The sequence below is a fragment of the Megascapheus bottae genome, chromosome 10 (genome assembly GCF_031878675.1).
Source record: "Megascapheus bottae isolate mThoBot1 chromosome 10, mThoBot2.hap1, whole genome shotgun sequence".
Lineage (NCBI taxonomy): Eukaryota > Metazoa > Chordata > Mammalia > Rodentia > Geomyidae > Megascapheus > Megascapheus bottae.
This window is the reverse complement of record NC_143518.1, coordinates 51,726,586-51,983,999: the sequence shown is the minus strand read 5'-3', so window position 1 is coordinate 51,983,999 and position 257,414 is coordinate 51,726,586. Positions and strand designations below refer to the sequence as shown.

General features: G+C 39.1%; 2 protein-coding genes across 11 annotated transcripts; both read left to right on the top strand.

The window, feature by feature from the left end:
• The first annotated feature begins 24,132 nt into the window (after nucleotides 1-24,132).
• On the top strand, nucleotides 24,133-46,673 carry Utp25 (UTP25 small subunit processome component). Its single transcript, XM_090341269.1, has 12 exons — nucleotides 24,133-24,296; nucleotides 24,742-24,781; nucleotides 25,844-26,099; nucleotides 29,470-29,640; nucleotides 30,918-31,006; nucleotides 33,060-33,470; nucleotides 36,187-36,406; nucleotides 37,568-37,770; nucleotides 40,099-40,281; nucleotides 40,409-40,521; nucleotides 40,997-41,242; nucleotides 45,229-46,673. Exons 1-12 carry the CDS (start codon nucleotides 24,190-24,192, stop codon nucleotides 45,470-45,472), a joined length of 2,283 nt encoding a protein of 760 aa, XP_090197395.1. The 5' UTR covers nucleotides 24,133-24,189; the 3' UTR covers nucleotides 45,473-46,673.
• A 48,562-nt stretch (nucleotides 46,674-95,235) lies between these two features.
• Nucleotides 95,236-227,440, top strand: Syt14 (synaptotagmin 14). 10 transcript variants are annotated; one of them, XM_090341260.1, is made up of 11 exons: nucleotides 108,104-108,153; nucleotides 108,518-108,658; nucleotides 118,260-118,385; nucleotides 140,136-140,300; nucleotides 143,333-144,307; nucleotides 148,401-148,616; nucleotides 195,466-195,737; nucleotides 198,913-199,362; nucleotides 222,717-222,906; nucleotides 225,517-225,573; nucleotides 226,832-227,440. In XM_090341260.1, exons 4-11 carry the CDS (start codon nucleotides 140,189-140,191, stop codon nucleotides 227,143-227,145), a joined length of 2,586 nt encoding a protein of 861 aa, XP_090197386.1. In that variant the 5' UTR covers nucleotides 108,104-108,153; nucleotides 108,518-108,658; nucleotides 118,260-118,385; nucleotides 140,136-140,188; the 3' UTR covers nucleotides 227,146-227,440. The 10 variants fall into 10 exon arrangements, with proteins under 10 accessions (XP_090197384.1, XP_090197393.1, XP_090197385.1 ...); XM_090341258.1 differs by lacking the exons at nucleotides 108,518-108,658; nucleotides 118,260-118,385 and adding an exon at nucleotides 95,236-95,304 and having other exon boundaries at nucleotides 108,106-108,153; XM_090341261.1 differs by lacking the exon at nucleotides 118,260-118,385.
• Nucleotides 227,441-257,414: the final 29,974 nt, after the last annotated feature.

The following is a 257,414-nucleotide window of genomic DNA, read 5'->3' as shown; positions in this document are numbered from 1 at the left end:
GGAACTGGAAGCGTTTGGGAGGTCAAATCTAAGTCGACTGGGTGTCTTCCAACTTTTATACCCCACAATTAGCCCGCGGTGTGGAGACAACACTAATAAGGGTTTGAGATTCTGAGTTGGCCCTACTACTCAGGGGCCTGAGGAAGTGGAGTTTACTGTGAAGGGACACCGTCCTTCCCCCACACACACCCCAGCCCCCCAGGACTGGAATTCCACCTTTACTGGAATTCTGCCTCCTTACCCCTGTGACTTAAGGGTAAGTTACTTACCTTCCTCAATTTATTGTCTCACCTAGTCAGTGAAAACAATAATGATTAAAAACATAGCTCTGGATCCAAGGACTGGTGTTCAAACCCCAATGCCATTAGGTACTGCAGAGAAGGGGTGTGTGTGTGTGTGTGTGTGTGTGTGTGTGTGGTGTGTGTGTCAGTACTGGGGTTTGAATCTGGGGCCTTAGCGTTTTTTTTGCCCAAAGCTAGCACTCTACCACTGGAGCTACAGCTCCACTTAACGTCTTTTGCTGGTTATCTCAAGATCAGATTTGTCAGCAAACACCGACCTAGATGCATGATCTTCAGCTCTCATACTCCTGAGTAGCTAGGGTAGGATTACAACTATGAGTCAGCAACACCTAGGTAGAAAAGTTTCTAATCTCTGGGTTTTCGTGTCTTGGAAGAAAATGAGGCATCTGCCTCGTAGTGGGTGTTATGGAGATTGCATAAATTATTAAATATAAGTTACTTGGAATAGTATGGTTGAGGGATACAAAAATACCTTATAGATGGTGCCTTGCAGAATAAGAGGATAGTCTTTTTTCTTCTTCTTTTGCCAGTCCCGGGGCTTGAACTCAGGGCCTGAGCATTGTCATTGGGCTTTCTCAAGGCTAGAGCTCTACCACTTGAGCCACAGCACCACTTCCGGCTTTTTCTATGTGTGTGGTACTGAAGAATAGAACCATGGTCTTTGTGCATGTTAGGCAAACTCCTGGCCCTAAGAGGACATTCTGATTATCTGAAAATCAAGTCCTTGTCCTAGCCTCAGCCATATAGAGCATACACTTTCTGGGAGCTCAAAATGAAACATATTCTCTACCACCAAGCACAGGTGAGATGAAGAATAGGTGAGCACTTAAATTTTGATGTTAAAAGCAATCAGGGGTGGTGGAGGTGGCTCAAGTAGTAGAACATCAGCCTTGAGCATAAAAGCCAAGTGAGATTGTAAGCTCCAATATAGAAATTTAAGCTCCGATATACAAAAGAAAGAAAAGGGTAAAAAAAGAAATATGAAAAAGAGAGAAAAAGAAGAAAGGAGGGGAGGGGAGAGGAGGGGAGAGGAGAGGACGGGAAGGGAGAGAAGAGGAAAGGAGAAGAGGGGCGGGGTGGGGAGGGGAGGGGAGGAAAGAAGGCTGGGAATGTGGCTTAGTGGTAGAGTGCTTGCTTAGCATGCATGAAGCCCTAGGTTTGATTCCCCAGGACCACATACAGAGAAAAAGCCAGAAATGACGTGGTGGCTCAAGTGGTAGAGTGCTAACCTTGAACAAAAGAAGCTCATGGAAGCGCCTAGGCCTGACTCCAAGCCAGAAGAAGAAAAAGGAGGGAGGGAGGGAAGGAGGAAGGAAAGAAAGAAAAGAAACAGCAAGTAATGAGCAATAGCCCAGCACTCAGGGGTTGAGACAGGAGAATCAAGAATAGAAGGCCAGCCTGAGCTACATGGCAACTACTTATCTGAAAACAATGATTGTAATAAAAGGGCAGGTACTGGGCCAGGATGGTGGTATAGTAGTAGAATGCTTGTCTAGCATGCACGAAGCCCTGGGTTTGATTCCTCAGTACCACGTACACAGGAAAAGCCAGAAGTGCTGTGGCTCAAGTGGTAAAGCAGTAGCCTTGAGCAAAAAGTGTCCAAGGACAGTGTCCACAGATAGACTGAATTGTATCTCCCCCCCCCCCATCTATATGATAAGTCTCGGTCTCCAGTACCTCAGAATGCGACTTCATGATAAACCGGTTAAGATTAGATCTTTCATGTACTATGACTGCTGTCCTTTTATGTCCTTTTAGAGAAACCTATTCCTACATGCATGCATAGAGGGAATATTATGCAAAAAGACAAAAGAGGGAACGTTGCCATCAACGAGACAAAGACAGAGGCCTGGAATAAACCAACCCTGCCTCACAGTCCTCAGGTCCTAATGACACTTTGATTTTTTGAACGCATAACCTCTAGGGTGATGAGATAATAATGTTAAGTCACCTCTTCTGTGGTACTATGTTACAACAGCCCTAGTGAATTAAGATCAGTGGGTTGGAGAGCCCCAGATCCATAATAATGTGAGCTTGTTCCTAGCCTCATCTCAGCTTTGGGAATGCAGCCAGCGAAGGCCTGGGAAGGCAGTGAGACCCTGCAGCCTGACTCAGCCAACCTGTGTCTCAATCACTGCCTGTGGCCACCATTCCCTCGACTCAGGGGAGAGTCTGGCTCATCCTCCCAGCCCACTCTGTACTGCCAATGAGCTCATGAAACAAGTAGCATCTTCCCTCTGGCCTACGGCTGGTTGCTAGACCCCAAGTACACCATCCAATTTGGGTGTGTGTGTGGATGTGGAGAAAGACCACCAAGAGAGTGACATTTCAGGGGAGCCAATAACCTCATGGCACACAAACATGAGCCCACACATAGGAGTCTACATTTGTACTAGCTGACCGTGACTAAAGTGATTTCTTGAGGATCATCTTTAGAAAACATTTTAGAATCAGGAAAATTCAGGTCAGGCAAGCTCTAAATCTCCTAGGGGTGAAACTAGCTTACAGATGTTTGACAGACATAGTATTGAGTCCCCAAAGAGGTCAATTAGTTTGCTCAAAGTTACAGTGCAAATTAGCCCCACCAGACGAGTGCTCATACTCAGAGATATTTCCACTTGGACCCTGCTCAGTATCCCTGCAGGATCTTTCTGACTGACACTTTCTGACTATTGACTATTGAAACCCACCCATGCATCTGTGTTATAATGTGCAAAATGAAGTGACTTTCTTGTCACTCTGCTAAAGAATACATGAAACTGGGCATGGAGGCTCATGCCTGTAATCTTAGCTACTCCAACAGAAAAGTCAGTGACTTTTAATCTCTAATTACTGGGCAAAAATGGTGGGAGCATTGCTCAAATGGTAGACTATCCATCTTGAGCACAAAGAGTTAACAAATAGCATCCAGGCCCTGAGTTCAAGCCCAAGTACTAGCATAGAAGGCGAGGAGAAAGAGGAGGAGGAGGACAAGGAGAAAGAGGAGGAGGAGGAAGAGGAGGAAAAGGAGGAGGAGGAGGAGGAGGAGGAAGAGGAGGAGAAATAATGAGAGAGGAGAAAGCAAGAACAATTCAAGTGGTTATTAGGAGAAATCCTGAGCTCTTAAAATGGTGAAATCTGGCAATAGGCTATCCTCAACTCTGAGGCTTGCCCCCTCTACTTGGTTTGAATGATAAGAACATTCTGCAAACCCCTCTAAGACCCTGGAGGAATTGGTTCTTCTGTATCATCAATAGAGCTCCCTCGGAGTGCAGCCATTCCTTGGGTGGCTTTGGCCTCTGATGCTGCTATCAGTTTCCCTTCCATTGCTGCCCAGGTGGGGCAATGCTGACTCACGAGTGAGTCTGAGTTTCAGGCAGTGGGATGTACACTTACTTCAGCACAGGGGTTCTGATTCACAGCCACCGAGAACTGGGAAATTCCCCTCTGCTGCTCACTCAGCTCTTCTTTTGTGGGGAGGGGTCTTTTCCCTGCCCGGAAATTTTAACTTGTATAATAGCAAACATGAGACAATAAATCTATAAGATCCAAGTCTCATTCTCTTGTAAGCAAAACAGAGGGTGTGGTAAGTAAGAATCCAACCAAAGACTCTGGGCAGTTGAGAGCTTAGTCTTGCTAGAGTCAATGATAGCTATTAATCAATCATTCAGGCTGGTTGAGTTGCTGAAGATTGAGTGAAGGCATCACGCTAAATAGTCTAGTTCTATACTCTCTTCAAAGAAATCGGACTCCACCAACCTTCTGGAATTCATGAGGTCTACCCCAAATCCTTTCTTGGGCTGGATTTAGTTTTGCCTCCACACTGGTATTTCAAGGCACCTGGGCTACAGATGTTCATAATTCATTGCCGAAGCCACAGCCTGACCTGTAATGCACATTGCTCTCTTATTGGCACTTGCTCTAGTCTCTTAATCTTATGTGCATTGTATCCTAGAATACATTCCAAATCCTAGAATCATCAAGAAGACAGAGTAATGTAGCAGGCCAGCAACAGAAATGTGTATGAGATGTGTGAGTGTGTGTGCACACCTTGTTTTCCAGCCCAAGTGGTACTCTAGTAAAATTCCTCACCAAAGTGTTCAGTGTTGCTCATTTATGACTCCCCTTTAAACCTTGAACCAAGGTGAGCACTGGCACGTGTTCTCAAACAAGCATCTTTCTTTATTTCAAAGTTGATCTATGTGGGAGGAAGAGAAGAAAACAATGAGAGTAAATCATTTGGAAATAAGCTCATTCCCCTCCCCTTCCTCCCAGCATTCTTCCGTCTATTCTTCTTCACCTTCGGTGCAAATTTGAGAGTCTATTTGCCATATTGTCTGGCTTGGGGAGTTTCCCTTGGATCTTGCTGAACAAGAAATCACAACCACCATGTGTATGTGATTTCATAGTCATGATGGAAATGGGAGCCTGTGGGGACAGAGCAGTGGCCTGATTCTGGCTTCATGGTAAATACCAAACAACCTACCATGTGATTCTATGCTGCTCTGAAATGAAGTAGTGGATACAAAAGTGATTTGTAATAAAATGATGGATGTGGTATGTGGATGGTAGCAACTGTCACTGCTGTCACCTCAGGTGATTCCTTTGAGTAAATTATTCTCTCCTTAAGGGCAACCAGATAGAAATTCTTATAAACCAGGAGTTTCCAGAGCAGTTCTGGGCCCAATATGAATTAAATGACCACTTGGATAGTTTGTTGTCCTTGGAAAAATAAGTTGTATATGTGGATAGAGAATTTCAGGGAACTGTTGTAGCAAGAAGCTAGATGGCTGTTCCATGTGACCTCTGTCCAAGCTGGGAGCAGTGGTTCACTCCTGTAATCCTAGCTACTCAGGAGGTTGAGATCTTATCTCCAATTAATCACTAGAAAAAAACAGGAAGGGGTGCTGTGGCTCCAGGGATAGGGCGGTAGCCTTGAGCTGAAGAGCTCTGGGACAGTGCCCAGGCCCAGAATTCAAGCCCCATAACTGAAAAAAAAAAATCTCTGTCTACGCAGACCACTCCAATACAATGACAATAGGACAAAAAGCATGGGAGGGAGATAAGAACATGAGACATTTCATTCCCTCCCCCCATCCCCTCCCCTCATCTTGTATTCCCCCTTCCCTATCCTATTTCAAATAAACAAATAAACATATGAGAGAGAGAGAAAAAAAAAGAACATGAGACATTTCAATTAAAACATTAGAAAACGGGGCTGGGAGTTTGGCCTAGTGGTAGAGTGCTTGCCTAGCATGCACGAATACCCGGGTTCGATTCCTCGGCACCACATACATAGAAAAAAGCTGGAAGTGGTGCTGAGGCTCAACTGGTAGAGCTCTAGCCTTGAGAAAGTCCAAGGACAGTGCTCAAGCCCTGAACCCAAGTCCAAGACTGGCAAAAAAAAAAAAAAAAAAAAAAAAAAAAAAAAAAAACATTAGAAAACAGGGCAAAGAGAAGCAGAGAGAGAGGGAGGAAGGGAGAGCAAACATAGAAATCAGTACACACTATGTGGAAGTGAATCATGTAACTTGTGGGCAGAGATGGAAGGGATAAACTGGGAGAATGTGAAGAAAGGAGCGACATTGTCCAAAATAAGAAATGTACTCATTATGTGACTTAGGAAATGGTAACCCCTCTGTATAGCACCTTACTAATAACAATCAAATTAAATTTTTTAAAGTATTTGAAGAAAGGGCCGGGAGTTTGGCCTAGTGGTTAAAGTGTTTGCCTAGCATGCACGAAGATCCGGGTTCAATTCCTCGGTACCACATACATAGAAAAAAGCCGGAAGTGGTGCTGAGGCTCAAGTGGTAGAGCTCTAGCCTTGAGAAAGTCCAAGGACAGTGCTCAGGCCCTGAGCTCAAGCCCAGGACTGGAAAAAAAAAAAGTATTTGAAGAAAAAAACAGCAGAATTAAGGATTCTGGAATACTGGTATATTGGTTATAAATCTTCCAGTACTATTTGATTTTTAAGGCAGATATTAAAGTATTTTCACAATTACTTTTCTGTGTGTATGATGACACTAAGGCTTGAACTCAGGGCATGGGAGATGTCCTTTAGCTTTTTTTTTTCTCCCTGCCCCACCAAGGCTGACATTCTGTTACTCTACCTCCAGCTATTTGGTAGTGAATTGGGAATAAGAGTCTCACAGATTTTTCCTGCCTGGGCTGGCTTCAGATCTCAGCCTCCTAAGTAGCTAGGATTACAGGTACAGACCACCAGTGTTCAGCTATAATTATGGTTTTTTGTTGTTGTTGTTTGAGGTTTTTTTTGTCATTTATGAGCTTGTACTCAATGCCTCAGCCCTGTCCCTGAGCTTTTTTGCTCAAGACTAGTGCTCTACCACTTTGAGCCACAGGGCCACTTCCAGTTTTCTGGTAGTTAATTTAAGAGTCTTACAGACTTTCCTGCCCAGTCTGGCTTCAAATCTGATCCTCAGATATCACCCCTCCGAGTATCTGAGTCACTGGTGCCTAGCGTATAGTTTTTTGTTTGTTTGGTTGGTTGGTTTGGTTTTAAGGAAAAGGAAAGAATCTGTGAGGGAGCAGAGCATCAGTCACCTTCTAGTTCCAGCCCTTGGTATCTCTGTGATTTCTACACTGAGATCTTCAAAAAACAAAACAAAACACCCGATTGTGCCTTAGAATAGTCTATCTCAGATTTCCATTCTCTCATTTCCTAGTTTTATGAGCTATTAGAACCTCTATTTACTCACCTCATAAATGACAAGACTGCCTACCTACTAGGGCTGACAAGAGTATTTAATGACATAACTAAAACAATAATGGGCTTCAGAAAATGTTATATTCAATATTCCCTACCCACATCCCCACATCTGTTGACAGTGGTAGGATGCAGCTCTGAGAAACTAGAGTTTCATGAAAATCTGTGAAATTCACAAATGTGTTCCTGTATATTTATGTTTGAGCCAGGAATAATATGAAGTATCTTATTTCTGTTGACTAGAGTAAGAGCTGTCTAAGTCCGAGCCTAATGAATAATTCCCTTGAGGAGATGTGGCTTACTAAAAGACAAAGGATAGTATAATTCTTTACCGTCTTGCATCCCTCCACTTCCTCTCTTAATCTGTGGGACATTCTTTTAATGTAGGAAATATATACCCAACCTCAGCTGAAATTGCCTCTCTCTTAGCCAATTATCCTGAGGTTCTGGAGAAAAGGCAAAGATGATGTCTATGGAGATTTCTCCTATCTTGAGTAGTTCTGAACTGGCCAAAGAAGGCCTATAGATTCCTTTTTAATACTAATTTCCCAACGTAGCCTAACACTTCAGTTGCTTAGCATTTAAAGAAGTCATTTGATCTTGTTTCTATCCTTAGACATGATAATCCAATATTTCCCTTACTTTATATAACTTAATTTGCAGCTTAGTATAAGCAAAAGTGATAAAGGTCCATAAAAATAGTGTTGAACTCATGTAATTCTTGGCTAGGGGACCCTCAGTAGCAAAACAGGCTCACTAGGTTTTTCTAGTACAGACCCAGATCAGAGTTCTGGGATTATCGCACATAAAATATCAGCAACATTTCTTCATTTGTTATTTAGTAAATATTTATTGAACATCTACTATACAGCAGAAAAACCCTGACCTTTTGAAACATCCTACCTCCTACTATCTCCTCCTGCTCCTATCAAAGTCTGTTTCAATTTCAATTCTGTTCTCCTATTATTGCAATTATCACCTAATAAAACCCCCAATCTCATTCCAATTTTTCCCTTCTGAAACAGCAGCCTGAAGGAGCTCTTATCTGTTCCTTTCCTGCTTAAGAACGTCCTATATTTTCCTGAACTGAGAGACTTTATCCGCTTACTCAACAAATGTATCTCACTTATCATTCTAGTGTGCCAGGCTCTGTTCTACATGCTGGGGCCACAGCACTGAGCAATAAAATAGGTGACAATTTCCATGTTAGCAGTGCTTATATTCTAGTTGGGAAGGACAGACACTTAAGATGATTAAATAATGAATATTAGTTGGTAGTCATCTTGAAATAAAGAGTAACTGGGCAACTAAACTTGGCTAGGAAGTGGTGTGAGGTAAAGAGAAATAGAGAGAATAAAGAGAAAGACTAACCAGGAAGATACTTGAGTGGAGACCTAGGACTGAGATAGAGTGGATCCACGTGGCTATCAGAGAGGTCACTGGCAAAAGAGGGGGACTGCCAGGCATAGGGGTCCTGAGACAAGAGTATGTTTGCCTGTCAGGGCAGGCAAAGAGATCATAGTTGGAGCAGCAGAGTAAGGAGAGACAAAAATGATAGGATGTGAACCATCAAAGGCTTTTATTTGCAGGTTTGTGACAGCTGCTCTTTAAAAAAATTTTTTTGTGGGGTTGCACTCGTGGTGCTTGAACTCTGGGCCTGGGTGCTGTCCCTAAGTTCTTCAGCTCAACCACTTCTTGTTCTACCACTTGAGCCACAGTTCCACATTGTTTGTTTGTTTAGTGCTGGTACTGGGGTTTCAACTCTCTTAGCTTTTGACTGATACCCGGTCATTTGAGCCATACCTCTACTTCCAGCCTTTTGGAAGTTAGTTGGAGATAAGAATCTTTCAAATCTGGCTGAGCGCAGTGGCTCACGCCTGTAATCCTAGCTACTCAGAAGGCTGAGATCTGAGGATCAAGGTTCAAAGCCACCCCGGGCACAAAAGGACCTGAGACTCTTATCTCCAATTAACCTCTAGAAAATGGGAAGTGGGGCTTGGCTCAAGGGTAGGGTGGTAGCCTTGAGTTGAAGAGCTCAGGGACAGTACCCAGGCCAAGTTCAAGCCCCATAACCCACAAAAAAAAAAAAAAAAAAAAAAGAAAGAAAGAAAGAAAGAAAGAAAGATCTAGAAGGCCTTGAATGAAAGAGCTAGATTTTTCTCCTAGTTCCAATGAGAGGGATTTTAGGTTAAAACAAAATGCAAAGAAACAAAACGCCAGGTTCTGTCCTAGCTGGTGCCTGTGTTCTCAGGGTCTGACACACGGTAGGTTTGTAATGCATCTTTACAAAATTTATTGGCTACAGTTTAACAGCATTCCTACTTTATACCTAAGGAAAAGTGGCGAGCAAGACTACGTTGAAAGTAGTTATGCTCAAAATTCAGGTCCAAATAGACAAGTCAAGCCAACAGAGCTGGAATAAGAGTAGTAGTAACAGTTCTTCCTCAGCTTCTTAACATCCTCACCTCCCCCCCCCCAAATTTAGGACTGTCCTAGGCTTGGCTCCAACTTCATTTGGAATCCCCAGAGAAACTCCTAATCTGAACTACCTTTTTTTCTGTCTTCTGTTGTCCAGACCTAGGAATCAGAAACTGGACAGCCCACACACCACCTGTCCCTCCCTTCCTCAGCGCCATCTGCATAACATTGAACTGCTAGTGGCAGCAGTTGTTCTGTCGCCTGTAATTTCCAAAAAAAAGGATCTAGCAAGCCAGGCCTATGCTGGTCAGGTGCCTGCCAACTAAATCCCTTGGTGATAGCCAGGAACATTCAAAGCTCTCTGTTTTCTATTCTAGTTCACTGTCCACAGAACATTCTTAGCAGAGCTGGGCATGGTTGCTGCATACATACAAATGATGACAGTATGGGAAGCAATGGAAGAATTACAGTGCCAGCATTGAAGTCATCAAAATAAGTCAGAATTTCTACTAAGATCTCAGCTGAAATAAAATAGGCGCTTCATTCTTTCCTTACTTCCTTCTTCCCTTTCTTCTTTCTTCTCTTTCTTTGTACTTTCTCCTTCCTTCCTACCTTCCTGTAGCCAGTTAATAAATATGAATAAGACTGTCAGTGTTCTTTATGCTCCCTAACTGGCAAATAATGATTTGACTGGTGCCCATAAGCAGAATGTAGCACACTTTAGTCTCACACACTTTGATGGAGAAGGGAAGGTGAGAAAAACTGACATATTTATTACTTCAATTCATGGGACTTTATTCCTTCCAGAATTCAGGTTAATATTTTATTGTAAAAATGTGTTGTTTCAAATTTAGAGACATAAGGCCAGATAGTATGATACTAAATGTAAGGACCTCCAGGATAAGGAAACAAAAGCCATATAATGAGTGATTGTTGTCCTTAATGTACTATGTTATCTCTCATCTCTTTTGCCATTCCTTGGTTATCTCATATTGTTACAATATTTCATCTTGTTATCTGATATATTTTATATGTGCTTAATGGGGGAAATCAAGATGAGCGAGGGGGGGTGGAGGGGGGAGGGGGGAGGGGAGGGGGGGAGGGAAATGGGGACCATGTCATGAGAAAGGGTATCAATGTTTGTGAAGTAGTGCACCTTCTAGCTGGTGAATATAATATAACCCTTCTATTAATCACAATAAAAAAAGATAAAAATGTGTTCTTTCATTTTTATCCCTCAGCCAGTTAGAGTGTTTTCTGTTTAAATTTAATTATATAGTAGGATATATTAATTGTACAAAATAATAGGTTTCATTATGACATTTTCATACATGAACAGAAAAGTTATTGTTGTACTGGAGAATACAGTTCTCTGTAAGTGATTGACTGATATGAACTATTCTGGAATCTTCCAGAATCCTGCCCTTTGAAGAAAAGATGTGGCAGAAGATGCTGCCTGTCTGCATAAGAATCCCCTGTACTGTATTTTCCAGTCAGGTTAATCTTGGACCTTTCTATTTTTTTTAAATGGGTTTATATTTTTAGCCCTTCAGGGGAACTATTTTAAAATTTAATTTTAAGAAGAGTCGTACTCTAGCAACTCAGAAGCTGAGACTTGAAGAATCTCAGTTTGAAGCCTAGCCAGGTTTCATCTCCATTGAATTGCAGACTTTATCCCCCCGTTAACCAGCAAAATGCCAGACTGAAAACATGACTCAGGTTGTAAGGCAAGAAGGCTGAAAGAGAGCAAGAGGCCTTGAATTCAAGTGCTGGTACTGGGGCTCACACATTTTTAAGAGAGAGAGAAAGAAGGAGGAGGGTTAGTGTGTGTGTGTGTGTGTGTGTGTGTGTGTGTGTGTGTGTGTGTGTGTGTGTGTTTGCCAGTGCTAGAGCTTGAACTCAGAGCCTGGGTGCTATCTCTTAGCTTTTTCCAGCCGGGACTGATACTCTGCTACTTGAGCTATAGTTCCACTTTGGGCTTTTTGGATGGTTAATTGGAGAAAAGAATCTCTGGACTTTCCTCCTCCACTTGGCTAGAAAACAGGCCACAAGCCTCTGATCTCGTCCTCCTGAGTAGCTTGGATTGCAGGCATGAGCCACTAGCAGCACCTGGCTGAGAAAAGTTTTATCCACAGCTTGAAAGTAGGAAGTAGGAAGCTGATCTGGTCTGATCTGTTTGACGCCATGCCTTCACATTAGGTCAAGAAGGGAACTGAAGAACTGGAGTTTTGGAATGTTAATCTCACCTAGAGGCCTGAAGTATTATCCCAGGATGTGAATGTGTTTGGCCATCTGTCTATCCTAGGGGTGCGAAGAAGGCAACGGGCTCTGTCCATGAACCTGATGGAGCCTAAAGGGCTGGATCTGAAGCTTTTAAGAGCCTGGGAACTTCTCTGCAAGTCTCAATGTCTGGAGGCCCCAAAGAGTTTCGCTCTGGCTCACAGCAGACAGGCATCACAACCTCCCAATACTGTGGCAAGTAGCAGCTTGCCTTCACTTCTCCGCCCAGCCAGGGAAACTGTGGCATTTTTAGTTCAGGCCTAGACCCGTCCTGGCAGCCCGGATTCCACTGCCTAGGCAGGAAGCTGATCTCAGCCCAGTAACCTTTTCTTTTCTTTTTTCTTTTTTTGTTTGTCAAAGAGGACTTTCTATTCCAGCAATTAGAGGGTGATAAGGGTGAGAGCCACATGTTTCTCTTAAGTTACAGAGCAGTGAGTGGTTAGAAGAGTATAGAGAAGAAGAACAGGGAGAAAGGGCAAACTTGCAAGTGACTGCTTCATTCCCCAAATTCTAAAGCAAAGGAAGGCAAGATTTGGGAAGGCTGAACTCTGTATTGCTATGCAGCCCTTAAGCTATAGCCCCTCATTCTCACATGAAGGTGGGAAAGAGGCTGGGCCTGGGCAGATCTGCAGAGTCTTTGCTCCCTGGTGCCCTGAGGGAACACACCTTGATTCATCCAGTCAGGAAGGAACCCATGTGGGGTGTGTGTGTGTGTGTGTGTGTCTGTCTGTCTGTCTGTCTGTCTGTCTGTCTGTCTGTCTGTCTGTCTGTTTGAGGAGCATTAGGGCAGGGTTGCCAGATTAACAACAACAACAACAACAACAACAACAAAAAAAAAAAAAGACTACGGTTACATTTAAATATATAAATACATGAAGCAATTGTTGTTGTCTATCTGAAATCCAGGCTTAGCTGGGTGCCCTTGATTTGATCTGGCAATCTCAATAGAAGAAGTTAAAACTCCAGGGAATGGGATGAAGGCTGACAACTCCATTGCAATGATCCTCCAGTCCCAATGAAGGGCAGTCCAACTTCTGGATCCAGATCTTTGTCTCAACCAGCTCTCCACCAGAAGGCGAAAGAATCCCTTGGGTACTGGCTTTGCAGGCTGCCGCCTGGGGCGCAGCCCACACAGCCAGGGCCCCTCTCACCTCAGTTCTTAAACTCCAGGCACTTTCATGTCAACTGTTAATGTTCCATCCCAGAGCCCCTTTGAAGATTAAAAAGCTCTCCAGAGAAGGAAAGTGCTCTGTTGTTGTAATTAACATAATTAAAAGCATTCCCAACCCCCCCCCCCACCAAATCCCAGAGAAACATCAGTTCTTGTGATAAATAACCTAACCCATTCTCCCAGGAGATGGCTAGCCACTTCCACTCCAACTCCAGACATAGCCCGTATTTTTTACCCTGTGCTGCCTTAGACTTAATTGTTTGGTTTCACCTTTTTGGGAGGAGGCACCCAGCTCTTCAGGCACAGTACACACCCTCTCCTGGGACATATCTATGTCTACTTTCCTAAGTTGGAAACACCAGGAGAATAGTAAATGAGGGCTACCATTTCAGCCCTAGCTCTGGCCCCCAGCAAAAGGATACTGTCTCATCTCTCTCCACTCACAGGCCTTGCCCACTAGGCACAAACTGCTTGACTGCCCTGTGAGGCTGTTTCTGTACAGTTTCCAGGCAAGCCTTTCTCTAAGTAGCCTATTCCATAATGGTAACCAGGGTAGCTAAAGGTTATGCCTTGAGGCTCTGTACTGAGGAAGGAGTCTGTCATCTTAATTGCTTCTGGGACATGAATCCTTCCTGATTTCCCCAAGGAAGCAATAAACTCTTCCATAGGAAGAGCCAAAGCATTTCATTCCCTAAAGGTCTAGCATAAAGGAGACGTTCATTGCTCCTAATTGGGTTGGGTCAAATTAATGTATTAGTGACGGCCAAAGAAGCATTTCTTGTCTCCTTCTGGATCCAGGGCTCCTAGTAGACAGTCCTAGAAGTTCCTGGCACGCCTGCAGTATGATTGGTCTCTGACCTATTATGTGATTGTCAAAACTTGAAATATTCTGTGTGGCCTCTGTTGGCAGTGCAAAGTTTCTGCCCAAATGAGCCACGTACTCAAAAACTTTTAGACTATAAACTAGGTAAGCTAAGAGTCAGAGGCTCATGACTATAATCCTAATGATTTAGGAAATATGTGATCTGTGGTTCAAAACCAGCCTGGGAAGAAAACCCATGAGACTCTTATCTCCAATTAAACAGCAAAAGTCAGAAATGGATCAAGTACTATAGTGCCAGACTTGAGCAAGAAAGCTAAGGAAAAGGGCCTTGGCTCTGAGTTCAAACACCAGTAATGCTGTACTCCTGTGTGCACACGCATGCACACACACATTTTAGACTGTAGATTGATGATGATGATGATGATAATAAATTAAAAATGATCATTTCCCTGTCATCCTGAATCAGTCTTTAATAACTTTTATTGGTCCCACCTTAAGTTCCTTTAGGAAATCATAAGACACAAGAAATAGTCCTAGGGCACAGAGGAATGGATTCTCAATAGCTGGTCTTTTCCACTCTTCTCCCTTCAATACACACACACACACACACACACACACACACACACACATCACATGCACACACATATCTGACAACAGCAGAACCAACTCTTCTCTACTCTTTATGTTTCTCTGAATTTAGCTTAATAGAAAAAGCACTTAGCAGTGCTAACAACATAATTGCAGCCCATATTGGGCACTCGTGAGCCCCAATGTCATTGAGACTTGGCATCATAACATAACAGAGAAGAGGACCTAACAGGCTTAGTGACAAACAGCAGTTACAAAGATGTGGGCTTCCTCTCAAGAATGGAGCATACTTTAGGGCACAGCTAGATCCAGGGACAACTTGAGGCTGATGCTGAAGGCTCCTTCCAACCAGCCCTTGACACCATGTGAAGCCTGCACACATGGTCATGCACATGTGAACTGAAGAGCTAGATCTAGAAAGAGCTACACTATCTGGAAGTAGTTCCAGTGTGAAAGACCTGAGGGGATAAGGAGTTGACAGGAGATGGGGGGAGGAAGGAAAGACATCACCAAGGTGAATGGAGTCAGCTTCTTTGAATGACTTGGGTAAACCAGAGGAAGAAAGAACCTCCTGTTTATCCAGTTGTGTTCATTCTGGGTGGAATTGCGATATCCAGAAACATACTCAGAGGAACTGGGCCTGTGGCTCATGCCTGGAATCCTAGGTACTCAGGCTGAGGACTGAGGATTATAGTTGAAAGCCTTCTGTGCCAGAAAAGTCAGTGAAATTTTTATTTTAAATTAACCTCCCAAGCCAGACGTAGAGCTGTGATTCAAGTAGTAGAGGACTAACCTTGAGCAAAAGAGCTTAGCGACAGTGTGCAGTTCTTGAGTTCAAGCCCCAAGTCAGGCACAAAACAATAATGATGATGTTAATAAAATAATACTAATAACTACAACAACAAAACTCAGAAAGATGGAGAGAATGATGAAAGGGTGATGTTGATCAGGATGCATTGTGTTCATAAACTGCTTTGTTAATTGGCAACTCTTTTGTATGCTACTTAAAGATAATAAAAATTTCTTAAAATACCAACCCACTCTGTTTAATTAAAGGGTAAAGCACAAGGACAACTTCCAGAATAATTACTCTTCAAATACTATACCTACTTAGGAAATAAACTTCAACCATTTTTTTCTTCAAGAAAAAGTTGATGTTTTTCACTTAAAATAAGGAATACATATTTCTTGAGGGATTTCTTTCCTTTTTTTTTTTTTTTTTTTTTGCAAGTCCTGGAAATGAACTCAGGGCCTGGGCATTGTCCTTGGGCTTTCCTCAAGGGTTGCTCTACCACTTGAGCTACAGCACCACTTCCAGCTTTTCTGTGTATGTGGTACCAAGGAATCAAACCCAAGTTTTCGTGCATGCTAGACAAGCACTCTACCACTAGGCCAAACTCCTGGCCCCAGATTTTTTCCTTTTTAATAATTTGTCAAGGTCTCTCTTTTTTTTTTTTTTGAAGAATCAACATTGATACTTGGTATTGTAAATACAATTAGGTATTAGGAGCAAAATTTCATTCAAGGTTGTAATTTTTTTGTTGTTGTTCTTGATTGTATTGAACTCAGGTGCTGGGTGCAGTCTGTGAGCTCTTTTGTTCAAGGTTAGCGCTCTTCCACTTTGAGCCACAGCTCTACGTCTGGTTTTCTGGTTGTTAATTAGAAATAAGAGTCTCACAGACTCTCCTGCCTGGGCTATCCCTGAACTGCGATCCTCAGATCTCAGCTTCATGAGTAGCTAGGATTACAGGTGTGAGCCACCAGAGCCCAGCCAAGGGGCTTGAACTCAGCCTGGGCACTGTTCCTGAGCTCTTCAGCTCAAGGCTACCTCCCTACCCTTGAGCCAAGCCCCACTTCCACTTTTCTAGAGGTTAATTGGAGATAAGTCTCAGGTCCTTTTGTGCCAGAGCTGGCTTTGAACCCTTGATCCTCAGATCTCAGCCTTCTGAGTAGCTAGGATTATAGGTGTAAGCCATCCTGCCTGGCTTTAATTTACTTTTTAATAGCAGCAGTACAGGGCTGGGGATACATGTAGCCTTCTGGTAGAACATTTGACATATGCTTCACATGAGTGAAGTCCTGGATTTCACTGGCAACACTACACAAAGTAATACAAAAATATGACCACAATGGGTACCCTGAAAAATAGTTTCCCTTTCTTTTTCTTTTCCTTTTTTTTGTCAGTTGTGGGGCTTAGGAATTACAGGTGTGAGCTACCATGCCCAGCTTTGATTCTTTTTCATTACCAATTTCAACCTGAGTTACACCAAATCTTCTAATGATAATCAGTCAAATTTGTGTGTGTGTGTGTGTGTGTGTTAGTACTGAGGTTTGAATCCCAGCCCTCACACTTGCTAATCTAGTGTTTGACAATTGAACTATGCCTCTGGCCTTGTATTTTCTCTTCCTCTCATATATTTTTAGGATAGTGTCTTACTTCATACCAGGAGCACTCTGAGTTGCAATTTGCCTTCTCTTAGAGTTCCTGAAATCACTGGGATGACAGGTGTGTGCCACTATGCAGATTGAGAAGGGGTCTGAAGAACTTTTCTGTCCATGTTGTCCTCAAACTGCAATCCTCCTGTTCTCAGCCTCCTAAACAGCTAGGATCATAGGAGTGAGCCACTGGTGCTGGATTCAAGTGTGTGTTTTCCTTTTTAGGTATTCCATTATGAGCTTACTGAATTATATAAATTGATGTGTTTTGATCCCTTGAACATACTGTTTACGTGGTTTGAATGAACTTGTTTGGTAGATGGCTATGTATGAAAGAGAAAACCATGTTCTGCTACAGAGAACAGGCAGTAAACAGAAGCTTCTCTGAGCTACTCTTAATGGGGCCAGAAGGAGCAAGGTTGGATGATATATCTCAGGGAGGAAGTCTGACATTTGAAACATGGTAAAATATAGTAGCAAGAGAAACTCTGACAGGGAGGCACTTTTAACCGAAAGGTGTGGCTCTAATGAGCCAGCTGCTTGTCTGCATATGAGTGCGCACAGGTGTGTGTGTGCTTCTGTGTGCTCCTCTTAGTGGTCTTCTGTCAGTTAACTTCCATATACGACCACCAGCTCTCCCACGACATGCACGCCTGCATGCCTCTTCACACACCCAAGAGATCCAGCCTCTTTCTGAGTGCTACAAAAAAAAAATCCATCTCTCACTAACTCATAAAATTAGAAAAGCAGCTTAGCTATTCATTCTAAAGTTATTGATTGAATACTCGCCATGTGCCAGGTGCCAGGCTGACAGCTGAAGCTAAGGAAGAGAATAGGATCCATGCCAATCTCCTCAAGGAGCTCACAGCCTTGTCTGAGTATGAATAATGGTTACACCGTCTATTACAGTAGTCTGTGATAAATGATGAGCTGATTGAGGCTGGAGGCTACAGATGCAGCCAGAATCCCACTTCTACATCTCCCCCTCCCCCACTCACCCCCACTGAAGGATCTGCTCTCAGGATGGGCCTTTGTCAGTTAGGCACATCATTGACATAATTAATACTGAACTGAAAATTGATCTGGAGGAATGCTTGTCTAGCAACCAGGAGGCTGTAATCCCCAGTTAACACTCCCCCCCACACACAATTACACAAGCACAACACAGAGTTTCTACCAATTCCTAATAGAATCCATCATTTTATGAAGTTTAGAGACAAATGCTTTCTTTCATTCATGGGCTTTCAGGGCACATTTAAGACCCAAACTGGCTAGGTGTAGTGGTGTACACTTAGTTTCAGCACTGAGAAGGCTGAGGCAGTAGGACTGCAAATTGGAGCCTAGCGTGGGCTATATAGTGAGTTTGAGGCCAGTCTGGTTTATATGTAAAACAGACTTAACAAAAACTAAACACTGGCAGGCTGAGAGTTTGGCCTAGTGGTAGAGTACTTGCCTAGCATGCACGAAGACCCGGGTTTGATTCCTCGGTACCACATACATAGAAAAAGCTGGAAGTGGTGTTGTGGCTCAAGTGGGAGGGTTCTAGCCTCAAGAAAAACACAAGGACAGTGCCCAGGACCTGGGTTCAAGCCCCAGGACTGGAAAACAAACAAAACAAAACCAAAAAAGCACTGAGTCTTAACCTGGTGGGTGCTGATGGCTCACACCTAGCTACTGAGGAAGGAGGCTGTGATCTGAACATTGTGGTTTGGAGCCATCCCAAGTGGGAAAGTCTGTGAGACTCTCACCTCCAGTTAACCACCAAAAGAGCCACAAGTGAAGCTGGAGCTCAAGCACTAGCTTTGAGCAAAACCTCTTCAGAAAGAGTGCCCGGGTTCTGAGTTCATATCCAAGGACTAGCAGCCCCCACCCCCCTTCAATCAACAAAACAAAACATAATAGAGGCTGATCATTCTCTGCAACATCATTATGTGACAAACTACAGAATGCAATTATGTGTCATACACTGGGAGAACTAAGGAGGGAGTGATTGATCCAGCCTAGGAGAGCCTGATTGAATCGAAATCATGTTTTGCTATTCTTCTTCTCCATGCCAAATTATGACTTTTCTGAGTAGCAGTGGTCATGCGATGATTTATGAGAATTTTTTTTTGAGAAAAGAAAGGGAAACCAAGCCAGGTGCTACGGCTCAAACCTGTAACCCTAGCTATTCAGGAAGCTGAGATCTGAGGATCACAGTTCAAAGCCAGCTTGGGCACTAAAGACCATGAGACTTTTTCTTTCGCCAGTCCTGGGCTTGAGCTCAGGGCCTGAGCACTATCCTTGGACTTTCTCAAGGCTAGAGCTCTACCACTTGAGCCTCAGCACCACTTCTGGCTTTTTCTATGTATGTAGTACCGAGGAATCGAGCCCGGGTCTTCATGCATGCTAGGCAAGCACTCAACCACTAGGCCAAACTCCTGGCCCTGACCAGGAGACTCTTATCTCCAGTTAACTACTAGAAAACCGGAAGTGGTGCTTTGGTCAAGGGGTAAAACGGTAGCATTGAGCTGAAGAGCTCAGGGACAGCACCCAGGCCCAGAGTTCAAGTTCCATAACTGACAAAAAAAGAATCAAGCATGTTTTTTCTTTTTCCTTTATGAACTGTATCATTTGGGAACCAAATATAGGTAAGGGGAAGTATATCCACTAAGCAAAGAAATAATAAAACATGAAGCCCTAAGAGAGAATTAGAATGCATTCATGAATTGATATAGGATGTCGTACGTTGATTTTTATACCATCACAAAAAGAAAGAAAAGGAGACATCATATGCTTCATGAAGTATATCAACCCTTACAAAGACTGGTCAACTTTGGGAGCCAACACTAATCCTTGAGAAATATGCAGAATGGCAGAACATGTGAAACCAACAAAGTAGAAAAAAAAATTAATAACGTGATTATCAGAAAATTGACCATGGACTGCGTAGGTAATAACATTAAACAGCTGTTACTTTATTTTATTTTATTTATTTTTATTATTATTATTTTTTTTGCCAGTCCTGGGCATGAGGTCAGGGCCTGAGCACTGTCCCTGGATTTTCTCAAGGATAGGGCTCTACCACTTGAGCCACAGCACCACTTCTGGCTTTTTGCTATATATGTGGTACCGAGGAATGGAACCCGGGTCTTCATGCATGCTAGGCAAGCACTCTACCACTAGGCCAAACTCCTCGCCCCAGCTGTTACTTTATTTATTTATTTATTTATTTATTTATTTATTTACTTTGGTGGGTCATGGGCGCTGTCCCTGAGATATTCAGCTCAAGGCTATGGCCATACCCCTGGGCCTGAGCTTTGTCCCTTGTCGCTTTAGCTTAAGGCTACCACCCTACCCTTGAGCCAAGCCCCACTTCCCATTTTCTAGGGGTTAGTTAGAGATGAGTCTCAGGTCCTTTTGTGCCCAGGCTGGCTTTGAACCTTGATCCTCAGATCTCAGCCTCCTGAGTAGCTAGGATTACAGGTGTAAGCCATCATGCGCCTGGCTTAACAGCTGTTACTTTAAAAAAAGGTTTTAGCAAGGATTTCTTTTATTATAACCTGGTAACATATGGAGAAATTTAAAAAAGGGGAGAGGAACACTTTCTGTTCCTCATGCCGGAAAAATATTCCTATTACTTTTATTTGGCAGGGGAGAGGGAAGGGACAGTCTGTCTATGAAAGTCAGAATGACCCTGGACTTGAAATTTTCCTGTCTCAGACTTGAGCGTACTGGAACTAAAAGTGTGCACCACTACACCAGCTATGGTTGTCTGAGATGAAATTATGCCATGATGGCTACGCTGAGAAGAATTCTTCTCTTTTTCATATGCATGCTAAACTATTTAGAAATGAAATGATACAATTTCTGGGATTTGTTTAAGAAATAACTCAGTATGGTCACGAAAAGTGTGTGACCATATGTCTACAACAACATAACTTGAGTTGATCATTCAAGTTGAGTGTGGAGTTCATTATACCATTTTTGTAGTCTTTTATAAATTGTCTGTAAATCCTCCATAAAAGTTTTTCTTTTAAGTCATTAAAAGGCTCCTCAATATTCTGACATTGTTGTCCCAGAGGATAACCATCCATCTTCCACCTCCTGAGATAAGTCAAATACCTCTTGAAATATAACTTAATAATCTATTAATATTCCTTTGGAAATTAGCATAGAAGAGAAGATTATTTCCTGGACTACCTTTAACCCTGCAAATCTGTAAGTAGATGTGTAGAAGAAACCCTTAGAAAAAAGCAAAGGAAGCCGGGAGCGGTGGCTCACGCCTGTAATCTTAGCTACTCAGGAGGCTGAGATCTGAGGATCAAGGTTCAAAGCCAGCCCGGGCACAAAAAGACCTGAGACTCTTATCTCCAACTAACCCCTAGAAAATGGGAAGTGGGGCTTGGCTCAAGAGTTGGGTGGTAGCCTTGAGCTAAAGATCTCAAGGACAGTGCCCAGGCCAAGGTCAAGCCCTAAGACCCACAAAAGAAAGAAAGAAAGAAAGGAAGAAAGGAAGAAAGGAAGAAAGAAAGAAAGAAGGAAGCAAAGGGAGGATTGAGACTAGGGAGAAGGAAGGGGAAGAACAAATTGTATCTTGGCTTATTGTAAAAAAATGTATCTTCATCATAACTTCCTTAGAGTTCTCAATTTTGGTATAAATTTTTGTGGAAGCTGAACTAAGAAGTTCTACTATGGGCATTTAAAAATAAGATTAAGTTCTTGCTAATGGGTTAAACTTTCACAAAGGAGCCCGTCATGTTCTTGAAGGCTAATACAAATATTGAAGGGGAGAAGAGGCTTGTTTTCTATTACTCAGTAAGCCAATGATGAGAGCAAGGGTCCATTTTTGGCCTAAACCTGAAAACAGTCTTGGTTGACAAGGATGAGGAAGCTAGGAACGAGAGTTAAAGCAACTGGGTGTCTCTGGAGAGGGAAGCTGAGGTACTTGGACTATGGTGAAAGAAGGAAAAGGTATGGTTCTATATTGTTGTAACCAGGTTGTACTGTGGTCAGTGCCATAAAATTATATGATGACATTTTGCAAACAGCCTTTTTATGGAGCTAAGTGACTGTATCTTTTATCATGAAACCAGATGTCTATTTATAGATTCCTTGGCTGGGCCAACTGCTATGCACTACTTGCCCTGTTTGCTTATATTTACGTATTTTCAGGCTCTGTTCTCTCTTTTCCACACTGGCTTGTCAAAATCTAAGTAAGTAAGTATATACTCCTACATTGACAATAGTGTTCTAAGAAGTTTATTACAACATGGATGGTGTGGCATGGTATTGATGTTCCTCAGAATCTTCCCTAAGAGCAGGAATAAACAGTCTCTTTTATGAAGCTTCCTTTACCTTCAGTATTTGAATGCATTACTGCAATCAGTACTTAAACACGTGATTTTTTTGCCAGTCCTGGGGCTTGAACTCAGGACCTGAGCACTGTTCTTGGGCTTTCTCAAAGCTAGAGCTCTACCACTTGAGCCACAGCTCAACTTCCGGCTTTTACTGTGTATGTGGTACCAAGAAATCAAACCTGGGTCTTAGTGCATGCTAGGCAAACACTCTACCACTAGGACAAACTGCTGGGCCTAAATATGGGATTTTTATGGGATATACTGTAAGTTACTCTTAGAGGCAACTCCCAAGGTTTCAAGTAGCCCAAAATATCCCCAGGCCAATTCTGGTTTTGTTTGTTTGTTTAATGTTTTTCTCTCATTTGTTTTCAAAACAAGGCCCTGCTAGGAAATCCAGATAAGAAGTTGTAATGTAGCTCAGCCTGGTTTCAATGTTGAGATCTTCTAGAGTGCTTGGATTACTGGAGTGCACTGCCAGCTACTAAAGTCAGTTTATTTAAACTTCTGCAATGCCAATGATCAAACCCAGAGACTCACATATTCTTGACAAGTATCACACCCCTGAGCCACACCCCCATCTTCCTATTTAGGTTATTATTTACACACACTTAAACCCAAACATTTAAAATGTACAGGCTGGAGGCCGGGAGTTTGGCCTAGTGGTTAAAGTGCTTGCCTAGCATGCACGAAAACCCGGGTTCGATTCCTCGGTACCACATACATAGAAAAAAGCCAAAAGTGGTGCTGAGGCTCAAGTGGTAGAGCTCTAGCCTTGAGAAAGTCCAAGGACAGTTCTCAGGCCCTGAGCTCCAGCCCAGGACTGGCAAAAAAAAAAAAAAATGTACAGGCTGGGACTGTGGCTAACTGGTATAGTGCTTGCCTGGTTATATATAAAGCCCCAGGTTTGATTCCTCAGTACCACATAAACAGAAAAGGCTGGAAGTAGTGTTGTGGCTCAAGTGGTAGACTAGCCTTGAGCAAAAGAAGCTCGGGGACAGTGCCCAAGCCCTGAGTTCTAGTCTCAGGACTGGCAAACAAAACAAAACAAAAACACCCCAAGTAAAATGTACCGTTTGATCCATTTTGGTAACTGTGTACAAGATGTTACCTTTCCTCCCTGGATGTATTTCTACTTTTGTCAAATGAGAAATGTTTAGAAAAGATTCTAGGCCAGGCGCGGTGGCTCACACCTGTAATCTAGCTACTCAGGAGGCTGAGATCTGAGGATTAAGGTTCTCCCATTAACCTCTAGAAAATGGGAAGTGGGGCTTGGCTCAAGGGTAGGGCAGTAGCCTTGAACTGAAGAGCTCAGGGACAGCACCCAGGCCAAGTTCAAGCCCCATAACCCACAAAAGAAAGAAAGAAAGAAAGAAAGAAAGAAAGAAAGAAAGAAAGAAAGAAAGAAAGAAAGAAAGAAAGAAAGAAAGAAAGAAAGAAAGAAAGGGTGTGTTCTAGGGGCTCTACCAAAACAGAAAAATAGGAGTAAGGAAGAGAATCTGTCAGGCAGCCTGGCTCTTCATGTAACACACCTAGGTGTAAGATCCTAGTGGGTAAGAGCATGTGTTTACACTAGCAAAAAAAAAGGATATTTTTATTTTTTGTCATTTGTTTTTCGGTATGAGGTTTTAACTACTTGAAGAAACAGCCAGAAGTTTTGCCTCTAGCTTGTTACACCGTGACCTTTGTGGGCCTGTTCTTCCTCTTGGGCTACATCAGGATTGAGACGCGCTGACACCTTCAAAGTATTTACTCCAAAGAGTGGCGGATGTTTGGTATAGCACAATGTGAAGTGTTTTCTATTAACGATGCATTCACCCAGGCTGATTCCCCCAGCAAAGGAGAGGCCCCAAATCACACTGCAACCCCACCCGCCTACCTTCTTCAATCCCCAGCCCCTCCCGCACGCCCGGGCTGAGTTCACACGCACACACGCATGCACTTCCGCGGAGTCCCGGCAGGGGGCGGACTCCTTCAGACGTTCCCACGCCTCGTCTTATGCGCAACGACGCCAAGCGGTTCTGCTTTACGGCCCGGGGCTTCCGCCGTAAAGCGCGCCGCCGCCGCCGGGAAGCCCACGTGCGTGTGTTGACTTCCTGGTGGGAAGTTGGGCTCTGGGCGAGTTCGCCATGGGCAAACGCCGAAGTCGAAGCCAGAGCCAGCTACTCAGTACCCTGACGAAAAAGCAGAAGAAGCATCTTCGGGATTTTGGCGAGGAGCATCCGTTCTATGACCGGTAGGCGTGAAGGGGCGGGGCTGGGGCCGGCGGGGCTGCGGCCTGCGGGGCGCCCGCGCGCGCCCGGGGCCCGGGTGCGGGGTTCCGCCCGGGGTGCGGGGTCCCGCCCGGGAGTCCGGGGTGCGGGGGACCCGCCCGTCGGGGGTGGTTTCCGAAACCGTCTGTGGAGACCTTCGGTGCCCCGCCACCCCCTCAGCTACCGCGGCCGCGCGGATGTCAGGGTTGAGGCTGGGGCCGGAGCTGTCCGCGACCCGCGGGGACCTCAGGGGAAGCCCCTGGCTCGGGCAGACCGAGAGCCCAGGCTGCCCGAGCCAGGCGAGCCAGGTTGTAATCTTGTAGGCGGGAGTCCTTTACCGTGTGACCCGTGTTTTTGCCATGCGATGTTCTTTAACCTGTTGACAGTACGCATCACCTCTTTGTTTTTGTTTTTGCTTTTGTTTTGCAGAGTTTCCAGAAAGGAAGCAAAACCACAGATTTGTCAGCTGGTAATTATATCTCCTTTGTACTAGTTGAATCTGGGTGGTTACCTTTAAAATTAGGTATGGGAAGAAGCTTGACTACATCTCCACTTTCTTTTTCTGGTTCAGTTATAAACTTTCATCTTAGTAATTCTGCTTAGTTGGATGTGCCGATGTCTTTAAAAAACTCCATTGTAATAAGACAGAAGCTAGATCTGAAAACTATCCCCAAGAGATGAGATCGTTAGGGCCTGATCTATCTTTCGCCTGATCTATCCTTCCTTCTTTCTTTCTTTCTTTCTTTCTTTCTTTCTTTCTTTCTTTCTTTCTTTCTCTTTCTTTCTTTCTTTCTTTCTTTCTTTCTTTCTTTCTTTCTTTCTTTCTTTCTTTCTTTCTCTTTCTTTCTTGGCCTGGTCTGTCTGTCTGTCTGTCTGTCTGTCTGTCTCTCTCTCTCTCTCTCTCTCTCTCTCTCTCTCTCTCTCTCTCTCTCTCTCTTCTTTGCTTAGCATTAAATAAAGAAATAATGAAACATAGTACAGAATGAACAAAGATCCCACTGGATTACAACACACTTAGAGAGCCTCCTCTTGTTCTTTTAAAACATAAACTAATGACGGAAAAATAAGTCTCGTTATGTCCTGACTTTCTCTATTTTAAAAGTTTGTTGTCAGGGCCGGGACTTTGGCCTAGTGGTAGAGTGCTTGCCTAGCATGCATGAACACCCAGGTTCCATTCTTGGGTACCACAGACATAGAAAAAAGCTGGAAGTGGTGCTGAGGCTCAAGTGGTAGAGCTCTAGCCTTGAGAAAGTCCAAGGACAGTGCTCAGGCCCTGAGCTCAAGCCCAGGACTGGCAAAAGAAAAAAAAAAAAAAAAAGGTGTCTTCTCTTGTAGACTTAGCATTCAGAGGATATAAGATCTTCTAACAATTGTGATTTAAGTGTTCTAAGTAAATTTAGTTCTGGGCTTGGGTGAATAGATCATGCTGCATAATTGCAGAACAACTTTTGTATTTAGGGAAGTCTCAATGTGTTGTCTTAGGGTGATGATAGGAAGAGTAGAATCTTTAAAATTTCCATTTTCCTTTAAGTCAGAGAGCTCAGACACTTCCAATTCTGAAAGTGAATCAGATGGTGAACCAAAACAAGTTTCTGGGTACCACAAACTGCTTGCTACATTAACAAATGCTTCTGAGGAGGAGGAGGAAGATGAGGAGGAGGAGGAGGAGGAAGATGATGAAGAGGAGGAAGACGATGGTGTGGTAGATGATGCAGACGTGAACGATGAAGATGATGGTAGTGAAGTCAGTGTGGAAGAAGAAACAGAATCTGCTGAAATACAGGACAGTAAGTTTTGGGGTTGGCTTCTGGATACATTATCGGCACTAAGTCATAGACAGTACCCAAGGGGGGTAGTGTCGTATGTTGTGCTTCAAAGTGATAACCTGTGGGGGCAATGCAGAGATTAATTTTATTATATTTGGGAAGCTGCTATGAAGAACACGCACCAGAAAAAAAATGCAGAAGTATTTGTGCTATTTTAGGGATTTGGTCGAGCCTAATGTGAGGTTCCTTGACACTGAGGAAGGACATAATTCTAGCATGTGGTACTTCAGTATATTGAAGAGGTAACTGTATTGCTTTAGGGTAACCAAGTTTGATGGAAGACATAAAAATATGTATTCAAGCAGTAGATTTGTATTTGTGTGGAAAAACAGCTGGCGAGAAGGTGTTGAAGTGATGTTGAGTCATTGTACACTGTCAAGATGTTTAGGGAGGACTTTTGGGAAGATACAGGATTAAAAGCTCAGAGGGACTCCATCTCACCCAGACCAGTAGATGACTTTAACTGTAGAATCAACCTTATTAGGTGTTTTTCACATACAATAAAATATTCCTGATTTTATATGATTGGATTATTTTCAGCGAATAATTCACCTATGTTACTACCATCCAAATTAAGACAGAATATTTCCATTATCACTAGAATGTTCCATCTGCCATTAGTTCTACACCCCAGACATCAGGCAACAACTGACCTATTTATGTCTCAGTATTATGTTGATCTGAATTTGTCTCAGTCTGATCTTATGAATTCATATTCACATGAATAGGATCAAACAGTAAGAATGATTATGCCCATCATTTGCTGTCCATGTCATGATTCATCTGTGCTCAGAGTCCAATCTCAGTATACCTGGTGACTCTATATCTTACTATCTTAGGTCCTAATGTCTGCTTTCCTCCTATCCTCGTTTTTCCCCTCTATGCTTTAAGGTATGGTATATCATTCTCATCTTAACAGGTCAGTTTTTCTTGGATAAAAATTCATTGCCTCAGATTTGGACTTGAGTTCTGAGTTGGTTTTGAAAACTTTTTGTTGTTCAAATTCTAAAAGTAATCTTTACTGAAAAATGTTAAGAGGTAGAGCCAGGTACTGGCCACACATGCCTGTCATTGTAACTACTCAGGAGACTGAGACCTGGAGGGTTTTTGTTGTTGTTGTTGTTTTGTTTTGCCAATTCTGGGGCTTGAACTAGGGGCCTGAGGACTGTCCTTGGGCATTCTCAAGGTTAGTGGTCTGCCACTTGAGCCATAGCACCACTTCTGGCTTTTTCAATGTATGTGGTACCAAGGAATTGAACCTGGGTCTTCGCGCATACTAGGCAAGCACTCTACCACTAGGCCAAACTCCCGGCCCAGGCCCTGGAGGATTTTGATTCAAAGCCAGCCTAGGTAGTAAAGCCTGAGATTGTCCAGTTAGCCAATAAAAAGCAGGACTGGAGGCAAGACTGAAATGGTAGAGTGCAAGTTGTGCAAGCAAACTAAGTGAGTGCAAGGCCCTAAATTCAGGCTTGCATTGTTACTCCCCCCCCCAAAAAAAAAATAAACAAAAAAAACTTTGAGATGAACATTTAACTTTATAACTTTCAACCTTTTTATGGATATGTGTATTGAATCCAACTATGTAGGGATGTGTGTGTGTATGTAATGATTTAGGGTATTTGTCTTAAGGTTTTTTTTTTTTTCTGCACTAATGTGCCATTAATCCTTTTCTGTGTCTAACGGGAACCTACACTCTCCAGATCCTATTTCTGTGACTTTTCCCGAAAATTCACATTTGCTGGTAGGTGCAGTTATGTGGCTTGAATTCAGGGTTTGTCCTTGCTCAGCACGTGCTATGCCACTTGAGCTAAATATGTAGCTTTTTGGCATTAGTTATTTTTCAGCAAGAGTCTCAGGTTTTTGCCTCAGACATTGAACGATCCTCCTTATGCTTCCCAGTTGCCCAGGCACAGGCAATTGAACACACCTTACATTACCTTTCTCTTTGCCTTCCTGCTGGCTTGCCTCTCTCCCTACTTCCCTCTCTCCATCCTTTTTCTCCCCTCCCCTGCCCCCTTTTTTTTTCTTTGTGGTACTAGAGTTTAAACTCAGGGATTTGGCACATGCTATGCAGGTGTTTTACTGCTTGAGCTATACCTCCAGACCTAGCTTCTTTTTATGGCAGTCCTGTGGCTTGAATTCAGGGCCTGGGTGCTGTCATCTGAGCACTACTTTGGGATTTTGGGTAGTTTATTGGAGATAAGAATCTCATAGACTTTCCTGCCCAGGCTGGCTTCAAACCACTATCTAGATCTCAGCCTTCTGAGTAGCTAGGATTATAGGTGTGAGCCACTTGAGTCCAGTTATTAACTTCTCAGTTATACTGTATCAAGTTCTAAGTGATTCAGTATCCATTTAATGCCCCATTGGTAGACAGCTTTTTTCAATCATTGCTTATCACAATAAGTACAGTTCTGAACATCATTTCAGATACATTCTCGTGTACCACTTTAAAGGAAGTTACTAAAACTGAGTATATTAGTGTTCTGCAGAGAAACAGATCATATGTGTGTGTATAGAAGGATATGTATCCGTATGTATAGTAAATATTTTCAGGAATTGGTGAATGTGATTGTGAAGGTTTGGCAGGTGCTAAATACCTAATGGGGAGGGTTGGTGGTCTTGAGGCAAAGGAAGGAGTTGTTTCAGGTCTGTGGACAGACAAGTGAAAGCCTACAAGGAGCCATTGTTGCAATTGAAGTTCAAAGGCATTTGGGCATTTGATATAAATCTGCTTAAGAGAGATCAGTCTTTTCTGTTTAGGACTGCAACAGAGCCCACTCACATTATAGAAAGTAGCATTTGCTTCACACAGAGTCTATTAACATGTATAAATCTCAACTAAAAAAAGTCTTACAAGAATATCTCCATTAATGTTCAGCCAAATACCCAGGCACTGTGACCCAACTACGTTAAAAAATTAACCATCATACCAAGTCAGTAAGCAAGCTTAATTTTGACATCTGAGCCTTCTGCCTGAATTATTTAACAGTTGTTTAAAAATAAATAGTGGGGGCTGGGAGGTTAACCTAGTGGTAGAGTGCTTGTATAGCTTGCGCAATGACCTGGGTTCAATTCCTCAGTATCACATACATAGAAAGAAAGCTGGAAATGGTTCTGTGGCTCAAGTGGTAGAGCTCTAGCCTTGAGAAAACATAAGGACAGTGCCCAGGTCCTGTGTTGAAGGCCCATAACTGGCAATAAAAAATAAATAAAAGTAAATAGTGGCTATGAGGATCACTGTTATACTAAAGAATTTTGAGTTCATATGTCAAAAGAACCATAATTATGTTAATGAGTAATTATTACAAAGTATTTCTCAAAACTATAGAGGTGGCGGTATCTGGTGACCCTGGAGAAAAAGATGGAGGAAAGCCACCTGGGACATCACAGACATCTCCAGAGGAATTCACAGATGCAAAACACGAGTCACTGTTCAGCCTGGAAACCAATTTTCTTGAGGAGCAAAGTGGAGACATCTGTTCTCTGAAAGCATCACAAGGTCAGAGCCCAGCATGTGGAGCTTGAATTCACAAGTACTTAGGGAGGTTATGCATGGGTCGGCGTATAGTCTATAGTTCTGGGAGGAGCAGCAGTAAACAGAGCTGGAAAGCTCTACTTTTCAAAGATACTTTGTGATTTTCAGTAGTCAGCCAGTGTTGAGGACCATATGGTTCATAAGTTGAGATTGTAACATAGTGCCCTGAACTCCAGGTGGAGAATGTAGTATCTTGTAGCACAAAGTCAGTCAATCATGCTGGGCACGGTGGCTCCCACCTGTAATCCTAGCTATTCAGGAGACTGAGATCTGAGGATCGTGATTCAGAGCCAGCCTGGGCACAAAAATCTTTGAGACTTTTATCTCCAGTTAACTACCAGAAAACTGGAAGTGGCGCTGTGCCTCAAGTGGTAGAGCACTAGCCTTGAGCTGAAGAGCTCTCAGGGACGGCACCCAGGCCCAGAGTTCAAGCCCCACGACCCACAAAAACAAACAAACAAAACCAAAAAAACAGTCAGTCATGGAACCTGACCTCAGGGATCTTGCTACCTACTACATGAGATACAACATATATACATATGTGTGTGTGTATGTGCATATATATATATGTATGTATGTATTGGGATGGATGCGTGAGGCAGGAGAAGGGACTTAGCAAAGTGGTAACTGTCTAGAGGGAAGGGCAGCTGACACAGTAGACCCTGGGAGATATTTGCCAGGGCTCAGGAGTAATAATATACTCATGAATGTGTAAACATGAGGTTGGAAGTTTTGGTTAGAAGGCTAAGAGGCAAAAGAATTTGAGGACCATGTAGCTAGAATTTGAAATTGCAACATATAAGTGCCCTGAACTCCAGGTGGGGAAGTGTCTTCCAAGGGTAAGCTGGGAAGTAGTATGGTGATTAAAAGAAATGCTTTAGGTAGGCAAACATGTTAGAAACTTTTTTTTTCTCCCCCCGCCCCCCAAGTCCCAGGGCTTGAATTCAGGGCCTGAAGTCTGTTCTAGGGCTTTCTCGAGGCTAGAGCTCTACCACTTCTGGCTTTTTGTATGTATGTGGTACCAAAGTCCTTATGCATGCTAAGCCAGCACTCTACCACTAGGCCAAACTTCCAGCCACATGTTAGAAACTTAAATTAAGCTTTGGACTGGCCTAGAAACTGGAGAAAGTGGGTGGGGAGAAGGATGTGTTGATTGACACCTTGAAGAACAATGGATCATCCACTAGGAACTCCCTGCCATTTGCACTGGTACACTGACTCTCAGAATTATTTTAACCTAGATCCATTTCTGCAACACGTGAACAAAGAACTGAAAGAAAAGGAAATTCAAGCTGTTGCCACAAATCCCAAAACTACCCAACAGCTAAAAGTAAGTGGTATTGTTGCTTGGTTAGCCCAGGCACAAGGGAAAAGAGAGAGAAGAAATGGGTGGCAGGAGGAAGGTGGTGAGGAGATGGGGAGAGAGAGAGAATTTGAAACCAATAAAGTTGAATTTGGGAGCATTTCAGGTTTTTGGATTGTTCCGTTTCCTTAAAGTATTAGTGGAAAGTGCTTCTTCGTTTTCATCATTGATATTTTCCATTGGAGTTAGTCTTTTATTGATAGACATTTTTATCAAGGTATTAACTACAGATACGTAGATGTAAAAAGTTTTCCAAAGGCATTTCTTGTACTCTTTACTCAGTTTCCCCCAGTGGTATCATCTAGCAGAAATACATCCCAATGATAGAATGGACATTGATGCCATCTGTTTCCTCTGTTTTTTGGCAGTCTGGTGGTAGAACTTAGAGACTTGTGCTCTACTACTTCATTATGTCATCAGCACCAGGCTTCGCCAGTTTTGTTCCTACTCAACAGTGTGAAGTTAGTTCTGTACAGTTTTGTTTTGTTTTGTTTTGTTTTTGGGTGGGGGGCAGGTCATGGGGCTTGAACTCTGGGCCTGGGCACTGTCACTGAACTCTTTAGCTCAAGGCTACCACCCTACTCCTTGAGCCATAGCCTGTTTTCTGGTAGTTAATTAGAGATAAGTCTCATGGACTTTTGTGCCCAGGCTTGCTCTGAACCGGGATCCTCAGATCTTAGCCTCCTGAGTAGCTACGATTATAGGCATGAGACAGTATCCAGCTAGCATGTAGCTTTTTGAGATGGGCTGTCCATTCAGTCTTAATCCTGGGAATGTTATCCAGAGTTTCATAGCTATCAGTAGTTCATTTCTCTTTATTGACGTTTTTGCTGAAGTGAAAAAAATTCCCAAATCATATCCTGAAAACTATTCCTAGGAAGCTGGGTCTGGTGGTTCACACCTGTAATCTTAGCTACTCAGGTGGCTGGGATCTGAGGATCCCAGTTCAAAGCTATCCCAGGCACTAAAGTCACTAAAGTCTATGAGACTCTTATCTCCAATTAACCATCAAAAAACCAGAAGTGGTGCTGTGGTTCAAGGGACGACGCCCAGGCAGAGAGTTCAAGTCCCACGACCATCTCCCCCCTCCCCCCATGGCCAACTAAATTTGGAAGACCAAGACAAAGCAGACAGAATTCTTATTCTGTAACTCATTATTAACATTTAGTACTGTGCTTAGTGTATATTGCGAATCTACTTAAGGAGGATTAGTTTCTATGAGAAATTGGGATTTGATGTCATAAAACTATGTCTGGATCCCATCTTTTTTGTTTGGATCTCACCTTTTTGGTTTTGGTTTTGTGGGTCATGGGGCTTGAACTCGGCCTGGGTGCTGTCCCTGAACCCTTCAGCTCCAGGCTGCCACCCTACTCCAACCGCGCCCCACTTCCTGTTTTCTAGAGGTTAATTGGAGATAAGAGTCTCAGGTCCTGGGCTGGCTTTGAACCTTGATCCTCAGATCTCAGCCTCCTGAGTAGCTAGGATTACAGGCGTTAGCCATCGTGCCCAGCTCTGTGTGTGTGTGTGTGTGTGTGTGTGTGTGTGAAAACAAATTACTGTTTACTATTTTTGGTCAGTACGAGGGCTTGAACTCAGGGCCCCAAAACTGTATAGTTTGCTTGAGCTGTGCCTCCACCTAGCTATTTCTCATTAATTGGAGGTAGAGTCCACACAACTTTTCTTTGTGGGCAGGTCAAGCTGCAGTTCTTCAAATATAAGCCTTCTGAGTAGTTAGGATTACAGCCATAATTCACTGGTTCCTAACTTTCAGTTACATTCTTTATCTAAAATTCTTTGCATTTTGGAAGCATCAAAATTCTTCATAAGTTTTGATACTTAGTTGTGCTACAGTATAGAAGAGCATTTAATTTCTTGCACTTCTTTTTGAGCTCAGCACTTCCTGTGTTGGACTAGGAGTATGTACTCTGCAGTTTGGAGAAGATTAGATGAAATAAAGTGCTGTGTCTATGTTGGATGGTATTATCCATGTCTAACAGCTCCTGATCTGTCTTTCCTCTAGTGGCCCATCCTCGGCCAGCTTGTCTTTTCATCCAAGTTTCAGAAGTTGGAAACATTTAAACCCCCAAAGGACATTGACTTACAGTCACTTCATCTCCAAAAGCCTCTGGAATCCACATGGACAAAGACCAATAGCCAGTTCCTGTCTGGATCACCAAAGTCAAGTGGTTCCTTCACTCCTCTCCAGAAAGAGCTCTTCTTAATTATGAATTCTTACCAGGACCTATTCTACCCAGAGAGGACGGCCCTGAAGAATGGGGAAGAGATTCGTCATGTGTACTGCCTGCATGTGATCAATCATGTCCTCAAAGCCAATGCCCATGTGCTTGGCAACAACAGCAGACGTCGAAGCCAGAAACTTGGGGTGGGTGATGACGATGACTTCAGAGACCAAGGGCTAACAAGGCCCAAGGTGAGTAGCAGCAGGAAAGCTTTATCTTCAAAAAGGAGACCATAGGGCTCCATCTAGGGGCTGGCCCTTGGCAGATACTTGAGTGATCATTGACTGGAATACTGAAGGGACCCAAAGTGAGCACGTGGAGTGACCCCTGTAGTAACAGAGCTCCGTGAAGTTTCTCACAGTGCAAACTAAAGAGGTGCTTCAGGGTGTTCTCTCTCTTTCCCCCCCCTCCTTTTTTCCCTCCTCCCTCCCCCGTATTGTACAAAGTAGTCTATGAATACAATATATCTTGATCAGTGTCAGTTCTTTCTCATCTCTCACCCATCTCTTGCCAGGATGATTTATTTATTTATTTATTTATTTATTTGCCAGTCCTGGGCTTGAACTCAGGGTCTGGGCACTGTCCTTAGACACTTTGCTCAAGGCTAGTGCTCTGCCACTTGAGCCACAGCACCACTTCCAGCTTTTTTTTTTGAGTATGTGGTACCTAGGAATTGAACCCCAGGCTTCATGCATGCTAGGCAAGCGAGCACTCTACCACTGGGCTACACTCCCGGCTTGATCTTTTAAAGATAAACTCAGAATATACATATAAATAACACCCCTTTGCTGATCTCTTCCTTATGATTTTTCAGCACTTGATATATCTTAGCTGTAGACAAAAACCCATATTCACAGAGGGCCCTGCTAAAGGAGTAGCAGGCTAGGATCAAGGATTCTCTCACTTTGTAAACTACTCCACAGACTTTGTGGCTTTAGTAGAAAAGCCTATTAATTCTGTCTATATTTTTCATGGTGCTGTGAAGCTAGACTTGTTAGCTGCTATCTTAGTCTATATCTGTCCACCTTGGAAAAGACTCCTCTTTTTGGATTTTTCTCATTGAGCTTAATAGGATTCTAGGACTTAAATATTGATGTGACTCTTAAAGAGATTTCTTTCTTTTTTTTTGCCAGTTCTGGGCTTGGGCTCAGGGCCTGAGCACTGTCCTTGGACTTTCTCAAGTCATAGCACTCTACCACTTGTCTCAGCACCACTTCCAGCTTTTTTCTATGTATGTGGTACCGAGGAATCGAACCTGGGTCTTTGTGCATGCTAGGCAAGCACTCTACCACTAGGCCAAACTCCCGGCCCCTCTCAAAAGATTTCTAATCAAACTTTTTTGTTGACTAACTGGGGAAAGCAGAGCTTTCTAGTTGGAATAGTAATCCATCCTTCTTAAATCTTGGCGTCCAGGCCTGCGGTGCACTGGTGAATCATTCCTTTGGCTGAGTTGATTGCTTTTCTGGGGAGCTACTCCAAAGTCTTGAACATTATATTTATAAGGTCTTCTGTTTTTATTCAGTGGCATTTCATAGACAAATAAGTCAGAGTACCTATTAAGCTCATTTATTACGGTGAATGGCATAATTTAACTGGGTCTATGTCCATTAATATTATTGTGAACATAAGATAGTTTGAAGTCAACCATTTATTAACTATCTTTTGTCTTTGCTCTTTAACAGTAACTAAAAAGTAACTTAAAAAAAAAAAGTCAGTGTCGTGGCTCACCTCTGTAATCCTGGCTACTCAGGAGGCTGAGATCTGAGGATTGCCGTTCAAAGCCAGCCAAAGCCCGGTAAGAGTCCTCGGACTCTTATCTCCAGTTAATCACTAGAAAATGGAAAGTGGGTCTGTGGCTTAAGCAGTAGGGCGATAGCTTTGAGATGTAGAACTCAGAGACATGGCCAGGCCCAGGGGTAGGGTACTGCTTTAAGCTGAAGAGCTCTGGGACAGTGCCCAGGCCCAGAGTTCAAACCCCATGACCCACAAAATCAGCACTAGCCACCAGAAGATTGTGGTTCAAAGTCAGCCCAGGTAGAATAGTATGTGAAACTTTTATCTCCACTCACTTTTGAGCAGAAAACCTCAAGAATAGCACTCAGACCCTGAGTTCAAGCCTTAGGACCAGCACAAAAAGCAAAAACTTAAAAAAACAAGTCTTGTTTTTCTATTGACTTACTGTGTTTTCGAAGTGATTCACCCCTCAATTTGGAAAAATGTTATAGGGAATGTGCTTTTAATCCTTTTCCACATCTTTTTGTCTTTTATTTAGTTACGTGTTCATTCAGTGGGTTTATGGGTAAAAAAATGTACTGTGCTAAAAGCCGGGCACTGGTGGCTCACACCTGTAATCCTAACTAACCAGGATGCTGAGGTCTGAGGATCTCAGTTCAAAGCCAGTCGAGTCAGGAAAGTCCCTGAGATTCTTATCTCTAGTTAACCATCAAAAATCCAGAAGTAGAGCTGTGTCTCAAGTAGTAGAGCACTAGCTTTGAGCAAAGAAGCTCAGAGACAGCACCCGGGCCCTGAGTTCAAGCCCTAGGGCTGGCACCAAAAGCAAAACAAACCAAAAGCCTGTTAAGAAATGAGGGACACTCCTTGCCTTTAGAGACCTTGGACACTTAGGTCTTTTGAGTTTTGCTGGAAGACACATCTGTTGCAGGCTAAAAGAAATTTCTTGATACTTGAGAAATTTCCATGAAGCCATGGAAGTGAGACATGGTATTGTGTGTACAAAAGCTGTCAGCTTTTAGAACTATGCCAGGTCCTGTACAAAAATAATGGCATAAGCTTGGTCCCTGGCCAGGGTCCGCTGCTGTGCTTAGGATTTTTGAGTTTCCCTTCCTTCTCCTTGCTCACACCAGGGCTGCCATGGCCCTCTCCACTCGGGTCCTCTCCTCTCCGCAGGTTCTGATTGTGGTGCCATTCCGGGAAGCTGCCTTGAGGGTGGTGCAGCTTTTCATCAGCCTCCTTGAGGGGGACAGCAAGAAGAAAATCATTGTAAGCAATAAGAAGAGGTTTCAGGGAGAATATGGATCGGATCCTGAGGAGAGACCACCCAACCTAAAGAGGCCTGAGGATTATGAAGCTGTGTTTGTGGGCAACATCGACGACCATTTCAGGATTGGTAATTTCTCCCTGTTCAAGATTCAGATCCTTTGGGACCTGAGGTGTAGCAGGAGTTAGGAAGCTTAGAAATTAGCATTCTCCCACTGGGTCACTCCCTCAGTCTCCAAAGAGAACCAGTATGCATTTGAGATGTCCACTGGCCAGGAGAAACTTACCTTGGCTCATGTGGTGTACACTTAGAATGGGTATGACAGGAGACTGGGAAAGGTCCTGATATTGCTGTCAGTTCTGGGTGAAACCTGAGTAGGGTTTAGTGAGTGAAAACAGAGAAAGGGAGGTTAATCAGAACAGAGGGCAGTGTTTCAGGCAGGAAGCCACGGAGGTATATGTATGGATGGCAGTGTCCAGACAAACCAGATTTCACATAGGTTTCAGTATGACTGCCAACACTTTGGTTGGTATATTTGCCTAACCTTCAGGAAAGAGATGTGGCTGGAAATAGAAATGTTTGTGTAAGGAGATGTCTGTCACACAGGTGAACCAATGAATAAAACAGGAACCGATACTGGTGGCTCACACCAGTGATCCTACTCTGGCTACTCAGAGGCTGAAATCTAAGGATTGCAGTTTGACGCCATCCTGGAGAGAAAAGTCCCTTGAGACTCCTCCAATAAGCCACTCAAATAAGCCAGGAGTGACACTGCGGCTTAAGTGGTAAAGCACCAGCCTTGAGCACAGAGACTCACAGGTAGCACCCAACTCCTGAGTTCAAGCCCCAGGACAAGCAAAAAAGAAAGAGGATTGGGGGGGAGTTGAATCTAGTCAGTGATAAAACAGTAAGCTGGAATTTCTGGAAGCTATTATGAAGAAAAAGCATTTCAGAAAGGGTGTGTTTAAGATCCATCTGTGCATTCTAAAATATGTCCATCAAATTGGTAATTGAGGACTGGTGGTGACCTTACAAAGGTCATTTCAGTGGAGACTTGCAAACCAGATGGACAGAAAAGTGAATGAGAAACTTGACTAGATAAAATTCTCTGGAGAAGTTGATTTGAAGGAATAGAAGAGAAAGTAGGAGTTTGGAGAGACTAGAGATGGATGGGAAAGATTGTTATGAGTATTAAAGCGCATTGAGTATGTAAGGGGAGGCTAGGGAGAGGGATGGTACTAATCTCATGGCGAATAATGAGTTGGTGTGCGTCCTTGGTGCTTTCTGTAGGAGTGGCAATACTTCAGCGAAGCATCCGACTCTATGCCCCTTTTTACTCCTCTGACATCATCATTGCCTCCCCCCTTGGCTTGAGGACTATCATTGGTGGAGAAGGAGAGAAGAAAAGAGACTTTGACTTTTTGTCATCTATTGAGCTTCTCATCATTGATCAAGCTGACATTTATCTGATGCAGAACTGGGAACATGTCCTGGTAATATGATTCTTTCACATTTAGAGGGAACCATTTAGAAGGTTGTTGTTTGCTTTTATATGTAGTGGTACCAGTATTTTTAAACTAAGTACCTGTGCTTGTTAGGGTGGCATTCTACCTCTTGAGCCATGGGCAACCTAAAATTCACACAGCCCCAGCCCAGAGGAATGTTATTTTTAGAGTGATGAGAAATTCTATGGTTTCAGTCTTTAAGGATCAAATCCAGAATACAACTTAGTTTGGATATAGAAATACTCAACATTTTCTGATTTTGTCTTCTTTTCTACCCACAGAAATAGGAATCATTGCTTAGTCAGTGATTAAACTATTCAGAAATGAATTTCTTGTTAGTGCTTTCAGATCATAGAACATATTTCTTCCTTAAAAGTCTTTCTTTGTAAAGAGAGGGGGAAAGAGAGAAAAAAAAACCCTCACAAGAAACATCTTTACCTATTAATTCCTGACATAATTTATACTAATTTTTTTCTGTCTGCTGAACATTTTTTGAGTGGCATTTTGCTTTATAGCAGTCTTTATCCTCCTACCATATGTGTGCTGTCGGTTTTGCTCATTTTGCACAGTCTTCATTGAAACATCCTGACCACAGAAAAAGGATTATTATTATTATTTGTGTGTATGTCTTTGCGGGGGGCGGGGCATGGGGCTTGAACTCTGGGCCTAGGTGCTGTCTCTGAGCTCCTCAGCTCAAGGCTACCGCCCTACCCCTTGAGCCACAGCCCCACTTCCCATTTCTAGAGATTAATTAGAGATAAGAGTCTCATGTTCTTTAGTGTCAGGGTTCTTTAGCACCTGGCTGGCTTTGAACCAGGATCCTCAGATCTCAGCCTTCTGAGTAGCTAGGATTATAGGTATGAGCCACCATGCCCGGCAAGGATTATTTTTAAGGCTGATAGGAATTCTCTCCTCTATTGTAACTGCCTTTTTTTTCTTTTCCACTCATTTATCTTTTTTTTTAAGTTAAAAATTTTTGAGTTAACATTTATAATATAATGGGATTTCATTGAAAAAATTCCATATATGCCCATAGTACACAGCCTCCATTATATTCCCATTCCTCTTTTTTTCAAGCACTATTGGTGGATTTCATTATGCTGTATTTCTATGTGTATATATGTTTGTATGCATATATGCACACATACATCTGTATATTATGTCCTTAGCTTCATTTAATCCCTCAGCATTCTGTCCTTTGCCCTTCCTTGCTCCCATGATCTCTACAATTCTAGACACTCCCATGTTTACATCATGTTTTAGTACTGTCATCATCATCATCATTATCATTTTAGGTCTTGATTCCTCAAATGAAGTAGAAAAGGAGATAATTTGACTTTGAATTGCGCTTATCTCACTCAATATGTTTTCTGGATTTTTTCCATTTTCCTGCAAATAATGTAATTTCATTTTTCTTTGTGGTTGAGGATCCCTGATATGGTTTTCTTTATCCATCCATTGATAGTTGAGCACTTTAGCTGATTTCACAGATCAGCAGTAACATGGTTATGCAGTGATCTTTCTTGTGTATTCATTTACTTTCCTTTGTATATATGACCAAGCAGGAAGAAAGTTGGGACACTTGAAGGGAATAAAATAGGGAATAAACTGACTATTCCAATACCCTTTGGTGTATATTACCAGATGAAAATATAATTCAAAGTCACATTGATGATTGTGATATTCCTTCATTTGAGGAGAGGTGGATGTAGTTGTTCTTGTCCCTTAATGAGAACCAGGTCTTTGAGGTAAAGCGCTGCTCTCCTTTTTTTTTTTTTTTTTTTTTTTGTCAGTTCTGGGCGTGGGTTCAGGGCCTGAGCACTGTCCTTAGACTTTCTCAAGGGTAGAGCTCTACCACTTGAGCCTCAGTACCACTTCCGGCTTTTTTCTATGTATGTGGTACCGAGGAATCGAACCTGGGTCTTTGTGCATGCTAGACAAGCACTCTACCATTAGGCCAAACTCCCAGCCCCTGCTCTCCTTTTTATTTCTTTCCTTGTGCAAGTTTGTAGTTAAGGAGCCTGTAGAGTGGCCAGGGTGATATTTTAGAAGTTCCTTATAACAAGAATATTCTAATTGGTGTTTTGTTGGTTTTTAAAGGCCCAGGAACTGGCCAGTTTCAGCTTCTCCTTGGGTGTTCAGTTGACTATGGGCAAGTAACTCACCCATCTGAGCTCAGTTTTCTTGCTGTAATTTGGGAGATGTTAGTATATGCTCTGTGGAGTTAACAGAGATAACAGGCTTGTAAAATGCTTAGCAGTTCCCAACACATAAATGCTCAATACACATTAACCAGCATATTGTTTTTGCTCAAAGCATCTGATGAACCACATGAACCTACTTCCCTTGGACTCCCATGGGGTGGACTTTTCTCGAGTGCGGATGTGGAGCCTCAATAACTGGTCCAAGTACTATCGCCAGACACTGCTGTTTGGGGCCTTGCAGGACGCCCAGGTCAACTCATTGTTCAACAAGCACTGTATCAATTTACAAGGCCAGGTGGGTTCCCTCCTGTGTCCTCTGGACCTCATGGAAATGCTGGTTGATGTTTGGGTATTAAAAGGACAGGATGGGGTTGTGACCAAGGGGTGGCTTGTCCCCTGAGGTTCTTGTGGACTCTTGGCAGGTGGCAGTGAGGAACGTCCCAATGACAGGCTCCATCAGCCATGTGCTGGTGCAGCTTCCACATGTCTTCCAGAGGATGGAAACAGAAGACCTCGCTTCCATGATTGATGCCAGGTGACCGACCTCCCATTGGGCCCCTCCAGGCCTTACAGAGCTTTGATTTTGGTGTTCCAGCTTAGAATAGTGTCATGCATCACTTTTATTGATTACTGTTTACCAAATGAGAAAAGGTAATTAAACTCTATCGTGCTGGTTGACCCAGGAGTTAACGGAAGCCCAGTTAAGGTGGCCTGGATCTCATGGCTGCCTGATGATAAGGTTGGCGTAGTCAGTCAGGTCTCCTCCTTTATTTAAAATCAAATCACTCTGCTTTGTACCACAGAATGGGCCATAGTGAATAGTATTGGTCACTTAATTTTTTATTGTACTTACCAAGTCATAACATTATATAATCTCCTTGAGAGGACGTCATGTTAGTCTGGGGGAGGGCGGGGGGCGGTGGTAATCTCTTAACATGATAATATTATCCACGTAGTGGACACTGTTGACTCTGTTCTAAATCATTTACCTGTTTTGCCTTTTCAATCAGGTTTAACTTCTTCATAAATAAGGTTTTGCCTCAGTACCGAGATGCTGTCATGTCCCATACGCTCGTCTATGTTCCTTCCTACTTTGACTTTGTGCGTCTCCGAAATTACTTCAAGAAGGAGGAACTGAACTTCACTCACATCTGCGAATACACTCAGAGGTCTGGTGTCTCCAGGGCCAGGCATTTCTTCCTTCAAGGAGAAAAGCAGTTTCTACTCCTAACAGAACGCTTCCATTTCTACAAAAGGTAAAATGGCCTCCTCTCTGAAGGGGCAGTGCAGTACAACTCACAGCCTGCTTGCTTCCCAGCCCAGGGAAGTGGTGTGCTGTGCTGTCAGGTCATCCCCTGCTCTGCTTCTGCAGAGGAGATGGGCTTGGGGCTGCACAGACTCCTCTGAATGCCAAGTGAATGTCTTGGTGGGTTGGCTGGTGGTTTCCTCTCCACATGGACTTTGCTTAGGAATATTATGGAAGGCAAAACATAACCTGTGAATAGATGCAGAGTGGGGCTGTGTGTATGCCCCAGTAGACATGACAGAATGCGGGCGGGGGAAGACCCCACCCAGCATGTGTGGTCTGGATGTGGTGCAGGCTGAACATGGTGCCAGGGCTCAGGAAGTGCCAGTGTTTCTGAGGTGGTGTGCATAGCCTTGTTATTGGGAACCAGGACTCTGGGTCTCACCATGTTGACCCATGAAAGAAAGGTTGCGAGTTGTGTAGTAAAGATTCCCCACCCACTGACTGACTGGATCTCTCTACTGGGCTTTTAAAATTTTTTATTTTTTAATTTTTTTTGCCAGTCCTGGGCCTGAATACTGTCCTTAGACCTTCTCAAGGCTAGAGCTCTACCACTTGAGCCTCAGCACCACTTCTGGCTTTTTTCTATGCATGTGGTACCAAGGAATTGAACCGGGTCTTTGTGCATGCTAGGCAAGCACTCTACCACTAGGCCAAACTCCCAGTCCCTCCACTGGGTTTTTTAATTCCCAAGTAGGTGGTTAGTGATACTAGCTTTCTTACTGTTGAGGGAAGTTGGAACCTTGGTGGCCTCAGGGCTGTATATAATATTGTTTTGCTGAGGATTTCTCTGTAAGCAAATAGAAAATAGAAAAATGTTTTTTTTCCTACCATTACCAAGATAGAAGTGCATTCTTTTCCTTCTTCCTCCTGATTTCAGAGTGCTATCTGGTGAATTTAACTTCTCAATTTACTGGTGTTTGTTTTTGTTTTTCAATTTAATTTTATTGTCAAGGTGCTGTACCAAGGGGTTACAGTTACATATATGTAAGGTAATGAGTACATTTCTTGTTGAACACTGCTATCCCTCCCTCGTTTTTCTTCCATTTTCCTCCCCCCTCAAGTTTTGAAGTTAATTTCCAATGTGCTGTTTTGTGAGTTATCACTGTCACATTGGTTCTCCCTTTGTCTTTTGTCTCATCATTTTGTTGTTCAGACACAGGGTGCCAAAATCAAATGCAGTGATGATTGGGGATAAACTCAAAAGTGGGGAAAAAAGAAAAAAAAAACAACTTCGCATAGTACATTAACAACAACCTCTTGTTTCTGTATCTTTGGAGTTCACTTTGGTTAGCATCATCTTATATGGTCATATGTACATAGCTATTGAGCTATTGTGATCCTCTTCTAGGACTATCCTAGACATAGACTGATTATTACAAATGAGGGAAACCATAGAATCTTTTGTTTGGCTTGCTGAGGAGTGCATTCATTCTACCTGAGATTCCCGTGCACGTAGTCGACTGTCTTCTGTTCAATGTGCCTTGGTGCTGGGTCCCATTTTTGTGTACTCTGATGTCACGATTGTGCTCTGTAAACATGTTTAGTTTTCTATGGGGGTGAGGGATAGTCCCTGTAGCCTGAGCTTGAGCTCAGGAGGGCTGGCATGACTTGACCTCCTTAGATATTCTGCTCACTAGCTCATCTGAGTGGAAAGTTGAGAAGGGACTCATTTGTGTTTCAGTAGGTCCATCTTGGGCAGAACAGGCTGTTTGGCCCAAGAGTGACCAGTGGTGCTGGACCTCACTATTGGCTTCGTTCCAGTAGGTTTTATCCAAGTTTTAGAGGGGAGTAAAAAGCCCTTGGCTTCCATTAGCTTGACAAGTGAAAGCAAGCCCTTAGAATGAAGTGAATAGATTGGAAAACTTCCCAGTATGATTGTCTGTAGGAAGTGTGAATTAAGCTGAACTGAGAATTGCTTTAAAATATTTCAGCAGTTTTACAGAGAGAGTTCATGTTGTCAAAGAAGCTTTTGAAGACAAGACAGCCTTATCTTTTTTTCTTTTTCTTTCTTTCTTTTTTTTAATTGCATATCACTCCTTTATTATACTGACCTGGAAAAAGATGTAGTAGTTATGCTCAAAGTGAGTATAGGGTCCCTGTGGCAGAGCCAAGCAACTAGAACATGATTCAGAAACCAGACCCAGTGAAACACTTGCACATGATTAAGAGGAATTACACTGCCACGGAACAAGGCAGGAGGGGTTTAAGTAGAAACAGGAAGCACTCCTGTGCTCTGAGGCCTAGGAGCTTTCCCTTACTGGTGTGACCAATGGCTTGTCTTCTGGTAACCACATTTGCCACTATTTCAACTGCCACAAAAAACCCTAGAAAGGTGTTTATTCGGTCTCGGTTTCTCTCTCTCTCTCTCTCTCTCTCTCTCTCTCTCTCTCTCTCTCTCTCTCTCTCTCTCTCTCTCTCTCTCTCTCTCTCTGTATATATATATATATATGTATGTATGTATGTATTATATATGTATGTATGTAAGAAACATACATGAGAGCATTGTGTATTATCTAAACTATTAAGTCACTAAAACGACCATTGAAGATGGGTCTGCTGGAGTAGTATTGTATTCTCTCTCTCTAAATTTTTGAGACATGGTGTCAGTGTGTAGCCCAGACTGGCCTCACATGATCCTCTGTCTTAGCCTAGTGCTGAGATTACTGGTATGTACCGTAGTGCCTGGCCATGGAGTGGTATTCTCCAGTTTTCTACATATTAATATAGCAGAGTAGAATTCAGTGTTTGTTGGGATAGCTAGTAGAGTAGGGCTGTCTCCATGCAAAGACGTCTTTCTCAGAGGAAAGGCTAATGATAGAGTGAATTGCAGTGGCAGTTTGATGAAACAGGGTGTTCTCCAGGGAGCTGGGGATGAGCCATGAGATAAAAAGGAAAAAAATGGTTAACCTTCGAATGAAATAAAATTCCCCTAAGAAGGTAGCACCATCAATGTATGAGACACAAGACTTTTCTAGGGGAAAAAAAAAAAGTCAGAACCATATCAATGTAATCTTTTGTTTTGAAGTTCCTGAGGGGACATCTGACCTTGACCTTAGCTCTATGGTGAGTCCCTAGAGTTCTTCCCCCACCCCCACCCTCAGCCAAGAAAGAAGTAGAAGTACTGAAAGCTGTGGAAACTTAATTGCTTCCTCCTGATGCCTAATGGGACCTCAGGCAGTATCTTGATGAACTTGAGACATCTGCCATGGAGTTAACATTTCTGCACAGTGACAAGAAAAGACTAATGGGAGTACATTTACAATTTGTACTGTTTGTTTTATGTGCTGGGTCTGACCTTATCTCCATTATGGAGCATTCTATCTTTAAAGCTTGATGGTGTTGATAATTAAGTTGTAAGTGCCCAGTTTCCTGTGACAGAATTTTAATCCTTGTCTGCTGCCTTCTCTACTTTACCTCAGCCTTTGCAGAGTAGGCTTGAGAAATGCACATATGTTTATTTTATTGTTAACTTTGATATGTGCTTTGTGTATGTATGTGTGTGCACGTGTGCACCTGCCTTCCAGTCAGTACTGGAGCTTGAACTTAGTACTTACCTTTTTTCACTCATTGTTGGTATGCCAACCCTTGAGCCATACTGCCAAGTCTAACATTTTGCTGGCCAATTGGAAATAGACATTTCTGGCTTTGTTGTCTCTGAACCAAGATAATCACATCAGCCTCCTCAGCTAGGATTACAGGCATAAGATTTTATCATTGTCTTAGACCAAGCATTAGTAATGCAAATATATGTAAAAAAAAAACCCTCTGGCTCTAATTAGGATAGCACTTGCTTTGTGTGATGGTTATTCTATTATTTTCCTCTTGTGGCATGGAGCTGTGAGAGTGAACTCTAACCCTGTAAAAAATATTGGGTAGCTTTGCAGGGAATTGTTTCTTGGGTAAACATAGCCTGTCTCTGCTTCACTCTGACAGGTATACCATAAAAGGCATCAGGAACCTGATATTCTACGAACTGCCAACATATCCTCACTTCTACAGTGAAATCTGTAACATGCTGAGAGCCACCAACAGAGGGGAGGAGGCCACGTGGACCTGCACAGTCCTCTACTCCAAGTATGATGCCCAGAGGTTAGCTGCTGTGGTCGGTGTGGAGCGGGCGGCCCAGATGCTGCAGTCCCAAAAGAATGTCCACCTCTTCATTACTGGAGAAAAATAAGAGTGTCGGGCAGGACCTGGTATGGAGTGTGACATATTGACCTTGTGCCCCCTGGGCCATTTCTGAAGAGACCTCCCATGAGAAGAAGGATGGCTACAGCGATGAGCTCTTGGCTGTGTCCTGATGCTTGTATGTTTTCAGGTGGTGTCCCTGGAAACCTCAGTGTCAGCTATCAGCCAGGCTTTGTTAAATCTCAGCTTTCACTCTCTAATTTATATACTTTTTTTAAAAAATGATTTTGCTTCTAATTTATTTCACTTGGAAAATTCTCTCAGATTTGCCTGTTTGTTTTGGCACTTTCTTAAAAGTAAAGCATCCACGTCACAGCTTGTGAATCTTGGTGAGAAATTGGAACACTTCTCACTGCTACATGTCATCTTAGTTTTTGATGGCACAGATTGTGGAAAACTGCTATTTTTCCCCAGCCAAATTAAAAAAAAAAAATCTTATATTTTACTTTAATTCAACCTAGAAAAGTACATCCATTTACTGATCTTTTAAGAACTTACAATGATAAAATATTTAATTTAGTTCAATTATGTTATATAAAGTCACATCAGGGCTTCAGAGTAGCCAGGATTACAGATGTGAGCCACAGTCACCAGTGCTGAAGTGTTTTTAAATAGATTTTTAAAAAATTACAGAGGTCTAATCTGAACTGTCTGGATGAAAGTAGGCTGTGAGCCTAGTTGGCCTGGTACTCGCAGGCTCTTAGGGGAAGTACCAGGGTTTGAATGTGGTTCTTTGAGCTTGCTAGCAGCTTCTCTTATCACTTAAGCCACAACCTTAGCCTTTTTTGCTCTTGTCATTTTTTGCATAGGGTATGATTTTTGTCTTAAGACTAGCCTCTGAATCCACAGTTCTCCACAGTTCTCCTGTTTGTGCCTGTCTGACATGACAGGCATGAGTAGCCGAGATTACAGTAGTCAATAGTCACTGCCCCTGGCCCCACCCCAGGTTGTTCTTCCTGTGTATACTTCTCCAAATGAGGAGCAATATCCTGTGTAACCACAAAAGTACCATATAAGCAAATTATCCCTGATGCATTATGGTTACCTACCATAAAGCCATTGAGGTTTTGCTAGATGTACCAGTCATGTCCTTACTGACAAGAGAATACAAATACAGTTCAGTTATCATTGCCTTTACTTGTTTGGTCTAGGGTCCTTCGTTCTGAAATAAAACCTAGTTTTCCCTTGGTTTTCTTGACCTTGACTCTGGTTTTCCTAGACTTAGAGGAGGTGAAGCATCTTAGGATCAGCATAGAAGATGTGCATCTGAATGGTGGTACCTCACCGGCTTGTTCCGTCACTTGTCCCGTCACCGACACTTAACAATGACTTGTCAAACGTGGCATTTGGCAGGCTTCCTGTAAAGTTACCATTTATATCAAGATAGATATAGTTTATTTTTCTTATTAGTTCAATCTGTTGCTATTATTTTTATTGATTACTTTTGGTGGTACTAGGATTTGAACTTGCTAGGCCTAGACCTGGTGCTTAACTTGGTATCTGACATTACCTTAAAGCTGGATTCTGTGTTCTCTTTAGGTAGCAGTCTTTTACTAAGTCATTACTATATATGTTCATTTTATTTTATTTTTGTCATGGGGCTTGAACTCTGGGCCTGGGCGTTGTCCCTGAGCTCATCAGCTCAAGGCTACCATCCTACCCCTTGAACCACAGTGCCATTTGCAGTTTTCTCGTGGTTAATTGGAGATAAGAGTCTCATGGACTTTAGTGCCCGGGCTGGTTTTGAACCTTCATCCTCAGATATCAGCCTGCTGAGTAGCTAGGATTACAGATGTGAGCCACCGTGCTTGGCTCCTTGCTATATTTTCTGACAAAAAGACATTGTAGGTTTCTCTACCCTAGTCCTGCATTCTCCTTCCTCCTAGTTTTGCACATGCTAGGCAAATGTTCTACTGAGCTACAGTCCCAGGTCTCTTTTTTTGTCCTAGTCCTGGGGCTTGAATTCAGGGCCTGGGCTTGAGCTTTTTTGTTTACAACTACTAGTACTCTACCACTTGAGCCACAGCTCTGCTTCAGCTTTCTGGTGATTAATTGGAGATAATCTTAGAGACTTTTTTTTCTATACTGGCTTCAAATCATGATCCTCAGATCACAGCCTCCTGAGTTGCTGGGACTACACACTTGAGACATTGGCTTATGTTTTTGAGACAGGCTCTCACTGTATAACAGCTCAAGCTAGACTTGAACTCGATACTTCTACCTTTGCTTTCCAAGTGTAGGGATTACAGACATGTGTTGTCAACCCTGACAGCCTTGCCCATTTTTAGTGAGAAATTATTTTGACATCTTAAGTTTGAGTGCTAGTTGCTGTAATGGTACCACTCACCTGGTTCATTCATCAGAGATTGGGAATATTTGCCATGTATGAATACATGCGCACATGTGTGCACATATTAGCATCTGAATTTACTTCTATATCTACATATTGAAAAACATGAAGTCACACTAGTACCCCCAACTACAGTCTGAAACCAGGGGTCCCTTGTAATTTTCTTCCATCCTACTTTACAACTTCTCAGACAGTGGTTACCTTATCTTCAATGTAGTAACCCAGAGTTGGTGTGTATTTTCTTATACTTGGATGTACTTAAATTTGCTTATAAGAAAAAACTATTGGGTTTTAAATTTAACTTAATAAATTTAAGCATTTGTATTTCTTTCTCTTTTTTCAACATTCTACAGATAGAGTCCTAAATTTTAGAAGATTTAAATGACAAATAGAAGCCAACCAAACTCATGCTAGTAAGAACTTTCTAGGCCAGGTGTGGCACACATCAGCAATCTCAGCTATGTGGGAGACATAGTTAAGAGAAGGAAATCCTAGGATGGCTCAGGCAAAAGTGGAAGACCCTATCTTAATGATAAAGCAAAAGGCATGGCTTAAATGGTAGAGTGCTTGCCTAATAGGCAAGTACAAAGGCCCAGAATTCAAATCCAGTAACACACACACACACACACACACACACACACAACCTTATATATGTCTACATTATGAAAAAAGAAATGAGTTTGCCTAAATGAGTTTGAGAAATAAGAGGCAAAAGGGCCACTATTGCACCCATCTTCTTGTTCCATATTCTTTCTCCTGTGAATTGTAACTCACCTTGCAGTAACCATCACAATTTACAAGGCTTTTAGACCTTCAGTTCCTCCGGCTTTCTACACATCCGTGCACCTGGATGTCCAGTCCAAACTGTAGCCCTAGCAATCTGCATTTTAGTAAGCAAGCAGCCCTAGTGATCTTCACATTGGAATAGCACCAGATGTGGCTCTGCTAATCTGCAGGGCACAGGATGCAAGTACGCGTCACAAAGTCCTCTTGCTTTGTTCCTGGCTCAGCACCTGGAAAGAAGATGCTTCTGTACCAGTCCTGCTCCCGAGTGGATTGGAAGTTCAATCTCTGCAGTGATTTCGTGAAAACAATGCTCAACATCTGGTATCTTTACACCCACTAAGAGTGAGGAGAGGTCACAGGATCTCGGATGGTAGTGTATGACAATAATGCAGGACTGGAATGACATGCCACCTTGGTATTTTTGCTTTTTGAGACAGGATCTTGCTATACAATCCAGGCTTCCTTCCAGCCCACAATCCTGCCTCAAGCTCCTGATGTGTACCACCATACCTTTCTGTTGTACTTCCTGTGAGTCTTACCTGCATACAACAAGCAGCGCCGTCAGAATGCTTAAAAAAGAAAACGAAACAGACAAAAGAATGGTCCTATCTGGGGAAGAGATAGAAAGTAAGACTTTAAAACTTTGTTTTCTTTCCACAGCTTTTCAGTTTTGAGTTGTGAATGCTGTTTGCAGCTGGCTGCACCATGTGCCATATTCAAACAACAAGAACAAGCTAATCATAGGGAAACCACAGCAGGCGGGCTAAACAGCCCTCCACTGGTTCCAAAGGGCTTATAATTGAGTGCAGATGGCCTCGGCAGGGCTCTCGATTGTGTCCCTGCAGACTCCTCAAGCCCTGGAGGACCGAGGGGGACTCCTGAGGTGTCAGCCCTGATTGTGCCCTCATGGGGGATAGGAGTGGGATGAGGGAGGGGCAGGTGGTGCTGGAGCCTGCTGACTGAGCTCAGCTTCAGGCGGCTCAATTTAAGTTTTGATGCATGTAGGATATGAAGACTGCAGAAGGCCTGGGGTGAGAGGGCAACAGTTGTATGTTCTTTATAATCTGCAGAAGAGCTTCATTGTGCAAGCTGAGAGATACCAGAAGTTTTCTGGAAAGGCAGACTGCTCCTTTCAGGGCCTTTCAGGGTGTATCCTCCAAGAGATGAGGGCTCTCCAGCTAGGCTTCGCTACTTCACCCCTTCTCTCGTGTTCCCTTGCTGGTCCTGTGGCTTGAACTCGGGGCCTCATATTCTCTCTTTGATATACATGTGCCAGTCCTGAGGCTTGAGCTCGCACTTGGTGTTGCCACTGAGCATTTTTTTTTTTTGCTGAAGGCTAGCACTTTACCACACCTCCACTTCTAGCTTTTAAATGGCTAATTGGAAATAAAAATCTCTTGGTCTGTCCTGCCAGAACTTCTTTGAGCTATGATCCTCAGATCTCAGCTTCCTAAATAGTTAGGATCATAGATATCAGCTGCAAATGGCCAGCCCCCTCTCCCAACTTTTGTTGGTGTTTCATCATCAAGTTCCAATTCCAGACCTCTCACTTTGGAAGCCTAGTAACAGAATTCTGAGCAAATTTCAGTCTGCTCACTCTTCTTTCCCTCCTTCCTCCCTCCTTCCCTTCCTTTCTGCCATTTCTTCTTTGTACTCTTCCTAGGGCTGGAGCTTAAGGGTTGAGTGCTGTCCCTAAGGTCTCGCCATTTGAGCCACAGCTCCACTTCTGGCCTTCAGACTTTCCTTCCTGGGCTGACTTCACACCATATTCCTCAGATCTCAGGCTACTCAGTAACATAGGCGTGGGCCACCAGCACTCAACATCAGTTGTTTGTTTGTTTTGTTTTTGGTCTGTCATTAGGTTTGGACTCTGGGCCTGGGAGCTGTCCCTGAGCTCTTCAGCTCAAGGCTACCACCCTACCTTTGAGCCAAGCCCCACTCCCCGTTTTCTAGTGATTCGTTGGAGACAAGACTCGCGGACTTTAGTGCCTGGGCTGGCTTTGAACCTCCATTCTCAGATCTCAGGCTCCTGAGTAGCTAGGATTACATGTATGAGCTACTGCACCTGGCTCAACATAATTTTTTTTTTAAATTGCAGTCTGATAGGAATGGATATGCAGCTAATCCATAGTAAATGTAATTTCTGCAAGGTGAAAAAAGAGCTTGCTTTCTTCTTGACCTATTCATTCCCTCCTGAGTGGAACCCATAATATCAGCTGACAGGAAAAACATGTTTCTCTCTTAAAACTTGCATTCCGGATCCTGGAGCAAGTGCTCTAACCAGAACTGCAATAAAACTGCATTTTGCATTCGGTTCTAAAGCAAAATAGGTATTCCCAACCACTGATCATATTCCTGCCTTCCTTCCTGAGGAAAATCCTTAGCTCTGCTGTGGATTGGGCTGCAAGCCTGGGTCCCTCTGTCTCTGGGCACACTGCTATTGTTCCTGTGGTAGGGGAGCTGGAGACCAGGGCTGGGAAGTCAGGACTGGGCTCTGAGGGCCCCAGGAGCGTGTGTCTTGCTCAGAGATCTGAACCTGCCTCTGGCCAGCAGCTCAACCCAGCTGTCCTCACTGCCTGCTGACCTCTCATGACCCTCACTGATGTTTTTCTGGAGCTTCTGGCTAGGCTGTTGTGGCCATCAGTTGGGCCTCTGCAGCTGGCTGTGACCAGTTAGGCTCTGTAGCCCCTTAGGGCACAGGGAAGGCAGGCCTTTTGCCAATTGGCTGATTTGGGAGCTGCTCTCAATTCCTGCCCATCTGTTCTCCCAGCTGAGCCAAGGCCAAAGCTGTTATACCTAGTTGCCAACCAGAGAATGACACAAAGCACATCACTGAAGTATCTGTTCCAGTGGTTGGCCGTGCTCGTCCTCACGGACCTCTGTAGCCCCTCTCCCAGCTGATTTGACTCTCTAGAGAGGGATGGCCCTGGGCTCCTAGCTGGAATTTTCCACTGATGTGCATGGCTTTCTGCCTTTGTGCTCTTTGTCAATCAGAGCTAGTCCAGAGCTGGGTCCAGGATTGCCCCTGCTACCTGTGGCTCTGAGCGGGTCCTCACCACTACTTCTCACTGTTCTTATTTCTAGAGTGGGGACCCATGTGTATCAGCCTTAAAAGAACTGGGAAAGAAAATGAAGACCTGTGTGGCCTGCCCAGGATCCAGTTATACTTGGCAGCTTAGTAAATCCTAGCTAGTATTATATATAGATTTTTCCTTCTACATTACAAAGCTAAAAAGTGGAAACAGTTAAAGACTTCACTGTTACTTTATATATATTACCTATATACTTCATACCTTTTAAATACAAGAGATTTTTGGAGTGCTTAGGAAATCACTGTGGGTATTCACTCAGCAGAGTCCATCTCAAGGATAAAGAAGTCTCTGCCATTAAACACCAGGTGGCACTGTAAACAAATGTAGGAAGGATGTCTTTGCCTCCCCTCAGATTTTTTCTTTTTTCTTTTTTTTTTTTTGCCAGTCCTGGGCTTGAGCTCAGGGCCTGAGCACTGTCCTTGGACTTTCTCAAGGCTAGAGCTCTACCACTTGAGCCTCAGCACCACTTCTAGCTTTTTTCTATGTATGTGGTTCCGAGGAATCGAACCCCGGTCTTCATGCATGCTAGGCAAGCACTTTAACCACTAGGCCAAACTCCCGGCCCCCTCAGATTTTTTCTATATCCTTGGGCTCCAGGATCTAGGGAAACCCAGAAACCCAGGCCCTTTACTGCCTGTCTCCCCCTACCTCCTCTCTTCCCTTCCTCTCTTTCTCATCTTTTCTCTTAGTCTTTTTCTTTCTCTTTTCTTTATATCTTTTTCTTGTTTTCATTTGTTATTAAAAAATAAATTTAAAGTAAATTATTCATAACTCCTTATTTAATTGTTATCTTATTTTTATTTTTGCTGCTGGGTCTTGAACTCAGAGGCTGGGTGCTGGCCCTGAGCTCTTTGCTCAAGGCTACCACTCTACCACTTTGAGCCACAGCATCACATCTGGTTTCCTGGTAGTTAATTGGAAACAGTCTCATGGCCTTTCTTGCCCAGGCTGGCTTCAAACCATGTTTTTCAGATCTCAGTCTCCTGAGTAATAAGGATTCCAGGCATGAGCCAGTGGTACCTGGCTCAGGAAACTTATTTTTATAGAGTAGTAAATATTATGTTTTAAGAAATAGGAAATTCCCAGGTACCAGTGGCTCATGCCTAGAATCCTTGATACTCAGAAGGCTGAGATCTTAGGAACATGGTTTGAATCTAACCTGGGAAGGAAGTCAGTGAGACTTTTATCTGAGCAGTTATTGAAAAGGTAGAGCTGCAGGTAGAGCTGTGGCTCAAGCAGAAAAGTACTGGCCCAAAGCAAAAATGCTCAGGCAAAGCACCCATCTCCAAGAGATGCTCATATCAAATCTCACAATTGCTCATTTTGTATTCATTTATTATTTTATTTATTTATTTATTTATTTTTGCCAATCAGGCTTGAGCTCAGGGCCTAGGGCACTGTCCTTGGATAATTTTTGCTCAAAGCCAGTGCTCTGCCACTTGAGCCACAATACTACTTCCAGCTTTTGCTGTGTATGTGGTTTTGAGGAATCGAAGCCAGGGCTTTGTACATGCAAGGTGAGTACTCTACTGGTAGGCCACGCTCCTTGCCTTGTTTTAATTTTGTGGTGCCTAAGCCAAATGGTCCCTTGCATCCCTCTTCCCTCTCAAACTCTCCCTACTCAATTTCTGCAGAGAAGAGATTTGTCATAATCTTAACTTTGGTGGTTGTATTTTTGTTTTTGTCTGGTTTTTAGTGTACATTAATCATACAGGGAAGATTTTCATTGCTACATTTCCATATATATTTACAATATATTCTAATCAATCTCACTCTCATCATATTCTTTTTCCCCTTCCCCAACCATTTCAACATCATTGTTCTATTTTCATATACGCAAACAAAACAATCTGCTGTGTCATATTCATCCTTTCCCCTGTAGTATTGTCCACACACCGTCTATTTCTCCTTTGCACTGTACAACAGCTGTCACAGGGGTTCTTTTTGGTATTTTCATATGTAGTTGCAATGCATCTCAAAGTTATTCATCCTCTTTTTTTTTTTTTTTCTCCCTCATTCCTTTTCCCTTCCTAAGCATTTCTCTGTTTACCCATGTATTTGCCTCCTTCATGAGCCTGTCCCCTTCTGTTCCTGTGCTGGGGCTGACGTCCTCCTACACTTACTCTTTGGTGTCTCTTTGGAAACCTTACTTCTCAGGCCAAGAGACGATGGAAACCATAGCAGTAAACAATGCATTGAATCCTTACTCAGGACTAAGGCTTGGGTGCTTTGACACCATTATCTGTCACTATTTTGCAGGGGGAACCGATCTCAGAGAAGTAAAGTTCCCTAAGGTTTAACAGCTAGTTAGTGGCCAAGGCCATTCATGTGATGGTTGCAGTGAGGAAAGGGTTCAGGTCCAGCAGTAGGATGGAAACATGTCTGCCAAAGGATTTCTCCCTTTCTCGTGGTACCTAGATCTTGTCAGTTTTTACTTGTACTCTGCCTATTATGCACCAGCTCATCCTTCCAGCACCCTTCCTATTGCTTTCTTTTGTTCAGCCTTTAGGGCTCTCTTCCTGGTGTGATCTTAACATTGTAACCTGGAAGTTTGGAATTTTAGTCCTCACTGCATCTTTTACCAAGCATGCAGCCTTTGGAAAATGACTTGTGGTTTCTTTACCTCACTTTCCTTCTGGTAAGCTGGAGGTGATGACTTCACATTACGGTGAAGTGAAATGACGTGTAATTTGAGAGTTCATTGCTGGAGTTCCCTTCCCTTGTGCTGCCCACTGATTCATTTATGTCACAACTATGTGCTGAGTGCCCGCAGTGTGACAGGAAGTACTGGACCCAGCAGTGCTGAGACACACATGTTTCCTGTACTCAAAAGAGTCTGTGTGTGGGTGAGGGGAGAAACAACTGAAAGCTGGACAGAAGTATAATTTAGGTGTTGTGACATGCTGGAAGAAAATAAGACAAGGTAAAAAGAATCAAGATGTCTCATCATCATGTCTTTTCCTCATTCCTCTACCTCTCAAAGTGTATGCATCTCCCAGGGCTCCCTGCAAATGGCAATCTCGGCTTTTCTAGGGGTTATCACAACCTACCCTGAGACAGAACATTAGCTGTGGTACAAGAAAAGCTCTCCAAATATACTGAAGAGGAATGCTGACACCATCACCCAGACAACCACCTGGCATGCCAGTTGCCAGGTGATAGATCTTCACAGTGGGTCTAGAGAAGGCGTCTACCTGGGGACAAAGGACTAGCCTTGCCAATAACCAAACTGCAACATCCACACTGTGTACATGATGAAGACACATGGAAGGAAACACCTAAGTTCTCTAGCAAGAACTCCCCTTAAAAAAATAAAGTCCAAGGAGACTTCTCGCAGGAGGCTGGGTTTGGGGGAGCCCCTTGGAAGCAGGTATTTTGCTCACTGGGGACATGCTGCATCTATAGGAGGTTAGCCAGCCTTCCTTGTCCTTGTGAGCCATCAGCCTCCTGCATCTCCTGTCTCTCCAGCTCCACAGTTGCAGTTTTCATGCTTTTTACTGAGCTACTCAGCATCCGAGCACAGACTCTTCCCCCAGTCCTAATCACTTCCCAGAATGTGGCCACCTCGCACTCCGCAATTGGAGGCTTTCCCTTCCCTTCTCTATTCTTGATACTGTGGAGAGGTGAGGTGTTGACAGGGGGGAATGGCTGTGAACACCTGTCACAGAGTCCTTCCGGCCCCTGCGACTGTGCAGGGAGCTTTCCCTGTTGGGTTCTGTGTGAGATGAAACCTGAGGCAAAGACTAAATTGAGCTGCATGATTTAACTCTCCAGGGTTGGGAAAAGAAGCCTTGAGGCTCTTGGGCATAGAAAGAAATGAAACCCAGTGGTTATCATTTATCAGGCTGCCTTAGGCCCTACAGGAACTTGCACTAGAGGAAATAGCAGCTGAGTCTTTGCTCCATCAGCGACAGGCTTCCAGCTGTGTCACCCTAGAAATCTGGCTCCAAAAGTAGTGGCATCCTTCACACCATCAAAACAAAGCAGAGTGATTTACTGAGACACTAACTTTGGCTGTTTTCGTTGCTGTAGACATGCCCACCAATTTCCACCAAATCAACTAGTGCTCCTTTTTCCTTGAACTTTTTTTTTTGCCAGTCCTGGGCCTGGCTCAGTCAGGGCCTGAGCACTGTCCTTGAACTTTCTCAAGGCAAGAGCTCTACCACTTGAGCCTCAGTACCATTTCCAGCTTTTTTCTATGTATGTGGTTACTGAGGAAGCGAACCCGGTTCTTCGTGCATGCTAGGCAAGCACTCTGCCACTAGACCAGACTCCTGGCCCCATTCCTTGAACTTTTAGGGGAGAAGTAAAACATTTTTCAGGCCAAGAGAACTTGGTCAGAGATAGAGAGGATGGGTCAGTGAGGGTTGGAAGAGAGCCAAGGAAGAGATTGAGCTTCTAGATTGAAAGACCACTGCAAATCCCCAGGCCCAAGCAATACAGTGAAATTTCTTTGATTAGAATTCAGATAATGAGCAAGTGATCAGAAGAGTGATGACTGGTCCGGGTTTTACTGGACCAGAAGGCTTCCTGAAAGGTAGTAGACTCAAAGACCTCTGCATAAATCTGGAAGGGCTGACACTTTCTTGTTCATTAGGAGAAAAAAAGTGCTAGATAGAATAAATGTGCTTACAAGAAATGAAATGAATGGGATGTTATTTAAACCCCTGGATTTCATGATGCAGAATGTATACTAGATTCAAAGTGAGTACAGCATCACACTCATCTTAAGGGGAGAGGGAGGGGAATGCTGTAGGAAAAGGAAAACCCCACACGGAACACACTGGTCATGTGAACATTTCACAGCCCTGGGTCAGAAAAGGTAGTTGGGTAACTTCTATTCTGGATAGTATATTCATATTAGCTTGTCAGGACTGCCATAGCAAAGAACCCAGACTTGGTTTTGATACCTGATACTTCATTTCTGGAAGCTCAAGGTTTAAGCTTGGTCCAGGTGGCTATTCCTGGGACCAGTCACCTTGGCTTGTAGATGTCTTCACAAGGCCTTTTCTGTGTGTACCTTCTTTCTAATCTTATAGGAGCACGAATCATATTGGATTGGGTTCCTCATTTTGCCTTTTTTACCTCCATGCTCTTGGAAAGCACTCTATCACGTGGGACTCTATCCCCTCTGTTGTGTTCTTTTAGTTTTTCAGGTAGGTAGGGTCCTGTAATATTTTTTTCTCTCCACCTCTTTTTTTTTTTTTTTTTTTGCCTGCACCAACCTTGGACTTCAATCTTCCTACTTCTACTTCCTGAATAACTGAGATTACAGCATATGCAACCATGCCCAGCCCCTATTTTCCCTGCCAGTCCTGGGGCTTGAATTCAGGGCCTGGACACTGTCCCTGAGCTGCTTTTGCTCAAGGCTAGCACCCTACCACTAAGTCACATTCCCAGCCCCCTTATTTTACCTTTTTAAAAACTCCCTCTACAAATATAGCCAAATTCTAATCTGTACTGGGGGCTAGCATTTCAAGATATAGATTTGGGGTGGGGCATGATTCAGTACAAAGAGTCCCCTTTCCGTTTTCTGACCAGATCTCATTCCAAATTCAGAAAAAGTCAGTGAGGAAAGAAGCTACACTTCTGGGAGAAAAAACCAACAGGAAGGAACAAATACAGGAGCTGTAGTTACTAAAAAAGAAGCTGAAAACTGGCCTCTTACCAACATAGGTGTTTTTTTAATTTCCACATAAGCTTTTGATACCTGGTATACCTGCCTTGCAAAGTCAACAACTGAGCCCCCTTCCTTGCCTCCCACCCACTCCTCCACTCTGCCAATAATCTGGAGGAAGCATGCCATGGTTTGACTTTTTTTTTTCTCCAGCCACCATAGAAGAAAGTCGTGGGGCTTCTTTGCAACAAGGTTGCAAATACTTTGCTACAGAAAAATACCCAAACCTCTTAAGAAGCAGCAAGCCCCCCCCCCTTTTTTTTTTTAAAAAAAAAAAAGGCCTTATTAGGCCACTTAGAGGGAAGAGCCTGGCTCTAGAAGAGTGCCCAGTGGTGTGGTGGTGGGTCTGTGAGAAAGGACGGCCCTCAGAAAAGGCCATGTTGGCATACATAATGACTTCTCCTGCAGGAGGGAGGTTGTTTTACAAGGACTCCATCTAGGGGCTCCTGGAGCTTCCTGTGGGGCCCACCAAGGACTGTCCCACAGACAGGCCTTCCTTCCTTGCTGCACCAAGCAGTGGCTGCTCTTTCTCCCAGGGAAGCACAGCTGCCTGCCTTGGTCCACTAGGGATTTCCTTCCCCGTCCACTGGGAACTCTGCTAGCCATTGTTGGGTTTCCTAACACTGCCCGCTCATTCATCTCTCCTATAAGGATTTACCAAGTTTCCATTTTGCATCCTCAGCATGTGTCTGCTGATTTGTCAAGAGGGCCAACGATAGCTTAGGAATGATGGACAGTCCTCCTAGCAGGTCATGCCAGAAGCATGATGAGCAGAACTGCTGGAGGGGAAATCAATGCTGGAGGGGAAATCAATCTCCCTAGCTGATTACTTTGAGTGGAAGCCAAGAGACGCAGAAACTTGTCAAAGCCACAATCATTTATCATTTTTGCTGCTGCTGCTGCTTCTTTTTCTTCTTCCTCCTCCTTGTCTCCTCCTCCCCTTCCTCTTTCTCCTTTTTCCCCTTCCCCTTCTCCTTTCTTCTTTCTTCTTTCTCCTGACAATGTGCCAAGACAGATCAAGAGCTTATCTCAGTGAAATCTCAAGTAGCCACTCGACATTCTAGGAGAAACAAGGCAGGCAATGCAAAATGCCCCCCTTCATTTGGGCATGATCCATCAGAAATAATCATTTGTAGTGTGTTTAGCTTTCTCTAAATTTTGAATTCTCAAATAAAACAAATTTACTTTGAAAAAATACCTTCAACTCATTTCTAGCTGGCTTTGGGATATAGCACATTTGGACAGGTATACATACTCATTTTCCATATTTATAGATTCACAGGAGCTTAGAGTTCTACCTGAGGCTTCCACCGCAGAGATGAAAGGGATGTTGAAAGAAGGAAAAATGAAGCACTTGCCCAAGGTTGCATAGTTAGCTAATGGGAGTACTGAAATTAGAACTTCATCTTTCACACCAAATTTCAAGCTCTGCGAATCATTGCAGAAATTTATTTAACTTTGGCATTCAGAGTGTGTGTCAATTGCAAAACAATTCTCCCCTTCCTTTCCTTCCCCTCTACTCCCCTTCTTCCCTCTCTGCTGTTTTGTATAAGGTTAGCCTTCTACTACTTGAGCCTCAGCTCCACTTTAGCTGTTTTAGTGCTTAATTCCTGCCCCAGCTGGTTTCAAACTGTGATCCTCAGATGTCAGATTTCAGCCTCCTGAGTAGCTAGGATTACAGGTATGAGCCACCAGCACCCTGCCCTACTGGCACTTTTCACAAATGAGTACAAAGAATTTGTGACTTTTGTTCTTAGAAAAATATGTAAAACTAAGCCACAAATCTATCAAATATTTTCAAACAGCATTCAAAAGCCACTGTCTCCAGAAATTCTTTTCAAACTAAAGAAACACATTCTCTCAATATTGTTGTACATTTTTGTAATGATTTATTAGATAGTCGTGTCTTCATTAGCCTCATCCTAATCCCCTTCCTTCTGGGAAAATTAACAACAAAAAATAACAATAAAATAAAAAATCCCACTGGCATCTGGGAGATTCTTAACAGCTCCAAATCTGTAAAGGTGAGAACTGGTACTGGATGCAGTCCATGTTAAAATATTGCATATTCGGAGTATGAAGGCAACAAAAACAATGTGAAAATCAAATAATAAAAAGTGAAGCTGGGTGCTGATGGCTTGAGCCTATAATCCTAGCTACTCAGAAGGCTGAAATCTGAGGATCATGATTCAAAATGAACCTGGACAGACAAGTAAAGTCCTTAATCTCCAATTAGCTAACAAAAAAATGGGAAGTGAGGGTGTGGTTCAAATGGTAGAGCATCAACAACAGTCTTGAGTAGGATAAAGCTTCAGTGAGAAAGTAAGGCCTTGAATTCAACTGCAGCACTTCATATATATATATATGAAAAAAAATCCCAATATGAAATGGAAATCTACTTTTAGAAAATAGATCTGGAATGCTTTTTAAGAAATGTTCAGCCTGTGAGCAACACAGGCTTATTTGCATTCACCCTCCCACTTTCCCTCCTCTTCAAACATCCTTAGGAGTTACACAGTTCCAGCAAGTTTCCCTTTTGAAATTCACTTTGTTTTCCAAGCCTCCAGGGCTGCAAGAGACTGTGGCTGGGGAAGGAGCTTCAGAGAGCTGGACACACCAAGAGCCAAAACCTGGGAACCTCCCTGCTAGGAACCACAGGACACTGAGAGCATCAGCCTGACCCGGAAGCCTGGTCGGCCTCTTTCCGCCCTAGACTTGGTTTTTTCCCAAGCTGTTTTCACATTCTTCCTTCTGGAAGAGATGGCAGCAGAAAGGAAGGAGGGGGAGGCTAGGAAGCTCTGTTCAGTGACTGCCTCGGCCTTGAGGACTGAGTTGATGGGGAAATTGTTCCTAATTAAATCACTTCATTAAAAACAACAGCAACAATGACAAAACAAAAGACACCATTTTCCATCTGAATGCACTCCGCAGTTCTCACGGTGGGAAATTTGTTGTTTTCATGAGCTGCAGTGGTTGAATTCCAAGGCTGTGGCTACTGATGGTTCCCAGAACCAGTGAGTGTATCTTGCAGATCCTGTACTCTGTGAAGGGTCAGGATTTCCAGGAAGGCAGGCAGACACAGCAGCTCTTTGTATGTCTATTCACTGGAGATGTGAAAACCAAGATGGGTTTTTCTTAGTTTGCAGGTTTAGGATAATTCTGAGCCCACAAGATAAGCAAATGAAATACAAACACCTTTAGTTAACTGGAAAGAAAAAATGGGCAAACAAGGCATCCTTTTGTGCAGATCCGCCTGTGATGGAAGAAAGTTGTGTTTGAACAGACTCAAAAGAACCACTGCCTTTCTTCAGTGTGGTTGCAGGGCAGCTGGAGAGGCGTTGCCGAACAGTGTGAGTCAGCTTTGGTTCTAATATGCGCGTGCTATGTGATCTTGGACCACTGGGATCGTTTCTCTCAGCCTCATATTCCTCGTCCATCAAGCTAGCTGGGTTAGCTGGTGAATGTGAAGACTCGTAGAGTCAAAATACGAAACATGCTAAATGGCAGAGAAGCTCTTGATCATCTTTAGAGATGAAGAAACAGAGTTATAGAGAGGAAGAAGCTTGACTCGAGTCCTAAAAGCAGAGAGTGGTAGTGTCTGGCTTCTGGGTGGCTGGAATTCTGTGAGCTGTGGTTTCAGTGCTGATATAAATGAAAACAAGTACTTGAACTGAGCAAAACTATGTTCTTTTTCTTTCTTCTTCTTTTTCCTCTTTTTCTTTTTCTTCTTTATTGGAGGTTGAACTCAGGGCCTTACAGGTGGTAGGCAAGTGCTCAACCACATGAGCCACACACTCAATCTTGTTTTATTTTAATTCTTTTTCAGAAGACATCTGATTATTATTTTTTTTTTTTCCTGGGGCTTGTCTCAAAAACTGTGATCTGGGCCAGGAGTTTGGCCTAGTGGGAAAAGTGCTTGTCTAGCATGCACAAAGACCCTGGTTCAATTCCTCGGTACTACATGCATAGAAAAAGTTGGAAGTGGTGCTGTGGCTTAAGACGTAGAGCTCTAGACTTGAGAAAAGCCCCAGGACAATGCTCAGGCCCTGAGTTCGAGCCCAAGAACTGACAAAACCAAAACCAAAACCAAAACTGTAATCCTCCTACCTATGAGATTACAAACAGGCATGTACCACCATACACAGCTGAGCAGGACTACTTTAATGTGCCAGTCACATTGTTCACAGCTTATACTCCCTGAGGTATATATATTGGCTAGCAAGATCCCAATCCCTTTTGGTTTGTGAACCAATCTTGCTCAAGAATGCTGTGGCTCAAGAGTCCCTGAGCCCCAAGGGTAGGGCGGTACCCTTGAACTGAAGAGCTCAGGGACAAAGCCCAGGCCCAGGGGTAGCATGGTGGCCTTGAGCTAAAGAGCTCAGGACAGCGCCCATGCTGAGTTCAAGCCCCATGACCCACAAAAAAAAAAAAAAAAGGTCCCTGAGAGCTCATGTTTTTCACATTCTAGTCTCTTGGGTTCTCTGTAGCTAGAGCCTGCTCCTGTACTTTTCTTCTTAAGCACCTTAAAAAAAATAACAAAACATGGTGTTTTCCCTTATTTTCTGAGACCATAAATGAAATCGGTAGTCTTCTGACCGCCACCTCCCTCTCAACCTTCCGGTTGGGTTTGACTTCAGTGGAAAATTCCACTGCAGCTTTCTATGGACAAATGGAAGCTCTTAAGTATATTGAATCTACAGAGATCCATTTACACGGTCCTCACAGCGTTGTTCTCTGTGTTCCTGAGATGATTAGATGATCATGTGCCCATCCTGCTGGCGACAGTGGTGTCCTGGGTGGGGTAGGATTGGGGAGGCACATGGATGGTGGCCAGTCATCTGTCACGAGTCATTGCTGTTACACTACGAAATAGAAATTTGATCAATATTTCCCCTAAGGGTTCACCATCTTCTGGCTCTTGGCTTCTCTTGTTGGCATAGAAACAGTGGTAGCTTTCTTCTTTTTTTTCTTTCTATCGGGAATACATTCTTCCTCACTGCAGTTTCCTTAAAGGCCTTCACCGCACAAGAAACTAGAAGTAGAACTGTGATTTGGCTTCTATTCAGCTCATTCTCATTTGGATTTTCTTGCTTTCCCTCCCTCCTGCTCTTCCTCCCTGTGTTCCTCCCATTTTTTCTCCCCAATCAAATCCTTTGCTCTCCTACCTTCTCCCCCTTCCTCTTGTCTTCCCTGTGTTTAAACATTCTTTCTAATTCAATGACTATGGATTGGGCTAGACAACTGAGCACCCAAGAATGAAATGGATTCTATCCCCCAAATCTCTCCTGTGTTGTCTTCTTTTCCCTTCCAGTGCCTACAGAGGCCTAGAAATTGAGGCATCATTTAGCATTAGGAAGGATTCTCTTATGAACAGTGAGAAACTCTTTGAAGACTCTGGTTTCATCATTCACACATTAGTGGAAACTAATTCAACAAAACGGCTTTTACTCTCATACTTAGCTAAACAACTGCCCTATAAAAGTACAGGCTCTGATTGGAGAATGAGAAACTCATAAGAAAACATGTACTCCCTTAGAAGAGTACAAGAATAATGTCCACCAAAAGAGATTCCTTGCACCAAGCCTCTCTTTCTCATCCACACTTCCGTGACCTCTAGTGTTCTTTTGAACCAAGTCTGAAGCATTTGGAGGATGTATAAACCTTTATTTTTCCAGCTGTAAAAGTCTTTGTTCTTACTCTCAGTAGTACTAAGTTAAATGTTTTCATTTACCTAGATAGAACGTTTTTTTTTGTTTTTGTTTTTGTTTTTTTTTTTTTTTTTTTTTTTGCTAGTTGTGGGGCTTGAACTCAGGGTCTGAGCACTGTCCTTGGGCTTTTCTCAAGGTTAGCACTCTGCCACTTGGGCCACTTCACCACTTCTAGCTTTTTCTATGTATGTGATACTGAGGAATCAAACCCGGGTCTTCATGCATGCTAGGCAAGCACGCTACCACTAGGCCAAACTCCCGACCTCTGGATAGAACGTTTTGTGAGATTCGGATTCTGACTTGTTCATACTTGCCATCTTGCCTGGTTGATATACAGTAGTGTGTGATAGATACTTGATAGATGGATAGCTGGATGGATGGGTAAGGGAATGAATGAATGAATGAATGATGAATGAACAGTCAGATACAAAGTGCTACAAGAGTAGCTATAATCGTAGCAATGAAGAAGGATAACCTCAGTTCAAAGTCAGCATTGGCAACATACAGAGTTTAGGTCCACTCAAGATACATAGTAAGACCTTCGCCTTATTTTGCTGAGAACTGATAGGGAGCCAAGCCACTTGGAGCAATAGCACTTCAAAAAGAATGAATGTTTTTTGGCAGTAAGCTTTCCTGGAGTGCCGTGGGAAGTGTCATGGGCTGTGTGTGCCGGGATGGTGGGGGTGATTCTGCTTCCATTCTAAGCCAAGAAGGAGATGGTCAAGGGAGCCGCCTGAGATTGCTCACCTGTGATTGCTCAGGATCACTTTCTATTCCACAGGACAGAGCCTTCCTTGAGAGTTTCCAAGGGTCTCTGGAGTTCTCAAGTGGGACTGAGTGATTTCACTAAAGGTTTCACTTATTGAATCCCAGGACTTTTCTCCAAATGTGTTTGACAGGGTTATGCCTATTCAGAGCAGTGTCCTTTTTAGAGATGGGTCTGAGCGTACAGGGTGACATGGGCACAGGGATGATCTCCAAGATAGGGAGGAGACCAAACATCTCCCATGATCCTACGGGGTCTGAGAAATCTGTGGTTACTATGCATGAGTGACTGCATGCATGGGCTGACCTATTCCCAGCTTCCCTGGTGGTAACAGGTGTGGTTTGCTCAACCACTCTTTATCTACTACCCATTGCCCTCCCTCTCCATTCCAAACCCTGTCCACCTCCCTAACTGGTGTCCTTTCTTTTTCCTTTGTCTTAGAAACAATGAGGAGTCACAAGCTGGCCACACATGCGCACACATCTCAGCAGTGAGTGGCAGCTTCTGATTCACGAGATGCCACAGGAGCAGTGGGAGGGCCGAGGGAAGACTGGCCATTCTGCCTGGCAGCCTTGTCATTCTCAGGGGCTGGAGTTCTATCTGTGTCAACAGGAGTCTGTCTGGGTATTCTTCATGTTGCTGGACATAGTGGATTCTGTTGTTTGCTCGGGCAGCAAATGGTTATTTTTCCCCCCTTTGCCAGTGATATTAGGATCAAGCTGAGAAATAAAATGTGTCCATGCCCAAGTAATGTCCATTTATTAGCTTCTGTGGGAGCATGTACATTAGGAAAATCACATTTTGTGTGGCTCTGTAGCCAAGGGAACGGCTTGTTAAAAATTTCCACTCAAGCAACCTCGAGCTAAGGATTTATATTCTGAAATGCTGGATCTATTTCACTGTAAGTGTTTACTGAAGAAGCAGAAAAATCCCACAAGCTCCATGAGCTCAAATGACTCTACTTGCATCAAGTCCCTATGGCAAAGTTCACCTTAGCAGAGGAGAACAGCTATAGGTCTATTGAGAGGGCAACCCAGGGGAAATGGCTGATACATGCTGTCTTTCAACAGAATGTCAACTGGCTTTTTCAAATGGCAGCCTGGAATTGACTGCAATTGCTTCCGAGGCTGCACAGGGAATAAGAGCAGGCTTCTAAATCACTGAGAGAAGCAGTTACCCACTTAATTTCAGGGATGGGAGGAGGTTACCTTAATTCTCCTCAGAAATGTCTCAGCAGCTCAACTGTGACTAAGATCGCAACATTTCACATTTGCATCTTGGCTTGAGATTAGCATCTTTCCATGGAAGATGTCACTAGAAAGCCCCACACATTAACCCTCTTGGTACTGGATGGTGCCAGCTTCCTAGATCTGGTGGCCTTCCTCTAACCCCATCAGCATGAATGATCTGAGCCTCTTGCGTGGATGAGTTTCCATGGGAAGAGTGAGCAGTACAAGGCTCTGGGATCCTGAGGGGGGTGGAGGTGGGAGAAGAGAGGTAAAGCTGATGAGGGCAGAAGGGTAAGAAAAAAATTGGCTCTGACAGCACAATGCATGCATTCCATTATTTTTGTGTGTGTGCCAGTCCTGGGCTTGAGCTCATGGCCTGAGCACTGTCCTTGGGCTTTCTCAAGGCTAGAGCTCTACCACTTGAGCCTCAGCACCACTCCTGGCTTTTTTCTATGTACGTGGTACCGAGGAATCAAACCCAAGTCTTCGTGCATGCTAGACAAGCACTCTACATCTAGGCCAAACTCCCGGCCCCTGCATTCCATTTTTATTCCACAGTCTTGTAAAGGAAAATTCAGCCAGTGAGAGTTCCAGTGTTTATCATTTGCAAATTTATGTAAGACTGGAATATTTCATAAAGCAAGCATGCAGCCTTTCATCTCCACAAAGCCACAGAAATACACTTAACAATGTCTTCCTGGTATGCTTTCTTCTAGCAGTAGAGGGAAATGCAGAAATGAAGAAGGCACTGAGATGAGGTGAACCCACTACAGAACTCCTAAGATAGGCCTAAGTGAGTCTCGCTGTTCCTTCTCCTCTGTTCTTCTCTGGGTCAGCTAAGCATGTCCAACAAAGAAAGAATTCCCCTTGTCACCCATTTGGTACTTGTACCTGTCACTTTTGTGTAACCTAATGTAACCATTCATGTTCTCTGGAAGATAGTAAGGCAAGGCCTTTGACCCTGACAACCAGCCAGAAAACACAAAGGCGTCTTGCCAAGTAAATGCTGCTCTCAGCTCAGCCCCTGTGGTCTTGGGTTCCCTCTGTTGTTCCTTAGGTTTCGCTCCTGGGATTGGCTTGCTTTCCTTGCTCCTCACAGATGTCCCTCCTGCCTACTCATTTTCTTTTTCTTTTCTTTTTTTTTTTTTTTTTTTTGGCTCTCTGTTTCCTCAAGAATAACTTCTGCCTAGGTTACCAGCTACATGCCTCTTTGTAATCCTAAAAGATGAATTCGGTCTGTTTCTTTCCTCTCCTCCACAAATAGCAAAAACAACAACAACAACAACAAGAAAAAAAACAACAACAACAACTAAAATGCCCTGCCTCACTGGGGCACCACAGACCTCATGATGTTCAAATCCCCATTCCCCACCCAAAGGAAAGGATTGTCTGAGCGTCAACTGCAACCTCTGAAACCATGAGCAAAATTAAATGTTTCCTCTCTTTTAACTAATTATCTCAGATTTCTTTTTTTTTTTGCAGCAACAGAAAACTAACCTATTTCCTTTATAAATGACCAATTCTCAATTATTCTGTTACAGTGATAAGAACTGGATTAAGGAAGTTGCCAAGACATTGATGTAACTGTTGAAGCTTAAACAGGCTGCCTTGTGTTCTTAGAAACAAAACAAAACAACTCAAGCTTCTTAGAACAGCCTGTGAGATAGACCTTAAGGTAAAGCTACTTAACTCCCGTCCTTTTCACTCTGTTGAAGCTACATACCCACCTCCTCCTACTGTCCCATTGCCATTTCTCAGGCCAACGTACTTCTTACTGTTTCCGTGACTTAACTGTGTTGTGTCCTCCAGTACTCACAAACCCCAGTGCTATTAAATCACCTCTTCAAAGATCTTCCTCTCTAAGAAGGAGGTCCCAAATTGGATTTAGGAAAGAATGATAGCTGTGACATAGATGGCCAGTCATTTGGGACAATTCAACTATCTTCTCAAGCCAAGGATGATTATGGTAGGCTTAACAAACTATTGAACAGAAAGAAAAAAACAGGGAATTTGGTATAGTTTTTATATTAAAAAAGAAAAGAAGATGGGCTGGGAGCATAGTCTAGTGGTAGAGTGCTCACCTAGCATGCACAAAACCCTGGGTTTGATTCCTTGGTACCATATACACAGAAAAATCTGGAAGTAGGAAGTAGTACTGTGGTTCGAGTGGCAGAGCACTAGCCTTGAGCAAAAAGTGCCCAAGGACAGTGGGTAAGCCCTGAGTTTGAGCCCTAGCACAGGCAAAAAAAAACAACAACAACAAAAACAAAACAAAACAAAAGCCAAGCTTGGGGCCAGGAGTTTGGCCTAGTGGCAGAGTGCTTGCCTAGCATGCACAAAGATCCGGGTTCAATTCCTCGGTACCATGTACATAGAAAAAAGCTGAAAGTGGTGCTGTGGCTCAGGTGGCAGACTGCTAGCCTTGAGGGGAAAAAAAAGAAGCCCAAGGACAGTGCTCAGGCCCTGAGTTCAAGCCCCAGGATTGGAAAAAAAAGAATCATAATTTTCCAGCTGAATAGGAAGCCTCTTCCAAGGGGGGAAGGGAGGAATCAAATGAGACATCTCTTCTCACCGTGACTATGACAGGCTCACCCAGTGGTTTGTAGTGACTTTAGCTTCTGTCACACTTCAGTGACAACTAAAATGCCTTGGAGATAAGGCAATGATTAGGAGACCTGGGGAAAAAAAATGAAAGAACATCCAGTTGCAGCCAAATAGCCCTGCCATCTATTAACAAATTATTATAGGCTGAAGTGGGCTTTAATGAGATTTTAACAAAAGAAATCTCGTCTCATTCCTCTGGGGCAGGGATTTTATTATGATGTGAATGATGAAGTGGGCGAGGGGCGGAGACGAGACGGAGGCCCCAGTGAAGAGGAAACCTGTGGTCCTGCCTCCTGCCTCTCCAAAGAGCTCCCGCTCCTGCCTGGAAAAAAAAAAAATAGGCCCTCACAACAATGCTCACAACGATGCTGAAGAAGGTTCAGTTTGGGACATGGCTTGAAGAGCCAGGCAAATCTGTAGGAAAACTGTGTTAGACTTTTTTTTTTCCTAGTCTGGGAATCTGTAGTGCTTTGGTTATCCTAGAGGGTATCAGTATTTTCGGGAGTCTTAAAAAAAGCAGAGGTCATAAATGATAGCACCGATCTGGAGAAACAATAGGGCTAACGAGAGTGAAAATCTGCCTCCTGCCATCTTATAAAACCACTGGGCTTTCAGAAGAGATGATATGAATCTAATGTGCAAGAGGGTAAAGGAAGAATTAGGTGCATGGAGCAGGTAAGAGGAAGCAAGGAAATTGTATAATCCAAGACAGTTGGATGTTCTACACCTCCTGATGAACTGGATTTTCCATTTTTATTTTTTTCACCCCTCTCATCTGTGTATTAAAGAGAAATATACAAGAGAGTTCATTACCAGCGGCTCATGCTTGTAATTGTAACTACTCAGGAGGGTAAGAACTGAGGATCTCAATTAGAATAGGCAGGAAAGCCCACAAGATTCTTCCCCCACTCCCAATTAACCACTAAAAAGTTAGCCATAGAGCTATGACTCACATAGTAGAGCACCAGTCTTGGCACAAAAGCAAAGGAACAATACCAAAGGCTTAGTTGAAACCCTAGTACTGGCACTCTGTTTCATCAGGAAATTACAATATAGTATTATTTCTGTAACTCAGAATTCATTGTATTTGAAATAGGAGCCTCTAGTACTTCACTGAAGAATAAGGAGGAATCTGCGGTGGTCCAAGAGAGTGCCTGAACTGTCAGTGTCATTCCTTAGGAAAGGGACACTGGGTTTCCCCTGGGAGGATTTTAGAACGTCATTAAGGCCCGATGAGTGAGCCGTCTATCAGCTGATGATGAGTTATGACTACTGACCCCTAGCAGCTACAATGCCATGTAAGATGAGGACATTTTTTGGTGGTAGAGTAACAACCAGAATAACTATATACCATGCTGGCTGTACTTCTCTTGAGACCAGTGGCAGCATGAACTGTTAAAATATTTAGTGTCTGATAAATGGGTGTGGAGTGGAGCAGCATTTCCCCTAATGGCTTACACTATGAGAAAGATTTAAAAGAATTGAAGGTGACGTTAAAGTGACATTGAAGATAAATCTCAGGGACATACATCTTTGGGGTCAGATAGCTCATTTTGTTAGAATATGGTGTTACTATTATTATTAGCTAACATTTATTAAACGCTAAGTTGCCTAGAACTGTTTCCAGTGGTTTATATATGTTAACGTAGGCACATTGATGATGAGCTAGTACTTTGTTGTTTACAATCTGTCATGGACAAATGCTGTTTTTTTTGTTTTGTTTTGTTTTTTTGGTGCCAGTCCTGGAGCTTGAACTTAAGGCATGGGTACTGTCCTGAGCTTTTTCATTCAAGGTTAATGGTCTACCACTTGAGCCACAGCTCCATCTCTGGCTTTTTCTTTTCCTGGTTAATTGAAGATGAGTCTCACAGATTTCTTTGCCTGATTTTCCTTCCCTGACTTCTCCTTCCTTCAAACCTTGATCTTCAGATCTCAGCCTTCTTTGTAGCTACAATTATAGGCATGAGCCACCAGTGTCTGGCTAAGAAATAGATGTTTTGGTAAAATTTAAAATAGAGATTCATTATTAGAGAAGTGACAATAAATTCAAACTCAGTCAATATTTTGTTTCATGACTTGATTTAAGGCAAAATTACCCTGGCAAATTGCTCTAAGTTCCAACTCATGTTTCTAGATGTATATTCTCTCTCTATCTGCTTGTAATGGGATTTGAACTCAGGCCCTTGTGCTTGTTCAGCTGGCACTCTGTCACTTGAACCAGCTTTTTGCTGGTTATTTGGGGGATAGTATCTTGATGAGTTTTCTGGCTGGACTGGCTTCAAACTCTAATCTTTGATCTCAGCCTCCTAAGCAGTTAGGATTATAGGCCACCAATATATAGCTTCTAAATGCATTATACCTATTTTCCCTTGGTCCAATAACCAGCCTTCATGGGCTAGTGAGAGTCTACACACCATAATTTGAAAAATATTGCATTAACTCACCTAACACTTATTAAAAAAAGAAAAACCTACGATGCCGTAATTTCTCCATTGTACAGATAAGGAAACTGAGGCACCAAGCAGTTTTCTTGCCACTGAGGCCAAATCAGATCCACAAATTTTGTCAAGAGAAAAAAATCTCCATTTATCCATCATAGAAAGAACTCTCACTCAGTTGTAAAATTCAAAGTAGCTTAAGGAAAAGCAAACCTTAATGAATAAAAATACAATGTGACAACTCAATCTCAATCACAAATGAGAAAACCACAAAAGAAATAGGTCACACCATTGACACTTTACTGTAGTGAAGTAAGTGGTTCAGATATGGCTCGGGAGCTGTCTGAGGTAGCTTAGGCCATCCAATTGCTATTTGAGTCTTTTAGTTCCTGTTCAAAAGGATGAGGAGGATTCACAGTGTTAGTGTATATAACGAATGCCTAGCACATCCTAACTGCTCCCTGTTATTACATTTGGGCATGAATACAACTCATCGTAATGATTTCAGATTCCCTCATGCTTTCATCTCTCTTGGCCTGATTTTGACTGAAAGTCTAAATTAGAGCCACTGGTTGAACTCAGCAGTCTGCAGTACCCACTGTCAGTAGGTACACAGTGGGGTTTCTCAACCATGGCACTATTGCTATTTGGGGATGGGTAATTCTTTGTCTTAGGGTTATTATGTGTACTGTAGGATTATGGCATTCCTCACCTCTACCTACTAGGGGCTCGTGTCACCCTTTCCAGTTGTGATAATCAAAAAATGTCTTTAGTCATTGTCAAATGCCCTCTGGGAGGCAAATTTGTCCCCAGTTTGAGAACCAATGACACACAGACAATGAAATATTCATAATATTCACCTTCATTTTGATCACTTTTCAGTTTTAAAATGTTTCTATGTATTTTAATTCAGCTGGGGAAAAAAGGAAAGAGAGAATGGGTAAAAAATATCAAAATGGGTTGTGGGTACTGCGGGCTCATATATGTAATCCTAGCTTCTCAGAAGACAGATCTAAAGATTGTGGTTCAAAGCCAGGCTGTGCAAGAAAGTCTGTGACTCTTATCTCAAATTAACCATCAGAAAACCTGAAGAGGGGTTGTGGCTCTAGTGGTAAAGCACTAGCCTGGAGCATAAAAGCTCAGGGACAGTACCCAGGCTCTTAGTTCAAATCCCATGACTGAATATACCTGCACACACACACCACACACACACACATACACACACACACACACACACACACACGAAGGTGAATGGAAAGAAGAAAGAAGGCAAGGAGAGAGAAAATGAAAAGACAGGAGGAGACTGCAAAGAGGACAGAGATGACACAGGCAGACACTCAGTCCACACGAGAAGGACTAGACAGCTGTGTGAGTCTGTGTGGTCCCCATAAACACACTCAACACCACCAAAGCTGAGTTCAGCAGGTTTCCCCCAGAAAACTCACTCCTGCTTTGTGTTTCTAGTTTCTGTAACTGACCTCATCCTCTAGTGAATACTCAAGGTCTGCAAATAGTCCTTTGGAAAGGGCAGCCCTTACCAGCTTGCCTCAGTTTCCAGCACCGGCTTAGTAATTGGGCTTGCGGTTTGATGGTTTGAATCTGAAATGTCCCCCACCCCCACCACACAGGGTTTTGTGTTGAACATTTGGTCACCAGCTGGTGGCATTATTTTGGTTCCAGAAACTTTAGGGGGTGGAATCTGCAACAGTAAATATTTGCCCTGTATACATAAACCATATAAATGGCATTAATTATCATATTTCTTTTTCCCCTATGTATCGTCTGTCTAGATAAGCTTCACAATGGTCCAACCCTCCCTCCCACTAGCAAGCTACGGTGGCGTGGCAAGAGCTCCCACTGCCCCACTGAAGGAGAGATTCATAGAGAAGTCTGTGTAAGTCAGGAGTTTGCTCTGTGTGTGTGTGTGTGTGTGTGTGTGTGTGTGTGTGTCCCTGTGTGTACATCTACGTGTTATAGGACAAGACAGTGATACAGTGTTCTGAGATCTTGCTGGACTGGTTTCCAATTCCATCTGTAACACTGTCTCTCTCTTTTTTTTTCTTGCCAGTCCTGGGCTTGAACTCAGGGCCTAAGCACTGTTGTTGGACTTTTTTTTCTCAAGGCTAACCCTCTGATACTTGAGCCACAGCACCATTTCCAGCTTTTCTATGTATGTATTGAACCTGGGTCTTCGTGCATGCTAGGCAAACACTCTACTACTAGGCAAAACTCCTGGCCTGCCCACTGTCTCTTCTTTGGCTGATAGCGCTTACATTTATTATCTAGCAGGTAGATTGCAGAGGGAAAGTGAAGATAGTTTTGAGACCAAAATTCTTGATTACTTTGCCAGGGTCAGCAGCCTTCTACATCTCATTCTGTTTCTGGGTAGTTTTTGTCTGGAGTCCCAGAATTCAAAACTAAAATTGGCCTATTCAAATTTTGTCAGAATATAGAATGCAAAAGTTAATCCTGATAAATATCAGTCGAGGCAGATTTATGTATATTTCTCCTAATCATCTTAAAATTAATTTCTGGCCCCACCCCCTAACAATTGCTTGGTATTCTCAATCTGGCATTTTCTTTTGGGCCACAATATCTTCATGTGAAAAATGAATGCTTTGATGCAGATCCTCCTTGACTTCCCTCTGCTGCCATATTTTGCATGGGCTTAGAAGCGAGGGATTTAGGTTTGGGCTGGCTTTGGGGTGTGTTTTGGTGGTGCTGAGGGGTTTGAATTAATGACTGAATCAAGAGAAAAAAAATCTAATGAATAAAAAGGCAGACATTTGCCAGATGCAAAGGGGGAGTTTATTCCAGTGTATTAAATTATCATGAAACACATCTCTCTTCATTTATGAAGAGCAGAAAACACCACCCAGCTTGCCGAAAGGTCTCATTTCTGAAGCATTCACAAAGTATTTATTTCCTTCACAAGTTCTTTAATCCTTGGAATATTCAACCCCAGGAACCTGGCCATGCTGACATCCTCAGAACGTGTGATAAAGATATTAACTATTTCACACAAGTGACTTCGGTAATGGCTCCTGGATAGTCATTCAGTTATTTTGCTTTCAGCAAATTAGTTTAAGACTTAGGTCATAGACTCCCCCCTCCCCCAACTGGATGTCTCAGGTTTGCTAAATTTTCATAATCAATACCACTGACCACAAAGCAAAATGTCATTCTCCCTTCATGCAGATGTGGGTCAAAGATTAATGAAGTCAGATGGTTTAACTTTCTTAGCCTCCTAAGAAAGCTTTATCACTGTTTAGCTGAATCCCTGAGGTAGTTTTCAGTCTCTGCTTAGTAAATTATCACAAACTTAGAGGCTTAAAGCCACATGCATATTCTCGCATGGGTGGAAAGTATACCTGGGCTGGGCTCTCTCTGTAAGATCTAACAAGGCCCAAACCTAGCTGCCCCAACTGGCTCCTTTCTGGAAGACATTAAGGACAGTGGTTCTTACCTCCAGTTCACTTCAGGCTCTTGGAAGAATTCCAGTGCTGTGCTCCAAGGATTGAGCTTCCATTTCCTTGCTGGGTAGTGGGAGGAGAGGTGCTGTTAGTTCTTGAAGGTTATTTACATGTTGTGACTTCCTTCTTTCTTTTCTGTTTTTTTTTTTTTCTTTTTCTTCCAGTCCTGGGGCTTGAACTCAGGGCCTGGGCACTATTCTTGCTCACTTTTTGCTCAAGGCTAGTGCTCTGCCACTTGAGCTACAGCACCACTTCTGGCTTTTTCTGTGTATGTGGTATCAAGGAATGGAACCCAGGGCTTCATGCATGCTAGACAAGCACGCTACCCCTAGGCCACGCTCTTGGCCCCATGATTACTTTCTTTAAGTCAGCATTGGTACACTGAATCCCCCTTGTGCTTTGCACATCTATTTCCCTCTTCCAACAGCTCTTACAAGTTTCCTCTGTTGAGTATAGCCCACCTGGAGAATGAAGTCTCTGAAGAGTCGCTTCTCTGAATCACTTAAGCTACCTTTTCAATAACCCAGAAACAAATCTTTTTTAAAATTTAATTTTATTGTCAAGGTGATGTACAGAGGGGGAGAAAGTAATTCGACATAAGGTAGTTCAACATTTCTTGTCAAACATTGTTACCCCTCCCTCATTTTTCTCCCATTATCCCTCCTCTCAACCCTCCCCACCCCCAACCTATTGTCTTGTGAGTATTCGTTCACCCTTTGTCCTTTGTCTCACCGTCTTGTTGTTCCTCTTCCCTTCCCCAAATCAAATGTACATGTATAGGAGCCAGGAGTTTGGCCTAGTGGTTGAGTGCTTGCCTTGAATGCATGAAGACCCAGGTTCAATTCCTCAGTACCACATACAGAGAAAAAGCCAGAAGTGGTGCTGTGGCTCAAGTGGTAGAGCTCTATCCTTGAGAAAGCCCAAGGACAGTGCTCAGGCCCTGAGTTCAAACCCCTGGACTGGCAAAAAAAAGAAAGAAAGGAAGGAAGGAAGGAAGGAAGGAAGGAAGGAAGGAAGGAAGGAAGGAAAGAAGGAAGAAAGGAAGGAAGAGAGAAAAAGAGAAAGAAAAATGTACATGTATATACGACACTGGGTACCAAAATCATATACAATGACAAAGGTGATAAATCAAAGGAAAAAGAAGTAACTCCATACTTCACACAGTACATTAAAAACAAAACAGAAATCTTGGACAGGAAGGGTCATTTTCATAATTCTGTCAACCCTGTGTTCTAACACAACCAAGCAAGTTATCTATTTTCTTATGGCTTTGATAAGTAGATCTAACTTTCAAGGTCAGGCCAAAACAAAACAACAAAAGAAATACATCAAAACTGCTTTGTAGAAGTGGAAGCCCCATGCTCCTTTTCTCATCTCCCCCTTCCACCTGAGACGTAGAAGGCCAGTGAAAGTGAACTCCCACAGCTTGTCAGGCTTCAATTTACTTGCCTTCCCCTAGTCACCAAGTCTTCACTTTTTCCTTTCTGCTTTAAAGCACAAAGGATGCGCGCCTTGCTTCTCTTCGGCGCCTTGCTTCTCTTCAGAGATGGTCTTATTTGTTATCTTAACCCATTCTCAACCAATTATCCTTCTGCCTGAGATCCCCACTTCACATGAGCCACATCTGAGCATAATGCTTTCTTAGCCCTTTGCTGGTTCCTCACAAGCTAATTCTTCACAGCCCTCCCAAGGGCTTACGAAAGGTCAGCTTACCTCTTCAACTATATTTCTATGCATCCTAGTGTTAAATTGACATCAGTTATTCAGGACATAACCAATTGCCTGCAACTTCAATGCAGTGAAGCCGTTGGTTTGCTGCTGTGACAGGAAAAAATATTAGACTACAGGGAATCTAGGTGCAAAGGCATTCTGGCAGTATAAATTCTACAACATCAGTTTACTGTCTCCTATGACTGGCTGCTCCACGCTGCAGTCTCAATCAGCTGACTTATTCTCTAAGATCTTTTGAGTTGCCTACCTGTTTGTGTGCAGGTATGTGATTACGTTGCTGAGTATACAAAGTCCTTTGACTCGAAGAGCTTGGATTTCAGAATTGTCAAATTCTATGTCAGTCTTAGGTTCTATCCCTTATATTACCAAGAGTAACTGGAAGCTGAAGTTGAGTTAAATTCATTAAATATTCAATAAACATTAATGCTCTAATGTGAACTGAGTGCATCCATGCATAGGCACATGTGCGCATACACACACACACACAGACACAGACACAGACATACACACACACATACACACACACACACAGACAAAATCTAACATGTGTCGCTACTGGATGCTCATAGTAGAGAGGGGTATGAAATCATGAGTCCTAACTCCAAAACAGTAATTGCAACAATGTGTAGAATTACCCAAACTAGAGATAGTGCTTTTCTGATAGTATAAAGAGGTCACAGAGAATTTTGTGGACAAGGGACAGGGCATGGAGGATGTAAACATGAAGCAAGGCTAGAAGGGGAAGTAAGCTGTGTATATTTCAATCTTATCAGTACAATTTGGTGGTATTTAAACTGTCATGACAACACATGATTGGAGTGGCATGATTTGGGCAATACCAAATGATGGCTACAGGAGTTTCTACCCCTTTGACCTACTTTTTTCCTAAGCATCAACAGAGATCTGCAAAGAACAACTGGAAGATGGTCACAGTGTATCAAGATGGAGCTTTGATAGAGGATTCCATGCTGTGTTGAAACTGGCTGTGTTGAAGCTGGTCGTCTTGTTAGCTGCAAAAAAACATGTTGCTAAAGCTAGGAACAAGAAGCAGAAGGAAACTCAGTGGGGGGGGGGAGAGGGGAGAGGGAGGGAGGGAGGGAAGGAGGGAGGGAGGGAGGGGGAGAGAGAATGCCCAGGGCAAGCTGATGGCTAGAATTAGGTTTGTAGACTGAGTTGTTCAGGGAGTTTTTTCTTTTTCTTTTTCTTTTTCTTTTTCTTTTTCTTTTTCTTTTCCTTTTCCTTTTCTTCCTCTCACTCCCTCCCTCCTCCCCCCCCCCTCTCTTTCTCTCTTTTCTTATCTTGTCTTTTGCCAGTCCTGAGGCTTGAACAGTGCCTGGGCACTGTCTCTGAGCTTCTTTTGCTCAAAGCTTGCACTCTACCACTTGAGCCACAGCAATACTTCTGGCTTTTTCTGTGTATGCAGTACCCAGGGCTCTGTGCATGCTAGGCAAGCACTCTGTCAGTTGGCCACACTCCCAGCCCAGGGATTCTTTTCTTTCAAGTGGGTTTCCTATGCTGTTTCTAGAGGAGTATGTAATTTAGTGGAGAGAAGTCATGTGATTTATGTGTTACTGGGAGTGATGAATCAAAGCAGGAGCTGGAGGCTGTGTACCTTCTGTTAGCATCTAGGACTGGGCATGGGTCGCCTCACTTAACCCAGTGCCTGTCTTTCATTGGCAGTGCTCAGAGCAAAAAATATGAACATCAGGGGCTGGGAGTTTGGCCTAGTGGTAGAGTGCTTGCCTAACATACATGAAGACCCAGGTTTGATTCCTCAGTACCACATACATAGAAAAAAGCTGGAAGTGGTGCTGAGGTTCTAGTGGTAGAGCTCTAGCCTTGAGAAAGTCCAAGGACAGGGCTCGGGCCCTGAGCCCAAGCCCAGGACTGGCAAAAAAAAATATGAACATCAGTACATCCGGCATGACATTCTGGATGAAGCCAGGATGTCTGAAGTATCAATGAACTCTGTAGTAACTGCCGCTAAAATGATCAGATACTGTTATAAAGGTGTTACCTTGCTGACTTCCTCTTATCGAATTTCACTTGTAAGTGACTGAATCAAAAAGTAATAAGCATCAAAACGTCTTTGATAAGGTTCTGTGTTGTTTTTATAAACATCTGTACTTACATCCCATACCACCAGCACTGTACATCATACATTCTCATTATATATTTTCCTCAGCTGCACTGAGGAAAAGGTACTGAATGAATAATTGATGTTTCCCTAGATTTGAATCAAATGCTTTGATTTGTTTGGCATACGTGTCTATGATTACTGGAGTTATTTTTGAAGCCTGGCACAAAGCTGTTACAAAGTTTTTTTTCCATATATTTTTATTGTAATTAATAGAAGGGTTACATTACATTCGCCAGATGGAAGGTGCATTACTTCACATACATTGATACCTTTTCTCATGTCTTGGTCCCCATTTCCCTCCCCCCGGTCCCCACCCTTATCTTGTTTCCCCCCCTTCTATTAGAAAGTTTTAATGTGATTTTGCAATTACCTAGCTTCAGGCATTTCCATGTAAATTGTGTGTTATCACTAAAGTCTCTCTTTCCTTCATCTCTGATGGGAAACAGCATGATATACAGCCCTTGAGTTTTAAAATATATTTTTAAAAAGAATTTATATCTATTTTTCCTATTATTATTATTAGTGGTAATGGTATTAGTGCCAGTCTTGGGGCTTGAACTCAGGGCCTGGGTACTGTTCCTGATCTTTTTACTTAAGATTAGCACTCTACTACTTGAGCCAGAGCTCTGTGTTCCGATTTTTTTTGTAATTTTTGATAAGAATCTCACAGACTTTCCTGCCTGGGTTGGCTTCAAACCTGCAATCTTCAGATCTCAACCTCCTGAGTAGTTAGGATTATAGGTATAAGCTACTGCCACCCAGCTATCCAACCATTCTAGCATAGAGTGTATGTCCTTTGCTAATACAACTGTCTCCCACGCATCTCCTTGCCCTTTATCTTCTCTGTGGTAGTAGTCATAAATTATTTGCTAAGCAACTATGAATTTTATGGACAGGATCTTTCAAAACAACCCCGTGAGGCATATAATAACTTCATTTTACAGGTGAGGAAACTAAACTGACATACTGGAAATTCAGACAACCACTGAATTTACATTACCAGAAAGTGGCAGAGTGGAACTTGTATTGAGTCTGATTTCAAAACCTGTGTCCTCACTGAAATACTTTCCCTAATAAGTCCGGAATGCTTCCCATGAATTCTGTACTTGTTATTAAGTCATTTTCTTTTAGCTCCAAACCCAGTCATTTGCACTTAGCTTTTTGGTGCTGGAGCTGGAACTCTGCAAACTGCATTCTGCTTTTCCAGCTGGCTGTGTGTTGGGCTCTGTGAACAAGAACACTAAAAGAAGAATACTGGAGCCTGAAGGAGGGAGAATAGACTTCCTGTGTGCTAACTTCTTATAAACATCATCCCTGTATTTCCTTGCCCTGGCAGCAGCAGCTTCTTCCCATAGTAGAGGATAAATTCAGGTTGCTATGCTGGCTTTCCGTGCACACAGAGTAAATTCCATGACACTACCTTCAAAGATTCCAGCATTAGCCAACTGGTCCTATATATATATATTTTTTTCTTTTTGGAGGTTCAGACCCTAGTTAGCCCTTCCTCCTAACTATCTTCATCATGTTTGTCACTCCTTAGATTATCTCCTCTTTAGTTCCACGATTTAGTCACCTCCCCCTTACTTGATTTCCTCCAGGCCTGGAGGTGGGATGGTTAATCTTGATTGTTAGAGTAGATAGAGAGATACCTAAGAGATTCTGGGTGTGTCTGTAAAAGCATTCTAGAGATGATTGGCTGGTGGGACAGTAACTGAGGGGGAAAGACTTTCCCCAGGTGTGGACAGCATCATTCAGTAGGCTGGAGGCTCAGACAAAATAAGAGTCGAAAAAGGAGGAAACACATGAGGGAGTGTACACTCCATTCTCTGGACCAGTGGCATCTATTGCTGTTGTCATCACACTGTAGACTTTCAAGGCTGACTCAAGCCAGTGTGTCATGGAGGCTTCCAGGCCTTCAGCCTGGAACTGGGGCTGCATCATTAGTTCTTGCTCTGAGGCTTTCAGCTCCTTGGATGGAGCAGCTACTGGGTTCTCTGTCTCTTTAATATGCAGACAGCCACTGTTAAATTATCCAGCCTCCAATCGCATAAGGCAATGCAATAACAAATCAATGTTATAATTACATCTATTCTGTTTGTTCCCCTGGAGAGGAACAAATGCTAGCATTCCTTCCTGTGGTTAACTTCATAATACCTTAGAGGGGTTCTTTTTTCTTTCTTTTTTAACCCTTCAAGGCAGTTATTTCACAACTCCATACCTCATTAAAAAATCTGGAGAAGCTATTGCTAAGATGCTTAGTGAAGAAGCAAATGAATCAGTGAGGCCAGGAGTGAAAGGTATTGGAATCTGGACTGCTCTAGTTAGATTTCCTCTGCAGGGCCAGAGCTGGGAGCCTCTGCTCTTAGTGAGTCATAACCGCAATCCCTCTGGGAAGTGCCCTCAACTGTTTAGAACTACCTAACTCAAGGCTATGTAACTTGCCAGGAATGTGGCCAATGGCTAGCTGAATGAAAGTATGTGAAGATCAAACTCTTCTTACTTTAATTAGGACTCCAGATTTCATACCAGTTCAAGAAACTGATCCTTAGGCCGCAGGCACTAGCTCATGATAGGTTACTTTCTCCCTCTGTTTCTCTCCCCCATGGTACTCTTCTATAAGCAATTCCAGCAAGACACTAAACTAGCAATGCCTGGCTTTGGGATATGCAGAGATTCAGGTGGGTAGAAATTGATTTGGGAATGGTGGAGGGCTGATTCTGAGCAAAAGCTATAGCTAGAGGAACTGACATTGTTTTAATTCCCATAAGCTTGAAGCCAAATCAAAACAGGATATAAGAATGTTTTCAGGGTACACTTCCTAAAAAAATAGCCTAACACAGAGACACTGGTTAGCAACACCCCAAGAGTATTGTCAATACATTTCTGTTAGGTATTTTCACCTAGTTTTTAGCTTTAACGTGTCAATTTGCCTCACTATCCCGAGGCCAGTTCAGAATTCAGAAGCAACAATGGCACCAAAAATCAGCATATTTTACATTTCTTTTCCACTGAATAAAATAAAGTCACTTAGTTTTTATGAAAAATTATGCAAAGAAAAATAAAATACTCATCAATTTTCCATGTGGCTTATACTTCAAGAAAAGCTACTCAGACATTTCCTGAGAAAATGGACTGCTATTGGTTTTTATTTAGTTAATTCATTGCTGGTACAAGGGCTTGAACTCAGTGCTTTGTGCTCTTGCTGGGATTTTTGGCCGAAGGCTAACACTGAACCATTTGAGCCACAGGTCTACTTGCAGTTTTTCAGTGGTTAATTGGAGATGAGTCTCACAGACTTTTCCTGCCTGGGCTGGGTTTGAACTGCAATTCTCAAATCTCAACCTCCTGAATAGCTAGGATTAGAGGCATGAGCCACTAGAGCCCGACTTCCCCCCATTTCTTGTTTATCTGTGTGAGACGAAATTTGATTCATAATTGAGGAAGCTTAATTCTAAGCAGGAAGAAATCTATTGAAAAAAAATGACCAACTCAATTTATTTTAGCAATGCTGTAGAGAAATTAAGGGCACATGCTTTTGTAAGTTAGCCAGGCTTCTAGCAAGTAGGTTATTCGGTTTTGCTGATCTTTCATTTCCTCATTAGTAAAATAAGCAGTAACAATAGCCATGCAGTGTTGGGAGATAACTGATGTGAAATATGCCAGGTTTTCAATAAATGGCAGCTATTATTCCCAACATAGAAACCCAGATCACATCTGCACATAGTCTAGGGCTCATACCAGTGAAAGGACCATGATCAACAGGAAAAATAATGATGTGCTTTTGTTCAGGTTGTCATTAGTAGGACTATTTCATTGGAAAGTGAAGTAGAACTTGAGGACCAGGGATATAGAGCCAATTAATATGATGGAAGCCTTTCTGATATTTTATCCTTGTCTCAAAATACTTCTGCACATATTTGGAAGACAGATTGTCACAATCCCCTGTGACTACACAGTGGGGTGGATTTTGGTTCATTATTTCCACGGCAAAACATCGTACTTGTATGTCGTCTCCTATTTATAGGTATATTTGCTGGAGAGCTGTGAAAGTTGCAGGATGAAGAAAATAGGGAATACTTGGCACACACATTCTCCCATTTTCTTGGAGTCTATAAATTGCTAAGAGAAACTGATAAAGACATTCTTTCAAGAATATCTTAATTTGTAGATTATAGTTTATGTTAAGAGCAGGTGGAAAAGCATTCAGGTAATTTGAAATTTTTTATGAACAATGAATGTACATTTATGATGTGTTTTACAATGATCATTGCTTACATAATTCTGCGTCTTTTAAAGAATGTGTGAAGGAGAACAATAGTATAATTATATTTTGTTATATTATTGAACGACTCATATTTTCTTCTCTCTTACCTTCATGGTGTTTTAAAGAATTTCTTTTATAAAATAGCTAAGTTGGGCAGAATTTTTAGTAGCACCAATGTTTTATGGAAACATATCTGGAAAAAAATTCATAAAGAGAACTGAAAAGTGTCAGATATACCAAAATAGCTGACAGCTTTTATTTTTACCAGGCTTGAACTCAGGGCCTGAACTCTGTCAGTGGGCTTTCTGAAGGCTAGAGCTCTACCACTTGAGCCACAGCACCACTTGCAGCTTTTTCTGTGTACGTGGTACCAAGGAATTGAACCCAGGGCTTCACGCATGCTAGGCAAACACTTTACCACTAGGCCATGCTCCCTGTCGCACTGACAGCTTTTAGGAGCTAAAATGTCTGCCTTGTGGAAAGGTTTTGTAGTCTTTCCCACAAGGGAAGAGGTATCCCATGAAAAGCTACTCTTCTGTATCTCCTGGCTACTAGGTTAATCAATAAGCTTCAATCCCAACATGCTCAGCTTTGGATATACTACATCAGAAAAAGGAAGGAAAGAGGTTAGGCTTTAAAGAAGCTTCAAGAAGTTGCTTATACTTGCAGGAGCCAGGATAGTAGAAAATAAGACTAAATAAGCAAGAGTTTGTTGATTCAGTAACACCTACAATTAGAAGGGGAAATAGCCTTCAGAAACCAGAAGAAAGTAATGGCTCATATTATGTGATGGAAATACTTGAATAGCTGGACAGGTGATGGCAGAAGAAAGTTGAAGGCTTGGAGAGCTGAACACGTTGGAATATGTGTTATGTGATGTCAGAAAGCTCAGGAGAGCTTTCAATAGGAGGACCTAAAGCCAAAGTCAGGAATGTGTCAATGACCCAGGTCTTAACATCACCATGAAGGCTCTTTTCTGTAGGCGAGGGCTGATATGGACACAACCCTAGGTTCATCAAGACCAGCGAGATAATGGGGTTGTTAGACAGATAGACTGGTTATTGACCCCCAATTGCAAGAAGCCATACAATATTAATTATAATATTGATTATTAAATTTATAGAGACAGCCAACGGGATTTAATTTACTAAAAGGGAGCTATGGAAATCAAATGGGTGTGGAATCCCTCAAAGCAAAATAAATGGAAAGCCTACCAAAAGATGGCACCAAGAATGAGGAGAGAAAAGAGACAGCAGCTTCCCAAATATGCCGCTCAACTAATGTGTTTATTGACTAGGTCTGTTAGTAGAATTTTGTTCCAATAGAGATTACATGTAGGATATGATTGCACACTGGCCTATTGTGGTTAAAAACCACTCAGACACACAAAACCAAGAGAGACCATTCATAACAATAACTATCTTGGCACTAGGACCAATCACAAGCTTGGATCTGTTTCTGCAGCTGCCACCCATTGGTGTTGGCTCTCCTCCTTTTGACTACACAGTGTAAATCCAATCCTTTTTTTTTTTTAAGCCTGGCAGCTATTTGAATATTTGAAAAACAATGATCGTGGAGTCCCTGAGTCATTTCTTCTTCAGATGAAACATTATCAGCCTTTTACTCTTTTTTTTTTTTTCTCCTAGGATATAATTAGAGATTTTTGCTGCCGATTTCACATGGGGATTTTCTTACCAGGGCAGAGAGGAGTGGGATCACTGCTTTCTTTAAGGGATCTAAAATTACAACCTAGAGCCACATTAATGGTTTCTGTAGGCAGTCTTGATAGACACTGAGTTTCATTAAAACTCCAGGTCCATCCACCTGTGCTATTTATGTCCTAGATTTTCCTCTATTCTGTTCATTCACTTACTAGAGGCCTTCATTTGGAATTTAATATTAACTAAATACACTTTTACTGATGAGAAGACAGGCTTGGTGCTCAGAGAGAAGGGCATGGCAGTGACCCAGAGACGCTAGAGACAGCTCCCAACAAGGTCAGGACTACGGATTAAGTAAGTGAAACACTTAAAGAGAACAAGATTCAAATGGTCTCTTTCTCTCTCTCCACCCCTCAAATATGAAAGTGCAGCAGACGTAGAGTACGGTTCTGGACAGCATTTTTATCCGGTCTGTTTGATGGTTTTGCATAGGCTGAGAACATATCTCTTGTAGATTAGTGCAGGAATTGGCCATTTAAACCTTGTACAGAATGTAATTGTTAGAAAAATTATATATTCTGCTCAAAGGACTATTTATACATATACACTCATATTTAATAAATGGTAATTATATGACGTGTTGCCATATTGAGAGAATTAAGAATATTAACACTAGATTTAAAGTGGCAGTGATGGTTCATGCATGTGATCCTAGCACCTAGATGGCAGAGGCAGGAGGGTCATAGTCTAGAAGTGTGCATGCTTATGGTTTCCTTTGGTCCCGGGATCCTTGTCCAATTTTTTTCTAGATGAGATTTTGACAACTATGGAGATGCAGTTTAGAATATTACACGACTCACCAGTTACAAGCTCCAATAGGAAAGACCTACACAGAAAATTTGGAGAAAACAGAGCTTCAGCTATGATTGTGTAACTAAACCTCAGACATCAAAGGAGGTGACTTAAAAGGAAATGATCCCTAGAAGACAGCAGAAAAACCCTTTCCAGGAAACAAGAAGAGAAATGAAGAGGAGAGGATGGAAGAAGAAGAAGGAGAAGAGGAGGAGGAGGAGGAGGGAGAGGGGAGAGGAGGAGGAGGGGGAGGAAGAGAGAGAGAGAGCGCACCATGATGGGTTGAAAATAAGCCTTGACCCTTAGGCTGGGTTGTAATGTCCAGCTTAAAGCGATTCTACTTGAGGAAGTCTCCATTTGAGTGCCCTCAGTGAAAGGGATCCAGGAAGGTAAGTGAAATAGGGTTACTAATTGGGGGTTCAGTTTAGGACCCACTTAGTTATAAGGAGGTACTCAAAATCTGCAACATATGTAAACACAAAAATGTAACAAGAATAGTCACCCTTGATGGGAGTGGCTTTGGAGAAAGGAGAGAACTATTGTCACCTTGATTTTCAGAATATAATTGCATAATCTGAAATGGCATTAAAATTACGTGTGAAAAGTCCAAAAGCCTTAGATAGCTAAATTATAAAACATGGGGACTAGAGATATCACGATTCAGTGGTTGAATGTTTGCCTAGCATGTGCAAGGCCTTGATTTTGATTCCCAGTACCACAACTAAAATGTAAAATACAATTAAATATGAATAAAGAAATGAGGAATATGAATAAAGAAATGTTTTTGGCTCCCAAAGGGAAGAACTGTTAGTAATTTAGTATAAATCCACTCCAAAGTATTATGTCTTAAAAACCTTCTCCTTTTCCCTCTTCTCCCTCCCTCTCTCGCTCTCCTTCTCCTTTTTCTTTCTCTCTCTCTTCTTCCTCTCCCTCTTCTCCCTTCCTCTCTCCCCCTTCTCCCTCCTCCTTTCCTTCTCCCTCCTGTAGCCTCCTGAGTATCTAGGATTAGAAGTGTGAGCCTCTGGCAACCAGCTGGTTGATCTTACAAAGGTGTGGACCCTATAGTTACCTTTTCCTTGGATCTCTTTCCTGTCTTATAGGCTATCTTATTGTTTAGAAATGTTAAAGAATACATGAGAATGAGAACAGATTTTAAAAGCCCACGTGTTCGTGAAATGACTTATTTTTTCCATTCCAGATTGAGTCTGGTTTGTAATCATGGTTCCCTCCAGGCTCCATCACCCCTTTACTCTTCTGTTCTCACACCCACTTTGTTATTGAGATTGCGGAAGCCAATTGGAACCTCATTCTTGGAGCTGGTTTTTTTTTTTTTCAGTTTTGATTTTGTGTTTTTATATTTCTGCAAGTGTTCAGAAACTTCCGTTATCTAAAATCCATGGGGGCTGACAGTGTGCTTTCGCTTTCTTGCAAATGTTCTTTCCATCTCAAGCCTGGACACTCTCTTTTTTCTTCTTTTCTTTCTTTTTTCAGTGCTCATCTTGGGGCTTGAACTCAAGGCCTCGGTACTCACTGTCCATGAGCTTTTGTTTTTTTCTCTCTCAAGGCTAACACTTTACCACTTGAGCCACAGTTCCACTCCTGTCCTTTTGGAAGTTAACTGTTGATAAAAGTCTCCTGGACTTTCATGCATGGGCTCGTTTCCAAACACAGTCCTCAGTTCTCAGCCTCCTGAGGAGCTGAGATGATAGCACTTGAGACTTTTAAAGAAGAGATCTGGGAAATACATTAGTTTGGTCATACTCTTCTTTGTTCTTTCCCTCTGGAACATTTACCAGCTAACCACTAGATGTTCAGGATTGATGGGTAAGTTTTAATATTATCTCTTGTTTTCCATTTGTTTGTCTTTTTCTTCTTTTCTGTTTTCTCAATGTATGTTATTGAGGCATAACTGAAAACAATAACTTGCATACCCTTCAAGCATGGTATGGTAAATTTTGAGTTATATAATAAACCAATGAAATCATCCCCACCCCTCAAGGAAGTTCTCCTGTCTTTCCTAATCCTGCTTACCTCTTCTCCCCACACAACCCTTGAGCCATTGTCTTTCACTGTAGATAATTTGTATTTCATACTTACATACGAGGGATTAGAGTATATGTTTTCTTTCTCTTTTTTTTTGTTTTTGACTTGGCAAAATTTTCTATGATTCATCCTTGATGTTGTGGGCATCCCTAGATATATTCCTTTTAATTATTGGACATGCTACAGTGTATTTATCCAGGCATTGTTGATGAACATTTGAAATGTTTCCAGTTTGGGGCAACTTCAAATAAAACTGCCATGAATACTTTTGTACAAATCTTTGCATGGACATATGCTTTCTCTTGAACAGATATCTAGATGGAGAATGACTGTGTCATATGGTAGCTGTATGTTTAACTTTTTATGAACCTGCCAAACTGTTTCCAGAGTGTGGGAGCTATTTCCATCCTTCCTAACAAATGGTTTGTTTCAACAATCATATCTTCAAAATTTCAATAAATCTTCCTTATTCTTGGATTTCTCTCTCTGTTTTCTTTCAATAGCAGCCTTTGTTTAACGAGCTCTCCACTGGGATGCCAAAAGCAACAAGGACAGTTGATCACAGGCTGGAACGTTTAAAATCAGGAGCTCAAATGCATCCTTTACTCTTTGTTTGTTTGCTCAGGTATCAGTGATAGTACTTAAAAGGTAACTAACACCCAAGTGGAGATTGCCATTAGCCAAATGAAAGCAACAGATGCTTAAAAGGTTTAGATTTATAGCCCAGGGGAGATTTGATGCAAGCATTACAAAGGGAAATATATTTAATATAGCCTAGACTGAGCTTTAAATTTAGTACTCAAACAATATTGAACTTAATTTGATCACTATTTAGTAATATAAGAATGCATTCAATTGAGCATATTTTGGTTGGGGGAGGAGTCTGAGTGCAAAAGGAAGAGGACTTAATATCTTGAATAGAACTCATTCCCTGTCCACTTCTCTGTCCCCAAATTAGTAACAGTGGATGCAAAGAAGAGAAAGAAATAGAATTGGTATTTATTATTTTAGCAAGTATATCTACTATGCGTCATATTTTCTATTGAAATCTAAACAAAACATGCAGAAAAGAAATTAGATTACTTAGTTACTAGATATTACTAGAAAATGCCATTTTTCATTGCTGTTGACTGTGGGACATCAACTCAGGCATGGGCACTGTCCCTGAGGTTTTTTTTTTTTTGCTCAAGGATAGTGCTCTACCACTTTGAGCCACAGTTCAACTTCCAGTTTTTGAGTGGTTAATTGGAGATGAGAATCTCATGGAGACTTTTCTGCTGGGCTGGCTCTAAACCACAGTCCTCAAATCTCAGGCCTCCTGAGTGGCTAGAATTAGAGGCATGAGTCACTGCACCCAGCTAGAAAACAACATTTTAAACATTAGTTTTTGCAGTATTTAAGAAAAAAATCATTAAAATTCATTTTCATTTCTTAATTATTTTAGTTTAGTTTCCGAGGCAGTCTTACTTTGTTGCTCAAACTGGCCTGTTATTTATAATCATTATGGGACTCAGGTTGTCCTCTGATTGGAGATGATCTTGGTCCAGTCATCCATGTGCTGGGACAGCAGGCATGTACTATCACACCCAGCTATAACATAACAATTGAAGAAGCATGTTGCATTTAGAGTAACACAATTCCTAAGCTTCCAAGTTTAGGAATTTCCATTTGAAATTTATCGTTTCAAATAAAAAAAAATTATACTCCTACAAATCATTGTTCTAGAGTTGATTGAGGTTTAACTTTCTAAATCCTCAAGAGATATCCCATAATTCTTCAATACCTTCTTCTGAAAATAATATGACCTATCATACCATGTTAACTATTTCTTTTCATCCATAAGAGCAAGTAAATAATTAAGTCAAAAGAAATTCTGCATTAAGAAAAAGAATTACTAGGGAGATAACAATGAGAGATGCTAGTCTAGATGAAAAATTCCTCGTTCATTTTTTTACAGTCATCAATGACTATCTGATGCACAGATACACATCAAAATTTTATACACATCAACATTTAAGAACTACTAATACAAGGGATTCACAGCAAGTTGACCAACTACAATTTATCCATGAAGAGATCTATTGAGCTGGGTGCAATGGCTCACACCTGTAATCCTACCTACTCAGGAGGCCGAGAGCTGAGAATCGTGGTTCAAAGCCAGCCCAGCCACTGAAGAATGCAAAACTCTTCTCTCCAATTAATTACTAGGAAAAGGGAAATGTGGCTGTGGCTCTGGGGTAGGGCAGTAGCTTTGATCTGAAGAGCTCAGGGACAGCACCCAAGCCCAGAGTTCAAGCCCCATGACCCACAAAAAAATCTGAGATCTATTGAGACTCTACTTTTATACAAATAATTATGGTCAACATTCTTGTATTAGATGAATATAAGCAATAAAGCTTTAGTGACCCTCATAGAATTTGTGCTGTGAGTTGGGCCCATGTATTTATAGCTACATAGTCTAGAGCTATGACTGGCTTATTTTTTGTTATCTAACTTGGATTATAATTTTTTGTCATAGAAATTAATTTCCTTCATATATATATATATGAGTGCTTCCAAAAGTTTCTTCCTGCTTTCCATATAACTGGAGACATGGACTACAGATCATATATTTATGTTATTTAAAAAAGTTTATGGCATTTTTTAACCTTTGTGTGAAAATTGTTATGGTGATATCACTTTTCATTATCATGGAAACATTTAGCTGTGGGGAGGAAAAGTTGTAAATACAATCAAGTGCTCCTACTTAGAACAAATTAATACACTTCTTAGTTATGAATAAGAATGTTTAGTGACAGGATCTTATATTCCTAGCAAGCAGTACTTGTTGATTATTTTGTGTTAAATTGGGGCATATATTTAGAAGCTATGTTCACTCTTCCATGCTATATTATAGTTGTTACTGATCAGATGGTTGGGGTCCTTTTCTTTACCCAGGTAGAAATTATGGTTATGTCAGGAGAACCTTTAGTATTGGCAACTCCTGGATCTCTGAGTGTATAAGGCCTGCAGAGGGACTGGGATGGCAGACCCAAAGATATATAGTTCCAGATCCAGAGAGGTAGGGGCCGATGGCTCCAGGCCTTACAAGCAGAGATTTACAGTCCTTGGCATTCAGGTTGCAGGCTTCCTGCTCTAAACGTCTGTCACCAGCAGCACTGACACTTGGCAGCTACTGTCAACCTCAGCTTCCAGTCATGGTGGGCAGGGGTAGCAGGCAACAGGCAATACTTGATAGTACAAAAGAACTTGAAGATGTGGGATGTCCTCAGCCCTATAATGGCTAGTATTATAGCATTTGGCCCAAAGTGTTTTGGGACCGTTGGCCCTTAAGGCTTTGCATACTGAGGGACCCTTCTAGTGACCAAGGCCCCAAATGCTTTGTCTTCGGTTCTTTACAGCCCTTATTGTCTGCATTGTTTCTATCCAGTAGCTCTCTGGAACTCTTCAGCTGTCCCCTTGCTGCCATCCACCACTATGGTTGACCTTACCACTGCTGCTACCTACCCTCTTTGTATTACTCTACCAATGATGAAAATCAAAAGTAGGCACAAAAAAAAACTCCTGGAGACAAAGTTTTTATTGGGCCCAAATACTGGAACACTTGGAGATAGCCTCCCTGGGTGGGTATCACTCAGCTTGCTCAAAAAACGATCTAGTAGCTGTTTATATAGCCAGTAAAGGAGGCACGGCATGGGGGTTTGCACCAATCATGGCAGAGCTTTCTGCAAGAGTAAGTCTGTGTTTGTAGCAATTGTGGGCCTTCTGTTGGAATACTAATATTAATATTGGATGTACTCCCCCTCTGGCCTGAGCAGAAGTAACTCTAAGGTGGTGTAGCATTTGCTAAGGCATTGATGACAAGAAGTGTGGTGCAAGCTGTTGTGAAAGCATCATAGATGGGGTGGTGCCTTCTGCAGCTGGAGTTGTGCTTTGGCAGCAAGCAGATGTAGTTGTCATGCAGCTTCTTCATGGTGATCATGAAGTGATCAGAACAGTTCTTGTTGTCATGAGGGCAGCCTGGCTGGATGTCTTCCACTTAAGGGAGCCAGATCATTAGGGAAATTATCTGAAAGCAGTCAATTAGGGAGTCAAATTGCCCCAGCACTCAACATCTTAAAGCTAATTTAAAAGAAAACTAACCTTAAAAGAGATGCTTACGATAATGGTTTAACAGTATTTAACAGAGGTTTAACAATGCTTAACTTGTGCCCCAATCTACTAGATAGAATTGGGTTCCTCTAATCTGTTTCAGTGGGGTAGGGTTGATGGTAGAGTACTTTCTTTGCATGTGTAAGTCCCTGGGTTCTATCTCTAGAAAGAATTTGCTATAAAAAATTAAACTAAATAAAACTGCAGTGTACTACTTCATACTGTTAGCCAATAGCAATGACCTCATGAACAGTAAGAATCTTATAGCAAGATTGTATAGGAAGAAGAGCATGAAATTGATGGAAGAAAGGGAAGGAAGTGTAGGTATAAAAGCCTTAAAAGATGTAAGAGAAAAGTAAGTTAGCAGCTATATATTCAAACTCTCTATTCTTTGGTTGACCCAGTACTTCTTTATAAAAATAAAAACATATACACGAAACCAACGAACAAATTATTACTGTTCTCTTCCTACCAGGAACCTAAGTTATCTCACCAAGTATCTACTAAATAATCTTTAGTAGCCCTTGCCTGAACATTACCATATCATGTCTGAAGCTCTAAGACTATGCTGTCCAATAAAGTAGGCATTAGCCATATGCAGCTCTTTAATTTCAAATGAAACAAAATTAAATAAAACTAAAAATTCAATCCACACTACAGTGCAAGTGCTCAATGGACTGGTGTGATGAGTGGTCACCATGCAGGTATGAATCCAGACTACCTTCCTTGCTACAAATCATTCTTTTCAATGTTTGTGGTCCAAAGCAACTGCAGTTAAGTGTTGAGTTAGGCAAGTTCTTGGCAAAGAGAAGAGAGACACTCGCAGATCCCTGTCATAGCTTGAGTTTTTCTACCCAGAACTTTCTTCTGAGAACTATCTTCCTTCCCCAAGTCATTAATATTCTATGTTTTTGTTAATTTGGCTTGGCATCTGGCCTCCTGATTGGTCTGGAGAAGGGTATCTCACTTAAAATGAGATAATACCCAACTTTTTTTTTTCTTGAAAATATTCAAGGTCTTTATCACTTGGTATTGGGATTACAAATTGTCTTCTTTTCCTCTTTTTTATGTATCTTCCTCTTTTTTATTAAAGAATCTATTAACACTGATTTTTACATCATATTTCAAATGACATGTTCAACAAACAAGTGTTCAAAAAGGGAATCTATATACAATCACTGGCACTTAGTTTTTAGAACATAATCAAAATTAGGCTAAGGGTTTGTATATCATAGATACATATTAATTTATGAAATAAAACATGTCTATAGAGTCATAGGTTTTTATGTCTATGTAGTTATGTTTGTATTTCCAATACCATGTCCATAGCGTTGGGTATGCAAATATTGAGTCCTTGCTGTTTGGATCTAATAGCCACATATTAAGGATACCATGCGCCTTTTGTTCCTTTGGTCTTGACTCAACATGATTTGCTCTAGATTCATCCAGTTCCCTGCAAATGCCATTGTTTTTATCTTGTCTGTTGGCTATGTAGAATTCCGTTGTGTGTGTGTGTATATATATATATATATATATATATATATATATCACATTTTCTGTATCCATTCATCTGCAGTAGGGCATCTGGATGTTTCCATTGCCTGGCTATTGTGAATAGTGTAGAGACTTTTTTTTTTTTTTAAGAATGTATGGACTTTGGGCTTCTGATTGGGTCTGAGGACTGATATGAACCTCCAAAGATCTTGAGAATCAGGTAGCTTCCTCCTAAGAGACACATTATCAATCTCAGTGCAATCTGCTCTGGGCAGTAGCTCTCCCTTGGGACCTCTCCTTTTTCAGCTGGAAATCTGCTTTTTTTTTCTTCCTTCAGTGAATTTGCTGTTTTGTTTTACTTCCTTTGTCTGTGGACTCACTCTTTGACAAAAACAAACACATAAAAAACTCCAAGGAAATAAAAACAAAGTAAAAATAAATGCTTCCCCTTCTCCTACCTGTCCCCCAGATCCAAGTGTTTTAGTTTATTGCATTGCAATTTGATTTCTGCATCAGTTTGGTGGGAACAAAGTACACCCAAATAACAGTAGCTGCTAAAGAAAGTCAGAAGCTATTTGAAATGCTGGGAAGTTGACTAATCCATATGGTATCCAACATTAGTTTAATACAAATTTTCCAACTAGTATTTGGAGACCATATATATAATAAATATATATATATAGCCTACATAATATGTAGTATATATAACATATAGCATATGCATACTACTACATATTATACACACACACACACACATATATATATATATATATTTTTTTTTTTTACCGCATTCCTGGGGCTTTCTTTTTTTTTTTTTTTTTGCCAGTCCTGGGCTTGAGCTCAGGGCCTGAGCACTGTCCTTGGACTTTCTCAAGGCTAGAGCTCTACCACTTGAGCCTCAGCCCCACTTCTGGCTTTTTTCTATATGTGGTACCGAGGAATCGAACCCGGGTCTTCATGCATGCTAGGCAAGCACTTTAACCACTAGGCCAAACTCCCGGCCCCATCCTGGGGCTTTCTTGAACTCAGTGCCTGAGCATTTTCATTGGGCTTTTCCCTTAAGGCTAGTACTCTGCCTCTTGAGCCACAGAACCACTTCTGACTTTTCTATGTATGTGGTACCAAGGAATCAAACCCTGGTCTTTGTGCATACTAGGCGACCACTTTACCACTAGGCCAGACTACTGGCCTACATATCATGTTTAAGGACAATAACTAGGAGGAATTATGCATTTTAAGTTAAGGGGAAAATGTAACTAAATACTGACTATTCTTGGTCCTAGTTCCCAGAGTGGACAAATTTGTGGCTCAAATTCACTGTTTACTCCCACCCTCATTTTCCAAACAAAGGATGGTGATTTTTACCTGTGTTATTCAAGTTCACACTACCTTATAGTATATGCAGTTACTAGTATAATTGATGATGAAAGGATGAGCAAGTTTTTTCTAGTTTTCATCATGAAGGTTTGTTTTTTTTTTTGTGGGTCACGGGGCTTGAACTTGCCCCATAAAGTTTTTAAAAAGGTTAAACAGTTGGATTATTTAAGAGTCAGCCAAACCATGAACTGTGGTTTTGAGTTCAAACCAATGTCTTAGAGTTCAAGCTTGTCTTAAATGAAGTTGTGAGGCAGAAAATGTCATTAGTTAAACATATTTTACTAGCATCCCACACAAGCCTCCACTCACCTCCCCACACATAGTTCCTAGATCAAATCGGCAGCATTTTAATATTTAATGGGTAAAAAATATATATTGTTTGATCCTTTAATAACAGTCCTGGTTTGTAGTCAGCTTTCAGCCCAGTGCTTGGCTGAACAGATTTTTTCACTGAAGTAATAAAAAGGTTTTTTTTTTTTTAATATTTGTCTGTTGAACATTAATGGTGACTGAAGGACAGGTTACATAAAAGCAATAAAAGATAGTTTCTGCTCTAGATTGCAATCCAACCTCACTTACATAAGCACAAAATATTTCCTTCCTTGTGTCAGTCCCTCCAGCTCTGTGGCTGGAGAAGTTAGCATTTTCTCCCCAGGGAAGAATCTCTAACTTCCCATAGTCCTTAATCTAGATTACAGCCTTAATTGTCGCCAGCCCTTCAAGTACCAAATGAACTACAGATTTGGGCAGAAGAGGGGCAGGCAGGAAGTACCTCAAGTCAAAACGCAGAGCCAATTGTTGCTGGTGTTCTGGGTTTAGGTGGCCTGTGACTGTTCCCAGTGCTCATGGGTTTGCAAAAGAAAATAATAATAATAATAATAATAATAATAATAATAATAATAATGTTTTTAAAATGTGCATGTGACCCTCTGCCAAAATGTCAGTCCAACTCCCTAGCTTTCTGTGGCCTCAGCTGTGTGTATGCAATATGAAGACAAAATTTAAACTCCTATTTCCAAAGAGGGCATCAAGGTCAGGGTGCTTCTAAGCCTCATTGGGAGTGAGGCCTGTTGGTGCGTGTGTGTGAGTGTGTGCGCGCGCGTCCGTGTGAGCGTGTGTGTGCGTGTATGTGCGCGTGTGTGTGCGCGCGAGTGCGTATGTGTATGTGTGCGTGCGCACGCGCGCGCGCGCGTGTGTGTGCGTGCGTATGTGTGTGCGCGTGCGTGTGTGCGCGTGTGTGCGCGCGCGTGTGTGTATGTGCGCGTGTGTGTACGCGCGCACGTGTGTATGTGCGCGTGTGTGTGCGCGCGCGTGTGTGTGCGCGCGTGTGTGTGCGCGCGTGCGTGTGTGCGTGTGTGTGTGTGTGTGTGTGTGTGTGTGTGTGTGTGAGGTGGGGAGGGAGGGAGGCCGGCAGGCGCGTGGATGTCCTCAGGATCCCTCTCTCCTGCTGGTTTGGCCGGCGGTCTCCTGGCCTCACCGCACAGACCTGAGGCAAAACCGAAGCCCGGAGCCCTTCCGGTGACCAGGTCCCAGGAGAAGGGCCGGGAGAAGGGCAGAGCCTGGAGCCCGGCTCCCAGGAGCCGAGCGCTGTCCAGGGTGCTGACCGCCTCCCCGGCCTCCCGCACCAGGGCCGCGCCCCCGCCGCTGCTCCTGGGCCAGGGACCCGCACCGGGTTTGAATCCCCACGCTGGGCGCCGGGCGCCGGGCGCGGCGGGGCGGGCGCGGCGGGCGGGGCGGCGTCACGTGCCGCCCGCGCCCCCGGAAGGTTCCATTTCTTCCCCGGCGCGCGCGCACGCGGGGCCGCCCGGGCCCCTCCCGCCCCGCGCGCTGCTCGGCCTCCCGCGGGGCCCCGCCGCCCGCCGCTCCCCGCGCGCCCCGCCCGGGCCCCCGAGCCCGCGGCCCCGGCGCGGCCTCTCTCCCCGCCCCCCCCCGCCCCGCCGTCCACTTGGTGCGGTCCATGGCGAGCGCATCATGGCGATTGAAGGTAAGTGGAGGCCGGCGCGGGGAGACGCGGGGAGCGGCGGGGAGGGGCGCCCGGCCGCGGGGGGCACCGCGGGGCCCCGAGGCCGAGGCGCACGCGGGGCGGCCCGGGGTCCCAGGCGCACGGGGGTCCGCGCCGCGCCCGGGGAGGCGGCGGGCGGAGCGGCGCCGGGGACGCGGAACTTGGGTGGAGAGCGTCGGCCCAGGCGCGGCTTCCCGCGGCCTCGGCTCCGCCGCGGCCCCCGGACCCGAGCCCCCGACGGGCCGCGCCCTTCCCTCAGCGGCCGTCCCGGCTCCCCGCTGGTCCACTGTGCACGCTCCCTGCGTGGCCGGGCTGGGGGCGCCTGGAGATGAGGGGTGAAGTGGATTTTCCCAAACGTTCCTCCTGCACCCAGACAAACCCCCGAATGCTGAAAACTGCTGCTGTCGAAGAAGTACGTCCATCTTTACAACACTCACACACTCATGCACACTCTCACACTCACACACACGGCCACACACTCACTCACACGCTCACACAGTCCTACACACTCCTACACACTCACACACTGTCACACACACACGCACTCACACACTCATACACTCACACACTGTCACACACACATACACTGTCACACACACACTGTCACTCACGCACACAGTCACACACACACTCTCACACTCACACACACGGCCACACACTCACACGCTCACACAGTCATACACACTCATACACACTCACACTCACTCACACACTGTCACACACACGCACTCACACATACTCACTGTCACATACACTCATAACACACACAATCATACACACTCACACGCTCACACAGTCATACACACTCCTACACACTCCTACACACTCACACTCACTCACACTGTCACACACACGCACTCACACACTCGTACACTCACACACTGTCACACTCACAGTCACACACACACTGTCACTCACACACACATGGTCACGCACACTGTCACATACACTCATAACACACAGTCTCACACGCTCACACAGTCTCACACGCTCACACAGTCACACATACTCACACTGTCACACTCCTACACACACACCGGTATCTTGACAATACCAGTGCTTCACTGCCTTACTGCGTTTTCAAAAAGTAGCTTAGCAAGTGTTAAGTTCCTCGACGAGGTAGGTGGCACTAATGTGTCTTTTTTTTTTCTCTTCTTGTTCCAAAAAATTCTGGAACTGGAATGAAGTGTCTATATTTTGCCCTTTTTTTTTTTTGGAGGAGGATGTTGTGACAAATAATATCACACATCCCGGGTATTTCTATGAAAAACTACAGCATCGTGTAGTCCTTGTCTCTTAAGTACGTTTGTAAACCCTCCGTGTGTGTGTGTGTGTGTGTGTGTGTGTGTGTGTGTGTATCTGTGCAGACATGCAAGTTACCAAGAGCTGTATATCTCATTTGTCTGTGCTGAATGTGTGTTCCTCCAAGTACAACTTTTCAGAGTTGTTCCCATCCAGGTGATCTGTCACTGGGGGTTTCTGAACCACACATTGATTCATCTCATTTAAGAGACTGAGCACCTATTAAGGTGTTAGGAAGGAAGTTGTAAATATCTAGCTACGAATCTTTGATATTTCTGTTACCCATTGTCTTTTCCTCATGATGTTTGATTCTAGGGTTTAAAAATCTAGAAACCACACTACACTGATTATGTAGTGTATTTTATTTTTCAGGACAATTTATGTAGTGTATTTTACTTTCCAGACTAATACATAAAGTGGTAAGTGTGTTTCTTGTAAGTTGGTAAAGGTGAAAGCATGTATGCAGGATGCAAGGAAGAATTAGATAACATTCCAGTTTGGTCCTAACACTAGTAACTGAACTATTTTACAGTTTGCTCAATATGTCCATTCTTTTCTGAGGCAGTTCAGTGTTATTGATTCCTTTCTTATGTCAACTGTTGATATTTTGCTCTGCCTACTACATGTATGTTTAAAGAATTAAGATTTTTCATAATCCTTCTAGAAATTCTTCCAGGATTTTTTTGTTGTTGTTGTTTTGCTTTTCTTTTTTGTTTTAAATTTGAACGCACACCATTTGCTTACAAAAATATGTCTTTTTGGCAGTTTTGAGATTTGAACTCAGGACTTCATTCTTGCCAGGCATGCATGCAGTCTTTTTTTTTTTTGCCAGTCCTGGACTTGAGTTCAGGGCCTCAGCATTGTCCTTGGACTTTCTCAAGGCTAGAGCTCTACCACTTGAGCCTCAGCACCACTTCCGCCTTTTTTCTATGTATGTGATACCGAGGAATCGAACCCGGGTCTCCATGCATGCTAGGCAAGCACTTTAACCACTAGGCCAAACTCCCGGCCCTATGCATGCAGTCTTGACCACACACTCCACGAAAGTGCCTTGCTTCCAGTCTCATTTCCTTGTCAGTCAGACATAGAACTGATGATTGTGACCTTTGATAGAAGGAAAGATGATAGTGTTACTGCACTGAACTGATGTAATTACTCGGGTGAAGAAGTTGGCCTGATGCTAAGGAAAGGTGAACTTTCAAAAAGGTATTTTGAAAGGTTGAATAGATTACAGATATTTTTGTTACTCTAGCTGTCTGGTGATACCAGCCTGGTAGTTCTACCTAGCTGGTCAAGACACGTCTTTATTGTCTAAAACAGTAAATCTACTAGTAGGGGCCTCTGTCAGTCTGACATTGACATTTCCTGGCTTAGAAGTTTTCTCTTACTGCATACTTCTTAGTCTTCATCTGCCTGGCCCAATGTGCTTTGCTTTGTGTTTTGAATCTTTTCTGTGTAATTTGTCTACTTTACACCTACTCTACACATTGAACTACTTTGTAATCAGTCATTTGTAAACCTGTTTTTCTAGTCTGATTGTAAATTCCTAGAGGATAATGTCTTTACTTATTTTTTATATTCCTTAGATTTTGTGTAGCAACTGAGTTTGTCTTATCATCTTTATTTCTGAATTGTTTCATGGAATTCTATTCATTATCTTCAGTCCATAAAAATGTTTGTGTGTGTATGAGTGTATAATTTATGTGTATAGCTAGCCAATAGTTTGCCACACACTTTCACATATGTTTTTAAAACCATTATTAGAATTCCAACATTCTCATTAAAGCCTGTTTTGGCCTTAAGATTTCTAAAATACAATTTGGATTTTCAGAAACTGTTTGTAATACTTTGTTAACAACAAAGCTGACAGAAATATGTTATTAGTTCTGAGTAAGAGCATCATACCCCTTTTCTGCTGTCTTTTGTTGTTAGAGAAATCAATATTGTGTATGTAGAGGATAATATAATTAGACATTACACCTATCCAACGAGAGAGAGCAGAAAGAAGTAACTTATTGAATATTTTATGTATGGAGAAATTATAGTTCAGTTTAATTTTAAAAGTTATACTTTGACTTATGGCAGAGATAACATTAATAGTGTTTTATAGCCATTTAAGATATTTGCATATTTAGGTAGGTTTACTTAGAGACACACTTTTGAGTTGATAGTTTATTCGACTTTCTTTTTCTAATTTCTACAAAATTAGAAGCAAGTAGCAACGTGAGAGAGTTTTCATTTCTAGTGTCATAAGGCAATAAGTAATAGATGCAGTAGTTAATGCCAGTGGGGAAAACAGAAAACAAGAATTGGCTTGATTTATACAACTTGATGAGTAATACTGATTGCAATTACTTCAAAAAGATTATGTTGATCAGTAGAAACCTTGGACTCTTCTAGCAGAGATTTGCAAAACCTAGATACATAAGGCCATACAGTATGATGATAAATGAAAGGACCTCTAGGATATAAAAACAAAAGCCATATAATAAGTGATTGTTGTCCTTAATATACTATGGTATCTCTCATCTCTTTTGCTGTCCCTTGGTTATCTCATATTGTTACAGTTTCACTTTGTTATCTGATATATTGGATAAATGCTTATTTAGTTATTTGAAATTGGATAGGGAAGGGGGGAAAACAAGATGAGGGGTGGGGGTGGGGGAGAGGGAAATAGGGACCAAGACATGAGAAAGGGTATCAATGTATGTGAATTAATGCACCTTCTATCTGGTGAATATAATGTAACCCTTCTATTAATTACAATAAAAATATATGGAAAAAAGAGTATGTCATTGTACAATATATCCATAGTAGGATAGCAGATTTTCTTCTTAAATTTGATTTTTCTTTAGATGAATACTTCTTCCTCTGGCATTTAATAATGAGAAAGTGCAGATATATGTAAGATTGAACAAACTGCCCTAAATAAAACATTAAAAAATTTTGAGTAATATGATGACATGCATATTTTATGTGCATGTAAATTATATACTAACATAATATATAGTAATATCTTAATTAATTGAAACCTAACAAATTAAAGTTCCTGTTTGACTATTTTTAGAAGGATGTATCATTAGGAATTTATTTGCAAATAAATTTTCAAGAGCCATATACATATTTTGAAATTTTTCTTATTTTTCACATTTTTGGACTATAGTATTTTGAGTTATCCTTAAATAGATATTAATAGATATTAATGAAGTATTGAGTTGTCTTTACATTGAACTTACTAATGGGATGGTGCACATTTTCTAGTTTTAAAAAGTTTATCTGGTATGGTCAAAGGATTTTCTTCTTTTTTTAGTGTAATTAATAGAAGGCTTACATTATATTCACCAGATAGAAGGTGCATTACTTCACAGACATTGATACCCCTTCTTATGTTTTTGTCCCCATTTCCCTCCTTCAAAGGATTTCATTCTATATTGTTTAACTGTAAAATTCAATTTAGTGGAGCATTTTGTATAAGTAGGTATGTGTTTTCTGAGTGATTTATTCTGTCATGGTAATGAGTTTTTCATAGTCCAAACATAATAAAAACCGAATTAAAAAGTGACTCAACAGTTGGAAAGTGTATCCATTCATGAACAGTAAATTTGATTTTACATAATAAAATTTATACCTCCTAGAATAGTTATTGAATCAAAAAAAGAAAAGTTATTGAATCAAATGCATTGGATGAAATAATGCACTGAAAATGCTTTACAAATAATTAAGTACTGTAAGATAAGCTCTTGTTCAGTCTGTGTGATGAAGTTATATTGGTGTATATATGTGTCCCAAAGTTTAGTCCTTCTAGTATACAGGAATATTATAGACCAAATGAGTTTGTAAAACGATAGAGAAGACTTTCAGATTATTTTAATTCTGTAGCAATTGCATAGCAGCAACCAAAACCAGTTTGGGAGGATAACACCCAGAGAGTTGGAGACTTAAAAAAAAAAAATTGTGTGGCGCCTTGGCTCAAGGGGCAGGGCGGTAACCTTGAGTTGAAGAGCTCAGGAACAATGCCCAGGCCCAGAATTCCACGTCCCACAAACAACAACAACAACAAAAAATTGTGTGTCTACTTATCTATGTACTATCCACCTACCTACCTACCTACCTACCTACCTACCTACCTACCTACCTGTCTAGTAGTACTATGGTCTTACTTGCTAGTAAGAATGCTGCTTCTTAAGGCAGATGCCTTCAGCCCTTTTAGGAATTCATTGTTTGTTTGTTTGTTTGTTTGTTTGTTTCTTTCTTTCTTTCTTTCTTTCTTTCTTTCTTTTTTCCTTTTTTTTTTTTTTTTTTTTTTTGCCAGTCCTGGGCTTGAGCTCAGGGCCTGAGCACTGTCGTTGGACTTTCTCAAGGTTAGAGCTCTACCACTTGAGCCTCAGCACCATTTTCTGCTTTTTCTAGGTATGTGGTACCAAGGAATCGAACCCAGGCCTTCATGCATGCTAGGCAAGCATTCTACCACTAGGCCAAACTCCCGGCCCTGTTTATTTCTTTGTATTGAGTTTCATTGTTTTTCTCAGGGCTCCCCTTTAGATCATGATTCTCCTATGTATGCCTCCTGCCTAGCGGGGGTTACAGATGTACGCTACCATGGCAGGCTTGTTTATTGAGATGGAGTCTTCTTAATTTTTTTCCCTGCCTCGACACAAAGTTAGATCCTCCGATCTCTTCCTACCAAGTAGCTGGCTGCTTTACGAAGGCATTTCTTCTTGGCTTTGCTGAGGGACTTGTGTTTAGAATCTGGGGCAGCCCTGCCCTTCACTCCTATTCCATAATCAGCATACAAAATGAAAGCTATTTTCTATCCTGTGGTTATTCTTATTGCTACTATACAAATGCTTTTAAGGGTTTTTTTCTCTTTTTTTCTTTTATCATAGATAACAAGAACAAAGTTTTCCTGTGCTAGGTTGCTGACTTTGATTGAAGTCTAGCTCAATTTTAAATCATGATTTTTTTTCTTGACACTGATTTAAATTAAGGCCCAAACCTCATATTGTTCCTTGAATAAATGGCTTAATGAGGAGCTAATCTATAATGTATCTGAAAGTTCAACCCCTCGAGCTTCAACTCTGAGTCTGGATGCTGTCCCTGAGCTCCTTTTGCTCAAAGCTAGCACTCTGGCACTTGAGCCACAGTGCCACTTCTGACTTTTTATGTAATTGATTGGAGATAAGCGTCTTACAGGCTTTCTTGCCTGGGCTGGCTTCAGATCTCAGCCTCCTGAGAAGGTAGGAGTACAGGTGTGAACCATCAGCACCTGTCTTGAAACTTGGAAGTCTCAATGGATTAAGTTAGGGTTAGGGGTGAAGCTCAATCGTTTACTTGCCTAGCATGCACAAAGAAGCCGTGGATTCAATCCCCAGTATCACAAAAACAGAGGTAAGTTGTTTGGTGGGGGGTGCTGAAAGAGGGGAAGTGACAACATCAACTAAAAATAAAGTTTCATCTTTTATTATGTGTAGATATCTACATAAGACTTAGCTATCACAGTGTAATTACTGTGAGTTAGATGTTAACTTTATGGCCTTGATTGCATTAATTGATGTATATGAGAAAAGAATCTTTAGATGAAATGAATTTTAAGACATTGATACAATAGCTTTTCAGTGTTTCATCAAGAAGAAATAAGTAGGATGTGATTGGAAGAGATGGGGGAGATTGATGGAAAGGCTGACAAGAATCAAGATACACTATGCTCACAATATCACTGGTGGGATTGAAATCCCTTAGTACAGCTACTTAAAATAAAATAAGAAAAGGAAGAAATAAATAGAGTTTATAAGTTGTGGGGATGTAGGCTAGTGGTCAGAATATGATAAGTAAAATTTGAAAATGATCCTTAAAAGAACTAAACCATGGGCTTAAGTCCGCTTTTGTATACCTGGATGTACTATAGTGGGACTATAATACTAGTACACGTTTGCCTTCTGTGAACGGGGGAAGATGTATGTTTTGTAAGGATTCCTTTTCCTTTAAATCACCCTGGTTACCTGGTACATTCACAGTTATGTTACATTCATGCACACACTGTTTCATTAGTATTATACATACATATATACTGAAAATAATCATGGTACATGTGTGTGAGTGCCGCAAATATCTGCTTTCTTCTATTCTCATTTGTGCCAACTGAACGGGTCTGTGCTAGTTTACATTATGTTCTGCACCTATATTTGATTACAGGAAAAGATGACAACTTTGCCTAACCTTGTCATTGCCATGTTGCTGAGGTGATAGTTTCAAGAGTAGTGTTATCTCCATTAGCCTTTGCAAATTCACTCTGTGTAAACTGCCTTTCAGCACAGAAAAATCATTTTATAATTTTTCATAAAATTGAAGAAAAAGCCATTTTTACTTCCTTAAGTATGTTAAACATACTGTCTGAATTTTTTTCTCCTGACAATTAATTAGTATCTTTGGGCATTTTTAGCCTTTAGTATCTCTGTTTATACTATGAAATGAGTTTTGTTTCTGAATTCTAATCTCTCTCTCTCTCCCTCTTTCTCTCTCTCTCTTTCTCTCTTTCTCTCTCTCTTTCTCTCTCTGTGAGTGCTAGTCTCTTTTGTTAGTTGTGTGATTAAAAAAAATATATTTGAGGGCCAGGTGTGTGGCCTAGTGATAGAGTGCTTACTTAGCATGCATGAAGCCCTGGATTTGATTCCTTGGTGCCACATATATAGAAAAAGCGGGAAGTGGTTCTGTGGGTCAAGTGGTACAGTGCTAGCCTGAATCTAACCCCCAGGACTGGCAAAAAATAATTATCAATTAATCAGTCAATCAGTTTGACTATATACTTAGATAACTTTTTATTTATGGTATAATGTCAGTCAATAGAGATCAATTTTTTGTTGTTGGTGGTCATTGTGCTTGAACTCTGGGCTTGGGCGTTGTCCCTGAGCTCTTCTGCTCAAGGATACTGCCCTACCCATTGAGTCACAGTGCCACTTCTGATTTTCTGGTAACTTATTGGGGATAAGTCTCATGGACTTTGTAGTGCTTGGGCTGGCTGTGAACCATGATCCTCAGATCTCAGCCTCCTGAGTAGCTAGAATAACAGGTGTGAGCCACTGTGCCTGGCTAGAGATTAATTTTATATTATAAAACAGTTTACTTCCATTGTCCTTCAGCAGGTTTTTTATTATTGTTAATGTAAGGTTGGCCATATATGATAAAGCTTAATCAATTTATATTACATAGGTGAAAGAATTTAGCTTTCACTACAGACATTAAAACATACAACCTAGTTAAAAACAAAATTCAAACTAATTCACAAATGTTTACTTCTAAAGAATATTCCTCAATGAGTATACAGGGGAAATACTTTTAAGAAGTATCTTATCAGGCCGGGAGTTTGACCTAGTGGTTAAAGTACTTGCCTAGCATGCACGAAGGCCTGGGTTCTATTCCTTGGTAATACAGACATATAGAAAAAAAAGCCAGAAGTGGTGCTGAGGCTCAAGTGGTAGAGCTCTAGCCTTGAGAAAGTCCAAGGACAGTGCTCAGGCCCTGAGCTCAAGCCCACGACTGGCAAAAAAAAAAAAAAAAAAAAAAAAGTACCTTATCAAACATCATAGACTTCCATTTTTTATAATTATTCTTACTACTTGATTCTTCTAATGTCTTGAAAATCATTTCTTGTAACTTGGTAAGTGTCTAGTTTACCAAGTGGCACTTATTTGTCTCCTTAGTGTGAAAGATGTTCCATATACAGGTATATTTTTCATTATAGCTCTTCAGCAAGTGGTCCATGGTTACTTAGTTAAGGTCATGTTTTATATTGGGGTTTTCCTGAATAACAGTTCTTTTATAATCATAACTTTAGGTTTTTTTTTTGTCTCCTGATACTTAGGATTGGCTTATTCTGTTGATAATAAGGAGGTGATGGCACTATTAGCACCAAGAAAGGCTGTAGAGCTAACCTACTTTAGTGATAGAAAAATTATTTTCTAGTTTTTTTAGCTTAGATCACAGATGACCTACTTTTTAAAATGGACATCATGATTTTTTTCTTCTCACATAATTGCTGTAAGACATTTCTATTTCTTATAACTAGACTATTCACAATAACTTTTTATTTCTACCTAAAATGACAATCATTTAATATTTTTATTATGAAAAATTCAAAACAACTCACAGTATAATAATGTCATATATATATATGTACACACACAACACTCCCCAATTTTATTTGGCTTACATTAGAGACACATTTTTGAGTGAAAAAAATATATTTATATAGCGGCTAAGAAAATTATTCTTACCAGTATATATTTGTGTTATATAATGTGGCAGGTTTTTTTGCCAGTCCTGGAGCTTGAACTCAGGGCCTGAGCAGAGTCCTTGGGCTTTCTCAAGGCTAGAGCTTTACTACTTGAGCCACAACACCACTTCTGGCTTTTTCTATGTATGTGGTACTGAGGAATTGAACCCAGGTTTTCATGCATGCTAGGCAAGCACTATATCACTAATCTCCTGGCCCCTAATGTGGTGTTGTAATGCATAATATCATATTATGCATATGAAATATAAATCTGTTACTTCACCTACTTATTTTTTGTGGTAGAAACACTTAAATAAAAGTGATGTGTTAAGAATACAATGACCTGCTACTAACTATAGTTATCATGATGTTCAATAAAGCACAGAAACTGATTTATCCTGTGTGATGGAAACAGGACCACTTCCTCTCGTGTCCCTCACCCCGCCTCTGATAACAAGCATTCTGGTTCCTAGGACTAGAAGTTGACTGTTGCAGATTATATAGTTGAGATTGTATAGTATGTCATACTGTGCCAGGCTAGTACACTCAGTATCTTTTTCATATTCATTTATATTGTTGCAAAGAGTAGAACATCTTCTTAAAAGACTAATTTTTGGCTTATTAGGGTACAGCCCCCCAATATTAGGGTCCATGATCAAAGAAATGAGTCTGACACAAAAGTGGAAGTTAAATAGAGTTTTATTCCTCACCTAGCACTGAGAATCATACTGACCAATCAGGACCATCTCTAAGATGTGTGAGAGAGCGACCCCGCCTAATCTAACAGGCTACTTTTTTTTTTTTTTTTTGCCAGTCCTGGGCTATAGCTCAGGGGCTGAGCACTGTCCTTGGACTTTCTCAAGGTTAGAGCTCTACCATTTGAGCTTCAGCACCACTTCCAGCTTTTTTTCTATGCATGTGGTACCAAGGAATCGAACCCAGGTCTTTGTGCATGCTAGGCAAGCACTCTACCACTAGGCCAAACTCCCAGCCCTAACAGGCTACTTTTATAGGCCACCAGCCATGTAGTTGGGCTTGGCCATATCCAGGTGGCCAATGGAATCTCAACATACTTGAGTGATGGCTGAGGTGACCACTGAGAACTTTGCTGTTTGAGCTGACTTATCTCTGTGGGGCTTCTGGCTCTGCTGACAAAGGAAAGGGAGGGAGCTTCCTGGCAGGTGAAGGGGGTAGCGTGGGGGAGGAACTCTGGTAACTCTACCCGGTTAAGCTGCTCTTATCAGGGAATTTACAGCCCCCAGCTTGAGTCAACTACTCCTTTGTCATGAGACAGGAAATTCTTTTTTTTCCATATATTTTTTATTGTAATTAATAGAAGGGTTACATTATATTCACCAGATAGAAGGTGTATTAATTCACATACATTGATACCCTTTCTCATGTCTTGGTCCCCATTTCCCTCCCCCCCAACCCCACCCCTCATCTTGTTTTCCCCCCTTCCCTATCCAATTTCAAATAACTAAATACGCATTTATCCAATATATCAGGTAACAAAGTGAGATTCTGTAACAATATGAGATAACCAAGGGACAGCAAAAGAGATGAGAGGTAACATAGTACATTAAGGACAACAATCACTCATTATATGGCTTTTGTTTTTATATCCTAGAGGTCCTTTCATTTATCATCATACTATATGGCCTTATGTATCTAGGTTTTGCTCTATTATAAATCTCTGTTAGGAGAGCCCAAGGTTTCTACTGATTATGACAAATGAGGGAAACCATTGAGTCTATGTTCCATTGAGTCTGGCTCACTTCACTTAATATGATTTTTTCTAAGTCTTTCCATTTCCTTACAAATGTGGCGATGTTGTTCTTTCTGACAGCAGCATAGAATTCCATTGTGTATAAATACCACATCTTGTTGATCCATCCACTCATCAACTGAGGAACATCTGGGTTGGTTCCATATCTTTGCTATGGAAATAGTGCTGCAATGAACATTGTTGTGCTAGTGGATTTAGTATGTCCTTGTTTCTGGATGATTGGTTAAATGCCAAGTAGTGGAATTGCTGGGTCATAGGGGAGCTCTATGTTTAGTCTTTTGAGGAACTGCCATACTGCTTTCCATAGTGGTTGAACCAGTCTGCACTCCGACCAACAGTGTAGTAGTGATCCCTCCTGACCACATCCCCTCCAGCATCTGTTGTTATTAGTATTCTTGATCCTGGCCATTCTAACTGGAGTGAGGTGGAATCTTAGAGTTGTTTTGATTTGCATTTCTTTTATGACCAGAGATGTGGAGCATTTCTTCATGTGTCTATAGGCCATTTTTGTTTCTTCTTCAGAGAAGACTCTCTTTAAGTCTTTGGCCCATCTTTTAATGGGATGGTTGTTACTTTGGAGATTAGTTTTAGAGTGATTCAATTTTTTGAGCTGCTGATATATTTTAGATATGAGGCCTTTGTTCATTGTATGGTTGGTGAAGATCTTCTCCCACTGTGTAGGCTTCCTAATTAATTTACTAGCTATGTCCTTTGCCATACAAAAGCTCTGCAGTTTAATGCAGTCCCACTTATCCAGCCTTTCTCTGATTTGTTGTGATTCTTGGTCCTTATTAAGAAAGTTTTGACCTGTGCCAAGGAGGCCTAGTGTATCTCCTATTCCTTCTTGTAAAGTTTTCAGTGTGTTGGCTTTTACCTTGAGGTCTTTGATCCATTTGGAGTTAATTCTAGTGCAGGGTGACAGAGAAGGATTCAACTTTAGTTTCTGCAGGTGCTTAACCAGTTCTGCCAGCACCACTTGCTGAAGAGGCTGAAGACAGGAAATTCTTATAGGGGATGGAAGGGAGGTCTCAAAGGGGTCTCTATATTTAGGGGAAATCAAGAAAGTGGTCCCTTCATGGCTGTGCTTATTAGTTTTTTGAAATCATCATCTATTAAATCTAGCTAATTGAGATTAAGACTCTCGTGGACTTTTTAGCCCAGGTTGGCTTTGAACCTAAATTCTCAATCAGATTTCAGCCTCCTGGCTCCTGGTACCCAGGTAATTCTTTAGCAAGTCTCAATTTCTGGGTTATGCAGAAAAATTCTGAGTACCGGGGCTGTCATATTTAATGAGCATTTAAGAGAAGAATCCTAAGCTTTTTTTCTAAGATTATTCCTTGGTATTAATGTAAATGCTTCTTTGTATCAGTCAAATTCAAGATATTTTCTGTGCTTTTAAACCTCCAATTTAATTTTTTAATAGGTGGAGAGAGAACCTGTGGAGTACATGAACTTATCTGTATTAGAAAAGGTAAGCCAATGCTCTGCATGGATATTTTTTAAGCTAAATGAACACTTTTTAGTATATAATGATTTTTAGTAAGATAGCAGATAATTTGGATTTATAAGGCATACAATTCAAGTAATAATATTCATTACTCTCATTATAGAGATGAACGTGCATAAACCATTACTTATTTTGTGGCTATTGAGCGCTGTCACTGTGTGTTTAGTTTTGATAGATCAATAAAGCTTGGTGTCTAGTATATTCGTTTTTTTGGACATGGTGATGAGGCAAAGAATGGAGGGTTTGATTTTTGTTCCCTTTCAGAATCTGGAGTCTGAGTGCATGCTGATCTCCCATTGACTTCTGTTCTATTACTGTACCCCTTCAGAGAGATGTGAGGAGGTGGTTGAAATTCAAATCGGGAGCATATCCAAAGACCACAACATCCTATGACACCAACAGCTGTCTATGCTTCCTTAGAAGGAGCCACCTGACAACTGGGTGGTTCAACAAGGTGGCCCCAGGCAAGGTAATTCAGTTCTTAGGTGGGAGGCAAAGAATCAGGTATTTTCTAGATTTGAAAGGCTCAGGAGAACCTCGGGAGTCCCCATAACTCTGTAGAAGTAGTCACAACTCTGTGCAATGATGTACAGAGAGGAATGGATAGAGCTGGGGAGGCCAGGGAAGAAATCCTCATAGGTTGACTACTCCTGTCTCTTTTCAAGCTTGCATCTCTCTTGAAACCTCACCCGGCCTTCCTGAGCCTGGTCAACAAACAACAGTCCCATTCTGATAATTTACCCTGAGGAGGTTTGGAGCAGTGTCAGCGTTTGTGAAGCATAGTCTGATTGGCATGCCAGTGATGTGGAAGCTTATTTTCAGCAAGTTTTTGACAGCTCTGAAAAGTTTTAGCATCTGTAGAATTTTTTTTAAATATTCTTTTTGGGTAAATATATGTATTGTTGTCATGCTAATTTCTATTTGAGTGTAAGTGTGTGTGTGTATGTTGTATGGTTTGTACTCAAGGCCTGGGCACTGTACCTGAGCTATTTTACTCAACGCTAACATTCTACAACTTCAACCACAGCTCCACTTCTGGCTTTTTTGGTGTTTAGGTGGAGATAAGAGTCTCATGGACTTTTCTGTGTAGGCCTGCTTTCAACCATGATCCTCAAATCTCAGTCTCCTGAGCAGCTAGGATTATAGATATGTGGATGGATCTTTGTGTCCCTGTCTGAAGTTTCTAATCATTTAAAAATAATTTTTTTCCTTGTGAGCATTTTTTTAAATCAACCTTCCCTCTAGTACCTCAAAGAGAAAACTGGAGTCAGCTTGTAAACTAACTTCAAAATTGATGTGGGAATGATGATGAATTTATGTATTGTTTTTGTTTTCTGTAAACATTCTTAGTCTTGTATTTGATATTTTAATCAAGGGCTACTGAAAATACTTTAAATACTGTTCTAGTTATTACTTTGTCCTTGTGAAACTTTTAAAATCCTTATTTTATGGGACAGCAAGCGACATTATATAAATTGGCTGGAATCAAAGGGATTAAAACTACAGCCAAGTGGATCATGAATCAAGACAAGATTAAAGACAGGTAGAAGGAAGGAAACTAAAATATACAGAGTCTGGCTTGTGGCTAAGAAAATAGGATATAAGGATAGGTATACTTTTTTAGATATGGCTCTCCTTGCTATTTTTCTTTTATTGCTATTTCCATTCCTAGCCAGCTAGTTCTCAAAGTATACCTTGTCCAGATTTGTCTGTATTAGTCTGTATTAGTTCTGCCCTTCCATTTTTCTGTAGAATCCTAATTCTGTGATTTAAAAATGTAAATTTATTCATATTCTTGGTCATGTTATAGAAGAGTGTCTAAATCTATTTCCTCAGAATTTAGTATAGTAGTCTATTCTTATAGTTGTTCATTAAGTACTTAAATATTTTCAGAGTTGAGGCAAAGTCTAAGACTTTTGTATTTAAGCTGGACTTTCACAGAGTAGAGCATAAGAATGCTACATAAAGTAGAATAATTTAGCACCAATAATTCAGATAAATTGACATTTTTGACTTTATAGGTTTTTTTCAAGCTGTTCGGATTTTTTTTAGTATCTCTTGCTTGCTTTTTTCCTATGTCTGACTTATAAATACAGAAAGTACTAGGGCTTGGTCCTCTAATTACCTCATTTTTTCCCTCTCTTATCTACTTTATTAATTTAGTTGTGTTCTTTTGAATTTCCCCTGAATTTATAAACCCTGCTGTAGCCTGTCCTTGAACTCTTTATTCTTTAAATCAAACTGAATTATATTTCTATATTTCTAAAACAATTTGACCTTCTTAAAACTCGAGTCTTGATTTTCACATGCACATGTCTGTCTTCTTCAGTCTTGTCAATCTCAGTTAATACATAGCATTGTTTTTCCAATTGCTTAACTTGTAACTAAAGAATCTTCCCATGTTTTTCTCATCTCTTTTCTGTATGTTTAATTTATTTGTAAGTTGTCCATTTTATTTGCAAAGTATATTTCATATCCATCCTTTCTTGTCTATTTTGCTACTTGCATTGCAAGTATGAGTCTCTATTTTCTTTTGTGTAGACCACTGTAATACTTTTTAACTATTTCCTTAACTTCCTTGAATCCCTCCATAAAGTAAGCAGCAATGGCTTTTAAAACTGGAAATAATTTATATCACTTTGCTATGGGAATTTCTCCATGGATTCCCATTATGCCTGCAGTAAAATCAAGACTGCTTCACCCTGATCCTTAAAAAGTTTCATATGATAAAGTCAACTCAGAGTCCAAATGTCATCTAAATATCATCAGCTCAAAATTCTCGTCATGTAAATCATTTACATCACATATCTGTGAGATTCTGAGTATGATCCATCCTCGTTCTACATTCCTTTCCATTTGTGGATCTGTGAAAGTAAAAAATAAGCTACCAGTTCCCAGAGTAATTGGTGGGACATGCATAGAATAATTACAGGCATTACCATTGTAGAAGTGAGAAAATGGAAGAAAGAAAGAAGTCACTGATCCAAAGTAATTTTAAAATTCAACTGGGAAAAATCTATTTGATTTCAAGGCATGGGAATATTTGTGGCGTTTGCCTCAGGCCTGTCCTCTGAATTAAAGTGTCTGCCCTTGAAGTTGCACAGGTCAGAGCTGCAATTATCAAAAACAGAAGAGAAGAGAAGAGAGACAGACAGACAGACAGACACAGAGACACACACACACACACACACACACACACACAGAGAGAGAGAGAGAGAGAGAGAGAGAGAGAGAGAGAGAGAGAGAGAGAGAGAGAGAGAGAGAACGAGAGAGAGAGAGAAAGACAGAGCCTGAGAGAGCAACAGTGAATGTGTGTGTGAGAGAGAGAATATATGCATGAAAGCATTGGAGAGGATATGGTGGATATATGTAAATGAGGATAGACATTATGTAAAATGGCATGCTTCTTCAAAAAATTAAAAATAGATCCCATATGATTCAGCAATCCCACTATGGATATGTACTTTGCTATGGGAATGTCAAAGAGATGTCCACACTTCCCATGTGCGTTGCAGAATTATTTATACACTCCCAGATAGAGATAAAGAAATAGTCACATCTGTACATTATGGGATACTACTAAGAAAATACTAAACCTGGGTGAAATCCTGTTAAGTGAAGTAAAGGGAAAGGAGGATAAATTTCTGTTTTTACTACATGTGGAATTTGAAACAGTTGAATTCATGGAAGTACAGAACACAGTGGTGGTTACTGGTTGAGGGCAGGTGTTATAGATATAAAACTTTGATATAGCCATTTCATGATGCATGCGTATTAAACATGTTGAATACTCTGTTTTTAATTTAAACAAATAAAGCTTCCAAAACTGACTTCTTTTATTTTTTATTTTATTTTATTTTTTGCCAGTCCTGGGCTTGAGCTCAGGGCCTGAGCACTGTCCTTGGACTTTCTCAAGGCTAGAGCTCTACCACTTGAGCCTCAGCACCACTTCCGGCTTTTCTATATATGTGGTACCAAGGAATCGAACCCGGGTCTTCATGCATGCTAGGCAAGCACTTTAACCACTAGGCTAAACTCCTGGCCCTACTGACTTCTTTTATTTAGCTAATGTATATGTGCCAGATACTGTTAAGAGTACTACAAGGACAGCACCTAGAAGAGCTGCTCTTCCGATGGCCGATAAAATAAGGTTGCCACACCTCACCTTCTTCAACAATTTAAAGGAGGGAGGGCAATGGTAGTTATATCTAGGAAATGTCAGTGAGTAATGATCTGTAGTAAGGGGATTAGTCCATGTCAGAATCTGAGGGAAGACTGTGTCAGGTATAAAGAACAAGCGTAGAGATGCTGAAGTGCCTGTATACGTTTGTTTGAAGAAGGCCAGTATGTGGCTGGAGCAGAGTGAGAGAAAATGAAACAGACAGTAAAATGAGACTAGATAGTTTTGAGTCTTAGTTTCCTGAGGAGATAGGATTACAGGCATAAGCCACTGATGATTAGCCTTATATATACTTTTTAGATTTTAGGTGGTCTCCTTTTATTAGATGGTTCATATGTAATAATATGGACTAATTGTATTTATTCATACTTTTCCTCTTCTGCAAAAGATGATGTGCTATATACATTGTTTTGTAACTGGCTCAATTAAAATCCTACATCCTAGAATTAAACTCATAGCAGTAGTTTGAGATCCTTTGTTTTTCCTGTGTGTACTTTTTTTTTTTTTTTTTTTGCCAGTCCTGGGGTTGGACTCAGGGCTTGAGCACTGTCCTTGGGTTCTTTTTGTCTCAAGGTTAGAGCTCTACCACTTGAGCCTCAGCACCATTTCTGGCTTTTTTTCTATATATGTGGAACCGAGGAATTGAACCCGGGTCTTAATGCATGCTAGGTAAGCACTCTACCACTAGGCTAAACTGGCCCTTCCGTGTGTACTTTTTTCTAATATGTGTAAATATCATGACTTACTAGCTTGATTTCCTAATAATGGACTTGCAATGTTGTTAATTGGGAACTGCGATTACTTTTTTTTCTTCCTAGTCCTAGGCTTGAGCTCAGGGCGTGAGCACTGGCTTTGGGCTTTCTTAAGGCTAGAGCTCTACCACTTGAGCCTCAGCGCCATTTCTGGCTTTTTTCTATGTATGTGGTACCGAGGAATTGAATCTGGTCTTCATGCATGCTAGGCAAGCACTCTACCAGTAGGCCCAACTCCCGGCCCTGAGATTGTTTTTAAAGGGAGATTATTATATAGATTGTGTTAGAAATTGTAAAGTTCTTCACTTCATGCATTATACTCCTTTGCATTACCAGTATGAACACACAGCTCTTTCAATAGAATATAGATTCTACTATGATGTTTTTGTTGCCATTGATGATAATCTGGTAAGTAAAAAATTGTAGTCCATTGTCATTCAGATTTTCATTTAATTTTTATTTCCATCAACTAGACAAGGAAATAATTGGCTATGTTGACAGTAGACCTCTAAAATTGCTTCTTTGTGGCTGCTACTGATGTATAACATTGGAAATCATCAACCTAATATGAGGTTGAATATCTCTTTAAGCTCTACTTACAGAATGTGCATATACTTCTTGGTATAATTTGATGGGCACTAGAAAAACCTGCTTCTTCTCAAATGTATTTCACAAGTGTTAGGTGGTTCATCATGTTTTGACAGTTACTAAATTGAGATCCATTTAATCTTTAGGAATTTGTTTCAAAAAATTTACATGGAGAAAGAATTGTCTGAGTATATCAGACTATTTAACATTCACTATGAAAACCAGGAAATTACATGATACCTGGAACAATGTGGTATCAGTGGGTAAGATAAATGGGTAAAAAACAGAAGTGGTATAATCTCAGTCAGTATCCAGAAGAGGCAGATCAGATATGCCAAGGACAGGCTATTTATAGAGCACTGAAAGCATACTGAATCTACTTCATAGGTGTGAGTTTCTTGGCAATGTCGCTACTTTTTCCTCCCAAATGTAGAGTAGACCCAAGTCCCACTTACTCTTCTGACTCTTGAGATGAATAAAACAGTCAGAGTTCTGGAGAGAAAGGCTATCTTAGTAATACGGTCTTACTAGGTAAGAGATGTTAGACTTTCTGTATTCTATTCTTAATAAACAAATAACTTGTAAGTTCAAGACCCTAGGGTTGAACATGGGGGGTGACATTTCTCTTTTAAAAATTTTATATTTATTTGGAAAGTATGAAGTTTGACTGTTAAAAGAGTTGGTTTAAAGTTAGAGACAAAGAAGGTATAGTTTTTGTTTTTTTGTTTTTTTTGCCAGTCCTGGGCTTGAGCTCAGGGCCTGAGCACTGTCCTTGGACTTTCTCAAGGCTAGAGCTCTATCACTTGAGCCTCAGCACCACTTCCGGCTTTTTTCTATGTATGTGGTACTGAGGAATCGAACCCGGGTCCTCATGCATGCTAGGCAAGCACTTTAACCACTAGGCCAAACTCCCAGCCAGAAGGTATAGTTTTAAATAGATTAGAGCCAGTAGAAAGAGGTCACTCACTTTGTATTAGGACAATCTGAAAGATGCCTTGAGGATATCTAAGCACCTGGCTAGGTCCCACCTGTCATAGGACCAAGAGGGTTAAAAGGATAAGCACATTTCTTTTCTTTTCTTTTTTTTGGGGGGGGGGGCCTTTCTTCAAGGCTAGAATTCTACCCTGAGCCACCTCACCACTTCTGGCTTTTTCTATGTATGTGATACCAAGGAATTGAACCTGGGTCTTTGTGCATGCTACCATTAGGCCAAACTCCCAGCCGGATAAACACATTTCAAAGACTTGCCCTTAAGAAGAGAATGCCTCTGGGACACTCCAGGGACCAGGGCTCTCTAGAGAGTTGTCTCCCCAGGCATTGGTTTCACAGCGCTCAGCCACCCAGATACTAAGATGCTACTCCGAAAGTGGCCCAAAGGGACCCTGCTGCTGGTTGAGCTCTTGGCACATCTTGCTGTCATCTGTATGACTGGTAGCTGTGGGCTCAGGGAGACACCCATTTCAGAGGAAAGGCTGGAAAGCCAGGCATTGTGTAGAGGGTCAGGATCCCCTAAGAGGGTGGTGTGGGAAGCTGTGAGGTTAAAGCTTTGGGATTGTTATTAGCTGTCTTATTTTTCTTCTTCAGTAATGTTCATCAATTATTTCTAGGCCTTCAATTTTTCATGTAAATTTTAGAATCATCTTGCCAAAGCGTTTAATAGCTCTTTGGGGGAATTTAATGGGCATTTGCATTGAATCTTTAGGTCAATTGACTCTTTAGACTTACTGTTGAACTTGGCACAGCAAGATATTTGTTTGATGCTTTTCAGTGAAGTTTAGGAAATGTTTTAGAAGGGTTTTTCCGGTCTTTTTGTTAGGCTTATGCTTAGATATATCATTTTTGTTGCTATAATAAAGGAAAGAGAATTATAATGAACTTTCTGTGTATTCACCATATATATATATATATAGCCATATGGATAAACCATTCAAAATTTCTTTAGATATTTTAGTTTATCTGTATAGTTATATTATCTACAGGAAGTTTGTTTTGTTTAATCCCTTCCAGTTATGTATTTTTGCAGCTTCTAAGGAAAAATAAATAAAATAGAAACCAAAGGATACTCACTAATCTTTTTCTAAATGCCTGACCAAAAATAACTTAAAAATGCTATCAGAGCCAGGTGCTGGAGGTTCACTCCTGTAAACTACTCCTGTTAGCTACTCAGGAGGCTGAGATCTGAAGATTGTGGCTCAAAGACAGCCTGGACACAAAAGTCCGTGAGACTCCTATCTCCAGTTAACCACTAGAAAACCAAAAGTGGTGCTTGGCTCAAGTGGTAGAGCCCTAGCTTTGAGCAAGAGAACGCAGGGACAGTGCCCAGGCCCAGAGGTCAAGCCCCATGACTGATAAAGACAAACAAACAACAACAAAAAAAGCCCCCAAAAGAAACCCTGCTATCAATAATAAGTGTTGGTAAGGATACAAAGAAAACAAAACTCTCATATATTGTTAGTATGGTGCAGCTATTTCAGAAAACAGGCTGAAAGTTTCCCCAAAAGTTAAACATAGAGTTATTATCTAAATTAATCATTATGCTATGATTATACCCAAGAGACTTGAAGAGAAGTAAAATCATATGATTATACACAAACTTATGCATGAATGTTCAAATAGCTGCTATATTCATAGTGGTAAAAACAACAAATTCCTATCACTTGGTGAATGGAGTAAAGAAAATATATAATCAATGTAGTATCTTATTCATTCATTAGAAAGGAAATGTACTCATTGCCCGACTTACATAACTGTAGCCCTCTGTTTTTAGCATTTCCAAATAAAAATAATGCCAATTTAATTAAAAAAAAATTGCCAGTCCTGCGGCTTGAACTCTGGGCCTGAGCACTGTCCTTGGGCTTTCTTCAAGGCTAGAGGTCTACCACTTGAATCACAGCACCACATCTGGCTTTTTTTCAGTGTATGTGGTACCAAGGAATCGAACCCAATCGTGTATGCTAGGCAAGCACTCTACCACTAAGCCATGCTCCCAGCCCTAGAAATAATAAAAAAATTTAAAAAAGAAAGAATAAAGTATTGATCCAAACAACAATATGGATTAGCCTTGAAAACACATACTAATTAAAAGAAGCCAGACACAGAGGGCCACAGGGTATATAGCAGTGGTAGACTTACACATTATGGGGCTAGATACATAATGTATCTGTTCAATTCTGATAGTTTCTTGTTTTAATATGCAGTTTTATTAGGATAGTGTAACTTGATATTAGAAAATGTGAGGCATAGAGATGAAGTAAATTTTGGAGAGAATAGCTAGTGTGATTGTGGTTAGTAGAGCAGGAGAGAGGGTTGAACCTAGCTTTGTACCTCCAAGTTTATGGCTAGTAGGAGAGTTTATGCATTTGCTCTTTTGCCTGTTAGTTAGCTGCTCTTGTTTTGTAAATAAAAATTCAGTTATATTTTCATCTTTTACTGTTCATACCCTCAGACTTTCCTTCTCAGCTACTTAGCTTTGTCCCAGGTCCTTCTCTCTTGTAGAAATATTGGGGGAAGGGAGTAAAAGACTAAGTATCTGAAAAAATAAACTTTCTTAGTTTGTTATTGTATTTGCTATTTGCAGGGCTAGATAAGGATAGTGACTAAGCTTTCAGATAAATCCTAGTTCAAATTAACAGTTTTTTTTAAAATTACCTGTGATCAAGCAAGGTCAGAAAATATTAAATAGAAAATTCCAGAAATAACGATTTGTAAGTTTTACACACTCTGCCTGAGAGGTGTTATGAAACTGCAGCATCCCACTTTATTCTGCTCCGAATGGGATCAGTTTTTCTAGCACGTGCGAGCTGTGTGCTGCTCGTGTTATTCACGTAGGCGCCTGAGCCGTCAGATGGATGGACACTCGTGTGGCGTTTGAGTTCAAGGGTGGAGGGCGGTTATGCATGAGTACTGTGTAGTATCATCCAACATAGTCAGAACCGAGGATTGCGAATGTTTTCATCACATTCGATAACTGTTTGGTGTAATGGCTAACGGCTAAGTATCTGGAGATGTTAACACATAGTGGATAAATGTATGAAACCATTACACTGTACCCTGTAAACACATACAATTATCTGCAAAATGGTTTTTTGAAGTTGCAATATAGTTCTCCCTTATATATCATTTTATATTTTTTTCTGGTTCCTAGATATAGTTTTTTTTTTTTTTTGGTATATCGCAGTGACTTCTAGGCAGTGCTAATAATAGACCTTAATTGAAGGGATCAAGTTTTTTTTTTTATAACTGCTGGCATACATTTTAAGCCTTTTTTTCCCCTAGTTCAAGGAATTTCAATTAGGCCGAACATTTATAGAGCTTGATGGTAGCAAAGAATAGGGCTTTTGCTACTATAATTAAAGTGACACTTTCATTTACAATTTAATAGAAGGTAGAAATCATGGAACTATATTTTATTTGATTCACTCTTATCATCTTTGAACTTCTTAATGACAGGTTTATGTATACCCAGAGGAAGGAGCCTACCACATTGACTCATGCTGGTTATTTTTAGTTTTGTATTCCAAATTGATGCTGCTATACGTTATTTATTGTAGGCACTCAGCGAGAAAAGCAGACTCTTAGCATCTGAAGGTGAAGTACAGGAAACAGGACAAAATAATACACTATGAAGGTGATACGATGAGACTCAAGTAATTCTAACAAAAATGGACAGCCAACAAGTGAGGAAACTTCACTATATCCTGCCTTTCTCTGCAATATTACTCTCTAAAAGTACTGTTTTCTCTTTTCTCTTCTTTTCTTTCTTTTTTTTTCTTGTTATGTATTTTATTCCATAGAAAATTATACAGAATGTAGCTGGGCGCATTGGTTCATGCCTGTAATCCTAGCTACTCAGGAGGCTGAGATCTTATCTTCAAGTAACCTCTAGAAAATAGGTAGTGGGGCTTGGCTCAAGGGTAGAATGGTAGCCTTGAGCTGAAGAGCTCAGGGACAATGCCCAGGCCGAGTTCAAGCCCATGACCCCCCCCCAAAAAAAAAAATTATACAGAATGAATCTAGGAGGGAAATGGAACAGAATAGTAAAAAAATAAATAAACTGGGACTGGGAGTTTGGCCTAGTGGTATAGAGTGCTTGCCTATGCACCACAACCCGGGTTCCATTCATTGGAACCATGTACATAGAAAAAAGCTGGAAGTAGTACTGTGGCTCAAGTGGTAGAGCTCTAGCCTTGAGAAAGTCCAAGGACAGTGCTGAGGCCCTGAACTCAAGTCCAGGACTGGCAAAAATAAATAAATAAATAAATAAATAAATAAATAAACTGACAAATTTGCAACCTAGTTGGCTAGGGAAAATTAACATGAACACAGTTCTCTTTTGCAAGAACAGTTTTCTCAATTTGTAACATTGGGAAAACTGGGTATTCATTTACAGAAGAATAAACATGTTTTTGTGACCACATTAAAATTGACATCAAAATTTACTAAAGAGTGCAAATATAAGACTCAAACCTAGGGCCGGGAGTTTGGCCTAGTGGTTAAAGTGCTTGCCTGGCATGCATGAAGACCCGGGTTCGATTCCTCGGTACCACATACATAGAAAAAAGCCAGAAGTGGTGCTGAGGCTCAAGTGGTAGAACTCTAGCCTTGAGAAAGTCCAAGGACAGTGCTCAGGCCCTGAGCTCAAGCCCAGGACTGGCAAAAAAACAAAACAAAAAAACAAGACTTAAACCTAAAATACCACAATATTAAGAAGAGAGGGAAGATTTCAAGGCATTTTTCTGATTAGATAATTGTAAAGGTAAAACCTGAAGAGCACATGAGAAAAATAAAAATTATAAGTGTAATCATACCTAAAATAGTTTCTGTATGACAAATAATAGTAAAGAAACAAGCAATATAAGAGAAAACATTTGCAAACCCTGTCTCAGGGGTGGTTAGAGGCTAGTTGACAAGAAGAATTCAGATAATTCAGTTGCACAAAATCAAATAATCTAATACAAATTAATATATCCAAAGAAAGATTTTATAAGAAAAGACATACAATAGTAAGTATATATGGAATAATACTATATAATCAGAGAAACAAAGTTAAGAGTACAGTGAGATAAACCTGAATCCTAATACAGTGGCTATTATAAAAAAGACAAAACAATGTATATTATGAGTTCATATACAACTCTTGGTTAAAATTTGAGTTCAGGAGCCAGGAGTTTGGTCTAGTGGTAGAGTGCTTGCCTAACATGCACAAAGACCTAGACTTGATTCCTCGGTACCACATACATAGAAAAAGCTGGAAATGGTGCTGTGGCTCACGTGGTAGAGCTCTAGCCTTGAGAAAGCCCAAGGACAGTGATCAGGCCCTGAGTTCAAGCCCCAGGACTGTCAAAAAATTTGAGTTCATAAACTCACATAACTTGTTTATGTGCCTTAAAAATTACAATATAGCTATAGCTTTGCCCTGTAATTTTGCTATTTGGTGTAAATCAAAGGAATTGAAATCATTATATTATCTGAAATTTTGTGCTTTTAAACACTATTCACAATACACACTGTATGGACTCAACTGTTTATGTATGTAACATAAATTATACATGCATAATATACTTATGTATAAAGGACAAGAATGGGGTAAAAATAACCTAAGTATTAATGTGTTATATCAAATAAGAGAAAAAGATGGAATTCCGAATTTTAGACTTCTGGTTTGCTTTATTTGGTAAATGGTTTTTGTAATCATGGCCTATGGGTAAGAATTTTCAGTAAAATAACTTTGTTATTCTTAACTGGAAATGGAAAAGTGATTATCACAATGGGGTCATGCTTGATTCTTAAATAGTCTATACAAATATCTAGAGCGCAGATGTAATTAGTGAGACTAGGAAACTATGAAGGAGAGAGTCCTGGATTAGAGAAAAGGATATGATACAATTTTATTGAAAAGAAAAGATGAATTTGTTTATTAAGAATTAAAAATTGGTTAGGGGCCAGGAGTTTGGCCTAGTGGTAGAGTGCTTGCGTGGCATGCATGAAGGCCAGGGTTCGATTACTTGGTACCACACACATAGAAAAAAGCCAGAAGTGGTGCTGTGGCTCAAGTGGTAGAGCTCTAGCCTTGAGAAAGCCCAAGGACAGTGCTCAGGTCCTGAGTTTAAGCCCCAGGATTGGCAAAAAAAAAAAAAGAATGAAAAGTTGGACATTATAGATTTATGAATGAAAAGTTAATAATGTAAGGATAGCTATCCTTAAGATATTTGATAGTTACACTTTTGAACAGATTATTTCTGAATGACATTCAAGTTTTAACAATCTATAAATGATAAAAATGTATCATTTTTGTATTATTCTTTATTTGAAAGCAAACTAATAAATCTGGTTGCGCTGATGGCTTTAAAAAGTCCTGGTTTACCGGATGCTGATGGCTCACACCTGTAATCCTAGCTACTCAGGAGGCTGAGATCTGAGAATCGTGAATCAAATCCAGCCTGGGCACTAAAATCCATGAGACTCTTATCTTCAGTTAACTATCAGAAGTGGTGCTATGGCTCAAGGAGTAAAGTGCAGGGCTTGAGCTTAAGCACTCAGGAACAGTGTCCAGACCCAAGTGTTCAAGCCCCACTACGGGAAAAGAAAAAAAAAAAAAAAGCCTGGTTTGTGATCATTTGGATAAATATCCAGGCGTAGGATTGCTGGCTCATATGGAAGCTCTGTTTTAGTCTTTTGAAGACTGCTTTCCAGAGTAGTTGAACAAGTTTACATTCCCACCAGCAGTGTCATAGCATTCCCTTTTGGTCACATCCCTGCCAGCATCTATTATTGTTACTTTTCTTGGTAGCAGGCATTCTCACTGAGGTGAAATAGATTTTCAATCTTGTTTTGATTTGCATGCCAAACATCTCTTCATGTTTCTATTGGCCATTCTTAATTTTTCTTTAGAGAAAAATTATGTCTTTAGCCTACTTATTAATTGAGTTGTTTCATTGAGGATTTGTTTTGGGGAGTTTAACTTTTGAGCCTTATGTATATTTTAGATATGAGACCCTTGTCTGATGCATACCTAGTAAAAATCTTCTCTCATTGTGTGGGCTTTCTATTTATTTTGCTAACTATGTCCTTTGTCATGCAGAAACTATTCAGACTGATGCAAATTCATTTATTTAGTCTTTTTAAAAAAAATTGTTGTGATTCTGGATCTTTACTTAGGAAGTCTTAACCTGTGTCAGCGAACTGTAGTGTTTCCCCTGGCCCTTCCTGTAATATTTTTGGTGTATCTGGTCTGCATTGAGGTCTTAGATCTGTTTGAATCGAATCTGGTGCAAGGTGATATATAAGGATGTAACTTCAGTTTTCTACACGTGTTTAGTCAATTCTGCCGGCACCATTGCAGTAATGTTTACCATAGCCAAGATATGGAATCAACCCAGATGCCCCTGGATGAGTGCATGGATCAAGAAATTGTGGCATACGTATACAATGGAATTCTATGCTTCCATCGGAAAGAACACATTGCCACATTGATAAAGAAATGGAAAGACTCAGAAAAAAAATTATACAAGTGAAGTAACCCAAAGAAACAGGCTGCATGGTTTCCCTCGTTTGTGATAATTAGAATGTGTCTATAAAATCTACAAGTAAACCCAATGGATAATGGAAGACAAATAGTCAACTTGGACATGGTTAATTAAACAGCAGTCTAAACATTCACACAGTGAGAACAAAGAAGGATATTTTTAGGAGAGGATCACAGGACTCAATGACTATGTACATATAATCATATAAAATAGTGCTTATTGAAATGAACTCCAGCAAATGGAAAGAAGAGGTTTTTATTTTACTGTTTGTGGTTTTGTGCCCCCCTTCCACGTTTGGTTTATTCCCTTTTGTCACTGTCTTTGATTTCTGTACCCTTTGTCTTATATATAAGTTTATCTGAGGAAGCACAGAAACAGTAAGACTAAGGATGACCATTTCATCAGTGACATTACGTACTATGTTGGAAATGAATTATTCAGCTTGGGCTGAGAGGAAGGGAGGCATAGGAGGGGAAAAACTGGGAGAGAAAGAGGGAGGGGCTATACTTAGAAAGGAAATGGACTCATTACCTGACTTATGCAACTGTAACCCCTCTGTATATCACCTTTGAGATAAAAAAATTTAAAAACCCTAATAATAGCAAAAGATAATGCATACTCTATCACTTAAAGGTGAACCTATTTTATATTCTAAGCATGTGGGAAAAACTGGAGTTTAAGATAGTTATGTTAACTAGTAGATAGATAGTGCCATCTAATGGCTAATATGAAAATATTAGGTAAATAGCATGTTTTCCACATGTGTGCTGATTAAATTTAATTCTTGAAATTTTGATTGCTTTAAATTCCCAGAGCAGTCATTGAAAAATATTGATATGTTTGTATATTTATTTTTATATTCCCATCTCAGTATATACCAATCACATTATCTGATTTTTTGACACAATTAAAGCCATGAGTATGAAATTAGTTTCATTTACAGTATGTTACAAATAAATTTTCCATATAAAGCAGTTTTTATAAATGAGTTGTATCAAGCTCAAAAAATTGAATCACTCCAAAACTAATCTCCAAAGTAACAACCATCCCATTAAAAGATGGGCCAAAGACTTAAAGAGAGTCTTCTCTGAAGAAGAAACAAAAATGGCCTATAGACACATGAAGAAATGCTCAACATCTCTGGTCATAAAAGAAATGCAAATCAAAACAACTGTAAGATTCCACCTCACTCCAGTTAGAATGGCCAGGTTCAAGAATACTAATAACAACAGGTGCTGGAGGGGATGTGGCCAGGAGGGATCACTACTACACTGTTGGTGGGAGTGCAAACTTGTTCAACCACTATGGAAAGCAGTATGGCAGTTCCTCAAAAGATTAAACATAGAACTCCCCTATAACCCAGCAATTCCACTACTAGGCATTTATCCAAGTGTCCAGAAACAAGGAATACTAAATGCACTAGCACAACAATGTTCATTGCAGCACTATTTACCATAGCAAAGATATGGAACCAACCTAGATGTCCCTCAGTTGATGAGTGGATCAACAAGATGTGGTATTTATACACAATGGAATTCTATGCTGCTGTCAGAAAGAACGACATCACCCCATTTATTAGGAAATGGAAAGACTTAGAAAAAATCATATTAAGTGAAGTAAGCCAGACTCAAAGGAACTTAGGCTCAATGGTTTCCCTCATTTGTCATAATTAGTAGAAACCTTGGGCTCTCCTAGCAGAGATTTGCAATAGAGCAAAACCTTGATACATAAGGTCATATAGTACGACGGTAAATGAAAGGACCTCCAGGATATTGAAACAAAAGCCATATAACGAATGATTGTTGTCCTTAATGTACTATGTTATCTCTCATCTCTTTTGCTGTCCCTTGGTTATCTCATATTGTTACAGTATCTCACTTTGTTACCTGATATATTGGATAAATGCGTATTTAGTTATTTGAAATTGGATAGGGAAGGGGGGAAAACAAGATGAGGGGTGGGGTTGGGGGGGAGGGAAATGGGGACCAAGACATGAGAAAGGGTATCAATGTATGTGAATTAATGCACCTTCTATCTGGTGAATATCATGTAACCCTTCTATTAATTACAATAAAAATATATGAAAAAAATAAATGAGTTGTATCGTCAAACCTTCCATCTGTTTTCTTTTTAGTTGTTATAAATGAATTATGTGTTGTGGAATCTACGTTCTGTTGTAGATAGAATTCATTCTTCTGTGTGCTCCTTTCTCTCCTCTCCCCCCCCTCCATTTTATAAAATACATTCAAACTGTGAGAATACCTGATAGAGGTGGATTTCTTTTTAGTGGTGTTCTGATTTGGGAGAGTTCTCTGGAGCTACTTCAGAGGTTGTCATGATCGTGTTGAAAGTTAGAAAATTAGTATACTGAAGGCTGTAGAGTTTGTTGTATCATGTAATAGTTTCTTTTCTTTTTCTTTTTGCCAATCCTGGGGTTTCAATCAGTACCTGGTCCTATCCTTCAGCTTCTTTTCTTCAAGGCTAGTCCTCTACCACTTGAGCAACAGTACCACTTCTGGATTTTTTTCTGCGTAGTTTATTAGAGATAGGAATCTCACAGACTTTTCTGCTTGGGCTGGCTTCAAACCAGATCTCAGCCTCTTGGGTAGCTAGGATTACAGATATGAGCCACCAGTGCTGACAACATAATGGCTTCTCAAGTCTTGCTGTGATCTGCATTCTCTGTTTAAGAAGAAAAGCAACTTTCTTAAATATTTATCATTTTAACAAGTGAAATTTGTTGTTAAATACAATATTCTGTATAAAAACTTTAATAATGACAAGATGTTTTTTGCCAGTCATAGGGCTTGAACTCACGGCCTGAACACTGTCCTTGGGCTTTCTCAAGGCTAGAACTCTACTCCTTGAGCCACAGCACCACCCCCGGCTTTTTTTAGGTATGTGGAAGGAATTGAACCCAGGGCTATGCATACTAGACAAGCACATACCGCTGGGCCAAAACCAAGATACTTTTGTAATCTGAATTTTTACTTATCTATTTACTTTGAGTATGTTCTGATATTAACCATTTTTCATTTTATTTTCTTATTTATCTGATGATGTTGAGGATATTTTATGATAGTATGATATTTTGTTGTGTGAGTATTGTTTATTATTAGCAACCAGTCTGTTTTTGGATTTAAAATATATGAATTATATTAGTAATAATGTTGGAGCACAAAACATTTAAATGTTTTATTTTTTTATATATTTTTTATTGTAATTAATAAAAGGGTTACATGATATTTGCCAGATAGAAGGTGCATTAATTCACATACATTGATACCCTTTCACATGTCTTGGTACCCATTACCCTCCCCCCCTACTACCCACCCCCCGTCTTGGTTTTCCCCCCTTCCCTATCAAATTTCAAATAACCAAATACAAATAAATTCAATATATCAGATAACAAAGTGAGATACTGTAACAATATGAGATACCCAAGGGATAGCAAAGGAGATGAGAGATAACATAGTACATTAAGGACAACAATCATTCGTTATATGGCTTTTGTTTCAATATCCTGGAGGCCTTCATATATCTTTAAATTTTAGCCCTAGTGCCATATTTAATACTTTCTTAAAACTGAATTTCCCAAAGTATGTTATGAATATAAATAGAAGTAAGGTAGAATCTCTGTGATAAAATCAATTTTAGAACAGTGACTTAAATTTAAACTAGTTTGTTCACTATTCCGATTTTTAAAAAAAATTTTTTTATTGTAATTAGTAAAAGGGTTACATGATATTTGCCAGATAGAAGGTGAATTAATTCACATACATTGATACCCTTTCACATGTCTTGGTACCCATTAACCTCCCCCCCATACACCCTACCCGTCTTGGTTTTCCCCCCTTCCCTATCAAATTTCAAATAACCAAATACAAATAAATTCAATATATCAGATAACAAAGTGAGATACTGTAACAATATGAGATAACCAAGGGATAGCAAAGGAGATGAGAGACAACATAGTACATTAAGGACAACAAGCATTCGTTATATGGCTTTTGTTTCAATATTCTGGAGGTCCTTTCAATTAGCTTCATACTACATGGCCTTATGCAGTTTTCTGCTCGTAGAGCCCAAGGTTTCTACTGATTATGATGAATGAGGGAAACTATTGAGCCTAAGTTCCTTTGAGTCTGGCTTACTTCATTTAAATGTTTTAATTGTCCTGAATAATTCTTTGGAAAGAAAAGCCTGTTTATTGACAGGAAGTTCCCAGAAATAAACTGTGTCAGAGAATATTCTTAGTCTTTTTTTTTTTTTTTTTTTTTGCCAGTCCTGGGCTTGAGCTCAGGGCTTGAGCACTGTCCTTGGACTTTCTCAAGGCTAGGGCTCCACGAGTTGAGCCACAGCTCCAATTCCAGCTTTTTTTTTTCCTTCGGTTGTGGGACTTGAACTTTGGGCCTGGGCCTTGTTCCTGAGCTCTTCAGCTCAAGGCTACTGTCCTACTCTGAGCCATAGTACCACTTCCCATTTTCTAGTGGTTAATTGGAGATAAAAGTCTCACGGACTTTTTAGTGCCTGGGCTAGCTTTGAACCTTAATCTCAGCCTCCTGAGTAGCTAAGATTATAGTCCTGGGCCACCTCACCTGGCTCCAGCTTTTTTTGGGGGGGGGGTTGGAGGTGGGGAGTGATTAATTGGAGATGAGATTCTCACTGACTTTCCTTCTTGGGTTGACTTTGAACTATAACCCTCAGATAGGATTATAAGCATGAGCCACTGGTGCCCCACTTATATTTATATGTTAATAGTTAAATTTTCTCCTTTAATCCTACTTAATTTACTTATTTTTTCATATGTTAATATATGAAAAATGTGTTTTTTGATTTTTAAATATGCATACACTCACTGTCATACATTTTGGGAAACAAACATTAGGGAAACAATAAAAATCACATTGAATTGCTATCCCTAGAGCTGACAGCACATTTATTGAGTTTATTGAATTAAAAAAAATGTATACCTGATTTAATTAGGCTGTGGTTAGTTCAGAACACTGTTTTGTGAGGATAAATTCCATTGGTGAGTGCAAGAAGAGATCCTGGCGCTGAGGAACAGCGTGGATTTGGGGTGGAATCTGCCAGTGCACAGCTTTCTGAAGCTCAGCCCTGCTCTGCTCCGGAGGCTGGCATGTCTCTTTTTCTGTGTGGAAGATCCGGCCTGGGGAGGGAGGCATTGGGGGGTTGTCACCTCGCTGATACCCATTTTTGTGGAGGTGGCAGTGACAGATTTCTGATGTGATTTAGGGACAGAGGTACACGCCTGGGCTGGAAGCCCTGCTGTCAGCCTGTCCACCAGGGGGTTTGCAACTGTGGACGCAGCTGCCGACTAGCTCCTCCTGTACATGGCTTTTCTGGACTACAGAGCCAGCCGGAGAGTCTGCCAGCTCCTCTGGCCAGCAGCGGGTTCCAGTGGCAGTGAGGCATCCCTTCCCCGGATTTACTGGCCTCAGCAGTGGCCTTCTTCTTAGTGTCCAGCCTGTTCACTCGCTGTCTTGCAAGACGGGAAAGAGAACGAGGTTCCCGGCTTCCAGTCTATAAGTGATCTGAATTTTCAAATTTTATTTGTTCTTCACTGATTTGAAATGCCTTCTTTTTCATATATATATATATATATATATTTAGTTAGTTAGTTGATATATTGGATGATGGTGAACTTACTGCTCTATATTACTATCCTATCCTTTTGTTCATGTCATCTTTTTAGTATGTTTTGATGGCTTAGTAGCTGTTGAAAACATCTTAGTGGCTTTGTGATACATTTTAATATTTGATTTGGTCAGATTCCTTTAACATATTTAAGACCTTGTCTTTCTAATCCTTACTACGAATTCCTATAAGTAAATCTCTTACTTGATAAACACACCTCTATGGTATCCTACATGAATATTTTTCATTCCTAGCAACCATTATGTGGCTTGAAGTTAATAATTTAAGGAATGTTATCTATACAGTATATGCTCTTAGGATTAGATGTCCTGGAGATCTATGTAAATTGTTAGGCATCTTGAGAGTATTCTATTGCATGAATCTAGTATAGTCTGACTGTTCACTGACTGGTGGTATGTATATGGTTGTTCTACTTTTAGATTTGTAAGGAATGTTTATATTGCTTTCTAGAGTGGGTGTTACTAGTTTATATTACCACCAGTAGTGTGTAAGAATTCATTTTTCCTGGGGACAAAAACATGAAAAAGGGTATTAGTGTGTGAACTAACGTACCTACTACCTGACAAATATAACTGTAACCCCTCTATACATTATCCCTACAATAAAAAAATCATTTTCCACCACATTTTTGCCAGCATTTGTTATGTTCATGTTGCTAGTCATTCTGACAAGGATAGTGAATATTTCTTCACTTGTTTATTGGTTATTTGTACTGCTTTTGAGAACTGTTTAGTTCATTTGCTTATTGGGTGTTCGTAAAAGTGTTTAGGTTTTTTTTTTAAATAATCCTTTATACTCTGATTATTACTTGCTTGTCAGATAAATATCTGGCAATCATTTTTATCCCATTCTGTAAGTTGCCTCTGTAGGCCAGTGACTACTTTTTTTGTGGTGTAGAAGCATTTTAGTTTGATGCCATTCTGTGTGTCAGTCCTTATTCCTGAGCTACCAGAGTTCTAGCTAAGAAGTTATGGCCCGTGTTAATAGGTTCTATTTTTTTCTATTCTTTTCTGTTGTAGTTTCAGGTTCAGGTCTTATATTAAGATCCTTTATCTATTTTGAATTGTTAATAGTGTAGATGAGAGACAGTATCTAGTTTCATTCTTCTACATGTGGACATCCATTTTTTTCCAGCACCTTTGTTGAAGAGGCTGTCTTGTCTCCAGTGTATATTTTATTCTCCTTCATTTAAAAAATGACGTCACTGCTGGGTCTATTCCTGGGTCTTCTTTATTGTTCTGTTGATCTACCTGTCTTTTCAAGCAGGTATGAAAACCAGTAGCATGCTGTACTTACTACTATGACTCTGCAGTATAGTTCCTTGTCAGCTATTGTGTTACTTCCCAGTTGCTCTTTTCACTTAGAAATTAAGAGTTTTTTTTGTAATTCTATATGAACTTAGAGTTTAAGATTGATTTTGTTTTTTAAATTTCTGTAAAGAATGTCATTTGAATTTCAATTGGAATTGCATTGAAACATTGATGGCTCTTGATAGTAGAGCCATTTTCACATTGATTCTACAGATTCAGGAACATGGGAAGTCTTTCCATCATCTGATACCTTTAGTTTCTTTCTTCATTGATTTAGTTTTCTTTGTAGAAATCTTTTGCTTTCACATTAAGTTTATTCCTAGGTATTTTATGTTTTTAGAGGCTTTTGTGAACTGGATTATTTTTCTGATTTCTTTCTCAGTCTCTTTGTTGGTGTACAGAAAAGCTACTATTTTTATATGTTGATACTGTACCCTCCTAGTTTGCTGAAGCTGCATATCAGATCTAAGGGACTTCTACCAGCTTCTTTATAGTCTTTTTTAAAAGAATTTATTAACATTGATTTTTACATCATATTAGGGTCTTTCATATATAGGATCACATCATCTGCATGTAGACCGTTTGAGTTCTTCCTTTTCTATTGTATTCCTTTTATTTCTTGATTTTTACCTTCTGTTCTGACTAAGAAGCCAAGCACTGTATTGAGTAAGATTGGGAACAGAAGACTCTTGTAAAAGATCCTCTAAATATGTATCTAAATTTGTATTCTTTATATGTATAAAGAAAAGAAAAAAAAAAGGAAAACCAGGAGCCAGTGGCTTATGCCTATAACCCTAGCTACTCAGGAGGCTAAGATCTGAGGATCACCATTCAAAGCCAGCCTGGACATGAATGTATTGGAATGACAAGCCCCTTTTAATATAACATTATGAAACAATGGGTGAATACTTTTGGATTGTAATATATTCTCATTAGTGTTGCCTGCTAGATGTTTTTAGTCATTATCTTTTTTTCTTTTTGAGATAGGCTATTGATATATTGCCAAAGTTAGTCTCAAATTTGTTGGCTCTGGTAATTTTCTTGCTTCCGTCTCCCAAATAGCTGGAACCAAAGGCACATGCTACTGTGAACGACTAGGTCAGTCATGTTGATGGACAAAGAGAATATACCCCCTGTTGTACATTTACTAAGAACTGTTGTTTTATGTACTTTTGATACAGCTTGTGTGCAACAAGGGTTTTTGCTATCTGGTGTAAGGATAGCTTTGAACTTGTGAGCTTCTTGCCTTATCCTCTTAAATTCTGGGATTAAAGGCTTATGCCATCATACTCAGCAAGAAAAATTATTGATAATTGGTGAAATTAACTTTTGGCCTTAGTTGAATGAATGTCTTTTCTCCTTCAGCTTATTAGTGTAATGAATTATGCAGTTGATTTCCTAACTTTGCATAATGTTTACATAGTAGAAATTGGTTTAATTTTTTTCTTGCTGTATATTTCTCAATATTTAATGTTCAACTTATATATTTATGTTTGTATTCATAATTATATATTACCATTGTGGTTACATATCAACATATATATAATATATATCAATATATTATGTATACATATACATGTGTGTATATCATTAAGCATTTCTTTCACAGAACAGTAGAAGACCTCCTTGGATTTGATGCTTACCTTGGAGTAGAGGAAGACACATCATAAAAACTGTCATCAATAAATAATTTGGTGTTTTACAAGAGGAGTGTGTAGTGCTGAGTTGCATTTGTAAAAAGGAGAACAAGGATTTTCCCATGTAGGTGACATGGGTAAGCAGATCCTTGAAGGAGGTGAAAGAGCAAGTTGTGAACAAGAACACCAGGAAGGATGCCACTCACGCAGGGGAGCAGCTGGGGAAGAAGGACCTGGCTGATCTTTGAGGAGCGTCAGGGCAGCTGGGGACACGGCCTATAGCCATAGCATGAAGAAAATGAGGAACTCTGGAAGGTTTTGAGCTGCCAATCAGTTCCGAGTGACATTCTGAAGTGGCTTTTCAGGAGCCTGTGGCCAGCATGTGCTGACCAGCAGGACTGGGAGTACATCGTCCAGGTGAGCTCCTGCCAGCTGGAATGAGTCGTCATACGTCACCATGACCTAGATAAACGGATGTGAAAAACTGTTTTAGTTCTTTTTGAAAATTCTGAGACAATAGTGTTTTAAGGCAAGAGCCTATGTAATTCCTGTGCAAGTAGAGTAGAATGATACCATTTTTCCAAAGAAGTCCACTAAACACTCTCGTCTAACAAGCTGTGGGAGATTCAACATAATAGTAGTGGGAGACTTCAATACCCCACTCCCACCAAAAAATAGGTCATCCAAACAAATCTACAAAGAAACTTCAGTATTAAATAACACTGGAATAACTGGAAAAAAAGCACGAGGATATTACTTTGCAACTGTGACTTCACGGTTTTATTCAGTATGCATTGGGAATTGTCCTTGTATCCAAGTTGTTGTATTTAGGTAGGGGAACAATGCGATGTTGAGTCCTTGTCATTGCTAACTGATAGGCTCTGAGCCGTTTACTTACTGGATAAGGAAACTATGATATGATGACAAGGTAAGCGAGCCTTTGCTGGCAGGGGTGTATGTTCAGACACCATGAATCTATGTGCCATGAGCTGTCCATCACCAGGAAGGTATTTGGAAAAGAGGGGATTTCTCCAATTAAAAGGGAGAACATTTTGCTGGATTTTGTAAAGCCCCTAGGATACCTATCTCCCAGGCCCCTATCTCCCAGGCCCTTGGAGTAATAATTAATTAATTAATTAATTTGTGAGTCATGGGCTTGAACTTGGCCTGGGAACTGTCCCTGAACTCTTCAGCTCAAGGCTACCACCCTACCCTTGAGCCAAGCCCCACTTCCCATTTTCTAGCGGTTAATTGGAGGTAATAGTCTCAAGTCCTTTTGTGCCTGGGCTTGGCTTTGAACCTTGATCCTCAGATCTCAGCCTCCTGAGTATCTAGGATTACAGGCGTGAGCCACCGCACCCTGCTACAATGAAATAAATTTTAAAGTAATACATGAAGGAGGCACACAAGCCAGCAAATCTTTGTTTAGCTTAGGAAGTCAGAACAGGGTACAAAAAAAAGAAGAAAATAGAAGCACCTTCTAACAAGGCCATTGGAGGGAGGAGCAGACGGCTCAGTGATTGGTATTTCTCTCAGAGTATTTGTGTCCCCTAACTGGGCAAATGTTTTCCAGTTTAGAACTGGTCACCTGAATGTATGATCATCTAGTAATATGATTTATTTGCTTATGGGACTACAAAATGCCTATGTAGGATCCTAGCCACAGAGCATGGCTACTCTAGGGATCAGAGTCAAATTTACACCTAGAACTCAATGCCACAATCTTGACTTTGTAAGGCATCAGAAGTGAGGTGGTCCCTTGGATAGATAAGCCAACATCAAGAATTCAAATATCAGATACTGGCAGGAATGTAGGGGAAAGGGAGGGAGCCCTGTTGGTGGGAATGTGAACTACACAACCACTCTGGAAGGCTATTGGGAGTATCCTGAGAAAACTAAACTTAGAACTTTCCTGTGACATACTACTCTTGGATATCTACCCAGAAAATTACATGTCAGGGTATGGTAAAGATACTTGCACATCCACAGTCACTGCTGCACTGTTCACAATAGCCAAGTTATAGAAACAGCTCAGATGCCCTACAACAGAGGAGTGGGTCAATAAAATGTGACACACACACGCACACACACACACACACGATGGACTTTTACTCATCTATTAGAATAAAATGATGTCCTTTGCAGGGAAATGGATGGATCTAGAATAAATTATGCTGAGTGAAGTAAGCCAAGCTCAGAGAGACAAATGTTGCATGTTTTCTCTCATATGTGGACACTAGATCTGAAGTAGAACTAGACATGGCATTCTCTCTGTCTCTCTGACTCTGTCTGCCTGCCTGCCTGTCTGTCTGTCTCTGTTCTCTGTCTCTCTCTCTCTCTACCTCCCCCCCCATGCACCCGCGCGCGCCCACACACACACCCACCCACACACACTCACTAAAGGAAGATATCCTTAGGAGAGGAACACAAAAGTGTAACTCCTCTGAATACTGTTTATTGAAACAATCTCTAGGAAATGGAAACATGGTTTTCTCTTGGTGGTGGTAGTGGTGGTGTTGATGGTTGTTTTTGCTTTTATTCCTCTTCTGGCAGTAGGGTAAAGGTGGGGGTTACAGAAAGAGAGGGAGGAAGGATGAACAAATACAGTTATACTATGCAGTATATACTGTGTGGAAAATGACCTATGTAATTTATGGGTCGGGGAAAAGAGGGAAAACAAAGGAAGGGGTGATGTCTAAAAAAGGAAACGTACTTACTACCAGACTTATTAAATGGTAGCTGCTCCATACAATACCTTAATAATAACCATAAAATTCCTTCTTAAAAAACAATGAATACATTATACATTATTAAATCAGAGGATTGAATATTGGTTTTCCATATTTAATAAACGTATTTTCTGTATTTCCCTAATATTTTCAGGTTTGAGTTGGGATTTTATTTGTGATATTTGAATGGAATTTCAACTTATATCATTATACTTGTTGGAAAGATAGCCCAGTTTGTTGATGGTTGGCATGTAAAACAAGTGGGTAGTGTCTGTTCATCAGGCTGGCCAGACAGCTGTCTTTCACTGACACATTGTTTATTCTAAAATCTTAGCTTTGCACATGAATGCTATCTGCTCCTTTCCTTTGTACTCCCTAATTATTCTGCAGTGAATCATATCATTCATCAGTAAATGCTCTTTTCAGTGTCTTTACAAATAAACTCAAAGTTAATCTATATTATTATATTTTTCTTAAATTTATAATATCATCTTTACAGTTTTGCATCACTTTTATCCTAATGTAAAAATTTCAAGGGAGATATGATTTGGGCAAGTATTTGTTATAAAAGGCAATTTAAACAAATCAATCGTTCTTATTCCTAAATTGTGTCAGAATCACTGATAATTCTCTATTTTGTGTTAGAGCAAAACAAACTGTAGAGTTTTTCCAATTACAACGAGAAAATGTATTTAGAACTAGTAAAACAGAAAACTAGTATTTCTTTGGAAATGAAAGTTGACTTTACCAGTTCATGTTTTGGTCAAGAGATAGAATTGCATCTATTAAATGAATTATTAAAGTACCCATGACATAGAGTGAGAGGGCTAGAGTTTCATGCTGATCAGAGCAAATCAACGATACATCCCCTTGTAATGCAGATTGTAAGTTGTTCATTTTATTTTTTTCTCTTAAGGAATTATAATTTGTAGGCACTTTTTAATTTTTCAATAGATATACAATGTGTAATGAATAGTCTTAAGCAATTTTAAAAAAATTGTGATGTATTTTGCTGTAAATAAATTAGATTATGGTTGTGCTACCAGTAAATCAAAATTTAAGATATATTTGTTTAATGGATAAATATTTCCTTTAAATTTATTTATTTATATGAATATTCTAGTATCTTCTTAGGGACTACCAAAACATTTTCTTTGTAAAAGTAAAATTTCAGTGTATTCTTTTACATGTTGAAAGTCAGAATGGATTTGCTCTTGCTTTGACTTTTACTGGTGTACAATTAAATCTTTTTTTTTAATAATCAACTTATCTGTAGACATTATAATGAATTTTACTATTACTGAAGCTTGGATTTTTAACAAAAGCAGTAACCTAAAGTTTTCTGTAAATACATATTTTCATTTCTAAGTGCAAAGATATTGCCAAACTGGCTCAGTATATATACGGTACTCTTAAAGTAAAATTTCTGTTTATTTCTCATCTTTTTATATCCTTTTTTCCTTTGAGGCATGGTTTTTTAGGAATTCATGTGGAATATCATGTGAGTAGAATAAACTTACTGTTCTACAGAATATTTTTAGATTGAAAATTCTAAAATTTATTTATTTATTTGAGACTGGTCTTACTATGAAGTCCAGGATGACCTTGAACTCATCATCCTCCTACCTCAATCTGATGGTATGCAGACGTGTGCCACAATAGTGGGCTACTGTCTGTTTACGTTATTGAGCTCTAAAATTGACATGTAGCATGAAATGTATTATTATTGATGTTGGTTTCTAAGGGTAGTTCTAAAATTAACTTTAAAATACTTTGAGAAATATCTTGAGTAGAAAACAAATAGGACTTCAATTCTATAGTTTATGTATTTGTTTTCAGAATGCTTAAAGCAATTGCTATTTTAACCTATATGAAATCTAAATAATAAAGTGTGTATTCATAATACATGTCATAAGCTATATTACTTTGGCCACCTAGCTTTCTTTTTTTTCTTGTTTGTTTTTTGTATAGGCTATCTTTTGGAGGCAGTATTACTTGGTACTTAAGCCAGTTGACTCTGGTATCTGAAGGTCTGTGTTCAAATCCAGGTTCTACTGTTTACATAGATTTAAAATCTTGAACATATCAGTTACTTTCTAGGCCTCAGTACTGTTGTGAAGATTTTAACACACTTAAACTTATTTTGTACGTTGAATTTTAAAATACAAGAGAATATAATAGTGCCTGGCAATTGTGAAGCAGAGATTGACAGCAGTTTGGAGTCAGGAATCAGTGTACAAAGTTCAAATACTGATTCTATTACTAATATTAAATCTTAAAATTTTCACTGGCTCATTCTGACTCATAATATCTATATTAAATCAGGTTGCGTTTTCGGTAAGACTAAATGTGACAAAATGCAAATAAAGTACTTAAATAGCTCCTGGCAAATAATAAGTACTCTGTGTTTGGCAATTGTTTTTTTAAATTTATTTTTTATTGTAATGTATAGAGAGGTTACAGTTATATTCACCAGGTCGTAGGTGCATTACTTCTCAAACATTGATACCCCTTCTCATGTTTTTGTCCCCATTTCCCTCTCTCCACCCCCTCCCAATCATCTTGTTTTACCACCTTCCCTTTGCTATTTCAAATAAACAAATAAATGTATATATAATATGTGTGTTGGGCAATTGTTAACACTGTTAATTCTCTGTCTTGGCTGTTTTGTGTAGCATATTTAACAATTCACAATTTGGGGTTGTGGGAAAAGAATACATTTGTAAACTTTGGGCTATTGACTACATTTGCCAAGTTCAATTTTTCAAATGTCTAACAATGATATTAGCTATGTTCCTTTAGATATTTTGAACATCTTTTTAAAGAGGTATTTTACATTTTAAAATAGATTTTATTATTTGCCATGGTGACCTACAAAGCTTGAGAAGGATATATATATAAATGAACCATATTCTTAGGAATACACCTGATAAGATTATATTGCTGATGGCAATTGTATAGGTAAATAGGGAGTTGTACAACTCTTTGGGCCCATTTTTCTTTGTTCTGGTGGGGAAATTTTCTTTAAAAAATAGTCAAATGTCACAATATATATTTATCTTAAAATTTGAAGTGAATTACATTTACCATTAAAGGATAGCACCTTCATTTGTCAGTTTGATTTATTTTGTGAGTAAAGCTTTTCATGTGGCATAAGAGGAGCAAAAGGGAATGATATTCAAATGTATGTAACTAACATTGTGTTTACCAGGCAGCAAATTCATAGTTTCCCTTATGAAACGTTCCGTTGACATTCCTCATGTATCATACCAAAAAAGTAAACACTTTCCCCCAAACGAGCTATCTTCCTCTCTTCTTCTAGGCATCTCTAAAACAAGTGTTTCTCTTCTTATACTTTTCATGTTGACTAATGGAATTCTAAGATTAGAATTTACCCCATCACTGCTGCTTCTGGTTTACTAACTCTTATCATGTCTATAGTGTATTCCTACCCTATTCAACTTTTCTAATGGCTTTAACCAATAGAGTTTTTCCAGACAAGCCTACACCGTGTTATTCCCTAAATATAAGGTCCTAAGAATTATATTCAAGGGCTCTTTGACAACTTAGAGCTTGTTTTTATCTTTAGACACAATTTTCAAGATATTCTTTGTTGTTGTTTGTTTGTTTGTTTGTTTTGCTAGTCTTGGGGCTTGAACTCAGGGCCTGAGTCTTGACCTTGGACACTTTTTTGCTTAAGGCTAGCTCTCTGCCACTTGAGCCACAGCACCACTTCCGGCTTTTTTCTCTGTATGTGATACCTAAGAATGGAACCTAGGGCTTTCGAGCATGCAAGGTGAACACTCTACCACTAGTCCTCAAGATACATTCCTGATCTTTCATGGATATATATTCACTCAGCATCCTCAGTGCACCTAGCATAGCACCAAGAGCTGACATACAGACATTGTGAGTGAAAAATGAATAAAAGAGTGCATGCATTGAGGATACGGAGGTCACTAGGTAGTAGGATTGTCACTCCCTTGTGCTTATGAAATGCCATGTCATTATTTCTTTGGTCATGTGCTTTTATCTGTCCTTTCATTGTTTGTAGCATTTCTATTAGGCTGTTGTACTGAACTCAATTATGTATCTTTTCTGATCCATTTTGTGGCTTTTTCTGGTGATGATTCTTCTTTGTGTTTCAGTAATTTTTAATTATAGTGCTTTTGTACATTACACTTGTTTATACTGATCTTTTCAGTATATTAATTTTTTAAAACAAGTAGGAAGAAAAAATTACTTCCATAAGTATTGAGGCAAAGGATAAGAAAAGTCAAGAGAAGAGAAAGCAAACAGATAACAATAGCTGGACAGGGTTTGAATTCTGACTATTCTGCTTACTAGCTGGACACATGATTTTGTATCTCTGTTTCCCAGTTTTTAATGAGGAGGATGATAGGATCTCTGTGAAAATTAACTGAGTTTACATATGTAAGCTTGAAGTTGAATGGTACATGGTGTGTGTTGTGTATGCTTATTGCTAGCCTTCTTCACTTGAACTAGGTTTCTCTCTCATTTAGTTTTAGAGACATCAGAATTTCAGACTATATAATAACTAAGCCTGGTAACCATTTAAGGAATTACATTTATAAATATGTTTTGGGTTTGGCTATGAGGACAATTCCTATATATATATATATTTGATATTTTCAGTATACTTTTGAGTACCACTCTCTTTTGCCTCTTCATGGTAGACTTTTTACTCTGGAAGCCACTGGAAATGCTGGTGATAATCTTTTAGTTTTCTTTTACTTCAGTGTTTGGTCTTACTGCATGCCACTTTTCTTGTACAAGGTGTCTTATTTTGTTTTATTAAAATAATTTTTTTCTTTTTGGGCTAAATGCTGGTCAAGAACAAGACATGCTGGGCTGAGAGTCTGGCCTAAGGGTAGAATGCTTGCCTAGCATGCACAAAGACTCAGGTTTGATTCCTTGGTACCACATACATAGGAAAAAAAACCCAGAAGTGATGCTGTGGCTCAAGTGGTAGAGCTCTAGCCTTGAGAAAGTCTAAGGACAATGCTCAGGCCCTGAGCTCAAGCCCAGGACTGGCAAAAGAAAAAAAAAAAAGAACAAGATATGTTGGGCTGATAGATGGGTATAGCTTCGTAATTCTAATAAGGGGTTCTGTCCCTTAAGACCTGTCTGGCGTCCAGCTAGTAGTCTACGATTTCTGCCCCTTCCTTGTCTCACTTACATTGCATTTATCTTCTTCTGCAACACTATTGTCCAGCTTTAAATAGTCTGTAATACCATACTTGCTCCTCCTGCTGGTATGCCTATCTTTCCTAAATAAGAAAATCTAGATTAAAGCATCTGTTGGTGACCTCATTTTGAACAAATGCGTTAGGTAGTAATTACCATGACTTTGGGAGGAGATACTTGGTAGGTGTTACTTGAATAATATAAGAAAATAAGAGTAGCTTTTAATTGTAGGGTATTTTGAGGCTTAGGATTCATTTTTCACCAATATTTGTAACGTACTAGAGGTACAAAAAAGTAGTTCCTGTTGAGTTCCAAATGACTGATGTAGTAACAAATAATGGGAAAACTAAAAGGAAAGAGAGATTGTTGGAGACTTCCAAAGCTGAAGAAGATGCCATCTTTTCTCGTTTTGTACTTCTTTAGTAGTTTCGCATAGTCTCTTGAGACTAAATCTTGGTAGTTCATTAGAACAAAGTTTCAGTGACATCTTGTCTGTGGGACTTCGCACATGTCATCCCTTCTGCCTCAAACAATCTTAACTTGTCTCGTTGTTATTAATTCTTAAAACATAACCAGAGCACTATAACTTTAAGAAAAGTTTCCATGCACTTTCAGTATTAGATGAGGTGTTTCAGTAGTTCTCATGGTCCCTCTTCTTCCGTTTTCAAACCTTAATTGCACTGTGTTCTAACTTCCTTCGCTAAATATTTCAAGGGAAGAAAAAGAAACAAACCAAGAGCTGTATATATACATAACAGGGCCTGTTGAGTGGTTGATGACCCCAAAACATTTGTTAGTTGAATGAATGAGTGGGATATGTTAGCAAAGTTGACCATTCTAAGCAAGGGAAAGAGAATGTACAAAAATAGAATTGTGGTATTGAATATTATTGATTATTAGGCAGTGGAGTAGAATCAATTTGACTAGAGTATATTTTGAAAAAGAAAATGGAGTCCAGAATTTAATAGGTCAAGGTCAGGATTTAATAGGTAAAGGTCAGTGAAGCTGTGAGATCAATAATAACAGAACATGATTTAATGAATTTGATAATCTTATGCATGAAAAATAATTTTTCTAAAATGTGTTACCATTTTAATACTTTTCAGTATATGAAATACTTGTTAACTGTCTATTTATAATGAAACTTTGTAAATTTGAATGCTGTTGAATATATTGACCAACTCAATAAACTCCATTTGTTTTTTAATAAACTATTTTTAAAATAAGACATTTAAGAATAATTAAAAAAAGGTAGTAATCTATCATATGTAGGGGAGTTTCCTTCTTATTTGTAGCTTAAAGTAAAAATTCTTACAGCTGTGACTTTTTTTTCTCTAGTATCTCCAGAAGCAGTTGGATTTTTGTCAGCTGTTGGGGTGTTTATTATCTTGATGCTGCTCCTTTTTCTCTATATTAATAAGAAGTTCTGTTTTGAAAATGTTGGAGGGTTTCCAGATCTTGGTTCAGGATACAATGCAAGGAAGAATTCACAAGATAAAATGTGTAAGTATTATACTCCTTTTTTATCTGTAGTGTGCTTTAATACATGCAATAACATATTGTGTGACATATAAGCTTATATCTGCAACATAGTAAGCTTATATTTGAGTCTCTGTTTTGTAAGAATGAAAGCACTATTAAGTAAATTCAGATATCTTTCTGTGTCCCACAAAGTACAAAGATTTTGCATATAATTAGTCTACTATCCCAAATTAATATTTTTATTTTTTCATCGTTATTGTACACATTTGAGCCTATATTATGAACAGATATGCTTTAGAAAGAAGGAAGTATCTTGGTGCTTTATACAGGTTAAAGGCATTGCCCAACAGCTCTCTGAAAAACTCTCTGCTTATGTTCCTGAAAGGCAGTGTCTTTACCCAGCTGGTGGGTAATTTTTATTGCTTGGAGATATTTTTTCCTCTTGCAATTTAGTGTACAGATAAATTCTGCATCTAAAAAGTAAGGCTTAAGGGCTTCTCTCCCTATCAAGGCACCATATACATTATATTACTTAGTACCTAGTAATACTAGGAAAGAAGGCTATGAGACTATTCTTTTTCTCCCTTGGGAATTCATTGTTTTTATTTAGTTAGTTTCAGTTGTGGGGGTTGAACTCTGGGCTTGGGTGGCTAGCACCACTTCCAGTTTTATGGTGGTTAACTGGAGGGAAGAGTCTCCTGGACTTTAGTGCCCAGATTGGCTTTGAACCATGATCTTCAGATCTCAGCCTCCTGAATAGCTAGGATTACAGGCATAAGCCACTGGCTTCTGGTTGTTTTTTGTTTGTTTGTTTTAAAATTATTAGAGGAGTTTTTTATTTGTTGTTTTCAAGGACTGGTTTATATAAATGATACCAGGAACAAGTTGGGATTTATAGAGGTGGTACCTTAGAAGAGTGTTGAGTTGTAACAGCATAGAAACCTTGCATTTTATTGTCTCTATATATGTATGTTTTGGAGAAATTCTTTCCTCATAACTGAAAGGGTGGGTGATAGACCTATTACTTAAAAATCTATGGGTTATTAAATTACATTTTGGGTCTTTTGTATTGGAAACTACTACTCTATGTGGTTTTGGCTTAGGTAAGTTTGACATTTCTCCTATTCCACTCCAGTCCTACTTTCTTAATCATTTGTGAATGAACCAGGTAAAAATGTCTGTATTAGCAGCCCTCAATACTCCTCTGAGTCAGAATTCTAGTTTTTCTTTTTTTAAAATTGTATTTTATTGTAGGGATAATGTATAGAGTTACATTTTTCAGGTAGTGGGTGCATTACTTCTCAAACCTTGATACCCCTTCTCATGTTTTTGTTCCCTTTCACTCCCCCCATCCCTCCCAATCATCTTGTTTTCCCCCTTCCCTTCCCTATTTCAAATAAACAAATAAAGATACATACACTACACCAGGTACAGAAACCATATGTGATTGACCATAAGGGGACAAAAAGAGAAAAGAAATAACCTCCTATAGTACATTCAAAAAAAAACAACAATCACAAAGATTAACCTCTTGTTTCCATATCCTACAGTTCATTTCATTTAGTCTCATCCTGTGTGACCATATGTACATAGCTCTTGAGCTATTTATCTAATAACCCCTTAGCTGCTTTCCAATAATTGTGAAAAAGATCTAGTACTATATTAGACATTCTTTTAACATTTTTATCAGTTTATTTTTATTCCATTTATCTGTTTTGGTGAGGGGTTCTGCAAATGGAGACCAGGGCCTTGCACATGCCAGACAAGTGTTCTACCACAGATCTATATCCTAACCCTATTGTATGTGTATGTGTGTGTGTGGGGGGGGTGTTGGTGTGTTTGTCTTGGGGCTTGAATTTAGTGCCTGGATACTGTCCTTGAGCTTTTTTGCTAAAGGTTAGCACTCTACCACTTGAGCCATCCTTGGCTTTTTCTTAGCTAACTGGAGAAAATAGACTCACAGTCTTACCTACCAGTTCTTGCTTTGAATGTCTGTCTTCAGATCTCACCCTTCTAAGTAGGTAGGATTACAGTTGTGAGCCACTAGCACCCTATTAAGTTTTTTTTTAACTAACCATACAATTTTAATATGTTGATATAAGCAACATTTTTAAATTTGAAAAATCTGTATTTTCCCATCTGGAAAATTTGGAAAGAAGAGGGACTGTGTTTTGCTTACTTTGCATATCTTTTTCATGATTGATGTAGAGCAAACAGCTGGATTCTAAGATCTGCCTGAACAATCAATCTAGGTTCTTGAAACCTCAGATTGCACTTGAAAGCAAATGAGTAAAAATGTTACCTCTTCCCTTGTTGTTATTATTAAGCTGGTTTGACCTTGAGGAACCTGTGAAAGGATCTCAAAGGCATTATTACATTTCTGAGTCCTGGTACTTTCCATTCATTAAGTAGAATTAACATTTGCTCATAGAGTTTATGTAAAATCCATATATATATTTAAATGTTTCAGTTATGTCTTGCACATGCTACTCAACAAATGCCCATACTTGTTTTTCCTTTTTCTGTCAGTGACAGATTGCTTATTTTTCTCTTAATTTCTTTATTTGAAATTAAATTGGTGGTCTGTCTAGAAGAGTCATTCTCTTATGTAGACACTATTAATAAGTAAATGAAGTAAATTCAAGTACATAATAAAAGTATTTTTATACTTCTTCTTTCAGGTATAAAATTTAAAAGAAACAATAGTGTTTGAGGGGAAAGCATTGTCTTGCTGCTGTTATAGTTATGGAGTGGGAAAAAGTGTCATTATGTTTAAGCCAAGTGGTTTGATTTTTGTTTTTTGGGGGGTCATTTTTGGAAGAGTTTTTACTTCAAATTACTTCTCCCAAATGAAATTAAAAGCCACAGTGTGAAATACTAATACCCAGCTAATGAGTAGCAACATTTCAATAAATGCTAAGTTCAAGTTCCAAAGCAGCTGATACTTTGAGAAGAGAAAATTTTGTGATTACACCTTTTGTGAACAAAGAGTTAGAAAATGGCATTTTTCAAAACTTTTCAGCAGAATCTGCCTTCCGTATCCTCCTTGGTAGACACGATTAGTGGTGCTGTGGAAGATTTGACGGCGGCTGTTGGGGAAGCCAGCTATGCTTTAACTGACTCTGTTGCTGAGCAGGTGACAAGCATGATACATGGCTTCCGCCTGGAAGAAGAAAGCTGCACAGTCCAAGAAGCTGCAGGTCTTTCTGCCACCAAAGATGCTATGTTACAAGAAGCCTCCAAAAATACTACAGAGTCCAGTTTCGAACGTAGAACAAAGCCAATAAATGAAATGCAAGATCAAGGAATGCATGAGGGAAGATCACTTAGCCATACCGAGAGGCAAGAGAGTCTACGTTATCAGGGAATTGACTATGATTCGGTTTTGAAAGGTAGAGTGTCTGTTATCAAGCAGAGTGGGAGGACTGGATCTACTTGTCAGGAACTTGAACTTAATGACAATTGTAAAACAGTTGGGTTAGCGACCTCTAGTAATGATAAAAACCATTCAAAGCAGTTAAGAGTCCAAGAAATGAAAGGAAATCAGAATACCACCATTGGCATAAGCACACTATGTGAGCAAAAGAAGTTTGTTGCTACAGATAATAATGGAAGAAAAGAATATACCAAATCTCAACATGTGTTTGTGGGAAAGGATGAAGAGAAAATAAGGTGTTCCAAGAGAAATAAGCATCTTCCTGATTTAGATCATGGCGATAACTTAAAGAAAGCTGAAGAGTACACAGAAAGTCAAGGACTCAGAGGGAATGAGGGCTCAGGAAATAATGAGTGCTCTCCAAGAGACAAACGTGTGACACAGACATCAACTGTGAAAGAAGACATATGTCCAGCACCATCAGCAAATTCTAGAGATACATTTCCTGGAAAAATCAAAGAACAAATAAATCCAACAAAATACTACAAATTGAAAGAAGACATAAAAACAAAGAAAAATGCAGTCAGTGCTGCTAAAAAAGGAACAACAAAGAGTCAAGCTGAAAAACCTTGTAAGCTAACACTAAAAAAAGGTGAGGTCTCCTAATGTTAGTTTGAATGATTGAATTTTCTCTATTTTTTAAAAAAATTAAGGAAACATCCAAATCTCTCAGCTCTCCTGTTCATGTCTATATATCTAGCTTAAGACTTTCTTGAATTCTCTGACTACAAGACCTTTTTAGAACCATTCAGTCTTTTTCTCAGAACTTCTAGATCGTTCGTGTGTGTGTGTGTGTGTGTGTGTGTATGTGTGTGTGTATGTGTGTGTGTATGTGTATACTCTTCTGGGTATTGCATCTGATCGATACATAATTTGGTCAATTTCTGAGTCATCCTAATTTTTCTTGATTATCTTTAATGTATAATGAAAGTCTATAGTTTTCTAAAGCAGTATGCCTATTTTAATTGAAGTTTATTTGTTGGGCTGTACTTAGATTTTAAAATTTTGTATTTGTAGCTGAAGATATGGCTCAAGTGACAAAATACCCTGAGCTAAAATTCTAATACTGCCAAAAAGAGGGAGAGAGAGAGAGAAAAAAAAGAGAGAAACCATATATTTAGCATTGTTCATCTTTTCCCATACATGTTTCAGAATATCTTCATTCATTTAACTATACAATGAAACTTTATATAACTTTTCAAGTTCATTCTGAGTGTGCATAAACTATATTACTAACAAGTTCTTTATATAGAATTCAGATTTTGAGTAAACATGGTTTTCTTGTTTTGCTGTCTTTTTAAAATTGTATTTCCTATTTGTGACAATTTTCAAAACATTGCAGTTCATGCGTTAGTACTTACTTCTGATAGTCCTTAGTCATTTTTAGTTATGGCTAATCTAATCACAAGGTCCAAAGTATATCAGCTTTTATGTATAAGATGTGTATGTGACTTTCCTATAAATTCTCATAAAATAAGGAAGAGCTTGGTTAGCAGAGAAAATTGAGGAAAGCATTCTTTAGTTCTTCTACATGACTGATAAATGATAGATGATAGTATTTATCAATTATATGAATGTTTTTAAAAGGGTTTACAGAAGCTGATCCAGGTTGGATGGGCTCACTAAAAATAAATGCTAGTCTGTGAAAACGTATTCTTTTAGAGTCTATCCTTGTGGCCAGGTGTTTTTTTTTTTTTGCGGTGGGGGGATGGAGGGGATGGGAGGTCAGATTCAGTATGTTTGGTACCCCAGGTTTTGTTCTGGTAGCCTTATTATTTGAAGTAAAGAAATAAGAAATACAATTAAGCAACATAGGTTTTTTTTTTTTGTTTGTTTGTTTGTTTTTTTGCCAGTCCTGGGCTTGAGCTCAGGGCCTGAGCACCGTCCTTGGGCTTTCTCAAGGCTAGAGCTCTACCACTTGAGCCTCAGCACCACTTCCGGCTTTTTTCTATGTATGTGGTACCGAGGAATCGAACCCGGGTCTTCATGCATGCTAGGCAAACACTTTAACCACTAGGCCAAACTCCCGGCCGCAACATAGGTTTTTAAAAATTGTGTTCAGCAAAGAACAATAAGTAGTATAGAATTTAAAATTTTGTTTTGCTTTGTGTTCACTAAGAAGTGAACTGAAGTATCTAAAGAAGTGGGTACCTGTGAAGAAAGGGGTAGGTTGGAGAGAATGGGTGAGAATGTTGAAAGGGTTGATGTTGATCAAGATGTACTCTATTCATCCGCTGTGTTGTTGCATAACTCCTTGAGAGCTACTTAATGATAATATATATTAAAGAAGTAGGAACTTAAAGAAAACAAATATCTCTTAGGCATTACAGAATATAGTTAGTACTAAACAGAAATCATATTATGTTTCAAAAATTGTTTTGACTGTGTTTTTAAAATATAATTTTATTGTCATTTTATTGTTAAAATGTTTTACAGAGGGGTTACCATTTCATAAGTCAGGTAATGAGTACATTTCTTTTTTTGGACGATGTCACCCCTTCTTCCGCTTTCCTTCAGTTTTTTTCTCCTATCCCTGTCCAGTTATATCGGGCATTTTCCACATAGTGTCTACTGAATAGCATGATTGCATTTGTTCGTCCTCTCTCCCTCCCTTTCCTGTTTTGATGCACAGATAAACCCTTCTTCTATCTGTACCGTAATATTACTAGAATCTTGTGTTCTAGGTTCTGATATAGGAGTTATAAGGTATAGAGTGAGGAGAAGAGTTTCTTTTTTATTTCTGAAGTTTCTTCAGGAAACATTGTGTAGGAGATGAAGTTTGAATGTAGAACAGGTACCCTCAATGAGGAGCCTGCAGCCTTCTGGCTCCTCTAAGACATCTCTGTAGGATTACACAAAATATTCACAGCTCTGGACTGGAGTCATGAAGGCCTTGGTTCATAGACCACTATCATCTCAGTGCTGTCTAGTAGAACTCTTGATGGCAAAGTTTTACATATTGTATTGTTCCATATGATAACCACTAACCCCATGGGCTTCGTGTGACTTCAAGTATGCTAAGAGCCCAGAAAATTAATTTTAAATTCGGTTCCACTTAATTTAAATAGACAACAGTCATTGTGTGATGTACAATGTAGTCAACTATTGCTAGTGCTTTTTTTTTTTTTTTTTTTTGCCAGTCCTGGGCTTGAGCTCAGGGCCTGAGCACTGTCCTTGGACTTCCTCAAGTTTATAGCTCTACCACTTGAGCCTCAGCACCATTTCCGGCTTTTTTTTTCTATGTATGTGGTACCGAGGAATTGAACCCGGGTCTTCATGCATGCTAGGCAAGCACTCTACCACTAGGCCAAACTCCCAGCCCCTATTGCTAGTGCTTCATAAAATGATATAAAGTTTATACCTTTTAAATTTTGTTTGAGGAGGTTGAGAAAATAAAAGTTCAAGGCCAGTCCAGGCAAAAAATAAACCAGGTATAGTGCATTCCTCTGGTTTTAGCTAAGTGGAAGGTATAGGTGGAGGACTGATGTCATAAACTTGTCCTGGCCTTGTAAGACCCTATCAAGGAAGGACTAGAGCAAAACAGTAACTAAAGGCTGAGTTTGGGCCGTAAGTGGTGGAACACTTACCTAGCAAGTGTGAGGTCCTGAGTTCAAACTGCCAAAATAAATTATTTGAAATTTTAGGTACGTTTAAATAAAACATCTCCACTCATTCCCTTTCCCAGGTAATGAAAAAGTAGCAGTTTGGTATATATTGTTGCATAATATACTGCATATCTGTGTGCATATATTTCATGTAGCAGTACATGAGGTATATGTATTTATTATGTACATCTAATTATAATGCACATCTAATTCTATTTTATAACCTCTTTTCTCTCAATATTTTATTGTAATTGTTCTTTCTTTGTGAGTAATCCAGAATTCATATCAATGTGTAGGTATATCATAATTTACCTAACCAATTATTTATTACTTTGGTTTCCTTTTGCTTTAATATATATCTCAAATGTATATCTTTGACTACCTTTCATGCATTTTCTTAGACTGAATTCTTAGAAATGAACTTGACAACTTCCTAGAAATGGATCAAATACAGATTTAAAAGTTAGATATATTTTGCCAATTTGCTGTCTAGAAAATTTGTACCAATTAAAATCACACTCAAGATTGCCCATTTTTGGTTTATTGTTAGCACTGAGAACTGCCAGTTTTGGAAATAAAAGCCAAAGTGAAAATTGAAAACGTATCTTTTCACATGATTTATCTGAATCACATCCATCTGTATTGTCAGAACTAACAACTTCATTAGTATGTTACCTGTTCTTTAGTGGCAAGAATTATAATTTCCTATATATGAAGTAAGGTGGGAAAGTCTCTGTGATTAAGACTAGATAATCAGGATATAGAAATTGAAACTTGGGTTTCTTATTAAAAATTACGTTTCTCCAAAGCCAAAAATATGTGTATGCATATACATAGACACACATATACCTGTATGTTGTATTATACTTTAAATGTACTTCAAGGAATTTTCAAGGATTTCAGTCATCTTAAGGATTATTGGTTTTTAATTGGCATCATCCTGTGTGGTGATATATGTATATATACATATGTGTTTGAACTTATTTGTGATTATATGTATGTATATATACATAAAACATGCATATATATAATACTTAACATACTAAAATGATCATTTCCTGTCCCTGTCATTCCAAATAGACAACTCCTATATGGATAAAGATGAGCATGGTTCATCCTCTGAAAGTGAAGATGAAGCACTGGGTAAATATCATGAGGCCTTATCCAGAACACACAATTCTAGACTACCACTGGTTGATTCTAGACAAACGAACTATGGCTGGGAAACAAGGCAGAAATACAGTCCTTTATCTGCAGAGTACGATGGATACAGTAGTGAAGCATCAATAGATGAAGGTAAGACAGTTTCTTCTTCAGTGACACATTATCAAATTATTTGAATCTAACATTTAAGTAACTTTGTTTGAGCAGTAAACAAGAGAGCATATGCAGCCAGTGAAGCAATGTGTCTGAGAATATAATTTATTCAAATTTGAAGTTTGGGCTGAAGCCAAAAATCCAAACCAGTACCAAAACACTGACTGGTTAAATAATGTCATAACTGTAGCTCCTATTCCACCAGTGGTATGTGAGTGACATGAGCCTGTAGGGCCTTGTTCTCTGGACAGTGTGGGGGAAAAAAAGCCAAGAATAGCAAAAAACTTGAGCGAAAAAGAAGTTTATTGCAAGGTGAAAGATAAAGCTGCCCGAGTAGATGGACAGGGAGCCAGAGCTGGTTATCCGGTCTCCCTGCTGTGGAGTCTGCATTTCCTCCTCGGGATTCTGGGGGCTGGCTTTTCCAAGGAGTCCAGGAGCAGTTTAGCTGGCTCCTGGGCAGATGGGGGGGGTTTGAAGGGGGGAAATCAATGAGCTTTCTGGAGGCAGGGGTATTTGGGCATCTGGAGGAGGGAGCAGCACAATTGTCCTAAGATTATAAACCCACTGACTGCAGTGCTCTCACCATCCAGGCCACTGACTGGCTGTCTTTCTACCCTGAGTCTTCACCTAGCATACATATGGTGAAAGATGAGAACCTACTGTTCTCTCAGATGACAGCAATTCCCAGATTCCTTTTAGGAGCTGATAAGGGTTACCTGGTTGAATTCCAGTATGTACATGTATACTACTGCATTCAATATGGCCCCTAAATAACAGTCAGAAGCTTCACATGGCCCATAGGGGAAGACATGGGATTTATTGTTTGTGGGAGAGTAGTCTGAGGTAAATTTATTGAGAATGGGTACAGTTTTATACTATGCTTCAGAAACAGTTTATTGGATTATCAAGGACTCCAATAATTCTAAGGATAATTCCACCTCTGATATGTTTCCCTTTCTTTGCTGACATGGGCTTTAGACCTGGAAGGGACAAGTCCAGGGACATGTCCACATTTGTTTACACATGTTGCTGAAGTAGATATAGAAGGCTTACCATTAAAGCATATCTATTCCTACATTTAAGTACTTTTCTCACTTGATAAAATGACGCAATAATTATGTTTATAGCCACATATTTCCTGTCCTGAACATTTCTATACATGTCTTCCCTGAATTATTGGATAAAACAGCAGGGTAGATTGATTTCAGGCATTGTCAAATTAGCTTCATATTTAGCCTGCCTTATTCTTAGTTATTATTACATGGAGTTTTGACCAAGTGCTGGTAACAATCTGTTACTAAATAAATCAAAAGAAATTGGGTTCAGTTTTTTAGCCAGTGGGTACTCATTGAAGGGTTTTATAGCAAGAAATCATAGACAGGCCATGTTGTAGAAAGATGAATTTAGCAGCAGAAGAATTATTGGAAAGGGATAACAGTTAAGGAATCTTTGCAGTAGCTTGTGAAAAATGACCCCCTCCCCCCGAATTATAGCAGTGTCACTAGGAATATATAAGGGTAGAAGAGAGAATACTGGATTTAGGAACTGAATATGTTTTGAACATTAGAAGAATAGGAAAATCAATGAAATACAGATTCCATCATGTATGACTAGGAGAATGATAGAGTCATTCATATAAACATGACATCCAGAGAGAATTTTTTTTTATTATTGTTACTGTTGTTGGATACCTTATTATATGTGATAAAAACAGAATAATTAAGCATTTGAAATTGGTTATTGAGCTTTCAATCTTAAATGGGGTCAGGGAGAGAGGTTTTCAGAATACTTAGAGATAGAAATTCTTTGTCATTGATAAAGAATGTATGTAGAGAAAATGTTACATAAAGAAACAGAAGAGATGACAGAAGAGATGGCAAAAGAGATGGTAAAAGAAGACAACTAGGAAACTTGTATTTTATTGTCCATGGAAGGAGAATTTTAAGGAGGGTAGAGAGATGAATTATGAGAATTCAGACAAACTCCCTTTTCCAATAAAGAAGGATCAATACCTTTAATTTGAATCAGTACCTTTAATGGGATAGTGAAGAAGCCAGATAGTATTAAGGGGAAGTATATTAAGGTAATATACATTTTTTCCCTTTTGGTCATGGGACTTGCACTCAGGGCCTGGACACTGTCCCTGAGCTTTTTTTTATTAAAGAATTTATTGACATTGATTTTTATATCATATTTCAAGTGACATGTTTAACAAACGAGTATTCAAGAAGGGAATCTCTATATACAATCATTGGCACTTAGTTTTTAGAACATAATCAAAATTAGGCTAAGGGTTTGTATATCATAGATACAAATTATTTTATGAAATAAAACATTATGTTTATAGAATCATAGGTTTTTATGTCTATGTAGTTATGTTTATATTTCTAATACCATGTCCATAGCAATGGGTATGCAAATATTGAGTCAATATTTTTTTTCCAGCCATGGGACTTGAACTCTGGGCCTGGGCTCAGAGTTCCTGAGCTCTTCAGCTCAAGGCTACCGCCCTACCCTTTTAGCCATAGCCCTGTCCTGTCCTTGAGCTTTTTTGCTCAAGGCTAGCATTCTACTATTTTGAGCCACAGTGTCACTTCCAGTTTTCTGGTGGTTAATTAGAAATAAGAGTCTCATGGACCTTCTGGCTGGGTTGGCATCAAACCTTGATTCTCAGATCTCAGTCTCTTGAGTAGCCAGGATTACAGCTGTGAGCTGCTGGCACCTGGCTCCTGCAATATTTTGTTACCACTTCCTCATCTCTTCCCTCCTCATCAGTTTTCAGAACAAAGATATAGAAGTAAGTTAAAGGGATTTGTAAATCTAACATTTCATTTTCATCTTCCCACCTGCCAATAGTTATCCTCCTCTTCATGTATGTAGAAAGGAGAGGAATTTATTTCTGACACATACTCATATCAGCTGGTTGCATACCTGTCTGTGTAACTACCCCTACATCAACATGTCACGGTCTTGAGAACTACCATTTGTTTAGATCCTATTGTGTTCCTGAGTTTCAGTTTCTTCACATACTGTCACTATAATTCATTATAGTAGGTGAGATTATCCCCCATTTTATTAAAATGAAGGCATGTTTAGACCAGTTAGGTTACTCCAAATGGCACTTTCCAGGTTCATTGCAAATCTAACATTATTTGGCTCAGGCCACTTTACTGTCTCCCTAAATGTATTGTGTCTAATGGGACATTGTATTGCTATCAACCTGGAAAACAGGTGTTCTAGGAAAAAAAAGAAAAACAGAGATGACATATTTGTTAATCGTGTTTTCTCCTCTAGGTGGCCATATTAATCTTTTAGTTTACTTTGAAAATTCAAAAAGTGGTACGCTTAAAAATTGTTTTTAGGAAAACTCAACATTAAAATAATGTTTATATTAAGGAATTTATCAAATACATTTTGTTTACTGCTTTATTTTAATAAGTCACTATAACCTGTCTTATTTTAAAAGAACAAAATCAATTATGATTTGTAGATATCTTACTTAAGTTGATAAGCTAGATCAATCTCTGAAATTCCATTCTGGTGCATTAATGCTTACATTAGATGGAGAAGCCTAATTAAGATCTTCATATGAAGATTGAATTTAGTCTTAAATTATTAGAATATCTTTTTATTATTTGGGGATTTTTATTCTTAATTTGCCGAGATTAAGAAGCTATATTGTATATTATGTACAGCTATATTAATTTTTTCTTTTTTCTTTAATTTTATTGTCAGGGTGATGTACAGTTACATTCATTAAGGTAGTGAGTACATTACTTCTTGAACATTGTTACTCCTTCCCATGTTTTTCTCCCACTTTTTCTCCCCCAGCTCTATTAAAATTTTAAGATGTTATTTGGGGCCAAACACTATTAAGAATAATTTCCAGCTTCACTTCTGTCTTAGGGTATATAGCCCACATGTATACAATATACTTATCATTGAGTTTTCCCCTTATGGCTATAGCAGAAATTTCATGCATTGATTTTGTTGTTATCTTAATATTAGGGCCACTAAAGCATAGTTTTCTGTTACTTTTAAGATTTCATTTTTACTTTAATTAATTTTTTTTTTGTTGGTCCTGGGGTTTGAATTCTGGACTTAGGCTTCTTTTGTTCAAGGTTAGCACTGTACCACTTGCTTCACAGTGCCACTTCTGGCTTTTTTTTGTTTTTTTGGCGGGGTAGTTGATTGGAGAGAAGAGTTTCATGGACTTTCTTGCCTGGGTTGGCTTCGACCCATGATTAATTTTGGCTCCTGGTTTGAAAAGTTCTAGCCTGTGTGTGCTTGGTGCCATTGTTATGGACCTGTGTCCACCTGTGTGAAGCAAAGCTGCTTACCTCAGCAGAACAAAGCAGAGAGCAAACCTGGAAAGTCCAGGAATAAAGTGTTCCTTGTGGACTGCTTCCTGAAGCTCAGCCCAGTTTACAGCACATTCTAATAATGCCATCAAATTATGGGTCAATTGGTGGATTCATACACTGTTAAGATTCGAGTCCCGGGTGCGGGGTGTGGGGGGGGAGGGAAATGGGTACCAAGACATGTGAAAGGGTATCAATGTACGTGAATTAATGCACCTTCTATCTGGCAAATATCATGTAACCCTTTTACTAACTACAATAAAAAAATGCAAAAAACAACAACAACAAAACAAAACAAAAAAAGATTCGAGTCCCCATGATCCAGTCACTTCACCAGAGCCCATCAGCTGACAAGCCTCATACACTGCCATCAACATGTTGCATCCCTTTGTTTTTCCATTCATTCTGTTGATGTGGTTTATTATATGGATTGCATTTTTTTTTGCCAGTTATGGGGCTTGAACTCAGGACCTGAGCACTGTCCTTGGACTTTTCTCAAGGCTAGAGCTCTACCCTTGAGCCACAACACCACTTCCAGCTTTTTTCTATGTATGTGTACCAAGGAATCAGACCTGGGTCTTCATGCATACTAGGCAAGCACTCTTACCACTAGGCCAAACTCCCGGCCCTGGATTGCATTTTTTATGTTGAACCTCCTTAATTTCCTAGACTAAATTCTATTTGTTCATGGAGTGAAATCCTCTTATTATTCTCTGCTGAATTCAGATGGATAATATTTTATTTAGTATTGCTAATATTTTATTTATTTTGGCATCAGTATTCATATGAGATATTTGTCTCTAGTTTATTTTCTCCTTGTGGTGTCTTTAGTTCTGATATTAGGGTAATATTGGCCATACAGGATGAGTTAAGCAGTGTTCTACTTCCAATTGTTTGTAAAAGTTTGAGAATGATCAGTGTTAAGTCTTCTTTAAATTTAGGGTAGGTGTCTTAGGGATTTCATGAATATGACATGATGGAAATCCTTACTACTTACTGTTAATGAACTCATTAACATGGTAAAATTAGCACAGGAATGGAGATTTTCTGGACATTCTGTAACATCTTAGAGGTATCTACTTATAATATCAAGTTGGCAGGTCACTATGAAAGTATGGTCATCAAAGCAAATCTATAGGCTAGGAAGAGGAATTTGGGAATCATAACTGTGTGGACAGTATTTAAAAGCCACATCTAAAAATTTCTAAAATGATAACATTAATATGAACTTTAATTCATTGGAGTAAGGCAACAACATATTTCTTTGATAAACTACAAAATCTTGTCAGATCACAATCCATTTATTCAAAATATTACTAAATACAAAGTAAATGATTCCCTTAAATTAATTAGATTTTTATAAATGCATATATAATATGGCTAGAATATAGTTAATTTATTTTAGAGTTAATTTCAATTCCTTACCTTTCCAAATTTACATGTAACAAGTATATAAGTTCAGTATACTTTACATAAGGACACATTCTTTCTCTCTTCCCTTCTTGATCTTCACTCAGGTTAACATGAAGCATGAGCATTTCTGAAGTATTCTTTCCTATGAAGTTACAACTTTGAAAGCAGCTTTCCTCTACCCATATCTTGTCTCTGAAGTAGCAGTGTTATTTTAATAGACAAGAAGTGGGCATGGAGAGAGCTGGACTCAGTGCCTGCTGACTGCAGGTGTGGAAATGAATACTTAAAATGAATCTACATTAATAGAAATTAAAATGCCAGTAGACCGGGAGTTTGGCCTAGTGGTAGAGTGCTTGCCTAGCATGCACGAAGACCCGGGTTCTATTCCTTGGTACCACATACATAGAAAAAGCCAGAAGTGGTGCTGAGGCTCAAGTGGTAGAGTTCTAGCCTTGAGAAAAAATCCAAGGACAGTGCTCAGGCCCTGAGCTTAAGCCCAGGACTGGCAAAAAAATTAAAATGCCAATAGATATAAATTTTCATATTTCCAGATAGAAAAGTGAAAAAAGGAAAGTATAGTATGAATTACTGGTACGATTCACTTGTAAATTTATATACTTTTTCTTTTCCTTTTCTTTCTTCTTTCTTTTTCCCTTTCTCTCCATCGCTTCCTTTTTCTCTCTTCTCTCTCTCTCTTTCTTTTGCTTTTTCTTTTCTTTTTTTTTTTGTGGATCATAGGGCTTGAACTCCAGACCTGGACTCTATCCCTGAGCTGCTTCTTCTGCTCAAGGCTAGCTAGTAATACTGTACCATCTGAGCCAAAGCTGGCTTTTGCCATTTCTGAGTAGTTTATTGGAGATGAGAGACTTGTGGACTTTCCTCAGATCTCAGCCTCCCGAGGTAGGACTATAGGCATCAACGGCTGACATCTGGGTTACAGGCTTTTTAAAGGAAGAAACATTTTGTAATATGGAGAAGAAGTCAAATTATGAATTGAAAAATAAAAGTGTTCATCAAATGAAATGCAAATTCTCACCTTCCTTTAACATGGGGAAGCAGGATTTTGGAGATGTATTTCTTCATGATAAACAGTAGACTTCATATAAAATTTTAGCAATAAATGAATGAAATTCTATTATGTTTTACCAAAGCAAGTTTTGTAAATCTTCAATAGATATTTCATTTTTCTTATTTCTATTCTATGTGACTTTAGAACTCAGTATTTTCATTAATTTTTAAGTCTTTATTAAATTTTACTGTATGTTTATTTGTCCTTGGGAAACTTATTTCTGTTTGGATTATATTTACTAATATAAATTACATATTACAAAGAAAATTTCTAGATCTCCTTTTTTTTTTTTTACTGTTATATGAAGTTGTTAAGAAACTGTATAAAGGGGCTCTGGTTCCATAGGTCAGGTAATGAAAATGATCCTTCTTGGACAATGTCTTAATTCTTTCTTTCTTTTTTTTTAAACAATGAAAAGCACTCCTTTTTCATTTTCTAGGGTTTTCATTTCAGTAAATGTTACTTTATATGATCAGATGCACATAGTGCCTTTGTCTTCCTCTCCTAAGAATTAATACTTCTTAGTAATTGCTAACATAGTTTTTGTTGTTGTTGTTATTGTTGTTTTTGCAATATTAGGCATTGAGTCTAGGTCTTCATGAAAGGTAGGCAGGCACTGTCATTGAGCCACATTATCTATCAACTTCTAACTTTAAACATTTTTCAGTAAGTATTTTTTCTTTCCTTTTCCTTTTTTTTTTTTTTTTGCCAGTCCTGGGGCTTGAACTCAGGGCCTGAGCACTGTCCTTGGGCTTGTTCAAGGATAGAGCTCTACAATTGAGCAACAGCACCACTTTTGGCTTTTTTCTATGTATGTGGTACTGAGGAATGGAACCCCGGTCTTCGTGCATGCTAGGCAAGCACTCTACTACTAGGCCAAACTCCCAGCCCCTTACTAAGTATTTTTAAAATAATCTTACTGAGACATACACATGTATCTATCTCTCTCTATATATATTTAAGTGTTTATTGTAAAGGTGATGTATAGAGAAGTTTTACATAAGTCAGTTAATGAGTACATTTCCTTTTGAACAATGTCCTCCCTCCCTTGTTCTCTTCTACCCAGGTTGTACGGTTCACATCCAGCACAGGGTCTAGTGAGTATCACTGCTGAATTGGTCCGCCTTTTGTCCCCAACCTCTGTGTCTATGCTTCCCCTTCCCCTCCCCAAATCAGATAAACTAATATATATGAGACAAAGGGAATAAACCAAAGAAGAAAGGAAGAAAAATAATTGCAAACAGTACAATAATAAGCCTATTTCCTTGGGTTTTTTTTGGGGGGGTCAGTCATCATGATACCTGAACTCTGGGCCTAGGTGTTGTCCCAGAGCTCTTCATCTGAAACTACCACCCTTCTCCTTGAGTCACAGTGCCACTTCTGGTTTTCTGGTGGGTAATTGAAGATAAGAGTCTCACAGACATTTTAGACTTTTAGGCTAACTTTGAACCGCAATCCTTAGGTCTCAGCCTCCTGAGTAGCTAGGATTATAGGTGTGAGCCACAATGCCCCGCCTGGTACTTTGCTTTTTGAGCCATGTCTCTAGTTCTGGGTTTTTGCTGGTTAGTTAGACACCAAAGTCTTGGATTTATCTTGATCTTAAGATCTCTGTCTTCTGAATAACTAGGATTATACATGTAAGCCACCAACGTCTAGCTTCAGTTATATTTTATAGATAAAGCTTACTCAGTTGAAGTATATAATTCAATGTAACTTTGCTTTATGGCATTATTGCCATAAATTATTTTTGAAACATTGTTATTCACTAATTTACAGTTATTTCCCATTCCCATGTTCAGCCTCAGATAACCACACTTCTTCTCAGCATAAATTTACTGATGGACATTTCACATAATTGGGATGATTTGCCTACTGTGTCTGGCTTCCACATTGGTTTGAAACTACTTCATGAATGGTTCTGTGGACCTTTGGTTGGTTTACTATAGGAACAAGAAAAAATGGAGACAGAAGTGTCTAGAATTTCCTTCTCTTGTCTGTTTAAATAAGTTAAGTTCTATCTAAATGAAAGGTTTTGTATTTAAAAAGCTTACTTGAAAGCATTGAGTTAATCATATTGATAGTTGGAACCATAAAATTAAAGATGAACTGAAACAAGAAGCAGTATAAACATCTAAGTAACCTTTCCTTATATTCCCACAGTTAAACACCCTCTCGAAGCAGCCCATCAGCCTGCCACCATGGTTCCTATGTTTTGTTCCTTTGTAATAAATATGCTCCAGATTGGAACACTGGGATCTCTTTCTGCTTGTTTAGCATAGCATGTCAAGGCCAAAGTTCAGGCCAACATTTGCCATAGAATTTATTTTTAACACCCTCACAGATTGTCCTTTCTAGTCCCTCAATATCCGAAACCCTCATTGGCTTTGAGTGTTCTTTTTCTGCCATACATTAGCTTATTTCACCTCACTTCATTGCAGATTCCCAGCGTCTGCATAGTGCTCACTGGTTACCAATTTAATGTGTCAATCATTATTTAATTTAATTGAAACAAACTCATAAACTTGATTTTCCTAATGTAAAAGCTCCTCTGAGTCCTCACTTTTGGACTTCTTGAGTGTGATTTCTTAATGTACTTTATGTTTTCCCTCAGTTTGCATTCATCCTGATTCACAAAGTGGGATAATGGATTATTCATGTTTGACAGTTAGGTCTCCTCCTTCTCCATAGCTTGTCTGCTGAATCCACTACATATGTAGGTTTCTTGCGAATATTTCATGGTAATGAATATATAGAATACATATACTTAAAGAAAAGAATACATATATTTCCAGGGCCGGGAGTTTGGCCCAGTGGTAGATTGCTTGTCTAGCATGCACGTGGACATAGGTCCAATTCCTCTGTACCACATACATAGAAAAGCTGGAAATGGTACTGAGGCTCAAGTCTCAGGTGGTACAGCTCTAGCCTTGAGGAAAACCCAAGGATAGTGCTCAGGCTCTGAGTTCAGTCCCCAGGATTGGCAAAAAAAAAAAAAAAGGATACATATACATTCCATGTCTTTTCCTATGGAGGCATTTAATTAGGTTGTGTATATCAAGACCTGTATGTAAAACAGGTAATATTGGTATTTGGAGAAGGTAGATATGTTGATTTTGTTTGTATTGGAATAACAAAATCGAGAGAGGAGTTCTCCGTTTCCATACTGCCAACCCAGAATCATGAGCCAACCGTTCCCGACCGCTGGGATCATAGCCATCTCGCAGTATTTATTTGGGGTAGCCCAGGTTAGTTGCATTGCATCCAAAGTCATTTCAGTTGCTACAATAAACTGCTATCCCATCTCAAACAAGAAATAAAAGAGGAAGGAAAAGAAAAATCAGAATGTGGGGAGTTGGTTTGTTAACAGCTCTCTTACCCCATTCTCACTTCTCAGTGGGCACTTGAAATTCTTGGAGGACATAGGAACAGGTATTTCTGAGGCTCTGTGTAGAAGACTATGGAAAATAGAGGAAGAAGTAAGAGTTGTGGCACAGACCAGATAACCAGCAAGCCAGAAGGAGATACTCCAACCTAATTAACTGGGAGCATACACTACTGGGCACAGGAGTCTTGACTCCTCTTGCTGTTTCCTTGTGATTACGGAGGATTAGATGAAGTTGACCACTTCCCACAGGAACCATCTACACCATTGTGAAGAAATCACATCAGTAAACTTTCTCAGTGTCTCTGTTGACCAACCCGACTACAATGAGGTGGGGGTAGTTTCTTATCACCTGTAGGCATCCAGGAAGGCCAGCACAGAAAATTTTGCTTTTCCTCTTCTTTACCTCTCTACATCAGAATAATCAGAGATGGAAGAGAAACAAAGAAGGTGACCCAGCTCTAAATAACTAAGGTGCTACAACAGAGGGAGGATTACAAGTGTGAACCTCAGGCTTGAGTGTGGCTTAATGGTAGAGTGCCAACCAAACAAGTTGTGCAAGGTCCTGAATTCAAACTCCAATGCTGACCCCCCCCCAAAAAAGTACAAAGTTTCATGAGCTTAGTTGGTTTGCAAAGGTAATAAAACCTAAACCTGACAGAAGTACTTGCTGTATAGTAACATTGCTTGAATCCTTTATTTACATTAGCTCATTTAAAGCATGGGCAGATTTGTGAACTATGTATGGACTATTAATAACTCTGGACTAGAAACTAGAAACTTTGACTATAGACATGAGATTTGGGTTATTTCTGGGAATGTAATTTTAAAGTAGACCAGTTTGAAATCATTTAATAACAGAAAGGGACTAGCAATGGGTGAATTCTGCCTCAATATGCTATTTAATACAGTGTGAGGGAATTTCAGTATCATACAACTAAATTATAGCAATTAGAGTAAAAGTTAAGCTGTTTCATATTATACTCCACTGAGCTGACTTTAGTAAATTCCTTAATATGATTAAACTCAGTTTGACTTTTAGTATACTTACAATATATATACTTATAACCATTACAATATATATATTTATAAACATACATAGGGTGTATATAAGCATATATAATAAAGGATTATTATATTTTATAATTAATGAAGATCATCAGGTTTATGTACATAATATAATGTTAGCAGTTTGGTAATTAAGACTTTATAGGTTCATCCTTGTTAATGTAAGGAAAATGATACATAAAGAATATACATATATGTGTTTAAATAATGCCAAGTTTCTCCAGCTTACATATTAGAGTTATGTTAATTCCTAAAATAATTCTCTTTTTCTTAATTGTAATGTATAGAGGAGTTACAGTTACATTTGCCAGATAATAGGTGCATTAATTCTCCCACATTGATACCCCTTCTCATGTTTTTGTCCTCAATTGTAAATAATTGAAATTATTTTATTAATTATGAAATTGTCCAAATATATGTAATTTAAACATTTAAAACATTTTATTAAAATGTAATTGTTGTGCATATTTTGGAGAACAGAGTAATATTCCAGAATATGTGTATAGCATGGGCGGATCAAATCAAGGTGATTAACTCTTCTATTTTGATCATTACTTTGTGTTTGGAGCCTTTGAGCTTTTCTCTCTAGTTATTTATAAAATAACTAATAGGTTCTCCCACCCTCAATGTGTTGGTGACTACAGAGTTGCTTGTTTTTGTATTTTGTACCAGTTATCTAACCGACTTCCACAATTCTCCTTTGTAGCCTCTAGTAATCATAATAGTATAAATAATTCTCAATGGTGTCACCCTTACCAACCTATACAGAGACTCTGTAATTTGCTGTATTTCCTTTTCCTTCTGTTTTGGGGAGCTTTCAATAGGTCACTTACAAATTAGGCCAGACTGCAACTCTATTTTTGACCTCTATTCCAGACTATTCCTTTGGTCAGTTCTGCTACCTAAGACATAATCACCACTCATCTAAACTGTGCTAATTGGACTCTGCCATTATCACCTTCCATTACTGCTGTGCCTTCATAGTCCAGTTCCTAGCCAGGCACTGGTGGCTCACGCCTGTAATCTTTTCTACTCAGGAGGCTGGGATCTGAGGATCATGGTTCAAAGCCAGCCCAGGCCTTTAAGTCCATGAGACTCTTATCTCCAGTTAACCACTAGAAAACTGGAAGTGGTGCAAGTGGTAGAGCACTAGCCTTGAATTGAAGAGCTCAGGTACAGAACCCAAGCCCGGAGTTCAAGCCCCCCAACCAATTAAAAAGAAAAAAAGTCTCGTTCCTTTGCAAGTGAAAGGGAGAATTCTCCTTTTGGATTATACTTAGTTTGGGGAATTCTCTTTAGAGTTAAGCGTTTGAAGGTCATAACTGGATTCCTTGGGTTGACAAAGTTTGAAGAGAGTGTTCGTGAGGGCTTTCTTCTGAGGAGTATGTATGTTCTCAAAAGCATTTTGCAGGATGGAATTATTTACTAGCCATCATCTTACACTGAGGGCTACTATTTTTTTCTGAACTCAGATTCTGTATGTAACTTCTGATAGTTTTCCATGACAGATATCGTCCCTCTGTAGTTGTGAAGAATTTCACTGCTCTGCTTCAGAAATGTCAATTGTTTCATTCACTTCGACCTGTAATATTTGGCCTTCTTAGGAAGTTTTTTCTCAAGGCTTCACATCCTCCCATATAAATAAGTGGATGCAAATAGATCCATTGGAAGGTAGAATGGGGAAATGGGAGTTGAGACTGGTAGTGGCTGTGTCATCTGAAGTCCATGTGTGAGCTTTATCTGATTTCTCCAGCTTACCTTTGACTGCTACTGCATTAGTATTACCATTGAAATTTGGTATGCAACTTCATTTTTTTTCTTTCCTTAAACCTACTTATGGTAATGGTTCAAGCAACCTTGTGTGAGTCTGCTAGTTTCTACCCAGTTAGTAACAGGCTGGCTTTTACCGTTATCGCCTATAAACGGTTTCTATGGAAACGACACAGGTTGTCTTTGCTTCCTTTCGCAAAGATTAGACAATGTGACTTAAGGTTCATTTCAGTTATATTCTGGATGTCCTGTGTTACTAAGTAGAACTGTTAATGTCTTACTTTACTGCCTTTATAATTTCCATTATAGTCTGTAAAGTTAGTTACAAAAGATAAACTTGATAAGTTATATTATCTCTCTAAGCCTTATCATTAGTCTTTTCCAAGGCATATGAAAGTACTAAGCTTTTTGGGCATTGGGGGGAATGTAAAGGTGATTGCTTCTCTGATGAGATGGAAAATGTAATTCAGTGGTTCATGCTGTAAACTACTGACGGATACAGTTTATGTTTTAGGGCAGTTTTGTATTTGCTGTCACTAGAACAATTTTGAAGTTTTGTGTATCAGTGTTTTTAAGCTTTAACTTGTGATTGATTTCCTGTAAAATCCATTTTCCTATTATATTCTTTTTTTTTTTGCAATCTGGGGCTTGAACTCAAGACCTGAGCACTGTCCTTGGACTTTCTCAAGGCTAGAGCTCTACCACTTGAGCCACAACATCATTTCTAGCTTTTTCTATTTATGTGGTACTGAGGAATCAAACCTAGGTCTTCGTGCATGCTAGACAAGAACTTTACCACTATGCCAATCTCCTGGCCCTCCTATTATATTCTTACAGCACACATATTGAACCTGTTTGACAGTGTTGTCTGTAAGCTGATTAAGTCCAGGTCTTAATTGATAAAGATATCTTCAGTTTTCCTACTTTATCATCTGAACATGTGTTTTCTGTCTCTGTAAGAAAACTGAAGAAAATCCTTACTAGATTCTGTCTTCATTGGCTGAACTTCCTGGGTCATTATCATTTCCCAATGGGCTGCCATTTCATCTGTGTTTCATTGCTTCCGATACCATCAAATCCTTTCTCTCTATCCCATTAATTTTATCCTTCATATGACTGCACCTTGACATTAATGGGCTGTCAGTGGAGAGGAGATTATGTTTGTAATATGCCTGTAATATTGAAGAGAACTAATATGAAATTTTCCTAATTGAGTTGGCTTGCATGAACAATGCAACATTGCTCATATCTGGAGGGTATCTTTAAATGATGAGCTAGATTTGAAGCTCTTGGGAAGAAAAACAGTCAAAAGATACAGATTTATCCTTGCTTATAAGAGCTATAATCCAGCAGCTAATAGATTATGAGTCAAGTCACAATTCAAGTTATTAGTAGACATTTTATGTTTTTAGTAGCCTCCAAGAAGATATTTCTATACTGTGACCCCGTTAGCTTCTGATTCTTTTAAAAGCAGGTGTCTACTGTGAAGACAAGAGAGAAAATACACTAGCTGTTCAGCACTGCATCTTGACCTGCTTAGCCAATTACTTCAGATTGATAGATTCAGGCTTTTAAAAACATATTACTTAATTTAGTTATGTGGTTTATAGGTAAGGACCTTGAATAAAACTAATCATATGACATGGAGTTTGTAACCTGAAATTAAGTGTAAAAGAAATCCCACTTCACAGCATAAATAGGGCTTTGATTCTGTAATTTTATGTACATTTTGGATGTTGGTAAAATTTCACGTAATATATTATTATATTGTGAACTTTGCTGTTTGAATTTTCTTCTACATGGTTTCTTCACTATTTAGAATTAATTTTTTGAGACTACTGTAGCTATCTTATTTATTTTTCAATTATCTTTTCTCAGTAGTCTAAAGATCTATAGTAGCTTTGCATTTTTAGCATTCTATTGTAAAAAGTATCAATTTGTCATATAAAAAGAAAAATTAGATGTACTTTATTCATGTTAAAGTCACACTCAAGCTTTTTAAAGGCAGCTTTGACTTAGAGTTGCAAGCCTGAGGATATTGATTTGAATTATGCATGACTGTCTGGTATGCAGTTGCATTAGCCTGCTGGATGGATAATGTAAACATGTTCTGAATTTTAAGCACATGGAAGTATATGAGTGGCAGGTTAAAAATAGAACTAATAACCAAGTGCATATTTGGGAATTTTACTCTTATAGTGTAATACTAAACAGAGATGATCTCTGCAAATGGTTGAATGCAAATATAATAGCTTGTTTTCTATTCTACAAATATAACAGATACAATTGGATAAACATACCAGGTCAGTGATATTTTTAAAAATTTTTTGAATCTTTGACAGGAAACAAGCATGATAATGTTCAAGTGGGTAAGGATTACCTTTCACAGAAAATAAGTTGATTGCTGAGACATACTGTCTTTAAAACAGTATTTAATCAATGAGCAGAAGTTGTTGATGTTCATTATACCACCTTGCCATCTAGAATTGTAGTGGGTACAGCAAACATTAGAAATTACAAAGGAAATTTGACATTCTTGTCCCACAAACTCCTATACTTTTTGTTCCCAAGATTTTTTGTTCCCAGGTTCTAAGGATAGTCGTTATCTTTGGCATTTTTATTTATCATTTATTTTTGTAATATTGAGGTTTGTTGGCACATGTGCGTACGTGTGTGCGTGTGCGTGCGTGTGCGTGTGTGTGTGTGTGTGTGTGTGTGTGTGTGTGTGTGTGTGTGTGTGTGTTGGACCTACGGCTTGAGCTTAGCGCTTTGTGCTGAGACTCAGCTTTTTCATTCACAGCTGCCACTCTACCACTTGAGCCCCACCTCCACTTTTTCCTGTATAGAGATAAGAGTCTCTTGGATTTGTTTGCCGAGGTGGCTGCAAACTGCAATTCTCAGATCTCAGTCTCCTGAGCCGCTTATGGTATAGGGATGAGCCAAAAGTGCCTAGTTAATGTATATTTTTGAATATATAACCCCCTAAAATTAAAATAATTAAAGTTGAAATAATAGTTTGTTATAGAGCTTGATATTGATATCATAGATTTTTCTATCATATGTATTTACATATGATGTGTTTGTAATATGCATATGTATGACTTAGTATTTGACCTATCTTTCTTTTGAATCGCAAGTATTTTTCATGTTGATGAGACTTCTTGGATGTTAACAACACCAGTTTAGTTGATGAAGGATATGAGTCTTTGTTTTGTGTTTAAGATATTTCTCTAGTTATTTTTTCTATTATTGGTAGTTATTTTGCCAATTAAGACTTTTAATGTTGTATGAGCTTTTTAAACTTTTAAGTTTTATGGCTTCCAGTCTTCATAGTACATGCAGACTTTCCATTTTGAGGTTTGGAAATATTTTTCATATTTTCTTATACTCTCATATTTTCTTCTACTTGTTATGGTTTCAGTTTTGACCTGTAAGTATTATCCTGCTCTCATTTATTTTAATATAATGATCAAAGGGATCTCTTTTCTAAATTGTTAGTCATTTATCACTGTTACTTCCAGGAAAATCTTAAGCTTTTAAATCACTGACTTGAAGTAATTATTACTTTTGTCATGTGCTAAATCTAATCTGTAAACTTCTATTTCTCTATTCTCTATTCTTCATTCTGTTACAGTGTCTAATATTGAAACATTTTTGTTAATTTTTAGTGGTTACTGTGCCTTAATTCTTCAGATGAACTTTAGAACAATTCTGCTATAATAGAAATCACAATGAGCTTATATTGAGTGTTTCTTGATTACTTTTTCATCCTGATTCTGATTATCAATGTGAAGTTTTATGGTGCTTCTTTACACTTCAGAATATCTTTTTGTTTTGTTTTTTTTCTCCATCATGTTGACTTTGAAGTTTAGCAGTCAAATAATTTTCCTGTGCCTTCGCTGCTTTCTTCTGTTGGTCTCAGCTGGCCTTAGTAGTCAGTCTTTCGTTATTGTTGTTGAGCTTAAATCCTTCCTTTTCCATGATTTACTTCTTCTGCTCTTTAAAACAGTCAACTCCTTTGGGGGGACTTTCAGCATTTCTTCTCTTGATCCACTCAGTTGAGATATAATAGCCTTGTAATATTTTTTGGTTACTCTGTTCTGATATCTTCTTTCCTTATTGTACAAATTCTGTTCAAAGGTGAGTTGGATAATACTTCCAGTGCTACACCATCCAGATCACCTGAAAGCTATTTTTTATTCCATTGTAGACAAGACATTTTAGTTGATTTTTTTTACTTTTTTGGTACTTTTAAAAATATTTTTATTGTAATTAATAAAAGGATTACATGATATTTGCCATATAGAAGGTGCATTAATTCACATACATTGATACCCTTTCACATGTCTTTGTACCCTTTACCCTCCCCCCTGGGTCCCCCCCCCCCCCCCGTCTTGGTTTTCCTCCCTTCCCTATCAAGTTTCAAATAGCCAAATACAAATAAATTCAATATATCAGATAACAAAGTTAGGTACTGTAAAAATATGAGATACCCAAGGGACAGCAAAGGAGATGAGAGATAACATAGTACATTAAGGACAACAATCATTCATTATATGGCTTTTGTTTCAATATCCTGGAGGTCCTTTCAATTAGCTTCATACTATATGGCCTTATGTATCAAGGTTTTGCTCTATTACAGATCTCTGCTAGTAGAGCCTAAGGTTTCTACTGATTATGACAAATGAGGGAAACCATTGAGCCTAAATTCCTTTGAGTCTGGCTTACTTCACTTAATTTGATTTTTTCTAAGTCTTTCCATTTCCTAACAAATGGGTCGATATCGTTTTTTTCTGACAGCAGCATAGAATTCTATTGTGTACGAATACCACAACTTGTTGATCCACTCATCAACTGAGGGACATCTAGGTTGGTTCCATATCTTTGCTATGGTGAATAATGCTGCAGTGAACATTGTTGTGCTAGTGGATTTAGTATGCCCTAGATTCTGGATGGTTGGGTAAATGCCAAGTAGTGGAATTGCTGGGTCATAGGGGAGTTCTATGTTTTTTGTTTTGGTCGGTTGTGGGGCTTGAACTCTGGGCCTGAGTATTGTCCCTGAGTTCTTCAGCTCAAGGCTACCACCCTACCCCCTGAGCCACAGCCCCACTTCTGGTTTTCTAGTGGTTTATTGGAGATAAGAGTCTCATGGACTTTAGTGTCCAGGCTGACTTTGAACCTTGATCCTCAGATCTCAGCCTCCTGAGTAGCTAGGATTACAGGCATGGGCCACAGTGCTTTGTCTTTTATTTTTTTTATTTTTATTGAAGAATTTATTAACATTGATTTTTGTGTCATATTTCAAATGATGTATTTAATAAACAAGTGTTCAAGAAGGGAATCTCTATGCAATCACTGGCACTTAGATTTTAGAACATAATTAAAATTAGGCTTGAATTTTTTGTTGTGATAAAATGTATGTAGGTAGAATGGCCACACTTGGTAATTTGTGTTCCGTAGGTTATCATTCTAATATGGTCTTCCATCCTCTTCCCCCCACCAAGTTCATCTAAACTCAGTCCTCCTGTAATGGCTGGGATGAAAGACATTAATGACCATGCCCAACTTATTGATTGAGATGAGACCTTGCTTTTTGTTCCCCTGCACTGGAATGACCACCTGTCCAGTCTCTGCTTCCTGAGTAGATGGGATTCCAGGTGTGAGCCAGTGTACTTGTCCTTATTATTTAATTTTTAAAAATTTATTATTTAAATTTTTCTTTGTTACTTTTTTTTTGTCGGTCATGGGGCTTGAACTCTGGACCTGCGCATTGTCCCTAAGCTCTTCAGCTCAAGGCTACCTCTCTATCACTTAAGCTACCGTGCCACTTCTGGTTTTCTTTTGTGCCCCGGCTGGCTTTGAATGGTGATCCTCAGATCTCAGCCTCCTAAGTAGCTAGGATTACAGGCGTGAGCCACCAGTGCCCGGCCACTTCTTTGTTATTCTTAATTTTGGCAAATATACATAAGAATAAGCTGTATCACCTGAGCTATTTTAAGTGTATAATTCTTTGGTATGAAGTGTATTTACAATATTGTGCAGTCATCACTGTCATTTTGTTTCAGAACTTTTCTGTCTTCATAAACTCTTGACTCATTAAGAAAACAAAAAACAAATAAACAAAAAAACAACTCTGTGGCTCAAGTGGTTCAACACACTAGCCTTGAGCGGAAAAGCATCCAAGCCCAAGCCCCAGAACCAGCACCAAAAAAACCAAATAGCTAAATAAAAAATAAAATAACAACAATAAAATTAGTTGACTAACCCTCCTTTCTCTTCTTAGTCCTTGATTAGTTTTGTCTCTGAATTTTCCTAGAGTAGCTAATATGTGTAAGTAGCCTCATATATATGCGTCCATTCTTATAGGATACTTGGCAGAAGGCTTCAGAGCTTGTCCACATTGTAACATATATTCCATCTTTAGTTCTCTTTGTATCTGAAAGATACTGTGGTTCATGTAGACCACAATTTACTTGTTCATTCTCCTCAAGAACCAAGTTGGATTGTGAATGGCACAGATGCCAGCACAGGAGTACAGGCATCAGGCAGGCTTCCTGCTTCTTTGTTTTGTTGGTTATCTGCTTAGGAATAAGTTGCAATTCTCAGCTGGCAAACTTTACTGGGTGATTCTACAGTCCCAAAAACACTATATGAGTGTTTCTGTTTCTCTATGTCTTTTCCACCATTTGTTATTCCTCTGCCCCTTTTGGGGGACTTGTTTTATTTTCCATAGAAGCCATGTTAATGGTTTATAAAATAGCATCTGTCTGTGGTTTTGATGTGCATTACACTAATATGGATTACTATAATGTTGAGTGTCTTTGAGTGCTTCTTGACCATTTCTGTTTTTTCTTTGGAGAGATGGCTCTTTTTCTTTTTCTTTTCTTTCCTTTTTTTCTTTTTCTGGTACTGAGGTCTGAACTCAGGGCTTCATATTAAGTTGACTTGCTCACCTATGGCTGGTGTTCCATTTGGGCCAGGCCTCTAATCCAGAATTTTGCTGCTCAGTTGGGGATGGAGTCTCAGAGACTTTCCTTCCGTGGCTGGCTTCTTTATCCTCTAGGCCTCAGCATCCTAAGTAGCTTGGATTACAAGCATAAGCCATCAGCTCCTGGCTTTTTAAATTAATTAATTAATTTGCCAGTACTGAGGCTTGATGTCAGAGCTTCACACTGTTGCTCAGCTTTTTCTCTCAGAGCTGGCACTCTACCATTTGAGCTTCGCCTTATCGTCCAGCTTTTTGCTGGTTAGAGATAAGAGTCTTAAGAATTTTTCTGCCCAGATTGGCTCCACGCTGTGACTCTCATCCTCTTGAATAACTAGGATTATAGATATGAACCACCAGGGCCAGGTAAGGTGGCTGTTTTTTCCCCTGAATTCTTTGAATCATTTGATATTTTTTCATATTCTGTGGGTTGTCTTTTCTCTGTTTTAATAAAGCCCAGGTGGTTTTGGTGTGTGTGTGTGTGTGTGTGTGTGTGTGTGTGCACTCGCTGGACCTAGGACTTGAACTCAAGGGCTTGGCTCTGTCTTTGGGCTCAAGCCTGGCACTCTACTACTTGAGCTATTTCTGTCTTAGGTTGTTGTTATTTTTGTTGATTGAACATTAGAGTTTTACAGACTTTCTTCCCCGGGCTGGCTTTGAATAGCTGTTGTCATATCTCAGTTTCCTGAGTAGCTAGAATTACAGGTGTGAACCACAGGTACCTAGGAATAGAGCCCAGTTTTATCTGTTTTCCCCTCTTATTGCAACATGCTTTGTGTAGCATATTGCAAAATCAGTTCCCAAATCCAAGCTACCTAAAGACTTGTCCCTTTTCAAGATTTACATCTTCAGTCTATTTTAAATTAATTCTATCTATGGTGTAAGTCAGTTAATACCCAACTTTATTCTCCTGTAAGTGAATAATTACTTATTCCAGGATCATTTGTGAATATTGTTCTTTCCTGATTGTAGCATATTGATGGAAGATATAGACAAAAATGTTTTCCTGGACTCTAAACTATTATCTCTCTCTCTATATATGTATATATGTGTTTGTACATATCTGTGGGCATATATGTATATATAACACATTAATTTGTGAATTCATGCCTATACACACCACTGCATTTATCTGTTCATCTGTTGGTGGACATTGTCACTGTTTCTATCTTGTGGTTTTTGTGACTTCTACTATAAACATTCTTGCTATATTTGAGGCCCTACTTTCAGATCTTCTGAATCTGTTTCAACAAGTGGAATTTTTTGCTTCATGAAATTAGATACATTTTTATCAGGGCAAATATGATTATGGATTAGCCCTTTATCACTTTAAAATATGTATCTTTCTGTAGGTAACTTTTTAAAAGTATATTTCTGGTATTAGTATAGTTATTCCTGCTTATCTTGATTGCTGTGTGTAAGATACCTTTTTCCAACCTTTTACTTTCATTCTTTTACTTATAGGCACACTGTGCACATATTGTAAGTTTGGTTCCAGACTACTGCAATCAAGCAAGCATTTCAATAAGGCAAGTCATACACATCTCTTAGGTTCCTAGTGCATATGAAGGTTATGTTTACACTATTCTTTAGTATGTACAGAGTTACTCCAGTATGGAATTGCCATAAAACCTTCAATTTATAAACTAAAACAAAAAATTCCATAATTATCTGCAAAGAGCAGTTGTTTATTTGGTTTTCATTTTACTTATGTTTTGGTGGGTTTAGTGATCTTCCATCTTTTTCTAAGTCTCTATTTCTTTACATTATTTTTTATTACAAAAGTGATAACAAAAGGATACCTTTTCATAAGTATATTTTTTTATGTTTTTACAATGTCACCCTTTATATTTTTTGAGTTTTTAGCTTGTATAATCTTACCAATCAGTCCTTGAGCTCACTTACTCTTCCTTCTTCTATTTCAAAACATTTTTACTGTTTTAGTGAATTTTTGCTATCCTTTTCTTTTTTATTGTGAAACTTTTTAAGAACACCAGAGGCTTGAACTTGAACTTCTCTACACACCATTGTGAATAGTTCAGGTCTTTTGGGAAGACAGTAGAAGCTACCTTTTTTAAAATCTCTGACTCTTCTAGATCTAGTCAAAAACCTGTGAACATGGGCATCAGAGACATGGCTGAGCACATGCCACCCTTCTCTCTCATTCCTGCTGTACAGAGCAGCCTGAGGTTCTCTTGGCTTCCCTTTCCTGGTATGGAACCATTCTGACTTACAACCCAGGATTAGCATATTGGGGCTCCAGTAATTTCATCCTTTTACATCTGGTCCAGCTCCCCATTCCACAAATGAAAACTGGATAGTAGAAAGGAATCCTACTTCTGATTGCTGTCAACAGGGACACAACTAGATAGAGAGGCATGATGAGAAGTGCTAACATCTACTCTTTTGTACAAAAAAGCCCTCTTTGGGTACTAAGAGGAACAGAAGCCATCTGTTCTTGGCTGTAGCAGCCTTGAGTGGTTTCTACCTCGCCAAGATGGGCTGAAGGACTGAGGAAGCTGTTTGGGCTCAACTACCAAAGACTCTGGCCTTTCTCGCTGAATTTTTTTGCCAGTCCTGGGGCTTGAACTCAGGGCCTTAGCCCTGTGCTTGGACACTTTTGCTCAAGGCTAGTGCTCTGCTACTTGAGCCACAGCCCCATTTCCGGCTTCTTCTGTGTATGTGGTACCAAGGAATCGAACCCAGGGCCTTGTACATGCTAGACGAGCACTCTACCACCAGGCTACACTCCTGGCCCTCTCACTGAATTTTTATAGATGTTCTTGAACAGATGTCTCCTCATTTGCTGCTCATTTCCATAGGCTTTGTTTGTCACTATTTTTATATTTATTTGGATGGTACTGGAGTTTTGAACTGAAGGACTCATATTTTCTAGCTAAGCAGCCCTTGTACCTTATTATCCAGGGCTGGCCTTGAACCATGATCTACTCTCCAATAAAACTGGAATTATAAATTCCACTATACTTGGCTTGTTCTTTGAAGTACACTTGTTAACTTTTTGCTGAGCTGGACATGAACTGTGATTTTCTAATCTCTTCCTCTCAAGTAATGGGTTACACACGAGTATGAATTATTGGCTTCCCAGGCTTTAAATGGTCTTTTTTTTCCTTGCCAGTACCTTGTTTGTTGTTGTTATTGCTTGCAGGACTTGAATTCAGGGCCTGGGCACTGTCCCTGAGCTTTTATGCTCAAGGCTAGCACTCTACCACTTTGAGCCACAGCTTTACTTCTGGTTTTCTGGTGGTTAATGGGCAATAAGAGTCTCATGGACTTTCTTGTCCGGCCTTGTCTCTGAACTGGCATCCTCATATCTCAGCCTCCTGAGTTGCTAAGGATTACAGGCATGAGCCACCAACACCAGGCATTATCTGGGTTTTTCACTCAGGGCAGCAGGCTTGGTGGTGGCTTGTCTGCTTGGTCTGCTGTTCAGATTGTTTTACAAGCATGCAAATTTATAGAATTTGCTAGTGATATATTTATTTCCTGGCTTTGTTACATTCTAATCTGAATAACATTTTTCAGGAAATATAAAATAGATTTTGAATACCCCTGCACACATTTTCATATTTCATATTGTATTTTTGTACATTTTTTATAAATTAAAAAAATTGTCCTCTCACTAACAACATGTAAGCATTGCTTTTGATCTCTTACTATGCTTCTTCACTAATGCTCATAGTTGTCAAACTTTGCATTTTTGGCGATCTTGTGAGTGGTATTCAACATTATGGAGTTTCTAGGAAGAACTAAGAAAAGGAAATATAATGTGTCAAGAGTAAAAAAGAAAATATGAATCAACCATTGTTTGGAGATAATGTGATTGTGTAGATAGAGCTAGAAAAGTTCTATAGAAAAATGATGAGAAAATGTACTTTCCTAAGAATGTCTTTCTATTATTTCTAATACTGTCTCCATTTCTGACTGGGAACTTAGGTACGTTGTTAATAACTGGGTTCCTTGCTTCCTGTGTTAAAAGTAATACCTTTGGTGTTTTTATAATGTTTGCTTTGAGTATTTGAAAGATATGTACAGAAGTAAGAAAACTTTTAAAACTGTTTGTACTCATGAATTGATACTTAATTTTACCCTTTGCTGTTTCTGATCATTTGAGATTACATGGTTTTTATACTTGGATTTATGTTGTGAATTTTAATAGAAGATATTCCTTTGATAAACTAACTTTACATTCCTTAGATAAACCAAATTTTTCATGCTGTATTTGATTTCCTCTTGGGTTGCCTTTGGGTTTTTGCAGATATAGGCCAGGAGGAGCTCTCTGTAAATGGCATTTTTCATTTTGTTCATGTGTTTGACTTTTAGAATTAAGGTTTTATTAAAGTCACAAAATGAATCTTGGATTATTTTCTCTTTTTCATTCCCTAGAACATTATGTAAAATTAAGTGTCTATTCTCTTAACATTTGGTAAAGTCAATCTGTAAAATTATTGTACATTATGAGTTTTTTGATAGATTTTTTATTGGTTGAATAATTATTGTAAGTATATTTGGGTTCTCTGAGTTAGTTTTTGTAATCCATTTTCCAATAAACTATTTCATAGATTCTCAGATTTTAAATGTCTTTACATGTTTTTGTTTATTTGTTTGTTTTTGATACAAACTGTGGCCATGCTTGCCTGAAACTCATGATCTGCCTGTATCAAGGGCTGGGATTGTAGAGATAAGCCACCAGGTCTAGCTTAATCCTGTCAGAAGCTATTGGTTTGTATATAATGTTCTGAGTCCTGTGGAGAAAACTGCTTTTGTTTCTGTCAATCCTCTTCATTTAATGTGCTTTTTCAAAACATAATTCAGTCATCCTTTTCTTTTTTCTTTGAGTTTATCCTTTAACTTGCTAAATTGATTCTATTATTTTTCATCTTTTTTTGTTTTCTAATATATGGATTTAGGATTATACCTTCTTTTTAATGATGTAATTTTATTCCACAGATAATAATTTTCAATGCTATAATTGTCAGTTGTTTTCTAATTTTCCTACTTCCAATATTTTCTTCTTCAGTTCCTGAGTTTGGAGTTTTCATTTTATTTTTTATCTAATTTTTTATTGTAATTAACAGAAGAGTTACATTGTATTTGCCAGATAGAAGGTAATTACTTCATAAATGTTGATACCCCTTCTCATGTTTTTTGTCCCCATTTCCTCCCCTACCCCCTCCTCTCATCTTTTCCCCCCTTCTCTATCCTATTTCAAATAAACAAATAAACATGTACACAATATACCAGATAACAAGGTAAGATACTGTAACAATATGAGAATAACCAAGGGACAACAAAGGAGATGAGAAATAACATAGTATATTAAGAACAACCATCCCATATTATATGGCTCTTATTTCCATATCCTGGAGGCCCTTTCATTTAGCCTCATCCTATATGGACTTATGGAGTTTTCATTTTCTGACCAGTGTATTTGCATGAGTGTTGGTAGCAAAGGTTCAGTGTTTATCACAAGGAATATTCTTTTTTTTTTTTTTTGTCAGTTATGGGACTTGAACCCTGGGCTTGGGCTTTGTCCCTGAGCTCTTAGCTCAAGGCTACCACCCTACTTCTTGAGCCACAGTGCCGCTTCCAGTTTTCTGGTGATTAATTGGAGATAAGAGTCTCATGGACTTTTTAGTGCCCGGGCTAGCTTTGAACCTCAGTTCTCAGATCTCAGCCTCCTGAGTAGCTAGGATTATAGGCGTGAGCCACTGTGCCCGGCTATTCTTTTTGTGTGTGTGTGCCAGTTCTGGGGCTTGAATTCAGGGCCTGAGTACTGTCCTTAAGCTTTCTCAAGGATAGAGCTCTACCACTTGAGCTACACCACGACTTTCAGCTTTTTCTATTTATGTGGTACCGAGAAATTGAACCTGGGTCTTCATGAATGCTAGGCAAGAACTCTACTACTAGGCCAAACTCCCAGCCAAGGAATAAATATTCTTTTACTGTTAGTTACAAGGTTTATAAATGTGCTTTAGTTAAGCTATTGTTTTCATATTTGTCATGTCCTTCTGAGATCTTTTTTCTGTTTTACTATTTACTCATGGAGAGAAATCCTTTGAATCTCCCATGATGATTGTAACATTAAGTTTTGTTCCTTGGAATTCTTTTTCTTTAGTTATTTTAAAGTTTTATTATGGGGATTTGCATATTTACAAAACATTTATATCTATCTGGAGACTTGTTCCATGTATCACTTTGGGAACATCATCAAAATTGATAATTTGTCAAGTACATATTTTTCCATACATTACTATTTGTTTGTTTTCTATTTATTGCAGTATTTTAATATTCTTACATTTGAATTTATTTAAGTCATATGATTTTGATATGTACCCTACTTTTTCTCTGCTTCTGTTTTCTTTTCCTGATGACTTCTAGCATATTGATGTAAAATGTCTAGAAAATAGAGCATTCACATTCTTTGTATGAGCATCTCATTCTAGCAAGGCAAAATGTCATTTTTTTTTCATTTTTTAACCTTGATATGCAGTCTTTTTTTTGTATCCTCCACCATCCCTTTATCCATCACATATATTTAGCTATAATTGTTTCTGGAGGTGTGATAGCTTTGGGCTTCCTAATTTCCATGAAAATCATAGGAACTTCAATCCTTAAATCTGGCAAGAGATGAATTCAGGAAAGGTACAAACATGAGTAAGAAAATAAATAAGTTTCTTAGAAAAAAATATGGCAAGGCTGGGAGTTTTGCCTAGTGATAGAGTGCTTGTCTAGCATGCACAAAGACCTGGGTTCAATTCCTGGAAGTGGTGCTGTGGCTCAGGTGGTAGAGCTCTAGCCTTGAGAAAGTCCAAGGACAGTGCTCAGGCCTTGAGTTCAAGCCCCAGGACTAGCAAAAAAAAAAAATTGGCAGAGAAACAGAGCACAAGATATACCTCAGGAAGACACTCCAGCCTGTCTCAATTGTCTTAGTTCCAGAGCTTGGCCTTGGGTTAAACATTGAGGGCTAGAGTCCTTGAAGATGGCTTTCTGTTTCCTCTAAGGTATAACACCAAAGATTTCCTCTCTTTCCTCCTTTGTACTTTCCTGTTCTTCTGTAGTCTTTTGTCTTTATTTTATTTTGCGGCAGGTTTTGGTTTATCAGCGTTATCCTGCCATCTATCTGTCAGTTTATCAGGCCACAATTCTCTGATTGGCTAGTTTCCTACTAACTCCTACTAAAAGTTTACTAAGCATTAATTTTATTAAATCAGCATAAAGTAGAGAAAATGGGAGAAAAAAAACCCACTTCCTGCTTGACGTATAGGAGAGGGAATGAGTTTGAAAAATAGCATTTTTTATGGTTTTCTAAACTGGGGAAATACACATGGTTGTGTTGTCTAGCCATTTTCTTCATTAGAGATGATGTGTTTTCAGGTAGAACTAATATCCAAAACCAAGATTGATCTTGCTATTAGTAAAAAAGAGATGTGACCTAGATCTACCCACAGCATAAGGCAATAGATGAGTTTCAGGATTTCTATTTGCCAGACATGCCTTCCCTCTAGTTTTCTGTCTTTATATATTGAGTTTATAGCCTCTTTAATATCTTAAAGAGAAGACATAAAAATAGCCTCTATTCTTCCTCCCTTTCTTCTCCTCTTCTTCCTCCACCTCCTCCTCTTCCTTCTTCTCTTCCTTTCCCTTCTTTTCTTTCCCTCTTTCTCTCTTTTCTTCCTTTCTTTTTCTTAACAATCTTTTTTATTGTAATTAATAAAAAGGGTTACATGATATTTGCCAGATAGAAGGTGCATTAATTCACATATATTGATACCCTTTCACATGTCTTGGTCCCCATTACCCTCCCTCTTAATCTTTTTATGTAGTCCAGTCTGACATTGAACTTGCAGTCCTTTTGCCTCAGCCTTTCTAATGCTGAGGTTAATTTCATATACCACTGTGCCTAGCCTATATCTCCTCATTCTGTGACGTATCATCTGTGAGGAGAAGATGGATGGAAACTTGCTGTTCTGATCTGGGACTTTTTACTTCCTGCTTCTGCTTAATTTTTGAGTTTGACTTTTGTAATATTTATTAATTTTAATTTTTCTGCTGTTTTCCCAAAGCACAGAAAAATTGACTTAGGTGGACAGATTTTTCTCTGCTAATCAATTCACAGATAGGGTTGTCCTTTTTTTGTTTGCTGTTGTTCAGATATTATGTATAAACATTAATTACATTATTATATTTCTTTGTAATGACAAAAGTGGTTGTGTAACTATTTGATAAGTCCAAGTCAAAAAATGATAGACTTAGTTGGGTGTGGTGGTTCGTGCCTGTAATCCTAGCTACACAGGAGGCCGAGATCTGAGTATCACAGTTCAAAGCCAGCCCGGACTTTTATCTCCAATTACCTACTAGAAAACTGGAAGAGGCACTATGGCTCAAGGTGTAGGGCAATGGCCTTGAGCTGATGAGCTCAGGGACAGTGCCCAGGCTTAGAGTCGAAGCCCCATGACCAATCAAAATATATATATATATATATATATATATATATATATATATATATATATATATATACTTTAATCCTCGACTTCCCAGCAAACACATCAAATAGATTACTAGAAAGTTTCAGATAAACAACCTTAAGCCTTGCATCTACCAAGACAAGAATTCGAATAAAATTCAAACCTAGCAAGGGTAATAGAAAGTTTACTAGAAGAGAGGTATGGCGGAGAAAGAGAGTATATAGCATGGACAAGCCACAGGGAGATAGGAGTCCAACCTATGTCTACCATCTTGGCTGTCTTCCTTGTTACTGAGTTTGGCCTTGGGATAGTGGGAATTGGATGGCTTTCTGATAATTGCATCTTCTTTCCGTTTCTTACAAGGTTGTGATGTCAAAAATTTACTGTCCTGTTTTTTTTCTTCCTCATTTTATTGTCATTTTTACTTCCTCATTCTTTTGTAGTCCCCTGCCACCTGAGGCAGGTTTTGGTTTATCAGCTTACCCTGCCATCTGCAGAGTATGGGCCAGCATTTCTCTTAACTTGTATCAGTAGAACACCCGCTTAGCAAACTCTAGACCCTGAATTCAAACCCAGTACTGCCTCTCTCCCAATATTTCTTGTGACTAGTGATGTAAATATTATGTACTTCAGGTATATATGCAGCTAATTCTCATCGTATTTATTTTTATAGTTTCTGTTTTAAGAACCCAATAGTCTTCCGGTAACTTTTAATAGATGCTTACCTCTGCAGATAGAGAAACTGAGGTGTAAAGAGGTTTCACTTGGATCTCACTGTAGTACATTGAATTTGTGTCTAACTAATGATTCGAGAACTTTCCTTTGTTTTGTCATATGTTCATAAGAATATTACTCACAAATACTTACATAATTGGTACCAGAGAATGGGTTAGGGATTCCCCCAGCTTGCCGGTTTCCATACTGAACTTCAGATCCATAAGATCCATTCATGGCAGGCATTCCAGGGTGTCTCACACAATGGAGAGTCTCATGAGATCAACATTTTAATGAAGATTTATTTTAGTATAACACAATTAAAATAGGAAGAAGTGGAAAGAGGATTAACATTTCCTACTCCCCATGCAGGAAATGGGATTTGAAGTGTTATCTATCCTTCTTCCTTTAGAGCTGGTGGGTTCTGTGACCATGGCATATTTTGACCCCCAACCACAAGACAAGGGTTCTGGGTGGCCAATTAGGGGTGCTTCTGATTCTAAAATATAGAGATGCCTCTGTGCCTACTCAAAACGTAGGGACAATGGGTGAGCTTTAGGGCCTCTTCTTCCCAGATAGGCTTCTCATCTTTCTATTTTTGCCTTTTAACAAAGAGTTGGCAGATCTTACCATCTCAAAGCAAGAGGGCACAGGAAAAGAGGCTCTTGTAGTCCCCCCTGTATATGCTGGCAAGGAAGTCTAACTGCTTTTTCTGTTACTTTCTGGTTTTAACTTCTGAGGTTGGAGCGTCTGATACTAGTTAAAAATAATGTAATTTTCCCTGTTTTCACATGTATTTTTACTATTTCAGAAGGAACAATACATAGTACCACACGTATGTGTGTGTTTGTATTTTACTTTTTAATTTTTGAGTGTTTTTTTTTTAATTTCAGGTCTTGTGCTTGCAAAGCAGGTGCTCCACTATTTGAACCATTCCCCCAGTCCTTGTTTTCTCGTGTGTGTGTGTGTGTGTGTGTGTGTGTGTGTGTGCGCACGCACACATGTGTGGTATTTTTGTTTTCTTTTTAGAGACAGGATCTTACTATGTAACCCAGACTGACCTTTAACTTCCCATCTTCCTGGCTCATCTTCATAAAGGCTACTGTCTTCTGAATAGCTGGGGTTACTGGTGTGTGCCATGCCTAGCATATTTCTTTTTAGCATTTTTGTTACTATTGAGTAGTTGTATAAAGATTACAATTTCTTTAAGTCAGATTAGAGTATAATCTTCATCTATTATACCTCTTCTTTCTTGCAATAATAGTTTTTGCTTAAAAGGGTACAACTGACCATATTTAACATTGTAATTCCTGTAAAGTATTATGTCATGTGCATAAACTGAAACATGATTTATGGGTGTTTAAATTTCTTTTTAAAAGTAAGCCTGCTTCATTACTCTATATTCATTATGTTATTTTTAAATGTCACAAAAGAAAATGCTGAAGAATAATTTCTAGATGCCACATTTGATATTTAATTCCTGAATTTCTAGTTGGTGGTATAGTAATATTAATGTCTCTATAAGATATCAAATTTTAATATAGTCATTTTCATTATGGAGGATTTTAAGATACAAGTTGTCTTTGGTCTTCAGATTTCACTTTGGGTTGTTATATAGGCTTATTTTAATGATTATACCTTTCCTCTTATAATAACTTCTATTTTTCTACCCAGTGATTTAATGTCTACTCATATTTTAAAATAATTTACTGGCCTGTTGGTTTGTTTAATTAAAGATACAGATTCCATTATTTTAAAGCATTAGTCATGGAACAATTAGAAATTCATAGTGTCTAGATGGCTTGATTCCTGCCGCGTCAGTCTTCTTATGTTTGATGAAATACATAAAGCAGATATAAGAGAATGCTTGTCACTCGTATCCATGGTAACGCCAAAGATACTTAGGAAGTCAGAGGCATGTAGTAAGCCACAGTAATAGGTCTCATTATGAGGGCAAAATGCATTAAAGGTTCAGGCATATGCTTTTAATTAGTTGCCAAAAATAGCTACAACTGGAGAATATGCAGTGAAATAGTAGCTTTCACTGTTAGACATAGTATGGACAGCCTTTGAAATTTAATGAATACTTTTTCTCTCACCAAAGGAGGGGTACATTCTGTATACTCAGTAGTATATAGTGTAGTTTCTGAATCATCATGTAGACATGGCAGTGCCTATCGATTAAGAGCAATTTTGGTTTCATATTGATATAAAAGTATAAATTGCTTAGGATTTTCAGTGCTAATGTGTTGATCCAGAAAGCACCACACAAGGTTTTCCTAATAGATGCTTAAGTATCAAGGAAATGTACTTATTATCTGTACAATTTCCAGGAATGATTTCATGTATTTTTGTTCTAAATTCAAATGAGACAGTAGCCAAAATTCTCATTGTTTGTGCACATACATTTTCAGTCCTTCTGGAGCATATGAAAATTGAATGGATTAAAACAGGGTTTAGAAAAGTAGACTCCAGTAATTGAAGTATTTTCTATTAGAGAATTACAGTGGAGAAAAGATTAATAACTCTTTAAAGGCAGAATTCTTACAAGATTTCCTTTTGAATTCCAATCTGTAAAGAATAATCTTGTATTGCATTGCAATTCAACACATTATTTCTTCCTGTTGCTATAGAAACTAATTCTGGTGCAGCTGTGATTGCTAATCAAAATTCTAACATTATACAACCTTTTTTTTCTCCCTTAGTGCTTCATTTTATTTTTAGTTACAAAATAATACATCTTAGTAGTGAGTTCGTAACAGTAGTTAAAACATTAATGCAAAGACTTTTTAAATTTTTGAGGGTTTCCTTCTTTGAAAATAAGGAGAAACTCTTATTGTATAGTTGTAATATGTATAACAAGAAAACAAAGCCTTTTTGCTGCATTACAAAGGTCTATAATTGCTGTATTACATCAACACTGTGAAGCACTTAACTGCTTCATAACCCTAAATTGCTACTGTTTCAACCATCTATTTTTTGAAGTGTCTAGTACTTGGCCATTATAAAAATGAAAAAATAAAAAACTCTTCAGAATGCCTGAAGTCTTTTAGCACAAGATGAAAATGGAACTTCTTTATTGTTTTATTCCTCAAATATTGAGATCACATCCTCAGTTAATATATAGTAAGTAAAAGCTTATTAGTTCTTATTCTTTATTGATCTGTTACTCTGAACAAACTGCACTGTTTGCTGTTTCTGGTGTGAATCTGTGTGGTTTTATAGGCCACAATGAAATTCCTTGTCTTTTGAAGAATATTGGGTTGTTTCCATTTCATATAACAAGTGTAAAAACTTACTACCAATTTATTTATAGAAAAAGTTCTTTTTACATGCATACACACAAATTTAACAGATTCAAGCAGATTCTAAAATTCTTGTATGTGTTATATTGTGAATTATAGTATACACTTCATGATTGGTTATATCAAGGCAAATAAATGTTAAATTTTATTGCACATTATTGGTAAATTTTAAATGAGTTCTGAGATGTATAAAATCATTTATTTCAAAAGGAGTAAAGCATAGTAAAAGTAGGTATGATTTAATAATAAAATTTGGTTAGTAATTTACTTGTTTAATGATCAACATTAATATTTGATGCATTTAAAATATATTTATATGATTGTTGTTAGAAGCATATAAAATTCTACAAGCATATAAAATATTGGAGTTTTAAGAAAATTTTTCTTGGAAATGAATATTACTTAAATTTATTATAAATATATAAATGATATATCTGTACATAAACATACAAATAATATATAAGTAATATATTTACATGTTTTTATTTAATTTTATTGTCAAGATGATGTACTTAAATATTAGCTTCCAATCATTGGAACTTTTTAGCCTGAGTTTAGGATGACCGATAAAGCTACGTATGCTAGTGTTTCTTCACATTTTAATGTTGATCTTCAGCCTAGATAGACTGATTCTATGTACAAGCGATCAAGCTGTACTCAAGAAGCCATAGCTTTATGTCTCCAATACTGATAGTTTAAAATCTATGAAACACTAATTAACAGTGGCTCACACCTGTAATTCTAGCTGCTCAGGAGGCTAAGATCTGAGGACCATAGTTCAAAGCCAGCCTGGGCAGGAAAGTCCTGAGACTCTCCAGTTAAACCACCTTAATGTGGTAGAGCACTAGCTTTGAGCAAAAGAGCTTAGGGACAGCACCCAGGCCTCATGTTCAAGCCTCATGACCAACAAAATAATGAAATAAAATAAAACCTATGAAAGAAAGAACGAACTTGTACAGATGCACAGATGACATCTGCTAAGTACTTACAGAAAAAAATATTATAAATCCAATACAACCTTTTCCAGAATATATATATATATATGTACATATATTTATGTACATACATACATACATACATACAGATAGATAGATAGATAGATAGATAGATAGATAGATAGATAGACTTCCCAGGCTACTTTCTTAGTTCACAACTCAATTACAAGTGCCAAGGAGGTCATTGCAAGGAGGAAAGAAGCCAATGTTGCATGTATAAATATATATTATTTTTCCTATCAAAGTGAAAGAAGGTAATATGGCATGATCAAATAGAGTTTATTGATTTTTACCAGTCCTAGGACCTGAAGTCAGGGCTTGAGCACTGTTGTTGGGCTTTCTCAAGGCTAGAGCTCTACCGCTTTGAGCCACAGCACCACTTCCCACTTCCAGCTTTTTCTTTTTTCTGTATATATGGTACCAAAGACTTGAACCAGGGCTTTGTGCATACTAAGTAAGCTTTCTACCACTAGACCATGCTCCTGGCCCTAGAAAATCAAACTAATCCATTCAGTGAAGGAATGCATTTGGCCACACTTTTTTCCATTCTTACCAAAAATTTTCAACTAACTTTCAACCTCTGGTTGTAGATTGCTGACAAAATAAAATTAAAATAGCAAATAGCACCATTTTTGTGTGTGGGGGGGTCATGGGGCTTGAGGTTGGCCTGGGCGCTGTCTATGTACCAAGGAATCAAACTCAGGACTTGGTGCATGCTAGGCAAGCACTCTACCACTAGGCCAAACTCCTAGACCGGATAGTACTGTTTTTAATGGTGAAACATCTTGAAGAGTTTTTTGTAAAGTTCTGTAAAAGGTAAGTATTTTCACCATTATACCTTCAGTCAGAATTTTATTCAGCTAATGTGTCAGGCAAGAAAAAATGTCCTAAAGACTAAAAAGGAAGAAGTAATTCATGTTAATTTGCATATGTAGAATCCATATTGAACTTTTAGGATATAGGTTGAAATATCCTTTATCTAAAATGTTTGGGGCCAGAATTGTTTAGGATTTGGGTTCTTTTTCCAGACTTGGAAATATGTGCATGTACACTGAAATAACTTGGGAATGGAAGCCAATTCTAAATATGGAATTCATATTTCAAATGCAAGCCTAGCCTACAGGCAATTTTATATAATACTTTCAGTGCGCCTGTGATTTGACTACAACCTATCACATGAGTTGGGGTAGGAGTTTATCACTTTGGCATCATTTTGTTGCTCCAAAAGTTTCAGATTTTGGAGCACTTCAGATTTGAGATTTTTAGGTTAAGGACAATCAATTTGTACTACGCTAGCAGATATATTTCTATATACTAACCATTGGAATCTGTAGCTTAAAGAAATACACCATTTAGATAGACTAGCATAATAAAACAACATTCTTCAGGAAGATTGAAAAACAAAACCTTTGCACTGAAAATTAAAACACTGTTAAGGACTTTAAAGAAGATTTAAATGTCATCATCTCATGTTCACTGAAAGACAAAGTTTTCAAAATGTATATTCTCCCTGAATTGATGAACCAATAGGGAGTTAGATTGGTGGAAGGTGCCATAGGATGACAACATCCAGCATGATAACAGTCAGCACAGCAACAGGGAGGTCCAGACTGGGTAATCTTAAAAGCTGGTCCTGCTAGATGCCCACAGCTCATGTCTGTAAGCCTAGCTATTGAGGAGTCTGAGATCTGAGGATCTAGGTTCCAAGCCAACAAAAGCAAACAACCACAAATAGCCATTACAAAGGAAAGAAGGATAGAAGAGAGGAGGGAAGGAAGGAAAGGAAATGAATAGAAAGGAAGGGAAAGGAAGATTGGTTCTAGGACAGTAAACAGTAGGTACAAAAGAGAGTTGAGTGCTCAGCTTGGGGATAGATTTGTGGACATAGCGGAATGTTGTGAGGTCTGAGGTCTTCTGTGTCCATTGTGGTCATAGTTACCCCAACTGTACACATTTGTCAAAACTTTCTAAAATATGTGGATTTTATTTTTTATAAATTATACTTCAGTAAAGTCAGTTTTAAAGAGCTTACTTCATTGGCATACCTTTTGATTTATTTTTATTTTATTGATGATCCTGGGGCTTGAACTCTGAGTCTCGATCTTCTTTTGTTCAAGGCAAGCACTTTACCACTTGATCCACAGCACCACTTCTGGTGTGTGTGTGTGTGTGTGTGTGTGTGTGTGTGTGTGTGGATGTATGTTTGTGTGTGTATGTATGTTTGTGTGTGGGTGTGTAGTTTATTGGAGATAAAAGTCTCAGGTTCCTGCTCTGACTGGTTTTGAACCATGTTATTCAGATCTCAGCCTCCTGAGTAGCTAGGATTACTGGTGTGAGTCACTGGCACCCAGCTTATCCTTTTTAATGTAATTAAATATAATTCTATTTTTATCATTAAGGTGTTATACAGAGGGATTGCCATTTCACAGTGGTTACTAACTCGTAAAGCCTCACTTTTAGAGGAAAACTTAAATAGCATGCATGAGACCCAGCAACACGAACATAAATAAGTAGATGAATCAATGAATCAATCAGCCTTGTAATTACTATTAGTCATTTCCTGTATGTGTTTTCATTTAATTTGGAGTTTTAATTTTCATATTTACGGTATCATCTATTTGGTTATTTAATCTGCACCAGGAGAAGGGTAGCACTAGGGCTCAAAGCCATTTGTGTGTCTCCTGTTAGGTAAGCCCTGGATCATGGCGCTGTACCCTTACCTTCGACTCAGCTACTGTTGTTAGACTTTTATGCTTGTTTTTGGAGGGAAATATTTATGTGGTTATTTTCTTATTCTTTTCCCACATTGTGATGTTTCTGTAATGTGTTTTAATTAGAAGAGTTCTTAAATGTAGGATGGTTAGTACTGTGTCTTACTGCTCTTTGATTTTTTAAATGTTAAAGCCAAACAGTATGAGTTCAGGGTCTGTGAACCCAGAGGTAACACTGCCCTGCCAGTCATGTTGAAGAAATAGCTCTGCAAAAATGATCTTGCCTTCTATTCAACAAAGAGTTTTAGTAATTATGTTTTAGCAATTGTGTTGCTAGGCACTGCAGGTACAAAGATAAAAGAGTACCGGCTCTCACAAAGAGCTCACAGTTCTAACATCTGAACAAACAATTACAGTGCATTAAGCAAAGTATGCTGTGGAAATATGTGGGAACATTCACCCCAGCTTATATGCATAAGTGCATTTGTTTGGAGTGGGTGATGCAACTAGGAAGATAGGAGAAAATAGGTCTTTGGTATTTTACTAAGCTGATTCTTGGAGAACAATGTGTGAAATTATCTAAGAAAAAGTGGGGAGGATGTGAAGGATTATCCTCAGTGGGGAAGCAGGAGTATGAGCGTCATGAAGGAGCATGGGCACATTTAGGAAAATGATCATGTATGGCCATGGTTGGAGTGTGTGGTGTGAGAGTCCTGGGGACAGCTGGCGTGGGGGCGTGGTTACTGAGCTGCTCTACAGAGCACTATAAAATATTCAGAATGTTATGTGTAGAATTACTCCATAAAAATGTATAACAAAAACGATGCTGCTTCTAGAGCCTGGGAAAGACTAAGTCTTCAGAGTATGATTTAGGAGATAGTTTTTAATATGATATAGGACAAATGTGCCTGTAGGAATGATAAGACTTTGGTCTCATGAGCATCATGAATTAGTCAATTGTATTAATTCTCACTTGATTATAGAATACCTAGTTCTAATATACTTTCATCTAACACAGTAGACAAAATCATCATACCATAATCACAGTAATGCAGTTTAGCTTGAATTCAAACATGACAAGGATATGATAGGGAAACATCTAGGAGTTGTAGATTAAAATGTGATATAAACAAGAGTAGGAATTAGAAAGGGGCATGAGTCTTGCTGGGTTCAAATTTGGAACTTCTTATATGTTCTTCCTAGAATAAATAGAAAAGTTAATGATAGATATTAAAATTTTCAACTTCCATTTGATAACAACAGGTATCCAAGGAAAGAAATGAAGAAAATGCAGTTGTTTCAAAATTGAGAAACTTTTTTAAAATTTAATTTAATTATCAAGATGATGTACAGAGGGGTTACAGTTATATATGTACGGCAGTGAGTACATTTCTTGTTGAACATTATTACCCCTCTCTTGTTTTTCTCCCACTTTCCCTCCCACACCCAATCCCCACCCCAAGTTGTAAAGTTGAGAAACTTTTTCAGTGTGAGAAAAAATGCACCTTGGAGTGCATGGAATTATATTTTAGAGGGCATGACATTTTGTATGCACTTGAGGTATTTTCAAGTCCTAGAACCATTTCAAGCAATATTAGCTCTTCAAGTTTCCCATCCCTCAGGATAGAGTACATTAGCCAGACCGTAGGCAACTACTCAGTAAATGTTACCAGCTCTTATTCTGGAAAAAGGTGAAAGACTACTACAAATTCTATTACTGAGATTTTTTTTTCCTTTTCTGAAAGGAGCTGTAGTACCAGAACATTCCATTCTACATTGCTGTTAACATATCACTACCCTTTTTGTACCCTTGCTTGCTTGATTGTATTGACAGTGCAGACTTTGCAAGAGAAAACAGAGAGAGAGAGCTTTAGCCACACATCCTTAACTTTGTACAGTGGAATGTTTTCCACTTCCTACTGGACAAGTTGGATCACATTACTGATAATCCATTACTGATAGTCACACACTGTATGTGAAACTGATAGTAGGCCAGGAGATACTTCTTAAAAAAAGAAAAGTGCTCACTTGATTTCCCTTTCCTCCCTCCTGCCCCTTTCTCTCCCTTCCTCTCTCTTTTGTCTGTCTTTGTGTGTGTGTATGTGTGTGTGTATGTGTGTGTGTGTGTGTGTGTGTGTGTGTGTGTGTGTGTGTGTGTGCTGGTTCTGGGAATTAAATTCAGGGCCATGGCTCTCTCCTTTAGATTTTTTTACTCAAGGCAGTGCTCTATCACTTGAACCTCACCTGGAATTCCTGGTCTTGTTTTAAAACCTTAAGGATCAAGAAATGAGAACCAATGACTTGGTTTTTCAATTGAGAAAAGTAGTTGTTCTGAATAAGATTGTACTGACAAAAAGTTGCTAGCGATATGCAGAGTATGGTTTACATCAGGGATTATTTCAGATCATCAAGAAAATAAACCAAGCAAAGAATTCATACTTCAAAGCATGGGACAAAAGTAATCTGAACCCTAATTTCAAATAAATGTAGTGAAGTCCTTTACCACACACACACACACATACACACACACACACACACACACACACACACACACACACACACACACACACACACACACACCTCTCATCAGTGTTTCCCAGTGAAATTTTCTGGCATCAAGATCCCCAAGCTTCTCCTGCTCTCTCCTCAGTGATCTGGAAAGACTTACCTGCTCTGGGATGTACTCAAAGTTAGTAGTTTTTTAGCTTACTTTACAAATGGGTTTGAGTTATACAGTCAGATATATAGTGTGTTGCTTTAAGAGAGATGACAAGCGTGGCTGGCCTCAGTGGAGGAAATGCATAAGTGGTAAATCCTTTTTTTTTTTTTTTTGTCAGTCTGTCATAGGGCTTGACTCAGAGCCTGGATGTTCTGGCTAGTGCTCTACCACTCTGAGCCACAGTAACACCACTTCAGTTCTCTGGACCTATGGACTCCTGCCTAGGCTGACTTTAAACTGTGATCCTAAGATCTCAGCTTCCTAGTAGCTGGGATTACAGGTGTGAGCCACCAGCACCTGGCTGGTGAGTCCTCTTTAACTTTGGAAGAAATGTCCCATCACATGGTTGGGCTCTCAACAACTTTATTAAAATGGCAAGTTTCTGTCTTTTCAGAAGATTGAATTTGCAGCTATGTCCCATGTGTATATCTTACGAAGGCATTGCATCACTCACCTCTTCTGCTCTTGTTCTACTAGTTTCTGTCATCCAAAGGCAGTTATGGAATGATGAGGAAGCAAAGGTCCCTGCAGAACAGAGTGTAACATAGATCTAGAATACTTTTATTTATCTTGAAGCAAGAAAACAGAGGAGTTGCTGGATTTACCAGATGAAAAACAACCTGCTAACTTTTGTTCTCCTTGGATTGTTATAAAGAAAAAAGAAAAACCAAACCACTTGCTAATAATTATAAGTATCAGACACCAAGAATGTCTTAATTTGCTCAATTAGAATATACCATCTGGAGTGGCAACTGCAGTTGAAGTCATCTTCTAATTAAGCTTATGATAATCTGCCACCATTTTTCAAGCCCATTTATTTTTACAGTGGCCAAGCTAGTAAAGGCATAAACCAAACCTGTAATTCTGACATCTCTGCTTTTCCTTTGGGTTGCAAGTTTAGAGACCACTACCTGCCTTCTTCTCCTCCTCTTCTTCTTCTTCCTCCTCCTCCTCTTCCTCCTCCTCCTCCTCTTCTTCCTCTTCATCTCCTCTTCCTCCTCCTCCTTTTCCTTCTAAAATGCTTTGAAACCTTGGTTTCAGAGTTACAGTGATCTTATAAAATAATATAAGAAATGCTTTCTTTTTGGTTTGTGCATAGGTGAATCCATCTTGGTCTAACATTTTCCTTTTGAGGAACTTTTAAAATAATTATTTATTTTATGTAGTAGTTATTAGATTATATAACCTTTATACTTCAACTGGGGTCCATTTTGATAGCTCATTTGTTGAAGAGTCTCTATATTTTATAAAATGTATTTATTGTATCTTAGCAGATGGTACACAGTTTTGATTTGTCCCCTTCCTTATAATGTTCATTTTGATCTATTCATTAAGATGATGCCTATTAGTTTTCAATTACGTAAAATGACCCTGTATAACCAATAAATAATATATAGAAAGATTCTTTGTATATGTATACATTTCTGGTTTCTCAAAACTCCTTCAATGTGGGCAGGGAGTTTGGCCTATTGGTAGAGTGCTTGCCTAGTACTCACAGAGACCTGAGTTCAGTTCCTCAATGCCACATACATAGAAAATGCCAGAATTGGTGCTGTGGCTCCAGTGGTAGAGCACTAGCCTTGAGAAAGTCCAAAGACAGCGCTCAGGCCCTGAGTTCAAGGCCCACGACTGGCAAAAAAAAAAATCCTTGTCCGGGAGTGGCCTACTGGTAGCATGCTCACATAATGTGCATGAAGCTCTGGGTTCAATTCCCCAGAATCACATACACAGAAAAAGCCAAAAGTGATGCTGTGACTCCAGTGGGCAGAGTGCTAGCCTTGAACAAAAAACGTTCAGGGACATTGCCCAGGCCATGAGTTCAAGCCTCCATGACTGGCAAAAAAAAACTTTCCATTTACTCGTGCACTTCCTTATATCCATGTAAATTCCTGGTTTCTTTTTTTATTGAGTGAGCCATAATCCATTACTATAGTTATTAATTTGGAAATTTAATTGTTAGTGGGGTTTGGCTGGTGAGGCCTATTTCAGGCTGATTTGTTTGTCTAGGTAAACTACCTCCATCATTGTTTGAACATGTCTCATGTTCACCACAACCAAGCTTATCTTGTACTTCCCCTGCCTTCTGCTACCCCTCTTCATAGCTTTAGAACTGAAAACTTCAAAGAGGGAGGGATAAACAGAAAATGCATTCCTTTTCAATGTCTCTAGGATTTGAAATAATGTTATGTTTTATATATTGCCATATTTTTCTTCCTGAGTTGACTTTTCTAGCCATTTATTGATTTTATTAGCTTTTTTGTGAATTGTATTTTAGTTTGCTGATGCTTTTAAAATTTATACATGTTTTTGTTTTGCTGCTCTTCATTTCATCCCCCCTTCTTTAGATTTAATTTTTTATGTTATTATTTTATGATGTTACCGGCCTTGACCTCAAGGCCTTGTGCTCTAGCTCAGGTGATTTTTTTAGCTCATGGCTAGCACTCTACCATTTGAGCCATACTTCCATAACACCTGTCTGTGTATGTGTGCTGGTACCAGGGCTTGAACACAGGACTGTGTGCTCTAGCTCAGCTTTCCCTCACAGCTTGTAAACTACCACTTGAGCCATTCATTTGTTGTTTTTTTTTTAAATTTTTCTTGAAATGCATGTCTACATCATCATTGTTTAACAACATACCCTCCAATATATGCACTTAGACCTCTAAATTGCCTCTCAACATAGCTTTAGACACAGCCCACAAGTATGTAAAGTATTTAAATTTTAATCATTTTCTTCAGTATATATAGGTTTGTTGCTGTTTTGTGACAGTCCTGGAGCTTGAACTCAGTGCTGGGGCATTGTCCCTGATCTGTTTTGCCCAAGATTAGTGCACTAGCACTTGACCCACAGCTCTGCTTCAGGCCTTTTGGTAGTTAATTGGAAAGTCTCCCAGGCTTTCCTTCTCAGGCTGCCTTCAAACCATGACCCTCAGAGCTCAGCCTTCTGAGTAGCTAGGACTACAGGCATGATCCACTGGTGCCCAGCTATCTTTTTTTCTTTTCTATTTCCTGGAAAAACTAAAAGCATTAGATTTCAAAACTAAAGTCTGCTTTGAATTTAAGGAACCCATTTGGAAAAGAAGATGGAGAAAGATGAGGAAGAGAAAAAGGGAGGAGGAGAAAGAGGAGAGGCAAAAAATAAGGCAGAAGAGGAGAGGACAAGGAAGAAGATGAGAAGAGGACGAGAAGGTAGAGAAAGGGAGGATGAGGAAAAGGCAAAAAGAAGGAAGTGGGGAGAAAGGAAGGCAGAGGCGGCAGAGGTGGAGGAAATTAAGAAGAGGAGGGGAGACAAAGAAGCAGAAGAAGGCAGAGGAGGAGAAGAGGAGGAGGAAGAGGGAGGAGGAAGAGGGAGGAGAAAGGAGGCATAATTTGTCTTTATTCTTTCTAAGGTTTTTTTAGATCCCCTTTTAGTGTTCTCTGGGACAATTAGCACTGCTAATTCAATGGAAAATGGAGCATGCTGTGAAAGAAGAACCCAAACTCTAATTACCTTCTAAACATTAATCTGTAATCCTTGTATTTCAGATCTTACAGAAGTCACCACATGCACGCCTGCTTCCTCTTACTTAGAATAGGCAAGAAGAAAGCCAGTATCTCTAGTTTCATGAATCTATTCGTAGGAAAGGTGACTGGCTATAGCAAACACACACATATGCTCATTAATTGTCCAAAAGCACACACTTTAGGGTTAAGTGAAATGGAAGCCAGCCACGATCTCTGTTCGCTGCTTCAGAAGTGTCCCTGGATGGAGGCAGTGCTCAGAAGTTCAATTCCAGCTACTATGTTGGCAGAAATCAGGAGGATTACAGTTCTTGGCGAGCCCAAGCAAAAAGTTAGACTACATCTCAACGATATGTTGGGTGTGATGTAAGAGACTTAGCTGGTAAGACCCAGATATCCTGGGTAAAAACACAAAACCTACTCAAAAAATAACTTAAGCAATAAGGTCTTGGGAGCAGGCTCAAGTGTTAGAGCACCTGCCTACCAAGCACAAGGCCCTAAGTTCAAACTGTAATATCGCTGCCTTCCCCCCAAAAAATATATCCCAAGAGACAACGAGTAGGATTGAAGGCAGTCTTACACAAGGGAAATTATCAATAGATTCAGACCTAGCTTTGAGTACTCAGAAAAGCAACTGTTTATATGAGTTTTTAATTTTTATAAATTTAACAATGTAAAATAAATGATAAAGAATTGTTGTCTCTAGGGGTTTTCCATATTAGATAGGTGAGTATATTTTAAACTTTATAACAGAAACAGATTAATATGCCTCCAATCTGAAATAATTTTGAGATTGTCAGAAAAGTGAACTGGATCATACAGGGTGCCATCTCCTTTCCTCAGTGTGATCTATCCTAATTAAATTCTCCTCTGAGCTTTAAGTAGGTGAGGAATGACTGCAAGGTAGAAAGATATGAGTAGAGGGAAATAATCTCTGCATTGTTCAAATAAAAATATAGTGGGTTATTTTCCCTACGAAACATCTCTCTTATTTGAAGGACTAATGTATAGAGAAGAAATTGGGCTTGTTTGAGATTCTTCCTCTCTAAGGAAGAATCAGGCTTAATTTCCAGGAAGAAGTTTGTTTATTTATGTATTTTTGATCATCGTAGAGCACCTTTATTTTAAATACAGCTAAGGTTTAAGAAACATTAATTACTATGGAATCATTGGCATCAAGTTTTATAATTCTAGTACCATGTATCTTCACACTTTTTAAAAATTGTTATTTTGAAGGTGAGATGCAGAGATTACAATTATATGGGCCAGGTAATGAGTACAGTGTCTTCTGTTCTCTCACTCTCTCCTAGTCCTGACAGTGGAGCTAACTGGACACTGGTGAACATGAACTACGCAACTTGTGGGTGGGACAGGAGGGAAGGACTGGGAGCAAGTGAGGAAAGGGAAGATATCAAATGTCTTTGTATTTTTATTTTTTTCTGTGGATTCCAATGCTTAAACTTTGCCTTCTGGGCAAGGCACTGTGTCTGAACTTCCTTTGCTCAGGCTAGTGCTTTTCCACTTTAGCCAGAGCTCTGCTTCTGGCATTTTTTGTGTAATATTTATTGGAGATAAGAGTCTCACAGACTTTCTTGCTCAGACTGGCTTCAAACCTGGATCCTCAGAGCTCAGCCTGCTGAATAGCTACAATACAGGCATGGGCCAGTGGCATCTGGCCTCTGTATATTTCTCATTTCAATTATTGCTTTTTCTTTGGATCCTTTGGAGTACATTTTATTTCTAATTATTTAGTTTTCTATCAATTATCTGTTTTTCTCTCTGATTTCTAGTTTAATTCCACAGCACTCAGATTCCATGTTTACACTTCTAACTTCATAAAATATGTCGAACTTTAATTTATTACCCAGTATTTTAGAAGGTTTTAGAAAATTTTCACATTTAAAGTTATTTAAATATTAATTGTGTATATAAAATTGTGTAGAGTTTGAATACTCATTTTTTAAAAATTAAAGATGTAGTTCCCAACTACTGTCTTTAAGATGTTAGGATTAAGAACTACAGGCCCTAGTTTGTGTGTGTATGCATGTTATCTTTTCTAGGTCAAGTAAAAACCTCATGTTCTTTTTTTTTTTTTTTTAAACCTCATGTTCTTTAGGGACTTTGCAGTAGGCAGATAGTAAATTGATGCTGTAGATGTATTTGTGCTGAATTCTTTTATATCCATAAAAGTAAAGGTATATTATTTTTATAAAAACAAGAGTATAAAATTAAATAGTAAATCAAGAACGAAGGTAATCAGGAGGTGTTCTTATTTTGGTATTTGCTAGTCTTCTTAGAAATTTATTCTTAAGGGCCGGGAGGTTGGCCTAGTGGTAGAGGGCTTGCCTAGCATGCACAAAGACCCAGATTCAATTCCTCAGTACCACATACATAAAAAAAAGCCAGAAGTGGTACTGAGGTTCAAGTGGTAGAGCTCTAGCCTTGAGAAAGCCCAAGGACAGTGCTCAGACCCGGAGCTCAAGCCCAGGACTGGCAAAAAACAAAAAAAAAGAAATTTATTCTTAATATTGATGTTTATTATATAAACTATAACATAAATCATGATACTTTATGAATTTGTCTTGAAAATTTTCCAATATTAATTAAATTTAAGCTAATTCTTAGTTATTATACTAAGCATAACAATAGTCACCAAATAGACCAGAAAGAAATTGCTGTAAACATTAAAAGGAGAAATCCTTATGATCATGTATGTTAATGAATTTTTAATTCTGTACACATTTTCCTGTTCTTCACTTTGAAAAGTGAAGTATGACCATAAAGATGTCAGGATAGCATTGTGTTTTAAAGACTTAATCATGGTAAGTTATACATTCCAATTCAAAGCTTTTAGCACTTTCTCAAATCTAGAAAACAGTATCAAAGCCTACCCATTGAGCATATCTGAAATCTTTGGATTCACAAACCTCCTTGTGTAATTAATTTGTACCTTGGTCTTTGGAGTAAAAGTCAGTCTGAATGAAAGCCAGATGGCTGGAGCTTAGTTGTAATAAAGTACTGGTTGAATAATACAAAGGAACAAGCCAGACAAAATTATCTTATCCTAATCAAGCAAAACTAAATTTTGCTGTTGCAGTGTGTGGGTGGTGGGGGAAGCCCTGGAGAGAGAAAAAATACTGTAAACAAATGAAAACTGATATCCACAAACAGGCAAACAGGAGCATAAGGAAGGTATACTGATCAACCCTGCTTATTTCCTGGTTGTAATCTTCTCTCTGTCTGGCTCCTTCCTGGACTCTTGTTCAGAGTATCTACTCTTTTCTATGTTGGTATGACAATGAAGCCAGCCTTCAAATTTCTGAGCCAGTTATGACCATCCCATTTCTCCTGCCAGTGAAAGGCTTGTCCTAGACAGCCTCACTTCTCTCCAGTGAGATCTGTGAGCAATATGCCAAGATTTCTGATAGAAATCACCTCTCTTTTTAGAACAAAAGTGAAGGACAGACCTCCCACTGCATTGGGAAACTATTGGCTTCATGGTCCAGGAAGTTTTAGGTATTACCTACCATTTAGCTTAGTTCAATGGCTGATTAAATTTGCATCCTTAGAGGAAGATATTAATGCTGTAGAAGTGGTATCAGTTGAGACTGAACTTAAAACCAATGGCATATGCAACTAGTCATTTTTTAAAAGGACCATTTGAGCTAGAAATGCTTTCTGTAAACCCAGTGGATACGTGTTTTAAGGAGTACAGACACAGAGGTGGGGTGGGGTGGGGTGGGGTGGGGTGCCCTCACAGCAGAGGCATGACAGCCCAACCTTTGGTCTGTGTGAAGGCTGTCAATATCAGCGATTGGGCCTGGCTCACGGCACTTGATTTTAGGATTCTAGGTCGAGGTAAATGTAAAAAACAGTTCTGACCACGCTATGCTGAATGCTGGGTGAGATTTATCCCCATAACTTAAGAAAATAGGTAAGTTTTTATGCTTGGTTTTTTCTCCAATGCTTTATTATTATTATGATGATGATGATTACTTTGGCTAGAGAAGCCACAGATCAGAACAGAATAAACTATACATACTGCTGCAGTTGATTTGGGAGAGGAAAACTAAATTAAACAGTAAATTCAATAAAACTTATTTTAAAGGTATTTTACAGTCTCTCTCTTAATATATTTTTCCTGATCTTACCACACAGGAAAGGAGAAGAGAACCAGATTATTTTATTTCTGTACCTGGACTAGGCAAGAAAAAAACTCATTTAGTAGATTTGACAACTACATTGTCAAACAATGTTTAATTCAGTTTGAAGTTATTTATACTTATTGTATAGTATTCTGTATATTGAGGCTAATGGGAAACAGTGACCAGATTCTTAATCATTATCAGGAAACTGCATTCAGAGAATGAGAAGAACACCCCCACTGGACGAATTGCAGCCGCCACCCTATCAGGATGACAGTGGTTCTCCCCATCTCTCATGTACACCCTCAGAAATGGGGGACAGTAAATGTGAATTTTCCCACTGCAACAACAGTCCACGATGCTCATATAACAAGTGCCCAAGTGAAGGAAGTACAGGTCATGAAATAGAAAGTTATCATAATAAAGGATATGAAGAAGACGTTCCAAGTGACAGTACTGCAGTCCTGAGCCCTGAAGTAAGTAAAAGCACATGCAGGTTTGAAAATGAATGTGATGTGAAGGGTAAGCTCTTCTCTGCTTGGTGAGAAGATTGGGTATCATCTTTTCCCTTTGTAGCTTCTGCCACCGGTGTCTATCCAACAAACCTACTAGGGCTGCCTCGACTAGTTTTCAGCTACCTTCCTCTCAGTTAGCTACAATGAGTAGCTAACAATGGGTTGCAGCCTTTTTTTTTGTTTTTAAACTTACTTTATAGTCAATGTTCTGAAATGACATTTTTATTCATCTTGAAATCACTACTTGCATTACAATTATTTTACTTTGGATTTTTTTTTAGTGTTCATGTTTCATGGCCCTTTCAAAATAGTCCTCTTAATTTTATAGAAAATGAGAGGGATAAATGATGATCATTTTTACTGATGAAATTTGAATGTATTTGGTATCATATATCAGTAGTTAGTTGTTTAAGTGATATTTTGGAGCAAAAATATAAAAATGACAGCAAATGTAATTGCTGCCATGTCAAAATATTGTCATATTCTAAAAAATGATTTTTGTATCTTCGTACAGTGATAAAAATGTTAAGGCAATTTAGAAGTTTTCATAAAACAGTTATTTTTTGGATTTGCTTTCCATATATGTTTTAGATTATAAATATTTACGACTTTGTTCCTGAAAACATTGATTCAAACCATAGTATGTCTGCATTCTTACTGAGTGGATTTTCTGATCAGCAGTCAAAAGTACATAATAAAGGTCGTTTTTCAATTCAAAGAACAATTAAGATGCAGATAGAATTGCCTTAATGGAAGAAATTCTTCCATGATTGTGAACTTTTGTATCTGTTACTACTTATCTAATATTTCAGTCACTAAAAACTTCTAAATAGGTACCTATTAATATATACTTAATACCTATTTACATATCAGTATGTTATAGGTTTCTGAGATCAATATTTCTTTGTCCTCTTTCACTAAACAGTTTGATATCTCTGCCTTGTGGTTTTGCTGTATAGGTAGCCATCAAGTTAGCAATGAAGCAAGGATCATAGAATTAACAATAGCAGTTGCTACAATGAGTTGTTCTAGAAATTTTCTTATGAGCTTTATCTAGTAGTTCACTTAATTCTCCCAATCATGTTTATAAGTTTTGTTTTCCTTTTACAAATGAAAACCTAAGACTCAGAAGCAATTTTCCTAAGTGCAAGCATGTCTTAAATAGAACTGAGATAGTTGGGTGCCAGTGGCTCATGCCTGTAATCCTAGCTACTCAGGAGGCTGTTATGTAAGGATCACGGTTCAAAGCCAGCCCAGACACAAAAGTCCATGAGACTCTTTACCTCCAATTAACCACCAGAAAGCCAGAAGTGGTACTGTGGCTGAAGTGGTAGAGTGCTAGCCTTGAGCTAAAGAGCTCAGGGACAATGTGCAAGCCCAGAGTTCAAGCCCCATGTCAAAAACAAACAAACAAAAAAACAAAAAACTGTGATTCCAACACCCAGGTCTGTCTAAATATAAGAAAAATAATTTACACAAAGCAGGACCCACAGACCAGACTGAAGTGCTCAAATCAGATAAATGAGTGTGTGCACACACATATAGGTGTGTGCTCATCTCTTTGGGGGACACATCAAGAAATCAGAATAAGATGATGTAGATTACCACGCCTAGAACAGAATGTTAGTAGGTGTGAGTAAAAAGATCACACTATGTGAATTGCGGCTTCTGTGCCCATACATCAGTTTTACTGTTTTTGTTCCATTAGCATTCCTATTTATCATGTGGTCACAAGGATCAGAGTTGAGATTTGATTAAGGATACCTAGAGCCTAAATTAAACATTCATTTCATGGGAGAGAGGCCAAGGCAAATACACATGGCTACCACTGAGACTCGCCTGTTAGCCTTCTAAGCAGAAGTAGGCTAAGTTGAACACGTAAGGAGAGAAGCCATCAACCCAGAGACCACATGACCATGGCTTGCTCTTTCTATCCAGAATTATAGGTATCACTCATGCTGTCACATGCCCTGTAGTTTGTTCATTTGTACTCTCCGTAGTTCCACACGTTTCCTAGGTTGTCAGCTTAGTTACTGTGTTTCATGAATCATCCATTCTTGGATCTCATAAGCTACTTGGAGACCTACCTCTGTAATCAACTAAACCATCCCCTTACTTCAGAAGCTGCTAATTTGCTAGCATGGACTAGTATCAAATTCACTCTTGTTTTTTTCCAGCTTATTTCACATTTTTGTCATCAACATGATGTATCAAATAAAAAAATCTAAAAAATCTGTATCTTTCCTGGTTTAATCCAGGCTATTGCCACCATGGAGCCTATCCACATATGGGATTCAGTTGATAGATAAGAAAGGGCTCAGAAGACTTTTTATGAGGAGTTCATAACTCCATTGATGACCTCTTACCAACTAACAGCTTCATAAAACTTTGATTTGAACTCTTTGAAGAACGATAAAATTCCCAGTGTAGTCTAGATAGAATGACACTAAATGAAACAATTGCAGGAAAAAAATAGGTGCAGTTTCTATAGTTCTTTAACTTTTGAAATTAGCATTGGAATATAATATTCTATTTTTGAATTCTGGTTAAAAACTGAAGTAAATATAGTCTATCGTCTGGGGAAAAATACTTGATTGCAGAAGTATTTAAAGGCCTTTGTGATTATACTTTCATATTTTGTTTCCATTGATTTTTAAGTTGAAATGAATTTGTATTGTATTAGAGGTATGCATTTTAGAATAAGCATTGAAAGTGGAATCCAAGTTCTCTCTACCATTATATTACCCATCTTCTTCCTCTCTTGCCAAATGTTGAATTGCCAATTGTATGTAGTATTTATGTCTCCAGTAAACTTGGTAAAGAACAGAGATAGGCATTAAGATGTATTTTAAGTATCACTAATAAAACATATTTAATGTCCTCAAAATTATGATAGGGAATATCACATTCTAACTATATCTTTATTATACGAAGATTTTAGTTTAATTTACTGCCAACACCAATCTGACCCTACAGGGTAGTTTGTCATTTTTACTCAGTGCTAATTATTATACTTTGTGATAACAAAGGAAAATTATTTTTATTTCATTCACTAAAGAAATATTAGTCATTTATTTACATGGTAGATTCAACAATAGAGCTAAAAACTGAAAACATTTAAATTTGCTTTTTTTAGGACATGTCAGCTCAAGGATCCTCTTCACAGCTTCCTAAGCCTTTTGATCCTGAGCCAGAAGCTAAATATGGCACACTGGATGTGACTTTTGACTATGACTCACAAGAACAGAAGCTTCTGGTAACAGTGACAGCTGTCACAGACATCCCAACATATAACAGGACAGGTGGCAACTCATGGCAAGTACACCTTGTTCTTCTACCTATAAAGAAACAGAGAGCAAAAACCAGCATCCAGAGAGGACCATGCCCAGTCTTCACAGAAACATTCAAATTCAATCATGTTGAATCTGAGATGATTGGAAATTATGCAGTTCGGTTTAGACTGTATGGTGTACATCGCATGAAAAAGGAAAAGATTGTGGGGGAAAAGATTTTTTATTTAACAAAATTGAATCTTCAAGGGAAAATGTCATTACCTGTAATACTGGAACCTTCTTGCAATCATTCTGTGAGTATCTCATTAAATGACCTGGATACCGTTTATGTTTATGGTATATATTTTACACAATGTAAAAAATAACCTATAATCAACCCAACAAACTTACATTACTTACAAATGAACAAATCTTTACAAAAAGTTTAAGCCTTGAATAGGTAGGTGATTTTTTTCCTATAAAAGTTACCCTTGAAGATGGTACATGATTTATTTTATGCTTCACAGTTCTAGTCCAATATCTTACATATCTGTTCCTTTGTTGATCATGTGCTAAGTAGTTGATTGTCATATCACCTAAACTACTTACATTACTTTTGCATTAAAGCTAGGTTATGCCTCCTGATATTATAGCTCAAGTGATAGATCACATGCCTAGCCAGTGTGAAGCACTGAGTTCAAGTCCAAATAGAGAAACAAAGCAAAACAAAATAGCATGTGGTATTAAGATGGATCTTAGTCCCCTATCTTATTTTCGGTACTTCAGAAATAATGTCGTGTTACTTTGTATTGCTGTCTAAATTATGATTGATTACCTTTCCCTACCATGAAATTATTTAAAAGAAGGAAGGTCTGACATTATTATACTTTCTATCCTTCCTCCCCAAGTTTGAGACAAGGTTGTCACTTTATATCAGCCTGGCCTTCAACTCCTGATCCTCTTGCTTCTACAGTGTTTAAATCTGAATAAGCATATTCATCTTTTGCTCTTAGAAAATGTTTTGTCAAGAGTAAGCACCTCAGGGCCGGGAGTTTGGCCTAGTGGTTAAAAATGCTTGCCTTGCATGCATGAAGACCCGGGTTCGATTCCTTGGTACCACATACATAGAAAAAAGCCACAAGTGGTGCCGAGGCTCAAGTGGTAGAGCTCTAGCCTTGAGAAAGTCCAAGGACAGTGCTCAAGTCCTGAGCTCAAGCCCAGGACTGGCAAAAAAAAAAAAAGGGGGGGAGCCGGGAGTTTGGCCTAGTGGTTAAAGTGCTTGCCTAGCATGCGCGAAGACCCGGGTTCGATTCTTTGGTACCACATACATACAAAAAGCTGGAAGTGGTACTGAGGCTCAAGTGGTAGAGCTCTAGCCTTGAGAAAGTCCAAGGACAGTGCTCAGGCCCTGAGCTCAAGCCCAGGACTGGCAAAAAAAAAAAAAAAAAAAAAAAGAGTAAGCACCTCATACTGGTAAAAAAAAAAAATTAATAAATCATTTATTTAAAAGAACTACAGTAAACAGACAGACAGACAGACACACACACACACACACACACACACACACACACACACACTAATGAAACTTTTGAAGAGCTAAAATATGAAGAGAAAAATCTTGAAAGCCATAAAGAAAGCAACATACAGAGAGCAACTATGTGGACTTACAGCCAGCCAGGGTAGAAAAGTCCGTAACTTTTCCTCTTAGTTGCTGAATTTTCAGTAACTAAGAGCCTGAATTAGAGATGTGCCTCAAGTGGTAGAGTTCCAGTTATGAGCGAAGAGGCAGAGTAAGAGCTTGAGGTCCTAAGTTCAAGCCTCATGAGGTACTAATACATATACCAAAAAAAAAAAATTAAGCAGAACAGAAAAACATAGCATTGTCTCTCAATTTATAGACTGCCTGAGAAAGCATGAAGCTGAGTTCAAACCCCAGTACCACCAATATCAATGAGGAAAGAAATAAAAAAAAATTAATAATAAATGTGGGAGTTTGGCCTAGTGGTAGAGTGCTTGCCTAGCATGCACGATGGCCTGGGTTCGATTCTGCAGTACCACATACATAGAAAAGGCCAGAAATGGTGCTGTGGTTCAAATGGCAGAGTGCTTGCCATGACAAAAAAGCTCCAAGACAGTGCTCAGGCCCTGAGTTCAAGCCCCAAGACTGGCAAAAAATAAAAAATAGAAATAAAATAAACGTAAAAATAAAGAAGTTTCTTTATATTCCTAATTTGTTGAGATTTAAAAGTAGATGATGTTTACTGAAATAATTGGAGTACTTTCTCTTTTTTTTAAGCTTAAAGAGGAAAAGGACATTGACTATTTTTTTTTTTTTTTTGCCAGTCCTGAGTCTTGAACTCTGGGCCTGGGCACTGTCCCTGAGACTCTTTGTGCTAATGGCTGGTGCTCTATCACTTGAGCCATAAGTGCCCCTTCTGGGCTTTTTCTGTGTATGTGGTACTGGAAAATCAAACCTAGGGTTTCATGCATGCAAAGCGAGCACTTTACTGCTGAGTCACTTTCCCAGCCCAAGTACATCGACCTTTTAAATTTTATTTTTATTGGCACATAATAATTATATCTATTGATGGAATACAGTATGATATTTTGTTATATTTTGTAAGTGATCAGTTGGGTTAGTCAGAATAAACTGATAGATTTTAAGTTATAAACTATTCTTGGATTCTGGAAAAAGAAAATGTTTTCTCTGTGCTGATATAGAGAAATTTCAAATTCCATAGTTGTTTAGTTGTTCTTTTCTCTTTTTTTTTCAAGATTTGATTTGATTTTTTGTCAGTCGTGGGTCTTAAACTCTGAGCCTGGGCACTGTCCCTGAGCTCTTTAGCTCAACACTAGTGCTCTACCATTTGAGCCACAGCACCACTTCCAGTTTCCTGGTGGTTAATTGAAGATAAGAGTCTCACAGAGTTTTGTGTTGGGCTGACTTTGAACCACAATCCTCAAATCTCAGCCTCCTGAGTAGTTGGATCACAGGCATGAGCCACTGCACCCAGCTGATCTCTCTTGCTTTGCATTTTTTTCCAAATTAGTTGTACTATAAGATCTCTGCATGCCACAGTTGTGAGGTTAAACTTACACAAGTTTATGACTCATGAATCTGATCATTAAAACACAGTATTAATAGTGTATGTGCATTTTCTAGCCAATTGTGATTGCTCATAACTATAATCCTAGGATTGCAAAATTTGAGGCCAGGGTGGACTACATAGTCAGTTCAAGCCTAGCTTGAGCAACATAGTGAAACTTAGTCTCAAAATAAAATGAAAAAGGGCAGGGAATGTATAAGACTCTGAGTTTAAATGGTGGTACAAAAAAATATAAACATACCAGGTACCAATGGCTCACATCTAGCTACTTAGGAGACTGAGATATAAGGATCACAGTTCAAAGCCAGACAGTGCAGGAAAGTCCATGGGTCTCTTATCTCAAATTAAACATCAGAACAGCCAGAAGAGGAACTGTGGTTCAAGTGGTAGAGCACTTGCCTCGAGCAAAAAAGTTTAGGAACAGCACCCAAGCACTGAATTCTTTTTTTTTTCTTTTCATTTTATTTATTTATTTTTTTATTGTAATTAGTAAAAGGATTACATGATATTTGCCAGATAGAAGGTGCATTAATTCTCATACATTGATACCCTTTCACATGTCTTGGTACCCGTTTCCCTCCCCCCCCACACCCCCCACCCATCTTGGTTTTCCCCCCTTCCCTATCAAATTTCAAATATCCGAATACAAATAAATTCAATATATCAGATAACAAAGTGAGATACTATACCAATATGAGATAACCAAGGGACAGCAAAGGAGATGAGAGACAACATAGTACATTAAGGACAACAATCATTCATTATATGGCTTTTGTTTCACTATCCTGAAGGTCCTTTCAATTAGCTTCACATTATATGTCCTTATGTATCAAGATTTTGCTCTATGCCAAGCACTGAATTCTTGTCCCAGGACCTGCACCTCCACAAAAAAAGAAAAGTATGTGTGTATCTGTGTACATATCTATGTATATGATATATGCATATATGTATACATATAATACATGTTTATGTGTTATATGTATATATATAAATACATACAGTATATGTACATATAGACATATACATATATATTTTCTATAGATGCTATAGTGTTGTTTTCTTTGCTTAAATTTTAATATTAACTGCATGGAGAAATCTCATTATTATAGTTTATTTGACTGGGTCTTTCTCTCATTTTGTAAGATATATATATAAGAAATACATTCACTTCAAAAACCAGGTATCTTCATTTTTAACATGTTCTCTTGTTTGTTTTTTGACAGTACTGGGGCTTGAACTCAGGGCCTGAGCACTGTCCTTGGGCTTTTTCCTCAAGTCTAGCACTCTGCCACTTGAGCCACAGCACTCTTTCTGGCTTTTTCTATGTATGTGGTACCAAGGAATCAAACCCTGGTCTTCGTGCATGTTAGGCAAACACTCTACCACTAGGTCAAACTCCCAGCCCTTGTTGTTGTTGTTGTTGTTTTTAATAACTAATTGTTGTTGCAAGAATGTTGGTCTTTTATCAAGGGAAAATTTGAATCAAGCCAAAGAATACAGAAATTATATTTAATATATACTTACACTTTTACTTTTGTGGATGATAGTAGAAAAATGAATTTAATATAAAAATTTAGTTGTATAGCAATTTTTTAGGGACTTATTGGTGAATAACATTGAGAGATACAAAGTCAGTATCCTCACAATGACTTTCTGAGAACTAAACAATTGTGTTCTGCTGAGGACTGAAATTTAACTTTAAGATATGGTTTGAGTTATGCATCACTTGCTCATTGGATGACAGAAAGTATATTAAGAGTAAAGCTGAGTTCTTTCTACTAAGTAGGTTATATAAACTTGGTAAACTATTTTGGAAATAGATTTCTCACTGAAATGAAAGGATTAGGCCAAAAGAACTCTTAAGATTCTCTTCATCTCTGATACTGTGTGATTCTAATATCTATTGTAAAAGATGTTATGTAATAACAGACACAGGTAAATTTTAAATGAATTTTATATACCCACTATATCACATTTTGTGGTGACTATGTATCGTGGTCTCACTCCTTTAAACCTTATCCACAACTTTCTTATCTCAGCAAATGTTTTCTGCCTCCTAAAAATAAGCTACAAAATTAACCTTCCCAATCTCTCATTAGTAGGTTCAGCATGAGCTTTGTGACCTAGACATTATCACTCCTGTTTGTTTTCAGGAAACTTGAATGTAGACTGAACAAACAAAAGACATTATGCTTAAGTCATGGTTGGAACTGAGGGTAGGATCCTGGAGGTCAGAGTACAAGATAACACTGGCGCCGGGCTAGTAAGAGTTGAAGTAAAGTCTGTGACACATCTTATGGTCTGCAATATGATTTTACACCTGGTTCTTGAGAAGTTGAGCCATTAACTATTGTCTACTTGCCTCTATTTCTCTGACTTTGAGAGTCAGCATTAGTTTCCAGTATTTTCAGATAAGAACACTGAAATAAGCATATAGTTTAATCATTCAGTAATTGATTGTTTTAGTTATTTCTTACTCCATGCTCAATACCTGGGATGTTGTCAGACTTCCGACCATTATATACCTCTTTCAAAATCAGAAATTTCTCCAAGACTTCACTCACTCGCTCCATGTGACTCTCCATTTAATTTTCATCTCCATTTAACAGCAGCAATAACAAAAGCCAGAACTGGAAGTATAGCTCAAGTGTTAGAGCGTCATCTTTGAGCAAAAAACGGCTAAGTAAAAGCAAAGATCTTCTGCCAGCCTGGAGGGTTAGGGGGGAGAATGGGAGAGATTTCAGGTCGTGAATTCTCAGTTAACCTCTATATAAGCCCTTGTTTCTCCAAGAACACTTCTTACTCCTGTCTCCTGATTGTTCCTTGTTTTATAAACCCTCGGGTTATTTCTCAGTCTCTAGGTCTGCCTGGATAAAGGCTGATTACAAATAGGTAATTAGACTGAGAAAATTAGGGAATAGTTTACAGCTCAGCCCAAGTGTTCCAGGGGTGGAAGAGAAGCTGAAGCCCTCTACCACCAGGGAAACCTTGATGTTTTCAAAACAGACTTAGCTGTGGAACAAATCCATATCACAGAGTGCTGTGAAAAGGTGCTGCTTTGAGGGTGTGACTTTTCTAAACTAAAGTACTTAGGGAATCAGATTACTTTGCTGCCTTGAAGCAGCCTTTAGGCAGGCCACAAGACTAGACAAAACCTTGGGTTTATAAACCAGAGAATAAGTGGTATCTATTGACTCTGGGTATGTATACCTCAGGACTGCCACTGAGGTATATATATCTAGAGGAGAATCTTGATTCTGGCTCAGGGGCCCCACACTAACTGATATGAGCAGCTTCATACTGAAAGGCCATTTCAGGAGGGGAAAAAAATGTACACTCTTGTGATAGAGAGCTCTGATTTGCAGAGTGATCAGTTTACAGTCTTTGTTTAGATACCGCCTGTTGCCCAGCAGGCTTTCAGACTGAGCCACAGCTAGGGGACTTAAAAATTAAAGAACAATTAGTGATCAGAGAGTTCTGGGACACTAACTAGTATCTATACTGCTCCCAGAGGTAGACATAGACAGGAAGAGAGTCCTGACTCTGGTTCAAAGGTCAACAGCCTTACCCTGACCAGTGAGCTTTATGCCTGAGAACTAGTTCAGAAAATAAGCCAGCTATCCTCTGCCAGTAGAAAGTTCAGATTACAGTATTTGGTTTCTATTTGGGTCCTGAAAGCAGTTTGCAACCAGGCAGGCTTTAAACAGAGCCACCACGAGTATGCTTGGAAGTTGGAGAACCGTCAGTGAGCAGGGATTTCTGGCTCACCCAGCCATGGCATTTGGGTAGAAGACTACCACCAGAGGCCAATGTGAATGAAAATAGAAAGGTTTGACTCAAGCAAGTGGAGGGCTTCAGGCAAGAGCTAGGGAAGCAACTAAGGAAGGCTCAGCAGTTGGCTGCTCCACCCTGCAAGCAGTTTCAGAAAACAGTGCTCACTCCTGCTGGTAGAGAGCTCAGATTGCTGGGGCTGCCCAGGACCCATCTACATTACCTCCTTATAATCAGCCTGCCACCAGGCAGACCTGAAGACTGAGCCATACCTTGAGGACCTAGAAAGTAAGGAATGAGCCAGAGACAGAAATAAGAAGTATCATGGGAGAGAGAAGGGAATCCGCAGATTCAGCAATAGGAACTCACGCAGTGAAAGGCCTGGGTGTCAGTGAGACCCTGTACCTGAGGATCACGCAGAACCAGAACCATGACAGTGGCTGGCAGTGAGTGTTCAGCATCCAGGAGCTAGCTAATGTCCTTGAAGTTTTGCTGCCAGGAGAGACTTAGCACTCCCAGTACAGGAGTACTGGAGAGCAACCAATACCCTCCAGCCTTAGCCTTCCTGCAGGGTAGCAAGCTACTGAGTGGAATCTGAAAGAACTGAGACCTGCTAGCAAGGGCACTCAAGTCCCTCAGTTTTCTACTGCCAGGGCAGAACTCAGTGCGTCCTCTCTAAGGCATGGGTAGTCCTTTACTGCCCCCGGGGCACAAACAGGGGAACTTGTTCACAATGTAAGCTTGACTCATCCTTAGACTAAAATGGGCTATGTAGATAATAGTGGCTTCTAATACACAAAGAGGGAAGGATTCCACCATAAGGGTAGCACAAAAGTAGATGATAGTTTTGCTAGGTAGATTAATCTAAGCTGGTAGTTGTTTGCAAGACTATCATTCATAATTGAGAGACAAAAATGTTCCAGGATAAAGAAAAAAAAGCAACTTACGATCACGAAACTGGCACTTATTATTGAAGGAATTCTACATGCAGAAGACAGGCCAAAATAATCATGAAAACAGAGGAGGAAAAAAATATCTCATCAGAGGAGTAGATAAGCAAATGAAGAGCAGGAGGAATCAAAACACTACAAAACAGAACAACAAAGGAATTATTACATTTTTTTTAGCCTGTGCATGGTCCTTGGGCTTTCTCAAGGCTAGAGCTCTAGCACTTGAGTCACAGCACCACTTCTGGCTTTGTTTTTTTTATGTATGTGGTACCGAGGAGTTGAACCCAGGTTTTGGTGTATGCTAGGCAAGCACTCTACCATTAGGCCAAACTCCCAGCCCATTACTGCATATTTTTAAATAATAGCCCTGAATTTCAATTGTCTTGATTCTCCAATATGAAAACATACAAGGGCAATTTATATTCAAATGCAAAACACAGCTTTTCATTTCATACAAGAAATGCATTTTCCTGACAAAAAAAAAAAATGTTACTTTAGAGTGAAAAGGTCTGCCAAGCAAATAGACCCTGAAATCAGGTAGGAGTAAATATACTCATATCTGATCAAGAAGACTTCAAACCAAAATTAGAAGTGACAAAGTTACTCCCTATTAATAAAGAGAATAAGCTATCGAGGGGAAATAACAATTGTTAATGCATATACAATTTATGTTGGCACATCCAACTTCATGTTTAATGAAGGTGGACTTAAAATCCCAGCATAATGATAGTGGGAGACTTCCATGCCACACTCTCACCACTAGATAGGTTATGCAAAGAATATCGACAACATATCAGCAAAGAAATCTCAGAAGTAAACAACACCACTATTGGACTCACTCTCCACCAGTCATGTATATTTGAGGACCTAAAGCACGTATCTGCAAATGTAAGGATAATTGAAACCCCTTTATTTTATATAACCAAAATTGAATAAAAGCCAAAATCAACAAAAGAAACCACAAAATATATTTAAACATATGGAGACTGGGTTACACACTTTGCTGAGTAAGAGGGTCATTGAAGAAATAAGGGGAAGATCCAGAAGTTCTAGAATCTACTGAAAATGAAAACAGAAATGATTAGAATCTTTGGGGTCCAGTGAAAGCAGTGTTACATTTAAAACAAAACAAAACCTAGCTCTGAAATAAATAGTCTGATGATGCACCTCAAATTCCTAGGAAAACAAGAACACACCCACAGTTAACAGACAGACAGTTATAAGTGGAGGGTACCGGGAAATAATAAAGACTAGGGCAGGGCAGAAATGGATGAATCAGAGACTGAAGAAACTATACAAAGAATGAATGAAACAAAAAGTTGATCCATTAAAAAGATTGATAAGCCTTTAGCCAGTTGCAAAATCCTATAGGACATATTTCAGGTCCATAACACAAGAGGGGGTATCATTATTTACAGCCATTTTGCAGGTGATAAAAGTATTCTTAGGTAACTTTATTCCAAAGTCACTGTGATAAGTGATTAGACAACTGAAAAATATTCCCTTGCTTTGGAGGACTACATTTTTTTTCTATTCCTCAGAGTTCTGGATGCTAATCAGATTCTGCCAATTAAATGTGTTTGCGTGTGATTTGCATGGTGGGGAAGAGGCCGAGGCCATCTTTTTAGTGCTTCAGGCAGGCAAGTTCAAGTTAAGATGATTCCCCCCCCCCCAGCAACATTCTAATAGCTAGTGTGCAGTTTCCTAAATGTGAAGAGGCATCTGTGGTGGTGTGGCAGTGATGGCTTGCTGATTCCTTGATTGAGCTAAGCTAGTATTTTGTAACTCATCTCTCTGTCTAGGTATGCAAGTAGCTCCTTTTACTTCCTGCAGGACTGGCCCATATCCTTGGGCTCCACCACCTCTTCTGAAAATTTTGTAAGCTCCTGATGTCTTTCTTCCTAAGTACCCAAAATAGTGTGTTTCCTGAACCTGACCCTTTTGGCACAGTTCACAGTGAAGGCTTGGTGTTGACTTTGGAGTAAGCACTCAAGGGTTCTCTACCTAGTGGCTCTCTAAATTAGGGAACATGCCTATTGCAGAAGCAATCACTGTGTCTGCAGGGGCGCTGCATGACGAGCTGGTGCTCATGAGCTAGGCAGTTTGATCTTCCAAATCACATTAGATGGGAGTTAGACATTTTAAATTTTGTTTAAGGCAGTTGATGTGATACTAAGATTCCATCTGTTGTTAATAGGATTTGATTCTAGTGGAAAAAGTTTTTTGTTTGTTTAATGTATTGTTTCTGAGAAAAGTTCCTTTAGTGCAAAGAGGAAAAAGCAGTAGCCAATTACCTTCTTCAACTTGATTGGCGCTTCCAGGTCTGGATGCAGCATTTGATATAGATCAGCTCACTTTCCCTCTGAGATAAGTTGCTGGTACCCTCTATTTATAACTGAAAACACAGGGGGTAGAAAGGTAAACACAATATGCAGGAAGTATCTGAATAGAGACTTAAACTCTGTCTCCACAGTCTGTGCTTTTAGACATTCCTACATTCTTATTACATTTTATAATAATTTAGACCTAAAAGAGTCCCAGTTCCTTAGTTGAGAGTAGTTGAATTTGACCCGGTCTAATGGATGAACATGTCTTTATGCCTGTATTTGGGGGAGGTTTTGTGGGGGGCGGAGGGGTGGAGACGGGGGCGCATATTGTCCAAATGGATTTGATTGCTTGCTTGTTTGTATCAGGGTCTCACTCTGTAACCCAGATTAGCCTTAGGCTTGTAGTCGTTCTGTCTCAGCTTCCTGAGTGCTAGTATTACCAGCATACGGCATCCTTGCCTCAATTTCTTCAGGGCTGGAATTAGACATGTGCCATCTTGCCTAGTTTGTAATTTGCTTTTATTTGTTGTGAAAATATCTCAGCATTCCAAAAATGTCAAGATAGTTATTTTTTTTGCAAAAACACAATGGAAAATAGACTTGGAAATAAAAAGGGAAAGTGTCCTTTTATTCATCAATACGGATATACTGCTGAAAATAATTTTTTTTTTTTTTTGCCAGTCCTGGGCTTGAGCTCAGGGCCTGAGCACTGTCCTTGGACTTTCTCAAGGCTAGAGCTCTACCACTTGAGCCTCAGCACCACTTCCAGCGTTTTTGTATGTATGTGGTACCAAGGAACCGAACCCGGGTCTTCGCGCATGCTAGGCAAGCACTTTAACCACTACGCCAAACTCCCGGCCCCTGAAAATAATTTTTAAGTAAAATAATATGAAAAAGTGTGATACAGCTAGTCCCAAACCAATGAATTCTTGATGTTCCTGTGTTCAAAAGTTTAAGATACCACTACTTGAAGGAAGGGACAAAAATCAACTAATATGATGCTCTTTTAAATGTTCTTAAAGCTTTGTGAATTGGATGTAATGCAGATGAGAATCCTCTTTTAATCATTCTAATGCTATGGCTGAATTAGGCCAGGCTTCCTTGGGATCTTGAGGAACCTTGAGTGATTTTTCACAAAATTAATGTTTATCTGATATGCTTAGTTTGCTGTGAGGTAGTTTCTAAAAGCTAATTTTATTTACATTCAAATGACATGGGGAGATTTTAAAGTAAAGATGCTCAGACCTTCATTTAGACACATTGAATTAGAGTATATTAGTGTTTCTTTAAAGCTCTATAAGAGACTTTAATGCCTTCATTGCCAATGCCCTGTAGAAACTACTTTATCTCTATATTTTATTCTTAACTGTTATTACCTCGTTTTCATGGCTAAAATGTGTCATTGCTAAGTTGTAAAACATTCGTTAGGTCTGACCATAGTATTTAACCTGAGACAAATGATGTTGTTCAAAAAACGTTGTGAAAATTGCTAATGGAATAATTTTTTTTCAAAACAATATGAAATTACAGCCAAGTAAACCATCAAAAATCACCTTTAATACAAATAATTTTATCTAAAATACTTAATTTCTGGGGGGACTAGATTTTTTTTCCAGGCTGGGCCTGGGTCTGGTCTTTGAGCTTCTTTTGTTCTAGGTGAGCACTCTACCACGTGAGCTGCAGAGCTACTTCTTGCTTTTTGTTTAGTTTATTGGAGATAAGAGTCTCATGGAGTTTCCTGACTGGTCTGGCTTTGGACCACAATCCTTGTATCTCAGCCTCCTGAGGAGCTAGGATTACAGGTCCTCAAGACCATATTTATAGTGTAGTCTCACTTGGATATTCTGACATTTACACTATAAAGATGATAAAAGGAAGGAAAACAACATGAAAAGATTTGTCCCAAAATAGCACATCATGATTAAGTGAAATAAAAAGTATTTCTATATCTGTTAACATTTCGTTTCCTGGAATGTCTTCAGTACTCTATGAAGCTATGTAACACTAACATCATGTAAAATCACTGAGATAGGTAGCAAGTTTCATTAGGCCTCTCAGAAATTTGCTTCTCTATTTGCACTTTAGGGAATTTATCAGTCATAGTTTGCCATTTCATTTATCAGTATTTGTGACAATTGAAATTTGAATCAGAACTAATTTTCAAATAGTCTGCTTTGTGTCATAAGAGAAATATTACCATTTAAAGTTTTAGAAAGGAAATTTGAGACTCGAGGTGTTCATAAATTTAAACTCATGTCACCATCATCCCAATTCCTTAGTTGAGTGTGTATTAAAGATTCTTATCTGTATAAATTAGCACACTTCCTGAGACTTAGTTAAGCAATCAGTAAATACTAGTTTTGTTATTATTTCCACCCCCACGACTATTTCTATCACTCTCATGGTTTTTTTTTGTAAGAGTAGCTTCATTTGGTTTCGTTTTTGTGAGAATTCATAGTGTTGTTGCCATCATAACCTATTTTATTACTATTAACATTGTACATGTGTACATTTTTCTTTTTTGCCAGTCCTGGGCTTCAGCTCAGGGCATGAGCATTGTCCTTGGGCTTTCTCAAAGTCAGAGCTCTACCACTTGAGCCACAGCACCACTTCTGGCTTTTTTTCTATGTATGTGGAACTGAGGAATCAAACCTGGGTCTTCGCGTGCATGCTAGGCAAGCACTCTACTACTAGGTCAAACTCCCAGTTCACATGAGTACCTTTTTAAATGTCTTCCCTTTTGAATGGATACTTTTTGTTAATATACAGGTAGAATGTGTCCTAAAATGTGATAGCAGGTGTAAATTGTTAAATGATTTTATTACCATCTGTTAGTTGTACAGAGAGGAGTATCAGTGTGATATTTCCATAGATGTGGCAAATATACCGTTCAGAGTCATTCACTCCCTCTGTCACTCTTCCTTATCCCCACTTCCTTCTTGAAACAATTATGCATATAGGCAAATTTTAAATTAATTTTGCAATAGTATATATCATTACTAGCACTTAAGAAACATTCAATTTACTTTTATTATGCTAGTTACATATGTGAGTACATATACAGATGTATATATATGTATACTACATTTTATCATTGAATATGAAGTGTTGCCCTAAAGGCTTATGTGTTGAAGACTTGATTCTGTTGCAGCAGTATTCAGAGGTGAACCTTTATGGAAGTGATTGGATCATGCTGGGTCTGATGCAAACGAATGATGGACTGGATCTGTAATTTGATAGCAATATTGGGAAGAGATGTAAATTAGGAGATAGGGCCTATTTAGAGGAAGTAAGTCCTTCAGAGGTAAGATCTAGAAGATTAATCCTTGCCCCTGGCTCCTCCTGTTATTTTCTGTGCTATTAGAGCCCTATTCTAAACATCATTACCTATACTCGTGTCTTGACAATACCCCTGTGTTTTCTTCTAGTATTTTCAAAGAGCAAGTGTAACACTAAGGTCTTTGGTTCATATGGAATTGATTTACAGTGTGAGAGATAGGGATCTTGTTTCAATCTTCTACATGTAATTGTCTATTACATCTCAGCTACCGTGATTTTGATGAGGCAGATTTCTAATCTTTTGAGGGTCTCTTACATGTGATGAATTGCTTTTTTTGCTTTCAAAATGTTCTGCTTGTATTTCACTTTCTAAAGTTTGATTATATGTCTATGTGCTAGTCCTGGGGCTTGAACTTAGGATCTGGTGCGGTCCCTGAGCTTTGTCTGCTCAAGGCTAGTACTCTACCACGTTAGCCACAGTTCCACATGTGGCTTTTTGGTGGTTAATTGGAGGTAAGAGTCTCATGGGCTTTCCTGCCCATACTGACTTTGAACTGCAACCCTTGAATCTCAGCCTTCTGAGTAGCTAGAATTGCAGGCATGAGCCATTAGCTCCCAGCTTAAAAATAAGTGGAATCATTTTTTAAAATTGTTATTTATTTTTTTGTTTTGTTGGTCATAGGCTTGAACCCTAGGCCTGGATGCTGTCCCTGAGCTCTTTAGCTCAAGGCTACCGCCCTACCCATTGAACCACAGCCCCACTTCCCATTTTCTAGTGATTAACTGGAGATAAGAGACTCCTGTTCTTTAGTGCCTGGGATGGTTTTTAACTGAGATCTTCAGATCTCAGCCTCTTGAGTAGCTAGGATAATGTTTAGTATTTTTTGTCAGTCATATGGCTTTAGCTCAGGGCCTAGGCACTGTCCCTCAGCTCTTTTGCTCAAAGGTAATGCTCTACCACTTTGGGCTACAGCTCTGGTTTTTGAGTGATCAATTGAAGACAAGAGTCTCACAGGGGCTTTTCTGCCTGGGCTGGCTTCAAACTATGGTCCTCAGATCTCAGCCTCCTGAGTACCTAGGATTGTAGGCCTGAGCCACCATCACCAAGCAAAAAGATGGAAATTTAAATGACCTAATGTACTACCTTTAGAAGCAGGCTTTACCCTCCGGTTTATTTTTGCTATTGTTTTTTATCCTGTTTTTTGTTTGAAGACTTTCTTAGATTAATTCGGTATAACAGTTATTATTTATCATGTGTACCTATTGAACTCTGGTTAGATTAATGGTCAGTTAATAATTGAACTAAAATGTCCTTAAATGCCTTAAATCCATAAGTCTTTTAGCCTTTTCAGGGCAGCTCTATTTACATACTTTCAGTGTTGAGCAGCTAGTTTACAGTTATGTCTTAGCTTTTATTTCCTGTATGCACAGAGCTTCCAGGTCAGCAAAAGGTGAACAATTAAGGCATTCTGAGGTCTTTTCTAGGCATGTACAAAGCCTACATCCATACATGTGTATGGATGTCTAGATTTCCAGGAATGCATGAGAGCCTCTCAAAACTGGCAGTAAATATCTTGTAAGATTTTGCTCCATTTTTTTTTTATCAACTTCCTGTTAGTTTCAACTAGTACTGCCTCCTCAGTAACTTCACTGTTCAACACTTGCCAATGATTGGTTCCAGTAATTGTCATAATACACTTATTCTGATCCCATAGATCAAGGTCTAAATCATGTAAGATCAAGACATAGCCTTGAGAGTGTAACCTTCTAGTGAAATAGCAAGCACAAGTTAAGTTATGACAGTTCTGAGCAGCTGATTTTACTGCTGTCATACTTGGGAGGCTCTTTGTTTACAAGGCTTTATGGATCTCTGGGAAGTAAATAGGAAATAGGATTCACTGTGAATGCTATGAAGCATTTCCAAAGCTTTTCTTAAATAAATACTCCTCAGACTGGGTACAACACTCTGGTTAATTCAGGATTAAAAAAGTTTACTTTGACAGTTGTTGCCAGTGTACATGTTGCTTTTATGGAGAGAGAAAATTTCCATCCTTGACACATCTCTAAGGACAGAATGGTAATCATCCAGGCCAATTTCATGTAAGATTATTGCTGTCACTGTCTGCTGTGCATATCCTAGCATGGCCACTGGCAAGTGAAATGTAATAAACTGACCCAACACAATTGTCCAATAAAGAAAACCTAAGATGAGAAGAAAGCTACAAGGCCAGAAATTCAAAGAATCAAAATTTAACACAATAAGTTCACAGGCAGGATGGCCTTGTTGAGCTTACGGCTCTCTCTGTCACATACTCCTTCCTCTCCACTCCTTTCACGCCCCATTTTTCATCATATGTGCCCATAGTGCCTAGTGGTATAAGATGCCATCAAGTTATGGAAACAAGCACTTAGTATAATTGACGCGCATAATCTTATGACTGAGCAGGATGTGAACAAAAAACTGTTCGGGGTTTTTTTGTTGTTGTTGTTTTTGCCAATCCTGGGCTTGAGCTCAGGGCCTGAGCACTGTCCTTGGACTTTCTCAAGGCTAGAGCTCTACCACTTGAGCCTCAGCACCACTTCCAGCTTTTTTCTATGTATGTGGTACCGAGGAATCGAACCCAGGTCTTCGTGCATGCTAGGCAAGCACTCTACCACTAGGCCAAGCTCCTGGCCCCAAAAAACTGTTCGTTTCTGATGGAGAAAAAGATTCTCAAGAAGTAAATACTCTCAAGTCATAGGACTAGCAACAGGAACAGGAAACTTACAGTTCCTTCTAGATCTTTGATTTCTTGTCAAAGATTTGTGTGTGTGTGTTTGGGCGGGTGTTATGGGGCTTAAACTCTGGGCCTGGGTGCTGACCCTGAGCTCTTCAGCACGAGGCTACAACCCTATCCTTGAGCCAAGCCCCACTTCCCATTTTTCTAGAGGTTAATTGGAGATAAGAGTCTCAGGTCCTTTGGTGCCCGGGCTGGCTTTGAACTGTGATCCTCAGATCTCAGCTTCCTGAGTAGCTAGGATTACAGGAGTGAGCCATGGTGCCCAGCTTGTCAAAGAGTCTTTATACTACTAGCTAATAAGATTGTTAGAGAAGTTTAGTAGCAAGGCAGTGTCAATCTTGATGTTTTCTTGTTTGTTTATATTTATGTTTCCAAGACACGGTTTTACTCTGTATCCCAGGCTGGATTTGAATTGGGCATCCTCCTGCTTCTGCCTTTCAAGTTCTGGGATAACAGATGAGTACCACTACCCCAGCCTTGACATGCTTTCTAGAAGAAAAATCGCCAGGCTATATCTGGTTGGTTATGTGAAATTAAAAAAGCGAGAAAAAAAATCCAGGATTTGGAAAATATGATATGTATGAAATATTTTAATATATTTGTGACCATACAAAATACAATGTGAGAAAATGAAGATCAAGTTATTAGCAATGTGCTGAAAGAACCAGGGAAGAAATTTAAGCCCCAAAAATACATTTTGCTAATTTTCCACCAGGTGTCAGCAGCACTTTAAACAATAGAAATTGTGGGGACTATTTGGAAGGTAGGTGTGTGTGTGTGTGTGTGTGTGTGTGTGTGTGTGTGTATACCAATCCTGGGGCTTGAACTCAGAGCCTGGACTCTATTCCTGAGCTTTTTTTTTTTGCTCAAGGTTGGCACTACCACTTGACCCACAGCTCTACTTTCAGCTTTTTGATGGTTAATTGAAGATAAGAGTCCCACAGACTTTCCTGCCTGGGCTTGCATTGAACCATGATGCTCAGATATCACCCTCCTGAGTAGCAAGGATTACAGGCATAAGCCTCTGGTGTTGGCGCATGTTTAAATTCTTCAGCTATTATGCTAGATGTTATTGCCATCATCAGATAGTTTGTGCTTCAATATCTTCAAAAATGTCATCTATTTGTTAGAACTGCATTCAGTATTTTCCCTTCAACATTGTTACAATCTTCTAATCTTATATAGGAAATCTTACTGTTATACTCAAGTATAAATTCTCACTTCTTAGAAGACTCAAGAAGAAAGTGGGCAGCAGGGGGCAGCACAGTCTTACAATGTTAAAAATTTGGTCAACTGGCTATTCAGAAACAAGAGTGTGGATTTTCAAGCATCAAACCCTTACTCAAATGAAATATTACTCATAAACCAAATATATAATTCAAACGAAAGTGATACTTTAATAACATAGATCTAACAATATTTACTTGTAATATCAACTATTGGAAGTAATGGACTTGTATAATTTTTACACTAACTGGGCAAGAATAACATGAGATGAAAACATTACCAGTCTCACTTATAAATATATGCAGAAACCCAAACATTTAAAATTTTAATTCAGCAAAAAATTAATTATGCCACGTGCTATATATGTGTGTATGCCTATATATTCTTTCTTCAAATAGATATCCTAGGAGAACATGAGGAAAAAAAAAAACCTTTCCTGTCATAAACATGCAAAAATGTCAAACATTATGTTCATGTTGAGTACAGCAAAAGTGGGTATATAGCATGTGCTATAAATTTTGCTCACAGGATTTTTTTATGACCGTTTCCAGTCATATGCAGGTGACATGAAATATTTTGCTTTTACCTGCTGTATAGTTTCTTTTACCTTCAAATTTCTTATCAGATATGCCAATTTTCCATTATTATTATTATTATTATTATTATTATATTATTATTTAGAGCTTACAAAATAAAAAGAATGTTCTGCTTCTGTTTCCCTGTCTCCTTAGCCCCCCTCAATGTCAGTGGTGCCCCAAGAGTGTGAGAATGTGTTCTTTCCTCTCCCATCTCCTGCCACAGTAATGATTATGCACCTTGCCCAATGGGAGGCAGAAAGCAGATTCTATCCATTTCAGCCAAAACAGCAATTGCATTAGCTCTCAGGAACGTGCATGAAGGCCCAGCAGGGAATGCAAAAATGGGCAGTGTGGTTGATTGCCTCTAGTTTATTAACTATATTTCTTCTGCCCTGCATCTTTTTTTTTTTTTTCATTTGTCAGTTGTGGGGCTTGCGCTCCGGGTCCGGGGTGCTATCCCTGAGCTCTTCAGCTGAAGGTTAGCACTCTACCACTTTGAGCCAGAGTACCACTTCCTGTTCTGGTGGCAAATTGGAGACAAGAGTCTTACAGACTTTCCTGCCTGGGCTAGCTTTGGACTGTAGTCCTCCGATCTCAGCCTCCTGAGTAGCTAAGATTACAGGTGTGGCCATAGAACCCAGTTTTTACTTGGGGGAACTGAAATACTCCTGTACAACTGGTAAAGACACCTTTTACTGTGATAAAATACCAAGGCAGCTACATTAAGAGAAGGAGGTTTGTTTAGCTCATTGTTTTAGAAGTTCAGGGTACTCTCACAAGGGTTCCCCTTGTCTGTAACACATCCTGTCAGACATGTATGTATATCTCTCCCATAGGTTCTCTCCCCTTGTAAAACCACCAGGCTTCCATTATGGAGGCTCCGCCCTAATTTTTTTAACTTAACCTAATGCCTTCTCAAAGAGCCCACCTCATCAACTTTCTACCCTCTTAACAACATATGACTTTAGGAATTGCATTTCTGCAGGAGTTAGAGAAGAACTCTACTCAGACCATAGTGCAAACTTGCTTTCAAAGCTCTTGTTAAATCTCCTGGGCCATGAGCACTGGAGAAGCTTCCTTTTTTCTCAGAGGACTCAAGGCTGCAGAAAACCACCTGACAACTAAGAATGAAAAGAAGGACTAAAAATGAGGCCACACGTGGGGAGTAAGTTAAGAAATAGATAAGAGGGAACTGGTTCCTGTGACAGGTTGAGGCCTGGATCGATGAGTGCCTGAAGTTACCTCTGTATGAACGGGATCCCATTCCCTTGTATCTCAAAGCTGAACATTCTGTCACCTGCATTGGAAAGCACACTATTCACTCAGAATATTGTCTCCCAGGATACACTGAAATGGAATCTATTCACCCATGATGCTCTTCGTGGGGCTACTCCATAGATGAGTGTTTGTACAACCTTTACCAGTAATCTCTGGTTCTCTGCTCCTTACATCATTCCCTGGGGCTCGGAAGTGACTCCTAGAGAAAGCCTTCTGTCAGGAGCCTCCAGCTTTGCAGGAGCAGATGATGTGGATCCTCTTACCCAATAGCAACCTATGTAGCCCCACCTCCCCATTCTCAGAAAAGTGTAATGGAAGCCTTTCCCGCTAACCTCTAGCTGTAGTGAGAACACATTCAGTGGGAGGGTATTCAAATTGATAGTAATTATTATACAGTTCTGTTTGACCTTAAAAAATGTTGGAAATGAGTTGCTACAAGTAAGCTGGAATCAATTCAATACTAATGAAAAGCTCAGTCTGTTTACTTCTGAGGCATTCTGTTGTGATTTTAATAGTATGAACTTTTCTGGATGTGTTTGTAAGTTCATACCTCATTGTAACCTATGTAATACCATTGAAGAAATAGAAATGACTGACACAGGCACTAATTCTGGTGATGATAAACATGATATACAGTTTATTCATTTGTCTGAAAATTCAAGTCGTTCTTTCTCTAGTCCCATAAAAATTGTTTAGAATCCTTCACCCTCTGACAAAAAAAAACTCAGAGAGAAGGAAGTAGGGAGTATTAGAAATAAGATATTCTGCAAGGTGGGGAGAAGTTTTACTTTGGGCAGCCTGTGGGACTATTCCTTTAAGTAGGCCTAGTTATGAGTGGAACTTATCTGACTTTGGGTTAATCACTTGCACTTCCTGGCACGCAGGCAAGCTGCAGTTATAAATTAGTGGCAGATGCCCGGAGATTTTGGAGAGTATATGGGAAGAAGCGCCATGCCCCGAGGAGCTGTGCGAAAGGAGATCCACTGGAGCATGCAGCAGCGCTGTGTGATTTGGATTTGATATTCTTGGGTTTATATAGTGATTCTGTGCTGCTTCTCTATGCTCAATGATCTTGAACTCAGGTCAGCCTTTAGACAGTGGGGCAGCAGAAAGGCAAGGAGCTTGGCACTTTTTCTAAGGTAGGAATTTAAAATAAACCCTTTTAAGGAATAAGGTTTTTTTTCCTGTTACTTAAATGCTGCTGTATTTCAGCAGAGCTTACTTGGATACAGTGTAATCATGAAAGATTTTAATGACCTTGCTTTCTTGTAGGGGTTGAGGATAAGTATTTTCACATAGTAATTGGACCTTGGAACCCAGAAAGGCCTTCCCTTTACATCTTTGGTGGTAGCATGACCTCTCTGTTGATAGACGGCTATTATAGTCACATCTGAATATCTGATGAGGTTAATGTGAAAAATACTGTGTTATGTAGAACTGATTCTATCATATTCTAACAGATGCCACTGGTATAATAGCCTAATGTAACAAATGCACCAAATATGTTCAAGCATGTTTTTGACACTATTTTCATAAGTGGTGATATATCCTAATTGAATCTTACTAAAATTATGTTTTCTCCAACTGTCATGAAAACATACCAAACCATGTGGGCTTGTGTGTGTGTGTGTGTGTGTGTGTGTGTGTGTGGTGTGTGTGTGTGTGTGTGTGTGTGTGCACGCGCTCATGATTTAGCAATATAAGAAATATATTCTTTTTGGCTTCTCACTCTGATTTAGAATTATATTTGAAAATTCAAGATTTTATCCTTGTGAAGATAAGTCCAAGGAGCTAATTCAGTTTCCAAATATGTGTTAATTCTCCCGCATGACTTATATTGTAACAGTAGATTTAAACTATTGAGGGTTTATTAAAACATTTTAAAAATTACATCATTGGAGGAAGGGGCCTGTCTGCTTGCTTCCTTCTTTCCTCCCTTCTTCCTTTCTGTACATCTTTCCTCCCATTCTCCCTCTCTTCCTGCTGATTCCTTCCCTGCCTGCCTCCTCCTTCCTTTCTTTCCTTCTCTCCTTCCTTCCTTCCTTCCTTCCTTCCTTCCTTCCTTCCTTCCTTCCTTCCTTCCTTCCTTCTTACATAATGAGGGAAATATCTTTAGGAATCTTCAAAGAAAATCCTAAATATGTTCTAAATTCCTATTCTTCTGTGTTTAGTATACCCTTGCATCCTATAATCCTTATCTTATAACTTTTCTTGTAGGACCCTTCACACTTAGAAAAGAGTAAGGCAGTACCACCTATTTGTAACAAAGGAACTACCATCTACGTCAAGAAATTTGAAAATGGCCATTTCCATCCATCTGAATCTCCATCATGTGTTCCCTGGTCGCTGTTCTTTTTCTCCTTTTCCCAGAGTTAACCACAATTTTTACTTGCATGCAATTACTTGGTGGCTTTAGAGTCCTACTACCTATTCATGTGTCTGGAGCACTGTGGCTTAGTGGTCATTGTTGTTTTGGCTTGAGCTTTCTTTTTAATGTGCATAAATGGAATTATGCTGGAATCCTTTGGGGTTCAATATTTTTTTTCATTCAACCTTACCTTGGTGGACATTATAACAGCTTTCTTAGCTGTATATTAAGTATTTTATTGTAGGAACTCACCTCAACTTGTTCATTCATTTGGCTGTCCAAACAGCATCCAGTATAACTAATGCCGTGGACAACCTTTCCTGTCATTTGAGAAACTCCACCTACAATTCTAATGGTATCTATTGGTCTATATGTAGGAGTGAAAGTGCCAGTGCACAGTGTATGTGTGTCATTAACGTTTGTTAAAGCAGCACCACTTCACACTCCCACCAGAAGAAAAGATATTTCCCTCTCCCTGTGTCCTCATCACACTTGCTATTCTTCCAGCCCATCTGTTGCTTGCGTTACCTCCTGGCTTTAATTTCCATTCCCCTGATTGGTAATGAAGTAAAAAATGCAGAGAAGTCTGTTGATATTTTTACTGGAAGTGCATTTAATCTATAGATCAATATGGAAGGAATGTTCAAAAAATAGAGCCTTCTAATACATTAGCATAATTTACCCATGTAGCAGTTTTCAGTTTGTCATAGCATGTCATTCAATGCATTCATTCCTAGCTATCTTATATATTTGTGCTAAAACGAAGTAATATACATATATTTTTTTCTTTTCTTTTCTTTTCTTTTTTTTGCCAGTCCTGGGCTTGGGCTCAGGGCCTGAGCACTGTCCTTGGACTTTCTCAAGGCTAGCACTCTACCACTTGAGCCTCAGCACCACTTCTGGCTTTTTGCTATGTATGTGGAGTACCAAGGAATCGAACCCGGGTCTTCGTACATTCTAGGCAAGCACTCTACCACTAAGCCAAAGTCCCGGCCCATATTTTTTCTTTTCTTTTCGTTTTGGTCCTGGGTCTTGAACTCTAGGTTTGGACACTGTCCCTGAACTTTTATTTGCTCAATACTGGTGTTCTACCACTTGAGCCACAGTTCAACTTCCAGCTTTTTGATGATTAATTCCAGACAAGAGTCTATGGACTTTCCTGCCCTGGCAGGCTTATAACCAGGATCCTCAAATCCCAACCTCCTGAAAAGCTACAATTGTAGATATGAACCACTAGCACCTGGTTAATTTGAATAATTTTTTATCTTCTCTGTTCTTACTGTATTTACTCATTTCTTGATTTGGTCAGTTACCAAGACAAGTATGTGAATATCTCCATTGGTTATGAATTCCTTTATTTCTTTTTCTAGTTACACAGTTTTTACTTTATATATTTTGATCCTGTGTTTTGTAGTATATGCAAAGTTGCAAATATTTTATCTTCCTGGTGAATGAAATGATTTATCATCATTAAGCTATTTCTAGTGTATTTCACCTCAGTAATGGTTATGTCTTTAAAACCAACCCAAATTACTAATTACTGGCTCTAATGCAGCTACATCAAATTTTTCTTTGGTTCCTATATGCATGGCAAATTTTTACTATTTTTAGCTTTTGTGCATCTCTGTCTTTTAGATGCTGGCTTATGAATAGGAGATAGCTTTATTTACCGAAAGCATCCCATTCGTTGTCTTTAAAGGCACAGTTAAGGCATTTGATGTGAATGAATCAACATCAGTATCAGTTTTTTAGGCCAATAACCCTTTAGCCAACTTTCTTATCTAATATTTCCTTGACTCATGTATAAAGAAGAGCTATCCAAAGATTGAAATATCTAAAGACAATATTTTTAAGTTAGTGTTTGGGAAATTTGGCATGCCAGATCTTGTCTGTATTGTGATTTACCTACCAGGTTTCCGTAAACATGCATCAACATTACATCACTTAATGTGTTTTGTTTTTTGTCTGCAAGATACTATAAACATTTCATTGTTGTTTTATAGGGCTGTGACTCCCAAATGAGTGTGTCAGAAATGTCGTGTAGTGAGAGCACCTCCTCATGTCATTCTCTTGAACACGGCTCAGTTCCAGAAATTCTCATTGGCCTGCTTTATAATGCCACAACTGGAAGATTAGCAGCAGAAGTGATAAAAGGCAGCCGCTTCAAAAACTTGGCAGCAAACAGACCACCCAGTGAGTGAAAAAATTTATTCTAATGTTTTCTGCACTTACGGGACCCTCAGCATTAGGGCTTCAATGCCATCATTTTAGTCTTAACCAATCAAAATGAAATGATGAATCATCAGCTAATCTGGTTTATGTTTTCTATTTCCAGTCATTTGGGAAGTAGAAAAATTTGAAATTCAAAATATTAATTGTATGGTGACAGGAATCTTAATTTTTCATAGTATCTACAGAATAAATTATCCCTACCATAGACAAAAAAGTTACAGGGTTTTTAGAAAGAGAGTAATATTCACAAATATGAGCAAAAATGTATATATCTGTTGTAGTTAAGTGCTAATTCACATTATCTTCTGTCTGCATGCAGTAATCTGAACTAATGTATTTACTTATACATTTTCCCTTTTTCTACCTTAATAAGTTAAGAAGAAACTATTGCTTTGCATATTCTTTTCCTTTAAAATTATAGGAATTATGGATAAGCTCAGTGCACACATGGTTTAACATGTACAAGGTCCTGGGTTCTATACCTAGCACTGAAAAAGGAAAAAACTACCAACAGGTGTTGCATCAAAGTCTGATCTTAGATGGAATCAGCTTTTCATTTACCAGAGCAACTAGAATAAGAACTGCTTTTTATTTATCATAGGTAGTTGGAAGAGAAGGCTAACAGGTTATCTCTGCTCAGACTTTATGCCTTTCTTCTTTCTTACTCCCAGTTCATAAAGGCAAAGAAAAATTGTTCAGCAGAGTACCTCCCAGTTTGTTATTATCTATTAGATGAAAACTGAGAACAGACCAACTTCTATATTCCCTAATACTAAAGTTATTAATAGCCTGAATTAATTGAAAGGCAATCTCAAATATTATATCAAAGAAAAGTGCTTCAAGACTCCTAGAACTTGCTTAGTGCAGTCTTTTACTCCAGGTATCAACCAATTTAAGAAAAGGAAACTTTTTCATCCTCAAATTAAATAAACTTTGCTCCTAAATATCATAAAATCCATTATTAGGTGGAGGTGAAAAGTCATAAAAAATATATTTGTTTTGCCCCAAGAAATGTTGGGAAACTTACTTCTTGTGCATATCATAGAATGCATCTGTCCCCAAATTAAATGTGTGAAGGCTAAAATTAGAGTCCCATTTCTTACCCTTAACAACTAATCTAATTCCCCTAAATCTGTTTTATTTTATATAGATGAAGTTAAAGTTTCATCTGTCACAGGGTAATTTTGAGATGTAGGTCTGACAAAGAAGCATAAAAGAAAGATGGAATTTAGTATTACTCCCTTTCTCATTTCAAGGAAAAAATTAATGGGGGAAAATAAGCCATTCTTGAAATGAACAGACTCAAATGGCCTAGAGACAACCCGGATGAGATGTGTGAGTGAAAGACAGGCACAGTGAGTGCACAGCAACTGTGGAAGAACCCCCTGGGTTGCCGAAACACTATCCCCAGAGAAGCAAATTATAATCTGAGGTCACCTTGAGCCACAGGCTACCAGTTTCCCCTTCACATTTTAGCAAATAGTTTGGTAAATTTGATAAATAAAGTGGAGATGCTCAAGAAGCAGCACAGCGTGATTGTGTTCAGATCAAGTAGAAAAACAGGAATTAGAGCTAAAAAGGAGACAGTCTCAGGGTTGGGGAAGAAAGATTAACACACACATGAGGTATGACATTTCTATTGTTTTGGGATTCGATCTTCAATATAAGTTTATTAATGGCGTTAGCTGGAGGCAGCTAATAAGTAAATGTTGAGTTCAGTTTTTTCAACAATTATTTGAAAGTAGAATGTGAAGGAGATATAAGACTCTTTTAGATTAAAATGCAAGACAGTTCTATCATTTGTTCTAAAGTGTATGAAATTATACCTCTTCATATATAGGTTCTAGGCTTCGAACTGTTTTATCCAAAGCAACATTCAAGAGAAAAAAACAATAGCTCATTTTATATTTTGCAGAACTTAGTTTTACATTACATTGGAATTAATAAAACTATTACTTTGAAATATTTAAATATGGGCCGGGAGTTTGGCCTAGTGGTAGAGTGCTTGCCTAGCATGTACAAAGACTCAGGTTTGATTTTTTGGTACCACATACACAGAGAAAGCTGGAAGTGATGCTGTGGCTCAAGTGATAGAGTGCTTGCTTTGAGAAAAACCCAAGATAGTGCTCAGGCCCTGAGTTCATGCTCCAAGACTGGCAAGAAAGAAAAAGAAAAAAAGAAATACTAAATATGGCATGGATAAATTTAAAATTTAGCATAATAGTGATGATCCTATAATGACTTTTATTCAATCTTTAGTAGTCTGATTTATTTGCATGATTCTATGTTCAATGTGCTTTAGACCAAGAGAATGTCATTATAAAGATATCTCCCTTTAAAACAGTGTAATTTTGTTTAAGATTACACAATGATGTTACAATTTTTCATTCCATGAAATTTACCCAACAACCCTTTTGTTTAACCCTCTACCTGAATTAAAATGCTAAAGTTTGTGTTTTTCCACTCCAGTGCACAATGTTTCCTCTTTAATTCTGACCTTTGACCCTCTTTCACCCAACGATTGACATCTGGTCATTATTTCTTTTACTGCTTTCCACCCCCTGTTGTCAGATGGACTGTTCTGTTGTCTAAAACACTTGATAGGTGGACAGGTTTATATAATCCGAGGTGAGTTCCTGTAGAGGCTAATTGGATGTTGTCTTTTCATGCAAAAACAAAATACCCTAAAACTTGCCAGCAGTGAAACTGTCCACCATGTTGATTTCTAAAAATATGCACATTAATTATCTGTGGTACTTTAAATAAAACTAACTTAGAATCTATCTCTGATTATGGATGATGGTATTCAGAGCATTTACAAAATAGGCAAAACTTTTTTTTAAGTTTTTATTTTTTCTACTTGTTTATATTTTGATTTATACAACAGAAATAGATATTTGGTGAGAAATTGCAATTGTCTTTGAAATCAGTTGAATTTTGACGTGAAGTACACATGATGGATCAACACGCTGAAGATCATTTGCATGAGTGGAGAGAACTTGAAAACACAATCTTTTAAACGAGAGGATTTATCTCCCATATAATCAGGCAATGAAATGTTTTGTTTTGCTTTGTACAACAAACATCACATTGATTTTTTATAATACATAATAGTTAAGCTATAATACTTAAAATTTTACATTAAATTGCATCTAGAAGAAACCGTATAGTCTTTATTTTAATTGTACAAAAGATGAAAGAAAAGAAAAAGCACATTAAATGTACTCTTGCATGAAACCAGAAGTTTGACTTGGTTTGCTGAACATTGAACTCTTAATGCATTTGGCTTCATTTTGGCCCTTAAATGTTTGAAATATATATATATATTTAAAAACCACATCCATGCAGAGATTTTTTTGACATTTCATCTTACGCTGTTTTAATGTCATCTTTGCATTCTTGTCTCCCTTTTTCCCTCTTCACCATTTGCCTTCATTTCTATTTGTTTGTTTATTCTTATTCTCTGAAAACACAGTGGAATGCTTTACAGTGTTGTGGCTAATTGAGCTTGCTAAGTGTTTATTAATGCTACGATGTCCTGCTTAGTGAAGCTAAATGGGGGTGATAATGGGCAGGGGTGGTGGTGGGAGGTTAAGGATGGGATGGGAAGGGTGAAGAAAGGATTATGAGGTATACCTTTAAATTCTATTATGGAGAAACAATAAGGTGAAGATATTACTATTCCCAGAATATTTTCAGCCTACATAGCATTCTCTATACTTATCACATTTCATAAACTTACATGAAAATGGAATTGGTTAAATTTCCATTAAACACGGTATACACCATATCCTTATAAGATGTAACTACTTAATCTCAATGTTTCCTGTTTTGAATTCATTTCAGATGATATTTGTGGTATGTTGGTGTTTTTTTTTTTCTTCAGATACATATGTTAAGTTAACTCTGCTGAATTCCATGGGTCAAGAGATGTCCAAATGCAAGACTTCCATCCGCAGAGGGCAGCCAAATCCAGTGTACAAGGAAACTTTTGTTTTTCAAGTGGCCCTATTTCAACTTTCTGATGTGACACTGATACTCTCTGTATATAACAAACGCAGCATGAAAAGGAAAGAGATGATAGGCTGGATTTCTTTAGGTCTCAACAGCTCTGGAGAAGAAGAACTCAATCACTGGACTGAAATGAAAGAATCAAAAGGACAGCAAGTATGCCGATGGCATGCATTACTAGAATCATGATGAATAGGAGAAACAGGAAGTCCATCCAAGGCAGAATTATTTCTAATTATAACCCTGCTGTTTTTACCTGGACACCATGGGAAGAGCTGTGCTTTGAAGAATTATGCTCAACACTATACCAAAATGCTCTGTGAGAAAGAACGTTGAATACTGACATAAATGAAGAAAAGATCTGTCTCTGGTAGAGTTGATTTGAGAAACTTACGTCACTATTGTTAAATTAACAACCTGGCAGAAATTTAATAATAGGCCTTTGATTTAAGTTAATTTTACTTGAGCAAAAGAGCCAGTAATTTCATGGAAGAATAGAAATAGTTTGAAAAATCAGAATTTTAGTTGCAACCTTATTTTCAAATCACCCTATGTATACTTTAACCACCTCCATATATTTTGACCAGCCAATCCCTGGTATTTATGTAATGTTTGCCAATACAATCATAAGTCATATCTAATGGGGAAGGGTTTTTGATCACATTGGAGATGGGTCATTTCAGAAGGTGGCTTGTTATTTCCATGCCTTTCATTTCTTTGTGCCTCAGTCCTTTTCTGTAGCACTAAATCTAATCATAAGCAATTTATCATCTTCATAAAGGGATTTTTACGATTGTGTTATATTTTTTAAGAGATTTATCTCTTCATTTTCCTCTGCTTTTGCCTGACCCAAAGAGACCAAGTTATATACTGGTCCCTTGTGAGCCTTTTAGACAGGTTGGTATTGTAGAACCACGTAACTTTCTGTTGAAAGCACTTCCTGTATTCTTGTATTCCAATGTAGGAAACAATAGAGCAGAACTTTACTTTAGAATTTCAATGATTAACTCAACCACAGGTGAAGTGAGAATTCATTTTTTTTCTCACAAGCTGGGAAACACAGTAGATAAAAGCTGTTGAAAACTGAAAACAATTCAAGCTAAACAAAATTTGAATGATCTGCTCTAAGTATTTAGTAACCAACACTGCATACGACAGGTAGAGTCAAAATAAGAAACTCTTCTATCTCTAAATCGCCACTCTTAACTTCAATTTCTATTGTGACATAAAGACTATCCAGTTCTCAGTTTGAATCAGAGCATCAAGTTACAGTTCTGAGATTCCTTATAAAGTTTCTAGTGACTTGTGAGTAGGCTTTATGAAATTTACAGATAACCTTTCTTCAACGTGATGTCATCCTGTGCCTTTCATGTAAGTTAAATTTGCTCATACAGCTTGGAAGTTGTATTTGCAAAATTAGGCCTTCAATTTTTTATTAAATGTAAAGATTCCTCAGAACAGCGTCACAAGATCTTTATTTTCTCTGAAATATGTGGAAGTTGTATTATGTGCTAATTTTAATGTCAATGCACTTCGATTTGTTGTTTTTATATTTAGAAACATCAGTCAGAAATTTTTTTGCGCTATTTTCCTTTTAATTTAGCTTCTTACCTAGTATATACATTTATGCATATACTTTATTAAATAGAGTATGTTTCATATATATGAAAAATATTTTCCTTTTTTCTCTTTCTCATTTCTAGTTAAACTAGATAAAACATACAATTTACCAATTACTAAAAAGCATTATCATTGTTCCTAGTCTTAACTATTTTATGTTATTTTAAGCTAGAATTTGATATTACTATAATGAAACAACATGTAGATAATATTTCTTTAGCTTGGCTGTACTGAAAGGCCTTAAAAGAAATCCTCAAAAGATTGTGGACTCCTATTTTTTAGTTTTAAAAAGGCAGCTCTATGCATTCATACACATGAGCTATAAGAAAAAATAAATTTGGGCAACCTAAGATATGAAAATGTGAACATTTCATTAAGGGAAAAATTCATCCTTTTTTCTGTTACATCAATAACTTTTTCCAGAAGTTTTTTAATATATGAGTTAGGTTATAGAGTTACAACATGGGTCAAATGGCAGATATTTTACTAAAATATTTGTCAACTATAGTACGGGAAAAATGGAGAAAGCAAATTCTCCCAAAAAATTGGATTGAATCATTTGATACTATAGTTATCGTTCTCGTCTTTGAACCAACTGCATACATTGCTAACAACTGGTATCTACCTTCCTAATTAAAAATAAAAGTTACCAATCTGATTTGTAGCTGTAACAAAGTTTAATGAAACACACTAAGAAGACAAGCTTAGTGCTTTCACTATTCGTGATTTTAAAAAAGACATAGTTAATTGTTATTCATTAAATAACAATTTGACAAATAGCCTTCCTTCAGACTATGCCCAAAATTGTGTGTAGGTTATGATATCACTAGAGCTTTAGCTGGTATAAATATCAAATCTTATAATAGGGCAAAAAATTTATTTTTCACATTGCAGGAGTGATCTTCCCTTCACTCCCTCTTCCAAGGCCTCAAAGGTAACCTGTATGTGTAGGTACACATATACAAACCTACATACACACATAACATGATGTGTACATGTACAGGTATCTGTAAAGGTGGAGGTGCCTGGCTTCTTTTGATAGCTGAATAGACAAATCTCACATGTATGGACTATCTTTCTCTACATAATTACTAGATGCTGCATTTGGTTTGGGGTGCTGTGTGCTGCCATTCTCCATAGACAGCAAAACCCATATCTTCTTCTCCTGTGGTTTGACACAGCTTAATTACTCCCTCACAATTGTCTGGTTTTTTAGAAAGGGATTCAATAGATAAGAGTTCAAGAACATACTTCATGTTACTGAATCTGATGTATGAGACAGTAGCACATTTTGTGCTTGAATTCACAAGACAGCTTAAAGGCAGAATCTTCTATCACCATAATTGCAGCAAAAGGGGGCCACTGGTAGGCAGCAGGTGTCAACTCAGAAACTTGAGACCGACAGCCCACTTCTTACTCTTCTGCAAAAATCCCCTAAGTTTTATAATCTAATGAAATCGTCCAAATATAGCAATTGACTGGCATCTGTGGGAAAAACAGAGCCTAGAATTACAATCTCCCAAATGAGCTATAAAACATAGTTGTTTATTACTGCCCAGGAAATCGAGTGTATTTCACCTCAGTAAAGAATTTGCTTAGTATGATACCATCTTACCTTTCAGAAGCTTTCTTCTATAAACTTGAGGCCTAAATACTATCCACATTTTGTTAGAAAACAACATGCATATTATATAATAGTAAGGTGGCCATAATTTGTTTTTTTTTAATGGAAAGTCAATGAAAACATTGATCTAAGCTACCCTAATATGCATGAGTTTTATTGTGGGGCCAGATGGGGCTGTTTCATGCAGACTGTATTGCTATTCCAAGCTACATGTTAGACCATTTGCTTATTACCGTCATCATTTTTGTTTTACTTATCAAGTGATGAATCAGGAACATGATCGATGACTGCCAGGTAGATTGCATCAACAGGAAAGAAAGAGTAGAACTGAAGATGTTCTTCAAGATGAAGATGGATGGAAAACCAAATGTTAGGAGTTTTTTCTAGTGCATTAAAAAACTAGGTAGGCTACTGAAGTGTAAATATTATATGGCATAAGAGCAGTCATCAGCAATAAAGTTCCTCAAGGTCCTTGTTCACCCATGAATAGAAATGATACAAATTCATTTGCATAAAGTTTCCATTTTATGCACTAGACAACTCAGAGAAATTCACATCAATGGTTATACTCAGGAGTTTTCCTTTGTTTTCTTTCCATTCACACTATCCCTGTTTATCTGTGTTAATATGAAAGACTGGTGCCTTCATTGTATTTCTTGTGTTCTCCTGGAAGTTTTATTATGTTTTTCTACTAAGGTTTATTAACACTTGATAGGAATTGCATACAGTTTTATTATACATGACTCTGTTCCCTATGGTAATAGTGAAATACCTTGTCCTTTTATCTTTATGTGTTCCTTGGCTTATAATAGGCACATAATAAATACTGAAGTGAACTAAACTCTCTATGGAAGAAATCAGTAATACTGTTAGGTAAGTCTCATTTTGTATGAATCTTGCATTATGTGTGGATTTATTTTTCATTCATTTAATATATATTTATAAGAGAATCAAAGATGTGCCCTGTGTTATTCTAAGCACAACAAATGCAGAGATAATAAATTGGAGAGGCCAACTCTTTTCCCTCATGGGGCTTGTGCTCTAGGATAGAAGATAGATAATGGTGTCATTTCTCACCAAAGTAGTGAGGTGTTAAGATAGAGGCATGCACAGGGAACTATAGTGCTTCATAGAGAAGTAACAACATGGCATTCATGAAAACCTCCTGGAGAAAATGATCCCTGGCTTAGAAATGTAGAAACAAATTTGGTACAGATTCCCATCAAAGCTCAATGGACTTTAGGACAAAATATGAAATAGTGATTCCTAAGCTATATAATAGTGGTTAAGAGCTTGGCTTGTACTCTAGAACTCTCCTTCTAGACATCTTGTTTTATTGGATCTGGGAGAGAAATCCCAAGAATCTAGATCTGATCAAGCTCTCCCAGGAAATCCTGTCCAAATTGTACTGATAAAGGATATTGACATTCTCATTGCACAGAATTATCAGTGGCAGTATTTAATGCCCATAGATGAAATGGGTAAGTGTGATAGTGATAAATAAGAGAGATTAACACTCACATTTGTAGTAATGATCTTTTCTTTGCAGTTCTTTTTTAAAAAGACATTTAGTAAAAAAAATTAGAAGTAATGTTTATGAGTTTTCAAAGTGGTCCTTGATGTAATACATAAATTCTATTATGTTGTTTGTGTGATTCCTGAAAATTCATTTCTTGTTCAACTAATTTCCTTTACAATGATAGATAGAAGGCAAAAAGAGAGTCTGGGGAGGTATTTATCTATTCTCCTCTGTCAGTATAAGACCCATCTTTCTGCATATGTGTAGTCACAGTTGTATTCAGTGCTCCTTCTTGCAGTAAGCTTGCTTGCTTGCTTCTGGCTTTCTCCTAATTGATCTCATGATTATCACACCATCAAATAAACTTTAGTTTTGGATTCTGTGCTAAGAGAAGCAGTATTTCTATCACTCCTATTCTGACCTTTATTTCCCAGGTTGTTTGTTCCTCCTTCCAGTCCTTTATTTTAATTATAGATTAATACAGAAGCCTCAGGACCTCTGCTTCCTCTAAAAAGAAGTACCACAGATAAAATTCATCTCTGGTTCTGTTTCCCTTCATTGTAGATGTAGCCGTCCTTCAGTCTCTGACACAGTATTTTGCATGAATATATTTTACATTTTCATAGTTTTCTTTGTCCTATGAAGGTCTGTGATCAGCTTACTATAAAATGGAGGATATCTGGAGATTTAAAACAGTAGTGTTATGAGATTGGGTTGATTTGTAACTGCTGTTTTGTTACAGTGCTTGATCTGGTCATAGTTTGAAGTCTATTAAATTTTAAAGTGATAGATGGAATAATTAGTTCATTATGAAAAATTGATATCAAAATATTACTCTTTTCTCTCCCTCTTTGCTATGCCTCTCTTCTTACACCTTGGTTCTTTATTTGTCCCTACCTTTTCTCCCCTGATTCTGTACATTCACACTAAGTAATGTCAGTGAAAGTGGTGCCCTCATTTTTTTTCCTGATTGCATGGGCTGGACAGTGGGGAGTATCAGATGAGCTGTCTCAGAGACTACAGAATGTCCTTCACTGTAGTAGGCTTGTTTGCTAGTATGATCATTGTACGGCACTAACCTTGCTTAGTGTGAGGTACCTTCAAACCATGTTGAATGGCAAGGAGGAGACTTACAATCTATCAAAATTTCAGCCTAAATTGATCATATAATTTTGAAGACTTAGTACATTAAAAAAAATTCCAGATGAATAAGAAAACAAAGTCACTGCTGTGACATGAATCCTGACATCATTTCTTCATGAGCTCGACAGTCTACCTCTTACATTGGCCTGTCATTTCAGAATCTCTTTTCATGTTCTTCTTATTCTTATCCATATAGCTGCTTTGACTAGCTAATATTTGAATTTGTCTTAAGTGTTTGACTATTTTAAAAAGGAATCTTAGGTGAGTGGCTCAAGACTGTAATCTCAACCTCTTAGGAGTTGGAGAGTGGGGTATTAGGGTTTCGGGCTGCCTCAGGCATATGAATTGTCAACTGAGTGCAGTGGTATCCCCATGCCAGTGGAAGCTCAGTGGCTGGGTACAGTGGTGCATACCCATTATTCCAGTAATAAAAGGAAGCAGAATGAGGAGGATTATTGTATAGGCATAAGGGAGCAAGATTCAGTGACAACCAGTGCAGAAAGGGACTTGTGAAGTGGTTCAGGAAGTACAGTACCTGCTTAGCAAGCATGAGGCTCTGAGTTTAAACCTCAATACTGCCAAAAAAAACTCTTAACAACTTTCTGTTTGATTCTTTAATATATGACCAATAGATGACATATACATTGAACTCATCACACATAAATTTTTACTGGCACGTATTTATGATACCTAAATTGCAAATTATATATATTTATACATTTTACTATTGTCAGATTGTTATTAATATTAAATATGACTATATTATTTAAAGAGAAAATAGGAATTTTTCCCTCATCAGTGAGATTTTTTTCTCTTTTCTATTCATATGTAGTTGAAGAGAGAGCTGTAAATCTCATTTTTAAAAACGTCTCCATTTGTCATTTTCTGCAGGTGCTGGTCTTCTCTGGCTGGTAGAATATTTAATTAATTAATTTGCAAGAATAGGGATTGAGACAGGGTATTGTTGGGTTGCCCAGATTGGCCTTGCTCTCACAGTTCTCTGCCTCTGCCTCCTGACTGTGGGCTCAGCAGGTTTGCACCACCACAGCTTGCATCAGGTGTTTATATACATTCCCCTTCTCTACACCCTCCCCATCCATGTGGCCAGCAGTGCTTCACAAGCACAAGGGGCTCTAAAGGATGAGGCATCAGTATTTCAGAACTTTGACATAGGATGACATTGTCAGTACCTAAATGCAATGTCCAGTATACGAGAACAGAGATTTGCTGAAAGGAAATCTCATGATTTCTCATTCTCTTCTTTTGGTCTTTACTCTCCCCTCTGTATCTTGAACATTCTCTTTATTTTTTAAACTTTGTGAGAAGGCTTTGTAAAACTATTTTACGTATTTTTCAAACCAGTTCTAAAAAATATAACCCAAAGTAAACATTGCAGAATTATAGTAAGTTTTTGGGGGGTCGTTAAAGGGAGTTGGTGCTTGTTTTTGTTTGACTCTATCCTTTTGGATAAACATCAGAAATACCTACAATTTTCTGTAACTACATCACATTTGCTGTCTGAGGTTCCAGGATAACTTTGGAACATAAACTGATTCTTAGTATTTAAGGACATGTGAACAAGAATTTGAATCATGGGTAGAAATTAGTGATGGTATTTCTAACAGCATTTTGATCTTATGTTACTTTAAGTTTACTAAATAAAAAATTCCAGTAGTAATTTACTTAAAAGTGTTAGTGTTTCCTCATAAATTTATTTAAAATAATGTTTGTTTTGTGGTAAAAATAATATAGTGGCAACAATTTTGAGGAATCTTTCTAGCTTATCTAGAAGAGACAGCTGCTACACTTGGCTAGACTTTTACTAGTTTTGAAATAAGAAAGTATGTAAACAGTACTTTTCAGTTACTTTAGTCTCAAGAAAGAATATTTATTACATGAATTTTAAGAGTCTTGATAAATACTGGAATCTGTTCTTTTTCTAAAACTCAAGAGATTCATCACTGCTCAGTACTCTTGCATTGTGCTTTAATAAAATAATGTAACTTTTGTGGAAAATTGTAGTTAGTAGACTCAATATTTTCCTCCCTTACTCTCCCTTTATCTGTTCCCCTCCTTCCCGCCCTCCTCCTCTCCTTTCCCTTCCTTCTTTCCCATTTCATTTTTTTGAAGCAAGAAACTTCCTTAACAGTATAGTTTCTACAGAGCTTTCTTAACTTATTTTTCTAATAATGGCTTTAACAGTGCAATGAAGATTAACTGCTCTATGAGCAAAACTCTATAAACCTGAAGAAGTCCATTGCTGATTAACATTCCCTTTGGTCTAAAACTGTCTCCAGCATATTTGCTAGTGACTCCAAACCATGAAGGGACCTTACTAATATACATATATACATATATATAAATAAAATGTCTGTGTGGTCATCAACAGTATTATAGTACTGTCACATATTAATGTGTGTTAACAGATGACTGTGTGGAATGATCCATTTTATAGACTGAGCGGATATAGCTAATCATCTTCATGTAACTGAAAATGTGGTGTATATGACATTTTATTTTCATGTCTACTTTTCTACTATCTTTACACCGATTGTCTCGGTGCCTTTTTCCTTTTGTATAATTGTATTGCATAAAGTTTTATTGATGAACTCTGTGTAAACAATGTAAAAATGTTAAAAGTGTACTATTTCAAGATGATTTTAATGGCAGTTTCATTTTCCAGAGAATAGATTTTTTTGTGTGTGAGTTAAAATTTACTTCACTTTTATGTAAAAAAAAATCTGTTAATGGCTTAGCACTTACATGGATAAATATCTGACATCTTCATTGATGATACAGAAAAAAAATCAACCCTATTTCTTTTTGTTGGCAAAAAAAGTGTTTCATGACTGTTAAACAAATAAAACAATGTCCATTACCTAAGCAGATATCAAGTGGATATATGTAAATGTTATTATCATCTTGGGTTTGGAAAGTCTCACTTAAATGTGCTATAAACTACTGCTATCAAAAAATGTTTGGATCATATTATTTTCTTTTATTGGAAGTCAAATCTGGCCTGAAAAGAAAATAAACTTCAGACATCATAATTGTTCAACAATTCCTTTCAAGTTCATGAAAATTAAGAATGAAACTAAATGGCTTTAAATGGCCTCAATATTTTTAGCTGGAATATGCACAGGAATACACTGTTACCTAGCTTGTTCTTTCCTTTCATGTAAATTTGATTTTTGTTCTGTTTAACAATACCATTTTGTATTTGGCAATAGTACATTGATTTTAATTCCCTTTTATTAAGTAGTTGTATTGTTTCCAAAAACCTTCAGTTTATGTACTTTTGATATTTCACCACCTTCTCCGTCGTATTTCCAGAAACAAAGATTTGTAGCAACTAACTTAAACAAATACTAGTTTTCATATGAAAATAAATAATTTAAACATTTGGTGCTCTAAAACTGACAGGGGTTTAAATTGGTAAACCACTTAATCTGTCTTTAAATCCCTAGTTACTCTTTTTTTTAAGCTAAGTTTTTTGTTTGTTTGTTTTTGGAAAAGTGGAACATCAGTGCCTAATTTATCTGGTTTGCTTTTTTTTTTCTTTTGGAAAAGAGTCGTCTCTACTGAAAGATTTCTGCTCAAAATAAATATATTCATCATGTAATGCACAGTCATAGTTAAGTAATTTGTGCCTTTTCCCAGCATTCTCTACTTCTTACTACCACCGCTAACTCCCCCACAAAACCTTGGATTTCCATTGTAGAAACATACAAGGTTGAAGAAGCATATAACACACTTGCCATGAGTGCTCACAAGAGAAGCTTTCTGAGTGAACTGTGTATAGTATGTCTCTTGGGGGATGATCTATTGATGACTTAGTAGTTTGGGAGGGAAAAGTATTTGCATCTGGTCATGGTTTATTGTCTTTCAGAGAATTACAGAGGATATAAAGTGAAATTCCAGCAGAAAATTGGCACCTTTGCATTCTTGCTAGCAAGTCAGTAAGTTACCATTTTCTATCGTTACAAAAGGATTAAGGTTGTTATTCATCATAACACATTGTTATACTTAAGATTAGATTTTAATTGCAAATGACTGTAACACCTTTGATCTCCAGTATGCAAAGTAATATTTAAGTCCACTTTTTCTTTCCATAGATTACCAAAATAGTCCATAATGTTATAATCATTTCCAATTTTAAAATAAATGATCTTTTTTTCCTGTGTTGGTTTATAATGATGATGTGAGTCTTTCTTCTTCCTTAGCTTATTGAAGTAATGGATTGCATTGATAGGTTTTCTCATGTTGATCCAATCTTTTGCCTACCAAGAATAAACCTCATTGGTCATGATTAATAATTCTCCTCATTCCTTGTCAGAATCAACTGCCAACATTTTGTGAGGGATTTTGCATGAATTTTCTTTTTCTTTCTTTCTTTTCTATTTTTTTTTTTGGTCAGTTATGAGGCTTGAATTGAGGGCCTGGGAGCTAGCTGTCCCTGAGCCTTTTTGCTCAAGGCTAGTGCCCTACCACTTTGAGCCACAGCTCTACTTCTAGTTTTCTGGTTGTTAATTGTAGTTAGGAGTCTAACGGACTTTTCTGCCTGGGCTGGCTTCAAACTTTGACGTTCAGATCTCAGCCTCCTAGGTAGCTAAGATTAAATGCACGAGCCACCAACACCTGGCATTAGCATGCATATTCTTAAGAAATGTTTACACTTCACTCCTGTACTGTGTTTATCTGTTATAGTACTTGTCCTCAAAAAACAGGTTAAGATTGTCCCTTCCTTCTGTTTTTCTTGTGGGGGGGTGGAGAATTGGTTTTATTTTCACTTTTCAATGTTGAGTAAATTTTATCTGTAAAACTATTTGGGCCTGGTGCCTTCTTATTAGGAAAGTCATGGTTTCTCCAGTGTTTTAGTACATGAAGGCCCATTCACATTATCTGTTTTCAGTACTGGACATTGGAAGCTGGGGTTTTATACTCTGGTCATTTGAGCCACACCCCCAAGCCCTTTTATTTTTAGCTTGTTAGTTTTATTAATTTATGTCTTTAAAGTAATTGGCCCATGTCATTCTAAGTTATGGAACTCATGAAAATAGAGCTATTAATAATATTATTTATTACCGTATTGTTCATGGCTTTGATAGTGATGTCTTCCCATTCTAATACTGACAATTTGGGTTTTCCCTCTTTTTCTACTTTTCTGTTCTAGTTTCTCTCTCTCTCTCTCCCTCCCTCCCTCCCTCCCTCCCTCCCTCCCTCCTTCTCTCCCTCTGTCTCTGTCTGTCTCTGTCTCTGTCTCTGTCTGTATCTCTGTCTCTCTGTCTGTCTCTCTGTCTGTCTGTCTGTCTGTCTGTCTCTGTCTCTGTCTCTCTCTCTGTCTCTCTCCTCTTCTCTCATCTCCCTAATTCCTCCCTTTCCCTTCCCTCCCTTCCTTTCCCTTCCTTTTTTCTTCTTGCCCTTTCTATCTCATCCTAGCTACAAATTGATCAATTTTACTGCTATTTTAAAGAGCATTTTTTGTTTTTAATATTTTTCTCAATTTTTACTTTTGCTTCCTTTGGGCTTCAGTTCCTCTTCCTTCTCTAAGGTGGAAACTTAGATGATTGGTTTTTGAGCTTCCTTCCATTCCTGCATGCATTTAAAGCTGTAAATTTCACTCAACTCACAGCTTGCCCTGCATCCCTCAAATTTTGATGTATATTTTTCCATTAATTTCAAATATTTTTAAAATTCCTTTGATGCTTCTATGATGCATGTATTAGTTAAGTGTATTGTTTAATTTCCAAGTCGACAAGAGTAGTCATTTGCTTAACTGTTTATTGGTTATTTTTTTTCAGGCATTTGAGTGCCAATATCTGAGTTCTTGATGTTGAAGCTGAAGTTAGAAGTTATTATTAGCATAATCCCCTCATATGCTGCAGGGGTATTATTAAATCACTCATCATTATTCTATATATTATTACCTCCTATAAATCCTCTTTCTACATTTTCCGTCCTCTGAATCATCTCACATTCTTAGTCTATGAAATTGAAGCCTTTATTCTCCTGTTTGTTGAGAGTCTGAACATGAGGATTTACTTTATGAATCCACGTTTTATAACTGGATGTCTTTATTTTGTTTTAGTCACAAAATAACTATGAGGATTCAGTTTGAATTAAAAACAAACCCTCAGACACAACTTTTATTCATCCTATGCTGAGAAGAATTTTTAACCACTGGGAATATTTTGTTTCCATTGCTCTTAAGCTGTACAATCTAGAAAATACTTCCACATTCTGTTAACTGGAAGTTGTCATACACTGCCTATAATATAGACATTGAGGGAGATTGAAAGCAACAGTGGAGACATTTCTGAAAAATCAGAAGTGGTACTCTAGATTCTTTATTAGGAATGCTATTTTTTCTTTATTGTGAAAATCATTTTTTGTTTTTTTGAGTGACAGGATTTCTATGTGTGTATGTGTGAAGTCTTTTTTACTTTTAACCATTTAAAATCTAAATCTATACTATATATTGTATGAAAGAGTATTGTTTAAAAACATCCCCACCCGGGGGGCTGGGAATGTGGCCGAGTGGTAGTGCTTGCCCAGCATGCGTGAAGCCCTGGGTTTGATTCCTCAGTACTATGTATACAGAAAAAGCCAAAAGTGGTGTGTGGCTCAATGGTAGAGCACTAGCCTTGAGAAAGCCCAAGGACAGTATCTAGGCCTGAGTTCAAACACCAGGACTGGCACAAACAACAACAAAAAATTCCCCTGTGCCGGGCTTCAGTTTAGTTAATAATGAATTAATAAATACCTACTATGTGTTAGAAACTGGCTCAGGGAGACAAAAACAAAGTCTATGGTTCTTTCACAAATGAAGTCTATGATCTGGTAAAGGAAAACAGATCTGAAAAGGAAAGATAAACGATGGTTACAAGTAACATTCAGTGCTAGAGGGTTGTGATTTTGAGGAAAGGTTGGTTTTTCTTTGGGAAGCAGGGCACATAGAAAGGACCTGATGAAGATTTGTCATGAGTGCAGTCTAGAAAGAGGAGGACATATTTCCTAGGGAATTTAGATGGAAGAGGTAATGTTGGAATACAGACATGAAGACATAAGGCAGACATCATGGAGCACAGTAGGATCCCACGTAACTGGTGAAGACCAGAGTGTAGAGGATTTGCTCGCTTTGCTGAGTTTCACATGTATGGGTTGGCAGTGAAAAGTTCTGAAAGAGCTTTAAGCTAGCGAGCAACATGGTGGGATTTTTCATTGTGTTATAACCCTTCTTATAGCAATGTGAAGGATAAATTGGAGCCAAGGAAAACACCGGACCCTATAAACAAGCTGTTCAGTCATGGAGATGGAAAATGTTGAGGGCTGGAACTAAACTCTTTTCAGAGGTGATATGGAAAAGGAGAAAGGAAGAAGCCCCAGCAGGTCCTGGTGATTTTATAAGTGTGGAGGATTAGATGAGGGAGAAGGGAGGGAGGAGACTCATATGTCAGCCTGAGTGATTGGAAATATGATTTTACTGTCTCCGAAGAGGCAGTGAGCTTCTGAGAGAAAATAAACTGTCACTTTGCTTTGAGTGCCGATGAGGATATCTCAGAGAACACTTTCAATAGGTTATGCCACATGCAAGTCAGAAGAAAAATCAGACCCAGTTGCATCAAGCTTTAAAATTTTTGGGGGTCTATAAATAAATGGGTTTTCTATATGCCCATAGTACATAGATTAACCAGTATGAGTTATGTACATGACCCTTTGAAACATTATTTAGGGAATATTCTAACTTCATGAGAAGATGACATAGTAGATACCAACTGTTCTGCCACTTTTAAATAACATCATTGTAATATACTTCAAAGGGGCTGAAGATGGAGTTCCTTCATAGAGTAGACAGCACATGCAAGGCCCTGAATTCAATCCTCAGCACAACAATAGTAATTGTAGGAGTAATAATAATTCAAATAAGTTTGGTACCTATGAAATTCTCTCTAGAATGCAAATAGAAATCGTAATATTATTTTTACTTAAATATGAATCTTTATTATCAGCTTGATTGGACTGAGAATTAAGAGACATCTACAAGCCTGGAAAAGCATACCTCTTTTTTGTTTTTTTTCTTTTTTGGTCAGTTGTAGAGCTTGTACTCAGGGCCTAGACACTAACCCTCAGTCTCTGCTCAAGGCTAGTACTCTCCTACTTGAGCCACAGTGCCACTTTCATTTTTTGAGTGATAAATTGGAGATAAGAGTATCATTGGGACTTTTTTGCCCAGGCTGGTTTCAAACTATGATCGTCAGATCTCAGCTTCCTGAGTAGCTAAGATTACAGGTGTGAGCCACTGGCACATACCTCTGGGATTTGTTTTGTGAGATTGTTTCTAAGGATAGCTCATAAGGGCTCTGACCTAACCAATGGATTGATTGCTTGATGGATTTATACTCTTCTAGCTGCATAGTCAGTGGCAGAAAGTGAGGCCTAACTGGAGGAAAGTGAAAACACAGGTCCTGGGAGGTAGAATCTGGCCCAGGCCCCTGCCTATATACCTTTCCTCTGATTTGCAGGCAGAATAGCAAGAATTGCATCTGATTTCTGACTTGCTATGTAGTAGATGACAGATAAGAGAAAAAGAATTAAATATGAGGAGCCAGGATTTACTGTATACAAAAGCTAACTTCTCATTTTTAGCTTCTTTGACAGCAAGAGATTTTTAAGTTAAGAAACAGTTTCTAAGCAAATCAGTGGTGATGTAGAAAATATGATCCTTTAAATAGATTATATGTGTAAATTTCATACATTGTCTATTTCCATTACCAGTTACAATGCTTAGATTATCATTATCAAGGAAAGAACTAAATGTTGCTAGCAAGGGTTTTTCCAGCCCTCAACACCTGCCAACAATTTTATGAAAATATTATGAGACCTTGATATTGTTCATTATTAATATGCTTGATTGTTCTTTCCCACCAGCACATTTAGATGAGGAAAATCAATTCCTATATTCTTTGTATGAATTAGCTAAAGAGTGTATAATGGTCTAATTATGTATAAAATTCTTCCAGGAACTCATTGATTAAAAGTTGATCCTAAGGTTCTCAGTTGCTAAAAATCTGTTGTCAAAGCCTTTGTTTTTGTTTTTGTTTTTTTTTGCCAGTCGTGGGCTTGAGCTCAGGGCCTGAGCACTGTCCTTGGACTTTCTCAAGGTTAGAGCTCAGCACCTCTTCCAGCTTTTTGCTGGAATCAAACCCGGGTCTTCGTGCATGCTAGGCAAGCACTCTACCACTAGGCCAAACTCCCGGCCCCTGTTGTCAAAGCCTTTTAAGGAAACTTATGAGGAGTATCTATCGATGTGAGACATGACCTAAAATGGCAATATTCTGTAGGTAGAAAGAAGACACTCTTCTAGAGACCTCCCAACATACAATCAGCAATCAATTACTGATTACACCATTCTTGTCACCTTATTATCTCCCTTACAGGTAGAAAGGCAATTAGAATAAAAGAACATATGTCCTAAGTATTTAATCTTGCTTGTCAAAAGAAAGTTTTCTTGCTTGCTGAGAAAGGGATGCCACTCCCATGTATTGCACATGAGAACAGAGAGGTAGGTGGTCAGAGAGCCTACAGCCTTTCAGGAGCATTGCCTTTACCTGAGCAGGATATCTGACTTCTAGATAAAGGAAATAGATATTGTTTAAATGTGCACGCGTGCGCATGCGCGCGCACACACACACTTGAAAAGCTTCTTACTCAAGGTTGATTCATAAATTATTCCTTCTTTCTAGATTGTACAAGAGTATATTTTTTTTGTTAGTCGTGAGACTTGAACTCTGGGCCTGGGCATTGTCCAGGCTATCACCCTACCCCTTTAGCCATTGTGCCACTTCCAGTTTTCTGGCAGTTAATTGGAGATAAAAGTCTCATGGACTTTTTAGTGCCGGGGATGGCTTTGAACCTTAATCCTCAGATCTCAGCCTCCTGAGTAGCTAGGATTACAGACATGAGTCTCCGTACCTTGCTGGAATGTATTTCTTTACAGTCTTGCAATATTGATAAAAATCTTTAAAATCATTTCAGTAACCATTACAAATCCTACTTTTTTGTTTTTGTTGTTGGTTTGGGGCTGTCCTGAGAATTGAACTTAAGACCTGGTGTTTATGAGGCAGGTACTCTACTGCTCTACTCATTCCTTGGGCTTTCCCCCCGCCTTGTTTTCTTTTCTTTTTTTTTTTTTTTAATACAGTCTTACATTTTTTTCTGAAGCCAGTCTCAGATCACAATCCTACCTGTAACTCCAAGTAGCTGTGATTTTTCAGATGCATTCCATTATATCTAGTGTGTAAGTCCCACGAACTTTTTGCCTGCGTTGATTTTGGACCATGAACCTCCTGAAATCTACCTCCCAACTAGCTAGGCTTGCATGAATGAGCCACCAGTGCCCAGCAGGTTTAAAGCATATATTAAAATGTTGCATACTAACATGAGAAGTAAGTGCCTAGAATGACATCCTTGTGTTGGAGCCATGTTGCTTTGACCAAGGCCTTTCCAACCTCATGAGTATCAGACCTACAAATTGAAGCATAGAACCATTCATGGATAACTTTTTTAAACAGTTCAAGTACGGTTTTAGAGAACAGCCCACCTTCATAGTGAAAGCCACCCTTAGGAAGACAGCCACAGTAGTTCCTCACTTTCTCTCTTGGCTTTAAGCATTAGCCTATTTTTCAAGTCCTTACGATCTCTTTGTGTTGATCTCGTGTCTTATTTTGTTACTGAGACCATTTTCTAGATAAGAACCTGTCTTTACCATTTACAGATTGTCATTGCGCTGCAGGAAGTCTGCGAAGGTTAAAAAAATAGATTTGGTTATTCACATTATTCAGTTTTTAGTCTTTGTTTCTTGAATCCATGAGGGGATGCTTGTCATCGTATGCTCATTCCCACTACAAACACAATACCTTTGTTCCCAATAAAGTTATTTCTCATTCTCTCTTGATTTTGATTTTGTTCTAAATGAGTCTTTCTTTGACAGCATTAGAGTGAAATGTCTTGAAGGGGAAATTGCTTCATGTGATAGTTTTGAAATAAAGTGCCTGAAAGATTGAATTGATTGGAACTCTGAATGCACAATATAAAGTGAAGGATATATTCCATAGGAACTTTGGGGGATGAGATCATACATGACTCACAAGGTTACATTGCAAGACCTCAAAGGGAGATTCACAGAAGGAAACAGAAATATTGTCTAAAAAGTGCAAGTGGGCTGGGCCCAGTGAATCGCAGCTACTCAGGAAGTGGAGATAGAAGACTCTCCATCTCAGGCCTTCCCAGGCAAAAGCTCCTGACCCAATTTGAGAAACAAACTAAAAGTGAATGAACTAAGGGCTGGCTCAAGTAGAACACTTGCATAGCAAACATTAGGCCCTGAGTTCAATGCCTAGTAACACACCAAAAAAAAAAAAAATGCAATATACCAAAACTATAGTGATACTCCAGGGACTTGAGACATAAAAAAGAAAGAAAAATCATTTGTCTGAGCCCAAGGTTTTTAGCTGTCTTTCTGTCTTTCTTTCTTTCTTTCTTTCTTTCTTTCTTTCTTTCTTTCTTTCTTTCTTTCTTTCTTTCTTTTTCTCTTTTGTGGGTCATGGGGTTTGAACTCTGGGCCTGGAGCTGTCTCTGAGCTCTTCAGCTCAAGGTTACCTCCCTACCCTTTGAGTCACAGCCTCACTTCCAGTTTTCTAGTGATTAATTGGAGACAAGAGTCTCACAGACTTTAATGCCTGAGCTGGCATTGAACTGTGATCTTCAGATTCATCTTAAGGACCCCCTGAGACCCAGATGAGCTGAGAGGCCTACAGTGACACCCATGAATTCAGTGACTTTAGACATTGAGAGGACTCTAATGAGCTCTGGAACAGTGACCTAAGAAGAAGGTATGAGTGGGTCACAGATGTAGAAGTTGAGTTTCCAGAGGGACACTGGCATTCTCCCTCCACATACAGATGAATGAATCATAGGACTTGGGAATCTTAAGGATTCTCAAGCATATTTGAAGAATTGAACTGTTGTGTTTTAGATACTGTTTAAGTATGTCAAGGTTCATGCTGGGGTGGGGTGGGGGGTTGTGGTGATAAGAGGTGGGGTTGGTGGTACTTAGGTTAATTGGAAGGGGTTTTAGAGTCCCAGTTACACTGTGGCTTCCTAACTGGCAATATGATCACCCTGCCATGGTGATACCATCCTCTCCTACAGCCAGGCTGCCGATTGGTGTCCTCAAACCTCTAGAACCCAAGAAAATGTAATCTCCTCCTGGTATTTTGTTATAGTAACAGAAAACAGGCAAGAGCATGCATCAAAGACTTAATAATATCAGTGACTTCAGAGATTGGTTGGGGCTATTCATTGCTTCTAGACTAGCTTAAAACATGGCAAGAAGATACAACTGGGCAGGGCAGTGCTTATCTGTAATCCCAGCAGTGGAAGAACTGTCAGAGGATCCTGAGTCAAGGCCAGCCTTGACTACTTACTGACATTCTGTCTCAAGGAGATTCGGCAGGCTCTGCTGCCTCATACTTAGGGTCTGCTATGACGGATGAGAACCACTGCGGATAGCTCTATGTATGATGAGTCATGTTTGTTAAATGATGATGTTCATGAAACACTGAACGATACCTGCACATGGTAAGTGTTCTGTGTTAGGTAATGCCCATTATGTTAGGTAGTTTGCTAATTTTTTAAAATAAATATTACTATAAAACTGGGTGCCAGTGGCTCATGCCTCTAATCCTAGCTACTCAGGTGACTGAGATCTGAGGATTGAGATTCAAAACCAACCTGGATACAAAAGCCTGTGAGACTTTTATCTCCAATGAACCACCAGAAAACTGGAAGTGGCACTATGACTCAGAGTGAAAGAACACCAGCCTTGAGCTAAAGAGCTCAGAGATAGCACCGAGGCCCAGAGTTCAAGCCCCATGACTGAAAAATAAATAAATAATGATCGATTGGAATGTCATCATTTTTCTGCATAGTAACAGATAGTACATGAGCAAGTGGACCATAAAATGAAAACTGAATAGAATCCAGGGTAAAGGGGACTGAATCCACAGGAATAGTGAAGGAGATACAACTGCATAAACTTCATGTTTGAATTATTTTACTTTGTAAAGTTTTCTCAATGTATTTAGACACAAGGTACAACCTTGAGTTCCATTAATTCCTACCGGAAGATCCAGGTAACTGAGTAAGAAAGATAAGGCATAAAGACAGCAGCTTTCTTTCTCTATTCTGTTAGGTATTCTGTCTAATTACAAAGTACTGTTGATTTTTAAATGCTGTATTATAAACTCAAAGGGGTGCTCAAAAATAATATTAAGACAAAGCACAGAACCCTAGGAATGCTACAAAATGTATCCAATGGGATCGTATAACAAATCATATAGATTTTACGAAAACTATTTATACGGCAGTAAACTCCTAACTTGATTATGAATAACGTGTGAGGTTTTCTGTGGTTTGTTTCCAGCCTAATTAGAAGTCATGCATCTCAGACTATTAATAATAAAAAGCTATTTCTACAAATGCATGTTATCACTAACACATACAGCTACCTGCTCAGCTTCAGGCAACAGCTAAGCAACTGTTTTCAACAGCATACAAAAGAACTTATTTTTCCAGATTTAGTGTTTAGTAGCCGTGTGCCAGTGGTTCACACCTGTAATCCTAGCTACTCAGAAGGCTGAGATCTGAGGGCTGTGATTGGGAACTAGCACTGGCAGGGAAGTCTGTAATACTCTGATCTCCAATTAATCACACACACACACACACACACACACACACACACACACACACACACACACACAAGCCAGAAGTGGAACTGCGACTCCTCAAGTGCTAGAATATTAGTCTTGAGCAAAAACCTAGGGGACAATGCGCAGGCCCTGTGTGTTTCATATTTGTGTATGTTTATATATGTATTTTCACTCCTTCTTTAAATGACTATCAGAATATGACTGTGTCCACAGTGGTTGGTCATTGCATAAAAACAAAAAGAGTCAACTGACAATCCTAATATTGTATGCACCAACAGCTGAACCTTTGCTGTCATCTTCAGTATCAGGATGAATTTGTTGCATGTACATACATACTTTTGTTTTGCAGTTCTGGGGATCAGTCCTGGGGCCTTATGCATGCTAGGTAAGTGCACTGTAGATTTTTCACCTCTGGCAAACAAACCCTTCCAGTGTTGTCCCCTCGCCCACCATCAGAAGGTATGAAAGATGACTGCTCTCTTCATCTTCACCAAAACCAGATAACCAGTCGTCTAAAATGGTTTTTAAGTGTGCTTTTGTTGTTTTCAGTTTCTCTCACTGTTAACTATAAAAGCATAGGGATTTGTTAAAATATCTGAGTTCTTGCACTACTTTAAAAAAATGAATGAAAACTGGGATTTGTTATATGTAAACGAGTGTATCAAAAGTGTTTATGAATAGTTCAAAGATTTTTCTTTGACATTTTATATGGAGTGAAAATTTCTAAGGAGAGGGGAAGGAGGGAGGAAGGGAAGGAAAAATGAAGGAAGATAAAAGAGGAGGGAAGGAGAGAAGAAGGAGGAGGGAAGGCTCAGGGAGGAAAGGAGAAAGGAGCGGGAGAGCGGGAGAGAGAGAAAGGAAGAAGGGATGAGGCTACAGGGAGGAAGGAGAATGCCATGCTAAATAAATTCTCCCCAATAGCCTTTGCATACCTCCGTCACTAAATTGTCACACCGTACTATTAGTAACTGACCATTACTGCCAATCATCACCTAGCTTTTAAATATCTTGCATGTAGAGTTTGCTATAGTCACTAGTCTATGAATGTTTGGTGAAGGAAGGCTGAAAGGAAAGAAGAAATGAAGAAAGCAAAAAGTAAACTTTACACCCAAATTAACATAAATGTCAATTGGCATGATCCTTCAAGAAGAGCTTAACAGTACTGGCGGTTTATTATCGGTTAACTGACTTCTTAATTCAGTTAGCTATATTAGACATCCACAAGATTGCCTCCCTAATGCCTATCAAAGTAGTTTTACTTCTACAGTAGTTTTCTTTTAAATATATGCCAGTTGCTCGTCTGTGCTGTCCATTAGTTGAAGAGTCAGGGTGGTTGACAACTGACAGAAGGCTATCTGAACCGATCAACCCGCATAGATGGGAGTTACTACATCTTTCTTTCCTGATTATGTAAAAAATTAGGGTTTGTTTTATGAAAATGAAGGTAAATTTTTCACTGCTATTAGAATTTTATATTTGTGTAAAACTCTTAGAAAAGCTAGACTAATGAGAATCCTATTAGTCTGAAATTCTTATTTAACCAGAAGTTGGCCAAGCTGTTCATAGTAATGGCTCTAAAGTATGCAGTATTTTGAAATGCATTCAGAATTATCAAAAATTTAATTATATTTAATATGAGTTTACGCATTGGATTCAAATAATTTGAAAGTTGATGTTGCATGAAGAATCAGCAATGATTTTCAAGCTCTAGTTGATTTTAGAGATTATCATGTTTAATTATAGTATTGTACATATAAAACAAAAACAAAACAAAACTAAGGATAGGTTAAGTGACTTGTCCAGAGTCTAATAGTTTACTGTCAAGGAGGAACTGGAACCTATGTATACGGAATTGACTGAATACTGTATTAACTGACTAACTCAGTGCCTCGGAGCTGTTCCTGAGCTTTTTTGCTTTCATGCACTCGACCATTTGAACCACACCTCCACTTCCCAATTTTTAGCGATTAATTGGAGATAAGAATCTCTGCTGGGGCTAGCTTTGAACTGTAATCCTTAGATCTCAGCCTCTTGAGTAGCAACGATTCTAGGTAGGAGACACCAGCAACCAGCTAGTTCAACACTTTTGTCTTCAGCTTACCTTAATTACTCACCTAAACAGATATTTTTTTCTGCAATGATGTGTATAAAACAAGGGTAGGTGAACTGGCTAATCACAGAGAGATGTCTGCCTTATGAAATCAAGTAATTTCCTAAAGTCTAACCATTTTGAAATCAAATCTCTTAAAACAACTCTCTCATTGGTCTAGGGTCTGCTTATCCTTTTTTATTGCTCTGATTTGGGAATGAGGCTGAGCATCTGGTACATGCTTGTTAGCTAACAATGAAAAATGGTAAGAGAAAAAGCTCAATTCTCTTTTATCCCACTTCTAATGATCAAGTTGAGTATCTTTATCTCATTAATATCTGACAGGGGAATCCCTCAACTCCAGAAAGAAGACTCTCAATTTGTTGTAAGGATATGATATCTGATTGTGAAGCTTTCTGCCAGCAGTTTTTTCCTCAAAGATTTATTTTTCTCCTAGAGTAAATAACATATTTTTAATTATTCATAATGTTTCTCCTGTTTTACCACCAGCATCCTCAGAGGCCAGAACTGCATTGTGGCTCTTCTGTCACTAGAAAAGTATGAAATGTGAATAGGATATACATATGCATATATATACTACATTATACTATATATTGTTATCTTAGGCAAATAAAATTAAATGTTCTGTGCAAATGCTGCAGTAAGAAAAAAATGATAGAAACTGAAATTACACATCATGTACACAAGAAGACTTAAGCTTTATTTAGATTCGTGTTCAAAGAACACTCTACAATTGTGTGTGTCTTCTATATGAAGTAAATTTGGCAAGTTGATTTTTGTCACATTGAATGCTTAATAATTAGCCAAAGAGAAATACTTTCTTCATATGTCATTTGGAACATTAGCACCAATGTTGTCTTATAAATGTGAGTGCTGAAAGTAGCCTCATAGGCATTTATTTCCAGCTCATTGAGGTATATCTTGTAAAGTCAAATTAGATATTGTTAGTGAACACTGTAAAGTCCTATGAGTTTCCATAAATGTACCCAGTCATAATTACTCCTACCGTCAAGACAGAAAACATCTTCATCTCATCAAAATTCTCCATTGTTCCTCAACTTCCAATCTCTTCTCCCACTTTCAGGCCCCAGTAGCTACTGATTTTTCTTCCATTTTACTGCCTTTGTTTTTGTTTTTGTTTTTTTTTTGAGAAAGTCAGAGAAATGGAATCCAAGGTAAACAATTTTAGGGTCTTTTTCTGTTCTTTTCACACAATCCATTTGAGATTTATCCCTGTGGTGCGTGTATCCACTGTCTGTCCCTTTGCCTTCTTGTGTAATATTCTAAACATGGATGATCCTGTGTGAGGAGGCACTCATTTGATATTTTTTTCCAGTTTTTACCTACATTTTGTGAACATAAATTTTGATTTATCTTGGATAAATCTCTAAGACTGGAATTTTGGGGTCATATGGTAAGTGTAAATTTAATTTTTATCAGAAAATGCCTAACCATTTTCCAAAGGGACTGTCGTAGTTCATGTTACCACAAAACATAGGAAATGTAGAATGTTTGCTTCCTGGCAAGCACTGAACATTAAAAGTTGCTTTTAATGTTAGCCATCTCAGTAGGAGTTGTGGTAGTACACTCAATTTAATGTTCATTTCCAGCTACCAAAAATGTTGAACATCTTTTAATATGTTTGTTTGCCATATGTGTGTATGTATATTCATCTAGGTCACATGTACTCAAATCTTTGCTCATTTTCTTACTTGTTTTTTTCTTTATTTTTGAGGTTTAAAAATAACAATTCTTTATATAGGATGCAGTGTCTTTTTCTGTTCTTTGGGAGATAAGGGGCTTGCAACTATTTTCATTCAGTCTGGGGATTTAGCTGTTGTTTTGTTTATGTAGGTTTAGGTTTTCAGGGTTGTTTTTTTTGGAGGGGTGCAAGCAAGTAGCCAATAATTATTAAATTCCCTTTATGCCTTTACCAAAACTGAAAGGACTCTATAAAAGTGGGTTTATTTCTGAATTCTATTTTTCTACACCAAGCTACAAGGCCCACCAAATACCACACTGTCAGTATTGCAATGTAATGATCAGCCTCAGAATCATAAAGTGTGAGTCCTAACTTTATTCTCATGTCTTATGGAGTCTGATGTCTTCTGTCTTAGAGAGTAATGGGACGTGTAAGCAAAGTGGAGAATCTATGTCCAAACTACAAACACTCAAATCTAATCTTTAAAACACATAGCTAGCTGGACACTAATTCTAGCTACCAATAGGCTGAGATTCTTTTTTTTTTTTGTGGGTCATGAGGCTTGAACTCAGCCTGGGTGCTGCCTCTGAGCTCTTCAGCTCAAGGCTGTTGTCCTACCCACTTCCCATTTTTCCAGAGGTTAATTGGAGGTAAGAGCCTCAGGTCCTTTTGTGCCTAGGCTGGCTTTGAAACTTGATCCTCAGATCTCAGCCTATTGAGTAGCTAGAATTACAGGCAGAAGCTACTGAGCCCGGTGTTATAGGCTATAATTCTTGTTTGAAGCCAGCCTAATTAGAAAAGTGCATGAGATTCTTACTTCTGTTCGCTAGAAAAAAGCCAGAAGGGGAAGTGTGGCTCAAGTGGTAGAGCACCAGCTTTGAGTGAAAAAGCCAAGCCAAAAAAAAAAAACATGCCTGGTTGAGGCTGTAAATGTGAGTGAGTTTTGAATTCACTGTGAATACTCTGATAGGCTGAACTAATATGTGTGGTTAAGTAGAGTTTATCTTCTTTTGCTTGGGAAAAAGATGAGGATAACAGACAGGATTAGAGTAAGCACAGAAAAGAAACAGAGATGTACAGAGCGGAAATAGCCATGCAGAGATGCGACTATCCCATACTTACTAACAGGTCATTATAGTAATGTGTCATCCCCTTTAAATCTCCTTTACCTTCGTGACATAATGTCCACACCATCGCGATGAGAGAAATAAAGAGATAATCCATGAAAGAGATCTGGGAGTCTCTTTCCTCTTGTTTCCCACCACCTTCCTTTCCTCCTTTCTCCTGAGCCATCCTTCAGCTTAAGCCAGCATCCACTCCATCTCCACGCAAGCAGACATTGCTCTCTTTTCTATTCCATGATGTCCTAGGCAGTGCTGTAGATTCCCGTCTCCCAGTTTAGGTTCTGCAAATGACATTTCTCTCCCAACAAAGCCTGGCTTTTGAGACTGTTCGCTCATTAGAATTTAGCAAGGAATGCTTTGTTTCAGCTGTTATCTGCCAGTTCTCCAAGGCAATGGAATACTGATTTAGTGAGGCAAGACAACAGCGCATCACACATTAGAACTATATTGGTTAAAACTTTTCAAAATATAGCTTACAAATGTACAAAGAAAAGTCTGTTTCAAATGTTTTTTTAATTATGAGATTTAAAAGTTATTTTAGAAGACTGTGAGAGTGAGGAGTTCACACACTGCAGGTGGCTGCTTGAACGTGCTGAATGAGCTAACAATAATGATGTGGGTAGAAAATGTCTACTATAGCTCCTCCTGCTTGTCTCTTCCTAAACCTTTTGCTTTCTCCTGAAGATTACCAAAAGAAACAATGGGTAGAAACCCCCTACACATAGAGAATATTGAGGAAGAATTATTTACTTTCTTCTCCATAAATAGTTTAGATTGTAAACATTTATAGTCTACATCTCACCATGTATCCAGGGCATAGCTTTCTTCCTCCAACCATTTTTGGTTTTAATTATTTTTAAAGTAGGGTCTTGCATTTTTTTTTTTGGCTGGGTTTACCTGGGACCTTTATCTTCCTACCTATGCCTCCTGTGCAGCTGGTTTACAGGCATGTACCACTCCACCCATCCCACTACAGGCTTATTTTGTCCTATGGCTCTTGGGATTACTACAGTCTATGACTGGACAGACCTTTTACTGTAGGCCTGTGGTAAAATGGAACTTCAAGGTGGATGGTGGAGCCGCACCGCTAGTCTAATGGCCAAGAAACTAAAAGGGGAGGTGGCTAAAGTTCCACAATCCCCTTTAAGGCATGCCTTCAATGAATGAGAGACTTTTCCAGTAGGTTCCATCTCTTGAAGTTTCCACAAATAACATTACTCTGGCCCTTAGGATCCAAGTATTACACAATTAAAATATGACTTTCCCTCTTCCTCCTCCTCCTCCTTCATTTTGTTTTTGTCTTTAAGAATTGAACTCATGGGCCGGGAGTTTGGCCTAGTGGTTGAGTGCTTGCCTAGCATGCACGAAGACCTGGGTTCGATTCCTTGGTACCACATGCATAGAAAAAAAGCCAGAAGTGGTGCTGAGGCTCAAGTGGTAGAGCTCTAGCCTTGAGAAAGTCCAAGGACAGTGCTCAGTCCCTGAGCTCAAGCCCAGGACTGGCAAAAAAACTAAAAAATAAAAATTAAAAAAAAAAAAAGAATTGAACTCATAGGACTTGCTATGTAAACATTTCACTACTGAGCTACATTTCAAGACGTTTTTGAACTTCATTTTAAAACAAGGTCTTACTAATTTGTCAGGCTGACCTTGGACTTGTGATCTTTGTCTTAGCCTCCTCAGTAGCCTGGATTTCAGGGATGCACCACATACAGTTAGCATGAATTTCTGCTTTGATCAAGTGAATAGCATTGTGTAAAGCATTTTTCATAACTGGATATGTATTGAACCACCATTGTATACCCTTTTCTGTAAAGCACTTTTTCCTTTTAGGATTGACATTGTTTTGTCTACTTGGTTTTCTATGCATTTATTATTAATTCACCTTAAACTCACTGTCAGGTACAAATTCCTCCCTCAGTATATTCAAACACAATTCTTTTCTTCTTCTCTTTTCCTCTTCCTTGTTCTCCCTCCTCGTCCTCTTCCTTCCTCCACTCACACTCTCTTTTCAGGCCTGTCTCCTGCAGTTGGGTCCTGCTGCGTCCAGTTCTCATCTAGATCTGCCCTTATCATCATTCTGGGATTCAATTCTCTTCCTCCCTGGCGTCAATCTCTTGTCTCCTATCTTGGATCTTTCCTAACTTGCTTCCTTTTGGTGGATCACAGATCTAAGAAAAGTCAATATGTGGTAGATTTATTTTCTAAGGCCTTGAATACCAGCTACCAATTTATTGCCTATCAATATTGTCCTTCTTTATAATAGTGGGACTGTAGACAGCTCTCCTTTTGCAGCAGGGGTAATGTGAGGCTTTGTCAGTAGAGGGCCCTGCAAGGATGCTACAAGGCCCGATTTAAAAAAAAAAAAAAGTTGGTACCTGTCACCAGGTGTAATGGCGACTCGGTGGCACCCACCCTGGCAAGTTTCTCCACCCAGCCTTCATAAGCTGCTCCAGTTCCCAGCAGCCCAGTGCAGCTCTCTGCAGAGGGGGTGGCTCTAGTTCAGCATACTCCAGGGGCAGCTTCCTGTAAACTGGTGTGATACCCCTGAACTTCTCCACCACCTTGTGGTGGCTGCAGCCTCTAAGATGAGGTCTCAATCTCTTGGCAGAAGAGACCCCAGGTTTAGACAGTCAAGTGGAGCCCCATAGCAAGGCCTGATGTCAAAAAGCAAGAGTCTGGGGCTGGGAGTTTGGCCTAGTGGTAGAGTGCTTGCCTAGCATGCATGAAGACCAGGGTTCAATTCCTCCGTACCACATACACAGCCAGAAATTGTGCTGTGGCTCAAGTGGAAGACTCTAGCCTAAGGACAGCACTCAGGCCCTGAGTTCAAGCCCCAGGACTGGCAAAACAAAAACAGACAAAAAAGGGTCTGAGGATGTTTCTCAATGGCAGAAGTCTTGCTCTAGGGTATGCAGAATCCTGGCTTCCACAGCACAAAAGAGAAAAGAAAGGACTTGAATCCCACAATGGGAAGAGACTGTGGCAGTGCTTTTGTAGTGCTACAGTCAAGAGCCCCAGTCAGCAAAGGAATGGTCAGAAAGATTCTCTCCCCACAGCCCTCAGAAGGAAGCAGCACTGGAATGTGTAATGTGTGCTTTCTAGTAAGGAATAGCATCCTTCCCACATACCTTTCTTTTTCTTGCAGATATTACTCAGAGTTGGTTACAGTTATAGTGTACCATCTCAGCATAATTATCTGAATGGAATCATTGAACTCTGTGAAGTTTCATATGTATTGGGTTTTTTTTTGCATTTTTTATTGTAATTAGTAAAAGGGTTACATGATATTTGCCATATAGAAGGTGCATTAATTCACATACATTGATACCCTTTCACATGTCTTGGTACCCATTTCCCTCCCCCCCCACACCCCCCACTCATATGTATTGTTATATAGGAAAAGTTATATGGGAGATGGCAAACACAGAAACTAAAATTATTGATTCCTTTAGACCAAGGGAATGAATTGGCTTTCCAGGGTGAGGAAAGGAGAAGACTCTGTAAATCTTTCCAGTTGCATGTCTGATGTTGTTTTCTAAGGACTTCAAATCTTTTCAGGTAGTGTTTGGTTCTTGTCTCAGTCTATGTTACTCTAACAAAATGCTTGATGGGTAGGCAATTTATAAAGTAGCTAGGATGATAGCACCAGCCACCAGAGCTTGGCAGCAGGAGAAATTTCAGTGGAAAGGCAGGCCTTCTCCTACCCTGTAACGCGCAGTTGAGCGGTCTTGACAAGGCATTGCAGTTTGGGTATGACCAGAGACACTTCAGGGGGAAGCTGCCTGGCTCTTATGGGAACAACTTGCTCTCCTAGGGATGAACTCATTCTGTGACACCAGCACCATCCCCTTATAAGGACAATGTTCCCCTGACCTGATTCCTTCCGCTAGGCCTCACTGTTTAAAGGTTTTACCACTTCTTAGACACCACGGATCTTGGGGAAAAAAATGACATGTAAACCACAGCAGTGTGTCAGCCATCTTAAAAGCCCACCCAGTGAGCAAAGATGTGTGGATCGCTTGGGATCTGTGCACTGTGGAGCAGTCCACCTGCTTTTCCACTTAAAATGCTGCTGCTGGTCAACTCCCAGGAATCTCATCTTGACACTACAACCAGAAGTTGTATTGACTTAGAGATCAGTGACTACAACTTGAATTGAAAATATCTACTTCACAGAAAAGGAACTTCCTTCCTTCCTTTTTCCTGCCTTCCTTCCTTCCCTTCTCATTGCTCTTTCCCACTCTCTTATTATCTATTTATGTATTTATGATTTATTGTCGGTTGTGGGACTTGATCACTGGGCCTGGGTGTTGTCCCTGAGCTCTTCAGCTCAAAGCTACTGCCTACTCCTTGAGCCACAGCACCACATCCAGTTTTCTAGTGGTTAATTGGAGACAAGAGTCTCATGGATTTTAGTGTCCGGGCTGGCTTTAAACTGTGATCCTCAGGTCTCAGCCTCCTGAGTAGCTAGGATTATAGGCATGAGCCACCATGCCCCGCATCTCTCTTTTGTTTTTAATTAGTGGTACTAGGGTTTCAACTCAAGACTTTGTACTTGCTAGACTGGCATTCTACCCCTTGAACCTTGCTTTTTGTCACTTACGTTGGAGATTAACTCTAGTGAAATCTTCTCCCAGGGCTGCCTTAGAACAGATATCCTCCAGATCTTGGCCTCCTGAATAGCTAGGATTACAGAAAAGCAATGCCTAATTAATTCTGTGCTTGTGTCTTGATGCATGCTTAGCCATGATGTATCTAGGAGGCTGAGCTGTCTTGGTGTGCATAGTTACAGTAGCTCTAGAACCAGGGCTTAGCCTTGGGAAAGTCCTTTCACAGAATTAAGAACTTCAACTCTGGCCCTTGAATCTCTATATTCCAAATAGTCAAGAATTGTGAAACAGCTGTACTAATAATTCAAGCTAAAAGCACTTTTCTTTGGATTGTAGTATCTGAATGTTACAGGCAAATGTAGAAACATATTAACATGAATTATTACCCAGAGAGTTGACTCCATTTTCCATTTCATTTTGCTCATATAAGTATGGTCTGAATCACTGGGTGAAAAATATACCTCCCAATGAACCACATTTAAAACCTTGGTAAAAAGTCATTTTTTAAATCTTATTGACTAACTATAACAAATAACAACAGTGATTCCTTGTAGAGTTGGCACATCTAAATAAAATAAGGATTGTAGAGGTGAGTGGGATGGAAAGCAGTAACATACTCGGTTCACTGTTCTTTTCTCTTTGTAGAACTTCTTAACCTTTGCAGTGCTGTGAGACTCCACAGGAATCTACAGAAGCCTTCCAAATCCGTGTCAGAAAAAAAAGTTTCAAATGTACTTCTTTTTTAATGCCAGCCCTGGGGCTTGAACTCAGGACCTGGATGCTGTCCCTGAACTTTTTCTCAAGGCTAACACTATCGCTTATACCATATCTCCACTTCTAGCCCCTTGGTTGTTAATTGGAGATAAGAGACTCATGGACTTTCCTGCCCAAGCTCACTTCAAACCAAGATCCTCAGATCCCAGCCTCTTAAATAACTAGGATTCATAAAACTCAGAGAGTAATAGAGGAAAAAATTATATTAATTCAGGAAAAAGCTATCTACTGTGATTGCATCGGCTTTCAGCATGTATGCATGTGTGCAAACATATTTGCAGAGACTTACTCTTTTCCTTGTTTTTGATGCTTTGACAGTTGGAAAGTGAGCCAGTCAGATATTTTGTAGAATTTCCCTGAACTAGGCTTTGTCTGGTATTTTTCTAAGGTTGAGATTGTGTTATGGGTTTTCATGAAGGTAAAGGAGTAAGTGCCACACAGGCAAAAAGCCACTCTCTTC

Bases quoted from the DNA above. Each gene is read 5' to 3' on its own strand.
- Utp25 (XM_090341269.1), top strand. From the start codon at position 24,190: ATGGGCAAACGCCGAAGTCGAAGCCAGAGCCAGCTACTCAGTACCCTG. The intron at 29,641-30,917 runs GTCAGAGCCCAG...ATTTTAACCTAG, and splicing joins TTCTCTGAAAGCATCACAAG to ATCCATTTCTGCAACACGTG. The intron at 37,771-40,098 runs GTAATATGATTC...TTTTGCTCAAAG, and splicing joins AGAACTGGGAACATGTCCTG to CATCTGATGAACCACATGAA.
- Syt14 (XM_090341258.1), top strand. The intron at 140,301-143,332 runs GTAAGTATTATA...CCTCCTTGGTAG, and splicing joins GAATTCACAAGATAAAATGT to ACACGATTAGTGGTGCTGTG. The intron at 148,617-195,465 runs GTAAGACAGTTT...AATCATTATCAG, and splicing joins TGAAGCATCAATAGATGAAG to GAAACTGCATTCAGAGAATG.